At 40.3% G+C, this 217161-nt stretch overlaps 3 protein-coding genes and 1 pseudogene across 7 annotated transcripts; 2 read left to right on the forward strand and 2 right to left on the reverse strand.

The window, feature by feature from the left end:
• Window positions 1–7533: 7533 nt before the first annotated feature.
• On the reverse strand, window positions 7534–160808 carry PRORP (protein only RNase P catalytic subunit). Of its 2 annotated transcripts, XR_013813351.1 has the most exons (9): window positions 160654–160790; window positions 158806–160066; window positions 156769–156816; window positions 156172–156304; window positions 98337–98444; window positions 23314–23462; window positions 19569–19764; window positions 10917–11076; window positions 7534–7616 (listed from the first exon to the last, which is right to left on the reverse strand). XR_013813351.1 is itself a non-coding variant. In XM_079767524.1 (8 exons), the coding sequence occupies exons 2-8, from the start codon at window positions 159786–159788 to the stop codon at window positions 17155–17157; spliced, it is 1749 nt and encodes a 582-aa protein (XP_079623650.1). In that variant the 5' UTR covers window positions 159789–160066; window positions 160654–160808; the 3' UTR covers window positions 16997–17154. The 2 variants fall into 2 exon arrangements, 1 of the variants encoding a protein (XP_079623650.1); XM_079767524.1 differs by lacking the exons at window positions 7534–7616; window positions 10917–11076 and adding an exon at window positions 16997–17286 and having other exon boundaries at window positions 160654–160808.
• On the forward strand, window positions 110674–117907 carry LOC307097535 (pleckstrin homology domain-containing family A member 3-like; annotated as a pseudogene). The gene is made up of 2 exons: window positions 110674–110700; window positions 117204–117907. The product of its transcript is annotated as a pleckstrin homology domain-containing family A member 3-like (transcript).
• Window positions 160809–161207: 399 nt separating the features above from the next.
• On the forward strand, window positions 161208–187969 carry PPP2R3C (protein phosphatase 2 regulatory subunit B''gamma). Of its 3 annotated transcripts, XM_079767526.1 has the most exons (13): window positions 161208–161338; window positions 165277–165404; window positions 168414–168518; window positions 169078–169190; window positions 170046–170143; window positions 170989–171059; window positions 176827–176959; window positions 180436–180491; window positions 180570–180645; window positions 182493–182629; window positions 183975–184112; window positions 185619–185678; window positions 187340–187969. In XM_079767526.1, the coding sequence occupies exons 1-13, from the start codon at window positions 161281–161283 to the stop codon at window positions 187526–187528; spliced, it is 1362 nt and encodes a 453-aa protein (XP_079623652.1). In that variant the 5' UTR covers window positions 161208–161280; the 3' UTR covers window positions 187529–187969. The 3 variants fall into 3 exon arrangements, with proteins under 3 accessions (XP_079623652.1, XP_079623653.1, XP_079623654.1); XM_079767527.1 differs by lacking the exon at window positions 187340–187969 and having other exon boundaries at window positions 185598–185668; XM_079767528.1 differs by lacking the exon at window positions 165277–165404 and having other exon boundaries at window positions 161241–161338.
• Window positions 187970–188244: 275 nt separating this feature from the next.
• Window positions 188245–206010, reverse strand: FAM177A1 (family with sequence similarity 177 member A1). Its single transcript, XM_079767532.1, has 5 exons — window positions 205760–206010; window positions 198142–198315; window positions 193669–193735; window positions 191316–191413; window positions 188245–189526 (listed from the first exon to the last, which is right to left on the reverse strand). The coding sequence occupies exons 1-5, from the start codon at window positions 205925–205927 to the stop codon at window positions 189320–189322; spliced, it is 714 nt and encodes a 237-aa protein (XP_079623658.1). The 5' UTR covers window positions 205928–206010; the 3' UTR covers window positions 188245–189319.
• Window positions 206011–217161: the final 11151 nt, after the last annotated feature.

A 217161-nucleotide genomic window follows, 5' to 3' on the forward strand; every position in this document is an offset into this window, starting at 1 on the left:
CAGGTGTGGCCAGGACAGAGCTAGGGATGTAGCAGCTCTGGGTGAACAGCTGGAGGGAGGTAGAGCTCTGCCCAGCTCCTTGGCCAGACTTTCACCAATCAGATGCTTCCTCAGGGGACTAAGGGCAAGAACCTGGCTCTCTTTGAATCATTCTCACACCAATCTCAGTCCTGCAGTTCTTCCAATAACTATGGTAGGCTGCCTAGGAATTGTCATTCTGGCTCAGTCTCTGGGAAGGAGAAAAGGGTGATTTCTCTGTACTCCAGTTCTATAGTTTATGGGCAAAGGAGAGGGAAAAATGAAGCATCAAATGTGAGTTGGGGTGTGCTTACATGAGGCATTTGATTATGCTTCTACTCAAAAACCTCTTACCGGACCAAATTCCAATAAAGCAACACTTCCCTGCCCACTTTGTCCATAAAATCTAGTGTGGTTCTCTCACCCTCCAGTACTAGTGGTGAGTACAAAATGGTGTCTAGCAACATGGCAGTCACACAACTGGCATCCCCCTCCTCCCTCCTTTCTTTAATTCAGTGCCTGGATTATATCATTCATCCCCAATAATAATAATGCCAGCCTTTGATGTGAAAGGGAATAAACTTTTATCAGCTCAACCCAAAGGCCATTTAACTAAAACTACCCCTCTACAGAGCCCAAACCTTTAGCTTTCAGTTTACCATTGATTTTAAGCTATAACAACATCAATATTATCTCTTACAACTTTTGATGTTTTTCTTGTTTTACCAAATTCCCCCTTAAATGAAGACCCAGTGCTCAACTGACCGACTGATCTTTTGTTTCTGAACGCCATGGACTTTGAGAAACACTGAGAATTCTTGTGGGTCTCCACAGCACACTGGAAGGAGCAATGGGAGACCCCAGCTGGCTTGGGCTTACCCATTGGTGGTTTTTAACATACAACTTCCCCTTGGGCATGATAACAGGAAAGCCTTATAGCTTGAGAAACCAGCAAATGTTCCAGTGAAAAGTAAGATGGGGAAGAGAGGGACCTTAGGCTTGAACATGGTCAGGCTCTGCTCTGAGTGTCAGAAGCGCTGAATTTGAATTTGAGCCTTGCCACAGACTAACCTGGTGACTATGGCCAAAAGGTGAGCATGTTGTAGCAACCTTAAAGGTATCGAGGACAAAAATATTAATTACTACAGTGACAATAAGCCACCTACTAGTAAGCTTGAACTCAGTTTTTCTCTGTGAATAGATTGATGGCTATTTTGCTTTGATCTATTCCTAATACAGAAGGAAACCAAGTATTATACCAGTGATGGCGAACCTATGACACGCGTGTCAGCACTGACACGCGTAGCCATTTCTGATGACACGTGGCCGCTGAGGCGGCCGCATGCCGAGGATGAAACATTTGCTGCTCCTGAGGATGAAACATTTGCGAAATAATGTTTTTCCCTCAAAGTGACACACTACCCGAGTTATGCTCAGTTTTTTGGCGAAGTTGGACACACCAAGCTCAAAAGGTTGCCCATCACTGTATTATACCAACATGCACTGTACTCTGCTGTTGTTCAGAAGTGAAACTCAGTCTGTTTTCTTAACTCGGAAAGCAGCCAATTCTTACCCACCCTGTCCCATACACATGCAACCTCACCCATGACTGTGGACAGGAGGATGGGGACAGTAAGAATCAAACAGCTCATTGAGATTTTCAACTCGTGGTGCTTCCCTTCACCCTGTGGTCCTTATGAATGGTATTTAACTTTATTCACTCTGTTCACCATCCTCACCCTTACACCCACCCCCACTCCAGCCCCTTGATCAGGTGGGGATAGGGAGGTGCAGAGGTTGGCCAGGAACCAAGAAAGTGAGTCAAGAACAGAGAGGAAATAAGATTCAACAGCCTTCCCTTTAGCCTAGAGATAGTTCCTCTTCCTTGAGGTTTCCTAATTGGCTTCCTCTAATTCCTATTTTCTTACCACAAAATTAAGTCATCTCTGATGCTCAGAATAAGCCAAATTCTCTTGGGATAGTGGCAGGGAGAGCAAGTAAATGAAGTTTCGGACCATTATCGCCAATATTTTCAGTCACTGATTTAGGAACCAGTTCTTGAGAACCCAGTTATTGATGAGAAAGCAAAAGAGTGCTCTAGTTTTATTTTTCACTTGCTGTGAAAGAACTTGATGGATCTCAGCTAAAGTCCCCAAACTTCATCAACTGCACTTCATTCATAGTGGTGAAACAAGGGCAAGTTAAAAAAATAAAATAAAATAAAATAAATCAATCACAGGCCCTGGCCAGGTAGCTCAGTTGGTTAGAGTGTTGCCTGATATGCCAAGGTTGAGGGCTCAATCCCCGATTGATATTTCTCTCTCTCTGAAAATCAGTAAAAGCATGTCCTTGGGTGAAGATTTAAAACAACAAACAAACCTAGGAGCAAGAGGGGAATTCACAAAGGAGAAGTGGGAATCAGAGATAAAAACCAGGAAGACATTTTCAAACAACTTCTCCAAAGCAACTCAACTAACATTTATTGAGCCCCTTCTATGGGCAAGAAGCTGAGCTGGCTACTCTGAGACACAGATGGGGTCCCCACCAGAGCTCAGCGAGGAAGATGAAGCATGAATACTAACACAAGACAGCTCATGATACATGAGGCAGGTTCCCACAAAGGACTGCAGGTGGGAAATTACCTTGGGCCATAGGGCAAGCAAGCTGCCTGCTGGAAGAAGTGTATCCGAGTACAGCTTGGGAAGACAAGGACTCTGACAGAGCGGGATCATTGTGGGTGACATCACAATACAACATGGAAGAGGAGTGGCATGAACAAAGAAGCAGAGGGGGGAAAGAAGAGCCTGTGCTTAGGGCGTGACCATGGCCTACTTTGACTAGGACACAAAATGTTCTGGATTAGGGTACAAAGGCAGGGAGGAGGCCTTGAATGCCAAGCTAAGGAACCGAGGGCTCTGGTTAGAAGGCAGTGGCGAGACATTTAATGTTTTCAGTAAAAGCAGCAGCATGATTAGAATTATGTTCTGGGACAGCGATTTTCAACTTTTTTCATTTCATGGCACACATAAACTAATTACTAAAATTCTGCGGCACCCCCAAAAGTATATTTTTTGCCAACTTGACCAAAAAAGAAAAAGAAAAAAGAGTATAATTTTGATTCATTCACACCAGACAGTTATTTTATTGGCTGTTGTCATTTTTTTATTTGACAAAGAGAAAAGAGGTCAGTACCTCTGGCTAGTCAGGTATTGCATGTTTTAAAAATTCTTGCAGCACACCGGTTGAAAATTGCTGCTCTGGGAAGACAAACCTGTGGCAATATTTATGATGAACTACAGATAGAGGTATTAATCAGGAGGCTATTGCTAAGAGTCCACGTGAACGTTTCTGAAGGCCTGAATCAAGGCAATAGTAATGGGAATTGAAGGGAAAGAATATCTGCAAGAGATTTTTTTTTGCATGTATTTTTAATTAATTTCAGAGAGGAAGGGAGAGGGAGAGAGAGAAACATCAATGATGAGAGAGAATCATTGATCATCTGCCTCTTGCACGCCCCCTATGGGGATCGAGCCCCCAATCCAGGCATGTGCCCATGACTGGAATTGAACCCTGGACCTTCAGTCTGCAGACTGATGCTCTATCCACTGAGCAAAACTGGCTAGGCTGCAAGAGATTTTTAAATAGCTCTCCCCAATATTAAACATAACACACTATTCATAGTAGTACTAGAGGCCTGATGCACAAAATTTGTGCAAGAGTAGGCCTTCCTTCCCCCAGCTGCCAGCACCGGCTTCTCTCTGGCACCTGGGACCCAGGCTTCCCTCCAGCCGCTGGCAGGCACTGGGACCTGGGCTTCCCTCGCAGCCCCAGCTTCATCCAGAAGATCATCCAGAAGGATGTCCAGTTGAATTAGCATATTACGCTTTTAAAAAATATATTTTATTGATTTTTTACAGAGAGGAAGGGAGAGAGATAGAGAGTTAGAAACATCGATGAGAGAGAAACATCGATCAGCTGCCTCCTGCACGCCCCCCACTGGGGATGTTCCCGCAACCCATGTACGTGCCCTTGATCAGAATCGAACCCGGGACCCTTCAGTCCACAGGCTGACGCTCTATCCACTGAGCCAAACTGGTTTCGGCGCATATTACGCTTTTATTAGTATAGATTCTTTGTAATAGGCCAAAGCTGGAAGCTATCCAAATGCCCATAACCAGTAGAATAGATAAAATTGTGGTATATTCACATGATAGAACATTATCTATATATATAAAAGCCCAGCGACCAAACAGTGGAACGACCGGTCGCTATGACACGCATTGCAGCCGGCCAACTGGCCCAATCTGGTCCCAATCAGCCCCCAACCCCAATCGAGGACGGGGCCGGCCAGCCAACTGCCCGTGGCCCCTCCCCCCAGCCAGCCAACCTCCCAGGGTCTCTCTCCCTGGGCTGGCCCCCCTGATAGGCCTTGATCGCCAGCCAGGCCGAGGGACCCCACCCGTGCACGAATTCGTGCACAGGGCCTCTAGTCTATATATATAAAAGCCTAAGTGACCGTTTGACTATTCGACCAGTAGGTATGATACACACTGACCACCTGGGGGCAGATGTTCAATGCACAGGCATGGAAACATGAAACAGACTGATAAATCTCAGAAGGAAGGGGGGAGGAGGGAGGGTGGAAAGAGATTAACCAAAGATCTTTTTTTATTTTAAGCTGAAGAAGTTTTTTTATTTGACTTGTCTATTGAGAAACTATTAAACATTTTTAAGTAGGGAAGTGATGGATCACATCAATGGTTTAAGAAAATTAATCTGTCAATCGAGTGCAGGATGAATTAGATGAGAAATTAGAGAATGCTTCAGAAGATGGTGGTTGTGCCCTGGCTGGTGGGGCTCAGGTGGTTGGGTGTTGTCTAATGCACTGAGGGGTTGCTAATTCAATTTCAGGTGAGGGCACATTCCTGGGTTGCAGACTCGATCCCAAGTAGGGAGCATGCATGGGCAGCCTGTCAATGCCTTCTCCCATCAATGTTTCTCTCTTCATTCAGGAAAGTAGAGATAGTGCCCTGCAGAGTGTCCAGCTTCTATTCCTCCTTCTTCTCCTCCTGCAGAAGGATATAGGTGCCTCCAACCATCCATCCACCCAGCATACCCTCACCACACCATCACCTTCCCCGAGACAGATGCCTCCACTTCATTGGGCGCCGCCATCTTGGGGTTAGGGTCCTGCCAGCCCCATTAACCAAAGATCTTATATGCATACTAGAGGCCCGGTGCATGGATTTGTGCACCCGTTGGGTCCTTGGGCCTGACCTGTGGGACTGGGCCAAAACCGGCAGTCCGACATCCCCCGAGGGGTCCCAGATTGGGAGAGGGTGCAGGCCAGGCCAAGGGACCCCATGGTGCACGAATCTGTGCACTGGGCCTCTAGTATAATAATAAAACCAAATGAAATACAATTACATACAATAATATGAATGAAACTCCCATAAAATTGAATGTAAGAAGTCAGCCACAAAAGAGCATATCTTAAATGATTTCATTTATATGAAGTACAAAGACAGGAAAAATGAATCTATATTGTTAGAAGACTAGATAGGGTTATCTTTGTGGGGGCAAGAAATGATAGAAGTAGGCACCAGGGGGCATCTGGGTTCCAGTAACAAGATGATGGGGATTGTGATAAAATGCACAATTTGATTATTTGTTCTCCCATTCTTCCTTTAGTCTTTCTTGCTTCTACATGAAAACTCTGGAAGGTCCCATTACTTCTCTGTTCCTTTTAGGTAATACACAGTGCTATGTCACTTTAAGTAACAAATGCAGTCTCAATTCAGAAATTAGGATAGTCTCTTCTATAACAATAAAAATTCCAAAAAGCATTGCATCATTTCTACTCTGCCAGTTTAGACTGGTTTCAGACTAAAGCCTCCAGTGGAAAAGGGGTGGGGGCATGGTTAGCTTTTCCTCTCTAATCACTTGTAGCTCACCGCCCCCCCCCCCCGACCCCAGCCAACATGGAGGATGGGCAGTGGAGAGCTAGGATAGGTAGGGTGGTTCAATGCTTCTAGGCCTGGCAGATGTTTAAAGCTGGCGTCTCCGGCAAGCCTGGCAGACTACAGCTGGTATTTCCCCTCTTGGCCACTTTTTTAAGCTCTTCAGTGGTTCTCTATCTTTCTATGTAGGTAGCCACTTGTAGCTCCTTCCTCAACCCCTGGGCATCCAAAAGTTCCCTTCCAGCCCAAGACCACTCTAAGGAAGCTCTCTCCCCACCTGTCTGACCCCATCTGGCCCTCAGGACACCTGCAGTGCAGACCAGTTCCAAGGCAGCAGCCCCCTCTGGTTCCCATGCCAAGGCCCCTTATCGTCTTCTAGATTTGCAGGCAGTCAGGCCCTGTCCACAGAAGCTTCAGCTTTCTCAGGCACCTGCCTGGGCCCCCCATGCTGCAGGAGGGGCCCCAAGACTCCTACTGAGCCATCTTTCCTGGGGTCCTGGGGTTAGAGGGGACCCAAGGAACTGGGAGGCTGGCAATGGCTCTTCTAAAGAAACAACTTCATCCTTTCCTTTCCTCTGACATTTTTCTATCTTTGGCCTGACGGAGGGGCCAGGATTTATGAGGCAGATTTTCCTTTATTCTTTTTTTAAATTCTGCATATGTGGTGTCTGCCTCACCCTCACCTGGGAATCTTGGTATCCATTGTATTTGTGCTGCAGTGGAAACTGAGGCAGGAAGAGTTCTAGTCTAACATTCTATTACACACATACTGTAACAATTTCAGACTGTCATAAAATAAAAGAAAGTAAAAGTCATCTATAATTCCAACACCCCAAAACACCTATTAACATTTGGAATCAACAAAATGGTATTTCTTTCAGATACTTTTCTCCAAGTATCTCCTTCCTTCCTTCCTAATTAGAAAAATCGGATCATAGCAGACATACCATTTTGTATATGCTTTTTCATTTAATCTATGCCAACACACAAAATATCATTTTAATCACTGTGAGACTTAAAATTACATTTACTTCCTCATTCCTTTGTTTTGAACATTTAGTTATTTCCAATTTTATTATTATCAACAACACTATTGTAAATACCTTCGTGAACAAAGCTTTAAAAACACACGATTATTTCCTTTGGAAGTAGTCAAGAGTCGAATAACTAGGCTACAACAGACATTTTGCAAGTAGGTATGCAAGCAGGGGAAAAGGAGCAGGGAAAATAGAGGAAGGCAGGAGGTCGTTTTGTTGGGAGGAAGATGAGTTGCTTTCAGAGTGGCTTAGCTGTGAGTCCACAGTCTACTGAAATGGAAATGCTCAGCCTCAAACGTGGAACTGGAAAGAAACCAGAGGTGCAGATGGCTTCTTCCTTTGAGAAGTTTGGCTACTAAACGATCCCTAGAGAAGCACGATTTCTTCAGGCTAGAAGCCTGAAGGTATTTGTAGTTAGGTGGAAGAGAGCCAGTAGAAAGGGATTAACTGAGAGAGCCAGGTCCCAAGTCAGCAAAAAGTGGTAGTATGGAGGAGGTAGAAAAGTAATCTAGAAAAGGGTCAGGACAGGCAAGTTATTGAAAAGGGCAAAAATTGCTGGAGCGGCTCATCACACATCGCTTTTAGTTGCTGGTTAAGTCATCTGTTGAGAGTGAGAATGACCAGGTTATGACTCAGGACTTAGAATCATGAATGTATTATCATCATCATCATTAAATTTTAAAATAGCCTTGGAGCTTATTTGAGGCTACTCAAAATACTGTTCAAAATATGGTCTACAGCATTGGTCTCAGCCAGCACACCAGACCTGAACCAGAATCAGTATTTTAAACAATCCAGGTGATTCAATGCCCGTTAAAGTTTGACAAGTACCGCTGTAGCCCATCTTCCCCACTTAACAGAAAAGGAAATGGAGGCTGCAGGAGATGAGTTACTTTTTTTTTTTAATATATTTTATTGATATTTTTACAGAGAGGAAGGGAGAAGGATAGAGAGCTAGAAACATCGATGAGAGAGAAACATCGACCAGCTGCCTCCTGCACACCCCTCACAGGGGATGTGCCCGCAACCAATGTACATGCACCTGACCGGAATCGAACCCGGGACCCCTCAGTCCGCAGACCGACGCTCTATCCACTGAGCCAAACCGGTTTCGGCGATGAGTTACTTTTCAAGTCAAAATGACAAAATCTGGGAGAATTCCTTCAAGAAATTAATTGGAAATCAACAAAAGGGGGGAAAGGGGCCTTCACAAGGCAGTGAAGTTTCAAGCATATAATTTCATGACTTTTCCAAAGGCATGACTTAGCAATAGTACAGTGTATAGGAGTGAAGGAAGTGGAATGGTCTGGGGCTTTCCAAAATTAGGTTTAGAATTGCTAAGATGGACACCACAGAGGTAAAATGAATGAAATAATCTGCAATATCCCTGAGATGAATGCTTTAAGAGTGGGGTGAGGTGGGGAAGGCCAGTGAAGCCAGATGGGGATGGACAATAGAGGGCTTCAGGTGAGGAAGGGGTAGGCCTAAGAGCCCGCCAAGAACTGGTGGTTGGGATGAAAGAGTGGGTGGAGTAGGTAAGGAAGCTGTGGTCAAAATGAAGACCTTAGGAGTCTGAGCTCCTGAAACCGGAGCACTTTTAAGTAATTTAAAAGGCCCAGGTTAGCCATCACACAAGCCCCCAAATCATCAATTTAAGAGGTTAAGTAACAATGAGACCGGACTGTGGATGATGTTGAAGTCTCTGGGGATAATGGTAGTGGGGGTGGAAGGAAAAAAATCTGTTGACATTCATAAAGCACAAACTGTTCAATACTGATTTCCTCACATAAACTTCCCTTGGTATGTCAACAAATACGAGCGGCCAGATTATTATGTGATTTGCTTTAAAAAATAAAAAGCTCTTTATCTGTGTAAAGCGACAATTCTTCCTGAGACTATCTCTTCAAAAACTGGGTGTGACCAGAGTTTATTTCTTTAAGAGTTCTGCAACTCAGAGGGCCTAACTTGGAAAAGACCCATTTTTCAAGGATTTGACCACTCCTGCCAGAACAGGACTAAGTGCCAAAGGACATGAGCCTTAATTTGAGCCAATAGCTATTATCTGAGTGACAGCTTTCTGGAACACAAATTTCCTTCTGAACACAAGGAAACCTTGAGTAGTTTGAGTATGTGAGTAATATTTTATGGTTTGCCCCTCTTTATGAATTTATATAATTATGATGAGAGCATACAAGGAAAAAGTGGTAGAAGACTATTGAGAACAAGGGGAAGTTTTCATTTTGTCAGGTTAAAAAAAAATGGTACAGCCCAGCTGGCATGCTCAGTGGTTGAGCATCGACCTATGAACCAGAAGGTCATGGTTTAATTCCTCGTCGGGGCACATGCCCAGGTTTTGGGCTCCATCCCCAGTGTGGGACATACAAGAGGCAGCCAATCAGTGATTTTCTCTCATCATTGATGTTTCTATCTCTCTCACCCTCTCCTTTCCTCTCTGAAATCAATAAATATATATTTTTAAATGTTACAAAAGAGTTTATTGGGATAATCCTTTAAAATATACACTGAGTGGCCAGATTATTATGATCTCTGAACGAATAATAATCTGGCCACTCAGTGTATATATATATCCCACATAATAAAAGGGTATTATGTAAATTACCATCACTCCGCTACGCCCATGATTGGGCCAGCGGGAGGCGCAGGGGACGGGACTTGGGGTGGCCGAGGTGGCTGATTGGGCCGGCGGGACGCTGAGCTCGCGTCGCCAGCGGCGGCACGAGCTCAGCGTCTGCGCCATGGCTGTGCTGCGGCACAGAAGGGGCCTCTGGGGCAGCGAGCCCACATCCTGCTGCGGACCATCAAAAGCGGGAAGTGAAAGCGGGGGAGCTGGCTGTCTGTCCACTCCGGCACCAGGCCTTTCAAAAGCCTCCGGCGCGGCAGAAGCTTTCGAAAGGCCTGGTGCACCAGTGGACAGACAGCCAGCTCCCCCGCAATCGAAAGCGGGGAGCTGTGTGTCCGCTCTAGCACCAGCGGACCCCCTGCCATCAAAAGCGGGGAGCAGGCTGCCAGCAGTGTCCGCGGAGCGTGCTAGGCTTTGCGGGGCAGTGGATATGGCCTGGATGGCAGGTTAGGCCTAGGGGACCCTACACGTGCATGATTTAATCATGCACTGGGCCTCTAGTATATATATATATATATATATATATATATATATATATATATATATATATATATATATAATCTTACCAAATAATAGACAAACATGTAAATTGACTGTACCTCCGCTACACCCACCAGCCTATCAGGAGTGATATGCAAATTAACCCAACAAAGATGGTGGTTAATTTGCATACACAGGCGCCCAGTGACCCCGAGCAGGCGTTCCGCCCCACCCCTGGTCTCTCAGGGCCTCTGGGCAGCGTGGGAAGGCGGGGCTGGAGCCGAAAGAGGTGGCTCCAGGGCTGGGCGGGAGTGGAAAGGCGGTGCCAGCAGCCAGGGAAAGGAAGGCCCATTCTAGCACGAATCTTATATGGAGGCCCAGGGCATGAATTCGTGCATGGGTGGGGTCCAGCCAGCCTGGCCAGGGGGAGGGGACATAGGCAGTTGGCCAGCCTGCCTGCTGGTTGAACTCCTGGTCGAGAGGACAATTTGCATATTAGCCTTTTATTATATAGGATATACACTGAATGGCCAGATTATTATGCGTTCAGAGATCATAATAATCTGGCCACTCAGTGTATATGACATATATAACAGGCATACAAATGCATAGAAACTTAATAGCAATAGACTGCTCAATTTTGGAACAGAGGATACAAAAAAATGCAGCTTTGGATTCTAGGACAAGGTCACTGAAAAGAAGAAAATATAAGAATGGTTCATTTTTAAAGAATTAGTAATACAGTATATCTTAAGCAACAAGTGTGAACAGGGGACTTACCTTCAGAAGACCTGCTATAATAATTTCCAAAGGAACCTGTTTCATGGAGGTAGAGGCCCCATTCTATTCTCCTAGGGTACACTCTGCTCAGAGAGCCACAGAACAGCAGGATCGTCACAGAATTCTATTGGCATCTATCAGGAAACTGACATTTTCTGTTCTGATGCAGTCAGACAAAGCACAAGGAATCTGTTATTATGGACTTTATGTATGTAGATGTGAACTAAACTTGATACCTGGTAATGTTCTAGTTCAGCTGAGAGTGATAGAGCAATCTCACCTGGTCTCTTTAAAATGAACTTACGTTTCTATTATATTAGAAATTAAAGCCCCCTACCAATGATTTCTCAAATATTTATTTATTGGGCTGGACTTTAACAAACAGCAAAGAGATGACTGGGGAAGTCATTTTAATGTGGTTGAAATGAACTCTGTATATCAAATTTCTTGTCAGAAGCTACCAAAAAACCTTCATAGAACACTGCTGTTTATAGCAAGCTAGAGGCCCAGTGCATGAAATTCATGCACGGGAGCGGGGGGGTGTCCCTCAGCCCAGCCTGCACCCTCTCCAATCAGGGACCCCTCAAAGGATGTCCAACTGCCCTCAATCCAGGACTGCTGGCTCCCAACTGCTCACCTGCCTGCCTTCCTGATTGCCCCTAACCGCTTCTGCCTGCCAGCCTGATCACCCCCTAATCACTCCCATGCCAGCCTGATTGATGTCTAACTGCTCCCCTGCCAGGCTGTTTGCCCCCACCTTCCCTCCTCTGCCAGCCTGGTCACCCCTAACTGCCCTCTCCTGCAGGGTTGATCGCCTCCAAATGCCCTCCCTTGCAGGCCTGGTCCCTCTCAACTGCCCTCCCTTGCAGGCCTGGTGCCTCCCAACTGCCCTCCCCTGCTGGCCATCTTGTGATGGCCATCTTGTGTCCACATGGGGGCAGGATCTTTGACCACATGGGGACAGCCATCTTGTGTGTTGGAGTGATGGTCAATCTGCATATTACTCTTTTATTAGATAGGATAGAGGCCTGTTGCATGGGTGGGGGCCAGCTGGTTTGCCCTGAAGGGTGTCCTGGATCAGGGTGGGGGTTCCCTTGGGGTGTGGGGTGGCCTGAGTGAGGGGCCTGTGGTGGTTTGCAGGCCAGCCACACCCCCTGGTGACCCAAGCAGAGGCCCTGGTATCTGGAATTTATTTTCCTTCTACAATTGAAACTTTGTAGCCTTGAGCGGAGCCAAGCCTCTTGCTTGCTCCATGGTGGCAGCCATTTCTGTTGGGGTTTGTGTAGCTTCTATAATTGAAACTTTATAGCCTGGAGTGGAGGCCTGGGCCAGCCAGGGTATGCGGAAAGCTTTGCTTCCTCCATCGCCAGGGGCAACCCTAGCCTCCAGCTCCATGGCTGCCACCATTTCTGTTTGGATTTGTTTACCTTCTATAATTGAAACTTTGTAGCCTTGAGTGGAGGCTTAGGCCGGCAAGCGCAGGCGGAAAGCTTGGCTTCCTCCATTGCCTGGGAAACCCAAGCCTCCTTCCTGCTCTCTGTGGCTGTAGCCATCTTGGTTGGGTTTATTTACATACTCGCTCTGATTGGCTGGTGGGTGTAGTGGAGTGATGGTTAATTTGCATATTACTCTTTTATTAGGTAGGATTGTCATGGTTATCTTAATAACGTAATCCACTTGATAACAGTGCACTTCTGAGAGTACTCTAGTAGCAAAATTATTTTTAGCTGTCATCAGTGACTAGATAATTATCTTCCTGTTAATTTCAATTCCTAGTTGAAAGTATGTTAAGTCTCGGGAAGCATCTGTCAGATCAAATATTGTCAACAAAGAACAAACTTGGTGGGAGAGGGCTTCAAGGGAATCTTGAAACACCGTAAAATAGACATGGTAAGAGAAAATTAAAGATCATTTCTCAAGACTTCCTACACGTACTCTTTGGTGTCCCTGTCTCATCTTTTCTTTCACTTCATTGTTTTCTATGGTTTCCTCTAAGTAGATCTCTAAGTGGAACTCCCTTCTTTTAAATAGTATAGAATCAAGCAGACTGCTTATCATTGACTAGGTCTAGGACAAGGCAGGAAAAAGCTGGTCTTCTCTTCTTTCTTCCTCCTCCCTTCTTTTCTTATCCTTGCTTCCCTCCTGCTTCCTGCAGAACTGCTGGGCTATATAGATGCTCCATTTCCATTCCCCTTCCATATAATTCCCACCTAGGGTTGCTAGAATTGGCAAATAAAAAGATACAGGATGCGAGGTTAAATGTGAATTTCAGAGAGACAATATTTTTAGTACATATCCTTGCAATACTTGGGACATATCTATACTAAAAAATGGTTATTTATCTGAAATTCAAATTTTACTGGGAGTACTATATATTATCTGGCAACCCTACTCTCACCCTTGACCACAGGAGGCTCCAGCAGCTGCCTGGTCCCTATTACTGAGAACTCTATCTGCGTAAGTCCCATTCTGGAAAGAATACCCAAATCTAAATACCACCATCTCCTCACAGTGGTCCATGTTCCCATACACCTAGTCATTCCACCAAGGGTTCCCTTCGAAGTTTTTCACTCTGTGATTTCCAAATTGCTGAAGGATGGGCAAAACACCAGATCTTTACCCTCAATTACCCCAATAATTTTGATTTTTAGCAAATGAAGATAAGACTCACCATGATGGACCAGAATTAAGGTGCCTACACAACACACCTGGCCTTTCCACACCTGCTTTAGAATGAAACTATCAAGGAAAAAGAAATCTAATGTGAACACATATGATACATTTCATAGTACCTTAGGACAGTTTTGAAAAATAGTTAGAAACCTGCTAGAGGACCAAGGAAGCACTAATTACACTTAAGTGCAAACTTGACGAGAAAAGTTAATTTCAAGTGAAGAACAAGGCACCTGAGGTAAGGTAGACCTGAAGGTTCCATGAGAGAATGAACTCAGTCTTCTCCTTTGAGATTTTCTCTTTTTTGGGTCTAAGAACAGCAGGAGGAAAGAACAGTATAAATTCAGAAGCATGCCAAAGGGAAGCATTTTTAAAATCTTTGTTGTTTATGGCTGACTTTAAAGACACTTTCAATCCCCAGGACCGCTTTTTAAAAAACTTCTTTCCGTTGTGTCTTGGACCTTGCGTGACAGGTAGCCTGTTTGACTCAGGGACCAGAATACAAAAAGACAGCTTATGTGTTTGTTACCAGTCGCCTTTGTTCAGAGAACCCCGGCACTCCCCAGGTTCCTGTGTTAGATTTACTTTGAGTGGTCCTAGGATGGTTCCCCCGCCCCCGGACAAAGAACAGATGCACATTAATTTACCTCAAGCAGAAATTAGGGTTTTGTTTTTTAATGTTATTAAAGAGTTAAAAAATAATGTAATTTCCCTATCACAATTGTCTACGCTGCTGGCCATTCTGGAAATGTGGGGCCTTAAAGAGGTACTTCCTGTTCTCTTCCTCTCATTCTCTCTTACCCTTATGTGGCTATCAAAGTTTCTAATGTAAATACTGTATGCTCTACCATTCAGTCTGAGTTTTTATGAACCACTCTAGCCTAAATCAGTGCACAGAAGGAAGAATAGTTAGCTAGGAATCAGAAGAGGTGGGTTATGGTTGAAATGGCTTCACTAACTAGCTGGGTCTGCTCTTCCTTTATAAAATGAGCTTTATGTTCTTCAAGGTTCACTCCTGCTCTAAAGTTCTAGATTCTTTTTGTATCCTCTCCCATCTCTTGTGAGACATTTGCATTAGGCTTTCAGGCAAGCTTATTTAACAAATGCTTTTAAAAATATATTAAAAATACACTGATTTCAGAGAGGAAGGGAGAGGGAGAGAGAGATAGACATAAATGATGAGAGAGAATCATTGATTGGGCACATCCTGCATGCCCCACACTGGGGATTGAGCCCGCAACCTGGGCACTGGCCCTTGACCAGAATTGAACCCAGAACTCCTGTCTGCAGGCTGACGCTCTATCCACTGAGCCAAACCAGCCAGGCTGCTTTTTTTTTTCTTTCTTAAGATTAGGATAGTTCCTGAAAAAAGGTTTAGCACACTGAAAGCACAGTTTTTTAAGTATGTAGTTTATGAAATTTAAAAAAGAAACAGATTGCATTAATGAGAGATTTCTGATTCTTAGACTTTCAATGCTCTTATTTATCAGAGATTCGTGCAATAGGCCTTCCTTCCCTTGGCTTCCAGCACCGGTTTTCCTCCCGCACCCGGGACCCAGGCCTTCACTCCGGCCGGAGTCTGCCGTCTTTGCTGCAGACTCAGGCCAGAGTCTGTCACCTTTGTCTTCGCTGCAGACTCCGGCCAGAGTCCCCCGTCTTCGTCTTCGCTGCGGCTGGAGTGCCGCTCCTGTAGATCCCTTTGCCCCCCACCCTTCCTCTCATAGCAGGTGTCGACCTGCCCCGCCTGGCCACTCTATGGCTGGAGCAGCTAGGCGGCCACCATCTTTGGCCTTCTAATTTGCATATTCCCTCCTGATTGGCTGGTGGGTGTAGCAGAGTGATGGTCAATTTGCATGTTTCTCTTTTATTAATGTAGATACTTTCATGGAGAGCTCTTTAGTCTAGGTGTGCAGCAGTGCTGGATCCAGTAAATAGTTAAGGAGATGAAACATCTTCTCCTCTGTTTTTCCTGATTGTCTCTCTGTCCATAATACACATCCTACTTATATCCATGTATATTGTTTTACGTAAACAAGGTCATTTTTTCATGAAATAGTTATTTTCTTATGCTAACATGTTTTTCTGAGGCACATTATTGTAAATGCATCTATTTTAAGTGTTTAGTGTAATGAATTTTGACACACAACACACACATTTTTTTCTTGTGACAGCATCACCGAGAACTTCCCATCATCCCCAGAAAGTTTTCTTGTGCCCCTTTCCTCAGGCAACTACTATTCTGATTTTTTTTTTTTTTTTTTTTAGAGAGAGAGGAAGGGAAAGGAAGAGAAACATCCATTGGCTGCCTCCTACACACATTTCCTACTGGGGAAACCTGCCCTGACCGGGAATGGAACTGGTGACCTCTTTGTGCATGGGACGAGAGTCAACCAACTGAGACACACCAGCCAGGGCCTACTATTCTGATTTTTATCACCATAGATTGATTGGTTTTGCCTGTTCTTAAATATTAAATCATATGGTATGTAGGAATAAGGAAAAACCTAAAATAAAGTGCTGCAGACATGATTATTTTCAGCTAAAATCAAGGCCCAGTGTGGTATCAACTGGCTAGTAAAGGGATAAAACAGAGAGGCAACTATTAAACGTAATCACTTAGTTAAACTAAGTCAAATGTAATTAAATGAAAAGAAGCCCTCAAAGCAAATGATGGGGTTAATAGTGTTCACAAAAGTTTGAACAGATTTGGAAAAGGCATGTTCTGCTATTGGTGGAAGGTGAGGTAAGGAGTAGCAAAATACCAGAAGCACCTGTTTCCCAAGCAAGTGAAACAGATGGCCCAGTAAGACAAACGTAGGCTTCACTCTTCACTAAGTTCCCTAACTCTAGTTAAGTCTCAAAAAAAAAAAAAAAAAAAAAAAATCGATATGTGTGTGTGTGTGTGTGTGTGTGGCCAGATTATTATGATCCCTGAACGCATAATAATCTGGCCACTCAGTATATATATATATATATATATTAGAGGCCTGGTGCATGAATTCGTGCATGGGTGGGGTCCGGCCAGCCTGGCCAGGGGGAGGGGACATGGGTGGTTGGCCGGCCTGCTGGTCAAACTCCTGGTTGAGGGGACAATTTGCATATTACCCTTTTATTATATAGGATATACACTGAGTGGCCAGATTATTATGTGTTCAGAGATCATAATAATCTGGCCACTCAGTACATCATTTATATATATATAAGAGAGCCCTGGCCAGTGTGGCTCAGTTAGTTGAGCATCCAAGAGGTTGCCGGTTCAATTTCGGTTGGGGGTTTCGGGCTCAACCCCTAGTGGGGGACATGCAGGTGGCAGCTGGTCTATGTTTCTCTCTCATCGATGTTTCTCTTCCTTTCTCTTTAAAATCAATAAAAACATTAAAAAATGCAATGGCTTATGAAAATATATTATAATTCGTTTATTTAAAAAATCAATTTGTTGACATACAAACCAACTGGACCAAACCGAACAGGACAGAAGCAATGGTCTAAACAAGTATCAACTTAAGAGCTCTGATGCCAACCAGGAGGGCACCCACATACAAATTTAGCATGCGGGTAAAAGTCTTTATGTCTTTCGGTGAAGGCAAAGCCATTTGGTTGGCACTTCATAGGAATATCTTTCCACCAGGTCTTCATCATATGGTATGTGCCACGAGTCTCCAGTTGTTTGCACCACTGTGTCATAGCTGGGAATATGCTGTTGAATTAAAAAGGGAACCGAACATTAAGAACAACACTAAAGGGATACCTGGCTATTTCCCTTTCCTTTTTTTTTTAAAAAAATATTTTTATTGATTTCATAGAGGAAGGAAGAGGGAGAAAGAAACATCAATGATGAGAATCAGATTGGCTGCCTCCTGCATGCCCCACACTGGGGATGGAGACCCCAACCTGGGCATGTTCCCTGACCAGGAATAGAACCGTGACCTCCTGGTTCATAGGTCTGATGCTCAACCACTGAGCCACGCTGGCTGGGCTATTTCCCTTTCTTCTCTGACTACTTCTTAATTTGCTTCAGGGACATATTCCTTGTCTTAACAATGGGTTTTCAAAGAGCAGCCAGCTCTGTAAAAATGAACCCTAGTATTAGTAGTTTCTTTTTTTGGGTGCTTCATTTTTAAGGTTAAGGACCCTCTACACACACACACACACACACCATACAGTATTCCCTTTGTTGCCTTTACCAGTTTTATATGTGACAGAGAAAAAGTCAAATATACAAAAATAGAGAAATAGTATCATGAACTCCCATGTGCCCATCACCCAACTTCAACCATTACCAACCCAAGGCTAATTTTATTTCATCCATAATCCACCCACTTCCTTTCTGCTCCCTCTACCCTCTCTCACCCAAGATTATTTTGAAGCCAACTTCAGATATATAATTTCTTCTTGTAATTCAGTATGTATCTTTAAAAGATAAGGACTTATTTTGTAAATATAAGATTAAGACCATTTTTACACTTAAGAATTAATAATTCCTTAACATCATCAAATTTCTGTTTACATTTCCAATTATGTGTATACATATATTTTACAGTTTGTTTGATCAGGGATTGAAATAAGGCTATTACATTGTGATTGGCTGAATTGCCTCTCAATTCTCTTTTACTCTAGAGCTTCCCTTTCCATCTCCATCATTTTGGTAATTTTTTGTTGTTGAGGAAATTAGGTCAGCTATTCTATTATTTCTCACAGTCTTGATTATGCTGATTGCATTTCTGTGGTATCACTTGATGCTATATTTCCTATAAATTTGTTTAGTATACTTTTTTACTATTAAAACACATTTACCACTGGCTAGTGTATTTTTCTGTAATAACTCGCCTTTGGATTTTCTCCCTTTGCTTTCACACAAAAGACATTCTTGTATTTACAGGCATCTAAACTAGAATCAAAAGAGGATTCAATTGAAACCAACCTACAGGAGTGGATTAACCAGGAAAATGGAGTTATTTAGCAAAAGTAGAAGTATGAAGAACCATAGGGATCAGCAACTTTTAGTTATCTAATAAAAGAGTAATATGCTAAGTGACTGTCACTCCAACACACAAGATGGCTGCCCCATGTGGACACAAGATGGCCACCACAAGATGGCCAGCAGTGGAGGGCAGTTGGAAGGGACCAGGCCTGCAAGGGAGGGCAGTTGGGGGCGATCCAGCCTGCAGGGGAGGGCAGTTGGGTGGGGGAAACCAGACCAGCAGGGGAAAGCAGTTAGGGGCGATGAGGATGGCAGGGGAGGGCAGTTAGGGGTGACCGGGTTGGCAGGGGAGGGCAGTTGGGGGGGACCAGGCCTGCAGGGGAGGGCAATTGGGGGAGACCAGGCCAGCAGGGGAGGGCAATTGGGGGAGACCAGGCCAGCAGGGGAGGGCAGTTAGGGGCAATCGGGCTGGCAGGGGAGCAGTTAGGCCTCAATCAGACTGGCAGGGGAGTGGTTAGGGGGTGATCAGGCTGGCAGGCAGAAGCAGTTAGGGGCAATCAGGAAGGCAGGCAGGCGAGCAGTTGGGAGCAAGCAGTCCTAGATTGTGAGAGGGATGTCCAACTGCCCATTTAGGCCCGATCCTACTGGGATCGGGCCTAAATGGGCAGTTGGACATCCCTCGAGGGGTCCCAGATTGGAGAGGGTGCAGGCTGGGCTGAGGGACATCCCACCCCCCCGTGCACGAATTCTGTGCACCGGGCCTCTAGTTACAAATAAATAAGGAAATAAAAACCATGTATGAATATTTGTATTTGATAGCATTATTAGAGCCATAATTGATGACATCCCAGGTGTTTTCAATATGTCAATTAATGTGGGGTTGGCCTATAAGAACTTTTGCTCTAGCAGACTTTCTGTTTCCAGGGACTGGCTAATTCCAAATATCAAACTAAAACTGAGAAAAATAAAGTCCTTAGGGTTGCAACATTCTTTGCTTATGCCACATTCTTACTATGTACTTGACTCTGTTGACATTATGTAAAGAACAGATGACATACCTGAAAAGTTATTTTTGATCCTGGAAACCTATTAATAATTGCCAGCTGATGTCCCTGCTGCCACTTAAAGAACAGGCGTTGGGTCTTGGCATCAGGTAGACAGGCCTTATGGTCCCGCAGCAGATCTTTTGTGATAAACTTGCAGTGATTCCCTGAGTGCAGTGTGGCATACAGAAGGAACGGATCATCCTCTGAGCTGAATCAGGCAAAAGAGAGGACACAATCAAGTACACTGAGAAGGCACAGGATAGCATTCTTCACCATGTTATTTATTTATTTTTTTCTTTATTATTATTATTATTATTATTATTATTATTATTATTATTTTTATTGTCTAAAGTTTTACATATGTCTCCTTTTTCCCCAATTGACATCCCCCCCCTCAGCCATTCCCACTCCGGGCAAGCCCCCACCGCCCCAGTGTCTGTGTCCATTGGTTATACTAATATACATGTGTACAAGTCCTTTGGTTGCTCTCTACCCATCCCCCCTGCCATTTGTCTCTGGATCTATTCTTGTTCATCAAATTATGTTGATCACTATATCCCACATATGAGAGAGATCATGTGATATTTATCTTTCTCCAAATGGTTTATTTAGCTTCGCATAATGCTCTCCAGCTCCATCCATGCTGTTTGTTTTTTATTTCTTATTCTACTTTCCTCAGAGGTCCTCTGCATTCATAACCAACATAATCTCAGTGATACTTAGGAACCATCTTAGCTGGTAGGCAACACTATCTAGAACACAGATGGGAAATAAGGGGAAAGAAATGCTGCTTGAGACTCTTAATAGCTCAACTGAACTCTCCCACTAGTAGCAGCTTGCCAAGGTTCACAGCTTGGCCTCTCCTGGGCACCTCCTAGCCCAACACAAGTAGCAGTCACCTGTAGATCACTCTGTAGCTCGTGCCAGGTGGCCCCAGGCAGGGAACAGGCAGTGGCTGACTTTGTACTTCTTGGGAGGCCCCAGAGCCAGTGCATCCATCTGGTGGACAGCTTCAGACCATATCAGATTACAACTCTACCAAATCCACAAAGCGACACACTCAGCAGACTCAGTGAGCACTAAAGCAAGTCCTATTCCACAGGGATGTCTCCTGAACAGCAGCTCTTACACTGTAGTCACAGCTGATCTTCACAGCCAATTGGCCTGGGGGTCAATTCCTCCTGGTGACGACAACTGCAATCAAGGCTTAACTACAACAAGACTGTGCCCACATAGGGGCACACCCTGTGAGTGGGGAAACTGAGCTGCTGGGCCCTACAGGACACCTACAACACAAGGCCACTCTACCAATTCCAGGAGACACAGTAGCTCTACCTCACAGTAGTTAAATACATAGAAACAAACACTGGGAAACAGCCAAAATGCGGAGACAAAGAAACATGTCACAGATGAAAGAACAGAAGAAATCTCCAGAAAAAGAACTAAATGAAATGGAAGTGAGCAAACTACTAGATACAGAGTTCAAAACAATGGGCATAAGGATTCTCAAGGAACTTAATCAGAGCTTTAAGGATCTTAGTGAGAAAGTCAAGGAACTTAGTGAGAATTTCAAGGATCTTAGAACATCAAAGGACCAAGTCAGAAGTGAAGGCTGAAGAATAATTTACAGGGAATCAACAGTAGAGACACAAAGAATCAAATCAGCAATTTGGAAACATGAGGAAGCAAAACACACCTAATCAGAAGAGCAAAAAGAATCCAAAAATATGAAGATAGTGTAAGGAGCCTCTGGGACAACTTCAAGCACACCAATATTCACAGTATGGGGGTGCTGGAAGGCGAAGAGAGAAAGCAAGATATTGAAAACCTATTTGAAAAATAATGACAGAAAACTTACCCTACCTGGTGAAAGAAACAGACATACAAGTCCAGGAAATACAGAGTCCCAAACAAGATGAACCCAAAGAGGACCACACCAAGACACAGAATTAAAATGGCAAAGGTGAAAGACAAAGAGAGAATCTTAAAAGCAGAGAGAAAAAAAAAAAAGGCAGTTAGTTACCTATAAGGGTGTGCCCATAAGACTATCAGCTTATTTCTCAACAGAAACTTTGCAGGCCAGAAGGAAGTGGCATGAAATATTTAAGTGATGAAAAGCAAAGACCTACAATTAAGATTACTCTCCCCAGCAAAGCTATCATTTAGAATTGAAGGTAGATAAAGAGCTTCCCAGATAAGAAAAAGCTAAAGGAGTTCATCACCACCAAACCATTATTACAAGAAATGTAAAAGGGTCTTCTTTAAGAAAAAGAAGAAAAAAGATAAACATTATGAACAATAAAATGGCAATAAATACATATCTATCAACAATTGAATCTAAAAACCAAAATAAATGAACAAATAATCTAATGAACAAAATAAATTGGTGAATAAAATAGAATCAGGGGCATGGAAACATGAAACAGATTGAGAATCAGAGGGAAGGGGGGGTGGGAATAGAGGAACTAAAGAACTTATATGCATATATGCATTACCCATGGATATAGACAATAGGGTGGTGAAGGCCTAAGGCGGGATGGGGTTGGGTGGAGGAGGGCAATGGGGGGAAATTTAAGAGGGGGTAGGGACATCTGTAATACTCTCAACAATAAAGATATTTTAAAAAAGAAGAAAGATTAGGCAGCACATTTAAAAAATATTTCTAATAAAACAGTTATAAAAATAAGAACAGAATAAATGGTTTGGGGAATACTGACATATCTTGAAGTTATCACATACAACCTAATGAAACCTAGACTTGAGGCTGAGGCACACACATTATCCATTCAAAGTTGGAAATAAACTTTGTCAGCATATAGTATGAAAAATGAAATGCAAGTTAAAGTTCATTTATGCTGCTGAGGATCTGTGCTCCTTCTGATTAACTTCATTCTTCTCGCTTTATGGACACTGTTCATATTGTTGTTGACCATGTTTTCCATATTCCTTTGGCTTCCTGAGAAGCTGTAGCCCATAGTAACATTTCTGTAATATTTAGAATAACATCCAGGCCCTTTGCTTATTTACCAGAGCCCCTGAGTTCCTTTGTAATGTGGTCCTTGCCTTCTCTCTGAACTCAGAACTTACCACTTTCCCTCTTGCTGCTACAGCCATCTATACTGGCCTGCTTGCCTTCCTCACGCCAAACTCATTCTGCTTTTTGAACACTTGATGTTCCCTCTACCTGGTATGCTCTTCCCATCACCCCTCCCCTTTTCTCAAGTGACTCACTGATTCCCTTCAGACTTGCCCCCTCCCAAAGGCCTTTTCTAACTATTGCACCCACTACCTGCTGACCTACCCCTAATTAATTCCTTCCTATCTACTTATTCTGCTTTAGTCTTCATAGCATTGAGCCTGGAATTATATAACTTGTTTACCTGTTTATTATAAGTCATACAACATCAGAGACTTGTTGGTCTTGTTCTCTTCTCCAAGAACACAGAAAGTGCTCATATTTGTAAGGTATTTGTTAAATGATCTATTTAGGACCTTATGGCATGCATTCTGTGTAATAATCTCACTTCTGACTATATCTTTCTCCCATTCTTCCTTTATCCTGATTCCTTAATCTAATCTAGTTAAATTTATTCTGCTGTAGAAACTATTTTTTTAAGCTGCCTCAAGTCTTTTTCTTTTTTTTTTGGAATGAGACTGAGTATACATACATATACACTTTAAAAAATGGCAAAAATAGATAATTAACAAACAGATGACAGGAGCCTGGTTTATTTCAATTATTACCTTCAGTACTTACATGTTGTCAGCAAAGAAACAGCTGGCTTGCTTTTGCACCTTTTCCATCTCATCCTTTCTCCACCGAGCACACTGTACTGTCATATGTTTCCGGCCCAGGACCAACACTCGAAGATTAGCCTTGGCTAGCTGGGAGACCACTTTCAAGAGCTAAAAAACACAAAGCCAGCCCCCAAGAGGGTCAAGGGAAGAAGAATCTCAAGTAAGTGGAGTGATTCTTCCAGCTGATAATCTCAATAGTGAAATACTTTTTTTGTAAGGGATAAGAAAAACAATGTCCATCTTTTTAAATCTGAGGAAAATGCTTCTTTTTTACAAATTAATGTTTAACACCTGCCCAATGATCAGGTTCCATTGGAGCCAGGTTGTTGTGTTTTTAAATAAGCATAAACTAGATTTGTTTTTAAACTGTGTTCCCTAGAGTCCACTGGGATAGAGACAGGGAGGCCAAGGAGGATGGGTTTGGTTCCTACATACTCCAAACCCCATATCAACCAAAACAGCTCAGCTTTTGCAATTTATGTAATAGCATTCTACATAAATTTTCATCCAAATAAAGGGTTCTGCTTCTTACTTTAAAAGTTTGTAAGTAGCTAGACTAGATAGTAACTTTTCAGCCAACCTTTCCATGTCATGCTTCTGCTGAGACTGTTACCTTTCGTTGGAATTATTTTTCTCCCAAAGGAATGTTAATGTCATCTTCCATCTTCTAGCCCATTTTCCAGTCAATGAATTTACCCCCATTCTTTTCATCACCCACGTCTTGTGTGCACATGAACTCCTCTTAAAAGTCTAGACTTGGATTTTTAGTAAATCTAGTACTTTGGTGAGCTTGTCTATAGTTAGTCAGTCCTTCATAAGGAAAAGTCTGAAAATTATTTTCATGTACAACCTATTAAACTAAGTTACTATATTAAATAAAATAAAAGCTACTGAAAAATTATAATTTATGTTATATAATAGTGTGTTAGAAATATAAAAGTTCTTTAATTTATAAGAGTTGCTGGGCCCTCAAAAATTCATAGTCATTGAAGAAATGCTTAATTTTGTTGGGTCTTGGTTGGAAAAGGCACTGATTTTAGTCTAGCTTCCATTTACCCATAATTTCTTCGCATGTAGATTTTCAGGATATTACTTAAAATTCTTTAATCAATAACATTTCATTCATTTATTTGGTCAGTTGTCAAATATTGCTTTAGTACTTGTTATGTCTAATATACATGTAGACTGTCTGACAATCAAATAGTGAATTAGCAAGGGTGGAATTTTTAAATTACTGTTTAGTGCTTTGGATTTATATTGTGTGTTTTTTGTCCATTCTACTTTTCTTATTATTTTAGGAAACAGTAGTTGGTTTTACTATTATTAATTCTAGAATCACTGATAGTAAATTACTAATTCTAGAATAAAGAGACAGAATAGACATAACTTGCTCATTGAATGTGGGTTAATAAACAAGCAGAGAAGTATACCAAGACCAGTGTGAGGACTCTAAACCCCAAGCTTTACAACCAGTAAAATATAATTATTTTCTTCCAAGCTAGGAATAATGGCTTCTGTGCTCATTCAACAGTTATTTCCTTGGCCTCTCTATGTATAAGGCAATGGTAGGTATCACAGCCTACACAATTTTAAAAGACATGGTCTCTACCTTTAGTGAGAAAGTACCTAATAATTTTCTTACCCAACAACCAAGCCTAGGAAAATATATATATGCTGAATCCACATATATGGAAAGTTTACTAAACATTTTCTGATTAACTGAAGAATATGTACATATCTATTTTTATCCAGCACAAAAGTAGGTCAATTTGAAAACTTGAAAAATATAGACTAGAAGGAAGACGGAAGAGAACACTTGTACCTCACTACCCAAAGAGTGTTAATGTGTACAGTGTGGGGCAAAAGTACATTTACAGTTGTGAGTACATGAAGCACAGAGTTTACTCGTGTACTATTATTTATTAATTATTGTATTAGTTTCCATACAAATTAGTGTAAACCTACACTTGCCCATTCCTGTATATATATACATCAAGTGTATATATTACTATATTTATGTTAGGGCATTAAATATACTCCGTAGTGACAGAAAACAAAATTATATATAGACATGTATTTTAAAATCCTCACCTCAGGATATGTTTTTATTGATTTTTAGACGGGGGCAGAGAGAGAGAGAGAGATAGGTTGCCTTTCATACATGCCCCAGCCAGGATTGAGCCAGCAATCTAGGTATGTGCCCCCAGATTGGGAATCGAACATGCAATCTTTTGGTGATGATGTTGCAACCAACTGAGCCACATGGCCAGGGCCATTCTTTATAATATAAACTAAAAGGTATAACAAAGAAAGTAGCTACTGGCAAGTAATAATCACTTAATTCTAGGTAATAAGTATTAATTCAAAGTTAATTCACTAGAATCCTAGGTTTCAGGAGGTATGGGTTGGAGAGAGAAAATATGAATACAAACTGTCTTCAATTTCTATTTGAAAACAGCTTTACTGAGATACAATTAATCCTCCCTATATAATAAAAGGCTAATATGCAAATTGTCCCCACGGGTGGGTGTTCCACTGACCGGGAGTTAGACGTGTGCTGACTACCAGAGGGCGGTGCAGAACATGGCAGGAGTTGGCAACGTGGCACTGGCAGCGGGTGGCAGTGGAGGTGCTGCCGGCCCTGATGAGAGCAGGACCATGGTGGATGGTGGAAAAGGTGAGCGGGCAGCACCAGGCCAAGGCAGGTGTGAGCTGATCGCCCTGTAGATAGCGACCAGCAGTGGCGGTGGGGGGCGTGGCCGCTGCCTGGCTCCCAGGTGCTGAGGGAGCCCAGCAGGTAGGCCTAGCCCTGACCAATCGCCCCGCAGGCGGGATGGTGGAAGTGAGGGGCAGCGCCAGGCCACGGTGGGGTGCCAGGCGGGGCTGTGGGGCTGCAAGGCTGGGGGCGCAAGCTGGGGCTGCAAAGCTGGGGAAGTGAGCTGGAGCCTGATCCCCACAGGCCACCCCAAGGAACCCCACCCATGCATGAATTTGTGCACCGGGATTCTAGTCTATTCCTGTGGTCGGCAAACTGCGGCTCGCGAGCCACATGCGGCTCTTTGGCCCCTTGAGCGTGGCTCTTCCACAAAATACCACGGTCTGGGCGAGTCTATTTTGAAGAAGTGGCATTAGAAGAAGTTTAAGTTTTAAAAATTTGGCTCTCAAAAGAAATTTCAATCGTTGTACTGTTGATATTTGGCTCTGTTGACTAATGAGTTTGCCGACCACCAGTCTATCCTATATAATAAAAGGGTAATATGCAAATTGACCCTAACGGCGGAATGACCAGAACGACCGCTCCACCAGTCACTATGAGGCACACTGACCACCTCTCGGTCCCTTTCCCTGGCTGGCAGGCACCCATCGCCCGATGGCGAGTGGGGAACAGAGGGTGGGTGGCGGAGGATGCGGGCAGCACCAGGACAAGGCCCCTGCCCCACCAGTCACCCCACACACAGAGGGCAACCGTGGCAGGGGTGGGCCCGGCAAGTGGGCAGGAATGGATGACCTCTCAGTCCCTCCCCTGGCCAGCAGGTTCTGATTGCCCGATGCCTGCAGCCAGCCAGGGAAGATAGCCCTGATCATAGGCCAGGCCTAGGGACCATAGCTGTGCGTGACTTTTGTGTGCCGGGCCTCTAGTATATATATAAAAGCCAAGCAACCGGAATGACCAGTCACTATGACGCATACTGCAGCCGGCCAACTGGCCCAATGGGGGTGGGGCAAGCTGGCCAACCTCCCACGGCCCCTCCCCCCGACCAGCTGGCCCCAATTGGGGTGGGCCGGCCAGACTCCATCCATGCACTAAATCGTGTACTGGGCCTCTAGTAAAAATATATTTTAAAAAATAAAAGCAGTTAAAGTGATAAGTTTTATGTAATGTATATTTTAACATAATAAAACTTTTTATTATAGAAATTTAAAAAATACACAAGAGGGAGAATAGCACAATGTGCCCATCACCCAGCTTTAGTAAGAACAATCAGCTCATGGGCAATCCAATTTATCTGCATCACCTCCCACTTCTGCCTCTTAGATTATCTGGACATAAGAGCTCTAAAAATAGAAGCATAATACATTATCATATGTAAAAAATTAACAACAATTCCTTAATATAAAATATACTTTATATTTCTGAGTCATAATATATTTTTTTAGTATTTTCTTTTTTTAATCAGGATCTAAAAAGCTCCATACACTGCAATTTCTTGATTTCAGTTAAAGAAATGTAGTTGTCTTAAGGAATTTCACACAATTTTAGATTTTTGCCAACAGCAACTCTATGGTATCAGGTAAAACATTCTCCAGTCCTCTCTATTTCTTTTAAAGTGGTAGTTGGATCTAGAGACTTTATGAGATTCAAGGGTTTTTTTGGTTGGTGTGTGTGCATTTAAAATTGTGGCCCTGATAAAGTAAAAAGGTCAGTTCAATCATCAAATATTAATGAGAACTGCTCTAGCCAGTGAGGCTCAGTTGGTTAGAGTGTCATCCCAAGCCAAAGGGTCTTGGGTTTAATCCCTGGTCGTGGCGAGTACAGAAGGCAACCAATTGATGTTTATCTATCTATCTATCTATCTATCTATCTATCTATCTATTCTCTCTCTCTCTCCACACCGCCCCCCCCCCCGCCCCGCCTTTTTCTTCTCTCTCTCTCCTCCTTCTCTTTCCAGAATCAATAAAAACATATCCTAGGGTGAGGATTAAAAAAAATAAGATTAAAACAATTAACAAGAATCTTCTCTGTCAGTCACTAGGCAGGGGGTACTGATGATACAGATGTAAAGACACATTTATCCCTAACCTCCAGGATTTAGCAATCAAATGATTATAATATAATGTAGTGTTAAGAGGGAGTACAAAGGATAGGCACTTAAATCAGACTGGGGCTGGGAAGGGTGGTCAGAGAAGTCTCCACAGAGGAAGAAACAGCTGAGTTGAGTATTCAGATGAATTATCCAGATAAGGAAGGGGAGTTTCCAAGGACAAGGAGCAGCATGTTGTAGGTGGGGAATATAGTAACTGCAAGCGGTCAAATGTAGGTGTAAGAGGGTGGCATGCATGAGCAGTGCCAGAAAGAAGGCTGGAAAATGAATGTAGGGGGTCAGATAAGTTGTAATGAGTCTTTTACCACCTGGAAGTAATGGGGGAAAACAAAGTATTTAAAATAGGAGCATGACATGACTATCAATTTAGAGATCAAAACTGTGGATTGCAAGTAGGGGTTTCTGCAGTAATTCAGGTAAGAGATAATAAGAACTGAGACATCAGCAGTAAAAATGGAGAGAAGAGAGCCCTCTGAGTAAAGCAGAGCTAAACAGACTTAGTCACTGACCGGATATGAGAAATAAGGAAAGGGATAAACCAAGGAAGACTTAGAGAGCTGGATAGATGATGGTAGCAAGACAAGGCCTCTGAGAGGGGAGCTGGTGATGTCTCCAGGTGGGAGAGGTTCAGGGGGCAGCCAGTTATGTGACTCTACCATTTAGGAGAGGGCTTTGGGCTGCAGATAAAGATTTGGAGTCATCAGGGAACATGCAATGGTAGGAACCATTAGCAAGTAGATGAGGCATAATAGGATACAATACAGACTTAGGAGGAAGAAAGCTCAGGATGAAACCTGAGAAATACTATTACTTAAAAGAGAGAATGATTTTTTTCTTTTTAATTAAATTTATTGGGGTGACATTAGTTAAAATATATATGTTTCAAGTATACAATTCTATGATACATCATCTGCATATAGAGTGATTTTTTTTAAAAAAAAGCCATTAGTGGAAGCTGAGGAATGGCCACAGGGATAGAAAAAGAATGAAGAGACAGTGGTCTCTCAGAAAGATTATAAGGAACAGTTCAAGAAGGAAGGAGAGGCTAAGTATATCAGTACTACAGAGACACCAAAATGTGGCCTAGAACCTGGAGGAGCCATTTTGATGATGCCATGGGTGAGGGACAGGACTGAGATTTCGGTTGGTTCCCTAAACTCTTTATATGCATAAGGTTGCAGTTTGTCCAGAGACACTCTGTCTTACAAGCATGGCTCTATTTGGCTTACTGAAAATAACAAATCAATTATGCTTTCCATTTCAGTGGTGTGACCTCTTCAAAACCTCCCCCCTCCCAGAAGCTTTAGGTGAAGAGAGAAGGTTTCTGTTTTTTTACAGATGGAAGAGACTTGAGAATATTTATATCAGAAAAAGCCAGTAGCAAGGTAGATACTGAAGACACAGGCAGAGAAGAAAGAATTGTTGGAACAAGGTTCTGAGAAAGCAGATGGAGGGGGAGCCTAGAAAACTGGCGGAGAAATCACCTCCTGCACTGAGATGGATTTGAGCACAGACAAGTTGGTTTGATTGTGTGTTGCTGCATGTGGGGGGTGTTGACATATGAGGTCGTTCCTCTTGATATCTCCTATTTTCTGTGAGTCATTGGCAGGATGGTGGAGGAGGGAGGAGCAGACTTCAGGGCAGTGGTGCAGGTCAAATATAGCTGGTGTGAGACTGAGTGCGGGAGCCAAATGCAGACAGTGTAAAAGCCCAGGCGAGGGTGGAGGCTAGGAGTGACTAGAGACAAGCAGTAGTCGGCTAAATTAGGAGATTTATTGTGTTCAGTGCCCTGGCTGCAGAGTGAGAGGGCCAGTGTGGATGATGATCGCCCCTTGTTCCTTGTTAACATCTGGTCAAAGGCACTTTCAGGTGGAACCATAATTGAAACATCAGTCTTCTAATATTCTTCTCCCTATCTACTATTAGAGACACCATTCCTAATTTATATATCAGTATAGGATCTGTGGTTTTGGGTTATGGCCTGAGTCAAGAATTCCAAATTCCTATATTATTTATTTGCTCAGTTGTTTTTATTTATAAAATATGAATAAGGTACTCTTTTTTAAAAAAAATATATTTTATTGATTTTTTACAGAGAGGAAGAGAGAGGGCCAGAGAGTTAGAAACATCGATGAGAGAGAAACATCGATCAGCTGCCTCTTGCACACCCCCTACTGGGGATGTGCCCGAAACCAAGGTACATGCCCTTGACCGGAATCAAACCTGGGACCCTTGAGTCTGCAGGCTGACGCTCTATCCATTGAGCCAAACCGGTTTCGGCAAGGTACTCTTTCACTATCCTTAACATTGTTCTTATTTATCCACAAGTTATCATCAACAAAAACGTAAAATGTCAACACTCAATACCATTTCTATATGAAATGACCTTTGGAGAAAGGCTCTCAAAACCACCTGATTTCAGGGGAGGCTTTCTAGCAGTCTCCTTCTTTTAATGGCTTTAGGAAAGAAACTAGGGGCTTATTTGATAAGGTGGTCCCAGGAGGCCGCATGTTATTTATAAACTTAAAATTCCATAAAAAAACAGAAGAGAAACTTTTAAAATCAGCACAAATAGCCTAGATACTGTTCCAGCATAAAATAATTTAATAATTAAATTAACTTATTTGGATGCAGTTTAATTTCCACTTTCAAAAGCTTATTAAAAAATTTCCCCCAGGGTTCTAGATCCAGTCCATGTACAGCAACAAACTATTTCTAATACCAGTTACACACCTGTTTGGGAAACTAAAACCAGGAAATATTGGCTTTTTATGGTATCGCTTCACTGAAGACAACCTCACAGTAACTTGGGGCTTGAACTGGGATGGAGGGTGGGGGTTTTCTATTTGAGTCTGGCTGAATTTCAGGATATGACGAATTAAGTCAGAGGCAGACAGAAAGCAAGAAAAGTAAACAAAGATTCTATGGATCCTTTTCTTTCACGTGCATTAAATAATTTTGAAAATTATTTCCCACAAACTAAGTGAACATAAAACCACTTTAGGACACACACAATGACTGATGAACTCTACGGAGGCAGTGTTCTCAGACTGAGAAGACCACAAACACAATGTTTATAATTGATGCACTGTGTTCTCCACAGCAGAAAAACACAAGGTAAGTCATCACTTAAACTAGAACAATGGAGTTTTCTTCTTGTTTCTATGTTCCTACTGTCTGCAGGTAGCCTAATAGCAAGTTCCATTCCCTTCCTGTCTTTGCTCCTCTCATTTCCCTCTTAAGCTAAGTTTTGTGAAGAGAATCCCTGTCCCAGAGATAGTCCGTAAGCGACTGCTATATTCAACATTTTTCTAAAAATGCCACCAAGGAAGAAAGTGTGGGAAACCCAGTCAAGTTGTGGCTTGAAGTTGCTCATCATGTTTTCATTTGCCTGCTACTCACTGGTGCTGTCTCAGCCTCCGTTCTATCTTTGGTAGTTGTTGTTGCTTGCAGACAGAGAGAGATATAATATATCACTGTTTTTTGAAAGGAAGATAAGTGATATTTCATTGCTGGAATTGTTAAATAGCCAAATACCATGTAAGACACAGATTAGCACTTGAGAAAATTAGAAGACGAGGAAAGGAAGTGTTTTAGAGAAATAGCAGCAGCTTGGTGAGGAGGGACAGAGAAGCTTTCACTGGGTGGTATTCAAGGAGAGGAAGCTTCATAAGGCGGGTGGTGTCATTCCAGAGAGGAGAAGCTGAGACTGAGCTGCAGTCTTGCTCCCATCTTTGGGACCGTGCGCTTTGAGCACAATAAAATTTAAAACTCTGATGACTAACTGACTACTAGTATAAAGCTATTTGAATCTCTTCAAAGAAAGTATATACACAAAACACTATTACTTTATTATGATTTCATAAATGATCCCACTGATTTACATTAGACTCACCATGTCCTATATCCTGCTTTCGTCAGTCTTCGGTATTTTAGGGAGATTTCAATGATATCATGTTGTCCTTAGTCAATGAAACAATTCTACCGAGGAAGAGCAATGCCCTTCCTGTCTTGGGAACATCCTGCCAAGTGTGGGATGTGTTTCCTGCGTACCATGTCCTCTTCTATGCGATTTGCACCCACACAATTATCCAGCCTTCTAAAAAACGATTAAATTGTTGGCCTGGATGGATTTCCCCAGCTAGCTGAGAGTCAGAGCTATCTAAACGACTAAAGACTTGGCTCCTGACTCATAGTGTGACTTTTCTCCAAACATTTACATGCATTCTTTGGTCTTTTTAGTTTCTTTATGACATTTCTGTTTCCTTTATCACTGAGAGACAGGAAAGGATAATATTTTGAAGACTCAAAATGAATTGTAGAAATATTAAATTAACTTATTAGGATGCAGTTTAATTTCCACTTTCAAAAGCTTATTAAAAATTTTCCCCTAGGGTTCTACATCTAGTCCATGTACAGCGACTAACTTGTTCACACTGGGAAAGTATACAAACACTTTCAGGCTCATAAGACACCATTTAGTGATTAGAGGGGAAAGAATATGATGAGCAGGGCTCTGGACACTTAAGAATTTATGCAGCCTCTCCATGGCCGCACTGATCCACATATCTTTCGTCTTGGTACAGAGTCACACACATTGTACACTATGGCTATTGATTTTTTTCCCAAATAATCCTGTCAGTTAAAAATATATAAAAGACCTAGGTGTATAAAAGATGTCTTGAACGTTCCCAGTTAATGTCCCAAGTCATTTATACAGCCCTGCAGAGGAAGGGCTCATACAGTAAAAAAACTGAATAGAGACATAAAGAGACTTTTCCAATTTATATCTATTTTTTAATAGGACAGTAATAGTAAGTGAGCACAGGCTTTGGCATCAGGCTGCCTGTGTTCAAATTCTGGTTCCTCTATGTCAGAACTGTGTGACCTTGGGAAAGTTACATTTCCTCTTTGGGCCTCTGTTTCATCATTGCTAAACTGAGATACAGTACAAATTAGGTTATTATGAGGATTAATTTAAATGAACATGAATGCAAAGCACATGGAAAAGTACTCAATAAACCTGGGCTATTATTAGACAGTACAGCCCTGACTAAGTCATTTAGATCTTCCAAGCCCCACTATATTTTCACCACCACCCCAAAAGAAAGAGATTCTTTTGGATTATCACAGACTTGAGCGATTTTTATGTTAATCTTTCTGTCAACACTTGTGAAGAGTAAAACATAAACTTTCAGATTAAAAAGACAAAAGGAACACATGCATCTAATCCCACTGAAATCCCACTAAAACTATAATACAGAGTCTTTCTAAAATGATAAACCCATAAAAACTTGGAGAACAAGATGGGAGGCAATAGCAATAATATGGATGCTCGAAAGGCAGATAGACAAGTTGGTACTTGACCTTGCAGATCCAACAGTCAGATTTGGAGAGGAATAAGCTACAAACCAACCCAATTTCTCAAAAGACTCCAGTACTGGAAGCAAAGGTGTGAGGCTAAATTGGAGGAGTTTGGCTTAAATTAGGAGAACTGACAGGATTCAGTTGAAGCTATTGAAAGCTGTTGAAGAAGCATTTGATTCCCATCCATATTGTTTCTGCTAGGGTGCTAGAGAGAAGTCTAAAAGTTCATTACTTGGATGTGGTAAATCAGAGGGTCTCTAGACTGAAGTACCAAACACATTTGACAGTGTGAGTATCATACTGAAAACAGGAAGTACATGAATGTATGCATTTTGAATGCAGAATGCAGAGAAACCCAGACCTCTTTCTTCCTTACTTGGCTCTCAGAACACTGGCAGTAAGGCCTTCACCCTGCAGCCAAGAGACTGGAAACTTTCCTTTGGGGAATCTGATTAGCGAAAGAGAAAAAAATCCTAAAGATTCTGAATATTGGGAATTCCCCAACAAATGGCCCATCCACATCACCCTCTTGAAGCTTCCAATGAGCTCTTCAGATCATGTTTAATCAGAAGCAGATAGCAAATAATTACCACACAGCTGTGGAGAGTGTAAAACAAATAAGGAAAAACAAAGAAGTGAAAAAACAAAGACTGTAAAAGGAGAAAGCAAAACCCACAAAAACCTCACATTAAAATCCTATGAGATACATAATGCATTCATGAACAGATTTTTTAAAAATATTTTTTTTATTGATTTCAGAGAGGAAGGGAGAGGAAGAGAGAGATAGAAACATCAATGATGAAAGGGGATCATTGATTGGCTGCCTCCTGCATGCCCCCCACTGGGGACAGAGCCCGCAACCGGGGCATGTGCCCTTGACCAGAATCGAACCTGGGACCCTTGAGTCCTCAGGCCAACGCTCTATACACTGAGCCAAACTGGTTAGAATAAAGGAGAGCTCTTGATATTAAAACACGATTGCAACCATGAATAAAAAGAATCAATTGAAAGGTAGGAAGAGAACACCGAGGAAGCCTCCCAGAAAAGGAGCAAAGAGATAAAAAATAAGGACCAATCTAGGAGATCTGACATCTGAATGAAACAGGAAGATAGAACAGGGAAAACAGAGGAGTCATTAATGAAATAACCGAAGAACATTTCTCCAAACAGAAATATATGAGTTTCTAGAATGAAAAAGTCCATTTCCTATCCAACTCAATGGATGGCAAATAGACCATACCAAACCACACTACCTGTAACCTTTAAAAAAACTGGAAACAGATAATTCAAAAAATTTCCAGAGAGAGGAAAAAATAAAAGCAGATAATACAAAAAAGGTTAAGAGTCAGAATGTCCTCAGAGTTCAAGGATAACATTGGAAATGTGAAGCATTGTCGTCAAAAAATTTGAAAAAAACAAAACAAAAAACAAAAAACAAGAAAAACAGCCTTATCCAGTTGACTGCAGGGTCCCAGTCTCGATTCCAGTCAAGGGGACGTTCTTTGATTGGAGTTCTCTTGCAGGCTCGATCCCGGCCCTGATCTGGTTTGTGTGGAAGGCAACCAATCAATTATTTCTCTCTCTGTCTCTCTCCCTCCCTTCCACTCTCTCTAAAAATCAATGGGAAAATATCCTTGGGTGAGGATTAACAAAAAATTTTTTTTTGAAAGAATATTATTTCTAACCTAGAGATATATTTTTAGGCATTATATCATGAATAATAAGAATAATATAACGGCATTTTTTAGACATGAAAACTCTAAAAAATTTACTTCCCATCCACCCTTCTTTAAGTTAGCACCTGGTGAATGTTTTCCACTATTGAGACTAATTCAAGAAAAAGGAAAAAAGGAAACAGGAGATCTAACACAGGAAAGAGGCAACGGGAATTACAGGAGGATGGTGAAGAGCAATCCCAGGATGAGGGCTGTATAACAGATACATGGCGATTAGTTCAGATTGGAGAGTGTCTGCAGAGATAGCCACACTGAGGACAGTCATAAGCATGATCCCCATTGCCACTTTAACCTGAGCATAGCACAGAATACCTGTGTGAGCTTGTACTTGGCTTGTCTTAACTATAGGCTGGAGTTAATATACTCCCCTCCATGCCCTGCTGCCTGGAAGACTTGCATTTTACTGAAAATGCAAGAAATTTTTTCTTTGGCTTATTCCCAAAAGCTGGAGAAAATCCATGGGGAGTTTAGAGGCAGTAAACAGAAACCTATTCTGTTTGACCATATTTCTGTCAAATGTCATGCACCTGGTCCAAATTATAGTTCTGTCATATGCCTTCACCATGGTAAACCCGCTGTTTCCTAAGATTCATTCATGACCTTGATCCTGACTTCACAAGAAGCTCTTACATGCTCTCAGAGAAGCCAACGTCAGATCATGAGCCAAAGACTCTTCACCTTTGTGAGGGAGCTGTCATCTAATATCTGCCCTTCCTCACACAGCTAGGACTGAGCTTACTGCTCAGTTTTTCAAACCTAAACAATGAAAAGCAGAAAAAAAATTATTTATACTATAGTCAGGGTGATGTTACCTGGCTGGGGGTAAGGGAGAGTGAGGTTAAAGGTTAGACAGGACACATAGGGAGTTTCTTAACATGACTAGTGGGGAGAGGGTGTTAATTACTACTCTACATTATACATTTAAAGTCTGTATAAAATGTGATGCATTTTATACACACACACACACACACACACACACACACACACGTGTTTTATAATTACAAACCATATGAAGTTACTAATGTTCTACTTTTCTTAAGGTACAAAAATAGCAAGTTCATATTTTTAAACTTGATACTTCAGGCTCAGCAACATACTATGTACCCTTGAGGCAAGTTAAGAGCCCAAGTTTCCCCATATGCAAAATGTAGAGTGGAAAAAAACACAGAGAATTTCTTAAATGTAAAGAACTCTCATAACTGTGTAACTCTCATATTGTCTATGCTCAATACAATAATAATTCCTGTCCTATAAAAAGTTAAAATGTAAGTAAGACTCTACTGGGGAAATTCCTTTGTGCTTCCCAGGAAAAGATCTGGCAAATATTATATTCACATAACTATAGTTCACTATAATGTAATAATGAGAACTTAGGAACAGCTTTCAGAAATCCCCAAGCCTTCACATTTCCCTCGCTTCTGCTTTTCTTAGCAACAATGGGGACACAGAACTGGAAATGACAGGAAGCAATAATGGGGATGTGATTTGAGAGAGAGGTGTGAGAGGAGGAATCAGTTATGAAATGAGACAAATGTATTCCCTTTTTTTTTTTCTAATCAAGGTGGAGACATGGGTAGACTGAGTTGGTATTCGATAGAAGAGCTGTTTAGAGACTCTTTTTTTCAGTCTTATAGATTAAAAACTCACAAAGAAGAATCTTCTACTTTCCTCCCTTTAGCTATGATTTACTGAGCAATTATGTTTTAGAATAATTTTAAATGTTTTTATAAGCATCATCACACTTCATCTTCATAGACACCCTATGAATTTGGTACCATTATTACTACCCTGTTCCTAAAGCCCTTTTACATATGAGGTAACTGAGGCTAAGTAAGGTTTAGGAACTAGCTCAAGGTCACAGACCAGGAAATAGTAGAGCTAGGTTTAAAACCAAGGCAATTCTAACCTGAAATCCATGCTCTTAATCAATAATCTTCTTATACTGGTACTATACAACTCTCGATCCCACCTCCTTTCTTTTAAAAAATTTCCCTTCTTAATCCTGCACCTTATTCTACAGCTAAATGTTACTATGATTTCCATCCTTCCTAAGTGAGTTGTGGGAAATCCCTAGGTTCTTTTGTTTGAAAGCCTAACACTGTATTTCTCACACTGGGGTATACACAAGAGTACTTGGCAATTATGTTGGGGGTACTTGGAAGCTATAGAAATAACAAGACACATCCTCCTGGAGTGACACTTTTTACTTCAGGTTTTATTTTTGGGGAGAATCTCCTTGCTTTTCACTTTGAAAACAAAAACAGAGTTGCATGATCTTCAAATACAAGATCTGCATTAACTTTAAAAAAGAAATCCTCACCAAGGATATGTGGGTTTTTGAAATTTTTTAAATTGATTTTAGAGAGACAGGAAGGGAGAGAGAAAAAGAGAAATATCGAGGTAAGAGAAACATCGATCGGTTGCCTCCAGTACGTGCCCCGACTGGGGACTGAACCTGCAACATAGGTATGTGCCCTGACCAGGAACAGAACCCACAACCTTTTCTGGTGCACAGGATGAAGCTCCAACCAACGGAGCCACCTGGCCAGGGCTGCACTAACTTTTAAGATAAAACTAATAAGCCGGGCTGGAGTGGTTCAGTGATTGAGCATCGACCTATGAATCAGGAGGTCACTGTTCAATTCCTGGTCAGGGCATATGCCCAGGTTGCAGGCTCAATCCCCAGTGGGGGCCTGCAGGAGGCAGCCAATCAATGATTCTCTCTCATCATTGATATTTCTATCTCTCTCTTTCTACCTCCCTCTCTGAAATTAATACAAAAATATTTAAGAAAAGATAAAGCAAATGAAGACTCCAAAGACATTCTGTATTTGCAGCAGGTTCATAGCTTCCAGTGTCTGGGGGATAAGAGGTCTCCTTCCTCTGGAAGTAGTATGAGGACCACCCGCTGGTAAAGATAAGTCAGTTGAGCATAGCCTTTCACCCGGGACAGGAACAAAGTCACAATATGAAACATGGCCTTAATCTGACTGTTCAAAGACTCTTCTAAAACTTTGCATTTGAAAATATAAATTTTAGAGTAATATGTTTAATAATGGCAATTTTTGTACAAAATAATTATGTATACATGTGTGAAAACAGTCTTGAAAGGCATACATTAAACTGTTGCCAGTGGTTTCCTCTGAAGAACAAAACTGATCGAATTTTCAATTTCTATTACTTGATATTATTAGACTTCCCCCCTCCCCCGCCTCCCAGTAAACATGTTTACTACTTCCTTTGTAAAGGAAGGAAAACATCTAAAGGTTAAAAAACAGAAACAACAGTGTGGGGGGAAAAAAATGAAGGTGGTCAAAAGGTACAAACTTACAGTAATAAGATAAACAGGTTCCAGGGACATAATGTATAGCCTGGTGACTACAGTTAAATAACACTATATTGTATATTCAAAAATTGCTGAGAATAGATCTTAAAAATTCTCACCATAAGAAAAAAAATTGTAACTATTTGAGGTGATAGATGTGTTAATTAAACTTAGTATTAATCATTTCACAGTATGATATATATCAAATCATTATGTTGTATACCTCAATGTCAATTATATCACAGTAAAACTGGAGAAAACCTCAGCAGCAATAGCACACAAAGTAATCCCAAAAACCAAAGGATTCCTAGAGATTTTCCTACTGTATCCCACTGAAGGATTGAGCCTTAAGATCAATCTGAAAGTCAGCAGATCCATGCAGAGTAGGTTCTTCCTTAATTTATTCAATTCATCTCAACAAATATATATTTTGGTGTCCACTCTATGACAGGTACAATGTGAGGTTCTGGGATATATGCATCTTTATATCAGTAAGATTCACTTCTCTTCAAAAAATTCATCCCATAGTAGAAAGACAGACATATAAATAAATCCCTGTGGTATATATGATTCTAATACAACTAATGCAAATACTTATCAAATGAATGTACCTGCTCTAATCCAGTATTGCTCTAAGCAGAGCTAGACATAGATGAACAAAACATAACCTCTGCCTCAATGAGCTTGCAGACTAATGAAGTAAATACAAGGTTTGTAGGACCTCTACAAGGGAGGGAGAAAAGAGGGTCCTATGGAAAGTTTTGTGTTTTTTTTCCTATGGAAAGTTTTGAAAGCTAAAATGGAACTTCCCAGTCAGATGGGAGAGGATGAAGGGGAGAGCATTCTAGATTAAAGAATCAACAAATGCAAAGGCACAGATGAATGCAACAGCATATGTTTAAGAGAACACAGGAATTTGAGGATCAGTGGAGTATATAGTGCACAGTGGGAGGAAGAAGGAGCAGAGATAGGCTGAGATACACACAGAGGTCAAATAATCAAGACTGTGCGCTGCATACAGGACCTCGGGCTTATGTGAAAAGAAGTCTCTGCAGGGCTGTAGCAGGGTAGTAATACTTTTCAGAAAGAGCATTCTTTCTGAGGCTTGGAATGTAGAAGGTCAAATATTAGACCAGCACAGTTAGAGATGAAGAATTTGAGTAAGAGAGAAAATAGAGAGGACAAGACAGACTAGAGCAGTGCTGTCCAAAAGAAATAAAACAAGACACAAATGTAATTATAAGTTTGGTAGCCCTATTTTAAAAAAAGATCATGCTGACCAATGTCACCCCAATAAATTTAATAAAAAAGAAACACATGACATAAATATTAAGAACATATTTTACTCAAACCACCATATCAAAAATATTATTTCAACATGAAATATAAAAATTACTCATGCGATAGTTCTTATTCCTTTTTTATACTAATTCTTTAAGACTTGGTATGTATCTCATACACAGCACATCTCCATTTGGTTAGCTACATATCAAGTGCTCAGTAGCCCCACTGACTAGTGGCTACCATGTTAGACAATGAAGGATTAGAGGGACTGACTTAGAAAGCAATATTGGCAGGATTTGTCGCCTTAGTGAATGTAGAGAATAAGGAGGTAAATATATCTGGAACTGCTGGCTTGGATAAGAGGATGGAGAGTGGTACCATCAAACCAAGTAGAGGATACAGAAAGAACAGGCCTGAGTAAGGAGGAGATAGAAATTCCATTTTAGAGTGTTAACTGAAATGTCTGAGCATGAAGTTATTTGACCAAGGTGATCTAGCTAGTAACTGACAACCAGAATTTTTATCCAGATCTCTTTGATGTAATACCTTCCTAAGGATTCCTCTGAGTCAGGACGGAGACATGGAAGGTCAAAGTTTGTTTTTATTTTCATTCAATATAAAATTGACACATGTCAAAAACAAACCAAAAAATAAAGAATTTAAAAAATCAAGACCACATGCGAGATCTCTAAATTAACAATTTATTGCATTAATAGTGCAGCCATAATTGTCAATATTTTTTTAAGAAAATAAGAGATTTGCCCTACCCAGTTTGGCTCAGTGGATAGAGCGTCGACCTGTGGACTAAAGTCCCAGATTCGATTCCGGTCAAGGGCACATGCCCAGGTTGAAGGCTTGATCCCCAGTGGGGGGCGTGCAGTAGGCAGCCAATCAATGATTCTCTCTCATCATTGATGTTTCTATCTCTCTCTCCCTCTTCCTTCCTCTCTGAAATTAATAAAAATATATTAAAAATAAATAATCAATAAAAAAATAAAATGCCCAATGTCTAAAAAAAAAAGAAGAGATTTTTTGAAATGTTCCTAGTTTTAAAATCTAATGTAAAAATACACTTTCTAAGGCACTTTATCCTATTTTGTAAATATACACCTACCTTGGAAGAAGTGGGATTTTAAGATTTCATCAAAATGATGTCCATACCATAAGGTGAAGACATTAATTTCTAACTAATCTAATAGTCCCCAAATTACTAAGACCTTTGGATATGTTGAAGAGTAAAAAAGCAAGGGGATCCCTAACTGGTTTACTGGTTTGGCTCAGTGGATAGAGGGTCCCAGGTTCGATTCCAGTCAAGGGCACATGACTGGGTTGCAGGCTTGATCCCCAATAGGGGACGTGCAGGAGGCAGCCAATCAATGATTCTCTCTCATCATTGATGTTTCTATCTCTCTCCCTCTCCCTTCCTCTCTGATATCAATCAAGATATATATATATATATATATATATATATATATATATATATATATATATATATATATATCAAGGGGATCCAGTCTGATCACTGTATGCTAGATCAAGGACATTTACTTGAACTAAATTTTGGGTTCTCCTCTAATATGTGCATATATATAATACAGCATAGAAAATGATACCCCTAAAATGTAGGTGATACCACAGCTAACCCTAAGATTGTTTGCTGTCTCAAAATACATTGGTTGCCTAGGAAATGTCTGTGATCTCTCTCTCTCCCCCCCCCCCCTCTCTCTCTCTCTCTCTCTCTCTCTCTCTCTCTCACACACACACACACACACACACACACACACATCTAAGAATGGGTGGAAAAAAAGTAAAGAAAATAACCTGTTTTTAAGGAATGATTTTCCAAAATAGAAACAGGTAAATAGAGAAAACTCACCTGGGTAATTTTGAAAGCAGAAAATAATGGTTTAAAAGCTGACCACTACGCAGGAAGTAGTGGCCACAACATTTTTAAAGGATGCTAAAATTAGAATGTGTGTGTGCAGAATGCAGGGAAATTGTTTGAGTAGTAACTATAGTGGTAGTGAAATGATTGATGAACCAAGAACTCTAGGCCAGTATGCACAACAATCCTATCAAGCACTCTGTTTCAAACTCTTTTCTAATTTTTTTTTAAATAGAGGCCAGAGTAGAAGATCCTTGCTTTTCTTTAGTTGGACAAGGCAAGACAATTCCTGTAAGTGGGGAACTTTTTTCTACATGACATGCCACTGAGTTGTTGGCATGACTCTGCTATGGCTTTATTTACATACTTCTAACAGGCAATGTTTGACATGCAGAAGAAATAATGTGTCATGTATCTGTCACCTATCAAAGGGAACAAGAATCCTGTTTGTAAGTCACAGACAAGGCGCCTAATACTAGAATATATTCTAGAACAGAGGTGGGGAACTTCCAGCCCCAAATCATTTGGTCTGGCCCTGCCAAGGCATTAGGGGTGAGTTAATTAAATGTTTGACCCAATATAGCAAGCTAATTTTTAAGCTGATAATTTTGTATGGCACATGAATGATGTTATAAATAGCTAAATGGCCCTTGGCAGAAAAAAGGTTCCCCACCCCTGTTCTAGAATATATTGCACTTGGGGACAATATTTTCTAAATACCACCACACTGGGGTTAGGGCTTCAACATATGTATTGGGGTGGGAAGGGGTGCTTATGCACAATTCAGTCCATAGCATAAATTATATAGTCTGTTCTTGTTCATCATTCACTCATTGCCTAATCTAACCAACACATAATATGCTGCCAAGCTGGCATTAAAATGCTGAGAAGAAAAGGGGCTCCAATTTGATAATTTGCTTTGAAAAAATACTGTTTGTTTTCAAGGAAGCAGAATATCTCTGAGGAAAAGCACAGGATATGGATTTAGTGTATTACTAGAGAGCTGTTACCTCTGTGCAAATCACTTAGCTTCTAAGCCAGTTTCCTCATATGTAAAATGACAAAAATAGAACTACTTACTACATAGGGATATATGAGGATAAAATCAGATACTATCTATGAAAGGGCTCAGTAAGCTGTTAAAAGACTACATATTGTTAGGCTATGAAAGCACAAAAAATATAGCACATTTATATACAGTTTCGATATATCCTAAAAGATTAAGATTCAGAGAATTACAATGTCTTCGTGAAAAGAATTGAGATATCTATACTAATAAAAGGGTAATATGCAAATTGGTCACAACGCCACCAGGCCAGCAGGGGGGGTAGCGAGAAACGACCAAATGACTGACCAGCAGGCTGCGTGGGGCGACCAGGCCGGCGGGGGGGAAGGGGGCAGTAAGGGGTGACCAGGCCGGCAGAGGGGGGCAGTTGGGGCGACCAGGCCAGCAGGGGGGGCATTAAGGGGCGACCAGGTCGGCGGGGGGGCGCAGTTAGGGGTGACCAGGCCGGCACGGGGGGGGGGGCAGTTGGGGGCGACCAGGCCAGTGGGGGGCAGTTAGGGGCAATCAGGCTGGCAGGCAGAGGAGGTTAGGGGTGATCAGGCTGGTGGGGGGGCAGTTAGGGGTGATCAGGCAGGCAGGCAGGTGAGCAGTTAGGAGCCAGCAGTCCCGGATTGTGAGAGGGATGTCCGACTGCCAGTTTAGGCCCGATCCCCTAAACCGGCAGTCGGACATCCCCCGACTAGAGGAGAAGGTGCAGGCTGGGCTGAGGTGACCCCCTCCCCCCATGCATGAACTTCGTGCACTGGGCCTCTAGTATCTTATAAGACCTTTACTTTAACTCCTTGCCTTAAACACATTCATTTCTTCTTTCTTAGTTCCATTATCATCACTTTAGTTCAAGATGCCATTAGGTATGCTGATTGGTTTTCCAACTAGTTTTTTCTCCTGGATCATTGTCAGGTTATTTTTCCTACAACATTGCTTTCTTCACATCATTTTCATAGTCACCTTAATTTCAGAATTGGCAGACTGTCTTAACCTGCAGGTGTGAAGAAACCCAGAGAACTACCTGGTGAGAGGAGGACTAGATATGTGGATTTGGGATTACAATTGTATACTACAGGGCATAGTAATGTGGCATAGAGGGAAGACAACACACTTGGACGTCAGATTGCTATTTAAATTCTGGAACTGTTATTTGTTTCAATGATCACTGAGAAGCGACCTAATTGCAACTCAGTTCACTCATTTGTAAACAAGAATTTAATTGCTTACTTCATGGGATTGCTTAAGCATGGTGTCCAACTTTAAAAGTACACAGTAAGTTTTAGTTTCTGTCCCTTCACATAAAACAGACAGAAAAATAAGATGTATTAAAAATAAAATGGTTACATTTGTAGAGTTTTGTCTGCTCTAATAATGAGCAGTTGTTATATTTAATTTTAAAGTTCAAGAAGATAAAAAGACTACACTGGAAAGGGAAACAAAAAACTCACATCAGTTACCAAAATAATCTTTTAATAGATTCAGATATTTCCCTGGTCAAAACTTGAACTGTAAATCTATTGAATTTGGAGAGTTATGTGGCTATTTTTATTTTATTTTTTAAAACTTTATTGATTTCAGAGAGGAAGGGAGAGGGAGGGAGAGACAGAAACATCAATGATGAGAGAGAATCATTGACTGGCTGCCTCCTGCACGCCCCCTACTGGGAATCAAGCCTGCAACCCAGGCATGTGCCCTTGACTGAAATCAAACCTGGGACCCTTCAGTCCACAGGCCAACGCTCTATCCACTGAGCCAAACCAGCTAAGGCGTTATTTTTGCCTGTGGAATAGCATAGATTTGAAAGAAACAAAACTGGAGATGAAAAACCAGTTAGGAGGGTATTGTATGCACAGGGTGGGGCAAAAGGCTTACAGCTGTTCATATGGAAAATAAAACAATAATTAATAAAAAAAGAATATAAGAATAAGTTGTGTTTCACATACAACTGTAAACCTATTTTTTGCCCTATTCTATATTTAAGCAGATGCTAATAAGGATCTGATGACAAGACAATGGAATTGAGGAAGAGAAGACAATTGATTGAGAAATAATTAGGAGGAAAAACTGGAAAGACTCAGTGAATGACTGGATGTGGGGGTTATGGCGAGTCACAGATCATTCCCAGGTTTCCAGGTTCGATGGCTAGACGAATGGTGGTGGTACTATCTGTGGTATAGAGTTCTGGGAGAAAAGTGCTGAGTTCAGTTTTGGATATCCTTAGTTTCAAGTATGTGTCAATGGCAGAGATGTAGATTTGGAATTTGACAGCATATAAAGAGGGGCCTAAGACAGAGCCTCAGGGAATACCAACATTTAAGTAGGAAGAGGAGGAAAGGGCTCAAAAATAAGTCAGAGATAACAAAGAATGATCAGAGTATAATGAAAAGGATGAGTCCAGATTCACAGAAATCAAAGACAGAGTTTCAAGAAGAAAGTAATAATAAATTATTAAATGCAGGAAAGGGTCTGAATGTTTATGTGTGCCCCGCCCCCATTCATATGTTAAAACCTGTGGTATTTGATGGTATCTGGAGGTGGGGACTCTGGAAGGGGATTAGGTCACCACTTCCCACCCCCAGGAATAGGATTAGTGCCTTTATTAGGCCCCAAAAGCTTTCTCACCCATTCTGCCAGGTGAGGTTACAGTGAAAAGATGGCCATTTGTGAATGAAGAATCGAGCCCTCATCAGATGCTGAATCTGTGGTGCCATGCTCTTGGACTTCCCAGACTCCAGAAGTGTGAGAATAAATGTTTGTTGTTTATAAGCCACCAGGCTATGGTATTTTTGGTATCGTAACCCAAAGAGACTAAGACACAAAAATAAGTCCATTAGAATTGGAAATTAAGAAATTACTGATGGTCTTAGAAAGACCGGTTTCAATGCAAGTGATGGGGGCTAAGCCAGACCTTCAGTAGGTTTAGGGGTTAGGAGTAATTAGGTAGCAAGAAAGAAAGTGTATCCCAGATATTTGGGAAGTTTAGATGAGGAGGAGAGAGACTAGAGCAAACGAGCTGTTTATGAGTTAGTGATTAAAGCAATGGAAATCCTGAAAATCATGTCACAAAAAGCCTAGAATGGTATTTCAAAAAAGAGGGGGTAGATTAATAGGTTGAAATATAAAGATAGAACAGTGTTTTACAGAACGAAGAACATGGATTTTGGAATGAGATATGTTAAGCCTGTGGCTTTGCCATCTATTAGTTATGAGACAAGTTACTTTACCTTTTCTGAGCTTAAGAAGGGAATACCACTAATTATGTAACTGTTGTGAGAATTAAATGAGACATTGCATATAAAGTGCCTAGCATAGCAGGTACAGAAGACACTGATAATGTTGAAGACTGTCAACACAGTGAAAATGTGTGCTAAGTTGCCCAGAGTTACAGCATTTAGTTATGAAATATTAAAAATAGGGGACAAGAACTGAAAGAGGAAGGGTCAGGGAGAATTAACCACGTTTGAAGCCTAAAAATGATGAATCAAGTAAAGTGCCAAGAGGGAAGCAAGCTCGGGGGAGTGAGAACCCTTGTTTCTTACATATAATTAGCATATGTCCAAAAATATTTAAAATAAAGGTCCCTCATCCTATATAATAAAAGCGTAGTATGCAAATTGTTGCCTCGACCAGAGTTCTTCCGGGAGTTCGACCAGGGGACAGAGCAGGGCAAACTGGGGGAAGGGAGGGAGGCCCTGATGGGCTACCAGCAGCCGCTAGGGACCCTACCAATGTATGAATTTTGTGCACTGGGCCTCTAGTTGGTCTATAAAAGAGGAGATTTGCAGCAAAGATAAAGTTTTAAGAGGCTGGTATGGGAAAGATCAAAGGACAAGCAAACAAGGTCACCTCAGAGAGGAAAGTTGTTGTTGGAGTTGATACCTGATGCTGTTGATCATGTCAGTAAAGATGTAGGAAACAAAATATTTGGGAAAATTAGTTTCCAAAGCAGATTTGAATCCAAATATTCTTGGGCCTAATTGACAATGAATGTGAAGGACATAGCTAGGGAATTTGTGGGAGAAAACATTCCCTAATTGCACAATCTCTAAACCTTTCCATCTGATTTTAACTATAACGATGCGCAAGTAAACATACTTCTCAGTTTTTCCAACCCTACATGCACAAAGAATTGCTCTCTTCAAACACACATTTCATTCAAATAATGAGTGTTGACATGATACCATTTTTATGTAAATTCACAGAGAAAGTGGGGATATTATTAATCGGTATTTTTAGCCTCATATTTTGATCACGGAAAACCTGAGCTTTAAAGAACTTAGAACTCAATAGTGTCACAAGGCAAGATAACGGTATAACGAAATCCAATGCTATTCTTTTTCCAAATCTCTCTTCCTAATAAATAAATGAAATGTAACTTTGTCTTCAAAATACAGGGCACAGACTTCTTACAAACCACATATTCCACAAATCAAGGTGGAAACCACTCCATAGCTCAGGAATAAAAAAATGATGTTGTAGTAATTGTAAAGGAAAAGAAACTAGAAAAAACACCCCATGTTTTACTATACAAAGAAAAAAAGATAAAAAATTACAGAACTCCTCAAAGGTAAAGAAAAAAATCCTTCAATTACTACTGAAGGTAAGGAGAGAAACAATAAGTGAATATTAGAGTGGCTTAACACAGGTAGTCTAGAAGAAGACAAAGGTTGGTTTCTCTACAAAATCATCTTCCAGCCCATGGAGAGGACTGTATGTTTTCCTTAAAGGAAGGGGTTGCACTCTGGCAGTTGTTGGAACATGACAACTAAATGACTTTATAAGAAATGAATTTTGACAAAAATCCAAATTCAGCATAGTAGACAGGAGCACTACGTAGAGCTGAGCTGGCTGTGCACTGCACAGTTGTAGGGACAATATGCACACAGACCACAGCCTGAGAGGCCCCCAGTTGAGTCATGCACTGCAGCAGCCCTGATGGAAGGTACGTAGTAAAAACAACGTGAGCACCACGAGGGGATGACGTTTTCTCTGTTTGGTTCACTGCTGCATCCCTGGCACAAAGAATAGGACCTAATGCTTAAGATCGTCAATACATATTTGCTGAATGAGTGAATGAATTAATGAAAGGAAAAGGGAAAATAGAAGTTTGAGAGAAAAGAGATGAAGTGTATGTTAGAGCAGAATTTCTTACACTTGGAAGAGATTGAGCGAGTCAAAAAATCCAAACCCTTGGAATAGAATTCCTAACTGTTATGAAAGAGGAGAAGGAAGGGATGACAGAACCAATTTGGACTTGCCAGGTTTCTGTGCTCTGGCATGGACTAATTAAGGGTTAACTTAAAGTTATATAATAAAAAGTAGTGGAAAGTCCATGTTAACACTGATGGAGATTTTCTTCTTAATTAACATGCTAAGTATGTCAAGAAAAGTTCACTCAATTGCTTTTTCCCTATCAAAAGCACCTACATGGCAATAGCCATACAGGGAAGTAGAAACCAGCAATATGATTTTCATTATAATATGAACCCCACCCCCAAAATAAATTCACGAACACATGAACAAGTGAGATAAATAATGCAGAGATGATCTTTAAACTGTTAGATGCTACTATGTTAGCTGTTTTTAATTATACAATAGAAACCGAGTTGATAAAAATTAACTATCCAGCTAATGTCTACTAACCATTTTGTGCTTTGGCAAATATGCATGTATATAAAACAGACTAGAGACCCAGTGCATGAAATTCGTGCACGGGTAGGATCCCTAGCGGCTGCCGGCTGCCAGCCGGGGCCTTCCTAACTCTGGGGCTAGGGATTGAACCCTCAACCCTGGTGGTCATGCATGTCATAGTGAGCAATCAAACTCCCAGTTGGTCGAACACCCGAGGGGACACTTTGCATATTTAGGCTTTTATATATATATATATATATATATATATATATATATATATATATATATATATATAGATAACATACTATTCCTATACTTGATTTTTATTCTGTTCTATTTATCAAGTTTCAACTTGACCTAAGTTCGGTTTCTTTATAACCCTCAACATCATCTTTACGTGATTCAGAAACACATACAAAATTTCTAAGGACATGGGCTATGGTTGACTCTATAGGATTTCTTTTCACAGTCCCAGTATTTTTTATTTCAAGAGAGTTGAAAACTCTACATTGAGTCAAACTCTTATTATGACACCTCAATGGTATATCACAAACAATTCATCTTGCCAAGGAAATCAGCCAAGTTGCTCTAAATTCTGAGCAATGTGAAGGGACTTACTGAACCATATTTTTTCTGCTCACAGTCTGTTTTCTGCCAGGGTTATTTGGCACACCTCATCTGTAATTTCCATTAAAACAATAAAACCAGATAAAATCCAAACACAGCTCTTTGCTGTATTAAAAACAAACAAACTACAGTTGGCTTCTATGGGAGGAACCACTCCCACTCCCAGCCACTTGATGTTTCTGAGGATATGCTAATTGAGAGCTGTGAAAAATAAAAAATGGGAAGTTCCCTGTAACCAAAACAAAAAATGTTACTTCAGTGATCCTTAACAATATCCTATCCAATGTATGTTTAGTTTAGTAGGTTACACAACTAAATAAAAGACTACCAAATAAAAGACAACTGGTATATATTCTCCTCAGATGTGATAATGTGATATACCAAGGAAGTAAAGCTTTATTTTTGTATGGGTAATAAAGTCACATGATTCAAATTGCAAAAGAATGCAAAGAGTAGCCCTAGCTGATTTGGCTCAGTGGATAGAACATCAGCCTGTGGACTGAAGGGTCCCAGGTACAACTCTGGTCAAGGGCAAATGCTCGGGTTGTGGGCCAATCCCCAGTTGGGGATGTGCAGGAGGCATTCTCTCTCATCACTGATGATTCTATCTCTCCCTCTCTCTCCCTTCCTCTCTGAAATCAATAAAAATATGTTTTTTAAAAAAAGAAAGCAAAGGGTACTCCATTTCTTGGGTAGCCTTTTAGAGAGACAAGAACAAATAAGTGCGTGTGTGTTTTCTTTCCCATTCTTTACACAATTGGTGGCATAATGTATTCCACTTCTAGGCAGACTCTTAGTCACTTCTCCCAGTATGCCATGGATAGGAAATAGGCTTCTTCTTGCATGTCTTTGTTCACTGAACAATAGCAGCTTTCTCAAGTGCTGTGTTGTGAAGAAATTTGAGGCCAGCAGACTTTGAAGTAAAGTATGTTGTTATTGATGTCTGCACAGCCATCTATTCCTGTTTTATGTCTTACTGTACCTTCTACATGCCTCTATTGTAGGTATTATCACACCTTTATTATACTTGGGAAGGGGTGTCTGACAGTAACATGTCCTTTCATGTACATAACGCAGGATGCCTATCCAGCTCAGTGCCTAGCATATAATTAGTACTCAATAAATATTTATAATTAATACCTCAGCAAAATTCCAAGGTTTAGGGAGATGAGAGAGCTTTGTGCATTCCTAAATGAGCTACTCCCTTCCATACAAAGATAGACATGATCAAGCTTAGAAGTATAGATTAGTAATGAAGGTTTTTTTTTGTTGTTGTTGTTAATCCATACCCAAGGATATTTTTTTCCAGAGAGTGAAAGGGAGGGAGAGATTGAGGGGGGTGGGGGGGGAAAGGGGAAGAGAGAGAGAGAGAGAGAGAGAGAGAGAGAGAGAGAGAGAGAGAGAGAGAAACATCGATGTGAGAGAAACACATTGATTGATTGCCTTCCACATGTGCCCCAACTGGGGCTAGGGATTGAACCCTCAACCCTTGGGTGCTCAGGCCAATGCTCTAATCACTGACCCACACCAACCACAGTAGTAATGAAGGTGTTTTAGAAACATATGACAGTGCTTTCTCTGTCCCTATCAGAATTTATAGCAGTGCCCTCTGGCACTCAACCTGCTTGAGAAAAAATACACAGAACTTTACACAGAATCCTATCATGTGCGTAATCACCTAGTTTCCAATCACTGTCATCTAAAGAGAAAATGGTTGTATAACATGATATTTGAAACAAAAGTGGGGTGGGGAGGGTGGTGAGATGATGGTGTCACAAAGTTGAACAGAAACATGAGTGAAAAAGAAAGTTTATGATTGCTTTTAAAAAATCCAGTGTATGAGAAAAATCAGCAAAGAACATTTCGATTGAACCTTACTCATTTAAGACTCCCATCTGCTAATCATTCTGAAATCTCTTACATAAACTTCTATTTTCCATATACACTGAGGGCCAGATTATTATGATCTCTGAATGCATAATAATCTGGCCACTCAGTGTATATCCTATATAATAAAAGGCTAATATGCAAATTGTCCCCTCGACCAGGAGTTCGACCAGCAGGCAGGCCGGCCAACTGCCCATGCCCCCTCCCCCTGGCCAGGCTGGCCGGACCCCACACATGCACAAATTCATGCACCGGGCCCCTAATATGTGTGTGTGTACACACACACACACACACACACACACACACACACACTGAGTGGCCAGATTATTATGCATTCAGAGATCATAATAATCTGGCCACTCAGTGTATAAGCACTGCCATCTACAGTACATGAAGGAACCATGGTCTTTTTTAATGGGGAGAAATAACTGAAAAGTCTGGCATACTACAGGCTAACATCTCCATGACCTTTTAAATACACACATTTATTAAAGTTGCAACTTATATTTTTTCTTTATCACATGAGGAAAGGCAATAGTACACAATTGGCTGGTTATTATCTTTTAAAAATTAATATTGTAAAGCTAGGGCTTATGACTTTAAGTCATTCAATTATATGAGCGTAACTATAAACAATGAAGAAAAAAGGAATTTATAATTTTGAACTAGAATTTTCAGAAATGTTTTTAATATGCCCAAATTGCCATTTATTTTATTTTGCTATAAGATACAAATGAAGACTATCCAAACAGAAGTAAAGAAAGTCCCTATAAGAAGTAAAAAGACTCTTATTTTTGGTGGGATTCCTCTTTACTGACCAGTGGGGTTAATCTAGAAATAGACAGGATGAAAGAGGAGAAAGAACATCAAAAGCAAGCATATTGACTCAGATTTATAGATGCAAGGGAGGAAAGCCTGAATAAAGGTATTCCAAGCCACATATAATTTTCATGCTCCCAAAAGGATATTATACAAATACTAGTGGCCTGGTGCATGAAATTTGTGCACGGGGGGGTGGGGGGGGGGAGGTAGGGAGGGGTGTCCCTCAGCCCGGCCTACACCCTCTCCATTCTGGGACCCCTCAGGGGATGTCAGGGATCGGGCCTAAACCAGCAGTTGGACATCCCTCTCACAATCCAGGAAAGCTGGCTCCTAACCGCTCACCTGCCTGCCTGCCTGATCGTCCCTAACCACTCTGCCTGTCAGCCTGCTCACCCCCAACTGCCCCCCACAACTAGCCTTCTTGCCCCCAACTGCCCCCCTTGCCGGCCTGCTCACCCTCAACTGCCGCCCCTGCTGGCCTGATTGCTCCCAACTGCCCCCCTTCGCTGGCCTGATCGCCCCCAACTGCCAGCCTGCTCACCCCCAACTGCCCCCCCCCGCCAGCCTGCTCACCCCCAACTGGCCCCCCCGCCAGCCTGATCACCCCCAACTGCCCTCCCTGCCAGCCTGATCACCCCCAATTGCCCTCCCCTCCTGGCCTGATCGCCCCTAACCATCTCTAACTCAGCCCTGCCACCATGGCTTTGTCTGGAAGGACGTCTGGAAGGTCTCCTGGTCTAATTAGCATGTTACCCTTTTATGAGTATAGATAAGGTCATGATTTTTATGAGTGTATTATTTAGTGCCATTAAGTCACCAGCAGTCTAGTGACAGCTTAATGTTACAGCTTGTTAGAGCTCTGGCTAGGTTAGAGGCACATGACTTACAAGGAGTTAAGCTCTTTAGTAATTGTTACTTTAATTTATAGGTTAGACAGGTTGTATTGTTGCCAGGGAGATGTCACAACTACCAAAAAGGAAAGCATAAACAAATTCTTAAAAATATCACATGTTGAAAGGAAAGGCAAATATTAAAAAGAATCCTTAGCTTTATGTTTACTGATTTAATTCTTTGAGGCTCCCTTTACTACAGTATAAAAATGTTCTACCAAAGTATTCAAGTATTCAAGCCCTCGATAGATTTATTCAGAGTCCCTAGCAAGTTTACATATGTATTATATCATACTATATGAAATTAACCACAACAGAATTTCTATTAAAACAAGATTAATATATTTAGCCCTGGCCGGTGTGGTTCAGTTGGTTGAGCATTGCCAGTGCACCAAAAGTTTGTACGTTTGATTCCTAGTTGGGGTGTGTACGAGAGGCAATGGATCGATTTCTCCCCCCTCCGCCCCCACACACACTTTACCCTCTCTTTCAAATCAATAAGCATGTCCTCAGATGAGGATTTAAAAAAAGATTCAGCCATGGCCGGTTTGGCTCAGTGGACAGAGCGTCAGCCTTGCAAACTGAGGGGTACAGGGTTTGATTCCGGTCAGGGGCACATGCCCGGGTTGCAGGCTCGTTCCCCGGTGGGGGGTGTGCAGGAGGCAGCTGGTAGGTGATTCTCTCTCATCATTGATGTTTCTATCTCTCTCTTCCTCTCCCTTCCTCTCTGAAATCAATAAAAATATATTTTAAAAAAAGATTCATATACAATATTTAGAAAAGAAGCATAGAAAATCTATGCAGAGACATGGAAAAGAATTTCTGATACTAGCAAAATGTACATGGAAGATAAGATTTGATGTCAACATGGATATAGGTAGTAATAATTAGCAGGCAAGAATTATAATTAAGCTAAAAGGGAAACAAATTAAAAGACATTATTGGTCTAACCCTGGATACAATCTATAAATTTCTCATGATCACACAACATATCACAACCAACAAAAAGCAGCTTGTGATAAAAGATACACAAATAAGAGCTAGATACAAACCATGTAATTTGAAAGTTGAGAAATAGGTGGGAGAACCAAGCATGCTATAATTAACAGGGAGGGAACTTACCATAATTAGGCAGCTTTGAGGAAAGTTAAAACTACGAAGGTCAATGTGCTACACATTTGACAAAGTGCTTAGGTTTTTTTCAACTAATGTTTCCTGTTCATTTGGTATTTTCTGGTATAGGATGTAACGTTTTTCTGCATTGAAACTTCAGGAAGAAAATCAATTGGAGAAGTTGCATTATGTAGTGTTCAGGGTATAGACTCAAGCTGGATTTCTTGAATTCAAATTCCAACTCTCTCACTTACTAGCTGTGACCTTAGGAATGTCATTTAACCTCTATATGCCTTAGCTTTCTTATCTGTAAAATGGGAACTAATATTAGTTCCTACCTGATAGGAGGATTTGTTATAAGGATAAAATAATTAATTTAATAATTTGGACATATATCCCATAGTAAGTGCTATGTAAATGTTTGCTAAATAAAATATGACCTCAATAGTTTAGATGTTCATCTAAGAGTTTGGCCCCCCTGATTGATAAGGTCTCCAGATGTATCTATTATGATGACATTAGGTGGAACTTAATTTTTTTTTCTATTTTTGAAGAGACCCTGCTTTGACTTTATTTTCTGTCTCCCCGATGATTATGCCTCTATAATGCTAGTTAAATGACAGTTAGCTGGGAAACAGTATGCCTCTTGCTCAGGGTCCTTAAGTGTTCATTTCCACCAATTTTTCCATGTCCCTACAGAAATAAGAGACAAAAAGAGGATATATATCACTTCCCTTATTAGATACGTGCCAGTAAGCATTATAGCTGATGATAGGGAGGTTTGAAGTCTCAGTAAGATTATGTAAAATCAAGAAAAGCTCCCACATAGAGGTGCTGCTATGATACCTAAAGAATAATATAGTAGAGCCTTCCAATAATTTATCAAAGAAAGATCAAGCTAATGGCTTCTTTCCTAATGACAATCTCTATAAAATGAATAATAAGAAAAGGAGCCCAGCCAGTGTGGTCCAGTGGTTGAGCTTCAACCTATGAACCAGGAGGTCACAGTTCAATTTCCAGTCAGGGCACATGCCTGGGTTGTGCACTTGATCTCCAGTAGGGGGTGTGCAGGAGGCAGCCGATCAATGATTCTCTTTCATCATTAATGTTTCTATCTCTCTCTCCCTCTCCCTTCCTCTCTGAAATAAAATTTACACTAATAAAAGAGAAAGATGCAAATTGACCATACCTTCGTGATGCCCACTAGCCAATCAGGAGTGAGTATGCAAATTAACCCAACAAATATGGCAGGTTAATTTGAATACACAGGTGCCCAGTGGTGGGGGGCGGGACACTTGCCATGGCAACGACACAGGCGTTCCACACCGCCCCAGCAGCTCTGGGCCTCTGGGCAGCATGAGAAGGCGGAAAGGCGGCTCCAGGCCGGAGCAAAGGCGGTGCCATCAGTCAGGGGAAGAAAGGCCCATTCTTGCACGAATCTTTGTGCATAGGGCTTCTAGTATATATATAAATTAATTAATTAATCAATTAAGAAAAAAGAAAACTTGAAAGGTTAACCTAAGAAGGCAAGTTTCACTGAAACTCATGACACTGGAAAGGTATATTCTATTTTAATAATATTGTTGTGGTCGATGCACAGTGATGCTTTCCTAATATAGATTACAAAACAAATATAGACACAATACACAGCAGTAATGGGAAATGTCACCTCTCCCAGCATCAAGGAGAGGTTTTCATTTTGGTAAAAGTAGAGCACTTGATAAATTGATACCATATTGACAATTTCATTTATCAGAAAGTAGAGGAAACAGCAAAGAGAACTGCTACCAGGCGTACCGGTTAATAATGCAGATTTTTTTCAATAGATGGAGTTATACATATGTTGATATATATGCAATTTGATATGTATGCTATTTTGTTGTATTGACAGCAAGCTTCAAAACTTGATATGTCAAATCTTCTGAAGGTGTTAGTATCATAGACATTTTTACGCTTAAAAATGTCGAATTTCATGCCAAAAAAAGAGCATTTGCAAGAAGTTTTAATTCATTACTTTATTTTGAAGAAAAGTGCTGCTGAAAGTGATTGTATACTTTGGGAAGCTTATGGTGAACATGCTCCATCTCAAGGTACTTGTGAATGCTGGTTTAAATGCTTTAAAAGTGATGATTTCGATGTGAAAGACAAAAGAACGTCCAGGTCAACCGAAAAAGTTTGAGGATCAACAATTATAAGCATTATTGGATGAAGATGCATGTCAAACTCAAAAACAACTTGCAGAAAGATTAAACGTTGCTCAGCAAACGATTTCCGATCGTTTACAAGCAATGGGAAAGATTTTAAAGGAAGGAAAATGGGTGCCACATCAACTGAACAAAAGACAAATGGAAAATTGAAAAGTCATCAGTAAAATGTTGCTTCAAAAGTAAGTCTTTTTTGCATTGAATTGTGATTGACTATGAAAAGTGGATTTATTTTGAGAATCCCAAATACACAAAATCATGGGTTGATCCAGGTCAACAATCAACATCGACTGCAAGGCCAAATTGCTTCGGAAAGAAGACAAAATACTGATTGCTACCAACAACAAATAATCAATTTGAGTCATGTTTTGATTGTAAAATGACCAGAATGTGCCAGAAGACAAGGCAAAGTAATTTTGCTTACTGATAACACACCATCACACACTTAAAAACCAGTTAAAGACACGTTAAAAGATCTTGCCTGGGAAGTATTAACCCACCCGCTGTAGTATTCACCAGACCTTGCTCCTTCAGATTACCACTTGTTCTGATCGATGGCACATGCACTTTCTGAGCAGCACTTCAAAACGTAGGAAAGAATGGAAAATTGGGTCTCTGAATGGTTTGCCTCAAAACAAGAAAGTTCTATTGGGACCGTATCCACAAATTACCTGAAAGATGAGGGAAATGTGTAGCTAGTGATGGACATTATTTTGAATAAAGCACTTTTGAAGTTTCTCTTGAAATTATCGTGTTTTCTTTGATTGCAAAATCCGCATTATTAACTGGTACACCTGGTATTCAGGACTCTAATGACTGACAAGAAGGAAACTGTTGGTGATGCAAAGTGACAAGAGCTTTGAAAGTGGTGATGGTGCTTGCTAATTTGGACTTTGTAATAGCAAAAAAAAGGAACACTTTTACATGGGAGGACCTTAGACCCCTAAGAGAGTAAATTTCAAAGTGTTCAGAGATAGGATGGGGGTAATTCCAAGCCAGAAACTCTAACAGGGAAGTGCAGACTAAGAGATGAAAGGTTAGGCTTTAAAAATAAAATGGTAATATTATTGGTTCTAATGAGGAAAAAAGGGAAGCAACTAAAGAAAAAAACAACAGGTGAGATGCATTTATTAAGGGATGAATGCAGAGAGCGGCACAAACACACTATAATACTATCGGGAAGTTGATGCCCAGAGTGAGGTAAATATTTTTTTCCTACCCACATAACCTCCCTCTCCCCCTTGCAGATCAGAATTGCTGGTTAAGTACTATCTAGAAGTGAAGATATCAAAAAATTAGAACCTCAGCCTGGCAAAAGAATTTGGGAATCCAAAATGGGGAATAGGCAGTATATTTTACCGTCTTGGCAGTACCCCAAATAGGCTATTTTATGGCCAACAGAGTGGCCTAAGAGGACCTTAAAATGCTAAATTGGACTGAGAGTGCCAGATGATCTATAGGAATCCAGAGACAGAGCTGGCTCCATCTGTGGATCTTGGTAGTATGCCCATATTTCTCTTGACTTTTCCCTCAGGTAACTATTATTATTGAGCTTCTTAATGCTTTTACCCTGAATATGCTTGAATTTTTGTGTGTTTTTTTGTTTTGCTCCAAGGTTCTTGAACCAAATCTATAATACTGTTGGATATATGCCAATTTTTGAGGCCATTTCTTCCAAAAAATGGAGTTTGGGCATGGGTTCTTATTGAAGAACTAGGGGCCCAGTCCACGAATTCATGCACCTTGAAAGGAACTGTGAGCTGTGAGGCTGTGGTGGGCACAGGGGCAGGTCTTGGCCCATCCTCCGTACCCACAGCCTAGCTAGCCCCTCCCGTTGCAGCCCCAGGTACCCTGTCTGCTGGCAGCCCCACTCCTGCTGCTGCCACCCCCATGCACTGATGGCACTGGCCCCACTTGCACCCGCTGACAGTGCGGAAGGATTGGGGCCAGCACCGTCCGCAGGTGCGAGCGCCAGCTGCTGCCCCAATTGCCCCTCAGGAGCAAGGGGAGGTAGAGAAGCCCTCAGGGGCGATCAGAGCCGGCAGCTGCCGCTCACACCCGCTGACGACGGCAAGCGATCGGGACCGGCACCAGATGCCGGCAGTGGGTGTAAGCGGCAGCTCTGGCACTGGCTATGTGTGGGACTGGCACTGGCAGTGGGTGCAAGTGGTGACTCCGGTGACGGCAGTGGGTTCAAGTGGGGCAGTCACCATCAGCGGGTGTGAGAGGTGGCTGCTGGCCCTGATTGCCCCTCAGGAGCAGGGGGAGGTGGAGAAGCCCTGAGGAGCAAATGATCGGGGCCGGCACCAGGCGCTGGCAGTGGGTGTGAGCGGGGACGGCTCCGGCAGCAGGTACAAGCACCGGGCAGGACTGTGGCACACGGGAGCAAAGAATTTTCAGTAACCACCAGAGGCTCACCCTGATGACAATGATCAGGGCCTCACCTTGGTCTGGCGTCCCCACTCACCTGCTCCACCATCCCGCTGTGGCCAACACCCACCATGTTCCGCACACACCTCTTGGTAGTCAGCACATGTCGTAATGACCGGTTATTCTGCTGTTCGGTCTATGTGCATATTAGGGTTTTATATATAGATATCTCTAAATCTTCCCACTGTTTCTTGGTGAAGTATACTGTTCATTGCTTCCATGGTGCCTCTGGTGCCTGCCTTTAATGAGATCCTCTGAGTCTAGTATCAGTTAATCTTTGCTGTTCACATATTCAGATCCAGTGACTAGTTATTAAGTTATGAACAACAAAACATCCTTTTTACATGTTTGGAGTAGTTAGTGTAATATTAAGAAATGACAACTAAATGTCCAAAATTATGTTCAAGTTGGAAATGTCAGACAAAAGACAGAATGAGGAAAGAAGTGCAAGATAAGGGAAGGGACTGAAAAAAATAATTACTTCAAACAAGTTTTTTCTAGGCCTCAATGAATTTCATCCTATGATACCCATAAAACTTACATATATCATCATACACACATTACTGGCTATCACTAATTCTTTCATTAAAATTTTATTCGTTGATCACAAAACCATTTTCTTTAACATCCTTGTGTGTGATGGAGGTAGGTTGCAGACAAATAAGTGGTAAATCCAAACCCAGACAATTTTGTTCCTGAACTCTTAACCATACTATTAGCCAATTTATTGTTTATTCTATTAGTGTTAATAGGATACCCTGAGTGGGCTCACTGGATAAATTTATTCAGTTCAATATATTTAATAAAAGTGTACTATGTGAGAATGTATACTACAAATATAAAAAGTGGGAAAGACATGTACATAAATAGTTATAACGTAAGGTGAAGAATGGCAAGTGCTACAAGAAAAGTAGAGACAAAGTATTATAGGAGGGAGAGACTACTTTTAGCTTGAAATAAAAGTAGACTGTTGGAAATGGGTAATAATTTTAGATGTGCTTATGTGGTATTTCTGAGTCAGCTCAATAGAGGAGATGAGCAATGAAGTGGTGGTGATGATGATATAACATGAACTATTAACTGAGCATTTATGATGTGGTCAACATTTAAAATGCATTTTAAAAATTTCATTCTCACTAAAATCCAACAGGTAGGTATTTATCCTCCTTTTAGAGATGAAGTAAGTAATCAGAGAGCTATCAGGTCACTCAATAAATTTCAGCTCATGGGTAGGGCACATAATGCCAAAATGTATGTTATGAATAATATGAGGAATGCTTCTCAAATGGCATCAAGCTATAGACCTAGTGGGTACAAAAAATTGTATTTGGTTCTAGACTGGGGAATACAGAAGACAAAAGCAGCGAAAAACCAGGGTTGAGATGGGAATTTACATCTTGGAACTAAAATAGTTGGTTTGTCTATCAACTTCAGGGTTTTTAACAGGAAGATGATCATGTCCCCATGAAATCTGGTAATGTCTAGAGACAATTTTGGTTTTCACAACTGGAGAAGTCAAGGAAGGGAGTGCTACTGACATCTAAGTGGGCAGAGGCCACTTAGATATTAAATATCTGTGATGAACAATATAATCCACAAAAAGGGATTATCTAGCCTAAAATGTCTATAGTGCCAAGGTTAAGAACCTCTGAGCTGTTCTATCTGATCTACCTAGTTAAGGTAGCACCAGAAATGTTATATACTTCAGAGAGTGAGTCAGCAAAAAAGAAGAAAAGGGTAAAGGATGAGAATTCAGCAAAGAAAAAGAAAAAACTCTGCAGCTCCAAGCTGGCTAGTTAAAATGAGAAACATTAAAAAGAAAAATTACAAAGAATAGTTACTCTTCTTTTATAGTTTCTGACACATGGAAAGAAGCAAAAACAGAGCATAGGAAAGGAAAGGAAAATGAAAGGCTTTCTCAAAATTAAAACTGAAAATGGGAATCAAGACTAATTTTCCTACAGGAGGTTCAAGTAAGGAACCTGAAGTCACACAGTTCTACTGAAAGTGACAGGCATGTGAGTAGAAAGGTCTTTAACACTAAGTAAATCAAGCAAATTATAGCAAGGTATTTTGGTGAAGTTTGTGAAAAATTTTTAAAAAAATAAAAATAAAAAACCGAGGGATTAAGTTAAACTGAGAATATCAGTGATGTAAGTGTTGTAAAATCGTTAAATTTGTTTTATGACTAATGCAACAGTTCTGTTATGTACGTTTTTAAATAAAAGAGGTTTTAAAATATAGTAATATATTTCTAAATTAAGTTTAACTAACTTGGTTTTCTGGACTGAGGTGGCCAAGGTTCATCTGATTTCCTAAGAATAATGAATTTAGGAGGGGGCAACAGTTTCTAAATAAAAAAAGCAAAGAAAAATAACCGATTTGGCCTCTTAGCACTCAAAACTTCTATATACCAAAGATCATAAACAACATTAAAAGGCAAACTGGGAAAATGTTTGCAATAAATATAACAAAGGACAATACACTTACTTTATAAAGAATTCATACAAACAAAATACTGTTATACTGGGTCGTAAGATTATGTGTATTTTTCCCTTTGAAACTTTTATTTGCTAGATTTTCTAAAATAAACGTGTATTTTAAAAGCTTTAAAAGTATCAATAACATTAATATTTACATCTAAACAAATATAAAGAACCAGACACTATTTCTCAAAGGTTGGGAGTCAAAAGATATAAAATGAGGATGGATTTCACTGTTCAGTTCCTTTCAGAAAATGCTAAAGCACTCAGAAATACCACAGCACCCTCTGTTGGAAGAAATGCAGTTTTTCACAGGAGTCTGCTGACTCAGTATGTTTTTAGAGTTGAAAGAGTCTAAAGATTATGAAGCCTGGTCTCCTCATTTTATAAAGAAAGTGGGGTTTAAAAAGAAGAGACCATCCGAGATCATAAAGAGAGGTAGCAGCAGAGCTGGGAGCGGACCCCATATCAGACCATAACCAGAGCTTATTTTTTCTGATCTTCCCTTTCTTTAGTCAATAAACATTTTAAGAATTTAAAAAAATACTATTCTTCCAATCTTTAGTAAGTATGAAGGCCCATACTAAAAATGACACTCCTGGATATCCAGCCATTTAAAAGTATTATTTTAGAAAGACATGCCCATTCTTGCCTGTTGATACAAATCAGAACAAAAATTTATAAAACCTCACAACCTCTGCACTTGTCTATTAATAATGTATCCTTCTTCTAAAAAGAAGCAACAGGAGATGAGAAAGTATAATCATCCTGTTTAATTCTAGAAAATAAAATCTTAAAATGAGAATAGATTCAATATTAATTTGGGACTTCTGAGAAAAATCTGTTACTATAATTTCCTTAATGTACTGAGATATTATTCTGGAAATAAGTCCTACCATTTCATTATTTTTGGCTGGTTTATAAATGGCTATTCATAAAAAAGTAATAGTACATAACTCTTTTCCAAAAACATAAATATAGAGACTGCCATTTTAGCTTTTATCATTTTCCTATTTCTAGATCTTCATATTCTTTGAAAGAACATTTCATGTTTTCCTTTTATTTGAAGGATAACTGACAAGAGGAAACAAATTGACATTAGACAACTGATAAGTAAAGAATAATGTATGGCTTTTATCATTATCGGCATTAATGGCCTTTACAGTATACTGAACAGATGGACTGGGGATACAATACTCATTCTTGGCTGATCTTTATTTATTGATATATATGTAAATATAAAAAATGCATTCTCTTGACAAATATTTACTGAGCAGCCATTAACTGCCAGTCATGGTTTCAGGTGCTGGGAAGATAGCATTGAATAAAAAGAGGCAAGGTCCCTATTGTTATAGAACTTACATTCTTTGGAGGTGAGTATCTGCTGGTAAACAAAAACAAATAAATGAACGAGGTGGCTGCAAAGTGTGAAGACAATAAAGCATGTACCTAAGGACAACCTTAAAAATAATCTTTACAGTATTATACACCCACTGAAAAATGTTCATCAGTTCCACTGTGGCATCCAAGCCAATCCTAAACATATCATTGTCTATTATGATGCAACTAGAGGCCCAATGCAAGAAAATTCATGCAAGAGTAGGCCTTCCTTACCCCGGCTGCCAGTACTGGCTTCCCTCCGGCACCCAGGACCCCGGCTGGCCTCCCCCGGACCTCCCGCAGGAACCTGGGACCCAGGCTGGCTTCCTCCGGGCCCTGGCTTTGTCAGGAAAAATGTTCGGAATGACATCCAGAAGACGTCTGGTCTAATTAGCATATTACCTTTTTATTATTATAGACTAGAGGCCCGTTGCACAAATTCATGCACCAGTGGGGTCCCTTGGCCTGGCCTGCAGGATCGGGCCAAAACTGGGTCTCCGACATCCCCTGAGGGGTCCCGGATTTCAAGAGGGCGCAAGCCAGGTGCACGATCAGGGCCGGGGAAAGACATGGGAGGTTGGACAGCTGGGGAAGAACTGGGGGAGGGCTCCAGGACATGTACAGCCCATCTTGCTCAGTCCTGATTGGCCAGGCCCCAGCAGCAAGCTAACCTACCAGTTGGAGCGTCTGGCCCTTGGTGGTCAGTGCACGTCATAGCAACTGGTTGACTGGTTGACTGTCTGCCCCCTGGTGGTCAGTGCATGTCACAGTGAGTGGTTGAGCAGCCCTTAGTATATCATTAGCATATTACGCTTAGATTGGTTGAACAGATGACCCGACGATCGAACACTTAGCATATTAGGCTTTTATTATATAGGATTTCAAGATCATGTGAATATCTAATTAAAACCAATAAACATACATTACTGATGGCTTTCCTTCACTTATGAAGCTGCTTTTCTCTGTTAATAGAGCACATGTATATAAAGCTGGCAAGGCTGACTTCTCCAACCCCTCAGTTCCTACATCTGTAAAATGAAAATAATACCTATAAGACTTTTGAGGACTAAATGAGATAATAAATGTAAGGTACTCAGAATAGTTCCTGGCACATGTGAAATTCTCTCCCCCCTCCCCCCAACATATATTTTTGTTAATTTCAGAGAGGAAGGGAGAGGGAGAGAGAGATAGAAATATCAATAATGAGAGAGAATCATTGATTAGCTGCCTCCTGCACGCCCCCTACTGGGGATGGAACCCACAACCCGGGCACGTGCCCTTGAGTGGAATCGAACCCAGAGTCCTTCAATATGCAGGCTGACGCTCTATCCACTGAGCCAAAACAGCTAGGGCCATGTAAAATTCTTAATAAATGTTAGGTAAACTAAGAAGAAGATGCTGGGACCATTATACATAAATTAATTGGAAATACCATAAATGTTTAATATTTCTGAGCAACTGGATAAAAAGATCAGATTGAACTATAGAAAAATCCTCCAGGAAGGAAAGAGGGGGCTGGGAATTGAGTTAATGATGGATCATACCTATGTGATAAAGCTTCCATAAAAAATCCTAAAAGTATGGGGTTCAGAGAGCTTCTGGGTGGGTGAACACATTCAGTGTGCTGGGAGGGTGGCACACCCATATTCTACAGTGACAGAAACTCCTACTTGGGACCTTTCCAGACCTTGCTCCATGTATCCCCTCATTTGTATCCTTTGTCATGTCCTTTATCTACACTAATAAAAGAGAAATATGCAAATTGACCATACCTCCATGATGCCCAACAGCCAATCAGGAGTGTGTATGCAAATTAACCCAACAAAGCTGGCGGGTTAATTTGCGTACACAGGCACGGAGCAAAGAAGGCTCCAGCCCAAGTGAAGACTGAAGACTGAAAACTGAAGACCGAAGAGGCTTGGCTTCTCTGCTGCAGCCGAAGCCTCAAGGCTTGGCTTCTCCGCTGCAGCTGGAGCAGAGAAGCCTCGAGGCTTGGCTTCTCCACTGAGGCCAGAACGAAGGCCTGGGTCCTGGGTGCCAGAGGAAAACCGGTGCCGGCAGCCAGGGGAAGGAAGGCCTATTGCACGAATCTTTGTGCAACGGGCCTCTAGTTATATAATAAACTGGTAATCATAAGTTTTTTCCTGAGTTCTATAAGACATTCTACAAAGGATGGAATTCAAGGTGGGGTCATGGGAACCTCCAATTTATAGCTGGTCAGTGAGAAGTACAGGTAACAACCTGGGACTTGCAACTGGTATCTGAGAGGGCTGAAGAGTTTTGTAGGACTGAGCCCTTAACTTATGGGGTCTACACTAACTCCAGTTAGTGCCAGAATTGAATTCAATTACAGGACACCAGCTGGTGTTGCAGAGAATTGCTTGATGTGTGGAAAACCCACACATCTGGTATGAGAAGTAACTAGAAAGCCAACTTTTATTTTCTATTTCTTATAACTTATTCTTACTTTCTAACACCCAACAAGCTTAAGCTTCCCATTAAGCTGTGTAACTGATTTTTAAATTTTTTATCTTTTATTTAAATCTTTATTGTTGAAAGTATTACATATGCCCCACCAGGGTGGCTCAATGATTGAGCATCGACTTATGAACCAGGAGGTCATGGTTCGATGCCTGGTCAGGGCACATGCCCAGGTTGCCGACTTGACCCCCAGTAGGTGGTGATCAATGATTCCTTCTCATCATTGATGTTTCTCCTCTCTCTCTCCCTTCCTCTCTGAAATAAAAAAATATATACCCCTATTCCCCCCACTGACCTCTTCTAGCCCACCCTTGCCCCAGACTTTCACTGCCCTATTGTCTTTGTCCATGGGTTATGCATATATGCATATAAGTTCTTTGATCTCTTCCAACCCACCCACCCTCCCCCATCTTCCCTCTGAGGTTGGACAATCTGTTCCATGGTTCTATGTCTCTGGATCTATTTTGTTCATCTGTTTATTTTGTTCACTAGATCCCACATGAGTGAGATCATGTGATACTTGTCTTTCTCTGACTGGCTTATTTCGCTTAGCATAGTATTCTCCAGGTTAACTGATTTATTTTCAAAATGTACTTTTTTAAAAAGATAGAAATTATGCCTGGCCAGTGTGGCACAGTGATTGAGCACTGACCTGTGAACCAAGAGGTCAATGGTTCAATTCCCAGTTAGGGCACATGTCCAGGTTGCAGGCTTGATCCCAGTAGAGGGTGAGCAGAAGACAGCCGATCAATGATTCTCTTTTATCATTAATGTTTCTATCTCTATCTCTCTCTCCCTCTCTGAAATCAATAAAAACATATTAAAAAAAAAAAAGATCCAAATCATTATGGCAATCCAGTAGTCAGATAGGAGGAGGCTGTGGAATGGACTACCTAGCTTGAATACTGACCCTAGCACTTATTAACAATGACAAGCTTATAATTATTATTATTATCTTTATAATAATAGTATCTGCACCACATGGAGTTGTGTAGATCACATGAGATAATATACCTCCTACAAATCAGCAAAAATAAATTTAATTATCTGTGCCCAAATTCAGTTCAACAAGTAATGAGTAGTTCTGGAAATGCCATATGCCTAGGTGTGATAAGACATACAAATAAAGAAGGGAACATATTAATACTGTAAGTAAGGTGCAGATAAAGAGATTAGTGAAAGGCTTTATGAACAAGGTGGCATTTGAGGAGATAAATTTTGTCAGGCAGAGTTAGTGAGGAGGATATCCTAAGCAGAGGCAATGGGTTAAGCCATGAGTATTTGAAGGAAGAAAATAAAAGCATACTTGACGTATAGTGAGTAGATCACAGTAGCTGGAGCATAGCTTACTTGTTTGGTAGAATGGGAGATGGGTTGAAAGGGCTGGTTGTAGCCATGGTTTGGGAGTACCTTAAATACCATGTTGAAGGGTAGAGTTTTTTTGGTTTTTTTTCAGACATTAAACAGATAGATTGAAGACACAATGGTAAATAAAAAGAGACATGAAATTTATAACTTGACATTAATATAATAACCATAAAAATACACGCAGAATTGCAATTGTGATAAATGGTACCAAACAAGCAAATAAAAATAGGTACTTGGTGCTGTGAAGGCATTTAAGAAAAACAAACACTTGACCTTGATAAGGAAAGCAGAAAAGGTTACCTTGAAGACATGGCAAATTGAGATTACAGGAATGAGTATGAGTTAACTAAGTAAAGAAGAATAAAGAAGGACAGAAAGAGTATTTTAGATAGAAAGAATAGCATGTAAAAAGACCCTTACTGGGTGGAAGGGGGTAACATCGCAAGTATGAGGGACTGAAAGAAGGCCAGGGAGGTAGGAACAGTAGAGGGCCTGACTTTGTAGACTTCAAGGACTTGTGTCTTTATTCTAAGAAGTGATAGGACATAATTAGACTTGCATTTTAAAAATATAATTCTGGCTCTGGTGTGGAAAATGGATCAGTAATTTCCAGTTAAGATGGTTCCATTGCCCTAGCCAGTTTGGCTTAGTAGATGAGTGACTGCCGCGGATCGAAGGGTCCTGGGTTCGATTCCAGTCAAGGGCACATACCTTTGTTGCAGACTTGTTCTCCAGCCCCAGTCAGGGCACCATGCGGGAGGCAACCAATCCATGTGTCTCACATCGATGTTTCTCTCTGTCTCTCCCCGTCCCTTCCATTCTCTCTAAAAAATCAATGGGAGGGCTGGCTTTAGCTCAGCAGTTCCTTTGACTAAAAAGTCAATGGGAAAAATATCCTAGGGTGAGAATTAACAAAAAACAAAACAAAGAGATGGTTCTATAAATTCACACATTGATATAACATCTCAGCACCAAACACATATCAATGATAGGTGAAATATAGAAGAAAAAAACACAACAACAACAAAAAGATGCTGCTAAACTATCAAAAAACAAGACATAATAGAAGCAAAAAATCTTGAGTAGAGCTGAAACCACAGACTGCTTAGCTCTGAGTCCCAGAATAGGCATGGAGGCAGAGAATTCAACTCCTTTGGGGTAGTACAGACTAACAGTGTGCTACGTGAGATGGGGGCTAAGCCAGATTAATTGCAAGGGTGAGAATCCTAAAAGGGGCAAAGGAGGCTGCAATAAGGGAAAAAACCCTTTACCATTTGAAGTTATGGTCTGCAACTAGCTGTAAGCCCAGGAAGGAAGATACAAACAATCTAACAGAAGCTATGATACTCCCAATCTCAAAACAGGACTCAGGAACTAGGAAGGCAAGCACTCCCAACACTTTCAGGCCTGGACAGGATCAGCAAGAGAGTAAGTTAAGAAGAGAGGGAATATAAAAGAGAAAGAACAAACAAAAACTCTTACCTTGAATAAAATGAGCTGCAAACCCAAATTCCAAAATGTGAAAAAAGTTAATACTAAGACAACAAAACCAATGGTTACAATGTAAATTTATAAATGAAATTAATTTTATAAAAGTTTCAGATATTTTAAGGTACATTTAATATGCTCAGATACAAAGGAATATATTCCATTAAAATGAACAAAAAATGTAAACAAAAGTAGGCAGAAATGAAACTAGAACAGATGTTTTAAAAAATCAGAAATCTTGAATGAAAAATAGTCATTAAATCATAAATTCAACAGACATAATAAACTCTAACACAATAAATGAGGAAATTTATGAATTGGAAGTGGGTATTTTGAAGTTCAGCCAGGATACAGCACAGAAATTCAGATTCAGAAAAGGAGAGACTAAGTAAGAAGTGGAGGATGGAGATGAGAAATTTTAAGAGGTTTTCCTGCTATAAAAATCATAGTACAAGTAGATCATTTTGTGGAGAAGAAGCTCTATTATAACTGTAAAGCTTCAACTTAATTTTGCAACTTTATATATACAAGCAAATTCTAGGCATTTATTATTTAGATAAGACTGAGAGAAGATGGCCAAGTGATTAAATTAAATGATGTCAGATTGAGATTGCAAGCTTCTTTTTTCACATTAAAGAAATAGTACTGGCTATAATGACTTAACAAACACCAATAAATCTATTACCAGATTGTAGATACAAAATAATTAGCCATTTACGTGCAATAAATACTAATATTTCAAGAAAACAATTTTAAATATGTTACATGCAATAAATAGTATTTCAAGAAAAAATACTTTAAATCTAATAATATTACCAAAACTGTACTAACATAGTATAATATCACAAAACTTGTAAGAAATATTAAAAATCTGCAAATAACATGATTACTTCTATTATATTCTAAAATATATCTTTTTTTCTCTGGCTCTATTTTTGGTTCATTGGTTTATGTTGTTCATTATATTCCACAAATGGGTGAGATCATGTGATATTTATCTTTCTCTGACTGAATGCTCTCCAGGTTCATCCATGCTGTTGCAAAAGGTAAGAAATCCTTCTTTTTTACAGCAGTGTAGTATTCCATAGTATATGTAGGAAGCGATTATAGGGTTAAGCCTCAGACTGACCTGCTGGCAAAGTCGCAAACAAGTCCCAGCTTGGAGGGTTCAGTCCTCTAAGCATAATTAAGCTTGATCTTGTGACAGCTCCCTAGATCTTTCCTGGGTAGCTAGTGGGCTGTAGGAGGGGCAGCAAGTGCTGCCAAAACAAGTGAAACTTACAACAACATTGTAGATTACTTTGTTTGTCCCTGATTATAAATAAAGCACCAGCTTTGCAGTCTGGATCTGTTCTGTGGCCTCAGCAAGGCACAGAAAGATCCACCCAGCTCCCAGCTTCATGAATCTATTTCTGCATCTTGTTTTCTTTATTTCTAATATTTCTCAATCCCTGGCCGCCTCCATTTAGAACCGGTTCGTTCATCTCTCTTTCCGTGCGGGATGTGGAAAAGGGAGATCCCCGCCATGTCTGGCCCCCGCCACATTCAGGCCCCTGCAGTATAGATGTACCACAGTTTTCTAATCCACTCATCTGCTGATGGGCACTTAGGCTGTTTCCAAAGCTTAGCTATTGTAAATTGTGCTGCTATGAACACAGGGATGCATATATCCTTTCTGATTGGTGTTTCTGTTTTCTTGGGATATATTCCTAAAAGTGGGATTACTGGGTCAAATGGGAGTTCCATTTTTAACTTTTTGAGGAAACTCCATACTGTCTTCCACAGTGGCTGCACCAGTCTGCATTCCCACCAGCAGTGCAGGAGGGTTCCCTTTTTTCCACATCCTCGGCAGCACTTGTTGTTTGTTGATGATAGCCATTCTGACAGGTGTGAGATAGTACCTCACTGTCATTTTGATTTGCATCTCTCGAATGATTAGTGACTTTGAGCATGTTTTCATATGTCTCTGAGCCTTCTGTATGTTCTCTTTCGAAAAGTATCTATTGAGATCCTTTGCCCATTTTTTTTTATTGGATTGTTTATCTTCCCTTTGTTAAGTTGTATGAGTTCCCTGTAAATGTTGGAGATTAAACCCTTACCGGAGATAACATTGGCAAATATGATCTCCCATGCAGTGGGCTTTCTTGTTGTATTGTTGATGGTTTCTTTTGCTGTGCAGCAGCTTTTTATTTTGATGTAGTCCCATTTGTTTATTTTCTCCTTAGTTTCCATTGCCCTAGGAGTTGTATCGGTAGATATTGCTACAAGATAGGTCTGATATATTGGTACCTATGGATTCTTCAAAGATTTTTATTGTTCCCTGTCTTATGTTTAAGTCCTTTATCCACTTTGAGTTTATTTTTTTGTGTATGGTGTAAGTTGGTGATCTAGTTTCATTTTTTTTGCATGTATCTGTCCAATTTTCACAACACCATTTATTGAAGTGACTGTCTTGACTCCACTGTATGCTCTTGCCTTTGTCAAATATTAACTGAGCATAATGGCTTGGGTTGATTTCTGGGTTCTCTGTTCGGTTCCATTGGTCTATATATCTGTTCTTGTGCCAATACCAGACAGTTTTGAGAACAGTGGCTTTATAATACAGCTTGATATCTAGTACTGTGACCCTTCCAACTGAGTTCTTCTTTCTAGGATTGCTACGGCTATCTAGAGTCTTTTCTCAATGCTGGCCTAAGAATTTTTGGAGAGTTTGTTCTAGGTCTGTGAAATATGCCATTGGTATCTTAATGGGGATTGCATTGAATCTATAGATTGCTTTGGGTAGTATGGACATTTTAATGATGATTCTATCAATCTATGAACATGGTATATTCTTCCATTTGTTTATGTCTTCCTTTATTTCTTTTTTCAACATCCTGTAGTTTTTAGAGTACAGGTCTTTTACCTCCTTAAATTTATTCCTAGGTATTTTAATTTTTTTTGGTGCAATGTTAAATGGGATTTTTTTAAGTTTCTCTGTGAGTTCATTATTGGTGTATAAAAAAAGCCATAGATTTCTGGGAGTTAATTTTGTATATTGCTACATTGCCAAATTCATTTATTAAGTCTAGTAGTTTTTTGATGGAGTCTTTGGGGTTTTCTATGTACAATATCATGTCCTCTGCAAATAATGACAGTTTTACTTCTTTTCCAATTTGGGTGCCTTTTATTTTTTCTTATCTGATTGCTATGGCTAGCACTTATAGTACTATGTCAAACAGGAGTGGTGAAAGTGAGCATCCCTGTTTTGTTTCTGTTGTTAGGGGAAATGGTTTTAGTTTTTGCCCATTGAGTATGATGTTGCCTGTAGGTTTGTCATAAATGGCCTTTATCATGTTGAGATATGCTCCCTCTATTCCCACTTTGCTGGGAATTTTTTATCAAAAATGGGTGTTGGATTTTGTCGAATGCTTTTTCTGCATTAAAATGATCATGTGATTTTTGTCTTTCAATTTGTTTATATGATGTATCGCATTTATTGATTTGCAAATATTGTACCAGTCTTGCATCCCTGGAATAAATCCCATTTGATCATGGTGTATGATCTTTTTAATATATTGCTGGTTGTGATTTGCTAATATTTTGAGGATTTTAGCATCTATGTTCATCAGGGATATTGGTCTGTAATTCTCTTTCTTTGTAGTGCCTTTATCTGGAATTAGGATAATGCTGGCCTCATAAAAAAGAGTTTGGAAGTGTTCCTTCCTTTTGGATTTTCTGAAATAGTTTGAGGAGTATAGGTGTTAATTCTTCTTTGAATGTTTGGAAAAACTCCCCTGTGAAGCCGTCCGGACCTGGGCTTTTGTTTGGGGGGATTTACTTTTATAACTGCTTCTATTTCATCAGTTGTTACTGGCCCATTCAATTTTGATTCTTCCTGATTCAGATTTGGGAGATGGTGGTTTACTAAGAATATGTCTATTTCATCCACATTGTCCAGCTTGTTGTCATATAGTTGTTCATAGTATTTTCTTACAATCCTTTGTATTTCTGTGGTGTCAGTGGTTACTTCTCCACTTTCGTTTCTGATTTTACTTATTTGGGTCCTCTCTGTTTCTTGATGAATCTGGCTAATGGTTTACCAATTTTGTTTATCCTATCAAATAACCAGCTCTTGGTTTCATTGATTTTTTGTATTTTTATTTTTAGCCTCTATGTTATTTCTTTCTGCTCTAATCTTTATTATTTCCTTCCTTCTATTCACTCTGCAGTTTTCTTGTTGTTCTCTTTCTAATTCTTTATATTGTAGGGTTAAATATTTTATTTCTGATTTTTCTTGTTTGTTTTTTTTTGAGGTATGCCTGTAGTGCTATGAACTTCCCTCTCAGGACTGCTTTTGCTGTGTCCCAGAGATTTTGGGTTGTTGTGTGTTCATTTTCATTTGTTTCCAGGAAGTTTTTCTTTCTTTCTTGATCTCGTTGGTAACCCATTCATTGTTTAATAACATGCTATTGCCTTCATTTCTCTGAATGTTTTTGGGTGTTGTTATTGTAGTTGATTTCTAATTTCATTTGTGCTCTTTTCTTGTTTTAACTTAGTTTAAATTTTATTTTCTACATTGTGTATATTATTATAACCACCTTACATCTCTTATAGAAAAAAGAGAGGCAGAAAAAAATCTATAAATAAAAAATATCTACTTTGGAGGTGAATACTATATATCCTTCCCAATACTATCTAGAAAAAACAACAACAACCCACCATGTCTAGATGAAACACTGCAATAAACACCTAAGATTTGAATCAATTAATCTTAACTCTATTTAACTGGGAGAAAAATCATCCTTTACAATAGTGAAAAGTCTAGAATAGAAAATATTTTAACAGAAAAAAAGTATCTTAAAATAAATGTTAATAAAAACTTAGTAAGGTGCTACCATTGTAGTAAAATTAGGAAAAAATAATTTATATATCTTCAAAAACATGTTTAAGTAAATTTACTATTCACTCTGAAATTGCTGCTTACCTTGTAGACTTAACAAATATTTTTAAACAAATATTGTTTAAATCGGGTATTATATTTTCACTAGAGGCCCAGTGTACTAATTTGTGCACAGGTATGGTCCCTTGGGGAGGCCTGAGGGGATCGGGCCCCAGCTCGCACCCCCAGCCTCACAGCCCTGCCTGGCACCCCACTGTGACCTGGCGCTGCCCTCTCACCTGCTCCCCAATCCTGCCTGCGGGGCAATCGGTTGGGGCCGGGCCTCCTACCCGGCTCCCTCAGCACCTGGGAGCTAGGCAGCGGCCCCGCCCTCTGCCCCTGGTCGCCATCTGCAGGGCGATCGGCGGGGCAGCTGGGCCCCCACTAGCACCCGCCTTGGCCTGGCGCTGCCAGCTCACCTGCTCCACCACCATCCCACCTCAGTCCTGCTCTCGTCAGGGCCCATTAGTGCTGGCAGTGCCTTCACTGCTGCCTGCTGCCAATGCCATGTTGCCAACACCTGCCATGTTCCGTATGCCCCCTACTGGTCAGCGCATGTCATAGCAAGCGGTTGAAGTCCTGGTTGAACAATTTGCACTTTGGGCTTTTATTATATAGGATAGAATAGGTAGCCTCTACCTACCACGTTCCTGAGAAGTGTGTTTTAAAACACTGTCATAGAAGCAAGGTACACACAATAATGATTCACAAAGACAATCTCACCACACCCCAAATAGTTATCACACAAACATTATCAGTGACACATCAAGAGGAGAATCAACATGCTATTAAGATTTTGCCAGAGAAAACAAGTATGGGAGCTTGGCAACGCTGTGTTCCTAATATTGCTGCTCTAAGATATCGGACACTTGACTAATGCAATTGGGGAAATCTTGATTCAAACATTATGCAAAGTGTACCTTTTGGAGATATTTAGAAAGAAAGCTATATGAGGCCAAATTCACTATAGCAACTTTGCCTTCATCTTTCTACTTATTCCCTTGATCACATCACTAAAAACCCACCTATCTGACAGTTGATCATTCACTGCATTAGCAGTAAGAATAATTTTAAGTGGTATAGACTTTTCCAGCAGTCACAGGACAACACAGAACTCCTACAACGTGTCATGTAGGTGGAGTAGGTAGAAAGGCACATGGATGGAAGGAAGTACCTACTCAGTCTGGCACTATTTGACCTAGGGCAAGGTGATTTCCCTGAGTTATCACGTTATGAAAGATGAATAGTGAGGGGAAAAAATACCTATTTCTTATGTTCTTCAGTGAATCCTTGATTGGCATCCACTAATGCCTATTTATTTCCCCAAGTCTCTTAGATTACCCTTGACTAGCCATATATAACTCTCTTAAATATAAGGAGCAAAGATTAGATCTACTTTTGTCCCCATCATGTAATAAGTTTATAGAGAACTCGTATCAGCCCTTCTTAAACCCTAATGAAATAGTACTTAAATTCTGCTACCAGATTAACTGCTTTAAGACACCGTCCAAGTGTATGGTTTCCACTGATTTTTAAAAAATCTTAGGCTTATGAATACATACTAATCCTGACGTATTTGGGTGATTATTTCAGATGTTCTAGAGAGAAACATGCAATCGCATTGGTTTGACAATGCAGATAATTACTTTCAGTTTCAGGTTTCCCCAGTTAGCACATTCTCTTTTGGATAGTTAACATATTTATTATCATCATTATTATTATCCTCATCCAAGAATATGTTTATTGATTTTAGAGAGAGAAACATTGATATGAGAGAGAGATATTGATCTGTTGCCTCCTGTACACACCCCGACCTGGGATAGAACCTGCAACCTAGGTATATGCCTTGACCGGGGACTGAACCTGCAACCTTTTTGGTGAATGGGATGATGCTCTAACCCATTGGTCGGCAAATTGTGACTCGCAAGCCGCATGTGGCTCTTTGGCACCTTGAGTGTGGCTCTTCCACAAAATACCGCATGCGGGCACACATGTACAGTGCGATTGAAACTTTGTGGCCCATGTGCAGAAGTCGATTTTCGGCTCTCAAAAGAAATTTCAATTGTTGTACTGTTGATATTTGGCTCTGTTGACTAATGAGCTTGCCGACCACTGCTCTAACCAATGGAACCATACTTTAAAAAATCATACTCTAGCCTGGCTGGTGTGGCTCAATGGTTGAGAATCGGCCTATGAATCTGGAGGTCATGGTTTGATTCCAGGTCAGGGCACATACTCAGGTTTGGGGCTCGATCCCCAGTAGGGAATGTGCAGGAGGCGATCAATAATTATCTCTCATCATTGATGTTTCTACCTCTCTCTCCCTCTCCCTTCCTACTGAAATTAATAAAAAAAAATATTTTTTAAAAGAAAAGTCATACTCTATTTAATATAACGCTAATATAAACTACTTGATAACTGCTGGTTATGGAAACATGATAAACTTCTTTTTTGAAAGTGGAAGAAATATATTATTCTTAGGACCAAGTTTCAGTACCTTAAAATGAGTTTCATATGTTTAGTTTAAAAAACAAATTCCCAATCTAAGAATCACTAAGACTTCTAATGATTTTGAGTACTTGACTTCTACAATTGATTGTTTTTGCAAAGCAGTATGAGTGCACTTCTGAGAAACTGTTTTTATGTAATAGTGGTTCTCAAAATATAGTCCCCAAACCAGCAGCATTAGCATTAACTAGGAACTTCTTAGAAATGTAAATTTTTAGCCCCACCCCAGACCTTCTGAATCAGGAACTCTGGGTGTGGGCTAGAAATCTGGTTTAGCAAGCCCTCCAGGTAATTCTAATGCACATTCAAGTTTGAGAATCAACATTCTATAACAGAAACATTAGTAGTTAAATTTATAATATTAAAAATTATTTTAAATTGTCTTATCTTTAAAAATATGAGGTTTTTTTTAAAAAGAAATGTAATAAGTAGCTGTAAAAATATGTAACTGTAGCCGAGGCCGGTTTTGCTCAGTGGATAGAGCATCGGCCTGCGGACTCAAGGGTCCCGGGTTCGATTCCGGTCAGGGGCATGTATCTTGGTTGTGGGCACATCCCCAGTGGGGGGTGTGCAGGAGGCAGCTGATCGATGTTTCTCTCTCATCAATGTTTCTGGCTCTCTGTCTCTCTCTCTTCCTCTCTGTAAAAAATCAATAAAATATATTAAAAAAAAAATGTAACTGTATAAAATAAAAAATAAGGTAATTTCCTAGATTAGAGTTTAATCCATAAATAATTGGATTAATAATTGTTCTGTAATTCCTAGCCTTAAAAACACATAAAAAAAACTACTCTTTAAGTTCCATTGGGAAGAAACTATTGCTAACCAGTTGACTAAAATTAAGAAAGTGTTTGGAAGCAATCTCCAATCATTAGTAATCACAAAACTTATGAAAATAAACTGGGAAAAATAACAATAGAGATAAATATTACTCAAATACATTATCAGAGCAGACATAGGGCAGTATGTTCTTTGAAGGCAATATAGCAGTATTGTAACCCACCCCTCTATTCTTATAATATTGTTTCTGTTAAAAGTGTTTTTGCAAAAGATGAATTGTTAACTAACATGTAAGCCATAGATAAACAGCATACTTGTGAAAGTGTTCCAGGAACTAACTTCAAAGGGAGCTCACTCCAGCAACTGGACATCTCATCTCCAGGAGACACGCTGAATAAAAACCAGACCTCAAGATAATCATCAGAATAGTGTGTTGACTTACACGTAGAACTTTCAACCCCTTTCCACCTGATTTCTTTGTTCTGCTTCCCCTCTCCCTCCTAATAAAATCCCCTGTCTGCACTGAGATATTAAGATGGTCTTTCAGCCCGGCTGGTGTGGCTCAGTGGTTGAGCATCAATCTATGAACCAGGAGATTACCATTCGATTCCTGGTCAGGGCACACACCAGGGTTGTGGGTTCGATTCCCAGTAAGGCAGTGATGGCGAACCTATGACATGCGTGTCAGCACTGACACGTGTAGCCATTTCTGATGACACGCGGCCGCTGAGGCGGCCGCATGCCAAGGATGAAACATTTGCTGATCATGAGGATGAAACATTTGCGAAATAATGTTTTTTCCTCAAAGTGACACACTACCCAAGTTATGCTCAGTTTTTTGGCGAAGTTTGACACACCAAGCTCAAAAGGTTGCCCATCACTGCAGTAGGGGGTACGTAGGAGGCAGCCGATCAATGATTCTCTTTCATCAATGTTTCTGTTTCCCTTCCTCTCCCTTCCTCTCTGAAATCAATAATAAAAAAGAAAAGGATGGTCTTTAGGACAGGAATCCCCCATCTTCTCAGGCTGCTGACACTTGAATAAACCATCTTTCCTTACATCAGCACCTGTCTCTCAAGTATTGGCCCCCACCCCAAGCAGCAGGCAGCTGAACTTGAGTTCAGTATTGGCATGACACTCAAGTTTTGAGACCCAATGAAAAAGACTGTCTATCTCTAAAACCCTCCTTAAGAGAGCAGGAGGAACAATTATATGAAAAATTTAAAAATTAAGGAGGTATAATAAAAATTCCACTTCAATACTTAATCTAAAATTTGCCATTGCAAACACAATAAGGTATTCATGAGTTTCCTTGCTACTTAAACATTACCAAAACATAATTTCAAACACAGTTAGTGTCAAACTCCACAACACATTTACAATTTGGGGCAAAAAACATGCCCAGAATTATACACACAAAAACATTGAGCATAATTTATTGTACCTTAGGTTCTTTATGTTATTGAAACATTTACAAGCAGTTATGTAAATCAAGAGAAAGAAATAAAATAACTTGAGTGGTAGGGAAAAATGAAAACTCACTGCCAAGTAAATGCTACTGCCAAAATGACCTTTAATAGCTAATGCCCTTGCCTGCATTTTCCTCTCACTGTGGTAAAACCAACTAAAAGATGGCAATCAAAACAAATTCTGCAGTGTTTCCACCAAACTACTTTCTATTCAATGGCCCAAGCATGCTGTAAGAAGGAAAGCATTCAGTGCTGATGTCTGGCCATAATTCTTTTAAATTACATTATAAGTTTTCATTCTGTGAAATCGTTTTAACTTATTCTCAGTTATCTAGAAAAACAGGGAGCAAAGTTTTTAACAGTCAGGAAGATTAACTAAAATGATGTACTTTCCCCAAATATACCATCTACAAGATGAACTTATGAACAACTGAAAGTCCAAAATGCAAACTGGAGGAACAAAGAACAAACACATTAGGAATGAATCATGACATGGTAGGGTGGAGTGAGGGTGAAGAGGAGGGAGAGGCAGGGAGTGATAATGAGAGAGAAAATGCAGGATAAGTAGCTTTCCATATTATATCCTTTTGTTTTCTAGGTGAAAGGTTAGTATTTGTCTCTGTCCCCTCAAGGCAATCTCACATCACCATTTATTAATGATGACTTGGTGGCTCAAAAGAAAAACCCATCTTAAAATGAAACCTGTGAAGGTATGTATAAAGTATGAATCACAAAGACTTTAGAATTCCTATCTGCTAATTCTAGAAAAAAATAATCAACAAAGCATCATTCTTTCCATATAAAACAGCAGGTAAGGAATTTGATATTGAAAAAATGAACTCAGGCAAAGATAATATGCATTGCCATGTTGAAATTCATTTATGTTCCTGGGCTAGATGTGACCAATTGTGTGGTATGTGAGAAGATGGGCCCCTTCCCAAATTCAACTCTCCCTTCCACCCTGTGGGAATATAAGAATATAATAAAGGCCATCTGTATGAGTGCTGTGGGACCTAGGCTGCCTGGCCAGCTCCTTGCTCAAGAAATGGTCAAACAGGAGGTAAATGCTGGTACTCACCACCTCCCACAACCACATAAAAATTACAACTAAAATACAAAACAACCATGATTCAGAACCACTTGAAAGCTGGCTGAATGGAAGTCCTATAACTAGAGAAGTAAAGAAGAAAGCACATCAAGACTGTCAGGAGGGGCGGAAGCATGGAACAGGCTGGTACAATACCCACGAGTGCCGTTATTTTAATTGGGAGGGATATCTAAGCTGCAGAGCCTCCCCACCCTCTGTGAGAGCAAAGGGTCCCAGCCCTACACCAGGCCTCCAGCCCAGGCTTCCAGAGCTGGAAAGAGAAGTCCCTGTAACTTCAGGCTGTAAAAACCAATGGGGATTATGGCTGAGTACACAGAAACTGCTGGAGACACCGGTGTGCCTCCCAAAGGGCTGGTGCATGAACTTAGACTAGATCCCTCAGACTTCAGATTTTGCTAAAATCTCTCAAACAAGCAGCAGCTGATGTCAGTGTGCCCCAAACCTATCAATAAAAGGCCCAACACCAGGCACTAGCACCAACCTGCCTTGCTTCAAAGCTGGGCTTCCCCTGGACACTTCACAAGCCCAATACAAGTAGCAACCATCTGCAGACCTCTCTGAGGCTCCTGCCAGGTGCCCTCAGGGCCAGTGCAACCAGCGGACACCTTCAGACCACACCAGGTAACAGCTCTACACATCCACAAGCAACACATTCAAGGGGCAGACTCAGCACCAAAGCCCAATAAAGCAAGTCCTGCTCCATGTGGGTGTCTCCTGCATAGCAGCTCTTCCACTGCAGTCGCAGCTGATCCTCACGGCCAATTGGTCTGGAGGTCAATTCCTCCCTATGATGCCAACAGCAATCAAGGCTCATCTACAAGATTGTGTACACAACCCACACAGAGGCGCACCTAGAATGCCCAGCTCAGGTGACTGGGGAGGCCCAGCCACTGGGCCCTACAGTACACCTAATACACAAGGCCACTACAGTAATTCCAGGAGACATAGCAGCTCTACCTAATACATAGAAACAAATACAGGGAAGCAGCCAAAATGTGGAGACAAAGAAACATGTCACAAATGAAAGAAATGGAAGCAAGCAACTACGGGATACAGAGTTCAAACCATGATTATAAGGTTACTCAAGGATCTTAGTGAGAGCTTCAAGGGGCTCAATGAGACTTTCAAGGATCTTAGTGAGAATGTCAAAGACATGAAAAAGGACCAGTCAGAAATTAAGCATACACTAACTGACATCAAGAATAATTTACAGGAATTCAACAGTAGAGTAGAGGATTCCGAGACTCAAATCAACGATTTGGAATATGAGGAAGCAAAAAACACCCAATCAGAACAGCAAAAAGAAAAAAGAATCCAAAAATATGAAGATAGTGTAAGAAGCCTCTGGGACAACTTCAAGCGTACCAACATTTGCATTATGGGGGTGCCAGAAGGAGAAGAGAGAGAGCAAGATATTGAAAACCTATTTGAAGAAATGACAAAAAAAACTTCCCCTACCTGGTGAAAGAAATGGACTTACAAGTCCAGGAAGTACACAGAATCACAAACAAGAAGAACCCAAAGAGGCCCACACCAAGACACATTATCCTTAAAATGGCAAGGGTTAAAGACAAAGAGAGAATCTTAAAAGCAGCAAGAGAAAAACAGTTAGTTACCTACAAGGGAGCACCCATATGACTCTAAGCTTATTTCTCAACAGAAACTTTGTAGGCCAGAAGGGAGTGGCAAGAAACATTCAAAGTGATGAATAGCAAGGACCTACAACAAAGGTTACTCTACCCAGCAAAGCTCTAATTTAGAATTGAAGGTCAGATAAAGAGCTTCACAGACAAGAAAAAGCTAAAGGAGTTCATCACAACCAAACCAGTATTACATGAAATGTTGAAGAGTATTCTTGAGGAGCAGGAAGATGAGGAGGAGGAGGAAGATAAGAAGAAAAGATAAAAAATATGAACATTAAGATGGCAATAAATACATAGCTATCAGCTATTAAATCCATAAATCAAAACAAATGAATAAGAAATCTTATGAACACAATAAACTGGTGAATAACATAGAATCAGAGGCATAGAAACATGGAACAAACTGAAGATTCTTAGAAGTTAGCCAAAGATCTTACATGCATATATGCATTGCCTATGGACACAGACAATAGGGTGGTGAAGTCCTGGGGTGGGGTTGGAACCAGGTGGAGAGGGACAATGGGGGGGAAAAAAAGGGGACATCTGTAATAACCTCAACAATGAAGATTTTAAAAAAAGAAAGAAAGAAATGGCCTTCCTGATCCCACCTTCCTGATCCCACCAAACGCAGAGCATTGTCTTCTTTCTGAAGCAATTTGGCCTTGCAGTCGATGCTGATGGTTGACCTGAATCAACCCATGATTTTGTGCGTTTGGGATTCTCAAAATCAATCCACTTTTCATCGCCAGTCACAATTCGATGCAAACAGAAACTATTCTGGTATGTGAGACGGGACTGTAAGCAGCTTGTGTTTTGATCTTACACAACTTGGGCACACATGAGCACATCCATCCTGCATGCCCTGTTTGCTTTGTTTTCTGTGCTCTATACAATCCTGTAACAGAAAAGCCTATGCTGTGGGGACTTCACCTGCAATTCCCCACCCCAACCCTCCATGCCCACATAAGACCTAATAAATCCATGGCTTTCACAGCCCGTCCTCCAGGTTATTTCTTTAAAATTGGCAAGCAATACGCTGAGGTTTTCTTGGACCTCAGCTCTTTGCATAACACCAATGTAATAAGCAAGACATTATGAATTCTCTTTCTCCTTTCAGAAACACAGTAGAATTGCATTCCCTACCCTGCTAACTACAGGGTAGCTATGTAACTTGTATTAGCTGCTAATAAAAGATGGGCAGAAGTGATGGGTGTTGTATCTGAGCGGAAGCTTTATGTGTCAGTGTGTGCTTCACCACTTTCCCTTTGTCATAATGACTAACAATATTTTAGAAAGTTATTCTGGGTTCTAGACTGAGGATGACGACGACATAGACAACCAACAATGGACATGTAGCATGAACAAAAAGTAATTTGTTGTTTTAAGCCACTAAGATTTTGTGTTTATTACTGCAGCATAATCTACCAGGTGTACCGGTTAATAATGCGAATTTTGTAATCAAAGAAAACGCAGTAATTTCAAGAGAAACATCAAAAGAGCTTTATTCAAAGTAATGTCCATCACTAGCTACACATTTCCCCCATCTTTCAGGTAATTTGTGGATAATGTCCCAATAGAACTTTCCTTGTTTTGAGGCAAACCATTCAGAAAGTGAGTGTGCCATCGAGCGGAACAAGTGGTAATCTGAAGGAGCAAGGTATGGTGAATACAGCAGGTGGATTAATACTTCCCAGGCAAGGTCTTTTAACGTGTCTTTAACTGGTTTTGAAGTGTGTGATGGTGCGTTGTCATGAAGCAAAATTACTTTGTCGTGTCTTCTGGACCATTCTGGTCGTTTTACAATCAAAACGTGGTTCAAATTGATTATTTGTTGTCAGAAGTGATCAGTAGTAATGGTTTCACCTGGTTTTAGAAGCTCAAAACACACCACACCTTCCTGATCCCACCAAACGCAGAGCATTGTCTTCTTTCTGAAGCAATTTGGCCTTGCAGTCGATGCTGATGGTTGACCTGAATCAACCCATGATTTTGTGCGTTTGGGATTCTCAAAATCAATCCACTTTTCATCGCCAGTCACAATTCGATGCAAAAACGACTTACTTTCATGCCATTGAAGCAACATTTTACTGATGACTTTTCAGTTTTCCATTTGTCTTTCGTTCAGTTGATGTGGCACCCATTTTCCTTCCTTTAAAATCTTTCCCATTGCTTGTAAATGATCAGAAATTGTTTGCTGAGCAACGTTTAATCTTTCTGCAAATTGTTTTTGAGTTTGACACGCATCTTCATCCAATAATGCTTGTAACTGTTGGTCCTCAAACTTTTTCGGTTGACCTGTACGTTCTTTGTCTTTCACATCGAAATCATCACTTTTAAAGCATTTAAACCAGCGTTCTCAAGTATCTTGAGATGGAGCATGTTTACCATAAGCTTCCCAAAGTATACAATAACTTTCAGCAGCACTTTTCTTCAAAATAAAGTAATGAATTAAAACTTCCCGCAAATGCTTTTGGGAATGAAATTCGACATTTTTAAGTGTAAAAATATCTATCATGTTAACACCTTCAGAAAATTTGACATGAAGTTTTGAAGCTTGCTGTTAATACAACAAAATAGCATACATATCAAATCACATATATATCAACATATGTGTAACTCCATCTATTGAAAAAAAATCTGCATTATTAACTGGTACATCTGGTAGCCTTATCCTGACTCATATAATCAGTCTTTCATTTTCTCTTTACTGTTGATATATTTCTCATTTAGTTAGAGAACTTAGCCTTTATTTAAACACTCAACTTTAGATTCTAAGCATCAGTTCCAAAATAATAAAGACCCCCATCTGAAAAAAACTAAGAGTAAACTGTCAGTTATTTAAATTAGGAGACTAAACACATCATAAAAACTACCATGCTTTTACTTATACAAAGTAAAGACCATGGACAACAAAATGCACTCACAAAGTTGCCTGTTTGTTTTTTTCTCTTTTAAACTTATTGAACCATGTGCCAGGTAATGCCATAATAGCTTTACAAGGATTAGCTCATTTAATCTTTACATAGGAACCCGGAAGTTAAATAACTTAGACTAGGTCTCGTAGGGTAGCAAGTGAAGTAAGAGTGAAACTCAAGAAGTCTAGTCTTTCAGAGTTAACCCTGTAAAACAGATTTTATTTCTAATAGTTTGTAATTTACTATATATATTCATTCTTTCATTTACTCACTAAGTATCTAGTGAGAACTTATTATGTTCAAGGCCCTTTTCCCAGTGCTGAGGATGTAACAGTGAGCAAGACACTGTTTCAGAGCATTTACAATAGAAAACAGGTAAAGAAAACAAATAAATGTTTATTAGTCATTGTAGATACCAAGTGCTATGAAAAAATTAAACCAGTGATCTATTGCTGTGTAATAAACCACCACAAAACTTAGGAACTTTGTTAAAATAACCACTTATTTTCTACAGTACTATGGATTGGATTCAGCTGGACAGTTATTCTGTTCCACATGGTATTGGCTAGGCTCATTCATGTATCCACAATCAGGTGGCAGGCTGTCTGGTCCTAAATGACCTTACATGTCTTGGGATGACTGCGAGCTTCTCTCTCTCTCTCTCTTCCACCCTTCACTCCCTTCATATGGCATCTCATCCTCAAAGAGATTAGCCTGGGATTATTCACAAGGTTGGGTAGTTCCTAGAGAGTGACAGCATAGCTCCATGGCCTCTTAAGTCCTTGCTGGGAAGTCACACAATATCACTTTTACCACATTTCACCAATCAAAGCAAGTCACGAAGCAAGCTCAGATTCAAGAGATGGGAAAACAGACTCTTATCTCCTGATGAGAAAAACTACAAAGAATCAGAGGCCTTTATTTGTATTTTTATTGATTTCAGAGAGAGAGAGCGAGAGGGAGGGAGAGAGAATCACTGATTGGCTGCCTCCTGCATGACCCACACTGGGGATCAAGCCCCCAACCTGGGCATGAGCCCTGATGGGAAATTGAACCTGACTTCCTGGTTGATAGGTCAACACTCAACCACTGAGCCACGCTGGTTGGGCTCTGAGGCCATTTTTAATCCATGCAGGAATAAATAAGGTTGATATAACTGAAAATACAAACAGAGGTAAGTGAGCAGAGTGGGGTTACTTTAGAAAAATCAGGGAAGATATTTGAGGTGCTGATAATGATCCAGCCATCTGAAGAAGGAAGAACATTAAAGGATGAAGGAACATGAGGCAGGAACAAGTTCAGTAGGTTAATCCAAGTGCCTCATAAAGGTTGGCTCAAGTGCTTACATTAAAAGGTTTATACCTAACTCTTTTTAGTTTAGTCATTGTTTCTACAAAATTACAACATATTTTGGAGAATTGAATGTTACAAAATCGATTTTGCAATAGTTATTTTCTAAAAAATCCTTATCCAAATATTTTGGGTAAATATTCTCCATTCTAACATTCCAAATAAATTTTTAAGAAAGGAGTCATACACAAACACAAGAATACTGTTACTAGATAACAGGACGTACACTACACTATGAACTTCATGTTCAGATAATGTAACCATTAGTCTAAATCATGTTTCTAGCATTGTCATTACTGGCTTATAGTCATACTAGAGGCCTGGTGCACAAAATTCGTGCCCGGGAAAGGGGGGAAGGGGGAGGTCCCCTCAGCCCAGCCTGTACCCTCTCCAATCCGGGACCCCTTGGGGTATGTCCGACTGCCGGGTCTAAACTGACAGTCGAACATCCCTCTCACAATCCAGGACCGCTGGCTCCTAACTGCTCACCTGCCTACCTGCCTGCCTGCCTGATCGCTCCTAATTGCCCCCCCCCCCCCCGCCAGCCTGATCACCCCTAACTGCCTCTGCCTGTCAGCCTGATCGCCTCCAATTGCCCCCCCTGCAGGCCTGGTCACTCCACGCAGCCTGCTTGCTGTTCAGTCGTTTGGTTGTCCCTCACTAACCCCCCTGCTGACATGGTCGCCCCAAGCAGTCTGCTGTTTGGTTGTTACTGTTACTGTGACCATGTCCTGGACAATTTGCATATTCCTCTATTATTAATATAGATCCTCACACTTTAAAACTGTTTCTAGAATGGAATAGGTACTCAATAAACAGCTACTGAAATCTACATTGTAATTCCCTGTTAAGATACTTTGTCTTTTGTCCTTCTGGAAATGGAGGCTATATAATTAAATCTGCCAGCCACTTCTTAGAAATAAAACTACAAACCTTTCTTCTGGAAAGTTGAAACCAAATAAATATTTTTTAAAGCAGGATACACTTTACACTTGAAAACATCTACAGACTACAGAGTGAGCAGCAAGTCTTACTCAGCCCAGATTTACAAAAGATTAAACAAATGAATTAGAACGGGCCAAAGCTAGCCCCTCTGAATCTCACTATACTATAAATTATGTTGGCTTATCACCTACCCACGATTAACTGTTTTTCTAAAAATGCAGATACTATAAATGTAGTACCTAAAACTCTTAGAAAAAAAAAGCATAAATATTCATGACCTTAGATTAAGTAATAATTGTTTAAATATGACAGCAACAATGACAGGCAACAAAAGAAAAAAAACAAACAAACAGATAAATTGGACTTCATCAAAATTTAAAACTTTTGGCCCTGGCTGGTTTAACTCAGTGTGTATTGCGTCAGCCTGCAGATTGAAGGGTCCACGGTTCAATTCTGGTCAAAGGCACATGCCCAGGTTGTGGACTCAATCCCCAGTTGGGGGTGTGCAGGAGGCAGCCAATCAATGATTTTCTCTCATCATTGATGTTTCTATCTCCCTCTCCCTTCCTCTCTGAAATCAATAAAAATATACATATATTAAAAAAATTAAAACTTTTATGCTTCAAAGGATACCATCAAGAAACTGAGAAGATAATTCAAATGGGAGAAAAATGTCTCCAAATCATACATATGTTAAAGGTCTAGTATTCAGAATATATAAAAAATTATAACTCAAAAATAAAAATATAATGAACCCTATTAAATGGGCAGATTTTAATAGACATTTCTCCAAAGAAGATATACAAATGGCCAGTAAGCACACAAAAAGATGATTGACGTCCCTGTGTCATTAGGAAATGCAAATCAAAGCCACAATGAGATACCACTTTATACTCACCAGGATAGCTATAATAAAAAGACTGATGTTAACAAGTGTTGATGAGGATGTACAGAAATTAGAACTCTTATACACTGTTGATGGGGATATAAAATGGGACAGCTGCTTTGGAAGTTTTCCAGCTCCTTTAAAGGTTAAACAGAGAGCTACCATATGATTTAATAATTCTATTCCTAGGTGTATATCCAAGAGAATTGAAAAGATGTCCATACAAAAACTTGTATATGAGATGTTCAGAGCAGCATTATTCTTAAAGTAGAAATAATCCAAATATACACAAACTAATGGATAAATTAAAATGTGGTATATCCATAAATAAAATATTACACAGCAATAAAAAGAAACAAGTACTGATTCATGCTACAATATACTAGTAGATGAACTTGGAAACACACTAAGTGAAAAAATGAAATGTCCAGAACAGGCAAATCCATAAAGACAGAAAGTAGATCACTGGTTGGCAAAAATTAAGGGGAAGAAGGAATTGGGAATGACTGCTAATGAGTTTAGGATTACTTTGGGGGGAATGAAAATGTTCTGAAATTAGATAAATTACAGCTGAAAAACTTTGTGAATATACTAAAAACCACTGAACTGTACACCTTAAAAGTGACTATAATGGTTTATCGAAAAATAAAACTAATGTAGACACTAACGAATTGAGATATCACTTTGTCAAGACACAAAATTATGCCAAAGTGAAATCTAGTAAGGGACTTTACAATCTCCAAAATTCCATTTAGTATATTCTGTAATTGTATTAACATCAAAGATTAGAAGATTAACCACTGACTTAGTAATAACTTTTAAGCAAAATACACAAAAAACTTTTTCAGTAATCACCAAAATTATATATCAATCCATACAGTTCATACCATATTCTTTTTCAGAATCACAAGCAACGTTTAAATATAAACCTTCATATGTGAGTTAAAGGCTCTTCTGAATCACTTTTAGCCATGGCAGCTCTGTACAGACTCATGGTGACATGTTACATACCACTCTTCTTAGAACCTGTGTTCTTCATTTTTACTTTTGTATCACTTTTAGGACCAAAAGCAAAGGCAGACTGAAGAATACTGGGCTTTACCTGTATTTCACATTTGATTATTATTTTTTCTTTCAATGAATTATACCATTATGTAAATTAATCAACTCAAATGTCTATTGAAAGCTTTCAGCAGACAGAAGCTTTCAGCAGCCTAAGTGACAGCTTTTCAAAATGAAAAAATCAGTTATAGCAATTTCTACTTGCTTTAAAATTCTGTACTTTAGTCTGAGAAATGTGTCAATCACCACTACCTTTTAAGCATTGTTAGAAAACCTTCTGCCGTAGCCGGTTTGACTCAATGGGTAGTGTGTCAGCCTGCAGACTGAAGGGTCCTGGGTTCAATTCCAGTCAAGGGCACGTACCTTGGTTGCAGGCTCAATCCCCAGCCCTGGTCAGGGCGAATGTGGCAGGCAACCAATCAATGTGTCCCTTTCACATTAATGTTTCTCTCTCTGTGTCTCTCCCTCTACCTTCCACTCTCTCTAAAAATCAATGGGAAAATATCCTTGGATGAGGATTAACAACAACAACAAAAGAAAACCTTCAGCAAAAATTTAAAGTACAGTGTGCGGACCTGCCAATGCAACTAACTCATCTGAGGTGACGAGTAGATAAGCAGATATGTGCTGTGTTTAGCTAAATTTGCCCACACCCAGGCAATGACAAACATTAATAAGTCTGAACTCTACATGGTAGCTGGCAAGTTTCTGCTGACATCAATTGTAAGACATACCTTAGATTTTAAAAAGTATCTATATCTATCAACAAATAAATAAAAGATGCATATGAAAATTGAGGAAGTAAAATAAATTCACACCCAGGACTTATTTTTAGCGCCTTAATCTCTATCACTCCTTCGATGTAGGCTCTGAGATCATGGTGCTACTCTCTAAATGATGAATGTAAAAATGGTCTTGTCCATTTACTAGCTTATGGAGAACTATGTTGGATATACAATTAACCATTAAGGGGAAAGGATAAAAAAGAATTTGGAACATATTATACAGAGTTCATGGGAAGAATGAAAATAATCTGTTATCTGTAAATCTGGAGTGGATCTACCTATTACATAGTCACAAACCCAAACAGGCACCCAAAATGAGGAGACAAATAAACAACCCCCAAATGAAAGAATAACAGAAGAAGAAGAGCTAAATGAAATGGAGATAAGAAATTTATCTGAGACAGAATTCAGAATAATGATGGTAAAGATGCTCAACAGCATGAGAAAAGATATAGTAACTATGCAAACAGAAATAAAGAATGTAAATCTGGAAACTTCTTCACATAAACATGAAAAAACTCAAGACACAGAATTAGGATTTCTAATCTTTCCTTTATATATGCTTATAAGCAATTGTAGTAAGAGAGAGACAGCCCTAGCCAGTTTGGCTCAATGAATAGACCATCAGCCCGCGAACTGAAAGGTCTCAGGTTCAATTCTTGGTTGCAGGTTCCCCGGCCCTGGTCAGGTGCATGCAGGAGGCAACCAATCGATGTGTCTCTCTCACACAGATGTTTCTCTCTGTCTCTCCTTTCCACTCCCTCTAAAAATAAGTGGAAAAATATCCTCAGGTGAGGATTAACAACAAAAGAGAGAGAGAGAGAGAGAGAGAGAGAGAGAGAGAGAGAGAGAGAGAAAGAAAGAAAGAAAGAAAGAAAGAAAGAAAGAAAGAAAGAAAGAAAGAAAGAAAGAAAGAAAGAAAGAAAGAAAGAAAATAGTCAAGGATATTTCCTTTTGGACTATTTTAACTTGGTTTACAAATTTTTTAAATGTCTTACCCTAAAAACTGGCCCAGCTCTTTTCACTTAGCAGATTCATGGCACAAATGTAACTAAATAGTTGAAGCAATCATGTAATAAGAAATCTTGAAGAAATGTGTTCTATTTGGGCACTTTTATACATTGTTGTTAGGAGCAAATGGCTATAATCATTTGGGTAAGCAATTTGGCAACATGTAGTGAGACCTTTGCAAATATCCATACCCTTTAATTCAAGAGTTCTATTTCTGGGAATCTATTCTAAAGAAATAATCTGAAACATTCACAGTAATCTTCTTCCAAGCATTATTATTTACCATAGTGAAAAATGGGAAACAATCAAATAAGCCCACGAACAGGGAAATGATTAAAAATTATGGTACATCCCTAAGATATAAAATATTATAGTTATTTCAAAATATTTACCAAGAATGCGTTTTTACTATCTGTAATGGGGATTTATGTCTTATTTTAAAATAATATATATTCATTGTTAAAGAAAATTTAAGAAATTGGAAATGAAAAATTGAAATCTCTCATCTTATACAGGCTGGGGCAAAAGTAAGCTTACAGTTGTTCATATAAAAAATAACACAATAATTAATAAATAATAATACAAGAATAAACTCTGTGTTTCATGTATTCATGAGCCTACTTTTGTCCCACCCTATATTCTATCCCCAACTCCAAAAGTTAACTATTAAGGTTTTTTTTGAAAATATATTTTTATTGATTTCAGAGAGGAACGGAGAGGGAGAGATAGAAACATCATGATGAGAGAGAATCACTGATCGGCTGCCTCCTACACACCCCCTACTGGGGGTTGAGCCCATAACTCAGGCATGTGCCCTTGACTGGAATCGAACCTGGGACCCTTCAATCTGCAGGCCAATGCTCTATCCACTGAGCCAAACCGGCTAGGGCACTATTAAGTTTTTATGTGTGTATAATTTCTAGAAATTTTCTAGACATATACAAACTTATTTAACAAACATTTATATATTGGTAATCCTTTGGTTTGGTTTTTAACACAAGTGGGGAACTAAGCTTGCTGTTCTTCAACTTGCTTCTGACACTTTAGCTTTTGTTCTGTATCAGCAGATATACACTGAGTGGCAGGATTATTATGATCTCTGAATGCATAATAATCTGGCCACTCAGTGTATATCCTATTTAATAAAAGGCTAATATGCAAATTGTCCCGTCGACCAGGAGTTCGACCAGCAGGCAGGCTGGCCAACCGCCCATTTCCCTTCCCCCTGGCCAGGCTGGCCGGACCCCACCCATGCACGAATACATGCACTGGGCCTCTCATATATACATACATACACTGAGTGGCCAGATTACTATGCGTTCAGAGATCATAATAATCTGGCCACTCAGTGTATATCGACTACATTTTAAATGGATGTTTCAATATATATCAGGTCCTGGATTGATATTTAGGTTGATTAGAGTTTTCTTCTTATAAACAATGCTATAACTAACATATTTGGATATATAACTTAATGTACTAGAGTAAATATATCAGTTCCTACATGTGGAATTTCAACATTTTAGGCATTCAAAGTTATTGCCAAATCACCTACCACCTACCACCTCTCCAAACCATTCAAAATACTGGATACTAGCAACTTTTAAATCTCTGCCAATCTGGAACATAAATGTTTTAATTTGCATGCCTATAAATATGAATAAGGTTAAACTACTTTTTATTTATTTATTTATTTATTATTATTTTTTAAAATTTAATAAAGCTTTATTGTTCAGATTATTACAATTGTTTCTCCTTTTTTACCCCCATATCTCCCCACCACCCGGTTCCCACCCCCCCTCTGCCCTTACCTCCACCCCGTTGTCCTTATCCATAGGTGTATGATTTTTGTCCAGTCTCTTCCCGTACCCCCCACACAGACACCCCTTTCCCCCTGAGAATTATCAATCCACTCCCATTCTATGCCTCTGATTCTATTATGTTCACCAGTTTATTCTGTTCCTCAGATTTTTAATTAACTTGACTTTTAGATTCACTTGTTGATAGATATGTATTTGTTGTTCATAATTTTTATCTTTACTTTTTTCTTCTTTTTCCTTTTTTTAGAGAATACCTTTGAGCATTTCATATAATACTGGTTTGGTGGTGATGAACACCTTTAGCTTTTTCTTATCTGTGAAGCTCTTTATCTGCCCTTCAATTCTGAATAACTTTGCTGGGTAGAGTAGTCTTGGTTGTAGGTTCTTGCTATTCATCACTTTGAATATTTCTTGCCACTCCCGTCTGGCCTGCATAATTTCTGTTGAGAAATCAGCTGATAATCGTATGGGTGCTCCCTTGTAGGTAACTAGCTGTTTTTCTCTTGCTGCTTGTAAGATTATCTCTTTGTCTTTTGCCCTTGGCATTTTAATTATGATGTGTCTTGGTGTGGTCCTCTTTGGATTCCTTTTGTTTGGGGTTCTGTGTGCTTCCTGGACTTGTAAGTCTATTTCTTTCATCAGGTGGGGTAAGTTTTCAGTCATTATTTCTTCAATAGGTTTTCAGCGTCTTGCTCTCTCTCTTCTTCTGGCACCCCCATAATTCTGATGTTGGTACGCTTGAAGTTGTCCCAGAGGCTTCTTACACTATCTTCAACTTTCTGAATTCTCTTCTCTTCTTGCTTCTCTGGAGGAGTGTCCTTTGCCTCTTTGTATTCCACATCTTTGAGTTGATTCTTGTGTTCCTCTAGTCTGCTGTTGGGTCTCTGTATAATACTTTTTATTTCAGTCAGTGTATGTTTCATTTCTAGTTGGTCCTTTTTCATATCCTCGAGGGTCTCATTAAATTTATCGGCCTTTTCCATGAAATTCTTGAAAAACCTTATAACCGTGGTTTTGAACTCTATGTCCATTTGTTTGTTCTCCTCCATTTCTTTCGTTTGTGATCTGTTTCCTTGCCTCCTCATTTTCGCTGCTTCCCTGAGTTGCTGGGTAGCTTTGTGTACTAGGTGTCCTATTGGTTCAAGGGGTCAGCCTCCCAGTTACCTGAGGTGGACACTCTTGGTGCACCCCTTTGTGGACTGTGTGTACAGCCTTGTTGTAGTTAAGTCTTGATTGTTGTTGGTGTTACTGGGAGGAATTGACCTCCAGGCCAATTGGCTGTGAGGACCCGCTGTGTCTATAACAGAAGAATTGCTATGCTGGAGACACGTTTATGGGGCATGACTTGTTCCAGTAGGGCTTTGGTGCTCACTGAGTCTGCCTCTTGAATGTGTCTCTTATGAGAGTGGTTGAAATCTGGTATCGTCTCACACCGACCACTAGATACACTGGTGTCTGGATCTCCAATGGGATGCAGGTCAGCTACTGTCTGAGGCCACCCAGCAGGAGCTACAACAAGAACTACAGTTTTCTCCTCTTTGCTTGGGCAGTTTTGGAGCAATCTGACTGGAGCTGCAGTTAATTTGGTTAAGCTGCCACAGAACAGGCCATTTATTTGCAAAAGCCGATGTGTGGAGCCTGGGCGGGTTTGTAGAATGTGCGGGGAGGGGTCTCAGGGTGGGGCGGGGTATCAGGGTGTCACTAGGCTAGGGCGTGACAAACGGCGGTGGCTGCCGTCTGCCGTCTCTGCCTTTCCTCGTTTCCAAGTCCCTGCATCCCGCGCTCCAGCGCAGTAAACAATGATTGCTGGGCGCACCTCTGCAAAAAAGTCACTCTCACTCTCCCACCAATGGCCGAGAGTCCAGCTTCTCCCCATAGGCGTCTGGGTCCCCCGCGTGTCCCCAGAAACTGGATTTCAGAGTGATCGGGAGCTTGTCTCCCTGCGGGTTGAAAAAAAGCCACGCGCCCAGTCGCCCGCCACCAGCCCGATTCGTGTGCCTCCGTACCTCAGCTTTTCATCGTTTGTGCTCCTTTCTCTTTCCTTCGTAGTTGTAAGTCTTCCACTCAGCCAGCTTTCCCATGGTTCTGGGTGGTAGACGTTTTGTCTTTTAGTTGTATTTTTGAAATTGTTATGTGAGGCGGCAGTTTAGTTGTTAAACTTTGCCGCCATCTTGGTTCCTCTCTAAACTACTTTTCTATTGCCTGGCTCATCTTTTTCTTACAGGCGTATAAGAGTCTTTGGTACAGTCAGGAAATTAGCCCTTTATTATGTATGTTGTAAAAAAATTTTTTCAGTTTGTTGTTGTCCTTTAACGGTGCTTGTAGTATTTTTTACAGTCTAGGAAATTTCTTTATTCTTTCCATTAGGAATCTTGGATTTTTTTTAAAAATATATTTTTATTGATTTGGGAGAGGGAGAGAGAGAGAAAGAAACATCAATGATGAGAGATAATCACTGATCGGCTGTCTCCTGCACACCCCTATGGGGGATTGAGCCGCAGGTATGTGCCCTGACCGGGAATCAAACTGTGACTTCCTGGTTCCTAGGTCAATGCTCAACCACTGAGCCACGCCAGCTAGGCAAAGATCTTGGATTTTATGTACATTTCAAAGGTCCTTGCCATTTCAAATATGACAGTGATTACTGCTGCATGGTAGAATATATATGATTTTTTCTTCTGTAATTCCCAATTTTTCTACAATTACTTGCATTACTTTTACACACAATCCTATCTAATAAAAGAGTAATATGCAAATTAACCATCACTCTGCTACACCCACAAGCCACGCCCACCAGCCAATCAGGAGCAAATATGCAAATAAACCCAACCAAGATGGCTACAGCCACAGAGAGCAGGAGGGAGGCTTGGGTTTCCCCGGCAATGGAGGATGCCAAGCTTTCCACCTGCCCTTGCCGGCCCAGCCTCTGCTTAAGGCTACAAAGTTTCAATGATAGAAGATACATAAATCCAAACAGAAATGGCGGCAGCCATGGAGCTGGAGAGAGCAGGAGGCTAGGGTTGCCCCTGGCAACAGTGGAAGCCAAACTTTCCACACACCCTGGCCGGCCCAGGCCTCCGCTTAAGGCTACAAAGTTTCAATTATAGAAGATACATAAGACCCAACAGAAATGGCTGCCGCTACAGAGCAAGCAGAAGGCTTGGCTCCGCTCCAGGCTACAAAGTTTCAATTGTAGATAATAAATAAACCCCAGATACTAGGGCCTCTGCTTGGGTTGCCAGGGGGCGTGGCCGGCCTGCAAATCACCACAGGCCCCTCGCCCGGGCCGCCCCACGCCCCAAGGGAACCCCCACCCTGATCCAGGACACCCTTCAGGGTAAACCAGCTGGCCCCCACCCATGCACCAGGCCTCTATCCTATATAATAAAAGAGTAATATGCAGATTGACCATCACCCCAACACACAAGATGGCTGCCCCCATGTGGTCAAAGAACCTGCCCCCATGTGGACACAAGATGGCCAGCAGGGGAGGGCAGTTGGGAGGGACCAGCCCTGCAAGGGAGGGCAGTTGGGGGCAATCAAGCCTGCAGGGGAGGGCAGTTAGGGGTGACCAAGCCGGCAGAGGAGGGAAGTTGGGGGCAACCAGGACTGCAGGGAAGAGCAGTTGGGAGGGACCCAGGCCTGCAGGGGAGAGCAGTTGGGGGGGACCAGGCCTGCAGGGGAGGGTAGTTAGGGGTGACCAGGCCTGCAGGGGAGGGCAGTTAGGGGTAAACAGGCTGGGAGGGGAGTGGTTAGGGGGTGATCAGGCTGGCAGGCAGAAGCGGTTAGGGGCAATCAGGAAGGCAGGCAGGCAAGCAGTTGGGAGCCAGCAGTCCTGGATTGTGAGAGGGATGTCCTACCGGGATCGGGCCTAAATGGGCAGTCGGACATCCCTCGAGGGGTTCCAGATTGGAGAGGGTGCAGGCTGGGCTGAGGGACAACCCCCCCCACCCCGTGCACGAATTTTGTGCACCGGGCCTCTAGTAACTTTATAATCAGCAATCATGTATTACTTTTATAATCAGAAGAAAATAAAATTTATTAAGTTATATTTAAATTTTTTCTTAAGTTTTTGATAGTATTAGACCTATTTTGAGTCTAACACTAAGGCAGAGTTTTGCATTTTCTTTTAACTCTATTGACATGAATGACATGATAGAAAACAATTTTATACTGACAAATAAGGGTCTATTGAAAGCAAGAATTATTGTTCCATTTGGGAAGTTCATTTGAGTATTAATCACAATAATACTTACACTTATTAAGTACTTACTATGTGCCAAGCTTACATACATTAACTTATTTACTATTCACAACATCTTTATAAGATAGGTACTGTTATTATTTCCTTTTTACATGCTAGGAAACTAAGGCACAAAGAGGGTAACTTGCTCAAACTATGAAAGGTACTAAGTAGCAGAGTCAGTATTGGAATTCAAAGGGTCTTCTGGCTCCAAAATCCCCATTCTAAACTTCTAAATGAAAATGCTATTTAAAAGGTTAACCAAAAAAGTAGGAAGCTACTTCTCATAACCTAGAATGTGTTAAAGAATGAAACAAAGGGCCTTAGATTTATCCAAGAAATAAAAAAAAGAGAGGAGCCTATGGGAAATATGGTATGCCTTTATTATTGTTATTATTTACTATGATTATTATTGTGGGTTTTGGTTTTTTTTTTACAAATCTCTAGCTTTAGAGACTTGAAAAAAAACTTTATTTCCTCCTTTCTTACTGAGGTAACGTCTCTAACCTGATTCTGAATTAAGGTTTCCCAAATATAATGTCTGTGCACTGCTACAAGACAGCAGTGTTCTAAAGAGTTGGGTAATAACATTACGTATTTGTCACGTAAACTGTTGCCAGCATAAAATTCATTTTTTTAAACATTTTTTTTTATTGATTTTTAGAGAGAGAGGAAGGGAGAGGGAGAAACATCGATCGGCTGCCTCCCATATGTACCCCGACCAGGGATAAACCCACAACCGTTGCCTTGACTAGGAATTGAACCCCGGTGACCTTTTGGTGCAAGGGACATGCTCAACTAACTAAGCCATACTGGCCAGGGCCAGCATAAAATTCTTTTAAGAGCAAAAGCTAAAAGTAGTGGTAGGTGCCTATGATTTCCCTGGTTATTTTGTTCTTTGCCTATTTGCCAAAACTTGCTAGAACAAGCATGTCAAACTCAAAGGCTAACATGGGCCAAATAAACAAGGTATAATTTTATGTGGGCTGCAAAAAAACAATAGCTTCAATTTTTATAGAAATGTAGGTTTATTTCGATAGAGACATGCATACAAAGGGCTGAAATAAATGAGTAATTGTTAACATAAAATAATAAAACATTTTAATAAAAATTAATACTTTTTTCTTGAACATTAACTTACCAGACACTGAGTAACTGCACAAATTAATAAGCATAATGCAAATAAACCTATTTTTCTTGTTTTCCGAAAGCGTAATATTTTTGGTTGCGCACACCAAACAAGTCAGTCCAAGACTAATGACGTGGCAATCGGCTGCTAAAATATTCGCTGCTAATATTAGTAGAGAGAAATGGTGCGTCTGCGTGCAAGGCGAGTAAGGGAAATGAATGCAACACAATTATAGTAACCAGTCATTAGCAAACGTTGTAGTTCGTTATTAATAATTATATATAACAGGATATTGTAAAAATTAAGTTATAAAATTTTTATTAAAATGTTTCTTACATACTGTTATATTGACTGGGCTGCAAAATTATTCATTGTGGGCCGCGAGTTTTACATGCTTGTGCTAGAATCTTTCAAAATGTGTACATTTTCTTCCATAATGCCAGGGAATGTGTCAACTACATCACCTTCAACATTTTCCTTTTCCCCCAAAAGTTAGTTCAATTCAGGCTATATATTTCTAGCAAGCCAATTTTTAGTGCTTTGTGTGAAGTTGAAAGTCAAACAAAAGATAAACAAATATGACACTTTCTTGTAGGGAGCGGTTATAGGGTTAAGCCTCGGACTGACCTGTTGGCAAAGCCAAAAACAAGTCCTAGCTTAGAGGGCACACCCCTCTTAGCATAATTAAGCTTGATCTTGTGACTGCTCCCTAGATCCTTCCTGGGTAGCTTAATGGGCTGTGAGAGGTGCAACAAGTGCTGCCAAAACAAGTGAAACTTACAAAAACATTGTAACTATATTGACCACTACCTTGTTTACCTCTGACTATAAAATAAAGGCTCAGCTTGCTGTCTGGATCTGTTCTGTGGTCTCAGCCAGGCACAGAAGATCCACCTAGACCCAGCTTATTCTCTTTGTCTGTCTTTTCTTCATCCTTCACCGGCCCTCCCTCAGGCTCGCCGAACCCTTGGCTGTGCGGGCGCAGCACACTTTCTAATTCTCCTTGGCTTACAGACTAGGACATAAAGATTTGACATTTCATTTTCATCATGACTATCATATGTCAATTTCGCAGACTAGATTAGATGAACTCTTTAGAATGAGCCTTTCTGATTCTAGCTCTACCAAGAATTAGTGATAATTATGTGTTTCCTTTTTTCGCTTTAGCTTTGTCAATGTTACTGCCTCAAAGGCCCCTTAAAGTGCCTAAGAGACGAAAATATGTTCCACTTGCTTTGTTTTTAAAAAAAATAAGGATTAAAAAGCACATACTTGACCATAAAAAGGTAGGCATAAATATAAAGAAAAGGCATATAAAGAAATTTCTGTATATCAACCTTCTTCTTTGTTAGTACTTGTATTTTCTGAGTGTAAACGGCAAAATATTCTAGTAGAATCTCTGAAAAACCACTTTTAAGTTGGCAGCAATTTTTAAGAAATAAAAGAGTTTTACAGATGAATGACCATAGATTGCCAGCAGTAAGAGCCACAAGACTGAAACCTTAGAGCTCTCCACAAACTAATTTTGATGTTATGACTGCTTTTTAAGGATTTGCTGTATAAAATTAGCCTCAATTTTCTAATTTTCTGAACTGTAAAATGCGGATTAAAATAATTGCTCACAACTGCTACAAAAATCATTATATTCCTATTGGAAACTACTATGACATCTATAAACCGATTGAAAAAAATTATTACCTTACAAAAAAACCTGCTTAGGTTAATTTACAAACATATTATGTTTGATAAAAAACAAATGTGAGTAATGAATGATTAATGAATCTTGATAGTATATGCTGATGATTTTCAAATAAGGGATGTGACCTACAAGGAAATGATAGAGTAAATGGAGAGTAGAAAGTTAGCTATAGGTTACAAAAAGGGCTAAACTGGCCCTTTATTACATGGACTTTTTAATCTCTCATTCTTGTTCAGCCTGTAAGAGCCATTTATTTTCCAGAGATGAAAACAACAAATCTTAGTTGAGCAGTTGGTCGTTATGGCACCTTTAAGAGCTTTATTTTTAGAAGAAGGAAAAATGGGGAGCTATGAGATCCCAGGAAGATCACAAGTGGGTACAATAAATAGTTTCTAGAGATTTGGAATAACAAAATAAAGCTTGTACTTACAACTTGAGACTCACGAGCTTTAGGAAACATCTTGGCAACATTAAGCCCATCAATGACGACATCAAAAGGAGGACAATGTTTCACAAAGTTTTGAAATCTCTTAAGTTCCTAAAAAAGAAAAATCAGACAGAACATTAATAAAGACATAGGGCTTTTTTATAAACATACTGCTATGACTTTTATTAGTTTTTGGGAATTCAAAATATTTATCTCTTAAAAATACATAAAAACACAAAGATACTTTCAAAATGAAATCTGAAAAAGCCAGCATAACAGTTGCAAATGCATATTCTTATCTGACACACCTTATAATCTCATAGAGCTTCACATTTCACAAAGTATTTTCCCATGCTATTTCATTTTATCTGTAACCAGCTATCTATCTAGTCTGCTAAACTGACACACATAATAGTCACGATGAGAATAAAATGTGAAATCTCTATGTCCTGTTCTGTAAGCCAAGGAGAAGTAAACCTAAGATATGCCAGTCTACCAGTGCAACTGTGCTGAAAGAACAAAGCTCTATAATTTGTAGCTCCTCTTTTGTCATCAAGAGGCTTTTGCTTACTTAAGGCTGTTTGGAGAACCGAATATTCATCCTCTTATTCAACAAATATTTGGTGAGCATCTACAATGTTCCAAGCAGTTGCCAAAAAGACAAAAAACCCTAACTTAATGGAACCTGCATTTTAGTAGGAGGAGACATAAAATGAACCAAATAAGCAAGTGAATTATATTAAACTAGAAGCCCACTGTACAAAATTTGTGCATGGGTAGGGTCCCTAGGCCTGGCTGGTGATCAGGGCCCATCTGTGGGCAATTGGGGAGCCCCTGCTGGCGCCGCCCACTCGCCGGCCCCGCCCCCTGACACCACCGCCGTTGGGGCCTGCAGGCTGGGGGCAGCTCCTGCGATGAGTGTCTGCCCCCTGGTGGTCAGTGCGCATCATAGAGACCGGTCGTTCCGCCGTTCGTTCGATTTGCATTTTAGGGTTTTATTACATAGGATGTCAAGTGTGATAGAGGAGAGGGAGTTTCACTTCTGGTAATGATGGAGTAGTTTGTATTGGACTAACAGATAACATAAATTCTATATAAAAAACAGCTATTTGAAGGAACTAGAGAATGACTAAAAGCAGGCAGAAACTGGAGGACACACCTGAAAAAAGATTTGGTGATTTCAAAACATGTCTGAAATTCTTTGACATTACTCCCGACTCAAGTGGAATCTAATTCCCTCCATGTGAATATGAGCTCACCTTTCTGGCTGGCTCAATGAAAGGAATGTGGCAGAAGTGGAGCTATCTGACTTCTTGGACTAGGTAATAAAAGGCAATGTAGCTTCCATCTGACTCTCCTAGGCTACTAGCGCATAGAACCTAGCTTTCATAAAAAGCCCATGCAGAGGCCACATGTAGGTGCTCCACCTGATGGTTCAACTGAATCCCAGGCAATAGCCAGGATCAATCATCAGACCTGTGAGAGTGAGGAAGAGTTCAAAATGACCTCAGCCCCCATTTGATTACAACAGAACACTCAAGTAAGAATTATCCAACAGTCTAGTCAAGGCCTAGAACCATGAGAGATAACAATAATAGTAACTTATAAATGTTTTTGTTTTATGCTACTACATTTGGGATGGTTTGTTACTATCTATAGAAAACTAGAAAAGAAGAAAAATGCACAAGGTAAAATTTGTCGGTACATGGCTTTTTGCCAGAATCAGCATGGCTGGCAGGGGCAGATAGAAATCAAACAGAAAGATGCAGACTTACTGGTTTCAGGATCAAAAGACAGAATTCAGGACGGCCCAAGAGGCTAAAAAGTGAAAGAGGGATTGCTAGAAAGGAGGAAACAACAAAAATCTGTGTATAAATCTGCCCCAATCCTTGACTAACCCTTGATCTACACATGCATGAAGAAGACTCCAAAGAGCCCTGCAAAAAAACAACAGATAAAAGACTTGAAAGACCTCAGCAGAGATTTCAGCTACCATCTACTGCAAGGGACAAAGTCTAAAGTCTAAACAAGTTTAATATTCCTCCAAAGCAAAAAAATCAATAATTTCCAGAGGAAGATGATAGAACCCAGAGCCTTTGCAATTTGTCCATCACAATGTCCATATATAATTTAAAAATATGAGGAAAATGTGACTCAGAGACAAGTGAAAAGAAAATCAATAGAAATCAATGTAAGGTCCAGATGCTGGAGTTAGCAGATAAGAACTTTAACGATTGTGAATACATTCAAGAATTTAAAGGAAAATATAGTTATGATGAATGCAAAGAAGGGAATACACAAATACAGAGAGTCCCTGACTCAGAATTTTTCATCTTTATGATGGTGCATTCCATAGAAACCATACTCATATTCTGAATTTTGATCTTTTCTTGGGTGAGCAATATGTAGTATAATACTCTCTCATGATGCTGGGCAGTGACAGTGAGCCATAGCTCCCAGGCAGGCATATGATCATGAGGGTAAACAACAGATATTCTATAGTATACTATGTTGTCAGCATTTTTTTGATACTGTTTTCTGAGTACCTTTAAGATAAATTAGGCAAGATACGATGTTAGGTAGGTTAGGTGTATTAAATGCAATTTTTACTTACAATATTTCAATTTATGATGGGTTTATCTGGACGTAATCTCTCTGTAAGTTAAGAAGTATCTATAGAAATTATAAAAACATTCTAGAACCAAAAAGCACAAATATGAAATAAAATATTCACATGCTGGATTTAACTGACTGGAGATGGCAGAAGTAAAAGTCAGTGAACACAAATGACAGAGCAATAGAAACGATCCAATATGAAGGGGGGGGAAAAGGTGGAAAGTAAAAGATGAATTGAGCCTTGGTAACCTGTGAAACAATGTGAAACAGATTAAATTATGTAATTAGACTCCTGAAAGAGAGGATAGAAAGGAGAAGGTAGAAAAAAATGTGTGAATAATGGTTAAAGGAGGAAACAACAAAAATATGTGTATAAATCTGCCCCAGATTTTTGTTTTTCCCAAATTTGATGAAAAACATAAGTTATGCGACCCAAGAAGCAGAGCAAATTAAAAGCTCGATAAATATAAAGAAATCTATAACTAGGCACATCATAGTAAGACTGCTGAAAAGCAAAGATAAAGAAAAAATCTTTAAAGCATCCAGGAAAGATACATCTATCTATCTATCTATCTATCTATCTATCTATCTATCTATCTATCTATCTAAAACCCTAATATGCAAATAGACCAAACGTCGAAACAACCGAACAACCGGTCGCTATGATGTTCACTGACCACCAGGGGGTGTGCATGGAACATGGCGGGCATCGGCAGCAGGTGGCAGAGTGCGGAACATGGCGGGCATCGGCTGTGACAAGATGGTGGAGCAGGTGAGCGGGGGCGCCAGACCAAGGCGGGGCACCGGTCGCTGTCATCGGAGCGAACCTCTGGTGGTTACTGAAAATTCTTTGCTCCCGTGCCATGGTCCCACCCAGCGCTCGCACCTGCTGCCGGCGCCGGTGCCACTGCTCGCACCTGCTGTCAGCAGCAGAGCCACCACTCACACCCGCTGCTGGCACCGGCCCCTCTCACACCCGCAGCCAGTGCCGCCACTCACACCCACTGTCGGTGCCCGGTGCCAGCCCCGATTATCCCTCAGGGCTTCTCCACCTCCCTCTGTTCCTGAGGGGCGATCGGGGCCAGCAGCCACCTCTTGCACCCGCTGCCGGTGAAGGCCCCGCTCGCACCCGTTGTCAGTGCTGGAGCCGCCACTCACACCCACTGCTGGCACTGGCCTGATCGCTCTGCGCCGGCAGCGGATGCAAGCGGGGCTGGCACATGAGAGCAGCAGTGGCGGGAGTGGGACTCCCGCATACAGGGAACAGGGGAACGTGGCAGGAGGCGGCACAGAGGATGGGCCAACACCCGCCCCTGTGCCACCACAGCCTCATGGCCCACAGTTCCTTTCAAGGTGCACGAATTCATGCACTGGGCCCCTAGTTATATATAAGATAATGATACAAATGACAGTTGAATTCCCATCAGAAAATGGGGCCAGAAGAAATGAGAGGATGTTTTAAGGTGATGACAGAACACAAACAAAAACCCTGTCAAACTAGACTTATATCTGGCAAAAAATTTTTGAAGCACTGAGGTAAAAAAGTAAAGTGAAATAGGCATTTTCAAGTATATGAAAACTAAGAGAATTCATCACCAGCAAGCCTGCATCATAAGAAATGCTAATGCAATTTCTTCAGGATGAAGGGAAATAATATCAGATGGAAACTGGATGTAGAAGAAGAAATGTAAAACATCAGATAAAACCCATATAATTTTGTTAACCAGTGTCATCCCAATAAACTCAATAAAAAGGGGGGGGGGGGGCGGGGAGAGAAAAACATTAGAAATGGTAAACACATGGGTAATTATAAAAAAGAATATGTTTCTTCTTTTAATTTCTTTAAAAGACCTGACCTGTTAAAGAAAAATATTATGACACTGTACTATAAGGCTTAAAACATATACAAATGTGGTATGTATGAAAATAATAAAGACCACGAAGTGGTAAATAAAATTCTATTGCTATTAAGATTCCTACATTTTACATGAAATGGTAAAACCTAAGCTCTAAGCGGACTGGATTAAGTTAAAGATTCATATTGTAATCCCAAATCATACATTAAAAAGCAATGCAGAAAAGGTATTGGCAAAAATCCAGCAGAATAATTAAATAAAATACTAAAAAAATTCTGATTATCCACCCTCTACCCCCTACACACACACACACACACACACACACACACACACACACACACACAAACCCACATGAGAGGAGGAACAGAGGGAGCAAAAAAAATAGAAAACAGAGCAAAATATTTAAATTCAACACTATCAAAAGTGCTTTTTGTAATAGATGTACTTTTAAATATAAAGATAAACTGAAAGCAAAAAGCAGGGAGAAAATATATATTGGTAAGCTTAAGAAAGCTGGAGTGGTAATAAACAAAACAGGCTTCATGAAAAGGAGTATTACAAAAAGTAAAAACAGACACTGCATAATGACAAGATCAATATTCCAGGAAGTATACTCATATATAAGAAATAGCTTTGAAATACATGAAGGAAAACTTGACAGAACTAAAAAGAGAAACAAATAAGTTTACAATTATAGATGGAGATTGCAACACTCTTCTCTCCATAATGATATAACAAGTAGATAAAAATCAGTAAGGATAGAAACAACATAAACTACACTAATAGTTTGATTGATTGATATCTGAAAGATTGGAGACCAAACAATGGCAGAATATTTATTCTTTTCAAGTACACATGAGACACCAAGACATTCACAAGCTCCAGGCCATAAAATACGTCTCAAATATTTCAAAATATTAAAATCTGGAAGAGTATGTTTGCTAATCACACTCACAATTAAACCCGAAACCAATAGCAGAAAATATCTATAAATGTCCCAATTATTTCTAAATTACACTTCTAAATAACCTGTGGTCAATAAAAATTACACAGGCAATTAGAAAATATTTTAACTAAGTGATAATAAAAGATTACATATCAAAATTCATAGTATGCAATAAAGCAATATTTAGAGGAAAATGTATAGCTTTAAATGTTTATACGAAAAGAAGGCCTAAAATCATTGATCTAAGTTTTCACCTTAAGCTAGAAAAGAAGAGCAAATTAAATTTCAAAGAAAATAGAATAACAAAGTGCAGAATCAAAGAAATAGAAAACAGAAAAACAGGAAAGTTAACCAGAGAAAAAGTTGGGGGGAAAATGAACCTCAACTCCTATCTCAGATCACACTAAAACGTTATTTTGAAATAGATCATAAGTCTAAACCAAAAAGCCAAAACTATAAAAATTCTTGAAGAAAACAGGCAAATTGTTCACATTAGGATCAACAAAAATGTCTTGGGCAGCACATAAAGTCATCACTGATATTCATATATCGAGCCTCTTGATAGGAAGCTGGTGAGAACATAATAGCATTTTTGTGATATTTTTACCAAAAGTTCATAACTTGAATCTAATCATAAGGAAACAAAGATAAAGCAATATCTCAAACTGAGAGACATTCCACAAAATAATAGGCCTATAGTGTGTATGTTTTTAAGTGGAGGTCCAAGAAAGACGATGGAAGCTGAGCTTTTTCACTGCAGATTAAAGGAAACCAAGGAAACATGACAGCTAAACACGAAGTGTGATCCTGGACTGGATCTGGAAAAGGAAAAGCTCATTGTGACAAGTGACAAACCTGAGTATCAACTATGGATTAGATAATATTCTGTATCAATGTTACAAAGATGAACTTCCTTTAGACAAATAAGCACAGGGAAAGATATTCAACGTAATTAGTCATTAAGGTAATGCAAATTTAAAAACCACAGTGAGCCCTGACCGGTTTGGCTCAGTGGATAGAGCGTCAGCCTGTGGACTGAAGGGTCCCAGGTTCAATTCTGGTCAGGGGCATGTACCTTGGTTGCTGGCACATACCCAGTGGGGAGTGTGCAGGAGGCAGCTGATCGATGTTTCTCTCTCACCGATGTTTCTAACTCTCTCTCCCTCTCCCTTCCTCTCTGTAAAAAATCAATAAAATATATATTAAAAACCACAGTGAGATATCATTATATACCCACCAGCAGGGCTAAAATTTAAAAAAATTGACCATAACAAGTATGTGGAGCAACTGGAACTTTCACACATTGCTGCTGGAAACGCAAAATGGTATAAACACTTTGGAAAATAATTTGACAAGTTTCTTCTAAAGTTTAGTATACATTTATCTTACAACTTAGCAATCCCACCTCTAGGTATTTATAGAAGAGAAATGAAAACCTACATTCATACAAAGACTTATACATGAATGTTAATAATGACTTTATTTCTTAGTACCGCGCGCTAACCGATTGCGCCACTGGAGCTCCTGACTTTATTTCTTATTGCCAAAATCTGGAAATAATTAAAATGTCCATTAACTGGAAATTAATGGGGAAAATGTGGTACATCCAGACAATGGAATCCTATTCATCATAATAAGAAATTACTGATACACATAACAACATAGATGAATCTCAAAAGTATTATACAAAATGGGAAAAGGTAGACATAAAAAACTACTTGTATACTGCATGATTTTCATTTACATGAAATTTACAGGCAAAACCTTTCAACAAAAAGCAGATTAAGGTTCCAGGAAGTGGGGAGAGGGAAGTGACTGCAATGAACACAATGGAACTTTTGGGTGTAATTATACCATATCTTGATTATGGAGGTTAATATACAATCGGTTGCATTTGTCAAAACTCACAGAATTGGCCCTGGCCAGTTGCTCAGTAGTTAGAGCACTGTCCTGCAGACCGAAGGGTCTCAGGCTCGATTCCCCAGTCAAGGGCACATACCTCTGTTACAGGTTTGATCCCGGACCCTGGTTCCAGGCGTGCGGGAGGCAACCAATCAATGCGTCTCTCTCACGTTGATTTTTCTCTCTCTTTCTCTCTCTCCCTCCTGCCTCCCTTCCGCTCTCTCTCTCTAAAAAAAAAAAAAAAAAAATCAATAGAAAAAGGATCCTGGGGCTGGGTCAATGTGGCTCAGTGGTTGAGTGCTGACCTATGAACCAGGAAGTCACTGTACATGCCCAGGTTTTGGGCTCAATACCCAGTAGGGGGCGTGCAGGAGGCAGCCGATCAATGATTCTCTCTCATCATTGATGTTTCTATCCCTCTCTCCCTACCCCTCTCTGAAATCAATAAAAACATATTAAAAAAAAGAAAGAAAGAAAAAGTATCCTCAGGTAAGGATTAAAAAAAACAAAATAAAAACTAACTGAGTACTAGCCGGTTTGGCTCAGTGGATTAAGTGTCAACCCGTGGACTAAAGGGTCACAGGTTGGATTATGGTCAAGGGCACATACCTCAGTTGCAGGCTCGATCCCTGGAGGCAATCACGTAGATGTTTCTCTCTCTCTACCTCTCCCCCACCCTACCACTCTCTCTAAAAATCAATGGAAAAATATCCTCAGGTAAGGATTAACAACAACAAAAAAGTCACTGAATTGTACATTGGCAAATTTTAGTATTTATAAATTATCCTATATAATAAAAGGGTAATATGCAAATCGACCGAATGATGGAACGACTGGTCACTATGACATGCACTGACCACCCGGGGGTATATACTCAACACAGGAGCTGCCCCCTGGTGGTCAGTGTGCTCCCACAGGGGGAGCGCCGCTCAGCCAGAAGCCGGGCTCATGGCTGGCGAGTGCAGTGGCAGTGGTGGGAGCCTTTCCCACCTCTGCAGCAGCGCTAAGGATGTCCGACCGACAAAGCCATCAGTCGGACATACCCCGAGGGCTCCCAGACTGCAAAAAGGGTGCAGGCCAGGCTGAGGGACCCCCCTCACCCCCAGTGCACGAATGTCGTGCACTGGGCTCTAGTACTTTAATAAAACTGATCAAAAAGCAAAAGAAAGAAAATCCTAATACTATACATAATATACTTCATCTTTAAAATAACCATTGATCCATGTGCATACTTTCATTTCTCATTTGACTTTTCTATCCTCTTCAGCTCCAGTTGTCTGGACCAACCTCTTTCCTTTCTATTTAGCAAAACACCTTGTTTTAAAATTTCTCTACCCAAAATATATTTCCTACAAATGTTTAGAAAGTTCCAATTAATATCAAAACTAAATATTGGTTAGAATAGGGATACTATTTTTTATAAATGAAAATAAAGCTATCATATAATATGATAATAAAGTTTACATATAATATGACTGTTTTTGTTTTACTCTGAATGAATCAAAGGAAACAGAACAAGTGCACTAACTTTCTAAAATTCAGGTTTCACTAATAATGAACATGAACAAGATTTCCCACTACACTTCCAATTTGTCATTTTAGTGCTGCTCTTAGTACTACATTATATTCACCTCAGGAGTAATGACAAACTAAGGTATCACAATATTACTAGCAAAATGGACATCTGTAAAAATCAAGAGTTAAACTAGATAACTCATAAAATCCCCTTCCAGTTCTGATATTCTATGTTAACACGACTTGGAAATCCCTTAAAATCACAGAATGGAAAAGGGTATACTTGAGATGGTTTGTTTGAAAGGTGAGTGGCAGGAGGCTCGTGTAATCACAGAATGTGTAATAAAATAAAATTAAAAATCAGATCCAAAGATCATTCTCTTGATCCATGTCTTCCAATAAGACAGAAAAATCCAAGATGTCAAGTTGGGCTATTTTTCCCTTTACTAAAGCTCTGCTCACTAAGTATATTTCTAGTCTGGGACTCTGTAATACTTCCTTCGGTGAGCCTCTAAAATGCTCCCTTTTCCAACTACCCAAATTTACGTATGCTATTGCAGTCAAAAGCCTCTGAGTGGATCATGCTGAAAAGGCACAACAAAGAGTTGACCTAGTGAGATAGCAAACTAACTATGGCATAGGGCATTTCCAATTTGCAAGCTTAGTTGTTTTAATGGAGGGTAAATTTAAACAAAGAACAAATATTTCTTTGTAGGGCTACTGCTGGGATTGTGCTTGATTAAAGATTGGTTAATGATCTAGCATATAAAAATCCACAAATCCATACCATTCAATTATTTGAAGTATATAATTCAATTCACAGGTTTTGCAACATCACAATCGATTTTTAGAACATTCTTCAAGGTTCATCCAGAAGACAAGGACTACTATCTTCAAAGTGTTCAGGGAAAATACTAAAATTTATATAGTTAAACTATCTTTCAAGTAAACATTTTCAGACAAAGAATAAAACAGTTTACTGTTCTTATCCTGTCACTGAAAGAATGATATTCAGGAAGATGCCCAAAAGAAAGTATAGGATTTAATGAGAATGTGAGGGCTGGAGTTATATAGATGTGTGTGTCACTGGCATGCAGGTGGTAGAGAAAACCAGAAGAGTGGTTAAAAATGGACAAGAGTGGGTAGAGTAGGAGGAGAGGAAGGAAGCCATGGGAAACACCAGGAACTTAGGGGATAGGCAGAGGACATTTTTTTATTACTGTCTTCTTACTATAAAAGGATAAAACTCAGTTTTATCTATTAAGAAAGAGCAATGAGCTGTAAGGACAGAACAGCAAGAGATGCAAAGGGATCTGGAAATATATAAATAAAGTTAAGAAAAAACAAAATTAAATCTTTGTCAGAACTAATATACTAGAACATGGATTATTGTGAAATGCAGCACAAACTTTGACAAGTTCTATTAGAATGCAGAGGAAAAGAACAAAAAGAGAATATTAAGAGAAGAATGTTATAGATATCAAGGCCAAAGGATAGAGCTCCAACTGAAATCTCACAAAGATGTTTCCAAGGAATAAATAAAAACAAAAAGATGAGAACTAACCACTAAAATATCCTAAGTGAAAGAAGTCAACCATACATTTATATTATTCAGATTATATGAAATATCCAGAATAGATAAATCTATAGACAGAAAGTAGATTAGTAGTTGCTGTGTGGTAGGGTGTCAGAATGGAGAATGACTGCTAATGAGTAGGTATTAGCACCACTCTCCCTTGCCTCTCTATTTTAGTTATGGTAAAAGGAAAAAGCCTTTCTAATGAGGTGACACTTGAACAGAACTGAATGACGTGAAGGAGCATGCTGCTCCCTTTGGGGGAAGAGCCTTCTAGGCAGAGAGAAGAACTGCCAAGGCTCTCCTTACTAAACACATTTTGCATGTTTGAGGCTTTTTGCATGTTTGAGGCTTAACAACTAGGCAATCTGGAAGCTCAAAGAATAAGTATAACGTTTATGAAAATCAATTCTTTATTACCATTATATGGGAAAGAGTAAATATATGTACAAACAATTGTAAAAGTTAATCCAAAGTTTTAAATTTGCTACCTTATTCAACTTCTTAATAGAAACAATGAAGCTGATCTAATATTAGTTGTTTTGTGGTTGTTACCTAATCATAAATGAGTAGCAAAAGGATCAAAGATGTGTGCAAAAAAAAAGAAATGAAAGAATGGCATAGCTGTACCCTACTCATGACACATGAGGTATAGAACAGAGGTGATCCAGCTCTGCCATCAAAGAAATAGCTTCATAATTAGAAATGACTCTAACAACATATAAGGCAGTAGAACTTGACTCTTCTATTTATTACTCCTCCTACATTATAGATGAGAAAACAAACAGGTTAATCAACTGGTTTTTCTCAATAAGCGGTATGAAAAGAGTCATTAAAACTTTTTTTACCCTTTTCATTTAAAAGAGGTTAAAACACTTAAATTTTTGTAGAATGATAGTCCATATGTGTATGATGGCTTACTTCTATTCTGAGACTTTGATACTAATCTCACCAGGAAGTTCAAAATAGATCTCTCATTTATTTTATTTAGTTAATGTCATACTCTAGGAATAACAACCAAGGAGAAACAGGAGGACTAAAATAATGTATATGTGAAACATTATATCATAAAAGAAAGAGTGATCTTAACATGTTAATTATATTCAATGTACTGGAAAAAATCAGATAATACATATTTTCCAAAACAAAGGAGTATTAAAACAACTGACGTTAGTCATAGTGAATATGGAAAAATAGGGGAATACCAGTTATTTTGGTTGGAAGCACTGCTTTTAACATGGGAACAACAATAAAAAATGCATCTTTGCATCTAATGGCCAAATTTCTTTGAGACTTCTTCAAACCAAGGATAAAAATAAAGCTTAAATAAAAAGAATGCTAGCATGAATACCTTAATGAAGCCAGGGAAAGATATAAGTCACATGTCTGGAAAATGTCACTACAATCTAACAACTAATAATCTGAGAAAACTTATACACATTTAATAGCAAGCTATGTTTTAGGAGATTTTTTTTTCATTTGGTAATTATAGCTATAATTACAATAGTGTACTATCCTATTTAAAAATACTTATAATGTGCCCTAGCTGGTTTGGCTCAGTGGAAAGAGCATCGGTCTGTGGACTGAAAAGTCCCGGGTTCAATTCCAGTTAAGGGCACATGCCCGGGGTGGAGGGCTCGATCCCCAGTAGGGGGCATGCAGGAAGCAGCCGGGCAATGATTCTCTCTCATCATTAATGTTTCTATCTCTCTCTCCCTCTCCCTTCCTCTCTGAAATCAATAAAAAATGTATTTTAAAAAATACTTATAATGTTATCTGAGTTTTCTGATACCAGTGAGATGAAAAAACAAACTAAAAAACTTCCTAAAACAATTATCTAAAAAGACTGGATAAAATATAACAAAAAAGACTTAATGCATGGCTGAACTTGGGAAGAAAAAAAGAAAAAAAAAACTCCAAGTGCCAGAGATGAAGCCAGATCTGAAAATCAAAATGGTAAGGATAAGAACTGATGCTAATTTTATCCAGGAGAGAAGTAAAGAGGAAAAATGGAATGATCATTAGCAAACAGGGGCTTGGCTTTTGATATCACTATGGGAACTGGATAACTATCAACCTGGGGCCCAAATGAGGGAAGAAATTGGAAGTGAACTCCTGAACAAAGGAGGAATCTTTACAAATAAGCACATTGATGTCAGAACACAATACACCAGCATCTCTATCGCTTCCAGGGGTCTAAGTAGGAGGAAAAATAAATCCCTTAATAGGAAACTCCAGTCTTATGTCATAAATGGGTTTGGAGTACAAATTTAGATAAACTGTGCGAGACAAAAGCATCACGCTCCACCAAAAAATTATTGAAAACTGGTTCTCTTCTAGTAATATCTCTCGGGCACTTGACAGAAGCAAACACAAAACCTCTCTAGACACTACCAACAATTCAGGCAACAAAGGAACTGCACAGAAAGAGAAAGCCCCCTCTAAACTGTACTCACCAATAGAAAATGACAAAACCCAAGAGTAAACAATCTACCATGTGTGCGAGGCCTCTAACACAAGAGAAGGATTGAAGTCCAAAGAATTCGGGTTAAAAAAAAAAAAGAAAAATCAAAGAGACAATTTAAAATAAGTCTGTAAGAATAATTAAAATATAAAAGAAGAACCAGAACCATAAGACAGAGACATAAAAAACTGAAGAGGAAAATTTGTAAGAGAAGTTCTAAAATTAAAATTCTAAAATAAAACTAAATGAATGGGGAGGGGGCGGGGAGAATCCAAATGTTTATCATCTAGTAAATAAACAAATTGTGGTACATTCAAACACTGGGACACTACTCAGCAATGAACTACTGATATACATAACACAAATTCAAAAATATATTTGAAGCTAAATCTAATATATTGTAAAAACAAACATTATGTTAAGTGAAAGAAGACAACAATTACAGATATTATTCTATTTATATGAAATTTTTTTTAAATAAAGACAAAACTACAGAGACAGAGAGCAGATCAATAGTTGCTGTAGCAAAGGGTAAGAGCAAGGACTGACCTCAAAAGGGCATGATGAAACTTTTTGGGGTGATATAAGTATTCTAAAACTGAACTCTGGTGATGGTCACACAAGTGTATAAATTTTCTCAAAATCATTGAACTATATGCTTAAAATAGGTCATTTTCACGGCCTGTTAATTATTGAAATAATAGGGGAAATACCCCTAAGTGGATGGGTAGAAAGAATAGACATATCTAAAGTGAGAAGTAGTGAACTAGAGGATAGATCTGAAGAAGTTACCCAGAATGCAATTTGGAAAGATAAAGAGATGAAACTTATGAGAGAGAGAATAAGAGACATGGAGGAAAGTGTGAAAGGGCCCAACAAAGTCTAATAGTAATTTCAGAAGAAGCAATATTTGAAGATATATGGGCTGAGAATTATTCAGATTAATTTAAGATGTGAAACCCCAGACTCAAGAAGCTCAGTGAATCCCAAGTAGGAAAAATAATACATTCATATATACATATGAAGGTGAAACAGCAGAAGTGAAAAAATCTTAAGAGCAACAAGGAAAATAGAGGTGTTCTACAATGGGACAAAAATTGGACCGAAAGCAAATTCTTCAACAGAAGCTAAAATAGAAACCAGAAGACAATGGCTTACTATCTTCAAAGTGTTCAGGGAAAAAAAAAAAAAAGTGTTCAGGGAAAATACTAAAATTTATATAGTTAAACTATCTTTCAAGTAAACATTTTCAGACAAAGAATAAAACAGTTTACTGTTCTTATCCTGTCACTGAAAGAATGATATTCAGGAAGATGCCCAAAAGAAAGTATAGGATTTAATGAGAATGTGAGGGCTGGAGTTATATAGATGTGTGTGTCACTGGCATGCAGGTGGTAGAGAAAACCAGAAGAGTGGTTAAAAATGGACAAGAGTGGGTAGAGTAGGAGGAGAGGAAGGAAGCCATGGGAAACACCAGGAACTTAGGGGATAGGCAGAGGACATTTTTTTATTACTGTCTTCTTACTATAAAAGGATAAAACTCAGTTTTATCTATTAAGAAAGAGCAATGAGCTGTAAGGACAGAACAGCAAGAGATGCAAAGGGATCTGGAAATATATATATAAAGTTAAGAAAAAACAAAATCCAACAGCAAAATTAAATCTTCAGAATATACTAGAACATGGATTATTGTGAAATGCAGCACAAACTTTGACACGTTATATTAGGATGCAGAAGAAAAGAACAAAGAGAGAATGTTAAGAGAAAGAATGTTAATAGATATAAAGACCAAAGAATAGAGCTCCAACTGAAATCTCGTAAGGATGTTTCTAAGGAATAAATCAAAACAAACAGATGAGAACTAATCATTAAAAAAACCTAAAAACTTTCATAGGATAAAAAGAGCTATAGACTCATAAGATTCAGGTAAACTTAATTTAAAAAATCCGCCCTAACCGGTTTGGCTCAGTGGATAGAGAGTCAGCCTGCAAACTGAAGGGTCCCAGGTTCGATTCCGGTCAGGGGCATGTACGTTAGTTACGGGCACATCCCCAGTAGGAGGTGTGCAGGAGGCAGCTGATTGATGTTTCTCTCTCATCGATGTTTCTAACTCTCCCTTCCTTTCTGTAAAAAATCAATAAAATATATATTTTTTTAAAAAGAAAAAATCCACCTACTCCTCTTCCCCCAAATGTTTTAATTGTGAGGTTAAAGAAGAAAAATCCTATAATAACAAGAACCTTTACATTGTATTCCATATACCATGTAGGTCACAAAAATATGGAAAAACAAGAATTCTAAGGGCTTTCATGTATTAACTCTTTCTTTCAATGATAAAGGTAGATATTACCATTTCCCCCACTTTAACAGGTTAAGAAACTACTAGTAAAGCACAGAGAAGTCACATAACCAGAAAGTAGTAAGTTTAGAATCTGAAACCTAGAAATCTATCCTCTCATTCCACTATACCTCAGAACAAAAGTCAAGATGGGAAGCCCAAAGCCAGATCACAACACTACTATGTTTGAAGATGGTAGGAGCTGTCCTCACATGGGCCTGAACCACTTAGCACCTGCCTTCTTTCTGGACAGTACATATTAATAAGTTGTGGCCTATATTCAGAAGCAAAGCATGTCAATCAAGACTACTCTCCTTTCTTATAGGGTAGTTGCAAACAAGGGGAGAGAAATGCAAATGCCCTTCAGGAGGCCTTTTGTTGAGAAATCCTACTTGTTTTGATGTAGTGTCCTAGTTTATTTAGGAAGGGATATCCCTCCTTCTTCTGCTCCCCACCCTCAAAAAAAAAACACAAATAAGAAGTATTGGGATTTCACCTGAATAGAAGTCTAGTGAGGTATTGTTCAACTACAGGTCATAAACAATTAAAATAGAGTGCAACACACGCATTAAGAATAGTAATATTTTGTATATAAAACATTTTTTTCAGCTATAAAAATGGGATGTTATATAAAATGTATTTTGTACTTAAGTTGTGGTCAAAATTGTTTAAAAGCCACTGGTAATGAGACTCTGCCATATATACAAAATATGATTTTTCCCAGAAACATTAATATATTTTATCATCCTAATATATAAAAAGCCAGGGGCCATCACAATCTAAATGACCAGACAGATGACCAAACAGCGGGCTGTGTGAGGCGACCAGGCCGGCAAGGGGGTTAGTGAGGGACAACCAAACGACTGAACAGCAGGCTGCGTGGGGCAATCATGCCGGCAGGGGTGGCAGTTAGGGGCGATCGGGCTGGCAGGCAGAGGCGGTTAGGGGTAATCAGGCTGGCAGGGGGGGCAGTTAGGGGCGATCAGGCAGGCAGGCAGGCGAGCAATTAAGAGCCAGTGGTCCCAAATTGCGAGAGGGATGTCCAACTACCGGTTTAGGCCTGATCCCACAGGGATTCCTGTGGGATTGGGCCTAAACCAGCAGTCAGACATTCCCTGAGGGGTCCCAGATTGAAGAGGGTGCAGGCTTGGCTGAGTAGACCCCCTCTCCATGCATGAATTTTGTGCACTGAGCCTCTAGTCCTATATTAACCTTTTGCACTTGGATGTAGAGTGTGACTCGACACGGTTAGCATCGGTAGCAGCTCGAGAAAAAAGCAAGTGAGTGCAAAGGGTTAAAAGCCTAATATGCTAAGTGTCCATTCATCCAGTCTTCCATTCAACCAATCAAAGCATAATATGCTAATGATATGCTAAGGCCATTCAACTGCTCGCTATGACATGCACTGACCACCAGGGGGCAGACAGTCAACCGGTCAACCAATCGCTATGACGTGTAATGACCACCAGGGGGCAGATGCTCTGACCAGTAGGTTAGCTTGCTGCTGGGGTCTGGCTGATCGGACCTGAGCAAAACAGGCCAGACATGCCCTGGAGCACTCCCGTAGTCCCTCCCCAGCTGGCCAACCTCCCACATCTGACCCCAGCCCCGATCGTGCACCAGTGGGGTTCCTTGGCCTGGCCTGTGCCCTCTCACAATCCGGGACCCTGCAAGGGATGTCGGAGAGCTGGTTTCGCTCTGATCCCGCAGGCATAAAAGGCTAATATGCAAATCAACCAAATGGTGGAATGACCGGTCGCTATGATATGCACTGACCACCAGGTGGCAGACGCTCAACACAGGAGCTGCCAGCTGGTGGGGTGCACCACTCAGCCAGAAGCCAGGCTCACGGCTGGCAAGCACAGGGGCGGTGGTGGGAGACTCTCCCACCTCCGCGACAGTTGGACATCCCCCGAGGGCTCCCGGACTGAGAGAGGGCACAAGCCAAGCTGAGGGACACCCCCCGCGAGTGCATAAATTTTGTGCACTGGGCTTCTAGTGGGTCTATAATATTTACCATTTGAAAGTTTATTAAGGGGCCAGAACTTCAGTTCTAAGGATTAGCCCTACCACATATTAAGATATGTAATACAACTATAACAGGCAATCAAAATTGTATGGTCATGCACACCCTGGACATGCACCAAAGGGTCTTGGGTTCGATCCCCAGTCAAGGGCATATGCCTGGGTTACAGGTTCAATCCCTGGCCCTGGCTGACGATCATGAAGGAGGCAAAACAATTGATGTGTCTCTCTCTCTCTCACATCGATGTTTCTCTCTCCCCCTCCCCCACTCCCTTTCTCCCTTTGCACTCTTTCTAAAAAAAAAAAAAAAGAAAGAAAAGAAAATCAATGGGAAAAATATCCTCAGGTGAGGCTTAACCAAAAAAAATAAAATAAAATAAAAATAACATGGTCATGTACAGAGGTTAATGGATGAGAATAGAAAGTTAAGAAACAGATCCCAGTATTAATGGGAATTTGATATATGCTAAAAGTGGCATCCCAATGTGGTGGAGGGAAAATATGGGTTAAAAGGTACTGACATAACTGGGTAATTAGGTAGAGAAAATAATCAAGTGGGAACTACATATCTCATTTATACCAGAAAAAATTCCAAATGAATCAAAAATTTAATGGAAAACAACAAAAATAGAAGGGAGCAAAGGGAAGTTTTTTGTCTGTGAGTGTTCATTGTTTAATCTTATATAATAAAAGCCTAATATGCAAATCGAACGACCGACGGAACGACCGGTCCCTATAACGCGCACTGACCACCAACGCAGGAGCTGCCCCCAGCCCACAGGACCCAGGCCAGCCAAGGCAGGTGCCAGCAGGGCCTCCCCGGCGACTGCCCTGCCAGTTGCCCTGCAGAGGGAGGCAACCAGCAGCAGTGGCAGGGGGCGAGGCCGGCAAGCAGGTGGCGCCAGGCCGGCCAAGGCGGGTGCCAGCGGGGCCCCTCAATTGCCCTGCAGTTCGCCCCACAGATCGGCCCTGATCGCACACCAGGCCTAGAGACCCTACCCGTGTATGAATTTTGTGCACCAAGCCTCTAGTAATCTTATAATGGAAAAGACCTTTCTAAGTATGAAACCCAGGAGCCATAAGAAACAAGTATGATAAATGTGCCTATTTAAAAATGTGCACAGGAAAAAAAAAAGTTTTTTAAAAAAGGCCTCAGAAGATTGTAATTCAAATCACAATTTTTCAAATAAAGAGCTCCTACAAATCAATAAAAAAAATGGACAAGACAGAAGCAAGCAGTTAGCAGAAATCTATCTGGCTATAAATCTATGAAAAGATTACTTGACCTATCAAGAAAAATGTAGGAAAACAAACAGGGAGCAGAAAGGGAGCAGCTGGGACGAGGAAACTAGAGCAGGAGGATGGCCAAGACTCACCCAGAGATGTCTGAGCCCATGCTTCCTCCCGGTCCCCAAGCTCCACCTGCGGCCACCTCAGTCCAGGCCTCTATGGGCCTCCAGATACCAGGGTGCTCACGGGCTGAGGGGCTGAGGGCAGCTTGGTGTTAGCTAGGGCCACCTGGGGAGGGGTCGGCAGGGCTAGAAATGGCTGTCCAGGCTCCACGCTTACCCAATCACTGCGGCTGGAAGGCTGGTGCCAGACCAGCAAGTTGAGTAGTGCCAGGCTCCGAAGCATGGAAGAAGTCTGTACAAGTGGACCAACTATCTCACAGGTTGACAGCCTCAATGGTTTACTTTAAATAATGGAATCCTGTCCTACTATGATTCACAAGATGATGTTTGCAATGAGAGCAAAGGAAGTATAAAGATGGCAGTTTGTAAAATTAAAGTCCATTTGGCAGATGACACAAGAATGGAATTAATCATTCCAGGGGAGCAGCATTTCTACATGAAGGCAGTGAATGCAGCTGCAAAACAGAGGCGGCTGGTTGCTCTGAGGCGCTCCAAAGCCTGTTTGACTGATACTAGGACTAAAAAAGTAAATTAAGTGAAACCAGTGAATCTCTGAAAACCAAAATGTCTGCACTTGGCCTCTTCTGTGACCTAAATGCATAATGCATACAATTCAAGAATTTGTTCACCATGATGAAGATCATTTATCTCCCAGCATAGTGAACATGAATGAAGCCTCTTCTCTACTTAGTGCACATGTAATACATTTATCACAACGCTTGAGGAATATGCAAAGATAGCAAATGCTAAGTTTAAACCTGAGATGTTTCAGCTGTCCCATCCAGATTCCTTAGTTTCTCCTGTGTCATCCTTTCTGGTTCAAATGATGAAGCTGTCTACCAGCCAGCCTTTTCTTGCAGTTCAGAAAGCAGTAGCCACTCTGTAAAAGAACCGGTGTTTACACTTCACCCACTCTCCCAGTGAGCTGAAGAACCTACTCAGATACACCCCTTGTAATGATATTCCTCATTTATACCCAGATAGGTCTGTTCACTGTTCAAGAAATACACTTATCAGAGATTTGGCATCAGCAACCACTTCATGGCACCATCAACTGAACTCACAAGGTCCTGCTTCCTCTGAACTCCAGCACCAGGGTGAGGCTTTGGAAGACACAGACACATAAAAGGTGAAAATGGATTATCTGGCATCAAGACAGGAACTCAGGTGCGGCTTTCTCCCAGACAGAGGTGCTCGCAGGGATCATAATTCCTATTTTGGGACCTCCCTGGTCGCAGGGTTGACTGACAGCCATTTCTGTTTGACCCGCCCTGGAGACTCACTAAGACCCACAGCTCATCCAATTTACAACCCGACCCAAGCTGTGTGCAGTGGCTTTTGCATATGAATAACCTGTCCTTGCTCAGGCTAAAATGTCTCAAACAAGCTGCAGCTGGGTCAGGGAGCCCCAAACGTATCAATAAAAGGCCCAAGACCCTGCACCAGCACCAGCCTGCCTTGATTCATAGCTGAGCCTTGCCTGGTCACTTCCAAACCCCATACAGAAAGGAGAAATCTATAGATCTCTCTGTAGCTCCCCGCTGGGTGGCCCCAGGCAGTGGCTGACTTTGCACCTCCCTGGAGACCCAAGAGCCAGTGTACCCAGTGGTCAGTGTGAGACAATACCAGATTACAACTCTACATATTCATAAGCGACACACTCAAGAGGCACACTTAGAGAGCACCAAAGCCCCACTGAAGCAAGTCCTACTCCAGAGGGGTGTCTCCTGCACAGAAGCTCTCCCACTGTAGTCGCAGCTGGTTCTCACAGTCAATTGGCCTGGAGGTCAATTCCTCCCAGTGACACCAACACCAATCAAGGCTCAACTACAACAAGACTGTGCTCAAAGCCAATAAAGGGGTGCACCTAGAGTTCCCAGCTCAGGTGAATGGGGAGGCTGAGCAACTGGGCCCTATAGGACACCTACAAGACAAGGCCACTCATCAACTCTAGGAGACACAGCAGCTCTACGCATTACAGTAGGTCCTCGGGTTACGTTGGAGATCTGTTCCTATAGCGTGACTTAACGTGATTTTCGCCGTAAGTCGAAATCCACCTACATAAGCACCTACGTCACTAACATGGAGCACATACACAGCAGTAATGAAGTGAAACAGTAAAAAAAATTTAAAAGAAAGATAACGCCCTAACCGGTTTGGCTCAGTGGATAGAGCGTCGGCCTGCAGAGTGAAGGGTCCCAGGTTTGATTCCGGTCAAGGGCATGTACCTTGGTTGTGGGCACATCCCAAGTAGGGCGTGTATAGGAGGCAGCTAATGGTTGTTTCTCTCTCATCGATGTTTCTAACTCTCTATCCCTCTCCCTTCCTCTCTGTAAAAATCAATAAAATATTTTTTTAAAAAAATAAAGAAAAATAACAATTCCTGATCTTTCCTTGTGGTAAATAAATAATAGAAAACATAGAGCACATATGTACCTATGTCAAAATGACGGAACTTTTTTTTTTATATAAATAAATGGGAGATGGCGTCGTAACCAACCAGTCCGACGTAACCCAAGGACTGCCTGTACATAGAAACCAACATAGGGAAGCAGCCAAAATGCGGAGACAAAGAAACATGTTGTTACAAATGAAAGAAATGGAAGAAAATAAATTACTGGATACGGAGTTCAAAATCACAGACAGTTATAAGGTTACTCAAGAATCTTCTAGAAACACCAATAAGAAAGGATATATGCACCCCTATGTTCATAGCAGCACAATTCATCATAGCTAAGATTTGAAAACAACCTAAGTACCCATCAGCAGATGAGTGGGTTAAAAAACTAAGGTTCATCTACACAATGGAATACTATGCTGCTGTAAAATAGAAGGAACTCTTACCATTTGCAATAGCATGGATGGACCTGGAGAGCATTAATTATGCTAAGCAAAATAAGCCAGTGGGAGAAAGATAAATAGCACATGATCTCACTCATTTGTGGAATATAATGAACAACAAAAACTGATGCACAAAATTAGATCCAGAGACATAGAATCATCGAACAGATCATCCAACCTCAGAGGGAAGGCTGGGGTGGGCTGGGGGTTAGAAATCAACCAAAGGACTTGTATGCATGCATATAAGAATAACCCATGGACACAGACAGTAGGGGAGTGAGGGCATGTGCTATGGGGGGAGAGGAGAGAATGGCAGGGAGAGGTCAATGGGGGAAAAAGGAGACATATGTGATACTTTAAACAATATAGAATTAAAACAAAAAAATCTTCTAGAAACCTCAAAGGGACTTAGTGAGACTTGCGAGGATCTTAGTGAGAATGCCAAAAATGGCAAAGGACCAGTCAGAAATTAAGCATACACTGACTGAAATAAAGAATAATATACAGGGATTCAACAGTAGAGTAGAGGATACCTAGAATTAAATCAATGAATTGAAATATGAGGAAGCAAAAAACACCCAATCAGAAGAGCAAAAAGAAGTAAGAATCAAAAAATATGAAGATAGTATAAGGAGCCTTTGGGACAACTTCAAGCATACAAATATCTATTTGAAGAAATAATGACAGAAAACTTCCCCTACCTGGTAAAAGAAGTAGATTTACAAGTCCAGGAAGCACAGAGATTCAAAGCAAGAACCCAAAGAGACCCTCACCAAGACACATCATTAAAATGCCAAGAACTAAAGATAAAGAATCTTAAAAGCAGCAAGAGAAAAGCATTTACTTACCTACAAGGGAATTCCCATACGATTGTCAGCTAATCTCTCAACAGAAACTATGCAGGCCAGAGGAAGTGGCAAGAAATATTCAAAGTGATGAATAGCAAGGACCTACAACCAAGATTACTCTACCCAGCAAAGCTCTCATTTAGAACTGAAGATCAGATAAAGAGCTTCACAGACACAGAAAAGCTAAAGGAGTTAATCACCACCAAACCAGTATTATATGAAATGCTAAAGGGTATTCTTTAAGAAGAAGAAAAAAAAGATAAAAATATGAACAATAAAAATGGTAATAAATACATATCTATCAAAAATGCAATCTAAAAATCAAACAAATAAAAAATCTAATGAACAGAATAAACTGGTGAATGGAATGGAATCAGAGGCATGGAAATGGTGCAGATTGATGATTCTCAGAAGAAAGGGGGGCAGGAGAGGAGATTAAACAAAGATCTTACATGCACATATGCATTACATATGGACACAGACGATAGGGTGGCGCAGGCCTAGGTTGGGGTGGGAACCAGGTAGAGGGGAACAATGGGGGGAAAAAAGAAGGACATCTGTAATAATCCCATCTAATAAAGAGGGAATATGCTAATTGACCCTCACGCTGTTGCAAAGATGGCAGCGCCCACACCAATAAGGAGGAAATATGCTGACTGCCCCACCCTCAAAGATGGCGACGCCCAGTCCCTCAGCCCCACCGGGGCAGCAGGTGCACAGCAAGGCCAGGCCCGCCCCAGGCGGGCCCAGCCGCTCTGTGCGCCTGCCTCCAGAGTCCCCCTGTCCCCTCAGCCCCTCAGCTGCTCAGGCCGGCCCAAGGTGCAGGCAACCATGGCCGCCAAGGCTTGTGCTGCTGGCAGTGGCAGCAGCAGAGGTGTGATGGGGAGTCACCTTGCCCTGATCGCCAGGTCGCCTCCCGCCCCTGAGGGCTCCTGGACTGTGAGAGGAGGCAGGCCAGGCTGAGGGACCCCCCACTCCAGTGCATGAATTTTCATGCACCGGGCTTCTAGTCTTAACAATAAAGATTAAAAAACACTAGAATAAAGTAAAATAAAAAAGAAGTTAAAAGGTCGAGAGAGAGAGTCCTTAAAATAGAAAACAGGCAGAAAAGATTTAATATATGACTTATTAGACGCCAAAAAGGAGAAAAAACAAAGCAAAGGAACAGGACTAATGTTTATAACTATAATCCAAGAACTTTGTGTAAATAAGAGAAAAATGGTAAAAACTGACCTGAAATGATCAACTTAGCAAAACTGTTGGACATTAGGGAAAAATAAAAAATCATTAAGCCAATCTATAATAATGAAAGCATAATATGCTAATTAGACCAGACATCGGGACATCCTTCCAGACGAAGCTGTCGCAGCGGGGGCCAAGGCACAGGCAGTTAGGGACAATCAGAGAGTCAGGCTAGTGGTTAGGGGTGATCAGGCAGGCAGGCAGAAAGGTTAGGGGCAATTAGGCAGACAGGCAGGGGAGCAGTTAGGAACCAGCGGTCCCAGATTGCAAGAGGAATGTCCGACTGCCAGTTTAGGCCCGATCCCTGCGGAACATCCCCCAAGAGGTCCCGAATTGCAAGAGGGTGCAGGCTGGGCTGAGGGATGCCCCCCCACACACACACAAATTTCATGCACCAAGCCTCTAGTAAATAAATAAATGAATAAATCAGAAAGTAAACACTTACTTTCCAAATAGGGGGCAGAAAGTATTGGAGAAAATTTTAACACTATATATGGATGGAACCTAACTACAAACCCTCAAAGAGAATTGCAATTACAAGAGGGTTGCCCAAGGCTCTTTTTAAGAATCTTTATAAATTTTTCATTGTTTATCCTCAAAAGTGGCCAAACAAAAAATGTTTCCCTTAACAATAAATTTGGATACCATATTATCCTCATCAGATACATGCACAGCCCTCAGCTGTGAGGATACTAAAGGAGCCTGAACTGACCACCACCTATCTGTGTTTGCATTTTCTCTGCATTAGCTTATATACTTTTGATCAGTTGCCTCACTTTTCTGGACCTCAGGTTCCTGAGAAATGAAGTGGGGCTACTTCAAAGGGCTGTCGCAAGGATTCAATAAAATTAAGTGATTTGACCACAATAAGACCATACCTCAAAAGTCTCTTCATGTGCTAAATTTAGGTAAGTAGTAATAATGGTACAAATTTTACCAGTAGCTTGTCACTATTTATAACTCTTTGGGTTTTAAAACAGACATCAGCAAAACAACTTTCTCTGCTTCCTGTTCCTCATACAGTGGTAGAGTAGATGGATCCCTGTAAGTACCAATAATCTAACTGCCTCCACAGGTGTAAAAAAAAAATCACATCTACATTTCATTTGTTCCCAGGTTGTTCTGATTTAGGAGCCAAAGAGACTATTCGGCCCATCCCCTTCAAAAGGGCTCTAGATTGAATAGATTCTCTCGCCTTTGCAGTTCACACATACAGAGGATTCATAAATCAAATGTTCTCTGCAGGGGATTCCTGTAGGACACCCTTGTAGATTACTTTCTGCTTTACAACGTGCATATATGTTCTGATTCTATCCTCAAAACAATCAGGTGAGAAAACCGAGATGCAGAGAGAAAAAAGACCAAATTAATGCCTACAGAAAAAATACAGATCCTCTATTTCTGACTCCTACTTAACTGATTACTTCATTGAGTTGAATGAGCTATCTATCTATAATAATAATAAAGCGTAATATGCTAATTAGACCAGACGTCCTTCTGGACGAAGCCGGGACTGTGAGGGGAGCCTGGGTCCTGGGTGCCAGAGGAGAGCTGGTGCCAGCATCTAGAGGAAGGAAGGCCTACTCTTGCACAGATTTTGTGCATCAGCCTCTAGTCCTAATATATAAAAACCCATGGTCTGTATCATCCAAAATGACCAAAGGCTCGACCAAGCGGAAGTCAGTGCTGGGTTGCCGTGGCGACCCAGCACTGACTGCCACTACTGCGGGCGCCCCAACCCAGCACTGACTGCTGAGGGGGCTGTGGATCAGGCCCGAACAGAGGCCTGAAGAGAGAAGCAGGGTGTGATCCGTAGCCTCCGTGGCAGCTGTTGATCAGCTTGCCTCTCTCTTTGGCTCCAGACCTAGCCAGCAGCCACACCTCTCTTTCTCTTGGGCCTCTGCTGGGGCTGCTGATCAGCCCTGCTGATAGGCCCAGAGATGCTGACTGGCACAGAAACCGACCATTCAGAACCAAATCTGGGTGAAGTGTGAGGAGTCAATGGCCGCATAGGAGGCGGAGCTTTTGACACTGGCATAGAAACCGACCAATCAGAACCAAATCTGGGTGAAGGGCAAGGAGCCAATGGCTGCCCAGGAGGCGGAGTTTTTGACCCTGACTGGCATAAAAACTGACCAATCAAAACCTAATCTGGGTGAACTGCAAATGCAGAACCTAAGGTGGGGGCTGAGGAGGGGTTTTAAGGGCAACAGCTGTTTGGTGTAAAGTGTAAGAAAGCGGTTCAATATTTTAACCCTTTGCACTCGCTTGCTTTTTTCTCGAGCTGCTACTGATGCTAACCATGTCGAGTCACACTCGACATCCGAGTGCAAAAGGTTAATGACTGGTTTGGCATATGGCTGGCTATCAGTCCAGATATAGGGATTATGTATTTTTGTCTGCCAAGAGCATCTCCTCCTGCTGAAAAAGGCTTCCCCCACCCCCATTAAGCAATCCTATCCTATATAACCTATCTATATGAATAAAAGGGTAATATGCTAATTAGATCAGGCTGACCGGCCGTCTTCCGGATGTCCAACTTCCTTCCGGACAAAGCCATGGTGGTGGGGGCCAAGGCAGAGAGGGCAGTTGGGGGTGATCAGGCCGGCAAGGGAGGGCAGTTAGGGGTGATCAGGCAGGCAGGCAGAGGCAGTTAGGAGCGATCAGGCAGGCAGGCAGAGGTTAGGGGCAATCAGGCAGGCAGGCAGAAGGGTTAGGAGCAATCAGACAGGCAGGCAGAGGCAGTTAGGGGCGATCAGGCAGGCAGGCAGGTGAGCAGTTAGGAACCAGTGATCCCAGATTGCAAGAGGGATGTCCAATTGGACAGGGTACAGGCTAGGCTGAGGGAATCCCCCCCATGCATGAATTTCATGCACTGGGCCACTAGTCTACACTAATAAAAGAGAAAGACTGTACCTTCACAACGCCCACCAGCCAATCAGGAGTGAGTATGCAAATTAACCCAACAAAGATGGCGGGTTAATTTGCATACACAGGCGCCCAGTGGCCGGGTGCATTTTGTACTGCCCCAGCCGCTCCCAGCCTCTGGGCAACGTGGGAAGGAGAAAAGGCAGCTCCAGGCGGAGCAAAGGCAGAAAGGCGGCTCCGGGCCAGAGCAAAAGCTGTGCTGGCAGCCAGGGTAAGGAAGGCCCATTCTGCACGAATCTTCGTGCATCAGGCGTCTAGTATATATATAAAAGCCTAAGCAACTGTAACAACCAGTCAACCGAACAACCAGTTGCTTGATGTGCACGGACCACCAGGGGCAGACGCTCAATACAGGAGCTGCCCCCTGGTGGTCAGTGCACTCCCATAGCCAACCTCCTGTGACCAGCCAACCGCCCGCGGTCCCTCTCCCCGGCCAGCTGGCCCCAATCGCTGGCCAGGCCAAGTGACCCCACCCATGCACAAATTCGTGCACTGGGCCTCTAGTTTATTTATAAAACAGAAGAAGTAATTTATCAGTTGTATCTGCAAAAGCTATCAAAATTTACAATTTTCTCATAGCAATGAAGCAATATTTACTGTCATCTATCTCAATTTTATTGCTAATTTATAAAGAAAATAGTTTGGATTGTCTTTTTGTCCTCTTTTAATGAAAAAAAAAAACAAGAATAGAAAACGGATAACAGAGGTGGATAATTTTTTAATTCTTGGAAATTCTAAGATAAGCAATACTAAATCTGACTCATGTTAAGTAAGCATATAGTTAATCTTTGTGCTTCACAGTATAAGAAAGTAGCCTATGGAAGCTGTCCAGATGGAAGGCATAACGGAAATGGGAAGTGATTTTACTCTGAAAAAAATCCAAACAGTGAAAGAGTCAAACAGTAAATAGGAGGCAAGACTACTGAGGTACAAATCTTGGGGATATCCCAGTAACAGTCATTAGCTCAAATGACGTTTCTTGTACATCTCATCAGTGATTTTCCCTCCCTTGTCTAACTTAAACAAATATTGAATAACTTACGAACAACGCACTACTGTAAGGTGAGTCATTCTACCAGTAATCAATGAGATTAAGGGAAATTCTATTTTCCTGTAAACTCTGACATAGTTTGCAACTGTTTTATTGTTCCTGCTAGCAATTACTGCTTATTCATGTTAGCACACCTTTTCTTCTGCTGCCATTAATTAGGCAAGTATCAGCAAGCTAAATGTTAAGCACTCTCCCACCCTCAAAAAACATGGTGACAGGAGAAGATTTGACTTTGGGTAATGGACACAAAATGCAATATACAAATCTTGTAACACAGAAACCCACACCTGAAATTTATATGATATTAGCCAATGTCACCCCAATAAATTTAATACAAAAGAAAAAAAACATACATCAGACTAATAAGGAGGTAGAATTACTAGTAAGTGTAAACAGCATCTGTAATAGAATCCAAAGATCTGGGTTTGCAATCAGCCTTTATGACTTAAACTGTGTGGCTCTGGCAAGTCACTGAACTTCTCTGAGCCTCAGTTTCCTCATTTGTAAAGTATATAAAATATACTTTGTAACTATAATGATTAAACAATTAAATAAATGGTAGCTATGACATAAGAAATGTAAAATGAATGGCAATGTATAAATAACATTTATTGCACACCTACTGGATGTCAAGCATTGTGAAAAATACAAAGAAGGGAGCTCTACCCCTCAATCAGTGCATAATGTAGGTGAAAAGACAAAAGATGCCGATGTGAAAAACTAAGCACAAAACAAGAACACATGGTACAGATTAATAGGCAAGTGTGTGCCAGGGTTAATAAATGCTACAAGTTCAAAGGAAGAAAAGATAAACAGACGATAGAAGTCAGGGAAGACTATGTGACAGAAAACAGACTTGAGAAAGCCTTGATGAAAAAACAGGATTTGGAAACAGGAGTACAGAGTAGATAAAGGGGAAAAGCAGTCCAGAGTCAGTGAAGAGCCAAATCTAGCTGAAGTAGATGTGTGTAGAGGAGAGTATTAAAAGATGAGGCCCTGGGTCCCGGGTCCGGGTGAGGCCATGGGCCCCTGGATCCGGGTGAGCCTGGGTCCCGGGTCCGGGTGAGGCCGTGGGCCCCTGGATCCAGGTGAGGCCACGCGACCCGGGGTCTGGGAGAGGCCACGCGCCCCTGGGTCCGGGTGAGGCCACGTGCCCCTGGGTCCGGGCGAGGCCGTGTGCCCCTGGATCCGGGTGAGGCTGGGTCCCGGGTCCGGGTGAGGCCGTGTGCCCCTGGATCCGGGTGAGGCTGGGTCCCAGGCCCGGGAGAGGCCACACGCCCCTGGGTCCGGGTGAGGCCATGCGCCCCTGGGTTCAGGTGAAGCTGAATCCTGGGTCTTGGCGAGGCCGTGTGCCCCTGGATCCGGGTGAGCCTGGGTCCCGGGTCCGGGTGAGGCCGTGGGCCTCTGGATCCGGGTGAGCCTGGGTCCCGGGTCCGGGTGAGGCCGTGGGCCCCTGGATCCGGGTGAGGCCACGCGACCCGGGGGTCTGGGAGAGGCCATGCGCCCCTGGGTCCGGGTGAGGCCACGTGCCCCTGGGTCCGGGGGAAGCTAGATCCCGGGTCCGGGCGAGGCCGTGTGCCCCTAGATCCGGGTGAGGCTGGGATCCAGGCCCGGGAGAGGCCACGCGCCCCTGGGTCCGGGTGAGGCCATGCGCCCCTGGGTCCAGGTGAAGCTGAATCCTGGGTCTGGGCGAGGCCGTGTGCCCCTGGATCCGGGTGAGGCTGGGTCCCGGGTCCGGGTGAGGCCGTGGGCCCCTGGATCCGGGTGAAGCCGTGCCCCTGGGTCCGGCCGAGACCAAACCAGAGGGAGTCTGACCTGCATTACCACCATTTGTCCACCATCCAGAGCTGAGGGGTCAGTGCCGACACGTGCTCATAAGGAACTGGTGGACATTGATATTGGGTCTCAAAAGAACTGTTGGTCCAGAAAGAAACTCACTACAGACTGATTCATTTGCCTGTCAGCATAACTATTATTGCTCGTCGCACATTCAATTCTTATAAGTATATCTCTAGTGACACATGATCTTGCTCATCTAGGGGAAATGATGAACAACATAGACTGATGAACAAGAACAGAACCAGAAACAAGGAGGCATCGATCGGACTATCGGGCCTCAGAGGGAGGATAGGGGAGGGTGGGGGGAGGGGGGAGAGATCAACCAAAGGTCTTGTGTGCATGCATATGAGCCTAACCAATGGTTAAGTTCAACAGGGGGTTGGGGCATCCATGGGGAGGGGTGTGGGATGGGAATGGGGGGATGAGGACAAATATGTGACACCTTAATCAATAAAGAAATTAAAAAAAAAAAAAGATGAGGCTTGAAAATCAGGTTGTAGAGAAACTGTGAAGAAGTTACTTTCAGGGCAGGAATGGAAAACTGCAGATTTTGGGACAAGAGAATAATGTAATTAAATCAGTGTTTTGAAAAGACTGATGTGGCAATAGTGTGAAGAAAAAAGATGGAAGAAGAGTGTAGATGTAACCCACCCTACCATTCTTTTGACATTGTTTCTGTAAATGCTGACTCTAATATGTAACTTGCAGATAAAGAGCATGTTTGTATAAGAATTCTAGGAACTAACTTCAAAAGGTACAGACTCCAACCTCCAGTCATCCCAGCTCTGGGAGATTTGCTGACCTTCAATCATAAAACCAGGATGACGAAGACCAGGAGGACAAAAACCAAGATGACGCACAACACCATCACTTGACCACTTTCAAAGTCCTTATTAGAAAAGACTCTGCTGGTGTGCATGGAGAAATTTTTAACCCCCTCCCTTTGATCTCTTTGTTGTTTTCCCTCTCCCTCCTTATAAACCTCTGCCTGCACTGAGATGTTAAGATGGTCTTTAGGATGAGAGTCTCCTACCCTCATCTTATTAGCTGTGGGCTCTTGAATAAATCATTTTTCCTTACACCACCACCTGCCTCTTGAGTATTGGTTTTCAAAGCAGCAGTACAACCAATGGGAGTAGTGGAGACAGAACAACAGAGGCAGAATTGAGAAAGGCTGCACAATAAGGTTAGATACTGATACCACACAAAGTTTAAGGATAAAAGAGGAGTCAAAATCAGTTTATTTCTTTCAAGCTCTTTTTTAAAAAATGTTTTTGTTTTTTTTTTGAGAGAGAGAGGAAAACATTGATGGGGTTGCCTCCCATATACACCCAGACCTGGACCAAACCCACAATTTGGGCCTGTGCCCTGACAGAGAATTGAATTGGTGACCTTTTAGTGCATGGGACGATGCTCAACAAGCCATTCCAGCCAGGGCAAAAAAATCAGTTTTAATTTCTCCAATCTGAGTGGCAAAGAAGAAAAAAAAAAAAAAAAGAAACTCAGTGGTATGTGATCGAAGGCTAGAATTTGTTTTTGACAAGTTGAATTTAAGTTCATGATGGAATATTCACACAGAAATGTCTTACAAGCAATTGGTTACACTGATCTGGCATTTAAAAGAGTAACCAGGATTAAAGAAAACTTGGGAGTCACTTGGACAAGCAAGAACTAGAGCTGAGGAAAAAAGTCCCATTAGGAACACAGCTCTGGGTCCTCTTCCATGAGAAAAATTATACACCCTCACCACAGGGAAATGGTTCTTTCCTCTAGTGAGGAGAGGACCAGGAGTCCAGGAGAGCCTAATATTCATAAAAGTCCTCTTAAAGGAGGCATGAAGATTGTGGTATAAGTCTTTGTGAACAGTGGTGTCAACCTAGATATAAAAGATCTGTGATGCAATGTGACTTAAGATGAAGAGATCCTACCTTGGATGCACACTGCCACTCACTGCTCAGGAACTCGAGGGGCCTAGGAGAACTGCTGAAATTCACTGCACCTGCTTCTGCTCTGGCCATGTTCTAATAAATTTTGGTGTCCTGAGCTATCTAAACTTGGTATTTAATACAATTTTACCTTATATGTACATGTCATGTCTACTTACCAGGCTATAACCCACCTAAAACAAGGCTGCACATATACTTACACAAAAATTTACTAAAACTTCTGGGAGTTCAGCATCCTATCCTATCTAATAAAGAGGGAATATGCTAACTGATCATCATCACGCCCTAACAAAGATGGCGGCACCCACAGCCAATAAGGAGGGAATATGCTAATTGACTGCCACACCCTCAAAGATGGCGGCGCCCACAGCCACAAGATGGCAGTGCCCAGGCCCCTCAGCACTGCCGGGGCGGCAGGCATGCAGCGAGCCTGCCTCTGGAGTCCCCCAGTCCCCTCAGCCCCGCAGCCGCCCAGGACCGGCCTGAGGCACAGGCAAGTCTCGAATGGCAGCTGCCCAGCCGCCCGGGGCCGCCGAGGCTCAGGTAACCAGGGCCGGCCAAGGCTTGCACTGCTGGCAGTGGCAGCAGCAGAGGAGTGATGGGGGCACAGCCTTCCCCTGACCACTGGATCACCACCTGCCACTGAGGGCTCCTGGACTGTGAGAGGGGGCAGCCAGGCTGAGGGACCCCCCCGTCCAGCACATGAATTTTCATGCACCGGGCCTCTAGTGGAACAATATCTGGAAACCAACAGGGTTAATCACAAAACAAGAAAGAGAAGAATTATGGCCCTTTCCTCTTCCCCCCAAGTCCATTATCATTATTTTACTAGTATTTATAAGGATATTCTACTATAAAAGTTTTATCCTAATACAACAGTGATAAATTAAAGATTTAAAAACTAATTTAGCTTCACTGGTGCCATAGTTGACAAGGGAACATGAATGCAGTACTTTGGATCTGATCATTCAGCTGTGCTAGTTCTGAAAGTGATTTTTCAGGTTATTTTGGTACTTAATGATAATCAGTTCCTTATAAATATCAAATATTATGTTGTACACCTTAAACTAATACAATGTTATATGTCAATTATATCTCAATAAAACTGAAAAACTGGTGTTTAAATCAGCTGTGTAGGTAACTCAATCCATACACATTCCACTCTTCCAATTATAATTCTCCAAAAGAAAAGCCAGCAACCCAAAGGCAGGAAATTACATTTTACTTCCCTGCAGCTGCTTCACAGCTGAGAGAAATGCAAAAACAAAGAGGAAATGCGCCTGGAGATCTTATTAACAAAGAGTGGAAATCCCCTTACTCCACATCTCCCAATTAGCACTGCTGAGGACATAGGCTCTCAGGTCCAAATTTCTCTTCATGGAAGGCCTGACCACACCACAATTGGTCTATAATTGCCACTTGCATCAAAGGCAGGAGTAGAAGCACACTGGAGCATTCCAGGTTGTCACTTTAGCTATAGTTCTCACTACATAATGGATTAACATGTATAGGATTTTTTTTCAATCCAGAACTAATGTTAATATCCCTTTTGCAAAGGAAAAGCAATGCAGTTCAATATAAAATCTCTCTCCAGCTCTTAATCTAAAGTTCATCTCTCATGCATTTCATAATCAGAAACAGTAATAAATTACCATGTGCAAATGACATAACAATTTTCAGTATTTTTAAAAAATATGTTTATTGACTTCAGAGAGGAAGGGAGAGGGAGAGATAGAAACATCAATGATGAGAGAGAATCACTGATCAGCTGCCTCCTGCACACCCCACACCGGGGATCAAGCCAGCAACCCAGGCATGTGCCCTGACTGGGAATCGAACTGTGACTTCTTGGTTCATATGTCGATGCTCAACTACTGAGCCATAAATGCGGGACCAATTTGCAGCATTTTAAAATTATTTGATTAAAGAAGGGGTCTTTCACTTTCTACAGTGACATTTCTGAACTACTTTTGTCTTTTATAATGAATACTAGAGGCCCTATGCACCGCCATTGCGCTCACCAGTCTTAAGCTGAACTTCTGGCTGAGTGGAGCTCCCCCTATGGGAGCACACTGACCACCAGGGGGCAGCTTCTGCATTGAGCGTCTGCTCCCTGGTGGTCAGTGCACGTCATAGCGACCAGTTGTTTGGTCAATTTACACATTAGGGTTTTATTATATAGGATATGTTTGGAGAAAAACACTACACAAGATGCTGCCTCTTCATGAAATTCATTAATGGGGCACTGCTTTATAATCTCCCTCTTCGCAACTTCTATCCTAAAAGCATATCTGTATTTACTTAATATGTCTGTTTTTTAAAACAGGTTTTTACAATGTAAATTCCAAACATATAAAAGGTAGACAGAATAATATAAATCCCAATGAACCCAAACACTAACTTTATCAACTCATGGTCAATTTTGTTTCTTATGTAACCCCATCTACTCCATCACCATTTCCGTTATTTTTGAAGCATATCTCAGACATTATTCATTTCATCCATAAATGTTTTGGTGTGTAGTTCTAAAAATATAACAAGTTTCAAAACACAACTCACTAGCATTATTACATCTAAAAAATTCCAACAATAATTTCTTAATATCTCCATCAATTGATGTTCAGATCTTTTTTTTTTTTTTAATCCTCACCCAAAGACATTTTTCCCATTGATTTTTAGAGAGAGTGGAAGGGAGGGGGAGAGACACAGAAAGAGAAACAGCGATATGAGACACATCAAAAGGTTGCTTCCCACAGGAGCGACGATCAAGGCTGGGGATTAAGCCTGCAACCGAGGAACGTGCCCTTGACGGGAATCGAACCCCAGACCCTTCAGTCCTCAAGTCGATGTTCTATCCACTGAGCCAAACCAGCTAGGGCTTTTTGATTGTGCAAATCAAGAATTAAAGGCCTAGCCGAAACCGGTTTGGCTCAGTGGATAGAGCGTCGGCCTGCGGACTCAAGGGTCCCAGGTTCGATTCCAGTCAAGGGCATGTACCTTGGTTGCGGGCACATCCCCAGTAGGGGGTGTGCAAGAGGCAGCTGATCGATGTTTCTCTCTCATCGATGTTTCTAGCTTTCTATCCCTCTCCCTTCCTCTCTGTAAAAAATCAATAAAATATATTTTAAAAAAAAAAGAATTAAAGGCCTAGTACAGACCACACACACAAATGGTTGATATATCACAAATTGCTTTTGATCTATAGGTCTTTCCTGTCCCCCCACCTTAAATTTTTTTTATTGCAAGACACTTAGTTTCCCATGGACTGGATTTGATGGTTGCATCCTTAAGGTGTAATATATCCCCTATATTTCCTGTAAATTAGTAGTTGGCTCTAGATGTTTAATCAGATTCAAATTTTATATTTCATGTACTAAATTCTTAACCCTTCTAATTCCTATTTCTTGAAACCATGGGGGAGAAGTCCTGGCTAAGTTTCAATCTATAGCTAAAAAGTAGTGCCAGATAATAAGGAGGTATCATGTGCTCTGCTCAAGACTTAAACAACTTTGAATTTCGACCTTAAGATATTAAGGAAAGGCAGTGAGGTAGTTAAACAGCTTCACATCATCAAAATCTCAACAATGATTTCATGTCCTCTTTCTTCCTTCCCAGACTGACACTGCCAGATACAGATTCTGCACTTACATTCATCTAAATAACAACTTCCTCTCTTCCTCTGCACTATCTTCAGGGCTTCTCCATCACCTCTGCTCCCACTAGGAAAAGATGACCTGCCTTAATTAACACATAACTAGGTTGCCTGGCCAACAGTTAGAAAGTTTTAACATTTCAGAGCTGGAAGGGGCTTTGGAGATTATGTAGTCCAATCTTCTCTGTTCAAAAATCAAAAAACAGAGGATAAGAGAAATAAGTAACTTTCCCATGATTATTATAAAGATGACATTAAATGAGTTGTAAAGCACTCACAATAATGACTAGCATATAATAAGCCTTATATAAATGTTTACATTTTTACAAAAAGCATAGTTAAAACCAATTAAGTAGCAAAACTAGTATTTGAAAAGATCTTTTGAACGTCTTCAAGAATACAAACACTGCCCAACCAGTGTGGCTCAGGGGTTGAGTGCTGACCTATGAACCATGAAGTCAAGGTTCAATCCCAGTCAGGTTACATACCCGGACCACAGGCTCAAACCCCAGTACAGGACATGCAGGAAGCAGCCAATCAATGATTCTCTCATCACTGATGTTTCTATTTCTTTCTCCCTCTTCCTTCCTCTCTGAAATCAATAAAAATATATTTAAAAAGAAAAAAGAATACAAACACTGCCCTAAACGGTGGTTAGAGCATCAACTCTCCAAATGAAGGATCCTGGGTTCAATTCCAGTCAAGGGCATGTACCTCGGTGCAGGCTCAATCCCCAGCACCACTCAGGGCATGTGCAGGAGGCGACCAAACAATGTGTTTCTCTCACATAGATGTTTCTCTCTCTCTGTTTCTCCCTGTCTCTTCCACTCTAAAAATCAATGGAGAAAATATTCTTGAGTGAGAATGAACAACAAACTAAATAAATAACAATTAAATTAAAAATATTTTTAAAGGAGTTTAAGAATACAAACACTGCCCTAACCGGTTTGGCTCAGTGGATAGAGCATCGGCCTGTGGACTGAAAGGTCCCAGGTTCGATTCCGGTCAAGGGCATGTACCTTGGTTGCAGGCATATCCCCAGTGCGGGGGTGTGCAGGAGGCAGCTGATCGATGTTTCTCTCCCATCGATGTTTCTAACTCTCTATCCCTCTCACTTCCTTGCTGTAAAAATTCAATAAAATATAAATATTTAAAAAAAAAAAAAAAAGAATACAAACACTATTCCCTGTACCTTGCATTTTTGGGGAATGTGTTATACCAGTGATGGGCAACCTTTTGAGCTTGGTGTGTCAAACTTCGCCAAAAAACTGAGCATAACTTGGGTAGTGTGTCACTTTGAGGAAAAAACATTTCGCAAATGTTTCATCCTCAGGAGCAGCAAATGTTTCATCCTTGGCATGCGGCCGCCTCTGCGGCCGCGTGTCATCAGAAATGGCTACGTGTGTCAGTGCTGACACGCGTGTCATAGGTTCACCATCACTGCGTTATACATATAAGTAAACATTCCAGATAACTGAGGCATGCTCCTTTAAACACTCAATTTTATTTCTTCTTAATCTTTTAAAGTAAAAATAATTCAAAATGGAAATTGTTGTTAGAAAGGCATTGCATATGTTCTTTTATCAAATGAAGGACTCCAAACAGTATCTTATTAAATTTCTTAGTGACTCAATATTTCATTGTAAACATACCTCAGTTGCAGGCTCAATCTCAGGCCCTGGTTGGGGCGTGTTTGGGAGGCAACCAATCGATGAGTCTCTCCACCTCCCTTCCACTCTCTCTAAAAATCGATGGAAAAATATCCTTGGGTGAAGAGCTTCTATTCTAATATGAAAAAAAAAGATAGACAATAAAAGCAAATAAAATATAAAGTATGAAACCAAGATGGTGGCATAGTTAAAACACCTAAACTGCAGCCTCGTACAACAATTTCAAAAATACAACTAAAAGACAAAACGGACATCATCCAGAACCACAGGAAAGCCAGCTGACTGGAAATCCTACAACTAGAAGGAAAGAGAAAACCACAAGGAAAATCAGAGGAGCCTTAAAAGCCAGAGGTACGGAGACACGGGCGTGCGCATGCGGAGAGGACGGAGCCGGAGAGGACAGGGCGGCTGAGTGCCTGGCTGGCGTTCTCTAGCGGGAAGGAGATAAAAGCTCCAGACTGCGCTGAATCCCAGCTCCGACTGCACTGAACCCCAGTTCCGGGCGAGACCCTGGGGACCTAGGCTCATACTGGGAGAATCTGGGCTGTAAGGCGGAAACTCAGGGGAGCAGCAAAAGGCAAAGCTCCAGAGGCACGCACGTGAATGCGCGCAGAGGACAGATTGTTGACTGTGCCACTGGATTGCCCTAGCGGGAAGGAGACAAAAGCTCCGGACTGCGCTGACCCCCATTTCTGACTGCACTGAACCCCAGTTCCGGGCGAGAATCTAGGAATCCAGATTCACTGGGAGAGAGACTAGACTGTTTGGCAGTGGGCAAAACTCCAGGGCGCCTTTCTCTCAGAGGTGTTTGCAGAGAGTACCAAGGGACACTGAGACCCAGGAACCTCATAGGGAGGGGCTGACGGGAAGCCAAGGCTTTAGGCTCCACCCTGAAACTCCGCCCCATCCAAGCTGAGCACAAAGGCTTTTACAATTTTGCAAGTCTAGTCGAATAAGGCTGTCTCCCGGCATAGACACAGCTGATCCTCACAGCCAATTGGCCTGGAGGTCAACTCCTCCCACTGATACCAACAACAATAAAGACTTAACTACAACAAGGCTGTACACACAGCCCACAAAGGAGTGCACCAAGAGTGTCCACCTCAGGTAACTGGGGAGGCGGAGCCACTAGCCCATATAGGACAACTAGCACACAAAGCTACCCTACCAACTCAGGGAAGCAGCAAAAATGTGGAGACAAAGAAACAGATCAAAAACCAAAGAAATGGAGGAAAACAAACGACTGGAGATAGAGTTCAAAACCACAGTTATAAGGTTTTTCAAGAATTTCATGGAAAAGGCCGATAAATTTAGCGAGACCCTCGAGGATATGAAAAAGGACCAACTAGAAATTAAACATACACTGACTGAAATAAAAAATATTATACAGACACCCAACAGCAAACTAGAGGAACGCAAGAATCAAGTCAAAGATTTGAAATACAAAGAAGCAAAAAACACCCAACTGGAAAAGCTAACAGAAAAAAGAATCCAAAAATTTGAAGACAGTGTAAGAAGCCTCTGGGACAACTTCAAGCGTACCAACATCCTAATTATGGGGGTGCCTGAAGAAGAGAGAGAGCAAGATACTGAAAACCTATTTGAAGAAATAATGACAGAAAACTTCCCCCACCTGGTGAAAGAATAGACTTACAAGTCCAGGAAGCGCAGAGAACCCCAAACAAAAGGAATCCAAAGAAGACCACACCAAGACACATCATAATTAAAATGCCAAGAGCAAAAGACAAAGAGAGAATATTAAAAGCAGCAAGAGAAAAACAGTTAATTACCTACAAGGGAGCACCCATACGAGTGTCAGCTGATCTCTCAACAGAAACTATGCAGGCCAGACGGGAGTGGCAAGAAATAGTCAAAGTGATGAATAGCAAGAACCTACAACCAAGGGTACTCTACCCAGCCAAGCTGACATTCAGAATTGAAGGTCAGCTAAAGAGCTTCACAGATAAGAAAAAGCTAAAGGAGTTCATCAACACCAAACCAGTATTATATGAAATGCTGAAAGGTATTCTCTAAGAAGAGGAAGAAGAAGAAAAAGGTAAAGATAAAAATTATGAACAACAAATACATATCTATCAACAAGTGAATCTAAAAATCAAGTGAATTAAAAATCTGATGTACAGAATAAACTGGTGAATATAATAGAATCAGGGGCATAGAAAGTGAGTGGACTGACAACTCTCAGGGGTAAAGGGGTGTGGGGGGTGCGGGAAGAGACTGGACAAAAATCGTACACCTATGGATGAGGACAGTGGGGGGGAGGTAAGGGAAGAAGGTGGGATGGGAACCAGGTGGAGGGAGCTATGGGGGGAAAAAAGAGGAACAACTGTAATAATCTGAACAATAAAGATTTATTAAATAAAAATAAATAAATAAATAAATAAATAAATAAATAAATAAATAATGTCAGATGATGGTAAGTGCTATGGAGAAAAATAAAGCAGAGACAGAAAATAGAAAGTGCCTGGGTGTGAGTGAGGGTATACATGCTATTTTATTTTATCTGAATCTTATTATTGTTGTTTTTTTGTAATCCTCACCAGAGGATTTCCCATTCATTTATTTTTAATATATGTTTATTGATTTCAAAGAGGATGGGAGAGGGAGAGAGAGAGAGAAACATCACTGATGAGAGAGAATCATCCATCGGCTGCCCCCACACACCCCACACTGAGTATTGAGCCCGCAACCCAGGCATGTGCCCTGACTGGAAATCAAACCTGTGACCTCGTGGTTCATAGGTTGGTACACAACTATTGAGCCACACTGGCCAGGCCCATTGACTTTTTTAGAGAGAGTGAGAGGGAGGAAAAGAGAAACATTGATGTGAGAGAAACACATTGATTGGTTAGCTCCTGAATGTGCCCTGACTGGGCTGGGGATCAAACCTGCAGCCCAGGTATGTACCTGTGACAGGGAATCGAACCCGAGACCCTGCGGTGCTCAGGTCAACACTAACCATTGAGGCATACTGGCCAGGGATATTAATGCTATTTTAAATAGGGTGACTAGGAGGAACCATTCTAAGAATGTAAAATTTAAGAAAAAAGTTGGAGGTGAATGAATAATCATAGATACCTGGAGGAAGAGGAAATAGTAAGTGTAAAGGTCCTGAGGCAGGAGTATATCTGGAGAGATCAAGAGCCACCAAGAAGTCCAGTATGAGTAGAATGAAATAAGACCTGAGAGGCTAATACAAAGGGCTTACAGGTCCCTGTAAAGACTCTTAGTTTTAATTTGAGTGAAATGGAAAGCTATTGGAGTTTTAAGCAGAGAAGTAACAAGATCTGACATGGATTTAAAAGGATGTGTCTCTCACATCAAATCCCTAGCCAATGTGGCTAAGTGGACAGAGTGTCAGCCTGTGGACTGAAGGGTCCCAGGTTCGATTCTGGTCAAGGGCACATGCTCGGGTTGCGGGCTAGATCTCCCAGTGTGGGGCGTGCAGGAGGCAGCTGATCAATGATTCTCTCATCAGTGATGTTTCTCTCTCTCCCCCACCCTCTACCTTTCTCTCTGAAATCAATAAAAATATATCTATACTAGAGGCCCGGTGCAAGAAATTCGTGCATGGGGGTCGGGGGGGTGTCCCTCAGCCCAGGCTGCACCCTCTCCAATCTGGAACCACTCAAGGGACGTCCGACTTCCCGTTTAAACGGGCAATCGGACATCCCTCTCACAATCCAGGACTGCTGGCTTCCAACAGCTCGCCTGCCTGCCTGCCTGATTGCCCCTAACCGCTTCTGCCTGCCAGCCTGATAACCCCCTAACCACTCCCCAGCCAGCCTGATCGACGCCTAACTGCTCTCTTGCCAGCCAATTGCCCCTAACTGTCCTCCCCTGCAGGCCTGGACGCTCCCAACTGCCCTCCCCTGTTGGCCCAGTAACCCCAAACTGCCCACCCTTGACAGCCTGGTTGCCCCTAAATGCCCTCCCCTGAAGGCCTGGTCGCCCCTAACTGCCCTCCCCTGTAGGCCTGGTCACCCCCAACTGCCCTCCCCTGCAGGCCTGGTCACCCCTAACTTCCCTCCCCTGTCGGCCTGGTTGCCCCTAACTGCTTTCCCCTGCTGGCCTGGTTCCCCCCAACTGCCCTCCCCTGCAGGCCTGGTCCCCCTCAACTGCCCTCCCCTGCAGGCCTGGTTGCCCCCAACTGCCCTCCCCTGCTGGCCTGATCGTCCTCAACTGCCCTCCCTTGCAGACCATCTTGTGGTGGCCATCTTTGACCACATGGGGGTGGCCATCTTGTGTGTTGGAGTGACGGTAAATTTGCATATTACTCTTTTATTAGATAGGATACAGGCAGTCCTTGGATTATGTCAGACTCAACTTACATCGCTCCGTAGTTATGTCGCCATCTCCCATTTACAGTATTTATGAAGAAAAAAAAAGTTCCGTTATTTTGACATATGTACATATGTACTTTGTTTTTTATTATTTATTTACTACAAGTAAAGGTCAGGAATTGTTATCTTTCTTTTACATTTTTTTTACTGTTTCACTTCATTACTGCTATGTATGTGCTCCATGTGAGTGATGTAGGTGCTTATGTAGGTGGGTTCTGACTTATGGCAAAAATCGAGTTACTTCACGCTATAGGAACAGATCTCCAACATAACGCGAGGACTGCCTGTATATAAAAGTCTAAGCGACCATTACAACCGGACGACCAGCCGGTAGCTATGACGCGCACTGACCACCAGGGGGCAGACGCTCAACCCAGGAGCTGCCCCCCGGTGGTCAGTGTGTTCCCACAGTCAACCTCCTGCATTCCCTCCCACCCCACCCCCCCACCAGCCGGCCCTGATCGGCCCCAACCAGCCCCGATTGCTGGCCACGTCGAGGGGCCCCACCCGTGCATGAATTCATGCACCGGGCCTCTAGTTAAAAAATAAAAGGATCACTCTCACCAAACACATACATGGGCATTGGGAAACAGGGAAACCAGTTAGGAAGCTATTGTAGTTGTCTAGGTTAGTGGCTTGAATCAAAAAGTGTTAATAATTATATTTACTAAGATAAGAAAGACTGCAAGAGGGACATCTTTATAAAAATCAGTTTGTGCTATGGAGAATGGAGGAGACCTTTGCCCTCTTTCAAACTGATCATTTTCTCTTACCTCAGAAGTAGGCTGTCCCTCTTCAGAACCAGTGTGCTATTTCTAATCTACTGTCTTATTTACATTATTCTATTCTCTAGGGAGACCAAATGAAAAGGCAATGAAAACAGGTGCATTTAGTTATCAGCAAAAGAAAAAATGAATCCGAAATCTAAGCCAGCACTTTCTAAGTAAAAGAAAACTAAAAGTGTGATCACTCTGGATATTGCCTCACTTCCAACATACTGTTTCTAAAACTTCATTTATAAGATGGCTACTTAGAACTCAATACTTTTCTTGTAAATACAAACTTATAAGAAGTGATTTGGTTTCCATGCCAAAACATAATAAGGCTACAGTATGATAATAGTGCCAGGCTTAATCTGAGAGAGAAAAAGTCACAAAGAAAAAAAACACTTTCTTGTGCTTGGCCTAAGAAAAATATAAGTTTCTCTTTTGCATACTCCCATGTTGTTCAAAACTCCTAAAGTTAAGATGCCTTTATCCCTCTGCCTCTAGTACTGCCATGTGAAAACTCCCACTCTTGCATCTTCCTCAGATCTCTCCGCCAAAATGTTCTCCATGTCTAAAAATCACCCCAAAATTCTAATTCTCATAACTTTATAAAACAGAAGTCAGGCAGCGGGAGAAAATGCACTACTTTACTTCAAGCTAGTTCTTCTAAAAAAGACTGGGCCCAGTTGGTAGAATTTCAGCAAGTACTTTATTAGAGAAAATAAAGAAAATTGAAGAAATAAGGGAAATACCAGTATGTGATGCTGAGAAGGCACTGCAAGGAGTCAGCCTATTTCTCTTTTTATATTTTTACCCTTCCTGTACTTCGGAACTCATTGATTTTTCTAAAAGATTCACATTTTGGCCACAATTCTTACACTAAGACACCTTGATGATCCAGAGATAATAAGCCTATTTTTCAGTTTTCAATTGTGAAGTTGAAGAGGAAATGGGGATAGCATTACTGATTAATTAAGTATGCACTGAGTAAAATGTGCTTAAGTAGAGGACAACTTATCTTTAATGGGCTTTTATAAATAGAGAATTCAAGACACATGTTTTTAAAACTATACTTTGCAGATAATTAAATTTCTTTCTCAGTTTTCTGTTTTAACTACCAAACCCCCAAAGTTTGCCATTTACCACTCAACATTTTTTAAATCTGGGGAAAAATCTCATAGTTCATCTTAAAGATAACCAGATCTTCAAACCAAGAAGAGATGAGAGTGGAAGGTTCTGAAGACTATGATGAAGAGCTCAGTTAGTTCACATCTTTCATAGTCTGCAGCTGCCACTCTCAAATTAAAAACAAAAACAAGCCTACATTACATCAGATCTAATAATGACATTTCATTTGGGTCACATTTGCTGTCTAAAATCTGTAATTAGAAAAACACCAGAAGGCCTCCCTTCTGTCAATTACCTGAAAATATATTATCAAGTAGAACAAATTATTTGATTTAAACCTAACCCTTAAAAACTCAATTAAATGTACTACAGGCAATTTGCCCGCCTCAGATTTCTTTTTCAGAAAACAGAATCCCAAGTCATTAAAGTTTTATTTAAGAAGTTCTAAATCACAGGATTATGGGAGAGTGCTATTGTAATTAAAGTTTCATTAAAAGTTCAAAATGAGAGGACTATGTTGGGCTATTATTTCCTTCTTTAGAGTTGTCTATTTTGACCGCAGTTTTTAAGTAATTAATAAATATTTTTATAATTAGAAAAAAACACTTCTACTGGTACTTTGGAAAATGAAAGATGATGAAAGAAGTCTCAGTAAGAACTAAAACAGAACAGAAGAAACTAAACAGAAGATATGCTAAGTGGTGAGACTGTCTTTGTTTTGTTTTAACTTATTGTGTTAATATGCTTTTGTAACAAAATTGGAGGAAATCCATTTTACTCAAACTTTTCAAACAGAAAGAAAACTATCTCTAAAGCATTTCTAGAGCAGTGGTTCTTTTTATTTCATTTTTTTCCTGTGACTTGCTTTATTGCAACATTCTTTTTATGGCAGTGGTCTGGAACTAAAACCACAATATCTCCAAGATATGCCTGCCTATATAATGTGAGGTATGCATCAACGTACTTTATTTTTGTTTATTTTCCTTAAAATTAAATTTATTGCGGTGACATTGGCCAATATGAACATACAGGTTTCAGGTGTGGGTTTCTGTGTTACAAGATCTGTATATTGCACCATGTGCTCACTACCCAAAGTCAGATCTTCTCCCTTCTTCTCCCACCCCTTGAGCAGTGGTTCTTAAACTAAGATATTACCTGTCTTTTTCACTCCCATTGTTCACAAATGTGTAATGGAGTTTTGGCATAATATTAAAGAAGAATAACTATAATGATTTGAAAATGCCAATAAAATACTCTTATCCTTTCCTTTCTATAAGCCTCCATTTTCTTCATATATTCAACCAAAATAACTTACCACAACAGACTGAATACAGAAGCTAATATAAAAATTCAGCTGTCTTCTAATAAGCCTTGCAATTAAAGAGATTTACATGTAAAACAATGCCTATCTCTTCATATATTGTTTTTTGTTTTGGACAAAAGAGTTATTATTGAGCAAAATATATTTTATGACAACATGTAATAGTTTTTATATTGATATTTTAAATAAATTAATATACATTTTTAAAGGTTTTTCAGTTTTAACTTCTAATGAAGTAATTATCAGTAAATATAATCCCACATAAACAAAAGCTTTCAGGAGTCCTTAATTTTTAAAAATGTAAAAGGGTCTTAAGAATAAAAAGTTTGATAATTGCTGTTCTAAAGTATTTCTTATTGTATAGGAAAAATATCACTCTACACAAAGAAGTATGTTTTAAGATAGGGGAAATAAAGTTGCTTAAAAGTGAATTTATAAGTTATAGGACAAATGATTAAGCTCAGATATGCTTCCCAAAAACCTGAGGGGCAAGGGAGGAACAGGAAGTATAAATCAAATAAGAGTGTCCATGAGTTAATAATCACTGAGCTAGGGGTTCATTATACTGCCTCTCTACTTTTGCACATGTTTGAAATTTTCCCTAATAAAAAGATTAAAGAATTGAATTCATAACTGAGCAATTATATATGAAAAAATAAATCTGTAATTGCTAAGAATAAAATTAAAAATTTTTTAATAATATTAAACTAAAAAAAAATATTAAACTAACACCATCCGCATAGTTCCAAATTCACTTTTTGATCTTCACTGATGTCCTCTCAATTAGTTTCATGGAGTTAAACAAGCAGTGTACATGGATATAATATGGAGTTCTATATTGTTCACTTAAAATTCACATATACAACTCCCATCGTTATCTATTACTAATCTGACTTAAACAAAAATGACACAGAGATCTTTCAGTTTAATGATAAAAGAAGCCCATCAAATCCTTCAACTTGGTTGACTTCTCTATATAACCTAGAATAACTTTTACGTTACACTATCGCCATCTGCTGGCTGTAATATCTAAGTACAGTAAACAAAGGTTTCAGAAAGGCTAAATACTTATGATTGAGATTTTTCTCCCAAATTATCCTGAAGAAAAGAAGTTGCTATACATAATTAGGGTTCTTCAAAATTTCACATTAGAAGCAGTGATTCTTAACCCTGGCTGCACTTTAAAATCATCTAGGAGCTTTTGAAAGTCCTGATACCTGGGCTTCAAACCAGAGCAATTAAATCAGAATCTCGCCAAAACCGGTTTGGCTCAGTGTATAGAGCGTCGGTCTGCGGACTGAAGGGTCCCGGGTTTGATTCTGGTCAGGGGCATGTGCCTTGGTTGCGGGCACATCCCCAGTAGGGGGTGTGCAAGAGGCAGCTGATCGATGTTTCTCTCTCATCGATGTTTCTGACTCTCTATCCTTCTCTCTTCCTCTCTGTAAAAAATCAATTAAAAAAAATAAAATAAAATAAAAAATAAATCAGAATCTCTATTTGATAAAAATGAAAGGCAAGCCACAGACTGGGAGAAAATATTTGCAAAAGGTTTATCTGATATAGGACTTGTACCTAGAATATATAAACAACCATTACAACTCAATAATAGGAAAATAACCAAATTTTTTAATTGGGGAAATGATCTGAACTTCACCAAAGAAGATATATGGACTAGAGGACCGGTGCACGAAATTCATGCATGGGGGGGGAGGGGGGAGGGGAGGCCCGCAGCCCAGCCTGACCTTCTCCAATCCGGGACCCCTCGGGGGATGTCCGACTGCTGGTCTAGACAGGCAGTCGGACATCCCTCTCACAATTCTGAAACGCTGGCTCCTAATTGCTCACCTGCCTGCCTTCCTGGTTGCCCCTAAATGCACACCCCTCCCCCGCCGGCCAGGTCACCCCCAACTGCCTCCCCTGCCAGCCTAGTCAACCCTCACTGACCCCGTCAGCCTAATCACCCCCAACTGCCCCCCCTGCCGACCTGGTCACCCCCAAGTACCCCCCCTGCCGACCTGGTCGCCCCACACAGCCTACTGTTCAGTCGTTTGGTCATCCCTCACTAACCCCCCTGCCAGCCTGGTCACCCCACGCAACCTGCTTGTTCAGTCGTTTGGTCGTCCCTCGGGCTGGCCTTGGGTGGCTGGGTAACCGCCATCCCAGCTTGCCTGCGCCTCGGGCCAGCCATGGGCAGCTAGGGGGCTGAGAGGACTGGGTGCCACCATCTTGTGGCTGTGGGTGCCTCCATCTTTGAGGGTGTGACAGTCAATTAGCATATTCCCTCTTTATTGGCTGTGGGCGTCGCCATCTTTGCGACAGCATGAGAGTCAATTTGCATATTACCTCTTTATTATATAGGATGGCAATTAATCACATAAAGATGCTCAACATCATCAGTCTCTAGAAAAATGTAAATTAAGAACATAATGACATACTACTTCCTATCCATTAGAATGGTTAAAGGTAAAGAGATTGACCATATTAAGGTGACCAGGAAGTGGAACAACTGTAACCCTCATACACTGATAGTAAAAATGTAAAAAGAGACATCATTTTGGAACACAGTTTGGTGATTTCTTTAAAAGCTACACACACACCTATCAAAAGACCCAGCCATTCCATTCCTAGATATGTACACAAGAGAAAGAAAAGTTGCAGTGAGTCGAATAGTGTCTCCTCTAAAATTCATGTTGCCACATCTAAGCAACAATATCCCCCTCCCCTGGACCAAACCTGATTTCCACTCACTCCCTTTATGCTCCATCTTCAACCTCCAAGAGCCTTCAGTCCACTTTCATGTCTACAGTCTCCTAATCCGTGCCCCACCCATCTTTACGTCCTATCAACTTTGATCTCATGGTTCATTGATCTAGCCACCTCTCACCTACACCCTCCATTCCTGTTTTCTCTTTCCCTCAACTGTACCAGACCAGCCAACTCCCATACCATACCATACCATTGCCTTCTCTGTTTGCACACTTGGATGGCTCAGGACTGCTGGATATGGCTTAGAAAACAATGCTCTCCAGCCTCAGTTGGGGCTTCAGCACCTCCCAGCAATCCTTGGCCCAATCCTCTCACAAATAATCCAAACTTCCAAGGCTTCAATTCAAACTCTCCTCAAGCTCCCTCAGACTATCATACCTTCTCTCATTTTCAAATACTCAATTTGCCCTCAGAAAAATTAGAGGTCTGAATAAATGCTCCAACTCTTTGCTGCACCTATGTATTTAATGTATCCACTATCCTTAATTCCTTCCCTCTAGTCCCAGAAAAAGAGGTGGCTTTACTTCAACCCACCAGAAGTGCTCTGGATTAATCCCTGCCACTTCTGCCTCACCAATATTACAAAACCCTGACCCAATTCACTGTTCTTTAACCATAGATACTTTTCTTATCCTGACCTTCCTCATCTTCAAAATGGTGATATCATTGCTAGATTGTGAGTGTAACAGGCCTAGAAATGCCTGACATATGGTAATCATTCAATAAATAGTAGCATTCGTTACTATTATGTTAATACCTTCAAGAAGAAAGGCAAGAAGCCCAGCCTTACCTTCAACTGGGGAGACTTCGGATACCTCCTGGGACCTTACAACCACAACGCCCAGGGGTCAGCTGCCTCAGCTGCGAACCCACAAACACCGGGATTCCAATCTCCCCGACCGCGGGCTGTCCAGGGGGGAGACAAAGCAGCACCGAAAATGCGGACGGGCGCTGAGCCTTCTCACAAAGCAGATAGAAGGAACAGCTGAAGTGAACAACACCCACCCAGAACTGGTGAATTAAACACAGCTGGTGAGGCAATCCGCGGACAGAAAGGTCAGATATCACCTAGAGAAAGCTCTGCCTCCTCAGATTAATCTCAGTGTTTGTTGTTTGGATGTTTTTTGTTTGCATGGTTTTTGTTTGCATTTTTTGGATTAGTTGTTGGTAGTTTGCATTCATCTCTAGGTGTTTGTTCTTTGCATTTTTTTGATTAGTTGTTTTATTTGAGTTTTCTCACCATATACATATATTTATCCCCTTCTTTTTTCTTCTCTTTCTTTCTCTCTTAGATTTTTTTCCTTTTCTTAATATCATTTTTGCACTCTCTTCTATTCCCTAATTCTCTTTTCTTTGGTGGTCACCTTTATTTGGGGGTATTAGTATCATGAATACATTTGTGTTTGGTGCTCCGTGTGTTGTATTTTGTGCCTTTAAGTCAATGCAGGAGAGAGAGAGCTACATAACCAGACACCCTGAGAGGAGTAATCATGGGGAGACAAAGAAATAGCTCACAAACGAAAGAAAAGGAGGCATCACCAGAAAAGGAAGCAAACGAAATGGAGGAAAGCAACATGACAGAGAAAGAATTTAGAGCAATGGTCCTAAGGTTGCTGAAAAGGATGGAAGACAAATTCAACAATATGTATAAGAACCAAGAGGAAATGAAGAAGAACCAAGAAGAAATGAAAAAAGACATTGCTGCAATAAAGAACTCAATAGAAAGCATCAACAGTAGACTAGAAGAAGCGGAGGACCGTATCAGTGAGCTAGAAGACAAGATAGGAAAATATACCCAAGCAGAGCAGCATCTAGAAAAAAAACTTAAAAAACAGGATATGAAAAAGGACCAATCAGAAATTAAGCATACATTGACTGAAATAAAGAATAATATATAGAGATCCAACAGCAGACTAGAGTATCGCAAGAATCAAGTTAAAGATTTGAAATACAAAGAAGCAAAAAACACCCAACTGGAAAAGCAAAAAGAAAAAAGAATCCAAAAATATGAAGATAGTGTAAGAAGCCTCTGGGACAACCTCAAGTGTACCAACATCCGAATTATGGGAGTGCCGGAAGAATAGAGAGAGCAAGATATTGACAACCTACTTGAAGAAATAATGACAGAAAACTTCCCCTACCTGGTGAAAGAAATAGATTTACAAGTCCAGGAAGCACACAGAACCCCAAACAAAAGGAATCCAAAGAGGACCATACCAAGACACATCATAATAAAAATGCCAAGAGCAAAAGACAAAGAGAGAATATTAAAAGCAGCAAAAGAAAAACAGTTAGTTACCTACAAGGGAGTACCCATACAACTGTCAGCTGATTTCTCAACAGAAACTATGCAGGCCAGACGGGAGTGGCAAGAAATATTCAAAGTGATGAATAGCAAGAACCTACAACCAAGATTACTCTACCCAGCAAAGCTATCATTTAAAATTGAAGGTCAGAAAAAGAGCTTTGCAGACATGAAAAAGCTAAAGGAGTTCATCACCACCAAACCAGTATTATATGAAATGCTGACGGGTATTCTTTAAGAAGAGGAAGAAGAAAAAAGTAAAGATAAAAATTATGAACAACAAAGTAACAACAAATACATATCTATCAACAAGTGAATCTAAAAATCAAGTGAATAAAAAACCTGAAGAACAGAATAAACTGGTGAATATAATAGAATCAGGGGCATAGAAAGGGAGTGGACTGACAATTCTTGGAAGGGGGTGTTGGGGATGCGGGAAGAGATTGGACAAAAACCTTACACCTATGGACAAGGACAGTGGGGGCGGGGTAAGGGCATGGGGTAGGGTGGGAACCGGGTGGAGGGGCGTTATGGGGGGGGGGGGGAAAGGAACAACTGTAATAAACTGAATAAAGATTTATTAAATAAATAAATAAAATCAAACATCTGGAGGCTAAATAACAGGCTATTAAATAATGATTGGGTTACCAAAGAGATCAAAGAAGAAATAAAAAGCATCATGGCAACAAAAGACAATGAAAACACAACAATCCAAAAATCTATGGGACACAGTGAAAGCAGTCTTGAGAGGTAAGTTCATTGCTCTACAGGCCTATCTCAAAAAACAATAAACAATGGTAATAAATTATCTAACCCTATAACTCAAAGAGTTAGAAAGAGAGCAACAAGAAAAGCCCAGCGTAAGCAGAAGGAAGGAAATAATAAAGATCAGAGCGGAGATAAACGACATAGAGACCAAAAATACAATACAAAAGATCAATAAAACCAAGAGCTGGTTCTTTGAAAGGATAAACAAGATTGATGAACCTCTAGCCAGAAGCAAAGAGAGAGGACCCAAATGAACAAAATCAGAAATGAAAGAGGTGAAGTAACAACTGATCCCACAGAAATACAAATGATTATGAAAAAATACTATGGACAACTCTATTCCAACAAAACGGACAACCTAGATGAAATGGACATATTCTTAGAAAAATACAAGCTCCCAAAACTCAATCAAGAAAAATAAAAAAAACCTGAATAGGCTGATATCTACTGAAGAAATTGAAGTAGCAATAAAAAATCTTCCAGCAAACAAAAGCCCTGGTCCGGACGGCCTTACAGGGGAGTTCTACCAAGCATTCAAAGAAGAACTAAAAGCTATCCTCCTCACACTATTCCAAAAAATTCAAGAGGAAGGCACACTTCCAAGCTCTTTCTATGAAGCCAGCATTACCCTAATCCCAAAACCAGATAAAGACACCACAAAAAAAAGAGAACTACAGGCCAATATCCTTGATGAACATAGATGCTAAAATCCTCAACAAAATTCTAGCAAATCGGATTCACCATTATCAGAAAGATCATACACCATGACCAAGTGGGATTTATTCTGGGGATGCAAGGATGGTACAATATCCATAAATCAATACATGTGATACATCACATAAACAAACTGAGAGACAAAAATCACATAATAATATCAATCGATGCAGAAAAAGCATTTGACAAAATCCAACACCCTTTCTTGATAAAAACTTTCAGCAAAGTGGGAATAAAGGGATCATACCTCAACATAATAAAAGCCTTATATGACAAACCTGCAGCCAATTTTGCCATACTCAATGGGCAAAAACTAAACTCATTTCCCCTAAGAACAGGAACAAGACAGGGATGCCCACTTTCACCACTCCTGTTTGATATCGTATTGGAAGTGCTAGCCATAGCGATCAGACAAGAAGAAGAAATAAAAGGCATCCAAATTGGAAAAGAAGAAGTAAAACTGTCCTTATTCACAGATGACATGATACTATACATAGAAAACCCCAAACTACTAGACCTAATAAATGAATTTGGCAATGTAGCAGGATACAAAGTTAACACCCAGAAATCTATGACCTTTTTATACACCAATAATGAACTCACAGGAAGAGAAGCAAAAAAAACAACAACAACAAAAAAAAAAACAATCCCACTTACCATTGCACCAAAAAAATTAAGATACTTAGGAATATGCTTAACTAAGGACGTAAAATACCTGTACTCAGAAAACTATAGGACATTAAAAAAAGACATAGAGGAACACATAAACAAATAGAAGAACGTACCATGTTCAGGGACTGGTAGAATCAACATCATTAAAATGTCCATACTACCCAAAGCAATCTACAGATTCAATGGAATCCCCATTAAAATACCAATAGCATATTTCAAAGATCTAGAACAAACTCTCCAAAAATTTATATGGAATAAAAAAAGACCCCGAATAGCCACAGCAATCCTGAGAAAGAACAAAGTTGGAGGGATCACAATACCAGATATCAAGCTATATTACCAAGCCATGGTTCTCAAAACTGCCTGGTACTGGCACAAGAACAGATATATAGACCAATGGAACAGAACAGAGAACCCAGAAATCGACCCAAGCCATTATGCTCCATTAATATTTACAAAGGAGGCAAGAACATACAATGGAGTCAAGACAGTCTCTTCAATAAATGGTGCTGGGAAATTTGGTCAGATACATGCAAAAACATGAAACTACATCAACAACTTACACCATACACTAAAACAAACTCAAAATGGCTAAAGGACTTAAATATAAGACGGGAAACCATAAAAATCCTACAAGACTCCATAGGCAGCAAAATAGCAGACATATGTCATAGGAGTATCTTTACAAACACAGCTCCTAGGGCAATGGAGACTAAGGGGAAAATAAATGGGACTACATCAAAATAAAAAGCTTCTGCACAGCAATAGAAACCATCAACAAAACAACAAGAAAGCCCACTGCATGGGAGAACATATTTGCCAATGATATTTCCGATAAGGGTTTAATCTCCAAAATTTACAGAGAACTCATACAACTTAACAAAAGGAAGATAAACAATCCAATCAAAAAATGGGCAAAGGCCCTAAATAGACACTTTTCGAAAGAGGACATACAGAAGGCCCAGAGACATATGAAAACATGTTCAAAGTCACTAATCATCCAAAAGATGCAAATCAAAACGACAATGCGGTACCACCTCACACCTGTCAGAATGGCTATCATCAACAAATCAACAAGCGACAAGTGCTGGAGAGGATGTGGAGAAAAAGGAACCCTCCTGCACTGCTGGTGGGAATGCAGACTGGTCCAGCCACTGTGGAGAGCAGTATGGAGTTTCCTCAAAAAGTTAAAAATGGAACTCCCATTTGACCCAGTAATCCACTTCTAGGACTATATCCCAAGAAACCAGAAACACCAATCAGAAAGGATATATGCACCCCTATGTTCATAGCAGCACAATTTACAATAGCTAAGATTTGGAAACAGCCTAAGTGCCCATTAGCAGATAAGTGGACTAAAAAACTGTGGTACATCTACACAATGGAATACTACACTGCGGTAAAAAAGAAGGAATTCTTACCATTTGCAGCAGCATGGATGGAACTGGAGAGCATTATGCTAAGTGAAATAAGCCAGTCAGAGAAAGAGAAATATCACATGATCTCACTCATTTAAGTGCCCATCAGCAGATGAGTGGATTAAAAAACTGTGGTACATCTACACAATGGAATACTATGCCGCTATAAAAAAGGAACTTTTACCATTTGCAAACAGCATGGATGGAACTGGAGAGCATTATGTTAAGCGGAATAAGCCAGTAGGAGAAAGATAAATATCACATGATCTCACTCATATGTGGGATATAATGATCAACATAATTTGATGAACAAGAATAGATCCAGAGACAAATGGTAGGGGAGGGGAGGGGGTTAGAGAACATGCAAAGGACTTGTATGCATGCATTATTAGCATAACCAATGGACACAGACACTGGGGCAGTTGGGAGCTTGCCAGGGTTGGGAATGGCTGGGGAAGGGGGGGTGTCCATTGGGGTAAAAGAAGACATGTGTAAAACTTTAGACAATAATAATAATAATAATAAAGGCAGATGACAAGAAATGGGATACAGAATTGGGGAGTTGCAGAGGGAAAGAGGAAGGATGCCTGGAGAGAAAAAAGAAAATAATTTCCCTTGTCATAAAATGTCTCAGTCCTTCTGTGACTATCTTCAGTTGCTTTGTGAATTATGGTTAATTAAATGCATGACTACTCTTTTTTATTTCACCATAGTCATGAGCCTGGAATTCCTCTTATAGAATAACATTCTTCAAAGAGAAGATTTGCTCTAGGTACTAGGTCTTTGTCAGCAGAGAAAAGTAACAACTTTTCCTTCTATTAATCCAGAAGTGATATTCATTTTTTTAAAAATTATGGCAAAGCTTAGCCATTGAGAGTGTTAAACATATGGTGATTACCAGAGGGAAAGAAGGGTGAGGGAAGGTAGAATAGAAGGGGGAATAAATGATGATGGAAGGAGACTTGACTTGGGATGGTGAATAAACAACACAACATATTGGATGATGTATTATAGAATTGTACACCTGAAGCCTATATAATTTTATTAACCAATGTCACCCCAATAAATGCAATAAAAAAAGAAAACACAAAAGAGAGTATAAACAAAAGTATTCAATTAGCGATTCCACAACTGGGGCAAGAGCGCTTCAAGGTAAGAGCCTAGGACATGTGTCAGAAAGCACAGAAGTGCTCAAAATCTGATTGGGGGGAAAATGATGGCGGGGGGGGGGGGAGATATAAAAGTCACAGTTGTTTGAAGGAACTCCCACAGGTCAAATTTGGACAATTTGAGCATCAAAAAGAATAATGATGGTAATGAACTCTAACACCGTTAATTAAATTTTTAAAAAAAGAATCCTGCCCAGCCAGCATGGCTCAGTGGTTGAGAGTTGACCTATGAACCATGAGGTCACGGTTTGATTCCCGGTCAGGGTACATGCCCAAGTTGGGGTCTCAATCCCCAGTGTGGGGCGTGCAGGAGGCAGCCAATCAATGATTCTCATTATTGATATTTCTATCTCCCTCTTTCGTTCTCTCTGAAATCAATAAAAATATATATTTTTTTAAAATCCTCATGTCCATATAGTTTATTTTTAAATTGGGGTGAGGAGAAAGAGAGGGGAAAAGGGAAAATTTGTACAGAATAATGTCAGCTAATAAATGCAGAGGAAATAAAATAATCACCACTTTGCTACCTCCAAAGGTAGAGAACATCTCCATGATTCTAAAAACATTGAGTGAAGAGTTAATGGGTGACAAGATATCTTTTTTAAAAATATATATTTTTACTGACTTTAGAGAGAGAGGAATAAAGAGAAAGAAACATTGATGAGAGAGAAACTTCATCGATCAGCTGCCTCCTGCATACCCTCTACTAAGGATCGAGCCCGTAATCCAGGCATGTGCCCTGATTGGGAATTGAACCAGCAATCTCCCAGTTCCTGGGTTGACACTCAACCATTGAACCACACTGGCTGGGCTAGTCTTAAAGTATTATTTCACAGATCACTTAATTTTTAATTACAAAGGGAAATTATAAAGGGAGAAATGTACCTTTACAATGCTGACATCTTGTACAGTGATCAAATTTAACATCAGCAACAGTGAGCACAACTTGATATTATTTGGCTGCTGTGTCAATAAGAAGACTACAGCATTATCCATGTAATCTACTATTGCAATCATACTGAATTAATGAAAATAAAATAATAAACTATTATGCAGTCTTGCTACTCAATATGTGGTCCAAAGACCATAAACACATCACCTGGGATCTTATCAAAATACACAATCTCAGGCCCCATTTCAGACAGCTGAATCATAATTTGCATTTTAACCAGATCTTCAAGTGATTCGTAGGTGCGAAGTTTGAAAAGCCCTGTATAAGATTAACCACCCACACTTTTCAGAAAAGTCAATGTTATAAAAACAAAAAAAGGCAGAGAAGACAATTATGGATTTAGAGAGACATAACAACCAAAAGCAATGAGTAAACCTTGACTGAATCCTGGATCAGAGATGGAAAAGGTATAAAGTACAATTTGGGGTGACAATGGGGAATATCAGAATATATACTTTTTATTAAATGACACTGAATTAATAGTAAGGTCCTCACATGTGATGCTATTTAATTACATAGAATTTTCTTATTCTCAGAAAATATTTGCTGAAACATTTAAAGTAACATATCTATAATTTATTTTTAAATGGTTCATAAAAAACACATATAGAGAGAGAAAGTATATAAGCCATAATAACAACTGGTTACTAGATGAAGAGTATGTAGGTGTTCACTGTGCTATTTTTTCATTTTCCTTTAGGTTGAAAATTTTACTAAATAAAAAATTGGAGGGTGGGAAGAATATTCAATTAGTCCACAACAGAAATAGTAAGTTTTTGGTAGCAAACAGCGTAATTCATACAACCTTGAATCTAAACACCTACTTCAGAAGATACACATAAGTGCTCAAAAGATTGGATAAGAGAAAGGAAATCTGTTTAATTCATATCTTAGTGGTAGAAATTCCTAAGGCATTAAAGAGCTACTACAACCAATTGGCTGTCAGTTACAGTTGTCACTGTAACTTTTCATTCCATGAAAGGCAGTATTGCAACAACAAAGGTTTTTATTAGCAAGGTATTCTCTGGCAGATTTAATCTCCCAAAGTCTCAATCACTTCATCTGTAAAATAGAAATAAAATAGTTCCATATAGGGTGGTTGTAAGGGTTAAGATATAAAATAATCAATGTAAAGTACTTAAGCATCACTTGATGTTAACTATGATTTTATCAATAAAGTCAGCTGAAAAGTATTCCATAAAATGGAGATGTTTTTATGGACCAGATACTGACTTTATTCTGAGGATTAAAGCTTTTCATATAATCTAGGGGCATTATCTGACATTTTATGCCCGGCCGGTGTGGCTCCATGGTTGAGCATCAACCTATGAACCAGGAGGTCATGGTTTGATTCCCAGTCAGGGCACATGCCTGGGTTGCAGGCTCGATCCCCAGTGTGGGGTGTGCAGGAGGCAGCATCACTGATGTTTCTATCTCTCTCTCCCTCTCCCTTCCTTTCTGAAATCAATAAAAATATATGATCTGACACTTTAAGTCAAGGTAGGAAGGCAGAACAATTTTCACTTCTTGTTTTTATTCAGTACCTTGAAGAAAAAGCATTTAGTGAGATGATGGGCAGCTTTTCCTCAAAATAAAAGCATTTTATATCCACTTAATCTTGGTAAACCAGCATAAAGTACTGAAGACTAGCAAAATAAAGCTATTGAAAATAATTCAGAGAATCAAATTCAATATTAAGGAAACTTGGGAGATAACTTTGTTATCTTAAACTCTCTTGACTAAAAAAGTTGTGAGAAACCATAATACTTTCATGGGAGTCTACTGAACACAGTTTTCTGGAAGCACAATGTTATAATAATGTAACCTCTCTAATGTATGAAATAATTGCTGTATGGAAACCCTCAATACTCTGTAACTCCCAAAATTAATGAACACCCTATTATCTTGATGTAAAAGCTTTGAGCCCTTAAAGTATAAACGCCCTGCTCCCAGCATAAGGCACACCGTCTGGCCCACACTGATAAGGACACAAGTTGTTTACCACGGTCTATATAACCCTGAGATCGTTTTCAGTTGAGGTCTCCTGCCCAATAAGAGGAGGACTCCACGTCGCTCCGAGAGACAAGCCCCTAATTGCTCTGTTGTGTGAGCCTGAACCAACTGCGGCCGCCTGCCTGTCTCTGTTTTCATCATCTGTCCTTCCGTGTGCATCACCGGGTGGCCTTTGCTGGAGCCTAGGACCCACTAGGAATAGGTAAATAAACCCTGTGTGATTGCATACTAATTCTGTCTTGTGTGTCATGTGTTCCGGTTCGGCTCAGCTGTCTAGACATTGAAATACCAAGGGATAGGCCATTATTGCTGACTCCTGGTCACCTGTGTTTATCCCACCAAGTCTAGACAGATAATCAATTAATTGGGACATAATTGGAACACACTTAGATAAAGAATAAGCATCATCTTTTTGGCTTAAGTGCACTTGTGCCCAGATGAAATAGGACTGACTTTAATAGATGGATAATCGTCTGACCCAATTGTTCCATGAAATTCTAAAGCAATCTCTCTTAAAGGCTGGCAACTATGGCCAGCAGGCCAAATCCAGTCTACTGCTTCTCTTTGCATTAAAAAAAAAAAAATCCAGTCTACTGCTTATTTTCATAAATACAATAATTACTGAAACACAGCCATACTCATTCATTTATGTATTGTCTATGGCTATTTTCACTACAACAGCGGAGTAGAAAAGTTGCAAAAGGGACTATATGACCCACAAAGCTTAAAGTATTTACTATCTGTCCTTTTAGAGAGAAAAAATTGCCATCCCCTGCTCTAGACACCGAGAATGCAATAAAACCTGGTCCAGACTCACCTGAGGTGTCGTCTTTTTGTATTGGTCACCTCCATCTATCACATCGCTCAGGATTTTTCTCTTGAGGAGTTCATACTCTTCTGGACTCAAGTGAATAGACTCTATGGTTTTTCCACAGCCCAAACATTGACCACTGTAATTACAACTGTTTGTGTTAAATAGTGTCCTGGAAAAGGACTTTTTAAAAAAATAAATAATCCTAAGACATGAGGAAATTGAAAGATAATTTTAAAAAAAGAATATAGCCTTTATGATCATCACATGAATTATATGATTTTTTTTGTACACCTGGTAATATCACACATTAGTGTGCCAGAAAACACAAAAGAGTAAACTGCTGGGCATCCGGATAGTTTTACAAGTTATTCCTAAAACACAACTACGAGAAAACATCTCTGATGCTTCACAAAGGCTCACAGCACAGACAGGAAAAACACTTTGAGCACCGACTATGCATAAACATGGCTTTTGTCTTGGGTACTCTAACTCTTAATTATTTTATCTCTAAGACATTCAGGAATTAAAAGGTTTTAAACAGTAGCAAAACAACCTATTAAACCTGAATCAAACAAGTTAAAAATAAAATATTGGCCTTACTTGTTCTGGATTGTGGTAAATTGTCCTTTCCATTGTTCTCCAGGAACACTAAAAAAAAATAAAAAATAAAAAGACTGCAAAACCAAATCAGCAGTTCAGATTCCTACTGAATCCAAAGTTTAGAAACTAGATAGGCAAGAACTTTTAAAAGTTCAGACTATTTCCCTAGAAAGGTTTAATTAGAAGAGTGGTTGATATACTGTAATAGGGCTAAGAAGCTTATGGTACCCCTCCCCTACTCTGGATCTCCTTCTTCCCTTCACTTCTCTCATGTGACCCACATCTTCAAATCTAAATCTACCTTCACAGGACCTGTACAGAAAGCAGCTGATATTAATAGTGTAATCTCTTAATTAAACTCAACTCTAACCTTCTCCATAAAGCTGCCAGATATTGTTCCTGCCCATGATACAGGAATTTCTTTTATACTATCTTATACCACTATTATTTTTTTAATCTGTTTTTATTTATTTTAGAGAGAGGAGAGAGAGCGAGAGAAACATCGATTGGTTGCCTCATGTACTCACCCTGACCCGAAACCTGGGCATGTGCCCTGACCAGGAATCGAACCAGCAACCTTTTTGGTACATGGGACAATGCTCAATCAACTGAGCCACACTAGCCAAAGCTACTACTATTATTTAACTGACATGTATTGCATTCCCAATTGTGAATGCCATAAAAGATCTTGTGTCACAAAATATCCTCGGTGGCTACCCTAATTAGTGGTATTCAAAATACTTATTTGTTCAACTTGTCATTTCTTCTCTCCTCTTACATATATCACCATGATTCTATTAATTCTATTGCTTTCTCTTCTTCAGTTAATTCAGAATCTTATAATCTCTTATTCAAACCTATAATTGCCTCCAAACATATTTGTTTTCAATTTTAATCCCTCTCCAATCTTCTTTTCTCACTATTTTGGCAGTTACCATTCTAAAACTCCACTCCTAGACAAACACTCTTGATAACAGAATAAAATCTAAAATCCTTGCAAAAATTTTTCACAATCTCGTGCTTCTGTTGATATTCAATAAGTTTATTAAATAAGATAATTCAGCCCTAGAAAGTTTGGCTCAGTGGATAGAGCATCAGCCCTCAGACTGAAGGGCTGAGGTTTTGATTATGGTACCTTGGTTGCAGGCTTGATCCACCAAGCCCAACCGATTTGTCTCCCTCACATCGATGTTTCTCTGTCTCTCCCTTCTACTCTTTCTTAAAAAAATCAATAAAGGAATATCCTTGAGTTAGGATTAACAAACAAACAAAAAATATAATTCAGCTTGATTACCACTTCAAAGCTCTGATGATATATAGTAGAAAAAGCGGGGGGTTGGGGGGGAACGAGAGAAAAGGAATAAAATTTTAGGAAATAGCCTGAAGCAAATTAATGGTGAAGAAATAAGAAAGTTAAAGACTGAAGCAATAAAACGGCACGAAGCCAGTAACATAAATAAAAGCAAAGGAAAGAAAGACATTGGAGAGCTTTGGAGAGAGCAGTTTAATGATAGATCTAAAATGAATGCAAGGATGAAGATTGTTCATGCTAATGCTTACATATCAGGGTTGATCAGGATCTCCCCCTCAACTCTAACTATCCAAGTTGATGAAATACATAAACAGAACATATATATATACACATTATACCAGTCATTAGTTTTCAAAACTTCTGAAAATACTAATACGACCCAAAGACAGCTCTAGTTTTATTGCTATGAACTCCAGGCACAAGTGCTATTCATAAGTACTTACAACTTGCCAGGTACTTAAGAAAGCAAAATAAGTGATCCTTCTAAATAGAAAAACACATAAAAACTACAAATCCTCTGTAATTTCCCTTTTATGTGATGAGTACAGATTAACACAATTTGTTTATGCTGCTTTTTTTAGAGAAGGAAGATTTTGTCTTAAAGGGAAACAAATCTTAAGAGATGGGAAAGGTACTATAATCTGAATAATCTCAGCAACCAATAAAAAAGGCGGCTATATAGGTATTAAAATAAAAACATACAGAGAAAGAAAAATCAAAATTACCTCTCAAACCATGTTTTTATACTGTGTGCAAATGATTCCCCAGGATATAGCTGATTATTTCTTAGATACAAAAGAATGTCTAGCAGTTTCTTTGAATATTGATCATCTTTTATGTCTTTTCCAAAATCAAAGAAGGCTTTTAAAGTTCCCATCATAGGAATAATATCATGACCTAACAATTCCTGAAACAAATTCCAAGCTATGTCTACATCTTGATGAAGGAGGGCTCCCTGGATACAGTCATCATAATTCTTTTTTGAAGGGGTCATGACTTTTTTGATGTCTTCTAACAGCAGCAAAGCCTCTCTCCATCTGTCTGAATGGATTAATCCTCGGATGAGAAGAGTGCTTGCTGAAGTTTCTAAACTCTTGTATCTGGCTTTTAAGATTTCATAGACATCAAAAACTTCTGATGTCTGCTTATGAACGACACAGAGATACAAATACTTGACCAGCAAATTATAGCTTACAATACCATTGTTTTTTGCAGCTACCCAGGCCAGCAAAGATTTGGCCACATCTATAGAGCTATTGTAGTCAGTCATCTGTGCAATGATCCAATTTTCAAAATTAGCTTTTCCTTTGAAATCTTCTTTAAGTTTATCCCACTGCTCTGAATTCAAAGGTTTTCTTGGGAGCTGAATAATGTTCCTCTCAGGTGACAAGGCAAGATCTTGACTCTGAGGATTCATTTGAGATCTTTTCTTAGCCGCTCCAGCTGCAAAGAGGTGAGGAAACTCAGAAGACACTTTATTACTGCCCTCATCTCCTTTTCTGCGATATCTGGCCTTGGCAATCAGATTTATTGCTTTGGTATTTTGTGGAGACACTGTTTTAAGTGAAAACAACTTCTGTTGGTTCCTGAGGCCATAACCATCTTTCAGAAAGAAAGAGTTATAAGCGTGTCCTGGGCCTACTCCGAGATATGGGTTGTTTTTCCAAAGCTTAGGAAAGCTTCTGATACCAGTGAAACAGAAAGTCATTGTGCAGTGAGATCAGCAGATGGTGACGAAAAGCCCCTACTTCTACCGCATAATGCAGGAATGGGAGGAGGGGACGAGTCGAAGGGCAACTTTTTAAATGACGATTTTCAATTTCTCACAGGAAAACCAAGGCTCTGCTTTTGAAGCCAACTTAATAGCAATGAAGTCTTATGAGTTTTCTCCCTTAAGCAATGCTGATCCGGGCGCATCCGATGTCTGCCGCCATCGCAGAGCCGGAGCAGGAATCGCTGGTGCCCGTCACATTCCGGTTCGCGAACCTGAGGGAAAAGCACAAGGAGGACCGCCCCGTTTGGCCCACGTGAACCACAGCTGTCCTTGAAAGGGGATAGAGCCCTAACCGGTTTGGCTCAGTGGATAGAGCGTGGGCCTGTGGACTCAGGGGTCCCGGGTTCGATTCCGGTCAGGGGCATGTGCCTTGGTTGCGGGCACGTCCCCAGTGGGGGGTGTGCAGGAGGCAGCTGATCGATGTTTCTAGCTCTCTATCCCTCTCCCTTCCTCTCTGTAAAAAAATCAATAAAATATATATTAAAAAAAAAAAAGAAGAAAGAAAGGGGATAGGATGCCCTGGGCGCCTGGCTGAAGGCGAGGCGTCAAGTCGAATATCGTGACCCAGAGGCCCAGCCCCACCAGCAGCAGCAAGGGCAGCGGTGAAAGCCAGTCTAGGGGCCCTGCCCCGCCTAACCACTGTCCCCAGGCCGCCACACGCGTCAGGCACGGGAATGGGGTGGGCGAGGAGGGGAGAGAGCCGGGCCGACACTCAGGTCAGGGAGGGAGGGCCACAGAGGGCTCTGCCTACAGCGCACAGGTCAGTCACACACCAAGTTCACTTCTTTCAACAACTCACCGGAGCACGCACGCTTCACGAACGCGACCACAACGGCGGCGGGAACTACCGTGTCCACAATGCACCGCGACGGCCCCGCCGCGGGGGGCGTGGCTGAACCGGACGCCGGCCCGGCGGCGAGGGAAAGGCGATTTCGAAGCTTTTAGTGGCAGAGGGAGCCTTCGCGGGGGCTAGTCAAGGCGTCTACTACATTTAGGGGAACCTGTAGGGCCTCCGTATATCCTCAAGGGACCATAAAAAGAAATCGTGGAGAAAACGCTTCCCGGAAGCGCCCAAGGACTCCTGAGTCACGTGGTGCAAACGCGCCCAAGGCCCAAGAGGAAGTAGAAGTACGGGCTTCCCTGTCCTGCGCCTTTACAGTCTGGCGCTGCGGCATTGGGAAGCTGCCCGGAGGACATAACTTTCCATCTTCTCTCCCGCCTGCTCTCCCCGCTGTGGGTGTGACCGCCGCGTTCTCCGCGGTGACTACGCTCCCCGTTTCGCCTCCGTAGCTGACTTCCGCCCGTGCCCAAGATGGCGGCCGGGCGGCCTCCGCAGCGTCTCGGAGGCTGGCTGCTGGTTGACGTCTGAGCTGGTTGGCGGGGGTAGCGATTAGCAAATGCCGGAGCTGCTGCGCGGGGGTCGGTCATGGACTGGAAAGAAGTTCTTCGCCGGCGGCTAGCGACGCCCAGCAACGGCCCAAACAGTGAGTTTGGGAAGGGCCGTCCGCGGAGAGCGCCCGGCCCCGACCGCCCAGAGGCGGGGGCCGAATGGGAGGAGCAGCCGCTGGGAGCCGCGCTCTCCGCCGCTGTGAAAACTCGCCTGAGAAAGCAGGCGGGGTGGGAGGTGGCTCAGAGGCCCCGGGAGGTTTGACCCACACTCCCCCGAGGAAGGATTTGCGGGCGGGGAAGCTCGCAGGTGCCGGAGGAATGAGAACCCTGGTTCCAACAACTCTTGGATCCTACAGGAACCTACCGTCCATTGATCCTGCCGCCTTTTTACTATCACTTTTCCCTTCCCTCCTAATCCACGTAAATGTCATACCCCATTTTTCTTTGTCCCTCTCCCCATCCTTCACCCTTGCTTGTTACCCACCCTGTGGAGAACTCTTTCCTGTTTCACACCCGCACCCAGGGCAGCTGAAAGTGCTGGGGAAAACGGGACCAGGGCACATCGTCTCCCTTTCAGTTCTGGTCCACGAACGTCAAGTAGGTGTTGCAGTCATTCGTCTACATTTCTTCCGTTTTTCCCTAGACGTTCACTCTCCTACCGTTCTCCTCATTTCCCAAACCTCCAACCTTCCAACATAGCCTACCTACTCCTCACCCTCAGCTGCTGAACTTGTCTGCGTAAATATTGGAGAGGAGAAGCAATCAAAGCCCCACACCTGTTCCCGCTTCCCAGCTCTCTCACCGCCCCCACGTTGGCTACACATGGGGAACTGTCCAGGCCCCTATTGGAGACAGTCCCTCCACCCCGGCCCTAGGTCGTGTCCCCTTTCTTTTATTCACTGACTTCACTCTGGCTTTATTCTGTCTCTCTTAGGTGTCATCCAATTTTCCTTCTCTGCTGGATCATTTCCATCCAGTTCCAACAAACATGCCGAAATATACCTCATCTTAAAAAAAATAATTTGCTCTCATATTCCCCTCCAGCTTTAGCCACATTTCTCTACACACTTTATAGGAAAACTTTTTGGAAAAGTTACCTGTACTTGTGCTTTCTCCTCCCCTTTGTTCTTAAAACCCACTCCATTGCATGTTTGTTAACATGCTAATTACTGTTCCAGGCCACAGCAGTAAATACAACACACAGAAACCCTTGTTCTTGTAGGACTTACACTTTAGCATCGGAAGAGATGATAAAATAAGTAAATCAAACAGGTTGCACAACTTCTGTTTAAGACTGTTTGCTTCCTTGGTGTGCTAGGTAGATCCCATATTTGCCTACTCAAGGATATGTCCTCTCTCTCCTGCATTCTTGGGTTTTCTTTCTCAGTCATTCACAGCAGCATATGAACATGGTGGTATTTCTCTCATCTTAAAGAGACTCTTATCTTAACTTCCACTTCCAGCTATGCCTTATTTCTCTGTTCCCCTTATATCTTCATCCTACACATACTTTCTTTTTTTTGGTTTCTAGGAGACATACACTCTTATTTTTCCTCCTGCCTCACCAGTCATTCCTTCTCAGTCTGCTTTTTCTTCCTCTTCTCCCCAATAACTTAACATTGAAGTGACATAGGTTTGGGACTTAGAAGTTAAACTATAAAAGATGAAATAATAGAGGAAGGAGAAATAAAAAAAGAAGAAATGTCCAAAAAATAGAATCAACAACATGGTCTCATAAAAGCCAAGAAAAGGTTAGAATCAATAGTATCAAATTTAACAGAGAAACCAAGAACAGGTGTGTCCATTAAACTAAGCAACAGAGTGGAGGGGTAGTGAAGGGTAAAGAGGCCAAACATACGGGGATGGAAGATGATTTGACTTTGGGTGATAAAGATTATGTATCATAGAAATGTACACTTGAAACCTCTATGATCTTATTGGACAATGTCAACCCAATAAATTTAATTTAAAAAATAAATAAGCAATTAGGTCATTGGTTGCCCTGGAAAGAAACTCTACAGTTTCTGTAGAGTGGTAAGAGTAGAAGCAGGATTGCATGAAGAAGGGATGAGAGATACGAAAGCAGAGATGGCCAGCGTAGGCTTTCTTTTTGAAAAATTGTATGAGAAAGGAAGGAATTATGTGTGGTAATAGGTAGAAAGGAAGGAGTTTGAGGGGGGTGAGGAGATGGAAGAAACCTTTGCGTGTTTGTAAATTAAAGAAAAGCCAATAAAGATGAGGGAATGAAAGATAACTGAATGGGGGAAGGAGGGAGAAGGAAAGAATAAGTGATGGGAACAACCAGACAGAATTACAAAGGCTGAGATTGAGCCCTCAGGTAAAATGAGAGGTTAGCCTTGGATGAGAGAGGAGATAACCTCTTCCCTTACAACTGGCAGGAAGAAGTAAGGTACAGATTTGATACCTTCCTGCCCTCCCACTTCATTTAGGTGTCTATGGGTATCCAGTACACACTTTTGATGAACTGGGAGAGATTGTCATCTGTTGATGGTGAATACAGAAGGGGTTTGAAGATGTAATGACAGCTTGGAGCAGTCGGTCAACAAGGGGAATCAGCAAGAGAACATCAAGGGCAAATAAAATATGTCCTGGTGTTTTGAAAAGCTGACTTACTAATTAGTAACCATGAAATAAATTTGTGGGACCAAAATTGTACAGTTTTCTCCAAAGGTATTAAACCATGGTAAACAAATTAGATGTTAAGATTGGTCCAAGGGTAAAAATTAACATGACAGATGTGGCAGAAATGCAGGCATAAGAGGAGTTTAGGGGAAGGAAATGAGACCAGGAAGAGGAAAATAAACTTTTGAGAAAATAGATAATAGAATTGGAGACCTCAGTGAGGCTAAAGTGCAGGTATTATGGTAGTGAGGTTTTGAATAACCAGGAGAGAAAAATTATCTGAGAGTATATTAGAGTTTAAAATTTTAGAAGAAGAGCCGATAAGATCTGTGGTCTTGCCATGGAACTGAGTGACACAGTAGAGGTGAAAGCAAAAGCCTTCAAAGTTGAGTCACCCACATGTCTGTTCTTCCTTGATGATTGCAGGACATTGAGGTGAAGAGCGCTGTGCACCAGTTATCATGATCCACAAACCATTGTGGAGGAATGGCTAAATGACAGCTACCTGCCAGCAGCAGGCAGGTGGAGAGGTTGGAGAGTAATAGTATCTGGATATGTGAGCTTCAGAGGAAAGGGTTTTCGGAAGAAGAGTGATTACAAGGCTGAAACTTCATGAGGTCAAGGGCTATGCCTGTTTTCTCAGCACCCTAGCATCAGTGACTAGTATAGGGTTCAATATGTAGTAAGTGCTCAATAAATACTTTTAATTGAATGAATTAGGAACATGCCATCTATATATATAAAAGCCTAAGCGATCGTTATGACCGAATGACCAGAATGACCGGTCACTATAACGCGCACTGACCACCAGGGGGCAGACGCTCAACACAGGAGCTGCCCCCAGCCCGCAGGCCCCGATCGCCAATGGGGCCTGCTGGCCAACCTCCCAGTCCCTCCCCTAGCTGCCAGATCACCCAGTCAGGGCTGGGCCCCAGGCTGGGATGGGGAATCAGGGAGAGGAGGAAGGGTGGCGACAGACACGGGCAGCGAGGGAAGGCGGAGGGCGAGAGGCCAGGAGGAGAGGAGGCAGGGAGGTGGGGAACCTGACCTGCCCTGATCCCTGGCCAGGCCTAGGGACCCCACCCATGCACGAATTTCGTGCACCGGGCCTCTAGTAGGTCTATAAGAGAGGCAGTGGCTTGAGGAAGAAACAAGTATAGTGATAAAAAATAAAAAAAAAGTAGAGGGAGCAATGGAGAGTGAATATGTAGGAGAGGCTGTTTCAGTGGAAGATAGTGAGTCTTGGTATTTCAAGAAATTTAAATGTTTAGTGTCTAAGCACAACTGTGAAGACCTTTTTTGCACTATTATTAGACTATACTAGATGACCTGAGAAAAGTATTATTTGATTGTGAAAGTGTTTTCCCCCCTGAATCTATTTTGTTAACAGAAAAAAAAAGTGAACAAGAATTAAAAGATGAAGAAATGGATTTATTTACCAAATACTACTCCAAATGGAAAGGAGGTAGAAAAAACACAAATGAATTCTACAAGACCATTCCCCGGTTTTATTATAGGGTAAGTGGTATCTAAGCAAATGTCTTGCAGAGTTTATAAATAAAATACAATTTTTAAAATGGAATAACAATATTTTATAAATAAATTGAGGGTTATATTCTTTTTTATTTTTTATTTTACTTTTTTGTTAATCCTTACCCGAGGATATTTTCCCTTTGATCTTTTAGAGAGAATGGAAGAGAGAGAAGCATCGTTGGGAGAGAAACACATCAGTTGGTTGCTTCCTGCATGTTCCCCAGCCAGGACCTGGGCTGGGGAGGAGCCTTGCAACCAAGGTGCCCTTGACCACAATCGAATTCTGGACCCTTTGGTCCACAGGCCAGCGCTCTAGCCACCAAGCCAAACTGGCTAGGGCAGTTATATCTTTTTTTTTAATATGTTTTTATACATTTCAGAGAGAGGGAGAAATAGAAACATCAATGATGAGAGAGAATCATTGATCAGCTGCCTCCTACATGCCCCATACAGCAGATCAAGCCTGCAACCTGGGCATGTGCCCTGACCAGGAATCGAACCGTGATCTTCTGGTTCATAGGTCAGTGCTCAACCACTGAGCCATGCCGGCTGGGCAATGATTATATCTTAAATTTTATATATTTATTATTTCATTCTAGTTGATCTTACCATTATTTTGGAGCTGATAAAATCCTGAGTTTTCATATAAATTGGTATAAGATCACAAAGTTGTTAATTGCCCCCCTCTTTTTGAGTTACAGGCTTTTTCTTCCTAATTTTTATTATGGATATTAGTAATGGGTGTTCTGTTGGATTATGTTGTCAGGCTTTTTGTAAGATTTAGGATTACTTGACTGATAATTTTTTTTTTAATCCTTACCCAAGGATATTTTTTCCAATGCTGTTAAGAGAGAGTAGAAGGGCGGGAGGGAGGAAGAGAGAGAGAGGTGGGGAGAAGAGAGGGGGAGAGAAAGAGAGAGAGAGAGAGAAAAACAGCGATGTGTAGAGGGACACATCTATTGGTTCTCTCCCACACTCACCCCAACAGTCTGGGGATCAAACCTGCAACCCACACACGTGCCCTTGACCGGAATCGAACCTGTGACCCTTTGGTATGAGGGCCTACTCTATAACCACTAGTCACACAGGCCAGGGTTGATCACAATTTTTAACTTCGTTTTGTACTTATGTTGTAAGGTATAAAATGTTTTGTTCAAGGTTAAACTGAAAAATAGGTTAAGAATGGAAAGCTTGAAGAGTTATACTTATTTATTTGTTTCTTTGTGCCAAAATTGTAAAGAAGTATTTGAAGAGGGTTACAGATTAAAACATACCTTAAGAAAGCAATTTACATACAGAGAACAAATTGATGGTTGCCAGATGGGAGGAGGGTTTGGGGCTGGGTGAAAAAGATGAAGAGATTAAGAAGTACACATTGGCAGTTATAAGCCCTGGCCAGGTGGTTCGGTTGGTTGGAGGGTTGGAGGGTCATCACCTACACCAAAAGGTTGTGGGTTTGATTCCTGGTTTTGGCACATACCTAGGTTATGAGTTCAGTCCCTGGTCAGGATTCATATGGAAGGAAACTCATATCTCTCTCTCTCTCTCTCTCTCTCTCTCTCTCTCTCTCTCTCTCTCTCTCTCTTCCCCCCCTCTCCCTCCCTCCCACTCTTTCTCCCTCTCCCTCTCCCCCCTCCCTTTCTCTCTCTAAATAAAAATCAATAAAAAAGAAAGAAAGCTATTTCCAGCTAAAATTGAAAGTGACTGAAAAGAATAAGTCCTATTTAATATTATTATGTAAAATGTAACCACTGTTGGAATTTTAGATAAATGTATTTGTAGCACATTCTTTCTCTTGTTTCTTCTTCTCCACTGCTTCAAAGCACTTACCATCTTTGGTAACCATTTAACCATTAACACACACACTACGTACACACCTCCACTGATTAGGTGATTGACTAGACACTGGAGCATAATCCTAGACTCAGCCTCACCTCCGAATGTTTTTTCCTTCTTCACTCCTTCCTTTTAATGGGAAGGATGTTATTGGAAATGAAAGATGTTAAGTTAGTTTTTGGAAATGAAAGATGAAAACCATAATCTCCGATTTGAACCAAGGGATACTTAGCTACATTTAATGGGGCAAAGATATAGAAAAGGAAGACAAAATCTTTAAAAAAAAAAAAAAGTTTTAAATTGAGTTGGTATAAGTCATTATAAAGCCCTGCTTATGAAAATCACCCCAGTGGGCAGTCTGCCTTGGAGGCCATCTCCAAAGTGAGATGATCCAGCCTCAAAAGGCCTAATGTGGTAAGACTATGGACTTCAGATAGTCCCAGTGCAATTCTGTGTCCGTCTGTGGTTACCGTGGAAACAGTGCTCATTTGTTGGTCACTGAATTCTTTGTGGATCTCTTTTTGTTAAATGAACTTTTTAACTTTTTAAAAATATATATGTTTCTATTGATTTCAGAGGGAGGAAGGGAGAGGGAGAGAGAGTTAAAAAACATCTATGATGCCTGACTGGTCTGGCTCAATGGATAGAGCGTCAGTCTGCGGACTGAGGGGTCCTGGGTTCGATTCCAGTCAAGGGCATGTACCTTGGTTGCGGGCACATCCCATGTGGGGGATGTGCAGGAGGCAGCTAATCGATGTTTCTCTCTCATCAATGTTTCTAACTATCCCTCTCCCTTCCTCTCTGTAAAAAATCAATAACATATATTTAAAAAAACAAACAAAAACATCTATGATAACATAGATCATCAATTGGCTGTCTCCTGCACACCCCCTACTGGGGATTGAGTCCACAGTCCGGGCATGTGCCTTGGAATCCAACTGTGACCTCCTGGTTCATAGGTCAGTGCTCAACCACTGAGCCACACCTGCCAGGCTAAATGAACTTTTTAAATGAATGATGATTTGAAATTAAGCAAAATGGAAATACAAAAAGTAATTGAGGATTGGAATACATACTTATTTTATGAGCTCATATACATTTTACTTAATCCAATAGTGTAGAATTTAAGTGTAGAAATTAACTACAATGTATTTTTAGCTGCCAGCTGAAGATGAAGTCTTACTACAGAAATTAAGAGAGGAATCCAGAGCTGTCTTTCTGCAAAGGAAAAGCAGAGAACTGTTAGATAATGAAGAATTACAGGTAAGAATGGAATAAAAGCTTGCTTTGGATGTTAGCCATTTCTTATTTGCACAACTTACATCATACAGGATCTCAGGACTGTCTTAATGGAGAGGGGCCTGCAGAGTGGGTGAAAGACACGCTCTGGAGAGATGGCTCCCACCAGAAACAGCAGCAGAGCTTGTGTGGGCCCATCTCCCAAGGATAGTTTTGTTTGTTCAAGTCCCTAGGTGATTCTAATGGACGGATAAAGTTGAGAAACCCCTACTGTAGAGTCAAACTGCAGGGGTTCAAATCCCAGCCCTGCTCTGTGATCTTGGGCAATGTACTTAACATTTTTGTGCTTCAATTCTCATCTGTAAAGTAGGCATAACAATATCTACAGTATATAGTAGATTAAAGAGGCAATGTATATGTCTATTTTTATTGTTATTAATTAATCAGAAGAATAATAGGGGATGAGATTCATCTTAATATTAACTCTACTATCAAACTATCATTTTAATGTAAACATATTTAACTATGCTTTTAAGTTTTGTTCTGTTAACTATAATATCTCCATTTTTGCAATTCTTCTAAGAACTTATGGTTTTTGCTGGACAAGCACCAGACACCACCTATGATTGGAGAGGAAGCAATGATTAATTATGAAAATTTTTTGAAAGTTGGTGAGAAAGCTGGACCGAAGTGCAAGTAAGAATAATATCCTATATAATAAAAGCCTAATATGCAAATTGTCCCCTTGACCGGGAATTCGACCGCTCGCTGTGACGTGCACTGATCACTAGGGGGCATCGCAGAACATGGCGGGCGTCGGCAGTGCTGGCAGTGGGCGGCAGTGGAGGCGCTGCCGGCCCTGACAGGAGCGGGACCACAGCAGGGTGGTGGAGCAGGTGAGCAGGTGGTGCCAGGCCAAGGCTGGTGCAAGCAGGTCCCAATTGCCCTGCTGTTCGCCCTGCAGACTGCGACCAGCAGTGGCTCCCAGGCGCTGAGGGAGCCGGGCAGGGCCCGATGACTCAGGCGGAGGGGGGCGCACTGGGACCCAGGGGCCCAAGTGCTGCCCAGGGCCCAGAGGTCAGCTAGGACCTGCCCTTCCACACCAGACGCTTGCGCTTTGATGGCCAGCCAGGCCTAGGGTCCGCACCCGTGCACAAATACCGTGCACCGGGCCTGTAGTATTTAATAAAAGAATATATTTCATTAAGCATTTTAAATGCCTCAAATGTTGATGAAAATTTAAGTTAGTGGTATGACAATTTGAGTCAATTAATGTTATTAAAAGTTATTAATGAAGTTTAAAAAATTATTTAGTAAAGAAAATTATATTGGTATAAATTTATTCAAAGAAATATGACTTATAACACTATAGGCCTTCATTCTTAAGACAAGAGAATGTAAACAAGTAGAACAATATTTTTGAACTATAATTCTCACTTTTTTCACCACTTTGATTTTTAATTGCTTGCATTTATGCTGTTTGCTAATTTATATAGAAGTAATTTTTATGTTATGCTAGCAGATGATTTTAATCCTTATTTCCTTTTCTAGGCAATTTTTCACAGCAAAAGTCTTTGCTAAACTCCTTCATACAGATTCTTACGGAAGAATTTCCATCATGCAGTTCTTTAATTATGTCATGAGAAAAGGTGATTTCATTTTCATTGTGCTCTCCCTATCTGGCAATCAAGTAGGATTTTGATCCATGCTTTCAGAGTATCCCATGTGAAAATACTCTCTTAGTAAGTTTGAATAGCAGAATTTCTTATCTTTTGAACAAGATTTTTTTTCCTAGTATGATTCTCTCCTAGAACTTACTAGAGCTGAGATTTTCTGCCATAAATTTGAGTTCGTCATTATAAAAAGAGAAATAAAACAAAAACCTCACATCCTAAAGATACTAGCTATCAGGGTATATCAAAAGCCGAACCAAGAGTTTTAATGTGTGGTGATTTGAAATTTTTAATTCACTGGTAATTTTATTTCACTAACATATTATGGGTTGAGCTGCCTGAGAAGATAGTTTCAAACTCACAACTGTAGTATGAGTTTCAAGGAGTTTTTACCAAACAACTGGAGTTGTATGATTCCTGTAAGTTCCATAATGATCTTTCAAGTCTTATGTATATCACCTTTAATATTTGGTGGCAGTAAATAACCTCAGTAGAATAAAAACAGCTTGTTAAAAGCATAACATTACACTCACTGTCCCTGTTTGGTGGAATGACAAGTTTAATAAGAACAATATCCTCAAGGGCATCAACTTTATTATCACTTTAGGCATTGCAGAATTGTTGATATCTGCCATTCTATGGTAGGTTTGTTTTGTTTGGAACAAATTTAGGGTTAACAAATAAGTAATATGTGTGAGAATAAAGATGTTCATAAAGATATTAGCTTGTCCCTCTAATCTAGCTCTTTATCTCCTTTTGTCCATATATATGCTAAAGGATAGCACTTAGTAATTACATTTCATTTTCTTGTTTATTGTCAGTTTGGCTTCATCAAACAAGAATAGGACTCAGTTTATATGATGTTGCAGGACAAGGATACCTTCGGGAATCCGTAAGTATTTAATCTACTTTAATAACCACGATAGACATGAAAATGTTAAGAGTGGTTACCACTGGGTGTTGGAATTACAGATGGTTCTTTTTTTGTTTGTATCTCTGTTTTTGTTTGTTTTTACAAATAACATGTTACTAAAAAGCCTTTTAAATGTATATTGACCACAAAAATTCATTTTTAGATTATTTTCTCTAGTCTTTTGGGAAAAAGTTCTTTATAGGAGAAAATAAGAATGTAGTGTTTTAATAGGATTAAAAACCATTGATGAAACAGTGAAAAACTTGTGATTATTCATGAGTGTTATCAGTGTATGACTGTTTTAAAATGTGAAAGCTAGGAATTTTTCCACTTAAAGGAAATACATACGAGAAAAATAATGTGACTGTTTTCCCACCACTAGGTTTGGATTGTAACGTCAGTTTCCAAGAGGCTGTTTGGTAATTAATACCACTAGGTATTAATGTAGTTAGGCCAAGTTATCAATAGAGAATTATAGTCTCATCATCTAAATGGCTATGCTTCTTCTGAGTGCAGGAATCTAAATTATATGGTCATGCTTCTTTTTAGCTCAGGCTTTTCCCACCAAATATAGAGTGCTTTTTAGGGTTGTCGGGGAAAGGGGCAGGGAGTTAAGCATAAATATGAAACAGGTTAATTAATTGCTTAAATAAATATTCAAATATTAGATTTTAAGACATATTCCCTGTTATAGTTTATTTCCTGTTATAATTTTTTACTGTCTGTTTTATCCAGACTTCTGTAGATAGAATGTTAGCTCATACTGAACATTTACACTTAAAAACCTTTCTGGGGCCCTGGCCAGTGTGGCTCAGTTAGTTGGGCATTATCCCATGCATCGAAAGGTTGCCGGTTCGATTCCTGGTCAGGGCACATGGCTGGGTTGCAAGCTCAATTCCTGTTCAGGGCACATGTGGGAGGCAGCCTATGTTTCTCTCTCCCTCACCCTTCCTCTCTCTCTAAAAATCAATAAATAATAAAAAACACAAAAACCTTGCTAGGGACACAGTACAGTTCTTGAACTTTAAGATTCAGATCAACTTGACAATAAAAGGTTCTTGCTTTGCCCTGGCTGGGTGGATCAGTTAGTTGGAGCAACGAACCATACACCAAAAGGTTGCAGGTTTGATCCCCAGTTTAGGGCACGTGCAGGAGGCAACTGAACTATGTTTCTCTCTCACATTGATGTTTTTCTCTTCCCCCTCTCTCTTTAAAATCAATAAAAACATATCCTCAGGTGAGGATTAAAAAATAATTATTTTTTTAAAAGGTTCTTGCTTTTATCCATCTCTTTCTAGCAAGAAAGACATATTAGCCACCTGTTGATACTTTCTTAGATCAGATACTAGAGTAATTCTATAGCTCTAATAATTCTTGTCAGCAGTGAGTTGTTTTACAAGACACACTTCCTTTCCCTGGCCAGTATGCTCAGTTGTTGATTGAATATTGTCCATGCACCAAAAGGTCAAAGGTTTGATTCCCAGTCAGGGCACACCTCCAGGTTTCGAGATCAATCCCTGATTGGGTGTGACACATTGATGTTTCTCTCCCTCCTCTCTCCTCTCTCCTTTCTCTTCTCTCCTCTCTCCTCTCTACCCTCACCCTCTTTCCCTTCACCCTCTCTCCCTCTCCCTTCCTCTTTCTCTGAAGATCAATAAGAATACATTGGGTTTTGGGTTTTTTTTAAAGACACACTTCCTTTTGCTTGCCTCTTTCCAGGAATGGATACAAAAATTGAAACAGGGATAAAGAGAGGGGAGAGAAAACAACAGTACATCTCTGTAGTTGTGTTTAAAAGAGAGTAATTTTCCCTTCTCTCAAAGAAATTAAATATTTCTCCTACCCTGGGCACTTTGCCTTTTGAAATCAGATCATGTATCTTTACTTAAAAGACAGTAGTTTCCAGAACCAACATCTGTAATTTGAGTAGTTTGGGCAAACTTTCATTCACTTACTAAATCTTATTAAATAAGCACTTGACAACACCTCATTTGTGCCAGATACTATTCTTTTTTTTATCCTCACCTGAGGATATTTTTTCCATTGACTTTTAGAGACAGTGTAAGGGAGGGAGGAGGAGGGGAGAGAAAGAGAGAAAAACATCAATCTGAGAGACACACATCGACTGGTTGCATCCTGCACAAACCCTGATCAGGGGCGGGGTGTGAACCCACAACCAAGGTTCCTGCCCTTGACCAGGAATCAAACTCGGGACCCTTCAATCTACAGGCTGATGCTCTAACCACTGAACTGGCCAGAGGTGTTCTAAGTACAATTCTAAGCCTTACTCTTATGGAGCTTTTTTCTAGCAGAGTAGGGAGGCAGACACTAAATTATAAGCAAGATAATTTCAAATAATGACAAGTTCTATGGTGACAATATAGAGAATGGGAAAAAGTATGATTGAGGTTGGGGGGGGCGCTATTTTAGATAAGATGAAAGGGGTGCTTTTTTGAAATAGTGATTGAATTTTAGCTGTGAAAGATGAGAAAGAAATCAACCTTATAAAAATGTAGTAAAGGGGAAACAGTAGGGTCAGTGTCCCCAAGGCAAAGTTAAATCTGATCTGTTTAGGAACTGAAGGAAGCCAGTATGGCTAGAGCATATGAGCAATATAGTTAGAGTAATAGGAGTTGAAATTGGAGAAGTAGGCAGGGACCACATAGAGGGCCTTTTAGGGCCATGGTAAGGAGTTAGAATTTTATTTGAGACTAATGGGATACCATTAGAAGTTTTAAGTTGAATCTGTCAGAATATGATTGATGTACATTTTAAAACATCACTGTGGGTGCGTGTAGAATGGGTTGTAAGGATAGAATGAAAGAAAGCATGTTTAGGCTACTGCAGTAGTCCAGGTGAGAGATGATAATGGCCTAGATCAGTGTGATGCTGTAGAAAAATTCAGTAATGACTTAATTTAATATATATTTTGGACACACACTCACCCCAAAATTTGCTACAGGATTTGATATTGGGGGTAAGGGATAAGATCCTTGGTAAAAGTGAGTCAGGAACCAAAGATGAGTCTTAAATTTTTATTTTGAATGACTGCTGGAATAGAGAAAAAAGGGTGAGGGCCAGGGTTGGGGATAAAAGTCCCATTTCGGACAAACCAAGTTTGAGATGCCATCTGTTCTGCAACTTAAATATAAAGTATCTCTGATCAACGAGAACATACTTTACAATGGCTAACGTAAAATTAACAAAATTGTTAAAGTAAATATAAAAAACTATGAGAGGCTTTTAAATGTAGAATCTTGGAATAGGAAAGTCTAAGTGTGACAAAACACTGAACTCTAAAAAACAATAAATTCAGCTAAATATTTTTAAAATCTGTTGACTATAATAAAGCTAAAAGAAGACAAACTGGAAAATATACTTGAAACTCAGTCACAAATGGCCAATTATCCTAATGTATAAAAAGCTCTTAAGAAATCAGAAGAAAATGGCTGCTAAGTCAATGCAAAACTGGGCAAAGGAGTGTATTTTGCAGAGAGCAAAATACAAATACTTGTTACTCATAGAAAAAATCTTAAGTTCACATAATAAGATAAATGTCAAATAGATCTTCATTAAAATGTCATCTTTCACCCATCAGATTAGCATAGATCAAAAGGTTTGATAATATCTTGGCTGGTCTGGCTCAGTTGATTGAGCATTGTCCTGTGCACCTAGAGGTTGCGGGTTGAATTCCCAGTCAGGGCACATGCCCAGGTTGCAGGCTCAATCCCTGGTCAAGGGTGTGCAAGAGGCAGTCAGTTGGTTGGTGTTTTGCTCTCACATCCATATTTTTCTCTTTCCCTCTACCTTCCTCTCTCTCTCAAATTCAGTAAAAAAAAAATCTTTAAAAAAAGAATTTTGATAATGCTTGTAATGAAGGAATGTAAAATAGGCCATGGTTTCCCAAATTTTTTAGTTTTCAGTACTCTTTTTGTCTCAGTAGATTCATCATAGAACCTCTATACCAAAAGAAATACCTAAAAACTAAGTTCCATTTATTCATCAGTTGTGAACAATAAAAGCATTCATTAAACTTAATTCCATTAGTCTTTTGAAAAGAATAATACACTTAAGTTAAAAAAAATATTTTTACTTCATTATTAAAGAACAATTACTAATGGAATGTGTGTGCCCAGGGGGCACTGTACAGCTACTCAACCTGGGAATTAGATTTGACAGTCATCCTCAGTTCCTCTCTCACACTGATTTTCTTGTGGCACTTGCTTTATTATAGCAACCATCAAGAACCTAGATTGCTAAGATTGATGTAATAAAAAGGAATATATATTTAAAATTAATGTTGAAAATGTGAACTCCCTTGAGCAATAGATCATGCAGTGTCTAACAGATGTTGCTAAAATATCCTATCCTGTTGCATCCCTGTGAGTTCAATGTAGCACTCCTGGGGCACAATTTGGGAACTGTTAATATAGCCTCCCATTGGTGGTGGGAGGATAAAATGGATATGGCCTCTATGGAAGGGTGGGCAGTTTACCAATATCTATCAAAATTATAAATGTGCATCTGTTTTGACACAGCAATCCACTTACAGAAATTACATCCTACTAAAGGCCTGTTGCACGAAGATTCGTGCAATAGGCCTTCCTTCCCCTGGCTGCCGGCACTGGTTTTCCTCCGGCACTGGGGACCCAGGCCTTTGCTCTGGCCACCGCCTTCAGTCTTCGCTCCAGCCAGAGCGCTGCTCCTGTAGCTCCCTCCACCCCCCACCCTCCCCCTCATAATAAGCGTCCCACGCCTGCATGCATGCTGCCCAGAGGCCTGGAGCAGCTTGCGGGCGGGGCCGCCACCATCTTTGTCTGGTTAATTTGCATACTCACTCCTGATTGGCTAGTGGTGCCGTAAAGTGATGGTCAACTTGCGTATTTCTCTTTTATTAGTGTAGATTATTCTTCCATATCTATGAATGAAAAATTTGCTTAGCCACTATAGTATTGTTTTTAGTGTAGCAGAAGGTTAGAAATAACCTAAATGTCCATCCATAGAAAACTAAATAAATTATGTTACATCTGAAATATTTTTTAATCCTCACCCAAGGATATATTTTTATTGATTTTAGAAAGAGAGAGGAAGGGAGAGAGAAACATCAGTTGCCTCCTGTACGCGCCCCAATCGGGGATTGAACCCACGACCTAGATTTGTGCCCTGACTGGGAATTGAACTCACAACCTTTTGGTGTTCAGGACGATGCTCCAACCGACTAACCCACTGGTCAGAGCACCATAGCTTTTTTTTTTAATAGAAGCTCTTTGAGAGCCAATGTGGAATGACTGCAAAGTATAGTGTTAAGTGATAAAAGCAAAATACAGAAGAATTTGCATGGTATGCTTAGATATTCTGTGTTAAAGAGGAAAGGAAATATACATACACTGTATATGTATTGGCTGGTATATGCATCAGTTAGTTATCTTTGGAAAGATACATCAGAAGCTGATAATGTAGCTTACCTCTGGGGAGAGGAAATAGGTGAGAAGGAAACTTTTCAATGAATACTCTTGTTCCTTTTGAATTTGGAACTATGTAGGATGCATCACCTATTCAAGAATATGTTAAAATTTAAATAAGAACTAAATTAGTAGGAACAAATTTAATACAAACTACTAAGCTAGTTATGAATTAGTATTAATGTTGAACAATTTCTAGGACTGATATTATATTCCAGTTTCTAATGAAGAAACAAGATCAGACTTTTAATACTTTAAAGTTTTATTTTGTTTTCATCTTTCAGGATTTAGAAAACTACATATTGGAACTTATCCCAACTTTACCACAATTAGACGGGCTGGAAAAATCTTTTTATTCCTTTTATGTTTGTACAGCTGTTAGGAAATTCTTTTTCTTTTTGGACCCTCTAAGAACAGGTAAAATAAAATCTTATCTAACTTAGATAGTATAAAAATATTACTTTTAAATCTCAACTAGAGAAAAGTCTTGAAATGTCATTTTTTATTTTCCCAACATGTCATTACCATCTAGATATATAAAATGCTAATATGCTAAGTGTCCCTCTGAACATCCGACCAGTCGCTTTGACACACACTGACCACCAGGGACAGATGCTCAATGCAGGAGCTGCCGTGGTGTGCACTGGCCATTTACAAAGAAACGGCACCATGGACCTGGTGCTGACAAAGCAACACTCAGCTTCCCCCAAGTTGGGGCACAGGCCCTGCCACCATCCTGGAGCAACAGCCCACCAAATCGCAGCCAACGCTGCTGAGATCCCATGGCACAAAATACAGCCCAGCCCAGCCCAGAAACAGTGGCTGTGGGCACCAGGTAATGACGTCATATAGCAACACCCAGCTTCCTCTACCTAGCAGCTAGCCTCCTTGCAGTTTCTTCAGCCCAGGAACACAGCTTGCTTTATAGCCAGGTGGAAACATTTCACACTTTAACCAAATGTCTCTGAAACGTTTTCAGGTGCTTCATCTCATTTGATCCTCACAGAAGTCCTGGAGTAGGTAGATAGGAGACTTGGTAGAATCCCATTTTCTTTTTATTAGCCGGAAAATGGAGATTTAGAAAGTTTAGAAACTTGACCCGACTGAAAAGAAGTAAGAAATGGTGGACCTTGAAAATGACTTCAGGTTTTCTCACTGCGCAGAATATAGTCAAACACTGCTGCAGTTAAATACTTTACCCTTTGTTCTCCCTGCATGATCTACAATAATAATCTGCTTCGTGTTGATATTTACTGCTGTGTTGCTGACAATTACCTGAAAGAGAAGTTGGGGTGCTTCACTGGGCTGGAAAAAGTTTAGCTAAATCAGAAAGCAGGTCTAATTAAGCAAGTTTATGTATAAAGCTCTTGATGGCGCCAATCGCACCGTGTGTTTCCATCTGTCATTGTCTATCGTGAATTTGGTTGATACTTCTATTAAAAAAGGGCAAATAGCGATATTAAAATATTTCTTCTAATGAATTTCCATTCAATGTGCACAAATTCATGCACTGGGCCTCTAGTTAATATATAAAGATCTTGTATGATTTACTTGCACCAACCATAACCAGCTGTGTGACAGTGGCATCTCACCTAACCTCTTACAGTTCCTTCATCTCTAAATGAAGTATGAACTGGGTAATTTATGACTCTATTTCTAAGAAGCCAGTTATTCTGATACTAGAGGCCTGTTGCACAAAGAGATTTGTGCAATAGGCCTTCCTTCCCTTGGCTTCCAGCACCGATTTTCCTCCGGCACCTGGGACTCAGGTCTTCGCTCCGGCCAGAGTCTGCTTTCTTCGTCTTTGCTTCAGGCTCTGGCCAGCGTCTGCCGACTTCTTCTTCACTGCAGATTCTGGCTGGAGTCTGCCATCTTCGTCTTTGCTGCAGACTCCAGCTGGAATCTGCTATCTTCGTCTTTGCTGCTTCACTGCAGACTCCAGCCAGAGTCTGCTGTCTTCGTCTTTGCTGCAGACTCTGACTGGAGTCTTCCATCTTCGTTTTCGCTGCAGACTCCGGCTGGAGTCTGCTGTCTTCATCTTTGTTGCAGACTACAGCTGGAGTCTGCCATCTTCATCTTCGCTGCTTTGCTGCAGTCTCTGGCCAGAGTCTGCTGTCTTCCTCTTCGCAGCAGACTCCTGCTGGAGTCTGCCGTCTTGGTCTTCCCTGCAGACTCTGGAGTCGAAGTCTTCATCTTTGCTGTGCTGGAGTGCAGTTCCTGTAGATCCCTTTGCCCCCCACCCTCCCTCTCATAGCAGGCATCCTGCCCTGCCAGGCCACTCTGCACCTGGAGCAGCTGTGCGGCCACCATCATTGTCCTTCTAATTTGCATATTCACTCCTGATTGGCTGGTGGGTATAGCGGAGTGATGGTCAATTTGCATGTTTCTCTTTTATTAGTGTAGATAATTGGCTATTCTGATATGTAAGATAATGGAGAATTTGCTTTTTGATCAAATTTGTGAATTGGGAGATAGAACCATTTAGCCATGATGTATTTTTCTTTTTCTCAAGTTAACTATCCCATATGGGGCTCAGATTGGTAATTTGGCCTCGTTAACATAAATTTTAAAAACTGTTCTAACCTGTTGAGACTTAAAAGACTTAAATACATGTATCTGGGACCGGGGAAGGTACAGAAGGCCCAAATCAAAGTCCGTAAGTCTCCTATACGTGAAAATCCAGCTATGAGTCTATCGTAGTATATCGTAGCTGACAGGCTTTTTTAAACATCTCCATTATAGGAACATATGTCTATTTTTCCTTAAAACTGTACAAAATAATGCTATCAGTTTTGACTGTTATGTACCAGGTACTATGCTAAGCATTATACATTGATTCTTTCATTTCCTTCCCATCACTCCATAAGGAAAGTATTACTATTATCCATAGTTTATGTGTGAGGCCACTGAGACTTAGATTATATATCTAGAAGTGGCATTTAAATTCCAATCCTTCTACTCATAACCATGCTTCCAAATTGCTTCCTATTCCAGAACCTGCCAAAGAAAAATGGAGATAGTCTCATTTGATTACTAGCTGTATCATTTTCATCTCCACAAAATACGCAACATAACTTTTTAGGGAATCAGTTATCAATGTAATTTTAGAAAGAATTTACCAATTGGATTTACATAGTTGGGGTATAAAGGTAGACATGTGAAGTAGAGATTTTATTAAATACTAGAGGCCCGGTGCACGAAATTCGTGCATGGGTAAGGCCCCTAGGCCTGGCCGGGGAACAGCGCCGATCGGGGCCTTCCTTCCCCCGGGTGCCAGCTGCTGGCTGCTGGCCAGGGCCTTCCTTCATTCTGCGCTGCCTCCTGGTGGTCAGTGCACATCATAGCGGGCAGTCGAACTCTCCCGGTCGGTCGAAATCCCAAAGGGACAATTTGCATATTAGCTTTTTATTATATGGGACTAGAGACCCGGTCACGAAATTCATGCACTGTGGGGAGGGGGGGTCCCTCAGCCCGGCTTGTGCCCTCTTGCAGTCCGGAACCCCTCGCTCCTTACCACCCGCCCGCTCACTGCTCCTTACCACTGGGCTCGCTGCTCCTTAGCGCTGCCGCAGAGGCAGGAGAGGCTCACGTCACCGCCACTGTGCTCGCCAGTCACGAGTCTGGCTTCTGGCTGAGCATTGAGCATCTGCACTGGTGGTCAGTGCGCATCATAGCGACTGGTCATTCTGGTCATTCGCCGTAATGGTTGCTTAGGCTTTTATTATATAAATTTCCTGTACATCTCCCCTTTCATAGCAATAAGGACTTTGGAGCATAAGAGCTAAGAAGGTTTAAAATGTCAATTCTTTGATTGTTCTTATAAAATAGTACCTTTATAAAATTGCTCTTGTTTTTAAAATGCAGTTAATTGTATTTTTTTATGTTCTTTAAAGGGAAGATAAAAATTCAAGATATTTTAGCATGCAGCTTCCTAGATGATTTATTGGAGGTAAATATGTTTTTAAACCATTTATAAATTATATCACTTGACAATTGCTATCTTCTAATTGTCTCTGTGTTCATTTAGTTAAGGGATGAGGAACTGTCCAAGGAGAGTCAAGAAACAAATTGGTTTTCTGCTCCTTCTGCCCTAAGGGTATATGGTAGGTTCCTGTCACAGTGCTAAAATTTGAATTATTCATTCCTTAGTTAATTGGTGTTCAAAGGACATTTTTTTAAATATTTTTTTTTTATTGATTTCAGAGAGGAAGGGAGAGAGATATAGAAACATCAGTGATGAGAGAGATTCATTGATTGGTTGCCTTCTGCATGCCCTCTACTGGGGGGAGATCGAGCCCACAACCCAGGCATGTGCCGTTGGCCGGAATCGAACCTGGGACCCTTTAGTCTGCAGGCTGACTCTACTGATCCAAACTGGATAGGGCCAAAGGACATTTTGATACATAGGCTAATTTACCTTAAGATCAAAGTATCGCAATTATCTTAGAGCTAGTATTCTAGGTTACTAAAATTTACTTGTTTTTTAAATACCAATGTTTTAAATTTTTGTAACTCTTTTTAAGTTACTACACTTTCTCTTTAATTTGGTCTTTTTTGACTCAAGCATTATGAACATCTACTGTGGTCTTGTACTGTGATAAAATGTTGGGAGGTGTTCTAGAACCTGGTTTGCTTTTTATTTTTGAGAGAGAGGGTGGGGGGAAGGAGTGTGAGAGAGATAAACATTGATGTGCGAGAGAAACATCATTGATTGCCTCCCACACATGCTCCAAGTGCCCGGACCCAGGACCAAACCCGCCACCTTGTGGTATACGAATGGCACTCCAACCAACCACGCCACACCAGTTTTTTGGGTAATATTTATCCCCCCTTTTTTTAAAAAAATCTTCACTTGAGTACATTTTCATTGATTTTTAGAGAGGAAGGGAAAGAGAGAGAGAGAGTGATGTGAGAGAGAAACATTGATCAGTTGCCTCATGCAAGCACCCCAACTGGGGCTGGGGATTGAATCCGAAACCCAGGATTATGCCCTGACCAGGAATTGAACCCAGGACCTTTCAGTGTACAGGGCGACACTCCTACCAACTGAGTCACACTGGCCAGAGTGTTCTTTTCTTAAATGTCATTAGCCTGTTAAATTATTCTGTTGGGTGGTCCTAACTCATTTTGGCATCTTTGACCTCTGCTTTTAAGTGCCAGCATTTCAGTGCCTTTTGTTGATCTCTATTGCCAGCTAATTTGGTTTTGTTTTTGTTTTTGTCATCTAATTTAGAATCCTAGGAAGTCTTAAAAGGTTGCAAACTAAAAGCAAATTAAGGGAAATAGCCCAAAGGCCATCCCTTTATGATGAGTTTTCTTTTTTTAAATTTTCAAAAATGTTTTTATTGATTTGAGTGAGGAAGGGAGAGATAGAAACATCAATGATGAGAGAAATTCATCAGTTGGCTACCTCCTGCTTGCCACCTACTAGTGATCGAGCCCAAAAACCCAGGCATGTGCCCTGACCGGGAATCTATCCTTGACCTGTTTCTTGGGTGGACATTCAACCACTGAGCCGCACTGGCCTGCAGGTTTTCTTTTACTGGTTGTGGCTTAATAGTTGTGTGTTTTTTCTTTTCCAAATATATTTTTATTGATTTTAGAGAGAAAGGGAGAGAAACATCAATGATGAGAATCATCGATCAGCTGCCTCTTGCACGCCCCCTACTGGGGATAGAGCCCACAACCCAGGCATGTCCCCTTGACTGGAATCGAACCCAGGACCTTTCAGTCCACAGGCCAGCCAATGCTCTATCCACTGAGCCAAACTGGCTAGGGTAACAGTTGTTTTGATAGAGATTGCAGGGATTGATCATTTCACTACCTTTACTGTAAGATAATTACTTTGAAAGTCAAAATATTTTCCAATAAAAACAACTTTATGTGTTTATTCTTTTGTATTCGAATTTTATTTGGTCACAACTGTCTTTCTATCGTCTTTCTTCTCAAGGCCAGTATTTGAATCTTGATAAGGATCACAATGGCATGCTCAGTAAAGAAGAACTCTCCCGTTACGGAACAGCAACCATGACCAATGTCTTCTTAGACCGTGTTTTCCAGGAGTATCTCACTTATGATGGAGAAATGGTATTAGTTTAAATCTAACAAGTTTTAAAAATTTAGGTTCCCACAGCTTTCAAAAGCCTTTTTCTTGATGTGATACAGTGTTTTTTTTATATCAGTGTGTAACAGTATCTTAAAATGTATGAAATGATCAAATTATTTGAGATTCAAAGAGCCTTTAATCTTAAGGTAAATTTGTTTTACAACATGACTTGCCTATGGATTCTGGGCAAATAGAAAATTTTAATAATTTGTTCATTTCATTGTCATTGTACCAATTGTAAAGGGAAGTAGACTAGGTAAAATAAAAATTGAAAATTTGGCAAATGCTATTAACTATTTTCATAGAGATGGTTCGTCCATTAAATTATCAGCTCAGATATAGTACCACATACACCATGATTTAAATCTAAGAATCAGGTTGTATTACTCTCCATTAAGTGGCTATATTAGTAGCTATAGATTGACTAACATGTACCTGCCCTTATATTGCAGAAATTATAATAGTATTTTTAAATTACCATGCTTGCTATTAAATACATGTGTTAAGAGTGTGATAAATTTTCCAAACCAATGATTCTTAAGAAATGGACAGATTGTCAGAAGAGAATCAAGGTTCTAGGTTTTATCACTAAGCTTTAATAGCAGTTTTCTAAACAATACCCTTGTTAGCCAACTGCAAAGGAAAAGGGGGAAAAGGCACAGAAACTTTCGTGATTCCCACCATTGTCTATAGTAGCCAGTGAGGAACTTTATAAATGACTTCTGGTGAATAAAGAAAATCAGAAGCTACAACTATGCTTGGAGATAAGATGATGATTAGGCTACATCTCTCTAGTTCTTTATACTGCAATTTAAGCAAAAAGGAATTCTTAATCTTAGCCTAAAAAAATTTCTTCCAAGAATAGAAATTTCTGAGATTCTCCCACGTATTTTACTTCTTTTCACTATGCAGAAAATGTAATCTATGACTAGATTTAAAACTTTTAAACATTATACCAAATAGCTATGTGAATTTACTATTCTATTCATTCCAATAAATTTTTCTCAAAATGACCATGCTGAAATGAAGATATAAATATAGTGGCAATGTACACTAGCTTAGTCACTATGCTATACATTTCAAAAGCATAATAAAAGAAAATTATGGTTTAACACAGAAAATCTCATAAGAAATAAACTGTGTCCCAAAACCTGTCCTGTACAGATTGCTATATAGAATTCCTAGAAACCATTAACTAAACAAATTGATTTGTCATTTCATGTTTTAAAAATCTTGCCACTTTTGATTGCAAACTAGTTTCAGATTATTAGACACTCAAAAAGTTAATTCTAAATATGGTCTCTAATGTTATTTTCTTTTCTATAGGACTATAAGACCTACCTGGACTTTGTTCTTGCATTAGAAAACCGAAAAGAACCTGCAGCTCTGCAATATATTTTCAAACTGCTTGATATCGAGAACAAAGGCTATCTGAATGTCTTTTCTCTTAATTACTTCTTTAGGGTAAGTCTCATTCATGTAAATGAGTCATTGTTCCTTAACATATATGTTACATATACCATTTGGTTTAAAATACCTACTCAGTGCCCTGGCTGGTGTGGCTCAGTTGGGCGTCATCCCATGCACTGAAGGGTTGCTGGTTCAATTCCTGGTCAGGGTTGCAGGGCTTGATCCCTGATAAAGGGAGGCAACCAGTCGATGCAGGAGGCAGCCAATTGATGTTTTGCTCTCACATCAGTGTTTCTTTTTCTCCCTCTCTCTTCTCTTTCTAAAAATAAAAAATGTTTTTTAAAAAAATGTTTAAGCCTCACATTTTCTAGTGAATGACTCAGCTAAAATGTTTGTCAATCCCTAACCGGTTTGGCTCAGTGGATAGAGCGTTGGCCTGCAAACTGAAGGGTTCCAGGTTCGATTCTGGTCAAGGGCATGTACCTTGGTTGCGGACACATCCCCAGTAGGGGGTGTGCAGGAGGCAGCTGATCGATATTTCTCTCTCATTGATGTTTCTAACTCTATCCCTCTCCCTTCCTCTCTGTAAAAAAATCAATAAAATATATTAAAAAATAAAATGTCAAATTGGATCACAGTACAGTTGACCCTTGAACAACATGGTTTTGAACTGCGTGTGTATGTGTCCACCTGTATGCAGATTTTTTCAATAAAATATATTGAAAACTTTTTTTGAGATTTCCTCACTACGGTGAAGCGGTCTTATCAGTTACACCTAAGCTACCATAAAGCAATTGTACTGCTACTAAGTTTTCCATACATGAATCATTATACCTGAAAATATTCTTTTTCAGATCTTTTCATTTTTTTATTTTTTTTTAATATATTTTATTGATTTTTTACAGAGAGGAAGAGAGAGGGATAGAGAGTTAGAAACATCGATCAGCTGCCTCCTGCACACCCCCCACTGGGGATGTGCCCACAACCAAGGTACATGCCCTTGATCAGAATCGAACCTAGGACCTTTCAGTCCGCAGGCCGACGCTCTATCCACTGAGCCAAACCGGTTTCGGCAGATCTTTTCATTTTTGATGTCTAATGTTAGTTGTCAAGTAGAGGGCAAAATGTAGGGTGGGAGGGGAGGTGGTGGATTGGGTATCTTAAAGAATAGGGAAAGTGTGAGCAGCATTCTTGGGTAATGGGAGGTCATAATGCAATAATTGCTAGGCCACATGACTCATCTAAGGATGGAAAATATTCCTGTGTTGTAGCAATAATCTGCAGTTTTGTATACTTTCTTTCTGAAGCTCTCAATAGCTAAGGCGTAGGTCTAGAAAGGTTGATGGTTACACTGACCCAGTATTTAGGTTTTGCTGAGTAGTGATATACAAGGTCAAGGATGTTGAGAATATTGGCAAGAGTGGTTCAAATGATGAGGCTTGTGGTTTGATAGGAAAGTAATTGGAACTAGAAAGAGACCATGGGATTTTTTTGGGGGGTGTGAGAGGGGCTGTTCTGTATTTCATTTTTTATTTACAGTTTTATTTCTGCTAAATACAGGCCATACAGGAACTAATGAAAATCCATGGACAAGATCCTGTTTCATTTCAAGATGTGAAGGTTACTTTTTCCTTTAATTTACATAATACCAGCTAACCATTTGTATTAAATGAAATTTTATATGAAAGTAACTTATGAATTATAAAGTACTGAATCAAATCAAGTTTTTGCTCTTATTTGTTCCAATGATATTTAAGTCATTAGAAACTGAGACCACAGTTTGACTAATGATTTTTGTAGTCTGATTTTAGCATTTTCACCCTTCTGTTCTCATTGACAGCTTTCATTCATTTTGATTGAAAATGAAAATAGAATCAATATGGCCTGCATCCTTTGGCAAACTATTCCACTGGAAACTGAATTTTTAACTTGGGAACTATTTAGGTCAGGCACATTTTTAGTCTGATACTTTAAAGGGCTTGCTTTGGTATTACTTAAAGAGACATCAATCCTACACTATGAAAACTACCACTGAAACATATGCTGCTACTTAGAACTTTAGTATTGAGACTTTCTCTAGCTATGAAAAACAAGGAGTATCCAGTATTGATTCAGGTTCAAACTGAATAATGTAATAAATACCTCATTCAGTTTTAATCAAGTATAACATTAACCTTTTCACTTGGATGTTGAGTGTGACTCGACACGGTTAGCATTAGAATAAAGGAATCGAGAAAAAAGCAAGCGAGTGCAAAAGGTTAAGGGTTATTTTGGTTTAATATAAACGAGACAAATTTTAAACTATGCAACAGCAACTTAAGAACTAGTTAAGCCCTACCTGGTTTGGCTCAGTTGGCCTTCGGACTGAATAGTCACAGGTTTGATTTGGGCCAAGGGCACATGCTGGGGTTGTGGGCTCGATCCCCAGTAGGGGGCATGCAGAGGCAGCCGATCAGTAATTCTTTCTCATCATTGATGTTTCTCTCCCCTCTCCCTTCCTCTCTGTAATCAATAAAAAAATTTTTTAATAAATAAGATCAATAGAACTAGTTAATTTTAAATGGCCACCACCTTAGAAGAGGAAGTTTCACAAACATATAAAAGTTAATTCATTTCTTTTACCTAAATTGTTCTAAACTTTTGAAAATGTAATTTTCCTCCTTTAATGACACTAAATACCGAGTAATTTTATTACAAAAAGATTAAGAAACACGTACAAATTCTTTGTAAGTATTCATTTAGAAGAGGTTCTTCCATCTATTCCAGTAAATTTTAACCCAATTTAGTGTTATTCTGGATGACTAATTCTTTGATACCAACCCCCCACCCTCAATAGGTCCAGAGTGTAAAAGGTTGACATCAATATTAGAAATGAAATTTTGTCATAGTCTTGGCTCTGAAGCCTTTAAGTTTGAGCTGAGTTTGCACTTAAATTGAATCAAGGGTTTGCTTCATCACTAACAAAAGTACAAGTAGTTAGTTAAAATGTACTCAAAGAACACTGCATTAAATAGTTTAGCTATTAATTACCTTTGTAGCTTGTATTAGCTTAAACTCTGAGCCTCAGTTTCTTCCTCTTTGATAGACAGTTATCACATAACTAAGGAATATTACAGTAAAATTCTGTGAGTACATAGAAAAGGAGACTACTTATCTGTTGAATGGTTTTTTCTTTTACAAAAATTGTATGTAAGCTTAAGTGCTGAATTTTAGGTCACTGTATGATAAAAATTAAGTGAGTCATGAATCAGATTCCATTGTATTTTTCTTCTTTCTTGCAGGATGAAATCTTTGACATGGTAAAACCAAAGGATCCTTTGAAAATCTCTCTTCAGGATTTAATCAACAGTAATCAAGGAGACACAGTCACCACCATTTTAATCGATCTGAATGGCTTCTGGACTTATGAGAACAGAGAAGCCCTTGTTGCAAATGACAATGAAAACTCTGCAGACCTTGATGATACATGATCTCAAAAACTAGACTGTATTCATTAACATAAGCTTGAATGCTGCATGAAACCTCTGAAGCAGAATCCTTAGAAATGGTCTAAATAAAAGACTTCAAATGCCTACAGAACACAGCAAATGTTCTCATTATTGGAATTAATAGTTTGGAAGCAATAGGACCAAATTAGGAAGCAGTAAATTCTGTTCCCACTTAGCTTAAATATGATGTGTGATTTGCTGAAGGTAAAAGGAGTCCGCTTTAAATCTGTGTAATATTTAGGACTATTTCTGACATTAGTCATTAAGAATTTGAATACCTGAAGGGTAATTTAAATTATAATGTGATCATTTAACCTTGAGTATTCTCCTAAAGTACTATGTATATCAAAGATTACAGACTTCCCCATTCAATTCATTTCTGGATTAGAAGTGTTTACTAGTAGATGTGATGTTTCTTTTAATAGGATATTTCAATAAAGTATTGAAGTTAATATTTTACTTTAATTAAAATCATTGGTATAAAAAATCTATCTAGTTTTATTAACTAGTACCAGGGTTACCTTTTATAAAACTTCAGTTTGTTAAGGATTATTGTTAGAGAATTTAACTCACTGTAAAGGTTCTCAATTACATTATGTCTAGTTTTTATGAGATAAAAGATAGAATATCACAAACTGATCCACAAGGAACAGTAAATATTAAAAGGATTAAAAGGAAGAAAAACTGAAAGGCTTAAAAATAAGACAAAACCATTTAATGCATATATGGGAAATTTTATAGTTTGCATAAATAAAAATATAAAAATTTAAGGCACAGTGTATAACTATGTAAACATTACAAACTGGCCACAGTTAGACAAGTAAAGAAAATAAAATTCAAGAAGCATAAAATCTTCATAGGTCATTATCTTCCTTCTACTATAATCAGAAAAGTTTCTATTTTTTGTTAGATATATTACCTCCAAGGAGAGAAGATTCAGATCACCTTTAGATATGCATGTCTTCACTGGATAACCAAATATCTGAGTTGGAAGTACTAACTCAAATTAAAAACAAATTGGAGGGAAGATGTCAGGTTAGCATGTTTTAGAGCTATTGGTAAACTATAACTTATGGTGACATTAATTACATAATCTGATAACTAATCCTTTAAACACTAAATTATGTAGTATAGACCCATTACTAAAAAGATGGCCATCATATGCCATGAACCACCACACCATGAATCCATAAAAACATTTAAAAAAGGAAACCTATCTTATTTGGTGTTAGAGACTCAATCACCTTTCCATAAAATAAAGTTATTCTCAAGGAAAGAAAATTCCAAGTTCTTTTATCTTGCTCCTTTTTATTACTCAGTGAACCATCTTGAGTATGAAGTTAATGGTTATATATATAAATAAGACAGCATGAAAAAATCAGGGAAAATCCTCATTTTCATCTGAGATTAGGAATATCAACTCTAGCCTTAATCAGCAATTTAACCCATTTTTTTCATACAAACACAAATAACAGACAAGCATGATAATTAACTCTTCTTAATTGGCAGTTAGGGCTCTAAAATGTCCTTAACATTTTTATAAAGATCATTTTAAAACCAAAGCACTAATTTGACACACAGTAAAAGCATAGTACAAATACCCAAATTTCAGATCTGACTTTTGCTAGATAGAGTCTAAGAATAAAACAGTTTTCCCTTTATAGATAATAATTTAAAATATAAATAACTGTATTAAATCCCACTGAATAGAGAATGTGAAAGTTCCTGGTATAAAAACCACCTTAGAGTTTGAAGTTTGAGAGTTATTGCATTCTATGGTGGGACAGAGACTGGATTTTGTTTGCTTTCTGTAAATACTTCACAATCTCCCTCCATTTCAAAATTGAGATTCACAAATGAACTGGACACCACTGTTTCTGGTTGATCTGTCTGAACAATGGAATCAGCCTGCAGCTTATTCTGTTGGTAGTGTCTTTCTGCTTCTTCAGACATCCTGTTTTCTTCTTCCTCCTCCTCCTCCTAAAAAGAGAAAATACCAAGAATCGTTAAAATATAATATCCAAAAGGAATAGTTGTTCCCCCAATTTTAGCTACTTGTTTTTTTCTCTTTTAACCAAAACAGTATCGTGTACAATTCACTTTGGTCGACTTAAGACATACTTTCATTCCCAAATTGAAATGAAAACTATTACATGACATTTTAGAAAAATGGTGCCAATTTTAAAAATACATCTTTATTATTGAAAGTATTACAGATGTCCCCATTTTTCCCCCCATTGACCCCCTCCACCCCGCTCCCACCCCCTCCCCAGTCCTTCATGGCACTATTGTCTGTGTCCACGGATTATGCATATATGCATATAATTATTTAACCTCTTCCTGCCCCCTCCCCTTTCCCTCTGAGATGAGACCTGAACTAACTTTGACAGGGGTTTTATCTTTTCAGATTAAGTTTAATCTAAAACTATAGCTAATACTATATCACTTCAATTATAGGGTATCAGCCCGTTCATTGCAACAGGGTGGTCTAGCCACTAAATTGATATAGCGTGGTTAGTGTTCCCATAAGCACCTGGTAACATATAAGGCAGTCTCTGCCCTCAAAAAGTTTACAATCTAAGAGGGAAGTTAAGACATGTAAAAACAGCATTAAGACAGAAAGGAATAACTAGAGATTTAGAAATAGTAACTTCCAGAACTACTAAGTTCGTGGAAGAGGTGGCATGTGTACTGGTCCCTGCAGTATGGGTACAGAATGACTAACCTGTTAAGAAGATTCATCTAGAGCTTGCTTGAGAGTGAATGAGAAAGGCCATTTAGAGAGGCTGGCTATTCAATACTCCCCATGAGGTAATGAGGTTCTAAACAAGTCGTTCATCAAATGTTGTTGAAACCAAATAAATATTAAGTCAGTTGAGCTTTCCAGATTCATCTCCATCCATTCTGTTGTACTCTATGCTCCAGTGACAATAAAGTAGTATTCTTGCCATTTCCCCAAACATACAACATATTTTCATTTCTCTACATTCTAGGTTTATCTAAATTGCCCTCAAGTGCTTGAAGGAGAATAGTAAGAGATACTAATATTTATTTCATTTTCACTAATATATAATAGTGCTGTTCTATTTTACATTATTAACTCATTTAATCCTTAGAGCAACCCGAGCATGGATGCTGCAATTTTCATTATAAAGATGAGTAAACTGAGGCTTATAAAGGTTAATTATTTTGCACAAGGTAACAAAGTTAAAAGTGGCAGAGCCAGAATTTGAATTCAGACTCTGGTTCTTGGGCCCATGCTCTTGAATGCTAAAGCTTTCTCATTGTTTAAGGCTAAATTCATTTCACCCCCCACTCTAAGACCTCACTATAGACAGACTTGCCTCACATCTCTGTGCCTTCACTACTGGCACTTACACATTTCTAGTAACTATAATTTTCTGTGCATCAAACTCACTCCAGTTCTACATGCAGTCTATGCACTCTTAAGTAGAGAGACTGGGTCTTGTTTCCTTATCTTAAAATTGGAAGATAATAATCCAGAGAGAGGTGTGTGAAGATTAATAACATACATAGCACCTAGCACAGTAAATCTAGCTCAATTTTACAAACAGATCCTAGGAAACTTTCAGTATTAAAAAATTCCAAAATGTATGCTAATTTGATAAAAAACTGACTCTAAAATGAAATGCCTAGCACATAAGGGAGTTACCTTTTGGGCACCTAGAGAATACATGTGTACAATACACAACCCATCAAGTCCATAGCAAACCAAACCTGATCAAGAAAATGTAAAAGGGAGACACACCTCCTTCTTCATCCGGTAATACTCATCAATGGCATATTGGTATTTTGGGGTACTGATGCCCAAAACAGATGCAATCTTCTCTCCAAGAAAGTCACACACTAAAGATACAAAAGTTAAATAGCTTACATAATTCCATAAGCATTTCTTTTTTAAAAAATTTATTTTATAAACATTTCTTGAGCACTTCCTATGTGTAAAGCACTGTAGAAATACAAAAGTTACAGTTCCTGCCCTCAGAGAGATTATGAAGATTCAATATCTCTTCTGTATATAATTCCTTGATTTCCTCAAGAAGCACTTATGGCTCCTTATGGGCACCTGTTAACACTGCCAGTAATACTTATCACCAAGTATTATAATTATTTGTTACATATCTATTTCTTTTTTTAAAAAAATGCATATTCTTAGAGAGCTAGGATGCCAGTGGGCTGAAGGAGAGGAATGGCTTGTACCATACATGCCAGGCACTGTGAAAGGTTAGACACAGAGAGGTTGAAGAATCTTGCCAAGCTGACAAAGCAAATCCAAAATTCAATCAGGTCTGAATATAAAGCTAATGCTGTTTTCATTTCACCAGACTGTCCAGCATATACTGAGTGCTCAGTAAATGTTTGTTGAATGAATTACTATTCAAAATTAGATCTAATAAAAAAGCAGAAAGTGATAGAAACTATGAAGGAGTTAAAATTAGAAGAGAAAGCTTTATGATTTAAAACATATTTAAAGTTAGCATGATTAAGTCATAAGCTGATAATTCATTTCTTTCCAAGATGACTTAGTTATATCTCAATCTAAATATATATATAAAAGCGTAAGCGACCAGCTGACCAGCCAACCGGCCAGTAGCTATGATGCACACTGACCACCAGCGGGGCAGATGCTCAACCCAGGAGGGGAAACCACAGGCATGGAAACATGGAACAGACTGATAAATCTCAGAGGGAAGGAGGGTTGGGGGGAAGGGCTGGAAGAGATTAACCAAAGATCTTATATGCATACTAGAGACCTGGTGCACGGATTGGGGTCCCTCGGCCTGGCCTGTGGGGATCGGGCCGAAACTGGCTCTCTAACATCCCCCAAGGGGTCCCGGATTGTGAGAGGGCGCAGGCCAGGCCGAGGGACCCCAATGGAGCACAAATCCATGCACCTGGCCTCTAGTTTAAACTGCTAGGGCTTGTGTTAAGAAATAAAACACAAGCCCTAGCAGTTTGGCTCAGTGGGTAGAGCGTCAGCCTGCAGACTGAAGGCTCACGAGTTCCATTACAGTCAAGGGCAAATGCCCAGGTTGCGGGCTCAGTTCAGCAGGGGGTGTGCAAGAGGCAGCCAATCAATGATTCTCTCTCATCATTAATGTTTCTCTCTCTCTCTCCCTCGCCCTTCCTCTCTGAAATGAATACAAATATATTTTTTAAAAGAAAATAAAACATTGCCCAGGCCTGGTAGCTCAGTTGGTTAGAGCATCATCTAGATCAGTGGTTCTCAACCTTTCTAATGCCGTGACCCTTTAATACAGTTCCTCATGTTGTGGTGACCCCCAACCATAAAATTAATTTCGTTGCTACTTCCTAACTGTAATTTTGCTACTGTTATGAATCGTAATGTAAATATCTGTGTTTTCCAATGGTCTTAGGCTCTACAGCAGCGGTTCTCAACCCACCTGTGGGTCGCGACCCCCCACAGGTTGAGAACTGCTGGCAGGGTCGCCTAAGACCATTGGAAAACACAGATATTTACATTATGATTCATAACAGTAGCAAAATTACAGTTAGGAAGTAGCAACGAAATTAATTTTATGGTTGGGGGTCACCACAACATGAGGAACTGTATTAAAGGGTCGCGGCATTAGAAAGGTTGAGAATCACTGATCTAGATACACCAAGGTTATGGGTTCCATCCCCGGTCAGGGCACATACAAGAATCAATCAGTGAATGCATAAATAAATGTAACAGCAATCAACGTTTCTCTCTCTCACTCTCTCTCTCCCCCATCAATTAACAAATTTTTTAAATATATTAATGACATAAATGAATTATAACTACAGGCTTTAGGGTACCAAATGACAAAATAAAACAGGTACTAACAAAAAAGGGTTTAAGAATGTGAAAATTATATCTAAATTAATATAGCCTTTTTCAATCCTTTAAACACACACACACACACACACACACACACACAAAAGCTGAAGAATGTTTTAAGATGAAGTACAAGTGAGATTGATACCTTTCAATGCTAACTAGCTTGAGAGTGATTAACTCCCTATTGTTTCTCCTTCACTTCTGAAACACCCCTTTTTGGCAAAGCTCCTGGAGCATATTACAGTAGTTATACAATATTCAAACAGAAAAGTAATACCTGAGAGAGTTGACGTGGCTGCACGAAGCATATAAAACCATAAGTAGGGACCCCAGGTAAGTTTTGTCTGTAACAAAAAGTTGGGTTAGCAATACTCAAACCTACCTACTAATTCTATTTATTAAGGCCAAAATGAAGTAATCAATACTTGGTGAGCACAGAGTAATCTATAGACAGTACTACAAATAAACTACACTCCAATAAAAAATGTAAGACCTTTATAGCTAGAACTCCATTTTACATTTACCCGTATCACTACCACCACCTTAAGCCCATGGAATAACCAAAAAAAAAAATAAAAAAAGCAGCAGCCACTGAAATGGAGTTGGTAAGTCAGTCTTAATTATTTAAGAGTTGATATTTCAGAGCCTTCCTTTTCCTGCCATGCTGCTTTCTGTCTTCATTGCTCACCAGCATTATCAGAGAAAGTGCAGTCAATGGAAAGGGGCCTTAAGAAATCATACAGAACGCACGTGTGGTATAGTGGGGAAATTAAGGTTCAGAGACATTAAGCAGAACAACAGCAGAGCAAATAAACTTTATTAGTGGGAAAATAAACAACCAGTAAGTGGCAAGATGAGTTTTTTTGTTTCTTTAAGGTCTAAAAAGGAATTAGACCATAACCCACTGTATATTTCATAGGCCAGGACCACTGGGAGAATGCAACCTCCATTGCACACCTTAATTTTGGTGCTGTAAGTCCAAAGAATACTTTTGTGAATTGAAGCCTGCCACACAGATGACAGTTTGCATCTGTGGATAAAATCGGTAATACAAGCATGCTTGCCCAGCCAGTGTGGCTCAGTGATTGAGCGTCGACCTATGAACCAGGAGGTCAAGGTTCAATTCTCAGTCAGGGCACATGCCCTGGTTGTGGGCTCCATTCCCAGTGTGGGGCGTGCAGGAGGTAGCCAATCAATGATTCTCTCCCTCTTCCTTCTTCTCTGAAATAAAAATAAAATAATAAAAAATACAAGCATGCTTCACTGTACCAATATTTTTGTTCATCAAAAGAAAAGATATTGCCTGGGCCAGTGTGGCTCAGTTGGTTGAGCATCGTCCTGTGCACCGAAAGGTCACTGATTTGATTCCTGGTCAGGGCACATGCCCAGGTTGCAGGCTCGATCCCCAGTGCAGATGGCAGCCAATAGATGTTTCTCTCTCACATCGATATATGTTTCTTTTTTTCTCTCTCTCTCCACCCCCCTCTCTAAAAGCAATAAAAACATTTTTAAAAGCCCCCACAATTAAAAAAAAAAGAAAAGAAAGAAAACATAGTATAGAGCCTGCATTCTATCAAGTACACTGTTTTGATATTTGCTCCAGGGAGGAGAGAAAAAGATAAACTTGTCCATAACCTTCTTAGCTAAGATATGTTAATGATTATAAGGGCATTAAAAAAGCAAATGCAGACTATTTGGAAGACTAGAAACTATAGACACTAGAAACAACTCTTTCCTCTTTGTTGGTGAAATAGTGTCTTCCTTTTCTGATATCTAAAGCTGACATCGTTGTAAATTTTAATATTATTTCCTTTTCTTCATGGTTAAGAGAGGGAGATTAAATTTTTTTATTTTCAATTACAGTTGACATTCAATATTATTAAAAAATAATTTACTGATTTTGAGAGAGAGAGGAACGGAGAGGGTTCTAGTGTAGGCTCTTGAGCCACCTGTCCTTTTGATTCAGTAAGATCAGTGTCTAAACCAGGAGTGGGGAATGTAGAGAACATGTTTATTCTTAAAGCACGTATAAGGTAAAAGCTAAGGGAAAGTACTACCATAAATAAGACTGCAAGAAAAACCTAGGTCTCCATTTCTTTTTTCTTTTTAAAAATAATTATTGTTGAAAGTATTATATATGTCCCCTCACACCTCTCCTCCCCACCTCCCAGCTCCCCAACCCCAGGGCTTTAGCACTCTATTGCCCATGTCCATGGGTTATGCATATATGCATACAAGGTCTTTGGTTGATTACCTCCCACCCACCCATCCTCCCCCACCTTCCCTCGGAGATTCTGCACTCTGTTCCATGCTCCCACATCTCTGGATCCATTCTGTTCATCAGTTTATTTTGTTACTTAGATTCCACATATGAATGAGATCATGTGATACTTGTCTTTCTCTGACTTATTTCACTTGGCATGATATTCTCCAGGTCCCTCCATGCCATCTCAAAGGGTAAGAAATTCTTCTTTTTTACTGTTGCATAGTGTACCATGGTAAAAATATACCACAGCTTTTTTATCCATTCATCTACTGATGGGCACTTGAGCTGTTTCCAGATCTTAGCTATTGTAAATTGTGCTGCTATGAACACAGGGGTGCATACATTCTTTCTGACGGGTGCTTTGGATTTCTTAGGATATATTCCTAGGAGATCACTAGATCAAATGACAGTTCCATGTTTAATTTTTTGAGGAAACTCCATACTGTTTTCCATAATGGTTGCACCAGTCTGCATTCCCACCAGCAGGTACTAGGGTTCCCTTTTCTCCACATCCTCGCCAGCACTTGTCATTTGTTCTGTTGATGTTAGCCATTCTGACAGGTGAGAGATGGTACCTCATTGTCATTTTGATTTGTAACTCTCAGATGATTAGACACTTTGAACATTTTTTCATATGTATTTTGGCCATCTGTATATCCTCTTTGGAGAAGTGTCTATCTAGGTCCTTTGCCCATTTTTTATTGGATTGTCTTCCTTTTGTTAAGTTGTCGGAGTTCCTTATATATTTTGGATATTAACTCTTTATCATTGCCAAATATGTTCTCCCATACAGTAGGCTCTCTTTTCATTTTGTTGATGGTTTCTTTTGCTGTGCAGAAGCTTTTTATTTTGATGTAGTCCCATTTGTTTATTTTCTCCTTAGTTTCTTTTACCTTAAGAGATGTATCAGTAAACATATTTCTACAAGAAATGTCTGAGATTTTGCTGTCTATGGTTTCTTCTATGATACTTATGGTATCATGACAACATTTAAGCCTTTTATTCATTTTGAGTTTATTCTTGTGTATGGTGTAAGTTGGTGATCTAGTTTCATTTTTTTGCATGTATCTGTCCAATTTTTCCAACACCATTTATTGAAAAGACTGTCTTGTCTCCAATGTATGCTCTTTCCCCCTTTGTCAAATATTAATTAGGTGTAATAGCTTGGGTCGATTTCTGGGTTCTCTGTTCTGTTCCATTGATTTATATGCCTGTTCTTGTGCCATTACCAGGCTGTTTTGATTACAGTGGCTTTGTAGTATAACTTGAAATCTAGTATTGTGATCCCTCCAACTTTGTTTTTCTTTCTCAAAATTGCTGCAGCTATTCGGGGTTTTGTTTGATTCCATATAAATTTTTGGAGTATTTGTTCTAGCTCTATGAAATATGCCGTTGGTATTTTAATAGATATTACACTGAATCTGTAGATTGCCTTGGGTAGTAGAGACATTTTAATGATGTTGATTCCATGTCTTATTTTCTATCAAGTATACCAGGAGTATTATTAAGTCTTCATTTTAAATGTCAGGGTTTAAAAAAAATATATTGAGTCTGTTTTACAAATCTACTATATAAATACAAGACAATATGTTTTCAAAATTCTTTTGTCCTATCAGACAAAAGTTCACTTTGCTATTATTCATCCTTTAAAAGAAGGGAATCCTGTCATATACAATCACTTGGTGAACCTTCAGGACATTGTGCTAAGTAAAATAAGCCAGTCACAAAAGGACAAATACTTCTTGATTCCACTTATATGAGTTATCTAAAATAATCCAAACATAGAAACAGAGAATAGAATAGTGGTTTCCAGAAACTGGGGGAAGAAGGGAATTGGGGAGTTGTTATTCAATCTGTATAACATTTCAATTATACAGGATAATTACGTTTTAAAGATCATGTTCTGTACCATGTTGTGCCTATAGTTAACAATACCTTATTGTACACTTAACAATTTGTTAAGAGGGTAGCTCTCATGTTAAGTGTTATCATAATTTTTTAAAAAACCAATGAATTTTGTGAAAAAAGTGTAAGAAAGGAAGACATTTTCATAGATAGATTTCTTAGTAGTTGCAGAATAGTCATAGGGATATAAAGTACTACATGGGGAATATAGTCAATAATATTCTAATAACTATGTATGGTGTCAGCTGGGTATGAGATTTATTAGGATAATCACTTAGTAAGTTATATTATGTCTAATCACTGGGGTGTATACCTAAAACTAATATTGTACATCAACTGTAATTAAAAACTTAAAAATCATTGAAAATAAAATAAAACTATTTCAGGTTTCTGAAATGCAGGAAATACTTCCATCCATATTGTATAAAAATACTATTTTCTACCAAAATCATAATGCATAATTTTATAATCAGAATATAGCTGATTGAAACCTCAGAAGTCCCCTTCCATTGAATGGGGAAACAAATTAATCTAAACAAAACCGACTGACACACAAAAAATTACTAGTATCAAACCTACCGGATCAACAGTAGGCAAGACATCTTTCTTTTCCAGGCCATCGACTTCATCTTCATCCGTGCTATATTCTTCCATTGTCTCACCACTAACAAAGTGGATGACTCTCCTTGGGACTTTCTTCTTTTTTCCGACGACTCCCAGTTCTACATTTTCAAAGCTTCTTTCATTACTCATCTAATGTTGATAATAAATTAAGAAAATGAGAGTTTCAAGTGAGATTAATATTCATTCATATGACAAATAAAATTCCAGGTTACTTTATTTTAGGGAATAAAGAACATAAGCCAATTCTTAAACAGTTTTTAAAAAAATAAAACAGATCATATACACACAAAAGCATCAATAGCGTCTAAAAAGAGTTTAATGAATAATAAAGCAAACATCTGCATACTCAATAACAAGGTGAAAAAAACAGAACTTAACCAATTAAGTTTAATTTTGTTTAAGTCAACAGCTAAGAAATCAAGCACCACACTTCAAGTCATAGCAATTCCAATACTGTATAATATGTGAAGACATGCTGAACATCAATCATTTTAAAGACTAACACTAGTTATGGCTGAATTAATGTGTAATATCAAGAGAAAATCATATGACACACACACATATATATGTTAAATACATAAAATAACAGTTTATATTAAGAAAGTCTAATAAGTCTTTGAATTTGAGCTTAGCTAAGTGTGAGCAAAACAAAACCAGTTCAGCTTAATTCTGAAGCTCTCCTTTTCTCAAAACAGGAGTCCTAAATTCAAATGACTTATAGGGCCAAACAGGTACCAAAATGAATAAAGCTGCAGATGGCAGGATAGATGCTTTAGAGAAAGCATGCCTCAACTAAAGACATTAAATTGAAAATAATTTTAAAGCATTGTGCAGGCCAAATAAAACTCATTTGTAAACCAGATCTGGAAAGCAGGCCATCAGTGTTTTATCTCTGAACTTCCAGATTTCTTAGCCAATAATATACAGGTGACAACAGAGTTTTCCTGATTGTAAAATATTTTACAAACTTTTAAAGTATAATACTTAAGTCTACAGAATTCTAATTATATCCAAGTTCCACTCCTACATATATATAGCCATGTACCAAACTCAAAGTAAGTGCAAACTATGGGAGAATATAAGTAACTTTTTTTCCCCCTCTCACCTTGCCTCAGGTTTAAACTCCTAAGAAAGCCTTCATTGAATCTTCTTAGCTGAAGATTTTGAAAAAACACAGTAGTAATAATTGTGAAAAAAAATCTGGCAACAGTGAAAATGGGGGAGGAGGTATAGGTAAGGGAATGGTCAAGGGGCCTTTTTATTCACGTTTTAATTTTGTTTTGTTTTTGTGATGAGCATATGTCCATGTATTACTGATACAATTTAAAAAGTAAACCAAAGCAAAATGATACAGGACTACAGGACTGTCACGATTAGAATCCATGTCTGTAGGATTCTCTAGGATAGTCCAGAGTTTAAAAATGTTGTCCTCTATAAGGATTCTTAAACTTGTAAATATGACCAATCATAATTTAAATCCATGATTATTGTTCAAATACTAGTTAAGTTTTCTGAACTACATTTGCAGAGATGGGACTGTACTGATAAAAAATATTGGACTAGAATTACCAAGTTATGTAAGTATAAGTAACTTTACTTTTATGCATTGTTCCTCTTAAATCTTCTAAGGTCCTTCTTAGAAAATAGATATGGTTCTTCTGTGTCTTGCCAAAAGTAAATTTAGTAATTAGCCAGGATTTGAATCAAGATACAGTATATCCAACCCAAAGAATTCAGGCATTCATTGTTCCATTAAGCACATGGTCATTGCTGACAGAACTATCACTGCTGTTTACCCTAGTAGCAAACTGAGATCATGAAAACTTCGATAGCATGGGCTATCTATGAATTAGTCTTTTAAAAAAATTTTCCTTAGCCTGTCCCAAGGGCTCAAACAAATCCCAGGCCTTAATAAAGAAAGACCAATCTATTTATTGTGTCCATTAAAAAAATAGACAACATGTGGCCTATCCACAGCTCCTTTCTTCTATCCCTGATCCCTAGCCACAGTAAGCCCTTCCTACCCATTCTCATATTACCCCTTGATACAAGATTTGGTTTGGATTGTCTTGACATCAAAGTCTCCTTTTGGACCATGACTTTTTGGATTCACTTATAGACAAGGGAAAGTCCGAAGAGCTGGTTTAGATTTCCAGTCATACTAACTAGATGGATCTGATGCCAAAGCAACAATCCCTGTCAGTGAGTAGAGCTGAGAGCGTTCACAGTACTTCACCATGCTCCCTTCTGCCCCCAACCCACTCTCATCAGAGCAGAAGCAGCTTCTCACAGCTTCCTAAGCAATCTCTCAGTGGCTCAACTACTGAATCTTCTTTCAACAACTTTAATAAATCAAAACACTCTGGCTGGGTCATAACAACTAGTATAAACTTAGCTACTATCTCTATTCTATGACTCAGTTATATTCTTTCCAAAACATTTTTTTAAAATATATTTTTATTGATTTGAGAGAGGAAGGGAAAGGAAGAGAGATAGGAACATCAATGATGAGAGAGAATCATTGATTGGCTGCCTCCTGCACGCCCCCCACTGGGGATCGAGCCCGCAACCCAGGCACGTGCCCTTGGCCGGAATCGAACCCGGGACCCCCCAGTCCGCAGGCAGACGCTCCATCCACTGAGCCAAACCGGCTAGGGCCCAAAACATTTTTTAAAAATCTGCCCAGCTGGCGTGGCTCAGTGGTTGAGCACTGACCTATGAACCAGGAGTTCACCTGGTCAGGGCACATACCCGGGTTGCGGGCTGGATACCCAGTAGCGGGCATGCAGGAGGCAGCAGGTCAATGATTCTCATCATTGATATTTCTATCTATCTCTCCCTTTCTCTCTAAAGTCAATTTTAAAAATATATATTTTTAAAAAGGCATTTTATTTGCTCAATTACATTTTGTATAAAGATCTTTACTAACGAGACTTTTATTTAAGGACTTTTCTTTTTTAATTTAATATTAATTTTTTTATATAGTAAAACCCTAGTTTTATCATCTTAAGCATGAGTGAGCAAACTTTTCCTGTAAAGGCCAGAAAGCAAATATTTTATGCTTTGCAGCTATAGTTTCTGTCACAACTACTGAACTCTGCGAAAGCACCCACAGACAATCCATAATAAATGGGCATAACTTTGTCCCAATAAAATTTTATATAAACTGGTGGTTGGTAGGATCTGGCCCATAGCTTATAATTTGTCAACCTCTCTTCTGAAACCAGATTGGCAAATTTAAAAATCTGTGAAAGAGCTTGGCCAATGTGGCTCAGTTGGTTGAGCATTGTCCCATGACCTGGAAGTTGCCGGATAGGTTCCCCTCAGGGCACATGCCTGGGTGCAGGAGGCAGCCAATAGATGTCTCTCTCTCATCAGTTTCTATCTCTCCTTCCTTCTTTCTGAAATCGGTTTTAAAAAAAAAATATATATATATATATATATATATATATATATATATTTTTTTTTTTTTTTAAATCTGTGAAAGAATCTATGACATGTAATTCCAACCTCTTCTTGGGGTGGGGGAGTCAGTTATGGGAGGTATTTGAAAACCAACCAGAAAGTGGTTTGGTATAAAATTTCCAACAATTATAAATAGAATTTATTTTCTGAATTTTGCAAATGTTTTATTTTTACAGTAAAACAGTAATCTGCAAATAAAAATGGTACTGTCAATTATACAAATTCTCTTTTAACAAACTGCAGATATCTGAAAATACAGTTTTTAACACCAGGAAATATGAGATGTAATGTCATAAAAAATGTTATATGTTTGATTATATTTTATGGTTAACCAGTCTGTAATTCTGCTTTCTTGTTCCTCAGTGCCTGTTTTTAATGGCAATATGCTTTTTATAAACTCCCATGGCACCCAGAACTTCTTTAAAACATGTACTTTCCCAATTAGGTGGTTAGCAACATAGGAGTAGGAACAGTGTGTATCCTTCATTGCTATATCCTTTAGCCTATAGCTCCTGTCACATGGTAAGTGCTTGGTAGCAGAGCTGCTAAATAATGCTAAATGAAGAAGTAGTAGTGAAATTTTAACTCCTTTAATTCTAATTCAGTCTAGTCAGAGAAGCTGCTGGTTTGAGGCCTAATGCTGAACACAAACCCAAGCTCCTATTTCTTTATTCTTTTTTTAATATATATTTTATTGATTTCAGAGAGGAAGCGAGAGGGAGAGAAACATCAATGAGAGACAATCACTGATCAGCTGCCTCCTGCACGCCCCCTACTGGGGATCAAGCATGTGCCCTTGACTGGAATCGAACCCGGGACCCTTCAGTCCACAAGCTGATGCTCTATGCACTGAGCCAAACTGGCCAGGGCCAAGCTCCTATTTCTTACTCCCTTCCCTACACTTGGGACTTCGCAGTTCTGACAAACTAAAAAAGGAGTACAGGATGGCAGCCTCTCCTTCCATCCAAATCTCCACCTCACTGACCTCTGCCCTTACTGTGGTCAAACCCCTAGGCACAGATGTGGAGTTCCCAAAGATGTTTCTGCTTCAGGATGTGTGAATGAGAGAACAAGGAGAGAAAGTGAGAAAAGTAATTTGTATAGTATGAACCCATGTTGTTTAATAAGAAAGATTATTATATATGCATAGGAAATCCCAGAAAGAATATACCAGAAACGTAGTTACTTTAGGAGAATGTGAATGTGAGGAACAAGTGATGGGGGGATTCCTATGACTTTTTACTTTTTGCTCTAGGGCTTTTTTTACTGTTTAAGTATTTATTTTATTATTTTTTAATCAAGGATATGAAAACAACATAATGTCACCAACCCAAAACAAAGAGCCTCGCCCTCCCTGGTTTGGCTCAGTGGATAGAGCGTCAGCCTGAGGACTGAAGGGTCCCAGGTTCAATTCTAGTCAAGGGCACATGCCCAGGTGGTGAGCTCGATCCCCAGTGGGGGGGTGTGCAGGAGGCTGCCGATCAATGATTCTCTCTCATCATTAATGTTTCTCTCTCTCCCTCTCCCTTGTTCTCTGAAATCAATAAAAAATATATTAAAAAATATAAGTAATGAAAGAAATTATGAACAGCTTTGAGATAATAACTTTAAAAAAAACAACAACAAAGAGCTTCTCTTCATTTACCTGGTTGGTCAGTACAGGTATGTTTACTTTGCTATTAAGAGTCAAAGCTTAAGTAATAATGAAAACAATTATAGTAACAAAAGAAAAAATCACATGGAAAACACATCAAGCACTGTGGACTTAAAAGTTCAATTCAACTGTGCCTGTAGACAATAGGTCTCAAATAAAGTGAAAAGTGGCTTCCTAATCATTACCATTACCCCCTGAATTCCTCCCTGCCTACCTTCCTCCTTAAGTAGAAGAAAAGAAAGAAACCACATATAAAGAGTAGTAGGTAAAAAACTTTTTGTTAATGCAAACTAACATTAAAAGAGCTATACTAACATTCAGACACTGTTCTCTGGGAATCTGTAGTTTGGGGAAAATGTTTCACTAACATTCAAGTAGTTAAGTCTCAAAAATGAAGCTACTGAAAAAAGCATTCTCAATGAGGGTGGGAAGATTCCTATACAGGAGCAAAGCTAAATTTTTAATAGCCAAAAGTGTATACAATTGAGCTGGTTTCAGTTAAAGCAATATTTTCATTAGTTTTATCTGGCAAAGATCCTAAACTACCATTTTAGAGTACCAAATTCAAAACAAATTAAACCTCCAAACCTTACCTAACTCTCTAAACTTACGCTATCCAAAACAGTAATCACTTGCCACATGTGGTTAGTTATTGCTCATGTGCAATGTGGCTAGTTCAACTCAAATTGCAGTAGGTTTAAAATGCATACAGGAGGACATACAGAAGGCCAAGAGACATATGAAAACATGCTCAAAGTCACTAATCATCCGAGAGATGCAAATCAAAACGACAATGAGGTACCATCTCACACCTGTCAGAATGGCTACCATCAACAAATCAACAAACAAGTGCTGGCGAGGATGCAGAGAAAAAGGAACCCTCGAGCACTGCTGGCGGGAATGCAGACTGGTGCAGCCACTGTGGAGAACAGTATGGAGTTTCCTCAAAAAACTAAAATGGAACTCCCATTTGACCCAGTAATCCCACTCCTGGGAATATATCCGAAGAAACTGGAAACACTAATCACAAAAGATATATGCACCCCTATGTTCATAGCAGCACAATTTACAATAGCTAAGATTTGGAAACAGCCTAAATGTCCATCAGCAGATGAGTGGATTAGAAAACTGTGGTATATCTACACAATGGAATACTATGCTGCTGTAAAAAGGAAGGAATTCCTACCAGTTGCAGCAGCATGGATGGAACTGGAGAGCATTATGCTAAGTGAAATAGGCCAGTCAGAGAAAGATAAATATCACATGATCTCACTCATTTGTGGACTATAATGAACATAAACTGACGAACAAAAACAGATCCAGAGACAGAAGAATCGAACAGACCGTCAAACCTCAGAGGGAAGGTAGGGGAGGGAAGGGGTAAGGGGGAGAGATCAACCAAAGGACTTGTATGCATGCATATAAGCCTAACCAATGGACACAGGGAGAAGGGGGATATAAGGACAACATATGTAATACCTTCATCAATAAAATAAAAATAAAAAATAAAATAAAATGCATACAGGATTTCAAAGACCGGTACCAAAAAGAGCATGTAAAATATCTCATTGATAACTTTCACATTAATTACAGGTTGAAATCTGTGTTTTGAAAACGGAATTAAGTACAATATACTATTCAAGTTAATTTCACTGGGTTAAATAGAATAGAATATTGATTTCACGGATTTCTTTTTACTCTTTTTTTTTTAAATGTTTTTATCGACTTTAGAGAAGGGAGGAGAGAAACATCCAGGAGAGAGAATCACTGATGGGCTGCCCCCGGCACGCCCCTACGGCAACCCCGGCCGGTGGGTGCCCTGACCGGGAGCCCCAGGCGGCCGCCTGGTTCACGGGTCCACAGCGCTCAACCACTGGGCCACAGCGGCGGCGTGGCTCTCTCACTTTTTCAATGTGGCCGCTGGAAAATGCAGAATTACAAGGAGGCTCGCACTGCATTCCTATCGGAGAGGGCCGGGCCGGTCCGGGCCGTGGTTACCTCGCCGGTGAAACGGGGGTAACGCCCGCCGCCGGCAGAAGCTGTAAGATCAAAGGAAGAACCTGCCCGCACGGGCACTTCCTTGGGACCCGCTCAGCCCGGGCAGACGCCCAGCCGGGAGCCCGCGGAGGGAGAGACCGAGACGTGACTGCGGCCGCGTCGCCGGCCTCCGCCACTAAGGCCACCTCTGGGGACACGCCCGCGTTCTCCGTTCGCAGACCGGAGGCTCGAGGGTCACCCCGGGAAACGCGAGGCCGCCCCCGAGCCCGAGGCGCAGCCCGCGGAGGGGGGCGGGAGGGGGGCGGGAGGGGGGCGGGAGGGTCCCTCCCTCCAGGCCCGTGTCTGTGAGCCGAGGCGGGGGGCTGAGGGCGGCCTGCCCGCGGCGGACCGGGCGGAGAGGAGGCCGCGCTCTCCGGGCCTCGCCTCGGGCCGCCCCTCCCTCGGCGCCTCGCCTACCTGCCGCGCCGAGTCTCGGAGGGCCGCGGCGGCCGCGGCGCCCAGGGCAGCGACGGCTTCTCCGGCCTCCTCCGCACGGCTCCCTGGCTCCGGGTCCATCGTCGAGGCCGCCACAGGGCTGCTGGCGCTGGCTAGATAGAGCGTGATGGCCGATAAGCCCACGTCCATCCTCCGCCTCCGCGCCCAGTCGTGGACACAGAGCCCGCGGTCGGGAAGCCGCCCCGCGCCGCGCCCGGCCTCCCCGAGCCGGAGGGCGGGGCCTGTGGGCGCCGGGCCTGCGAGGCCCAACCACCAGCTCCCGCGCAGCCCCGCTTCCGGCCCGCCCACCCGGCGCTCTCGGGGCCCCGCCCGGTGACGTCGTGCCTCGTTACCTGCACCTGGAGCCCGGGTTTGGGCCTCTCACCTGCATCCTGGGGGAGCGCCCTCCCAGACTTGGGTTTCTGCGCTGGTGACATGAGAACAGCCGCTTAGCGGTCCTCACAGGCTGGAGCTGAAATGCGGTTGCTGAAAAAAAAAAAAAAAAAAAAAAAATATATATATATATATATATATATATATATATATATATATATATATATATATTTTTTTTTTATTTTTTTTTTTAAAGGACCAGCAACACCAGGTGCAAAGGCAGAAGTAGCCCCGGCACCAGTTTTTTATTTTTATTTTTATTTTTTTAAATATATTTTATTGAGTTTTTACAGAGAGGAAGAGAGAGGGAGAGAGAGTCAGAAACATCGATCAGCTGCCTCTTGCACACCCCCCACCGGGGATGTGCCCGCAACCAAGGTACATGCCCTTTGACCGGAATCGAACCCGGGACCTTTGAGTCCGCAGGTCGACGCTCTATCCACTGAGCCAAACCGGTTTCGGCACCAGTTTTTTATTTTATTGATTTTTTACAGAGAGGAAGAGAGAGGGATAGAGAGTTAGAAACATCAATGAGAGAGAAACATCCATCAGCTGCCTCTTGCACACCCCCTACTGGGGATGTGCCTGCAACCCAGGTACATGCCCTTGACCGGAATTGAACCTGGGACCCCTGAGTCCACAGGCCGACGCTCTATCCACTGAGCCAAACTGGTTTCGGCTGAAAAAAATATTTTTTAAGTGTATGGCGGCTCATGCTACATATTTCATCCCTAACCTGGATGACAGTCTAGCCAAAATAGCCTTGAAAGAAGAGCCTCGAGGGTGGATTTTACTTACACTTGTCTGAAACATTTAAAGGTAGCTGTAGACAAGTTAAGGGAGACCTGAAGAAAAGCCAAGGGCAACAGCAAGCTTCCATTTTGGCAGATGTTTTAAGTGTGTGTGTGTGTGTGTGTGTGTGTGTGTGTGTGTGTGTGTAGGCACCCTAGACTTTCCCCATTTTCCCAGTGTTCAACCAAATTTAAAAAGTCATGATTGTAATGGTTATTGCATTACTTAAACTAGTTGGGGGGCATTTCCAGCTCAATGACTTTTTATTGTAATTTTAGTATGAACGTTTTCACGAAAAGGTCAAATATAAAATGCATTATTGTGGCCAAGGAGAGTGGAGTAGGGAGTTCGTTTGGTATTTTAAATTGCATTTTTCATGCCAGTAAAAATTCAGAAATGGTCCCCAAAGGTAAGTCCTAGGATATTTTGTTCTGCAGCATGGCAAGAGCAGCCATAGGGCAGAACACCGCTAGAACCGTAAATATTACTTTCTCTCCTGTGCAGTTTTTTTTTTTCTTATTCGCTGCTTAATATTGCTGTACACCTTCCATCCTGCTATAACTATGATGATTTTTTAAAAACCTTAAAAATAAAGTTGGTAATTTGAAGACCATCTACATTTTAAACAATGGTTGGAAATTCATAATCTGTGTTCCAGTAATAAAATCAAATTAGCTTGTTGCTGAGGTAAACACATTTTATTAACATGATCTGATGCTGTCTAGTGGCATTAGTCAGGGGTTGAGTCAGTCTAAAATGGCAAAAACAAGCTGCAATAAATTGAAAAGAAAAATAGAGCCAATTGTTAAAGACTTCATGAATTGACTTTCATAAACAAGATAGCTCTACATTACATCTATTCAAAATCTCATTCCTCTTAGTGGCAAGAAGGGTAATCAACAATCATTAAAAATTTGTGGAATCTTTATAAATGCATTATTTTATTTTACAAATTGGCAATTGAATTACAATTTTTACTGCTGAAGCAGAACTGATTTCCATGGTTTATAAGTGTAATGAAAAGTTAAAATGCAAGTCACATTCCAATATGAACTGGAAGTATTTTCTAAGAAGAGTTATCCTAACACAAATATACAATTGAAGAGCAGTCTATTACAAACAAACAACTCATGGCAACAGAAAAGCATAGAAATTCTAATGGTTTTAGTTTGGGCATTTACATTTTTGTGATTATTTCCAGGCTCTTACAGGTCAACTAAAAGTGGACAACAGAGCAACATGCCAAATCTCTCCTTCTTTGACTTTACGGTGTAAGTTATATCACTATGACAAAAAAGAAATTCAGGTATTACTATAATTTATCTACTTGAAAACATGATTGTGGTCTAACTTTATCATTTAATGATGCATACAGAGCTAAATAGGTAAACTTGGATCTATTTCTGTGCAAGGCTGGAAAAACAAAGCTGAATAAAATTCAATAACCAGGACTGTCCATCAAATTAAAAAAACAAGACTTGGGGTTTGGGATGGGAATGGGGGGGGGGGTGAGGACAAATATGTGATACCTTAATCAATAAAGAAATTAAAATTAAAAAAATTAAAAACAAGACTTTCTTGTGATTTTGACATAGTTACATACATATTTTAATAGAGCTTATTTTTTAAGGTAATCCCATCCCTCAAATGGGGAGATATATTTTCATCGTCATCGATGCACAAAAATAAGGTGGTAAAAATGCACGTTGATTTTAAGCAGAAAGACATTGTTGACAGTAGTGGCTTCACTTATGGAGCCCAGTATGCTAGGTACTATGATAAGGGCTTTCCTTGTATTAACTCTTCCTCACAACCATGAGATAGTATTATTATCACCAACATTTTACAGATGAGCAAAGGCTTAGTAACTTGTGAAGGACACAGCTGAGAGGTAAGCAGCAGAGCAAAGATTGAAACCCAGGCAGTCTGATTCCAGAGCCTATCTCAGCGACGCTGCCCCTTTGAGAATGAATATGTCAGAAAACAGACTAGTAGGAAGGCAGAAAATTCTTAGAACAAAGGGACGTGCGATATTTGGAAAGATTTGAATGGAAATTAGTAAAATGTGTACATTTTTAAGTCTATTGTAAGCAATAGCCATTTGTACACTTTAAGTCCCCATCTGTAAGAAACCAATGAAAATACCAAGTAAACTTGTTTTATTTGATGTTACGTGAATACATTTGTTTAATTGAAATTTGGTCAGGTTTCTTGTCATGAGAATATACTATTGATATTTAACTACCAGAATTCTGTATATGGCATTAAGTCATAAAACATTAGTTTCTTTGTACACAATGCCAAAATGCAGTAATCTCAAGGTTGAAGACCTGTGCATCATAATCTGAAGTCTGTAGAAACCTAGAGATCTTTTGACAATAATCTAAAAAACAAGTATAAAGATTTAATAAGGATTTCCACCAGTAAGGATACCTTTCTTCTTGGGGCAAGATCATCCATTGTGTCTTTTAAAACAATGAGAAGGAAATTGCAGAAAATATGCATCAACTGAAGGATTTCACACTCCCTGCATTTCCTATTAAACACAGTGTCAAGAAACAGGCTATTTCTTGTACCACTTCTGCCAGAAATGAAATTCTGATCCACTTAAATGATTTCTCACTCAAAATTATGGGCCCATGAATATATCTAATAACAACTCCTACCTCCTTTGCCACTGAGGAGCCAATTTCCCCAATTCTATTATGAAATGTAAAAATCAAGCAAACATCCTATATAATAAAGAGGGAATATGCTAATTGAGCATCACCCTCACAAAGATGGTGGCGTCCACAGCAAATAAGGTGGGAATATGCTAATTGACTATCAAAGACGGCAGCACCCACAGCCACAAGATGGTGGTGTCCAGTCCCCTCAGCCCTACTGGGGCGGCAGGCACGTGGCATGGCCGAGCGGCATGGCCGAGCCCGCCCCCAGATGGGTCCGGCTGCTCTGCACGCCTGCCTCTGGAGTCCCCCAGTCCCCTCAGCTGCCCAGGGCCGGCCTGAGGTGCAGGTAAGCCTCAGATGTCGGCTGCCCAGCCACCCAGGGCAAGCTCGAGGCACAGGCAAGCCTCAGATGGTAGCTGCTCAGCCGCCCAGGGCCACCCCCTCCAGTACATGAATTTTCATGCACCAGGCCTCTAGTGATTTATAAACTATGCAGATAGGCAGACATTACATGTTCTTCTCCCTTGTTGCAAATATAGGAACTTTCTCTGGAAAGAGGCTCACAAAACTTTGCCATATGTTGCTTAGGAAGAATAGATCTCAGCCACAGGAGTTTATTCCCTTCTGCTTTCCCTGAGTAGGGAAAACCTTTAGCAGCAGTGTCAGAAAACCCCAGGTAGGGGGTTTTCTTACTGTCAGCCTTGTCTGAATTATCCCTCTTAATGCAGGTACTATTGTGTAATTTCTTGACTATTTTTCCATTTATGATACAACCACTACTGAGAAATACATTGTTTTAGGCCAGCTATTTTCAATGTTTTTCATCTGATGGCACACATAAACCAATTACTAAAATTCTGCAGCACACCAAAAATATATATATTTTGCAGATCTGTCAAAAAATTGGTATAATTTCAACAGATTTACCAAAAAAAGTAATTACCTATCCTTTTTGCTTCAAAGTAACTTTTTAAAAAATCAGGTGCCTATACTTGTATATAAGGATTTCTGGTACCAAAAATGAACCAATCAAACCTTATTATGCAACGTGACCAATAGAGGCAACTCTATTATATGACCTATACATTTATGGTTTAAGATAGGCCATTCACACTAGATGACTATTGTTGTGTTGGCTGTTGTCATTTTTTATTTGTCAATCTAAGGGAAAAGAGGTTAGTGTACCTAAGTAGTCAGGTATTACATATTTTAAAAATTCTTGTGACACACCAGTTGAAAATCACTGTTTTAGGCTAATGAGAGAACCCATTAAGCTAAGTGAAGCTAAATATATAGCATACTGTTCAAATAATTTCAAATGAAAATTACAGAGAGAATTGCAAACAGTAGGATAGGCATGCCAGCTTCAAAAAATTTGTCTGGCATTACATTAATGTTATCAAAGAAAATATGCCATAATTATCAGCTTACAATGTATCTTTTCACTTTAAAAGTATTCAAAATTACCTTGTACTCAATATGCCTATCTATACGAATAAAAGGGTAATATGATAATTAGACCAAACATTTTCTGAACAAAGCCACGGTGGCGGGGGCCGAGGCAGAGGCAGTTGGAGGCGATCAGGTCAACAGGGGAGAGCAGTTAGGGGGTGATCAGGCCAGCAGGCAGAGGCGGTTAGGGGCGATCAGGCTGGCAGGAAGAAGCGGTTAGGGGTGATCAGGCAGGAAGGGGAGCATTTAGGTGCATCAGGCCAGCAGGCAGAGGTCGTTAGGGGCGATCAGGCCGACAGGCAGACAAGCAGTTAGGAGCCAGCGGTTCCGGATTGTGAGAGGGATGTCCAACTGCCAGTTTAGGCCCAATCCCCCGAGGGGTCCCGTATTGGAGAGGGTGCAGGCCAGGCTGAGGGACCCTCCCACATGCACGAATTTTGTGCACTGAGCCTCTAGTCTATAATAATAAAAGTGTAATATGCTAATTAGACCAGCAGCTGAACAACCTTCTGGACAACCTTCCAGACGAAGCCAGGGCTGTGAGGGCCAAGCCCCTTGAATTTTGTGCATCGGGCCTCTAGTATTACAGAAAAGAGGTCAGTAAGGAGTGATTGGGCTTAGAGTAGGGGTGGGAAACACCCGATCTTGGGCTGTATAAGGCCCATGAAATCATTTGGTCTGGCCCTGCCAAGGAATTCGGAGTAAGTTAATTAAATGTTTGATCAAATATTTTTAAGCAGGCTGAGTAGTATTCTGTTGTATATTTGTACCACTTCTCCTTTATCCAATCATCTATTGAAAGACACAGGGAGGTGGGGGGTAATAGGGGAATAAGGACACATATGTAATACCTTAATCAATAAAGAAATTAAAAAAAAAAAGAAAGACACATTGGTTGTTTCCATAGTTTGGCCACCATGAATAGTGCTGCAATGAACATAGGGGTACATATATCTTTGTGCACACATATTTTAGAATTTTGGGGGTAGATACCCAGGAGAGGATTGCTGAGTCAAATGATAACTCTATTCTTAGTTTTTTAAGGAACTGCCATATTGTTTTCCCATAGTGGCTGTACCAGTCTACATTCCCACAAACAGTGAACGAGGATTCCCTTTTCTCCACAACCTCTCCAGCACTTGTCATTACCTGTCTTGTTAATAATAGCTATTCGAACAGGTGTGAAGTGATATCTCATTGTAGTTTTGACTTTCATTTCCCTAAGAGTCAGTGAAGTTGAACACCTTTTCATACTAGTGGCCCGGTGCACAGATGTGCACATTGAAAGGAAACCGGGAGCCCACGTGCCCGGGGAGTTTCCACGTCCCTGTGAGCCGCCGGGAAGTCATGTGAGGAGTCTGTCCTCCTCTCCTCAGCTTCCTGAAAAAATATTTCCAAATGTCCCTTCTGCGGCCAGGGTCGTGCCTATCTGCCTGGGAGGTCCCTGGTAGACGCTTTGGGCCATGGTGGACACTTTCCACTGTTCGGAGCTGGATAAGAGACTCTCCGAGGTGAACAATAAATAGTTGAGAATCTTGGGGGGCAGGTGTGCTCTGTTGCCCACGTCCCCACCCTTCAGATCCATCTCTCTGACTTTTACCCCGATTGTCAGTCGCCACCTTGTGGCCACTGTTATATTTCTGCCTTCCTCTGTAGCTCTGGGGCAATAGGTAAGGGATGAGATTTGATCTTGATGCCCGAGGCAGAGTTTCAGGAGCCCGGTGACAATATCAGGCCCAACCTGGTTACTCCAAGTGTCTGCGCTTCAACTGTTCTCTGGAAATTGTAACTGCAGGCTTATGAGGTACGAGGGATGTAGCAGTGCTCTAAGCAGCAGGCAACTGGGGAGGAGCCTGAGCCGGGGTGGGACGCCATGCACCGCTCCCACTCACCCTGGCCCTGCTGCGCCTGCAGCTGTGCTTGCCAGCCTTGAGCCCAGCTTCTAGCTGAGAGGTGCTCCCACTGTGGGAGTGCACTGACCACTAGGGGGCAGCTCCTGCATTGAGCATCAGTGCGTGTCATAGTGACTGGTCAACAAGTCCTTCCGGTCATTCCGGGTTTGGTCGAAATGGTCGCTTAGTCTCTTATATAAATAGATTGGCCATTTATATGTCTTCTTGGGAGAGGTGTCTGTTCAGGTCGTCTTCCCATTTTTTTTTAAAGGGTATATTTATTTTTTTAAATCTTTATTGTTGAAAATATTACATATGTCCATTTTTCCCCGTTGACCTCTTCTAGCCCACTCCCCCACTCCCCCAGGCCTTCACCACCCTATTGTTTGTGTCCAAGGGTATGCATATATGCCTACGAGTTCTTTGGTTGATCTCTTCCCACCCACCCACCCTCCCTGCCTTTCCTCTGAAGTTCATAAGTCTGTTCCATGTTTATATGCCTCTGGATCTATTTATTTTGTTAATTAGATTCCACATATGAATGAGATCATGTTATACTTATCTTTCTCTGACTGACTTATTTGCCTTAGCATAATGCTCTCCAGCTCCATCCATGCTGTTGCAAATGGTAAGAATTCTTCCTTTCTTACAGCTACATAGTATTCCATTGTGTAAATGTACCACAGCTTTTTTATCCTCTCATCTGCGATGGGCACTTGGGCTGTTTCCAAATCTTAGCTATTGTAAATTGTGCTGCTATAAACATAGGGGTGCATATATCCTTTCTGATTGGTGTTTCTGTTTTCTTAGGATATATTCCTAGAAGTGGAATCACTAGGTCAAATGGGAGTTCCATTTTTAATTTTTTGAGGAAACTCCATACTCATTTCCACAGAGGTTGCACCAGTTTGCATCCCCACTGGCAGTGTATTAGGGTTCCCTTTTCTCCACATCCTCACCAACACTTGTCTGCCCATTTTTTAATTGCATTATTTGTTTGTTTGGTGCTGAGTTTTATGAGATCTTTATATTTTGGTTATTAAACCTTTGTCAGAATGGCTGTTTACAAATATCATCTCCCATTCGGTCAGTTGTCTTTTTGTTTTGTTGTCAGTTTCCTTTGCTTTGCAGAAGCTTTTTAGTTTGATATAGCCAGATTAATTTTAGCCCTTACTACCCTTGCCTGTGAGGTCAAATTCACAAAATGCTCTCAGTGACCAAGATTTATAAGTTTAGTACCTTTTAGTCTATGTAATTTGTTTCAGCTCTGGTATTTAGGATCCATTTTGAATTTTGTATATGGGGGCAAACTGTAATCATTCTTTTGCATGTGGCTTTCCAGTTTTCCCAGCACCATTTAATGTGGCTTTCCAGTTTTCCCAGCACCATCTTTTCTCCATTGTGTGTTTCTGGCTCCTTTGTCAAAAATGATCTGTCCATATACATGTGGTGTTATTTCTGAGCTCTCAGTTCTGTTCCATGGATCTGTGTATCTATATTTTTTGCCAATAGCACGTTGTTTTGGTTAGTGTCGCTCTATAGTATAATTTCAAGTCAGGTATTGTGATACCTCCAGCTACATTCTTTTTTTTTCAAGATTGCTTTGGCTATTTGAGGTATTTTGTGGTTCCATAATAATCTGATGATTTTTTGTTCTATTTTTTAAAATTACATTGGGATTTTGATGGGGATTCCGTTGAATCTGTATGTTGCTTTGAGTAATATGGCCATTTTAACTATGTTGTTTTTTTCTAGTCCATGAGCACGAAATATATTTCCATTTTGTTGTATCCTTTTCAATCTTTTTTAATGTTTTTTTTTAAATTGATTTCAGAGAGAGAGGGAGAGATAGTTAGAAACATCAATGAGAAAGAAGCATTGATCGGCTTCCTCCTGCATGATCCACACTGGGGATCAAGGCCACAACCCAGGCCTGTGTCCTGACCAGGAATCGAACGGTGACTTCCTGGTTCATAGGTTGATGCTCCACCACTAAGCCACACCAACTGGACGTTTTCAACCTCTTTTAATAATGCTTTGTACTTTTCAGTATATAGGTCTTTTGTATCCTTTGTTAAGTTTATTCCTAGGTGTTTTAGGAATAAAACACCTAGGAATAAATGATTGCAATTACAAACGGAATTGTTTTTTTATTTTCCTGAAGTTTCATTATTAGTATATAGTATATAGAAAAGCAGTGGAGTTTTGTACATTAATTTTTGTATCTTGCAACTTTATTGTATTTGTTTATTGTTTCTAATAGTTTTTTGGTGGAATCTTCAGGATTTTTATGTACAGAACCATGTCATCTGCAAGTAGGGACACTTTTACTTCTTCCTTCCCAATTTGGATGATTTATTTCATTCTCTTGCCTGATTGTTCTGGCTAGGACTTCCAGAACTATAAGAGTGATGAGAGTGGGTGTCCTTGTCTTGTTTTAGAGGAAAAGCTTTGTTTTCACCATGGAGTATGATAGTGGTTGAGGATTTGTCTTATATGGCCTTCACTATGTTGAGATGCTTTCCTTTTATACCTATTTTATTGAGTGTTTTAATCACAAATGAATGTTATATCTTATCAAATGCTTTTTCTACATCTACTGATAAGATCAGATTATTTTTATCTTTTCCTTTGTTAATGTGGTATATTTCATTGATCGATTTGCATATGTTGAAGGATCCTTGTGCCCCTGGAATGAACTTGTGATGCATTATTGTCTTCAATTGACTAGCATTGTTTAGGATTTTTGCATCTGCATTCATCAGAGATATTAGTCTATATTTTCTTTTGGTATCAGGGTTATGTTGGTCTCATAAAATGTATTAGAAAGTATTGTCTCCTCTTCAATATTTTGGAAGAGTTTGAGAAGGATAAGTTTCAAATCTTCTTTGAATGTTTGGTAGAATTCACTTTGAATTGTCTTTGAAACCATGGTATCCTGGACTTTTTGGGATGTTTTTCAGGGTTGTTTCCATTTCCCCACTGCTGATTAGTCTATTTAAATTTTCCAGTTCTTCCTGATTCAGTCTAGGAAGGTTATATGGAGGAAAGCAAACTACTGAATAGAGTTCAAAACCACGGTTATAAGGTTTTTCAAGAATTTTCTAGAAACTGCCGATAAATTTAGCGAGACTCTCGAGGATATGAAAAAGGACCAACTAGAAATTAACCATACACTGACTGAAATAAAGAATAATATACAGAGATCCAACAGCAGACTAGAGGACCCCAAGAATCAAGTCAAAGATTTGAAAGATGAAGAAGCAAAAAACACCCAACCAGAAAAGCAAAAAGAAAAAAGAATCCAAAAATATGAAGATAGTGTAAGGAGCCTCTGGGACAACTTCAAGCGTACCAACATCCGAATTATGGGGGTGCCAGAAGAAGAGAGAGAGCAAGATATTGAAAACCTATTTGAAGAAATAATGACAGAAAACTTCCCCCACCTGGTGAAAGAAATAGACTTACAAGTCTAGGAAGCTCACAGAACCCCAAACAAAAGGAATCCAAAGAGGACCACACCAAGACACATCATAATTAAAATGCCAAGAGCAAAAGACAAAGAGAGAACCTTAAAGCAGCAAGAGAAAAACAGTTAGTTACCTACAAGGGAGTACCCATACGATTGTCAGCTGATTTCTCAACAGAAACTATGCAGGCCAGAAGGGAGTGCAAGAAATATACACAGTGATGAATAGCAAGAACCTACAACCAAGATTACTTTACCCAGCAAAGCTATCATTCAGAATTGAAGGTCAGATAAAGAACTTCACAGATAAGAAAAAGCTAAAGGAGTTCATCACCGCCAAACCAGTATTATATGAAATGCTGAAAGGTATTCTTTAAGAAGAGGAAGAAGAAGAAAAAGGTAAAGATAAAAATTATGAACAACAAATACATATCTATCAACAAGTGAATCTAAAAATCAAGTGAATAAAAAATGTGATGAACAGAATAATCTGGTGAATATAATAGAATCAGGGGTATAGGAAGGGAGTGGACTGACAATTCTCTGGGGGGGATGGGGTGTGGAGGGTGCGGGAAGAGACTGGACAAAAATCGTACACCTATGGATGAGGACAGTGGCGGGGGGGTAAGGGCAGAGAGTGGGGTGGGAACCGGGTGGAGGGGAGCTATGGGGGGAAAAATGAGGAACGACTGTAGTAATCTGAACAATAAAGATTTA

The sequence above is a fragment of the Cnephaeus nilssonii genome (genome assembly GCF_951640355.1).
Source record: "Cnephaeus nilssonii genome assembly, chromosome: 4".
NCBI lineage: Eukaryota > Metazoa > Chordata > Mammalia > Chiroptera > Vespertilionidae > Cnephaeus > Cnephaeus nilssonii.

Coding starts and splice junctions, on each gene's coding strand:
- PRORP (XM_079767524.1), bottom strand. CDS start 159,788: ATGACTTTCTGTTTCACTGGTATCAGAAGCTTTCCTAAGCTTTGGAAA. Junction 98,445..156,171: donor ACAAAAAGACGACACCTCAG/GTGAGTCTGGAC, acceptor TTTCTTTTTTAG/GAACTTAAGAGATTTCAAAA. Junction 17,287..19,568: donor GATCAAAAATAACTTTTCAG/GTATGTCATCTG, acceptor TTAATTCAACAG/CATATTCCCAGCTATGACAC.
- PPP2R3C (XM_079767526.1), top strand. CDS start 161,281: ATGGACTGGAAAGAAGTTCTTCGCCGGCGGCTAGCGACGCCCAGCAAC. Junction 182,630..183,974: donor TCACTTATGATGGAGAAATG/GTATTAGTTTAA, acceptor TCTTTTCTATAG/GACTATAAGACCTACCTGGA. Junction 184,113..185,618: donor CTCTTAATTACTTCTTTAGG/GTAAGTCTCATT, acceptor TGCTAAATACAG/GCCATACAGGAACTAATGAA.
- FAM177A1 (XM_079767532.1), bottom strand. CDS start 205,927: ATGGACGTGGGCTTATCGGCCATCACGCTCTATCTAGCCAGCGCCAGC. Junction 198,316..205,759: donor TCCGAGACTCGGCGCGGCAG/GTAGGCGAGGCG, acceptor TATCAACATTAG/ATGAGTAATGAAAGAAGCTT. Junction 193,736..198,141: donor TCTTGCCTACTGTTGATCCG/GTAGGTTTGATA, acceptor TTTTTGTTACAG/ACAAAACTTACCTGGGGTCC.